General features: G+C 45.4%; 2 protein-coding genes across 9 annotated transcripts; one reads left to right on the forward strand and one right to left on the reverse strand.

The window, feature by feature from the left end:
* Positions 1–11,755: 11,755 nt before the first annotated feature.
* PAIP1 (poly(A) binding protein interacting protein 1) lies at positions 11,756–61,826 on the reverse strand. 3 transcript variants are annotated; one of them, XM_068251212.1, is made up of 11 exons: positions 61,517–61,826; positions 48,510–48,595; positions 33,203–33,397; positions 25,988–26,100; positions 23,852–23,963; positions 22,842–22,967; positions 19,803–19,936; positions 19,597–19,714; positions 16,996–17,050; positions 14,173–14,260; positions 11,756–12,123 (listed from the first exon to the last, which is right to left on the reverse strand). In XM_068251212.1, the coding sequence occupies exons 1-11, from the start codon at positions 61,731–61,733 to the stop codon at positions 12,024–12,026; spliced, it is 1,344 nt and encodes a 447-aa protein (XP_068107313.1). In that variant the 5' UTR covers positions 61,734–61,826; the 3' UTR covers positions 11,756–12,023. The 3 variants fall into 3 exon arrangements, with proteins under 3 accessions (XP_068107313.1, XP_068107311.1, XP_068107312.1); XM_068251210.1 differs by having other exon boundaries at positions 48,444–48,595; XM_068251211.1 differs by having other exon boundaries at positions 19,830–19,936; positions 48,444–48,595; positions 61,517–61,824.
* Positions 61,827–79,348: 17,522 nt separating this feature from the next.
* On the forward strand, positions 79,349–242,338 carry ELOVL7 (ELOVL fatty acid elongase 7). 6 transcript variants are annotated; one of them, XM_068271822.1, is made up of 10 exons: positions 79,349–79,429; positions 115,890–115,941; positions 132,760–132,895; positions 210,251–210,327; positions 226,160–226,350; positions 228,197–228,277; positions 232,286–232,342; positions 233,654–233,759; positions 237,785–237,921; positions 241,321–242,338. In XM_068271822.1, exons 4-10 carry the CDS (start codon positions 210,264–210,266, stop codon positions 241,600–241,602), a joined length of 918 nt encoding a protein of 305 aa, XP_068127923.1. In that variant the 5' UTR covers positions 79,349–79,429; positions 115,890–115,941; positions 132,760–132,895; positions 210,251–210,263; the 3' UTR covers positions 241,603–242,338. The 6 variants fall into 6 exon arrangements, with proteins under 6 accessions (XP_068127923.1, XP_068127924.1, XP_068127921.1 ...); XM_068271823.1 differs by lacking the exon at positions 115,890–115,941 and having other exon boundaries at positions 79,359–79,429; XM_068271820.1 differs by lacking the exons at positions 79,349–79,429; positions 115,890–115,941; positions 132,760–132,895 and adding an exon at positions 169,585–169,752.
* The last annotated feature ends 1,455 nt before the right edge of the window (positions 242,339–243,793 follow it).

A 243,793-nucleotide genomic window follows, 5' to 3' on the forward strand; every position in this document is an offset into this window, starting at 1 on the left:
TTGGAGGTTCGCGACATCTGGTCCTTCTCCTTAGTTCAGAGGGCAAGATATCCATTTAAAAGTAAAAAAAAAAAGAAAATACATCAACATTTCACGCATCAGATTACAGGACAGTTTGCCATTTTGCCTTAGGCTCGGTTCTCACTTCCAACACTCCATTTGGCTCAGGGTGGAGCGGACCAGTACACGGACTCTACACTCTTTTCTGTTCCATGGGAAGCGTATCCGCTGGTCCAGAACAATGCAGCAGGTCAAACTGTATTATATATATATTTTTTTTTTATGCAAGTCAAAACAGACCCATAGATCTCCATCGGATCTGTGTGCTGTTTTGCTACGCAAAACGGTGCATTTTCCTTGCAAGTGGGAACCAGCCCTTAGGCTAAAATCACAGTAGTGCATTGTGATGTAGCTTAAAGTGATCTCGAGCCGAAGCTTGGGATCAAAATCGAATACATACCTTAACCACTTGACCCCTGAGGGTTTTTACCTCTTTAGGACCAGAGCAATTTTCACCTGTCAGCACTCCTCCCATTTTTTCGCCAATTACTTAATAACAAGGACTTGAGCTATATCTTGTTTTTTTTTTCCCACCAATTAGGCTTTCTTTGGGAGGAACATTATGCTAAGAATTATTTTATTCTAAACACATTTTAATTGGAATACTAAGAAAAAAAAAAATGGAAAATGTCTCAGTTTTCAGCCATTAGAATGTTGAAATAAAACGTTCTACTGTGGATAAAACCTACACATTTTATTTGCCCATTTGTCCCGGTTATTGCAACGTTTACAATATTTCTCTAGTGCAATGTATGGCGCCAATATTATATTTGGAAATAAAGGTGCATTTTTCCGTTTTGCGTCCATCACTATTATAAGCCCGCAAATTAAAAATTCAGTTATATACCCTCTTCACATACTAATTAAAAAAGTATGTACATTTATATATATATATATATATATATATGTGTGTGTGTGAACTGTTTTTCCATTCATTCATGTCCCCGCTAACCGTGGTAGCGCGTGGGAGCGGGCAGCAGCCGCCCACTTCCATTAACTAACTTTTGCGTCCCTGAGACTTCAAATGAAGTTTCCCAGGGCGTGATTATACTGCATCTGGTGCAGTGAGTAGTTAAAGAAGAGGTACGAGGAAAATAAAAAGATTTACTTACCTGGGGCTTCCTCCAGCTCCTAGCAGCCGTCCTGTGCCCTCACCACAGCTCCACTTCCAGCCAGTGGCTCGGGGGCCCCTCCATTGAAGAAGCCAACCTTACCAGGTCAGCATTTACTGTACCTGTGCGAGAGCCGCTCGCGATCACGCTGGTTGTTCTGCACAGGCGCAGTAGATGCAGTTTAGCATCTGTAACAGAGGGGACCCCAAGACACCGGCTGTAAGCAGAGCACCAGCAAGGGACATATCAGCTGCCAGGCGCTGAAGGAATCCCCAGGTAAATAGATCTTTAAAAAATAACAAAAAAACTCCTTGCATCTGTCCTGTAACAGAGGAAAGCCTCAGGATCCTATTGAGGCTTCTCTCGCTGATGTTAAAGAGAACCTGTAACAAAAAAACGTCCCCTGGGGGGTACTCACCTTGGTAGGGGGAAGCATCTGGGTCCCAATGAAGCTTCCCCCTCCACTGTAGCTGCAGGTAATCCAGCGCTGGCTCCCCCGAAGCGTTCCGCAAACCATGGCTTGAGAAGCCTTGATATATTTTCCTTCCCTGGCTCCAGCGGGGGCGCTGTTGCGGCTCTCTACACGGCGAAAATAGCCGATCTCTGTCGGGTCCGCTCTACTGCGCAGGTGCAGGAGACTTGCGCCTGTGCAGTAGAGCGGCCCGACAGCGATCGACTATTTCCGTCTATCTCCGAGCGGAGAGCCGATACTGAGCCTGCGCTGGAGCCGGGGAGGTAAATATTTACATCCTTGCCGTTCCGCGAGGATTTTCACCGCCGCCGTGGGACACAGGAGGACGGGAGAAGTCTCAATAGAATTCCAAGGCTTCCCCCACCCGAGGTGAGTACCCAGGGGAACTTTTTCTCATTACAGGTTTTCTTTAAACCTCCTGTCGCTGAGCACAGCCCCCCTCTGCATCGGGGCCACGCAGCTAAACTTCCTGAAGTGGGGCCATGCAGTATCCCCACGAGCCCGCCCGCGCATGCACAGTCCCACGGAGCCCACGCCTCTGCCTTACTGCACATGCGTGGGCGGGCTGGGTCGACTATCACGCGGCCATGCTGGAGGAAGAAGAGCTGCGCTGCCCCGATAGGATTGGCAACAATGCATTGTCGCTAAACTTCTGGGGGTCCGCGCTCAGCGATTGGAGACATCAGAGCAGGTAGAAGAGCCTCAATAGTATCCTGAGGCTTCCCTCTCTTTAGGCAAGCATCTCATTTTGTACCCAAGCTGCGGCTCGGGAACTCTTTAATTACTTGACTCGCTGCAACGCTCCACATGTCACATAATATACACAATGTGGAGGGTGCATTGAGGTATAACATCATGTGGCATAGTAACACACAAAACACAAACGTTATCAGTGACAGTAGAGCACTTATTTTTTGGAGTACCTGTTATTGACTATATGCTTCACTGTAAGCTGACTGTATGCAAAGCTGGTAACGTGCAGCGCCAATTTCTCGCTCCATTGCGTTTCAGCTGTTACAGGAAATGCAACAGGCACTGTGAACTTAGCCTTTGTCCCTCTTCAATGAGCTCAGAACCAGACAAAAATGACTAGCCTGGTACACACTTTCAATCTCAGTCTCAACATTTTTTGTTGTCTTCGAACAATTGTCTCTCCATTAAAGTGGATCGGAGATACACTTTTACTCATTGCATAATTGTGTTCCTTTCATATAGTTTATAGGGCATTCCTCAAGCCAAATACTTTTTTTGTTTTAATACTCTAATTCCCTATAAACTAAACAAGCCTCGCCCACAGCTTTTTCAGAGTGCCTTGGCACTCAGTCCCATGTAGCAAGGGCTCAGTCTGGGCAGGAGGAGGAGGAGGTTACGAGACAGAAATTTCAGAGTCAGAGGGGAGGAGGAGAGGGGACTGAATTGGTCACAGGCTGGAGATGCTATCAGCTTGCCTGTGTGTAATGTGACAAACAGAACATGGCTGCCCTCATTGTATCACAGGAATAAATAATCAAACTATTAAAGCTATTTGCAGCTAGATTTGCTGTGCAAACTAAACTAATCTAAACATTAGATAAGATATATAGACAAGTTATTTGTTATAATTAGTTTTTCATCTCGATCCGCTTTAAATACAGAGTTTACATGTGATGGTGTAAAGACATTGGTACAGATAATTGTGGACACAGTAAATGTGGCCATACACTACCCGACTTGGCAGCCTAAAAACCATCAGTTTTGATTATTATTGATTGAATCGTTGAAAATTGTTGCCGTCAAAGAGCTTGCTTGATCAATAAAGTGATCAATTTCTGTGCGAAATTGGTTGTGTGTATCGATAATACATGCTGCAAGATGTCAGGCCATCGCGGTCAATCGGGTGCGCGGCTGTCACAGTGAGTTATACCTGGACAAATGTGACAAACACCCCCCCCCCCGCCCTGTTCCCCTAGTTCATAAAAGAGCCCCTCCCATGTGTGCATTAAAACAGCAGCGGGAATTGGATGATGATGATGGGCACCGCACTGTGGGTAACATAGGACAGGTAATGTATAAATGCACACTTATACACTGGGGGCAGCGGCGAGGTGGCGGATCCTGCCGATCAAGAGATTTTATGCTTAAATCAATCGGGATGCGTTGTATGGGCAGCCGACAGATCTCTTTCTAATCAGATTCGATCAGAGAGAGATTTGTCTCTAGGACAAATCTGCCCATCATCGCTAGATGTATGGCTACCTTAATAGTTCATAGATATATTGTGAACTTGCACCATAGAATTGGGCCTAAAAGCAGTGTGGACGCAATGGCCTTTTCAGCTAATTCATTTTTGTTCTTGCCAATAAAACAGACAGCAGGAGTAATGCAAAATCTTTTATTTACTGCATTTATACAAGAGAGAACAGAAAAGATAAATAACTCATAACCATGAAATGTACAAAACATATGAAGTGCTTATGCATAATGCAGCCTAGGAGGAGGTGGGCGGCTGTATCTGGTATCAGTGCAGACAGGTGTACTATGCAGTGTTGTAAAGTATAACAGGCTGACTATAGGGCTAGGTCCAGCCATAGCGGAAGGAAGACGGGAAGAAAAGGGTCAATCTGCAAAGTTCCAAGGCCAACAATACAGGGCAGCAAAATCATTACAACACTCAGGATGAAAGCAATTGATGTAAGGCGTCAGTTTTAAATGAATAGATCCAGTAGCAAGCAGAGATGTGCACTTAGTTCATCTATACAATCGGTTTCCCATCTTATGCCTAATACAAAGGAAGCAATTTTCTGTCAGATTGACAGTCGAATCGATTATTTACGACAAGGCCAATCTGATTTCCGATCGTTTTTCTGATAGATTTTGTATAGCAGTGGTCAGAAAAACAATCTAAAGTCAGATCGGACCTGTAGAAAATAATCGACTGTCAATCTGATGGAAAATTGCATCGTGTGCACCAGGCATGAGGGAGCCAGAATTAGCGGGTGCTGCAATGGAACATTTCACAAGGCTAGTCTGTTTCACAAGGTAATGATCAATCTCCCCGGCGTTTAGGACCTTGATAATTGAAATCTACACCCAGTTTTGAAGGTTGGTTGCTAGGGCGTAGATTTCAATACACCGACGCTACGCGTTCTCACCTCTTTCGTCACTCCTGACGATCTCGCCGCTGTCTCCCCGCCGCAGCTCACTCGCTCTGCCGTCTCTAACGCAGGTCAGGACCCTGTCTATCAACGTAAGCAGTTCCCATTGGCTTACATTGATAGGCAGGGTCAGGAGCCAATGAAAGCGGCTCCTGACCGGCTCTCAGGAACTCTGCCGTCATAGAGTGGGTGGCCCAGGTTCCTGACGTGCGGCGGTGACGGAGATTGCGGCGGGTATGTGCAGCTATTCTGCCATTTGTTGTACCAGCAGTCTCTGGTCCTTAAAGTGAACCAGAGACGAAACACCCTCATGAATTTTACCATATATATCAGTGGGAACATTAAGGCGCCCATACACTTACACGATTTCCCGCCGATAGACAGCAGATTCGATCACTGTGAAATCGATGCGCAAACACTGAACGATCGACCGATTTCCGTGCAAAATCGATCGATCGCCGGCGGGTCGAGAGTCTCGATAGCAGCGTTTGAATGTCAGAAGACCGACTCTAGCGGCAATACATTACCTGTTCCGCCGGCACGTGTCCCCACTGTCCCTTCTCCGCACTGGGCTCTGGCTGGCTTCACTTACTTCCTGTCGGGAGTTTCAACAGTAGAGCGCCCTCTACTGTTTAAACTTCCCCCGACAGGAAGTAAAGTGAAGCCAGCCAGAGCAGAGTAGAGACAGTGGGGGCCCGGGAGACTCGCGCCGGCCGGATCAGATAATGTATGCAGGGGGCAGCCGCAGCTCCACAGATTGTGAATCGATTTCATAGTGAAATAGATTCAAAATCTGTTTGCAGTGTAGGCAGCCAATAGATCCCTCCTTGATCAGATTCGCTCACAGAGGGATCTATCTGCTGGTCGATCTGGTGGCAATCGACCAGTGTATGGCTGCCTTTAGAGAAAACGCCTACCCTGCTCTGTTTCATTCGTCAATGTTCAGCCTGCTTGTTATCAGCCCTGATAAAATCCCAACTGAGCATTCAGTCTGGCTTTGCTCAGGAATCATTATAGCTGAGTCTGTCTTCTCTGATGTCTTTTTCAAGCCCAAGCCTGCCCTCTCCTGGCTCTGCTATGACGACTCGGCTATAATGATTCCTGAGCAAAGCCACACTGAATGCTCAGTCGGGATTTTATCAGGGCTGATAACAAGCAGGCTGAGCAGTGAAGAATGAAGCAGAGAGCAGGGTAGGTGTTTTCTCTAATGTTCCCACTGATATGGTAAAATACATGAGGGTGATTTGTCTCTGGTTCACTTTAAGGGGGCAGAGACCGCTGGTACTTAAGTGGTTAATTGACGCACAATTTTTGTACCAAAATAGATAGATACTTTTTTTTAAGCATTTCTTTATACTGTACTGTAAGCATTTTAACAGACCGCTTGAAAGCAGTCTGCAAGTATGTGTACAATATTAAAAAAAAAAAATGCACATTAAGTTTTTCTTTTTTTTTCCCCTTTACTTTAATGTTTGCTGTTATATTTTTACACTTAGAATTTTTTATATGGGATCCAATACTGATCGTGCCCACTAACAAACTAGTTCCACGGGTATCAAACCTGGATGTCAGTGGAACTGAAACCTATCACCCACTGCACTGCAGCACTTCTGTCTATAGTGTGAAAGTAGCCTTAGACTTTACCATGCTAGTCAGAATTTTGGAAGTCGCACAAGTGGGATGGGATGGGACTGTGTCAGCCAATAACAGATGGGGTGAGTTTGCACTGTGCATATTGCATCTCTGCGTTGCAACAGATCACATATGGGGGGGGGGGGGGGACGACGACACCAGAGGGAACACCAGGTCCCTGGAGGGCAATTCAACCACATCTAGGGACCGGATAGACTACTAGGGGCTGGAAGAAGCCCCAGGCAAGTTAATCTAATCTTCTAACCACCCTCCCCATCCAGCACGGCTATCCTTTAAGGCACACTCTACAGTGTGGAAGTCTAACGGCTGACATGGTTTTATTGCTCTCTGTGTCCATTGCTACAGCTTGCTTCTCCTCACTTCCCTTCCTGTAATGTGTCATTAAAGCATGCCTGAAAGGACACGTGACATGATGAGAAACATATACACATATGGTACTAGCCCTACTTATAAAACATCTGAAGTACCTTTCTGTTTTCCAGTGCAACAACAGTTGAAAAAAACAAACAAAAAAAAAACCATGAGTTATTTAAGCAAATAAGCTCATCTGAGCCATTCAGTCCTTAAAGGGAACCTTAAGTTAGAAGGATATAGAGGTTGCTATATGTATTTCCTTTTAAGCAATACCAGTTGCCTGGCTGTCCTGCTGATCCCTGTGCTGCATGCTCGTGTTAGGTGTGTGATTCAGACACTACTACAGCCAAATAGATGAGCAGGGATGCCAGGCAACTGGTATTATTTGCAAGTAAAATACATATGGCAGCCTTTGTATCCCTTTCACTTTGTGTGTCCATTTGTCCATTAAATAGAAGCTAAAAGGCTAATATATGTCAGGAAGAGGGAGGATAATGAAGTTTTGCTGCAGGAAAGTTCAAAACTTCTGCTTCTTTTTCACCTTAAAGGGAACCTAAACTGAGAAGGATATGGATTTTTCCTTTTAAAATAATACCAGTTGCCTGACTCTCTTGCTGATCCTGTGTCTCTAAAACTTTTAGCCACAGCCCCTGAACAAGCATGCAGATCAGGTGCTCTGACTGAAGTCCGACTGGATTAGCTGCATGCTTGTTTCAGGTGTGTGATTCAGTCACTACTGCAGCCAAAGAGATCAGCAGGACTTTCAGGCAACTGGTATGGTTTATAAGGAAACATCCATATCCCTCTCAGTTAAGGTTCCTTTTAAAAAGGCAGTGTGTGGATTATAAACTGCAACTGTGACAGTCTGATGCAATTTTAACAATTAAGCTATAAAACTGAAAATATAAATGAGACTCTTCTATACTACTGTTTAATTTATCATCCCCACTACACATACAATTTGTTATCTGATTTTGTATCTATTTATTGTCTCCCCCAAAATAACAATTAAAAACATGACAGATATTGAACAAAGCTTTCTGGAAATAATTTAATTATATCGAAATCCTAAAGCCCACACACTCCAGATAACTAGATTTAAATGTATAAAATATCTGTTTGCATTAGTCAGGGGTGTAAAGTCACATTAATACAGTCTTACAGCATGTAGGAATAATTACTCTTGGCCCCTTCACAGCATTAATAGTCCTCTTTCCAAAGCGTTTATCTGACAAGGCAAATGTCTGCGAAGAGGCTATAGTGTACCTATCCATACAGGCTTCAAGCAGAACTCCATTGTAAATTTCCCCTCGGCTGCAATACCTTAGCCACACTTTTCTAAATGCTATTAACATTTATTTGTTTTAGGTGCAGGAAAGTGTTAATAGGTTTAGTTTTAATTTCTATTGCAGGCTGATCAGGCTGCTGTTTTTCTTTTAATTTCTGGATGCAAGACAGAACAGCTTCTGTCACCGAAAAGAAAGCTGCCTTGCAGTTTAGAGGCATACAATAAAAAGGTGAGCGGTGCTTACAGATTTAACTGATATTACTGTATTAGAGTGTATCTGAAGTGTCATGATGAGATAAACATGGGTACATATAGTTCTAGCCCTACTAAGAAATTGTCTGAAGTTCCTTTCTGGTTTCCAGTATAGGAAGAGTTTATAAAAAAAAAAAAATGTAAAATTAGCTTGTTGAACTGCTTGTCTAATTCTGTCAGGTTTCCTGAAAAGTAAATAGAAGCCAAAACAGTGAGAAGACTTCTGATAAGGTATTACTGCTGGAAAGTTCAAAGGGTCATTACTTCTATTTATTTTTTTTAATTAAGAAATGCAGATTTAGGCTGCTGTTGAGAAGCAGCCTAAAATTGAACATAAAAATGATGAGACTCAGTTCTGTGTTTAATTTACCTATCGTAAAACACATACAGCTAATCATATTAATCGTTTATTTTCACTACAGGTTTGCGTTAAGCGCGATGGCGGATTCCACAATAGCTGAATGTGACCTGGGTGGGAAAGGGTTAACGACCGGTGTTAGAAATATATAGCCAATAAGGAGTAGGGAACATGTTTTTAGCTACTGCAGTCAAGGCTTTAAGACCACTGGAGTCTTAGCAGTTTGACATCAGTGGGTTGTGGTTTCACAGCTGCTCAGCATTGTGGGCTCAGGTACAGAATGGAATGCAAGTATAGTTACTGACACGAGCATCCACTCCTCTCTCACACGTGAAGCTGAACAAGAAGGTAGGATTTGTTCACCTGCTGCCTATCCTCCATCCTCAGCATCCAATCTGGTGCATCACATCATTTACAGTGACGGCGATTGCAGCGGGTATGTGTGGCGATTAGTCGTTAATCCGCCGTTTCTTGTACCAGTGGTCTCTGGTCCTTAAGGGGCAGAGACCGCTGGTACTTAAGTGGTTAAAAGGGCCAAAGCCATCCAGGACCAAAGTGGTTAAAGTACTTTGGACTAAAAAAAAAAAAAAAATTCTTCCATTTGCATTCCTGCCCTTCATCTGAATAGATTCACTTGAATAAAAAAAAAACAACAAAAAAAAAACCTTGAGGACATCATTATTTACACCGCACTGCATCATTTAATATGATGTGTTACAGGACTACACTTCCCATGATCCCGGTCGGAAATAGTTGACTGCTAACACCTAGGTATAACACTGAATGCCCAAAGCTGATGTCAGTTTGTTGCTAAGCTGTCTTTGCGCAAACTATGGAAGGAGTAAAAATTCACAGCAACTAACTAACCAACCCTTTGTCATCCCAATGCGGGATGTGCGGCCATATTTATTTTGTCAGCAACCTTTGCAGGAAAGCATAAGACATGACTGAGAAGCAAAAAGTACTATTTGACTTTTTTTTTTAACATAACTTTTTGTCCAGGGTTCCGCTTAAGCATTCATCGACAGAATTACATAAGAACGTTTCCCAAAATCTCATATGGGTGTTTTCTGACTGCCTGCATAATGCTCAGAAACTAGCAGGGCAACACAGCCAAGAGAGACAAAGCTTAAAGAAATACCTCACTGGATGACAAGGGAGGGAAGCATTACTTATCGGATACATTAAAGGACACCTGAACTAAGAGGGATATGGAGGCTGCCATATTTATTTCATTTTAAACAATACCAGTTGCCTGGCTGTCCTGCTGATCCTCTGCCTCGAACTTTTAGCCATAGACCCTGAACAAGCATGCAGATCAGAGGTTTCTGACTGAAGTCCGACAATCTAGTCAGACTTCAGCTGCATGCTTGTTTCAGGTGTCTGTGATCCAGATACTACTGCAGCCAAAGAGATCAGCAGAACTGCCAGTTGAATGGGTGAAGTTATCTAATGCAAATTGCCCAGGGTGCCTGTAAAACTAAAGGAGCAAGTGTTAATACTTTTCATGATGAAATCCAGATCAGATTATTTTGAATTTGCCAAATGCGCCCTCTAGTGAGTGGAAGACTGGGTGCTAATACTGATCACCGAAGAAGCGACAAGCACAGATTGAGAGACCTGGATTTCTTTAAGAAACAAGAATCAAGCAATATGAAAAGGGAGCTATGTACTTATCTTTCAATGTACAATCCAAAGACTTCAACATCATGGAGTAAAAATAATTAGGCTTAATGTGCCTTGATTAACAAGTCATTAACATCAAATATTCTTAATGTGAACCAGAGATGAAGCACCCTCATGTATTTTAAGATATATATCAGTGGGAACATTAGAGAAAACACCTACCATGCTCTGTTTCAATCTTCTCTGCTCAGCCTGCTTCTAATCAGCCCTGATAAAATCCCTGACTAAGCATTCAGTCTGGCTTTGCTCAGGAATCATTATAGCAGAGACAGAAGGGGGCAGGCTTGGGCTTGAGAAGACAGACTCAGCTATAATGATTCCTGAGCAAAGCCAGACTGAATGCTCAGTCTGGGATTTTATCAGGGCTGATAACAAGCAGGCTGAGCAGTGAAGGATGAAGCAGAAAGCAGGGTGTTTTCTCTAATGCTCCCACTGATATTTATGGTAAAATACATGAGGGTGCTTCGTCTCTGGATCACTTTAAAGGAAACCAAAGACGGGCCCAATTGAGTGCATTTATACTTACCTGGGGATATCTCCAGACCCATGAGGCATGTGGTCTATCTTGCCATCCTCTTCGTTCGCTGGATATCCCTCTGGGGAATCAGGCCAGTCGTGTGTTTTTGCGCATGCTTGGCCCGGCTGCTCGTGCACCACCTGTCGCGCCCCCGGGAGGAGAGAGAAGCGCACGACTGGCCAGATTAATGGGAGGGATATCTAGTGAACGAAGAGGACAGCGAGGGAACCCAAGCACCTGATGGGGTAGGAGGAAGCTCCAGGTAAGTATAAATGCACCCACTTATCCCGTCTCTGGTACACTTGAAACCGCTACTGACCAGCTCTAGGCACCACATTTGCGCAGAGCGCAAAATAAAAAGCACTTTAATGCATGGCCTCACACAGTTATACTGAATAGGGCCACACCATTTTGCAACACTTGTGGCAGTTTTTTGATATGATGCATGTCATCACGAGTTGCATGACATGAAGGACCGGGTTCTCAAATGTTTCTTCATACCCCACTGGCCGTTTTCTGGATCTCCACACAGGAGACCAGGAATTCTAGATGCTCATTTCACTCCATCCTCCAGTATTCCAAAGACGATGCCACATAACAAGCACAGATTTGAGAATCTGACTTCAACACGATGAACTCATGGCCTCTACTTTGTATATGAAACAACTGCACTTCGGGGCTGGGAGCAATACTATCACAAGAGAATAATGGCTTGATGTAAGCAACACCAAAACGAAAATAAGCCACACCCACACTAGGGTGTGCAAATGAACAACTGAGTCTTTCACATTTCCTGCAACGCCCCTCGACAGACTTGAAAACTGATAAAGTTGTGGATAGTTTTTTTACTTTCATCAACACAACGCAACTTGGAATTAGATTTTATTGCAACCAAAACATTTTTTTTCCTCGAACTGTACAGAAAGTAAACTATAATATATACACAAACTAATTTGTCTTTAAGTTACAGGGTTTCAGCATACACTTTTTGGCATTCAGTTTAACAAGGAGATTGCATAAATTTCTAGGTTTCCGATAAGCTCAAACGTATAAATTTTGGTGTAAGAAAGGTGAGTCTGCCCTGTTTGCCAAACACCATACCAAACTTGCCGTGGTGGGCTTGCTATGTTCATGTTTTCATTGTTTTCTCTTCCGTTCTGACTCCAAGCAGAATTTCTCATAGGCTTCTTCCATCTCAGGGTCCATTTCATTGTCATCTAAGTCATCGTCAAGGAAGCTAAATGGAAAACAAAGATTAAAGTCAATCTACATTTTCCATGGTTTTTGCTATTGGCTCACCCCACACCTGCAAAAGTTCCGGCGGTATTAATTATTATTCCCCCTCCAGGCCACCATAGACTCAGGAAATACGTAATTTGGCCAAATTACGCTGGGTTAATAGTATTCTGGGCTCCACCTTTTGACCGCGGGGCCCAAAATACTATTGCTGTTTCGATATGGAGGACATTGTGAGGGTTTGCTAGTATTGCAATGTACACAATACTAGGGGAATATAACGGATGTGCATGGTACAGCCCGGCGGACGTCCGATGACGTCAGCACGCCGGCGTGGGACGCAGAAGTGCCGGGCCTTGTAGCGCAGAAGAGCCCGACCTGGCAGCCGGCCTGGCCAAGTCGGGTCGGCCACCGAAGACGACCGGAAGCCTCTGGAGCGGCGGCGAGGGCACCTCCTGCCTGCCACGGGCTGGAGGAAGCCCCAGGTAAGTGGATATCGATTTTTATTTTTTTCAAGGTGTCCCTGAACCTTCCCTTTAATGCTGTACCAGGGTGATAGGATTCAATTTCTTGTACATGAACAAGGAGCGGTAACACATATAGCTCCCAACTGATTGAGTCTAGTCTAAGACTAGGACAATGATTGTTATACAAGATACATTTCATAACTCTGAGGATGGTAACAGGTAACCACTGTTGGATTTTAAAGAGTCTGAAGCAAAAATAATTCTTGGTTTTTACCTACTTAATGAGGAGAGGTGAAAAGCTGCATTCCCGAGGCAAAACGAGGGCTTTATACCCTGGGCAAAAATCCACGACTTTCAAAGTCGTGGATTTTGCTGCCCGGAGAGGCAGAGCTTAGCGCTGTAGCTCTGCCTCTACTGATGTCAATCTGCGTGCGGATCTCCGCCTCTCCTCACCCCTCTCTGAAGGAAGACAGAGGGGCAGGGAGAGGCAGCGATCAGTGGCAATTGACTCCAGTAGAGGCAGAGCTACAGCGCTAAGCTCTGCCTCTTTCAGGAAGCGCTGCCCGCATTTTGCTTTGGGGATTTGGGGGTATAAAGCCCTTGTTTTGCCGTGGGAATGCGGCATTTCACCTCTCCTTATACTGCCTAAGCTGAAGAGCAGGTAAAAAGCAAGAACTATTTCCGCTTCAGACTCTCTTTAACCACTTGAGGACCACAGTGGTAAACCCCCCTAAAGACCAGGCACATTTTTACTAAAATGGCCACTGCAGCTTTAAAGCCAAGCTGCAGGTCCGCACAACACAGCACACGAGTGATTCCCCCCCCTCCTCTTCCCCCCCCTCCTCTTCCCCCCCCCCGCCAACAGAGCTATCTGTTGGTGGGGTCTGATGGCCACCGCCTGTCTTCAGGGCTTTTAGTGAGAAAGGCTTGTGGATAACTATACTGCGGCATTGCATAGCAGGCGCTAAATTACTCCCTCCGTCACTAATTGGGCATTTATCATTAACGCCTATGGGAAGCCCTTCTTTCCCGTTTCAGTGCACACGTCTATGTTTGTGTAACAATATATACTGTATATGGCTGGATAGGATACTGGTTAAAGGGAACGTAAACAGAGGGATGTGGATTTTTCCTTGTAAACAATACCAGCTGCCTGGCAGTCCTGCTGATCTCATTAGCTGCAGTATTGGCTGAATATCACACCTGAAGCAAGCATGCAGCTAATCCTGTCTGACTTCAGTCAGAGTACCTCATCTGCATGCTTGTTCAGGGGCTGTGGCTGTATTGGAGACACAGGATCAACAGGAGAGACGGGCAACTGGGATTATTTTAAAAGGAAAAATCCATATCCTCAGTTTAGGTTCCCTTTAAGGGCACCAGTACATCGGCTCTTCCTAATCAGTAAGCCAATATCTATTCAGTAAGGAGCCAGTGGGCAAGACTCCAACAACACTGCAAGGTGGCCTATTGGACACGCCCTTAGTGGCTGCAGCTCTCAAGCGCCTTGAGTCCAACAGGAGAAAAGTGCTATACAAATGTTAGGATTATTATTACTACAGCATGAGTGAACTAGAAACACTTACGAGTCCCCTGAACCAGGTAGATCTGTTCCATTCTCCTCATAGAAGAAATCTTCTCTATCCAGCATCTCCTGGTACTTCTCCTGATAATCTGTAAACACAATAACAACAATTGCAGATCATTGCAGTTCCCCCAACAGCCTGCAGAATAGCCATTACCATTACACAAGGGACTATTTCACAAAGCTCAGAATTTAAAGAGAATCAGTAAGAAAAGTGCCCTTATGGGGATACTTACCTCAGGAGGGGAAAGCCGCAGGATCCTAGTGAGGTTTCCCTCCTCTGTTCCAGTGCTGGCAGCCGTCAAAGATCCGCCGGGGCTCCAGGATCATAACAATCCTGTGTGAGCCTCACACAGGCGCAGTGTAGCAGCTTTCCTTCAGACCTAGGCAGAAATAGCTCAGCCAAATCGGATCCGATCTACTGCGTAGGCACCACGCACCGGCGCAGTACAGCGCATCCGATCGGGATCGGCTATTTCCGCTTTGCTTTACCTGATTAGAACCATTCATGAAGAATAAAAATGAACTTTTATTAATCGATTCATTAAAGTCTTTATTATAATGGAGTATTTAAAGAGGAACTATTAGCCTAAAAATTGCCCCCCGCCCAAAACACATATGCAAGTAGATAAATACTTGCTCTACTTAACCACTTCGGTACCAGCAGCCTCTGCCCCCTTAAGAACCAGAGGCTGCTGGTACACTGAAAAGCTGTATCCCGGCGAATCGCCGCAATAATCTGTCGCTCCCGCCGCTCTGTCCCCGCCACAGGCTGCTCTCTCTGCCGTCTCTATGACGGCAGAGAGCTGTGCACTGATCAGGAGCCGCTTTCATTGGCTCCTGACCCTGTCACTCAAAGTAAGCCAATGGGATTGGCTTACAGTAATGACAGGGCCAGGAGCCAATGAAAACGGCTCCTGCCCAACTCACAGTGCTCTGCCGTCATAGAGACGGCAGGGCAGCACATTGCGGCGGGGACAGGCGGGGGCGCGCTGTGAATGGGACGTAGAGTTTACGTCCGGTCAGAATCGCTGCGCCACCCGCCCGACGTAGATTTATACTGCAGCGGTCCGGAAAAAGTTAACAGATGTATTGTAGTGTCAATGTAGCAGCCACAGACTCATCTACTAATGGATCCAAGCGCTGCCGTTCCCATCTATTCTCTGCACTGCCGCTGGCAGTAGTGCAGAGAGTTTAGAAGGATACTGCAGCACCTGGAACCATTATTCAGGGACTCTGTGTGCGCCGCCTTTATCCTTCCCCGATGTTCAGTGCGGGGAAGAGAGAGAATGCGGTGGTGGGCAGCAGAAGGGAAGAGGGGGGGTGCGGACATGCCACTGGAGGAGGGGGGCAGAGGACAGTGACAGGAGTCAGCCTCTGTCCCCCCCCTCCCTGCACTCTAACCGCAGCTGGATCCACAGCAGTGAAGGGGAGACCAAGCGGCCAATAATAGAGGAGAGAAGTGGGTGACAGAGGCTTCAGCCAATCAGGCTGATTCAGCATGCCTGTCACTTCTCTTCTGCGGCCGTGCGTACCTCTTAGAGCCTGGGGGCATAGGGAGAGAAACTGCACATAAAAAGTAATGTATTAAGTTTAAATTAAGTAAACAATAAAAGTAAGAATGATTTTAAACTTTTCAATTGCCTTATTAACATCCTTTTTACTAATATATAAGCCTGCAATGTAGAACTAATTATGTATTTTAATGCTAACAGTTCCTTTAAAGCTAATGGGAACCGGGTTTAAGAAGAAAAAAAAAAAGTCAAGATACTCACCTAAGGAGAGGGAGGCTCTAGGTCCCATAGAGCACTCCCTCTCCCCTCCCGGTGCCCGCTGCTGTCCTGGCTCCCCCGTAGCGGTATTCGACCGATTCGGTCAAATACCGATGTCTCCCGGCTGAAGGGACACTTCGGGAGCCCGAGTGCTCCCGAAGATGGCCCGCTCTACACTGCGCATGCGCGCGCGACCTCTATGACGCGTTCACGTGTGCACCGCCTGTCTTCAGGACGACTCGGCTCCCGAAGTCCCCTTGGCATGGGACGAGAACGGAGGAGCCAGCGCAGCACCGGGGCCACCGGGAGAGGAGAGGGACTAACTTTTTTTTTTTAAACAAACCCGGTTCCCATTAGCTTTAAGGCATCGAAAGCCTGCAATTCTTCGAATCTCTCAGGGTGATGAGTTTTAAAAATCTGATGAATTGCCATCCTTGCACCACGTATGGATACTAATGAACCTCACTGGCAGATACAAACACTAGAGTAAAGCGTGGGAGCAAGGCCCAGGCGGACAGAAAATAGGAGGGAGATACGGGACGCCGGCTTTCCTATCCAGATGCCAGGACAGACCCGCTGCTAAGACCTTTCATGTGCAACTGTACAAAGCGAGCAGACGAGAGTGCGCATTCATTGTGCGGGTGGCTAAACCTGTCTATGCAGTTTTACGCTATAATGGTTCTATAATTTTATTTTTTTACGTATTGGAGCTTTTATCCTGATATTAAAAAGAAGTTGAAGATTGAAAGTGCCAGTGGGGTGATTTGAGTCAAAACCGTTCGATCCACCTGATGTTTGAGGTGGCTAGAATCCGATGAGCGCAATATTTATTGGGGATTGAATTCGCGAGCTCTGCACTATTCACTGTGACACGGGTGTCTGTGGATTTGTATAAAGGAGTCACACTATGTGGGGGCTCATCTTCTGTTTTCTAGGAAGTGTGGAGCGCGAGTTTTGCAATTTGCAACAATGAACCTCACTGGATAACATTTTACTATTTGTATACATTGGGCCCGGTAACGTTCCTGTTACAGGACAAGTACAGTTCCTACCTGGGTCTGCTGCAGTGAATGGAGTACCATCAGATGTATAAAATGTGGGCTCATTCTAAAGTCAAACAAAACAAGAAAAGATCACATACAATGCACAATACTTAAAGGAATACTATCGATTCACATATTTTTTTCAATTGACACAGAATTTTTGGGAAGTGCTGCTAAGTACTGGTGTATACATTTTAGTAGCAACTTCTTTGTTTACTGTTAGCAAAATACTTTCAGGCAGGGAACACACTTGACTGTTTTCGTACGCGTTTTCTGCACAGAAAAACTGAGAACTCATGTTAATCAATGTGCTAGTACACACTTACTGTGTTGTTCGTGCGCAGAAAAAAAACTGACATTCTGCATCCAGATTCTGCACATTTTGGCAGTTTTCTGTATCAATTACATCAGCTGCTGTGAAAAAACGCGCGCGTTTTCCTGCATGGAAACACACTTAGTGTGCAGAAAAAGTATGCAGAAAAACGCGCGCGGAAAACTGAAAGTCAAGTGTGTTCCCTGCCTCAAAGTTTACTGACGCCAAAACTGACGGCTGACTAAGCCATGAGGAGAGGGGAAATTCCCCTCACACTTGATCAGTGAACTCTATGTGTAGCTCTGTGTGTGACAGAGAAGAGAGCTCCCAACAGCTGCAGCTCCTGTGTCCTGTGTTTCTGACTGACGTGTCTGAAGAGAGCAGAGGAAATGTAATTGTCACAGCTTTTTTATACTGTTTTTGCTTTCAGAGTTTGATATGTTTGATATTTGCTTTCTGTAGTCTGAAATGCAACTCTGGCTGTGCATTGAAGCAGACACCCCTTCTGCAATTGATTTGTCCCAATATAGCTAAATCCTACCCTCAATAAAATACAGCTTTTGCCTCTGATATTTAACATGAAAAGTAGGAAAATGTTTACACAGCTACTTAGACATTATTTGCACACTGTCATTTTAGAATACTTGGGTATTGATAGTATTCCTTTAAATGCAGTTTTTATTAAAGAGAATCTGTACTCTAAAATTCTTACAACAAAAAGCATACCATTCTATTCGTTATGTTCTCCTAGGCCCCTCTGTGCTGTTTCTGCCACTCCCTGCTGCAATCCTGGCTTGTAATTGCTATTTTCATGCAGTGTTTACAAACAAAAGACATAGCAAGTAATAGGCTGAGAGTAGGTCAGTGTGCGAGTCATACAAAGTGTGCAGGGGGCCTGGAGAGGGTGTGTCTAGCTTCTATCCAATCACAAGCAGCACAGCACATTCCAGCCTGACTGCCTCAGCCCGACAGAGCCGACAGAGGAGAGAAGATTAGATCATATAACAGAGATAACACAGCCACTGTGCAACTAGAAAAGGCTGCAGTTAGACAGAACACATTAGAACAGGTATAGGAACTTATAGGATAGAAGAAATAAGGATGAACATTTTGTTACAGAGTCTCTTTAAGGATTATTAACTAAAAAAACAATTTTAAAATAGCCCCACAATACACATTAAATTGTGCAAAAATAGAGGAATAAAGTACCTGGCACCAAATGCAGCAGGATTGACCAACTGAAGTAGGGGCCAGGAGCGTGCTCATCCAACATCTTCGATTGTAGACCGGAGGATAAATGCAGCGAGACACTGCTCCTTTAAAAACCTTTATTCCAGTTGGGTATACAGCAAGTACAGAGCAGTGGGGGTGTTAAGTGCCTGACCGCTGTTTCGAGGGCTAAACCTGCTTCTTCAGAGGCAGAACCATGTACAGCTGTCAGGAAACTTAATACCCCCACTGCTCTGTACTTGCTGTATACCCAACTGGAATAAAGGGTTTTTAAAGGTGCAGTGCCTCGCTGCACTTATCCTCTGTTCAATTTAAGAATTGCAATACATTTTTCTGACTGATTGTAATGTTTCAAAAATATGATCAATGTACCACACACACACACGTTACATTTTTCCCCAATTATGACAAAACTGATTGGAAACTGAGAAAATTGCTAGGGTGTGTATATTAGTACATTGACAATCACACACCATAAATTCTTTAGAAAAAAATTAAGAAAAATTTCCAGCATTCCGTATCAAATAAAAAAAAAAAAAAAAAAAAAGGGAAATCCAATCAGATTTTTTAGTCAAATGAATAAAAAGCTTTCTATTTTTTCGGGAGATCTAATCATATTTATAGAATTTCCATAAAATCGGATCATTTTATTGTATCGTGTGTGTCCACCTTTACGTATAAGTACAATCAAACTTCAAACTTGAACACTAGTGTTGGTGTTGAATTCGGAACGTTATTCTGAATTCACCCAAACCCCACACTTCAGCACCATTCAGCACTGAAATGGTGGACAGGGTCAGGGGGAGGTCACGTACTTGAACTTCACTACGTATTTCATGAGCCTCCATACTTCATTCCAAAGCAAAAAGAGGAAGTATCAGAGTCATGTGAAACGAGCCTGGGAGCGCAAGCATGTGAACTTCCATGGTCCTGTCTGCAGGCTCAGCGTGGCACTGAGGGTGGCGGTCGGGTGAATTCAGAACGATGTTCTGAATACAAATACTAACACGATTGAACACACCTGACCAAATGATTGATCGTAGAAGTTAAGGGAGTAGAAGCATTACCATGAAATAATTGGGGTCATTTTCGGGTGTGGACTCGCTGAAGGTGGGCGCTGTTTGAACTCTCCCCCAGTTACTTGACCGAAGTTCTACCAGTTTCAAAAGCATTTGCTTCACATCTCTGAAAAGAGGAAGATAACATTTTTGGGCTTTTTACAAGAAAATAAAAATGTGTGCTTCTTATACATAAGCCCAAACATAATACAAACTCTGATGGGCTAACTGCTAATTTCAACCTGCTGCACTCTGCATCCAGGACCACGTTCTTCATCCTGTGGATGACTTCATCCATGTAAGAGATCCCCTTCTCTTTCCAGGCATCTTCCAGAACTGATCCGGTTAACTGGAAAATAACAGACACCCTTTGTTAGAAGAGGCTGACAGCGCCAGTGGAATCCTGCAGCATAATGGGCATAAGGGCTTGCTCTCACTAGAAGAACCACGTGGCCACGCACTGTTCAGTGAGAGTTATCTTATCTCTTCATTCCTTAAGTTACCTCCACAGTAGTTATTTTCACACGCAGTTGCCTGTCTTTAACTCTGGAGTTATTTTAAGGATTGGAGAGTTAACTTTAGGTTTGCCTGAGGTAAAATGTTTCCTGAATTCTACATAGCTTATCACCATGGTAACAACTCTAGAAACATTATTAAAGACAGGAGATAAGCTTAGTGAATTGAGGCCATATTCAGGTATTGATAGAATTTTATTGCACTGGCAACGCGTTTCGTGGGTGCATACCTACTTCCTCAGGCCAAATAGCAGCGCCTAATAGTGCTTGTAGCCACAAATGAGGCACGTTATTTGAGGCTACAAGCACTATTAGACACTGCTATTTGGCCTCAGGAAGCGGCTATGCACCCACGAAATGCACTGCCAGTGCAATAAAATTCTAGTAATGAATTTGTCTTCATTGACGTAAGCCGCCTCACTTTTGTTCATTTTGTTTTTAACGCATTTTATGCTCTCTAGGCGCCTCTTTCCCCTTTACCCTGTGCCTATACTGAAGGCCCCTATACCAAACTACCTATACCTGGCTACCTGTACTGAAGGCCCCTACACCTAGCCATCTATGCCTAAGGCACCTATACCTACATATACTGAAGGCCCCTACACCTAGCTATCTATACTGAAGGCACCTATACCTAACAATACTATACCTGGCTACCTATACTGAAGGCCCCTATACCTAGCTATCTATACTGAAGGCCCCTATACCTAACAATACTATACCTGGCTACCTATACTGAAGGCCCTTACACCTAGCCATCTATAATGAAGGCACCCATACCTAACTATACTACACCTGGCTACCTATACTGAAGGCCCCTATACCTAGCTATCTATACTGAAGGCCCCTATACCTAGCTATCTATACTGAAGGCCCCTACACCTAGCTATCTATACTGAAGGCACCTATACCTAACAATACTATACCTGGCTACCTATACTGAAGGCCCTTACACCTAGCTATCTATACTGAAGGCACCTATACCTAACAATACTATACCTGGCTACCTATACTGAAGGCCCTTACACCTAGCCATCTATAATGAAGGCACCTGTACCTAACTATACTATACCTATCTACCTATACTGAAGGCCCCTATACCTAGCTATCTATACTGAAGGCCCCTATACCTAGCTATCTATGCTGAAGGCCCCTATACCTAGCTACCTAATTGTTGGTTGATCTCCTGGACTCAGCAAATTTTAAAGTAGCTCGCAACCCGAAAACGAGTGGGCACTCCTGGTCCAGTGCTTATTTGCAATGAAGAATGGAGCCCAAAAGCTATAACAACTTTCTGTTAGTGCAAATAAAGGTGATCACATTCAGTACTCAACCTTTTTTCATGCTAAAACGATTTGAAATAACTGAAGAATTTTTTATTTTTTTTTTAGAAAAACTAAAAGGAAATCCACGTAAATCCCTCAGGTACCCATAAGTATAGCTGAATTTATTAACATGTACTTAGCTGCAGCCATGAATCAGTTTTTTTTTTTTTCTAAATGCTTTGGTTACTAAGCTGGCACATGAATCAACCACTATCCATTATTTTGCGTAGAAGTCATCTTGATTGTGAATAATGCTGAGTAGGTACACGATACAATTTTCTGACGAATTTACTCAGATCGACTATTTCCAAAAGGTCCGATCTGATTTCCGATTGGTCTTTCAATCACTTCTATGGAAAATCGATCGTAAATCAGATCGGACTTGTTGGTAATAGTCAATCCATTAGTAAATCTGTCAGAAAATTGTATCGTTAGCATTTGGCTTTATTGCATGAACAGAGTGGATCCAATCAGTGTTAAAGAGAATCTGTAAGGAAAAAAAAAGTGGCCCATGGGGTACCTACCTTGGGATGAAAAAGCCTCAGGATCCTAATGAGCCTCCGCAGTAGCCCCAGTGGCTTCAACTTATAATCTACAGACAAGCGCGCAAGCACAATCTGCCTGCAGCAAGCAGGCGTATTTACCATTGCCATCCAGCGCAGGCGCAGTACCACCTTCCCCCTCAGACTCTGGCGAAAACAGCAGAGCCCAACCGGGTCCACTGTACTGCGCAGGCGTGAGTCACCTGTGCAGTAGAGTGGACCCAATCGGGCTCGGCCATTTCCGCCGGAGTCCAAAAGGGAAGGTGGTACTGTGCCTGCGCTGGATCGCAATGGTAAATATTGTCTGCTGCTGGTCGGGAGTCCCAGCGCTGAATCGGGGCAACCCAGGAGGACGGGGGAAACCTCATTCGGATTCCTGAGACTTAAAGAGAAACCGTAACCAAGAATTGAACTTCATCCCAATCTGTAGCTGATACCCCCTTTCCTATGAGAAATCTTTTCCTTTTCACAAACAGATCATCAGGGGGGTTTGTATGGCTGATATTGTGGTAAAACCCCTCCCACAGTGTGATGTCAGTACCATGCGTCTGACATCACACTGTGGGAGCCTTGTTGCATTGTGGGGAAATAACAGCTGTTTACAACTGCCAACAAAGCAAGCAGCATCTCTTCTACTGACAGCACCTGCCAGCACTAAAAATGTCACCATGTGATAAATGTCAGAATGTAAATCAGGGAGAGGAAAGATTTTACAATGGGCAAACACTGACTAAATCATTTATACATAATTATTGTAAAAAATGAAGCACTTTAATACATTATTCTCACTGTAGTTCCTCTTTAAGTACCCCCAGAGTACTTTTACAGATTTTCTATAAGCAGTGAAAGTTTCACTAGTAGCTTGTTCTTACCTTCAGCAGCTTCACAGCACAGATGACGTTATCATCCACCGGATTGGAAAATAAGGCATCCAACAACTCCTTCAGGCCACTCTGAAGGATCTGAGCTCTGGTTACCTGTCCCTTCGCCCCTTTTATCTGCAAATACAACAAAGCAAAAGATGATTTTGGGACGAAATTGGTCGCATTAATCGGTCGGACATGCTGCAAAATATCGGCCCAACTTGTTTGTCTGGGTGCACGGCGGTAACGGTGAGTGATATCGGGACAAGCAACGAAACCCCCCGGCGCTGTTCCCGCAATGTGTGTGTGTGTATGTAACGTATACGTGCTGTAATGTGCATTTATTCCCTGTGCTGTGTCGCAGTGTCTGTCCGCCTTCCGCCGCTCTTATTAGCCACATACACCCGCCAGCGCTTGACGTCACATATGCACCACTACGGCAGCGAGTATACAACTAACTGAAGAGAGGCGGAAGACAGACAGACACCGCGACACAGGACAGGTAATGTATAAACGCACATTACAGCACATATACCTTATATACACACACAGCAGCGAGACGGCAGGCTCGGCCGTTTCACGAGAGATTTCATGCTGAAATTCATCGGGAATCGGCCTGCGGTGTATGGGCAAGCCAACAGATTTCACTCTAATCAGATTCGATTAGAGAGAGATTTGTCTCTTGGTTGAATCTGTCCATTATTGCTAGATGTATGGCTACCTTTAGTTAAACACACTAGATTAAAGTCTGCTGAGGCATGTGTACAGCGGCACCCGACCAGTGACCGCCAACCGCCCAATGCTCCACCAGGTGGATCAACTCAGCTGAGCTACGGCCGATTACTTTCAACTCACTGCTGCCCCGGTGAGCAAATCAGTGGTGTGCAAGCGATGGCCCAGTCCCGGTACAATTGTCTTTTTTTTTTTTTATCTGGGCCCGCTGATGCAGGGCAGGATTGCCTCCTCTCTGCCGTGTCTGTAATGCCGTTATAACAGCATTCTTGCTTTTTAGTCCTTACCTCTAGGTTGAGATAGAGCTCGCCCAGGAACAGTATAAAAGCGTGGAAGCGCTTCCTTGTAGCCGTATCGCCTTTTGCTGCCTGGTCTCTCTTTTCAAACTCTGACTGACACCTGCAAGCAAGATTAGCTAGACTTATTAAAATGAAGTGACAAATGAAAGGAGCTTTAAAGAGACTCTGTAACAAAAATTGCATCCTGTTTTTTATCATCCTACAACTTCCAAAAGCTATTCTAATGTGTTCTGGCTTACTGCAGCACGTTCTACTATCACCATCTCTGTAATAAATCAACTTATCTCTCTCTTGTCAGACTTGTCAGCCTGTGTCTGGAAGGCTGCCAAGTTCTTCAGTTTTGTGGTTCTGTGATGCATCTCCCCCCTCCAGGCCCTCTCTGCACACTGCCTGTGTATTATTTAGAGTAGGGCAGCTTCTCTCTTCTCTCTTATCTTTTACAAGCTGGATAAATCCTCCTCTGAGCTGGCTGGGCTTTCACATACTGAGGAATTACATACAGGCAGAGCTGTCTGCACTCTGCAGGAAGAAACAGCCTGACACTTCAGTGGAAGATAGCTGCAGGGGTAAAGAAACTCACAAATGATCTCTTGAGATTCAAAGGGAAGGGTGTATACAGCCTGCTTGTGTATGAATGTATTTTCTATGTGTGGACATACTGTACATCAACCTACTTCCTGTTTTGGTGGCCATTTTGTTTGTTTATAAACAAACTTTTCAAAACTGTTTTTAACCACTTTTAATGCGGCGAGGAGCGGCGAAATTGTGATAGAGGGTAATAGGAGATGTCCCCTAACGCACTGGTATGTTTACTTTTGTGCGATTTTAACAATACAGATTCTCTTTAAGCCCAGCCTATCATGACATCAGAGGGCAAACAGCATTTCTGGCTCTGGTCAGAGTAAAAAAGAAAAAGAAAAATAGCTGGGAAAAATGTTATTGGTCGGCTACAAAGAGTTTGATACAAGATTTGAAAGTACTAGTCTGTGTCACTCTTTGACCTGTAAATACAGTAGAATCCCTTTATAGTAAACTCCAAGGAACCAACAAGGTACCAGAAAAACGAGTTTACTATATCAGAATAGGTCATACTGTGTATATTTATACAGGACCGAGGACTGAGTTTACTATATCAGAGTTTACTATAAAAAAGATTCTACTGTATAACTAAAGTTAAGACTGACAGCCTGTCTGAAAGCCACAGCACAGTTAGAAGACCTGAACTCAAAACTTCCTCTCTGCTCTAAAAGATAAGCAACAGCATAACCCCCTTTAAAGAAAAACATTTCCTTGTTACAGCTGATACAAATCCTACAATATATCTGCACTGTTTCTACTTCCTGCTTTCATAGAAGCAGACATATTGTTAACATCCTGGGTTTACAAAGGAGAGCTCTGTCATCAGAAACAGCTAAGATATCAAATTACAACGTGTGCTTAGTCACAGATGAGGGGAAGTTAGACCAGCTAATCTCTACATACATACAGGATGCATTTCTCCATGTAGCCCACATGCTCTCTGACTTCTGGTAATTAGATACATTAATAAATTCTTAAAAATGACAGGTAATTCCATTTTTGACTGACATATGAGACACTAAATATTTTTAGGCACTTTTTTATTTTTGGATGTCAACTTACAACCCCCTTAAAGTGGATCCGAGATAAACTTTTACTCCTTGCATAATTGTGCCCCTTTCATATAGTTTATAGGGCATTCCTCAAGCCAAACACTTGTTTTGTTTTAATACTGTAATTCCCTATAAACTAGACAAGCCTCGCCCACAGCTCCTTTTGTGCATTAGGGCTTATGGGAGCTCAGTCTGGGCAGGTGGAGAGGGGAGGTGTTACTAGCCATTGATTTCAGAGGAAGAGGGGGGGAGGGAAGAGGAGAGGGGAATGAACACACAGGCAAGCTGATAGCATCTCCAGCCCTCAGCCTGTGACAACATAACAAACAGTACATGGCTGCCCTCATTGTATGACAGGAATAAATAATCATACACTTTTGAAGCTGTTTGCAGCTAGATATGCTGTGTAAACTATATAAACTTTGGATAAAATATATAGACAAGCTACTTGTTCTAGTTAGTTTTTCATCTCAGATCCGCTTTAAATAGTTACCTTTTAAGCAGCAATTGTCTGAAGTTCCAGTTCTGTGGGTTTATCTGTAGGTTACTTGATAAGTGATTGCACAGGCGTGCTCCTGTATATGAGAAGTTTGGTACTGAAATTGCCTTAAAAAATATATGAAATACATAGTTTAATAACATCCATGAGAAATAATGACAATATACAATACTTTGCTCCTACAGTGCGATATGAAAATACAAAGGAGACCTTGGATGACACAGACAGCTCCACATAGCCTTCTCCTGCATCAGCACTAAACCTGCTAATGCTACACACATTAGTACAGTAACTGGAATGTGATTACTTACTGATCACAAAGCCAGTCCAGCTGCTCTCCAGATACTAATTCCACCCATGTTCCTTGTCCAGCAACATGGCAGACTAGCCTTATACCAATATATTGGTGCTCAAACATGACTGGCTCTGAGATCTGCAATGATCGCCCAAAATGTTGAAACCATTAACAGTACAGTCCCTATTATCCAGCATAGGCGAGGTTGCCTGGTGCAGGATAGGTGTTCTTGCTGGTTGGATGAGCAGCCATACAACCGTCCTTACGTGTCCCATGAACTGCAGAGCAGTGCGCAGTGGAAACAACTTACAAGACCTCTGGATGCCAGTCCTCTTTACTTCTACAGCTCCATCCTCTCTGTTCGGCTCAGATTCGGGTCATGTGACATGTTGGGGAGCTGTACAAGGATGCAGCAGAACAGCCGACAGTTGCAGGAGTAGAACCGGCACCCCGAGGTTTTGTAAGTGGTTTCCACTGGTCTGCAAAATTAAAGATGCACGCACCCATAGCTCCTCCAGAGCCCTGTCAGTTGGTTGAGGCTGCCTGATGTCCAAAATCCAGATAACCAGGACTTTACTATACCTATTTTGTGTAACCTTCCTGGTTGTTTTTCTCAAGCATCACGCCTATCATGCTCGCTTAAAGTGTAACTGTCGGGCATAAAATAAAAAATCAATTCTTTATTTTTATCTGGTAAACAAGTAATAAGGATGCTAACCAGGAAATCCAAAAGTTAAAATCACTATTACTGTTCTTGTTCATAAATGTTCATTCCCCAGTTTACCTGACTTATTTGGTACACACAAAGGAAGTTGCAGGGCATGCTGGGTTGTCATTTTTTGCTTCTTCATTTCCCCTCAGACTTAACTAATGTAGCATTGGCTGAAGCCTCTTTTCCCCTTCCACACCTCTGTTCCTCTCTGATTGGCCAATATGCTGAGACAATGCACTTTCAGTAGTGAAGGGCGGGCAAAGCATACACAATCAGGCAGAGGAGAGAAAGGGAGGAAATGACATCAGGATTGGCTTCAAAATAGTCACGCTTAAATTGGGAAACGCTAAGAAGGATTTTCTCTCTTTTTACTGTAGAAAAATCACTTAAATCAAAACGTGGACAGTGCAATACATATGCTATGCAAGTAGAGCAAGTATTTACAGTGGTGTGAAAAACTATTTGCCCCCTTCCTGATTTGTTATTCTTTTGCATGTTTGTCACACTTAAATGTTTCTGCTCATCAAAAACCGTTAACTATTAGTCAAAGATAACATAATTGAACACAAAATGCAGTTTTAAATGACGATTTTTATTACTTAGTGAGGAAAAAAACTCCAAATCTACATGGCCCTGTGTGAAAAAGTGATTGCCCCCCTTGTTAAAAAATAACTTAACTGTGGTTTATCACACCTGAGTTAAATTTCTGTAGTCACCCCCAGGCCTGATTACTGCCACACCTGTTTCAATCAAGAAATCACTTAAATAGGAGCTATCTGACAAAGAGTAGTAGACCAAAAGCACCTCAAAAGCTAGACATGCCAAGATCCAAAGAAATTCAGGAACAAATGAGAACAAAAGTACTATAATTGAGATCTATCAGTCTGGTAAAGGTTATAAAGCCATTTCTAAAGCTTTGGGACTCCAGCAAACCACAGTGAGAACCATTATCCACAAATGGCAAAAACATGGAACAGTGATGAACCTTCCCAGGAGTGGCCGGCAGACCAAAATTACCCCAAGAGCGCAGAGAAAACTCGTCCGAGAGGTCACAAAAGACCCCAGGACAACATCTAAAGAACTGCAGGCCTCACTTGCCTCAATTAAGGTCAGTGTTCACGACTCCACCATAAGTAAGAGACTGGGCAAAAACGGCCTGCATGGCAGATATCCAAGGCGCAAACCACTTTTAAGCAAAAAGAACATTAAGGCTCGCCTCAATTTTGCTTAAAAACATCTCAATGATTGCCAAGACTTTTGGGAAAATACCTTGTGGACCGACGAGACAAAAGTTTAACTTTTTGGAAGGTGCGTGTCCCATTACATCTGGCGTAGAAGAAACACAGCATTTCAGCAAAAGAACATCATACCAACAGTAAATTATGGTGGTGGTAGTGTGATGGTCTGGGGTTGTTTTGCTGCTTTAGGACCTGGAAGGCTTGCTGTGATAGATGGAACCATTAATTCTACTGTCTACCAAAAAATCCTGAAGGAGAATATCCGGCCATCTGTTCGTCAACTCAAGCTGAAGCAATCTTGGGTGCTGCAGCAGGACAATGACCCAAAACACACCAGCAAATCCATCTCTGGATGGCTGAAGAAAAACAAAATGAATACTTTGGAGTGGCCTAGTCAAAGTCCTGACCTGAATCCTATTGAGATGTTGTGGCATGACCTTAAAAAGGCGGTTCATGCTAGAAACCCTCAAATAAAGCTGAATTACAACAATTCTGCAAAGATGAGTGGGCCAAAATTCCTCCAGAGCGCTGTAAAAGACTCGTTGCAAGTTATCGCAAACGCTTGATTGCAGTTATTGCTGCTAAGGGTGGCCCAACCAGTTATTAGGTTCAGGGGGCAATTTCTTTTTCACACAGGGCCATGTAGGTTTTGAGTTTTTTTTCTCACTAAATAATAAAAATCATCATTTATAACTGCATTTTGTGTTCAATTATGTTATCTTTGACTAATAGTTAACAGTTTTTGATGAGCAGAAACATTTAAGTGTGACAAACATGCAAAAGAATAAGAAATCAGGAAGGGGGCAAATAGTTTTTCACACCACTGTATCTACTTATATATGGGTTTCTTTTTTCTGAGATAGTATTGCTGACAGCTCCTCTTTAACCAGCCGGGCGGTATGGACGAGCTCAGCTCGTCCATCACCGCCGGAGGCTGCCGCTCAGGCCCTGCTGGGCCGATTTTCATCAAATAAAGAGCAGCACACGCAGCTGGCACTTTGCCAGCCGCGTGTGCTGCCCGATCGCCGCCGCTCTGCGGCGATCCGCCGAAAAGTTCCGGCCAGCGCTAAGGGCTGGATCGGAGGCGGCTGACGTCAGGACGTCGGCTGACGTCCATGACGTCACTCCGCTCGTCGCTATGGCGACGATGTAAGCAAAACAAGGAAGGCCGCTCATTGCGGCCTTCCTTGTTTATTCTGGGCGCCGGAGGCGATCGGAAGAACGCCTCCGGAGCGCCCTCTACTGGGCTTTCATGCATGAAATAGTTTTTTTTTTATTTAAAAAAAACCCTCCCGCAGCCGCCCTGGCGATCTTAATAGAACGCCAGGGTGGTTAAGAGATGCACATCCCCATACCTCCTCTAATGCCTTGCCGGTTGGTTGAGACTGCCAGATGCCTGCATTCCGGATAACCAGGACTTTACTGTACCCATTTTGAGTAACCTTCCTGGTGGTTGTTATTGTTTGTCAAGCATCACACCTATCATGCTCGCTTTAAGGTGGAACTCCAGCTATAAATTATTACTTGGGTATGCTGAACCATACATGGGATTAGCATATAAAGGTTTCCTTTACTTCCTGTCTCTGCTGCAAATGTTACAGCTGTCACAGGAATAGAAGCTGAAGAAAACTGTCCCTCCAAGTACAGGAGTGAAAAACTCTCAAAGGTAGGATATCACCTAGCATCCCGTCCTGTCTGAGACAGGAATTTAGGGTGAGGGGTGGTGGGGGAGGCTCTGTGGCACTTTCGTCTTGCAAGATAGGACAGTCTATGCATAAAGTCTGTATGGGTACCCATTTCCTCCCAGATCCCAAAAACATACCAAAAAGGTACCTTTAAAGGGAAGGTTCAAGCAAAATAAAAAAATGAGTTTCACTTACCTGGGGCTTCTACCAGCCCCATGCAGCCATCCTGTGCCCTCATAGTCACTCACTGCTGCTCCAGTCCCCCGCTGGCAGCTTGCCGACCTCGGAGGTCGGCGAGCCGCATTGCGTACATGTTTATGCATTCCCGCCAGTGCAGGAACATTAACGCATACATTTTTACGCGTTACTGGTTCAATGCGTACATTTTTATGCATTGAACCAGTAATGCATAAAAATGTATGCGTTAATGTTCCTGCACTGGCGGGCATGCGTAAAAATGTACGCAATGTGTCCCGCCAGCGGGGGACTGGAGCAGCAGTGAGTGACTACGAGGGCACAGAATGGCTGCATGGGGCTGGTAGAAGCCCCAGGTAAGTAAAACTCATTTTTTTATTTTGTTTGGACATTCCCTTTAAGTGGCTCTAGACTATGAGGCGCCTGTATAGTTGAGATGACCCACTGGAAAACTTTAACAGGGAGATTCCGCTAAAATGATTAGTTGCTTTTTCAACAGTTCTCCACATGACAGCCCCCTCTAGAAATTTTAGTTTTCATATAGGTTGTATTAATTAAGCCCGCCCATCCGATTCAGCCAATTAGAAAGCTTCAACGTGTAGGGGTTGCTGTTATTGGGAGAATTGTTCCCTATGATATTTCTTGGTGGGTGACCTTAAAGCAGACCTAAACCCAGAACTTCCTCTCTTCTTTAAAAGATAAGCAGGAGCATAGCTACCTTTAAAGAAAAACATTTGTTACAGTTTACAGAACTCCTGCAATAAATCTGCAGTGTCTACTTCCTGGCTTCATGGGAGCATAGAAAGTTAACCCTACTGTGTTTACATAGGTGCACACACCCAGGGCTGTGGAGTCGGTCCAAAAATCCACCGACTCCGACTCCTCAGTTTAGGATTCCTCCGACTCCACGACTCCGACTCCTCTAATTTGCATATTACAATTTTGTTGATTAAAAGTATGTAACATGAAATTCGTCTCTTAACTGCCAACGCTTAGGAATTTTACAAGACAACTGAAGTGAGAAGGATATGTAGACTACTATATTTATTCCCTGTAGACTAAAACTAGTCCTTGGTAAGAGTACTTGTAAAAGGTACAAACCGGAACAAAGAACATCTATCAGGCCCTAGGCAATGTAAGTGTGGGTACATGTAAGAATGATGTGCAGGTACTCTGCAGGGGAATGAGGAGATTGTAAACAGACAACACCTCTGTGTTCAATGTGCACAGCATTCTCAGTGGATTCCCTGCAGCTCTGTGGGGAGTGCATATGTAGAGTATAGTACTACTGTGTAACAAAGTAAACCTGAGACAGATGAAATTAAAGTTTTATACATACCTGGGGTAACCTCCAGCCCCCTTCAGGCTAATCAGTCCCTCGTTGTCCTCCTCCACCACCTGGATCTTCTGCTATGAGTCCAGGTACTTGAGCCAGTCAGGCGTAGTGCGCATGCACACACTCCGCCGCCAGGAGCATACTACACCTGTGCAGCACTATTGCGCAGGTGCAGAATGTTCCTGGCTGTGGGAGCGGCATGCGGCCGGACAGCGCTGACTGACTGAATTACCGGGACTCATAGCAGAAGATCCGGGTGGTGGAGGACAGTGAGGGACTGATTAGCCTGAAGGGGGCTGGAGGAAGCCCCAGGTATGTATAAAACTTTACTTTTCATCCGTCTCAGTTACCCTTTAATTTGTAGTCACCAAACCAAATTTTAATAACATATCAAATTATTTTATTTCATCAGCAAAGGGAGTGCATACATTTGCATAAATCAGCATCAATGCAGAATTATTTCCATCTTGTTGACCATCTCTATTAGTGACATAGCTACACATCAGGCTTTATTCTTACAGCATAGATGTTATTTAGTATATATAAGAGATTCTTGTGTACACATCATATATACAGTCACAATCAGATATGTATATCTGACCTTAAAAATACGTGGACTGCTTTATTGAAGCAGCACAAGTAACTAATTTCGATTGGTTTATTTCATTTTTGTATACTAAGCACAGCTATTACTGTATATATACTGTATATATACATTATTTTTAATGACTATTATTTGAGAAATAGAACATTTTATCATATTTTCTATTTTAATTACAGTTACAAATTCATTAGGAGTCGGAGTCGGTGCATTTTTTCCCGACTCCGACTCGAGGCACCCAAAATTGCCCGACTCCACGACTCCGACTCCACAGCCCTGCACACACCTCAGCACAGATCAGACAGAGCTGACAGCTCAAATTACACTGGCTCATAACTAAGGTAGAATTAGGCTGGCTGTTCTCACTAAACGCAAACAGGGTAGATTTATCGGTGTTTTAGTTTAGTAGTTCCGACTAAGATAGTGATATCAGACTCTTGACTATGGCACTTTACTGAGAGCAATTCAAGTTGACCACTATACACTCAAGCAGTTTGAGTTCTACTGGAACAGCATTGCACAAATGTTAGGAATCTCCAATGTAGACAAGACTGCAGTAAAATTATGTCTATTCCTTCCCCTTCATACCTAAAGAAAACATTTCTGTTAAAGCACAGCATTTCTTTAAAATGGATCCGAGAAACTTTTACTCATTGCATAATTGTGTTCCTTTCATATGGTTTATAGGGCATTCCTCAAGCCAAATACTTTTTTTGTTTTGTTTTAATACTCTAATTCTCTATAAACTAAACAAGCCTCGCCCACAGCTTTTTCACAGTGCCTTGGCACTGTAGCAAGGGCTTATGGGAGCTCAGTCTGGGCAGGAGGAGGAGGAGGTTACTAGCCAGAGATTTCAGAGGCAGAGGGGAGGAGGGAGGAGAGGGGACTGAATACACAGGCAAGCTGATAGCATCTCCAGCCCTCAGCCTGTGACAATGTGACAAACAGAACATGGCTGCCCTCATTATATCACAGGAATAAATAATCAACCATTTGAAGCTGTTTGCAGCTAGATTTGCTGTGTAAACTATCTAAACTTTACATAAGATATATAGACAAGTTACTGGTTATAGTTCGTTTTACATCTCGGATCCGCTTTAACACTAGAGAAGTTTTTAAAGCCACTACTTGAGAAGCTGCTATGTACCTGCTGGTATAGGAGCTCCACCAGCTCCTGCAAGGACGCTTCTGTGGTTACACAGTTGTTCAGCACATCTGTAAACTGGCAAATTTCAGCCTCAAAACTCCCAGGCTGCTGGGTTAAATGGTTCAGCACTTCCTGAACATATTCGGCCAGAGACAATTCCTGGACTGGGTAGGCTCCATTTTCTTCCGCCACGTTCTAGAAGAAATAGCAGGACAGGTGAACTAGGTCATCAAAACTCAGTTTAAAAAAAAAAAAAGGCACCCAATTCATACAGTGATGCTGCAAAATAAATGCCTGTGTTGTATTATCTCTGCCTAATGGTCCAATTTCTATCGAAAAATTGTTTAAGCGATCAGAAATTCTGATCAGATTGGTTGTAAATAATCTCCATTGGTGGACACAATCGATTATGAACGAGTGAAAAAAATGTCGTTCGAATGAATTTTCGTCGAACCAAAATTTGGATTTTCTTGTTGGTTGTGATAGATAGGAAGCAAAGATTTGTTTGTTGATGGTGTAGTGAACGATGTATTACAATATTTTACTTCAGAATTTCCGATCGCTCAAATTATTTTTCGCTAGAAATTGGACTGTTAGCGGCCAGCTTAAAGGGAACCAGAGAGGAATGAAGTGTGAAAATAGAAAAACCTTTTATACATACCTGGGGCTTCTTCCAGCCTCATAAGCCTGGATCGCTCCCACGCCACCGTCCTCCGCTGCCTCTATCGCCGGTACCGGGTTCCGTCACTTCCGGCGGACTCGGCCAATTGTCCCCATCACAGGGGCTCCCTCCATCTCCTTACGCATGCGGCTGCGCAAGTGTATGGAGGGAGCCCCTGTGATGCGGAGAATTGGCCGCGTCCGCCGGAAGTGACGGGACCCGGTACCGGCGGATACAGGCAGCGGAGGACGGTGGCGTGGGAGAGATCCGTGCGTATGGGGCTGGAGGAAGCCCCAGGTATGTATAAAAGCTTTTCTTTATCCTCTCTGATTCTCTTTAAGGAGTACCTGTGAGGTGACTACAATATCCACAGCACTGCGCTCCTTCTTGGCACCATACTGGAATACACATCAGACATAGCAAAACTTATTCTGTAAACTCTCTCAAAAGACCACTATCACAAAACAGACAAATGTAAAATACATAATATAAAAATGTCCATTTCTCCCACAAAAAATGCACTATTCCTTTTTTTTCCTATGTTGCGGTCACTTACAGTAAGTAGTATAAAGCTGACAGATCTGATAGGTTTTGAACTAGTCCATCTCTTCATGTGGGATTCTCAGTATTACCTTTATTCTTAACCAAAGCAGTCCCTGGAAAGGATCTATACAAAGAGGTCAGTCAACTTTCCTACTAGTTTGGTGTTCAAATTTGGATTATTGATATTCAGAAGCGCAAATCCGCCTGTCACCACACTTCAGCACCCAGAAATTGTGGACAGGGCCAGAGGGAGTGTGAAGCGCAAATATGTAAACTCCCCCTGTCCTTGTCCACATGTCTGGGTGCTGAAGTGTGGGGATAGGCGGATTAGGGGTTCTGAATAATAATTACTCTAATTCGAACACCAACACTACTTGTCTGCACACTGTTTCGGCAGTTGGACTGAGCAACTGCAGTTCACTAAGTGCTTCTATAAAGAAATAACTCATCTTCATGAGTAGATGGGCTAGTCAAAGCCTGACAGATTTATCACATGTTCACTACCCACTGTGACAGCAACATAGGAAAATAAAAAAAAAGTCATTTTACTCTAGGAGAATTTTACAATCTTTGTCCTTTAAAGAGAACCCGAGGTGGGTTCTAAAAATCCTAATAGCAGACAGAGGCTAGCTGTGCATATAATCACCAGCCTCTGTTGCTATATATCGTCCCTCCAGGGCCCCCCTGCGCTCTGCTATGCCCCCCATAAATCGCTGTCCACACGCAGCGTGTCACCAGCCGACTGTTTACAATTGCCTATCAATCTCCGCCGCTCCCCCGCTGATTGGAGGGAAGGGACACGGGCGGGGACCGGAGCTATGGAGGAGGGGGGGAGCGGCGGAGATTGATATGCAATTGTAAACAGTCGGCTGGTGACACACTTCGTGTGGACAGCGCGGCTGTGATTTATGGGGGGCAGAGCACAGGGGGGCCCTGGAGGGACGATATATAGCAACAGAGGCTGGTGATTATATGCTCAGCCAGATTCTGTCTGCTATTAGGATTCTTAGAACCCACCTCGGGTTCTCTTTAAAGCATCTATGTGCCATTACATTTTTGTAGGTCAGGTAAATAATTTAGATCACCATGGTATCTATAGGTGCGATCACACGCAATACTATAAGGAACGACGGGTCCGTCAGACCCTCCCGGCTGGGCGGGCGTTCCAGCGATAGTAGAGCGTGTGTACAGTCTATTGCTGGAACGCCCGCCCAGCGGGAGGATCTGACAGACTCGTCGTTCCTTATAGTAGTGCGTGTGTACGCACCTTGTTGCTTACCTGGATTACCACTTTGCACCACTCAATGTCTGATTTTAGCATAAAAGGATTAAGCATTAAAGGATAAAAAGGTACATACACACGTCTTATTTGCGCAAACGGCCCATCGTTTGGACATCCAAACGACCGGTCGTTCGGACTTCAAATCGGGCGTGTGTAGTGTCGTTCAGCTGATAAGAGCGGACTTGAGAGATCCGCCAAGCGGGGCAAAATCCAGGTAGTCAGGGTTCCTTAGAAATGATAATTAGCTTCTAGCTTACAGAAGTCTTTTTTCTAAATGAGGTTTATAAACATTCATAACTGGTTGATGGGTGCAGTTTGTAGCTTATTTTAGATGACTAGTTCTGCTTTTATGAGACACTTAAAGAGTAACTGTCAGGCTGCAGAAGCTAATTTAAACCTCTATTCTCCTGTGTTAAACAGTTTAGAAGGAAGCTCAAAAGCCATTAGTGAAGATAAAAATCTCAGTTACCTTTGATGTGTGCTTATCAGCAAGTCTGTTATAGACCCATAAAGCCGCAAGCCGCATACTAAACTGCAAAGCATTCTGGGGCCCTCCCCTCGGCTGCTAATGAGACGTTACAGAAGCTTGTAATCAGTCCAGCGTGTAGCACTGATAAATCTCGGGGCAGAGTACTCTGCAGGAGTCAGCTATTGTTCCTAGCCACATGGCTCATTAATATTCACTGCACACTGTGTTGTTCAAGTAGGAGCTTATCTGTGATCAGGAAGCAGGCAGGACATGACGACACATTTGACAGACAAACATGGAGCCTGCCATGAGCTGTCAGGAGCATCTATCTCTGCATATACTATATACAAATTCTGTGAAATCCAAACGTGGACAGTGAAATGCATATGTAATGTAAGTACAGCCAATCTTTAGCTACTGATATATGGGTTTATTTTCTCTGAGACCTTATACCTAACAGCTCCTCTTTAAAAAAAATCATCCAAAGATTCGTATAGCGCTTTTATCCCGTCGGACTCAAAGCGCTCAAGAGCTGCCACCAAGAGCACGCTCAAGAGGCCACCCTGCAGTGTTAGGGAGTCTTGCCTTGAACTCCTTACTGAATTGGTACTGACCCTAGCCAGGATTCTAACTCTGGTCTCCCATGTCAAAGGCAGAACCCTTATCCACTACACTATCCAGCCACCCCCCCTCCTCCAAAAAAAGGTATTTTAACCTTCTTAGCGGTATAGACGAGCCTGACTTGTCCATACACAAATAGCTGATGGTATGGACAAGTCAGGCTCGTCCAGCAGTTCCCCATTCTTACCTGCAGCATCACTGGTTGGTGTTCGGAAACTCCTCTCAAAATACTCTCGGCTTTCTACGATCACTTCTATGGAGTCTTCTCGGCGGTGATCTCCCTTCTTCTGTGGCGGCCCCTTGGGGATAACATGCCCCCTGGTGTGTGCTCATGATGACACTGCTTGCATCCCCTGGTGTCGGGTGCATGCAGTGGCATCACATCAGGTGGTAAATTCTAATTTTTTTTGTATTGGATTCAATACAAACATCCGTAGATGTAAAACCAGTGTAAAAAAGAAAGTCTATGGGCAGTGCTACTACCCATATCAGCAAACATAGTAAAAAAAAAAAAAAAAAAGTTAATTAAAAAATTTTTTTTTTCTTTCTTTAAAGTAAACATCCGAGCTTGGGATAAAAAAAAAATACACATCTACTTACCTGGGTCGTTTTCCAGCCCCTGGCAGCTTATCTGTCCCTCGCCGCAGCTCCGCCTCCAGTAGGTGGCCCGGGGTCCCCTCCGTTGCCGACTGACATCTTCTACGCCCGTGCAAGCGTGCAGGCGCGCTGCTCGTGTTCACGTAGCCCGGAGCATGCTGCACAGGCGCAGAAGTACTGTGCCTGCGCAGAACCCACCCAGCGATGGGAACGCAACTGAGCACACGGCAGAAGATGCCGACCAGACGGCATCTGCAACGGAGGGGAGCCCAGACCACTGGCTGGCAGTGGATCTGCGGCGAGGGACAGATAGGCTGCCAGCGGCTGAAAGAAGCCCCAGGTAAGTATATCTTTTTTTTGAGGGGGGGGGGGGGGGTTAAGCTTGGACCTTCCCTTTAATACAATTTAAAAAAAAATTAAGCAATCTTTCTATATTATATGTACGCTTGTGAACAGCTTGCAAGGCTACAACTTACAAGCGGTCCGTAAAAATGCTTACAATATAAAGAAACGCACAAAAAGAAAAAAAAAATGTACCGATTCTGGTACAAAGAGCTGGCAGATAGTGAACGCCAGGAAAGGTAAAAAGACACTCCCATACCCTGTAGTTGACATAGTTAGCAGGCCAATTTATTTCTTAAAGGGAACCCGAGGTGAGAGGGATATGGAGGCCGCCATATACATTTCCTTTTAAACAATACCAGTTACCTTGATATCTGGCAGATCTTCTGCCTCTAGACTAAAACTAGTCCTTGGTAAGAGTACTTGTAGAAAGTACAGACAGGAACAAAGAACATATATCTGTAACTGTAGTTAGAGGTATAAGGAGGCTGCCATATTGATTTCCTTTTAAGCAATACCAGTTGCCTGGCAGCCCTGCTGAGCCATTTGCTTGCACTAGGTGTGAATCACACCAGAAACAAGCATGCAGCTAATGTCAGAAACTCCTGATCTGCTGCATGCTTGTTCAGGGTCTATGGCTAAAAGTAATAGAGGTAGAGGATCAATAGGATAGCCAGGCAACTGGTATTGTTTAAAAGGAAATAAATATGGCAGCCTCCATATACCTGTCACTACAGTTCTCCTTTAAGCAATTCTAGTTGCCTGGCAGCCCTGCTGATCTTGTACAGACCCTGAACAAGCATATGCAGATCAGGTACTCCGATTCAGCTGACTCACGTTTTACTGGATTAGCCATACACTTGTTCCAGGGTTTTGACTCAAACACTTCTTATGCCAGAATATCAACAAGGCTGTCAGACAACTGGCAATGTTTACAAGAAAATAGACATTTCCCTCTCGGGTTCCCTTAAAAAAAAAAAAAAGTCCCGTACATACAGTATATGCATCTACCAGTGACTTCTCACTTATTCTAAAGAATAGCCTGGACTGTGAGCTAGGAAAGGGTGTTATACTAGGCAGATACAAGCGAATTTTTCTGACTGGTTCTTACAGTCATCTATTGCCCGCTTTAGCTGACTGATATTCACTTTTGACAGATTCTTAACAGTTTGATGAAAAGTAACACAGAGCATGTTGGGAAATTTTCATGTAAGCAGGCAGGAGTTGTAGGAGTGATCGGGCTGTATATAGTGTTACACTATAAAACCCTCAAAGTTTGGATGTTTGATACATTTCTGCTGAGATCTACCAGGATTGAGTATACAGTATGGTCTACTAATCAATAGTCTTGGCATTTGGGGCAGGGGGTATACCGCAACTTAAAGGACCTCTGTTACGAAAATCTTAAAAATGTAAAATACATGTAAACATATAAAAATAAGAAGTACGTTTCTTCCAGAGTAAAATGAGCCATAAATTACTCTTCTCCTATGTTGCTGTCACTTACAGTAATTAGTAGAAATCTGACATTACCGACAGATTTTGGACTAGCCCATCTTCTCATAGGGGCTTCTCAGGGTTTTCTTTATTTCTAAAAGCACTTAGGAAATGGCAGTTGCTCCATCCAACTGCCAAAACAAAAATGTATGGTGAGAAGGGAGACTGGGCAGTATCTTTGTATAAATCGTTTTCAGGAAATGTCTTAAGAAGAATAAAAGGCCATGCCGAGAATCCACCATGAAGAGATGGACTAACCCAAAGCCTGTCAGTAATGTCAGATTTCTACTGCCTACTGTAAGTGAAAGCAACATAGGAGAAAAAGTAATGTATGGCTCATTTTACTCTGGAAGAAACATACTTCTTATTTGTATGCGTTTTAAAATTTTAAGATTTCCACGACAGTTCCTTTATAATTACCTACTCTTAAGTACATAAAAAACATTTGAAAGCATTCCTGTGTGTAAAAAATGTTTATTTCAATGCAGAGAGTATTATACTGCTATGCTAATTGGCAAATGTAATATTTGCTGGCCAGAAAAAGCTCTCTGCCTGGTCTCTTCACTCTGCTCCTCCTTCACTCCCTGCTCTGCTGAACAGACTCATTACCGTGGCAATCGTGGAGTCACTTCAGCAGAGATCAGGCAGAGAGCTTCTAGTACAAACTTACTGCTCTCTGCATTGAAAGGAATGGTTTTCACACACAGCTTTCAAATGTTCTTTTTATGTACCTGAGAGTAGGCAGTCATATTTCACTTTAGGGAGTTCCATCCCACTTTAACCCTGACAGACCAAGAGACTCCCCCTCCCATACAGAATAGCTAGAATTATGGGGGGCACCAAGTCTATACATTAAAGGACAACTGTAATGATAGTGATATGGAGGCTGCCATACTTGTTCTCCACAATACCAGTTGCCTGGCTATCCTGCTGATCCTCTGCCTTTAATACTTTTAGCCATAGACCCTGAACAAGCTTGCAGCAGATCTGGTGTTTCTGACATTATTATCAGAACTGACAAGATTAGCTGCATGCTTGTTCCTGGTGCGATTCAGGACACTACTGCAGCAAAATAGATCAGCAGGGCTGTCAGACAGCTAGTATTGTTTAAAAGGAAATACATATAGCAGCCTCCATATCACTCGCATTCAATTGTCTTAATACTGAGCACCCCTCTCTAAGTGCAAGAAATGGCAATGGAAGTAGAGGCAGTGACTACTGCAAACATGGACATGTATTATTTATTTTACCTTGAGCAAATACTTAAAAAGCCACAGTGGGCAAAAGTTCCACATTTCATTTATGTTTACCTGTACATCAGCTGTGATAAGAGAATTATGCGATTTACAGATGCATTATGGAAAACGTTTTCCATTTCTGCTTCTCAGCAAAAGGCATTTAGTACAAACATTCATAAATTGCCTTCAGCAGTAACAGTCATGTGAAGGAGTCTAATGCTACACAACAGGATAAGCAAACAGAGGGTTCTGTATACTGTGACTGCTGGCAAGCTAAATCACAGGCTGGATTCTTAGGGCCAGTGCACACCAAAAAATTCTAGCGTAATAGCCAATGTTCAGCGCTTTTTGAAGTGATTTTTTTAAGGCGATTATGGGCATGTGCCTAGCGATTTTCTATTTATACGTAGCGATTTTGAGTGTTTTTGTGTAGTTTTTTTTTTTATTTTTTTTTTTTTATACAGTACAACTGCTAGTGTACTGTTTATGTAACAAAAACGCTTGGAAAATCGCTCTGATCTAGCACTTTTCAACTTTCCTATACTTAAAGGAAACCAGAGATGAATAATCAAAAAGATTTATACATACCTGGGGCTTCCTCCAGCCCCATCCGCCTGGATCGCTCCCACACCGCCGTCCTCCAATGTCTGCAGCTACGAGAACCGGGCCCCGCCACTTACGTCATTGGAGCCAGCCTACGCAGGAGAAGTGCGCCCTCTACGTATCTCTCCAGTGGCTGCTGCAGAGATACGCAAACAGCGCACTTCCCTTAGTATTGGGGCTTAGTACATGGGGCCTACGCTCAGACTGGATCAGACTGACGGAAGTGCGGGGACTCGGTTCTCGTAGCTGCAGACATCGGAGGACGGCGGCGTGGGAGCGATCCAGGCGCATGGGGCTGGAGGAAGCCCCAGGTATGTATAAAATCTTTTTGATTATTCATCTCTGGTTCACTTTAACATTGAGGATGAATCAACTTAGAAATCAGCAGAAATGCTGCAGGACCCGCGTTTGCAGGAAGAAATAAAAACAAAACACATCGTTCTGGTGTGATCCATCCCATTCAAATACATTAGCCAAGCGCTTTTCAAATCTCCAGCGTTTTCAAAAGCGCTCTTGGAGTGCACCAGGCCTTACAGATATAAAAGAGAGGCAGGATATTCCCAAATGATTTACAACTATTGCCTAGTGGCTGCAGCTTTTACAAAGACAAATGACTGCCATTGTTCTCAGTAGATAGCACCTGTAGAGTATGGTAACTGCTGGTAAATGTAGTATGGGGCCGAAGCCACTAACGGACAAATTTCTAGCGAAAAATCGTTCGAACGATCAGAAATTCTGATTGGAAGTGAAGTATTGTAATAAATCGTTCACTACACCATCAACGAACCAATCTTTACTTCCTCTCTATCACAACCAACAAGAAAATCCAAATTTTGGTTAGACGAAAATTCATTCAGGTGACTTTTTTTCACTCGTTCATAATCGATTGTGTCCACCAATGGAGATTATTTACAACCAATCCGATCAGAATTTCTGATCGCTTGAACGATTTTTCGCTAGAAATTGGACAGTTAGTGGCCACCTTTACTATATTGCTGCTGTTTATTAATCTCCCACTAGTAATACAGCGGAAGGCAATATCAGCGTTACAACCTTGAGCTAGTTCTCACAGCCATTCAAAGAGGAAAAAAAAAAAACTTCCTGAAAAGTGTTTCAGATGTGCAAAGAAAAATGTGTGGAATTCTCTTTGTGAGGGGATCTGACTCGTAGTTTTTCCTGAGTTAGGATAAATCTTAAAACTGCATCTCCAATTCAATCTGTATCCAGGTATGGTTTTCTAAAACAGTCATGATTCCTCGTTAACAACACTGTATAAGCTCCCTGTGTAAAAGGCTTCCCAGCATTCTCTCCTCCCTGCAGATATAATTGGCTCTCTGCTTTTCCTAGATGTATGCCTAAAATGTGATAAATACAGCTGGTACATGCATAGTAGATTTAGATAACAGATAGCAGGTACCATTTACAATTTTACTGGACACAACTGGATAAATTACCTTTATTTCATCACTAGTTGGCACATGTAGCGTACCATTATCGCCAGGCTGGGTCTGTAGCAATTGGATGCGATCGCTAGGGAGCACAATTTGGGGACCTCAGAGCTGTACAGTGTTGGGTCCCTTAACTGTCACCCTAGGGATTGCATCCAATCGCTATTAGCAGCAGCCATAACAGATGTCCATGAAGCTGAATGCCAAGTGTAGGTGATACACGGGGTTAAATAGTTACGTAGGGGTTAAAGGACAACTGAAGCAAGAAGTATATGAAGGCTGCCATATTTATTTCCTTTTAAACAATACCAGTTGCCTGGCAGCCATGCAGATCTTTTGTGCTGCCGTAGTGTCTGACTCACACAAGAAACAAGCATGCAGCTAATCATGTCAGACCTGACAATGTCAGAAACACCTGATCTACTGCATGCTTGTTCAGGGTCTATAGCTAAACGTATTAGAGGCACAGGATCGACAGGACAGCCAGGCTTAAAGGGAACCAGAGACGAAGCACCCTCATGTATTTTACCATATATATCAGTGGGAACATTAGAGAAAATACTGCACAGCTTGCTTCTAATGAGCCTTGATAAAATCCCAGACTGAGCATTCAATATGGTTCTGCGCAGGAATCATTATAGCCGAGTCATTATAGCAAAGCCAGACAATGCTCAGTCGGGGATTTTATCAGGTCTGATGAGAAACAAGCTGTGCAGTGCAGAATGAAACAGAAAGCAGGGTAGGTGTTTTCTTTAAAGCCAATGGGTACCGCTAATAAAAAAGAAAAAGTCAGATACTCACCTAAGGAGAGGGAAGGCTCGGTCCTAATGAGCCTTCCCTCTCCTCTCCCAGTGCCCTCGGTGCTGCGCTGGCTCCCCCGTTCGCGTCGGCCGCCACAGGGACTTCGGAGGTCTTCGGGAGCACTCAGGCTTCCGAAGACGGGCCGCTCCATACTACGTACGCGCGAGTGCGTCATAGAGGGCGCTCGCGCATGCGTAGTTTGGAGCGGCCGCGTCCTCGGGAGCCCGAGTGCTCCCGAAGGCTTCCGAAAGCTCCCTTCGGCATGCGAAAGTGGCAGTATTTGACCGAACTGGTCGAATACTGCCACGGGGGATCCTGCGCGGGACCGGGCACCGGGAGAGGAGAGGGCAGGCTCATTAGGACCAGAGCCTTCCCTCTCCTTAGGTGAGTATCTGACTTTTTCTTTTTTAAACCGGTAAACATTCACTTTAATGTTCCCACTGATATACATGGTAAAATACATGAGGATGCTTTGTCTCTGGTTCACTTTAAAAGGAAATAAATATGGCAGCCTCCATATCACGTTAGCTTCAGTTGTTCTTTTACACTTCACTACAGGAAAAGTAAAAAAAAGTTTTCAGTGCGACTGTCACTTTGATCAATTCTTCTTTTGTGGAATTTTTTTTTAAACTTTTGATGAATGATTGCGGCGGCTTTTAGTGCAGGAATTGACTGATTAGGACATGAGCCTCACCTCCGGGAATATTATTAAAAGATGTAAATTACAAACATTATTCCTAGCTAATGTTCATTCCAATGACACTTCATATATGTTTCTTCTCTGACATTCTGATCTTTCACAACAATTCGGACAGCAAAGACTTTCCCAAACTGGAAGACTACAAGTTCTGCCACCTTGTATGTAAAGTGCTGCCCATGAGACTGACCCTGCTCTCACAGCTATACTACACTAAGGCAGGGGTCACACTGGTCTTTCAGTTTTCAAAACTTTTCAGAAAACTGAAAGACAAGTGTGACCCTTGCCTTACAGCAGCTAATGTAATTGTCAGAGAAAACTGACAAATTGCGCAAGATGTCTTTTTTTCTGCGCGCTTCTGCCAGTCGCATAATGAAGGGCAGAAGTACGCATACTTCCCCGCCTCCTCTGTCCTAGCGTCTGCGCGCCACTGAAAGGCAAGCATCAGACACTAAAGCCTCAATTCACTAAGCTTTAACAAACACTTTTTCAAACGTTTGATAATTTTCCTCATGGGTAAATTCTAATTTTGAATTCACTAAGGTGTTATAGATTTATTGAACGTTTTATCGATAAAACATTCGATAAATATATAACACCTTAGTGAATTCAAAGTTAGAGTTTATCCATGAGGTAAATTATCAAACGTTTGATAAAGTCTTTGATAAAGCTTAGTGAATTGAGGCCTAAGTGATTAGCATCTAAGTGATTAGCGTCTGACGCTTGCTTTTCAGTGGAGTGCAGACGCTAGGACGGAGGAGGCGGGGGAGTGTGCGTACTTCTGGCCTTCATTATGCGATGCGCAGAAGTGAAGATAATCCAGGGTAAAGGTCAGGAGAGTCGCCACGACATCGGGAGAAGTAGGAGAAGACCGGCGGCTGGCAGCGGAGAACGACAGAAGAGGTAAGTATCTAATTTTCTCTCCCTACCCAGTGCAGGTTTCATTTTACCAGAGCCTTTTGGCTTCTGGTAAAGGAGGTGTATTTAGTAAAGCTAGCCAAAAAAAGGCTCAATTATGAGCTGTTGTTCCTATCCAATTGATAATGCTCTGATCAGAAACAGATAGGATTGTTTTCAATTAATTCATCCCACACATAGAACATTGCTCCTCGATAGTTTTGAGCAGGAAATCGGTAAAAATAAAAATATTTGATCGGACCTGTCTTGCAGGGTTTTTGATACAGTGCAATGCTAAGGGCCCTTTTCCACTATGAAATGCGATCGCGATTGCGATGCCAATCGCGATTGCAATCGCGTTTCAATTTCCACCATGCGATTGAGCTACTATACTCATTATAGTCCAGCTCAATCGCATACAAAACGCAGCAGGACGACGATTGCGCTTTGACCAAAATCGCATCGCAATCGGATCGCACTAATGGAAATTGCTGCTGCAGTTTCCATTAGTTTAATGTACCTTGCGATTTGTGATCAGAAGCAAATCGCAAATCGCAGGCTAGTGGAAAAAGGCCCTAAAGCCCATTGATCGAGTGATCGGAAATGGTGCAATAGATTCCTGAAAGATTCCATCAGAGTAATCAAATAAGCGAGAAAATCGAATGGGGGTGGGGAATTTCAATGTGTGTATGGCCTGCTGAAACTAGAATACGGAGAGAAGCAATACGACAGAAGACATGGAGGTAAGTTTTTCTTATGGACCATGCTTAACTGTGGCTGTTAAGTAAGCCAGTGCCAATTCAGTAAGGAGGCTTTGGGCAAGACTCTCTAGCACTGCTAGTGCCTAGTGAGTGTGCTCTAGTAGCTGTAGGTCTGGCGCTTTGAGTCCACCAGGAGAAACGCGCAATATACATGTTCTGTGTCTTGTAACTATATTTATCAAAATACACAGAGGTTTGGACCTGTGAACTCCCTGTACCAATGGCTGTGCACATAAGATTTCTTCTTTTGGTCAAGCTTGCAAAAGGAAAAAATTTAAATATGCATATGGAACACAACTTCAGCAACTATTATGATTTTCAGCAGTAAACCATTATTTAAAGTGAACCTGAAGAGCGAGCTAGATGTAGGCTGCCATATTTATTTCATTTTAAAGAGAACCTGAGGTGAGCATTTAAAATGTTTAGAGAACACAGAAGCATACCCTAGGCGCTATGAAATGCCTCTGTGTCTCTGTATTGCCGCCTCAAAGTCCCCCCCCCCCGGGTCTGCTGTGCCCCTCTGTAAGAAGCGCTAGACTAGCAACAATCTCTTTGTCGCTAGCCGTGTATTTACCTCCATCCTGTCATTCTAGCTGGGCTTCCCCGCCGCTGCCCACCTACTGTGAGCTTCCTCCAATCGGAAGCTAAGCCGCGACCCAGGAAGAAGCTCACAGTAGGCGGGAACAGAGGCGGGAAAGCCCAGCTAGAATGTCAGGATGGAGGAAAATACACGGCTAGAGAGGAGATTGTCGCTAGCCTATCGCTTTTTACAGGGAGGCACAGCAGACCCCGGGGGGACTTTGAGGCGGCAATACAAAGGCACAGAGGCATGTCATAGCGCATAGGATATGCCTCTGTGTTCTCTTAACATTTGAAATACCCAGTTACAACCCCAGTTAAACAGTCTTACTGTTTAACTGGCAGTCTTACTGATCACTTTGGCTGCGGTAAAGTCTCAACCAAACACCTAAAACAAGCATGCAGCTAATCGTTTCATATTTTCAGAAACACCTGATTTGCATGTTTGTTCGGGGTCTATCGCTAAAAGTATAAGAGGCATAGGATCAGCAGGACTGCCAGGCAACTGGTATTGCTTAAAATAAATAGGTCAGGTTCTATTTCCCTCTTACTTCAGGTTCCCTGACACCTGAGAGATATAGAAGTTGACATATTTCCTTTTAAACAATACACAATGCCTGGCTGTCCTGCTGATCATCTAATCTAATCAGCCATAAAGCTGGCCATACACTGGCCCGATTTACAGCCGTTTCGACAGCAGATTCGATCACTGGGATCGAATCTGCTGCCAATCGTTCGCGCTACATGCCGAATTTCGATCCATTTCGTCCGATCCCGTCGATCGCGCCGTGCGGAAAATAACCGTCGATCGCCCGCGGGTAAAGAGCGCATCGCTAGCGGCGTTCGAGTGCCCGACGACCGACGCAATAGAGCCGCATACATTACCTGCTCCGCCGGCGCGACTGCTCCCGCTCGTCTCCGCTCTTCTTCTCCGCTCTGGTGTCCGGCATGCCTTCACTTCTTCCTGCCCGGCAGGAAGTTTAAACAGTAGAGGGCGCTCTACTGTTTAACCTTCCTGCCGGGCAGGAAGAAGTGAAGCATGCTGGGGCCAGAGACCAGAGCGGAGACGGAGAAGAAGAGTGGAGAGAGACCCGGGAGTCGTGCCGGCGGAGCAGGTAATGTATGCGGCGGGGGGGGGGGGGGGGGGAGCGGCGGCAGCACCACCACCACCACAACAGATTGTGATCGGTTTCAGGCTGAAATCGGTTCACAATCTGTTTGCAGTAAAGGCAGCCATACGATCCCTCTCTGATCAGATTCGATCAGATAGGGATCTGTCTGTTGGTCGAATCTGATGGCAAATCGACCAGTGTATGGCCACCTTAAGGCTCATACACACGCCCAACATGCACACGACGACCTGATGACCTCCACGACCTTTATGCCCACACGTCTAGACGGACAAACGACCAACTCATTTACATAATGCGCAAGATGGACTACGCATTTAAAACTAGTACAAGTCGTTCAAACGATTTGTATACATGGACCAAGTGCACAATATCAGGCACCATAGGCCAACATAGATCCGACAGTTGGATTGGGGATGAAACGTCTGTTATCAGTTGCTCGTCAAGTCGTTTGCACGCCTAAATACGCCTGATTATCGTCCAACACACTGAAGTCAGACGATAATCAGGCAGTTTAGTTGGACGTGTGTATGTAGCTTTAGACAATAAATTAAGTATTTCTGACTGAAGTCTAATGCTAGGTAAACGCGTTACGTTTTTGCGTTCGATTGATAATTTCCGTCATGTCCGATATTACTCTCGATCATTTTGCGGCTAGATTTCATATAGAAGTGAATGGAAATGGATTTTTAAAAAAAAAGCTAAGTGAATCAAGCGGAAAAACTAATTGAAAAATCAATCGAAGAGCAGAATCGACTGGAAAAAAATGTAACTTGTGTACCTAGTGTAACTGGATTAGCTGCATGCTTGTTACTGGTGTGTAATTCAGCCACTACTGCCGCCAAACAGATCAGCAGGACGCCTGGAAACTGGTACTGTTTAATAAGAAATATATATGGCAGGCTCCACATACCTCTCAGTTCAGGTGTCCTTTAATGTAGACAACATCTGATTTACACGATTCCCTCTTGGAACACATAACCGGTGTGAATTGAGTAGCCCCCCCGTACATGCCCACCCAGCAAATGGGAGTCACCAATGCTCAGAAAGGACATGCAGCAGAAAAGCCACTCACATTGCACTCAACAGAGTACCCGGCAGGGTAAAACTCGGCAGCAGTCGCTGACAGGTTGGAAATTACCGTTCCTGGCTCCGTAGGCTGACCTTTGGAAACTGCCATCAAGCTCGTCTGGGCAAAAAACTGAGGCTTTTTCTGAGTTATCTGATCTGTGAAGAATAAAAAATAAATAAAGCTTATATTAAAAACAATTACTTTCCTCCCCAAACAGTATAAATGTGAGGCTATGCCAACACGGTTATCAACTCTAAATCTAGAAGAAACCAAATGAACCAGGTGCACCCATTTACAGACTGAAGACGTCTTAGCAGAGGTGGTCTTCATGGAAGAAAAGCCTGTCCTCTGAGGTGGAAACAGTAGGATTAACCCTCCTGGCGGTCTATTAAAAACCGCCAGGGGGCAGCACAGCAGTTTTAAAAAAAAGCCCAGGGCTCGCTACATGATAGCCACCATGCAGTGGCATCCCCCCGCCCACTTCGATCGCGGCGATCTGCGATCAGGAAATCCCGTTCAAAGAACGGGATTTCCTGGAGTGCTTCCCCCGTCGCCATGGTGACGGGCGGGATGACGTCACTGACGACATTGGGAGTCCCGATCCACCCCTTAGCGCTGCCTGGCACTGATTGGGGGAGGGGGCGGCGTGGCGAGCGGTGGCTAATCAGTGCGGAGCGGCGGCGATCAGAGTGCACACGCAGCTAGCAAAGTTAAAAAATTATGCAAATCGGCCCAGCAGGGCATGAGAAATCCTCCTGCTCGGCATAGCCCGTGCTCAGCATGGGCTTACCGCCAGGGGGGTGAAAGGAATCCTGAAAGTTTTTAAAATCAAAAAATTAGACACTTAAGCCAAGTACAAACTTGAAAGATTAACTATAACTATTCTAGTGATGGCTAACCTTGGCACTCCAGCTGTGGTGGAACTACTAGTCCCATGAGGCATTGCAATACTGTGACAGCTCTAAGCATAACTCAGGGAGACAAAGGCATGATGGGATTTGTAGTTTTGTCACAGCTGGAGTGTCAAGGTTAGCCATCACTGGTCTATTCTATTGAGCTGAACTTCCCATCAGATAAAAATCTTTGCAAGATGCTGTACACTTTCAAAAGATCAGTATCTGCAAAATGCATTCATAGTCTATGATATCTGCAGATCCTCATACACACCTTGTTTAACAGACATTCATCTACAGATCAGATCCACCAGGATGGATCTTCAGATCTGCAGATGACTGTCTGATCGGCAGATGATTGTCTGTTAAACAAGGCGTGTATGAGATCTGCAGATATAGACTATGAATGCATTTTGCAGGAACTGATCTTTTGCAGATACTGATCTTTTGAATGTGTACATCTTGCAAAGATTTTTATCTGATGGGGATTTCAGCTCAATAGAATAGACTGTGTAGACTCTACACAGTAGAGTATGGCTCTCATACTACATGGAAGGGGGTAAAATTGGTCTGTGATTAATCTTTCAAGTGTGTACTTAGCTTTACCTGAGGAGAGGGAAACTTCTGGATCCCTCCAGAGGCTTCCCTCTCTATCACCAAGGGGGGGGGGGGGGAGCGTCCCCCTATTAAAAGAAACCTGAGGCTTCTGCCAGCCCCCTGCAGCCGCCCTGTGCCCACACTGTCCTGGAATTATCCTTGAGTCCCCTGCCGTGGCTAAGTTTTGTTTTTGGCGAGTGGCCAGTCGCTTAGCCACTGCCTCAGCGCAGCCCTGGCCCCACGCCTTGTCACTGCCATCGCCATCTTGCTCAGGAAGAGAAATCGCCTCTTGTGCAGGATGGAGACTTGTGCGAGGGCGCAAGCACAGTGGCCGCTGACTTGCAAGTTGGTGATACTGAAACTTAGCAGCAGCGGGGAACTGGAGGATCGTTCCAGGACACCATGGGCACAGGGCGGCTGCAAAGGGCTGGCAGTAGCTGCAGGTAAGTGAAACACTTTTTTGTTTTTAAAGTATCTTCAGGTTCCCTTAAAGCGGACCCAAACCAAAAAGGTTTTTAATTCAAAATATTTAGTTGCACCACTCTGACACATATAAAGATAAATAAACACTCCTTCAAGCCTATGAGCATTTCAGTGCATGCTTTTCACCCTTTTCTTTTCATAACCAGAGTTATACAGGTGGCAGCCATTAGCAATTCCTCCTTTGCCGGACACCACCTACTCCGCCAGTTTGCCGGATTATTTGCCGGCAATATGAAAGGAAGGGAGGGGTTCCTCCAATAAATGTAAAATATTTTATATTTGTCATCATGCAGATGAAAAAAGGCTGCTATTTATTATTATAAATTTAGAAAATAGATTTTATTTCTGAAATCTGGTATTTTTAATTTGGGTTCACTTTAACCACTTCAGAATTCAGTCGTTTTCACTTTATGCATCCGAGCAATGTTCACCTCCCATTCATTAACCTATAACTTTATCACTACTTATCACAATTAACTGATCTATATCTTGTTTTTTCCGCCACCAATTAGGCTTTCTTTGGGGGGTACATTTTGCTAAGAGCCACTTTACTGTAAATGCATTTTAACAGGAAGAATAAGAAAAAAAAACGGAAAGAATTCATTATTTCTCAGTTTTCGGCCATTATAGTTTTAAAATATTAAATGCCTCCATAACAAAAACTCACGTATTGTATTTGCCCATATGTCCCGGTTATTACACCGTTAAAATTATGTCCCTATCACAATGTATGGCGACAATAATTTACTTGGAAATAAAGTTGCATTTTTTTCCGTTTTGCATCTATCACGATTTACAAGTTTAAAGAGACTCTGTAACAACAAAAACCTCCCCTGGGGGGTACTTACCTCGGGTGGGGGAAGCCTCCGGATCCTAATGAGGCTTCCCACGCCGTCCTCTGTCCCACGGGGGTCTCGCTGCAGCCCTCCGAACAGCCGGCGACAGAGCCAACTGTAGCTTCAATATTTACCTTTGCTGGCTCCAGCGGGGGCGCTGTGGCGACTTTCGGCACGGAAATAGACGGAAATACCCGATCTCCGTCGGGTCCGCTCTACTGCGCAGGCGCTGGAAACTTGCGCCTGCGCAGTAGAGCAGACCCGACGGCGATCGGGTATTTCCGCCTACTTCGGCGCCGACAGCCATCAGAGCGCCTGCGCAGGAGCCAGGAAGGTAAATATTGCGTCACGGCTGTACGGAGGGCTACAGCGAGACCCCCGAGGGACGCAGGACGGCGTGGGAAGCCTCATTAGGATCCTGAGGCTTCCCCCACCCGAGGTGAGTACCCCCCAGGGGCCGTTTTGTCGTTACAGTTCCTCTTTAAAATAAAAAAAATAAAAAATAAAAAAAAAAAAATATTTCATCTTTACATTGATATTTAAAAAGTTTAGACCCTTAGGTAAATATTTACATTTTTTTTTATTGTAATGGGGTTTTTTTGTTTTTTTTATATTAAACATTTTATTTGGGTATTTTGGGGAAGGTGTGATAAAACCAGTTTTATAATGTAAATGTGTGCTAAGTTTTATTTTTTTTACTTTTAGTTGTAGTTTTACTTTTTGGCCACAAGATGGCGGCCATGAGTTTGTTTACATGACGTCACTAAGCATAACATACGCTTAGAGGGACTCAACAGCCAGAAAAAGCGAAGCTTCCGAAAGAAGCTGTCGCTTTTTCTGCGGGGGAGAAGAATCAGCGCGGGAGCGTGCGGACGCGCAAATGGCCTCCTGGGCTTAGCTAGTACGTCCAGGAGGCCGAAGTAGTTAAAGTTACCCATACATCTCTAGAATTGGCAGTTGAATGACCATCCGATTTGATAATTATCGAAAAATCGGTGCTGCCAAGAGCATGCACGATGCAGTGTTCTCCCCAGAAATTTTTTCCAGCCGGGTGGCATGAAAACGTAGCCGGGTGGGGCAAGATCAGAGAATACAGGGCTGGCGCTTTTCTGCACAACTCTGATTACAGCAGAGGAGGAAGTGAGCCGATGACAGCCGGGTGGTCACCAAAACTAGCCGGGTGGGGCACCCGGCTAAAAGAGCCTGGGGAGAACACTGCGATGCATCGACGATGTGCCCAGTTTCGTGCTGAAATTTGTAGCATATATCAATTGGACATGCTGCAAGATGTCAGGCAGTGGTGGTGGATCGGGTGAGCGAATGATATCAGGATGAGTGCGTCAAAACCCCCAGCGCTGTTCTCTCTCTGTGTCTCCCGCGTGTGCATTTACACATTACCTGTCCTATGTCGCCCATCGCGCAGTGCCCACCCCTCTTCTGAATCCCCCCCGCTCCTCCATTAGTGATATACACGCCGCTGGCGCATGTGTGACGGATGCGGCGGACTTGGACGATTTCATGTTGAAATTGATCGAAAATCGGCCCGCAGTGTTTTATGGCCAACCGACAGCAATCTCTCTAATTTGATTAAAGAGACATTTGTATCTTTCGTCGGATCTGCAAATCCTCGCTAGATGTATGGGCACCTTAAAGGATACCCAAGGTGAGAGGTATATGGAGGCGGCCATATTTATTACCTTTTAAACAATACCTGTTGCCTGGCAGCCCTGTTGATCTTCTGGCATAGAAAGTGTCTTGAGTCAAAACCCTGGAACAAGCATATGGCTAATCCAGTAGAACCTGAGTCAGCTGAGGCAGAGTACCTGACCTGCTGCATGCTTGTTCAAGGTTTATGGGTTAAAAGTATTATGCTAAGTACACACCATACAATTTTCTGGCAGATTTACCTGCCAGATCGATTATTTCCAAGATGTCCGATCTGAATTTCAATCGATTTTTCAATTTTTTTCTTTATCGATTTTCACAGAACTCAATGAAAATTGATAAAAATTCAGATCGGACATGTTGGAAATAATCAATCCTGCAGGGAAATCTGCCAGAAAATTGTTATGGTGTGTACTTAGCATTAGGGACATAGGATCGGGAGGACAGCCAGGCAACTGGTATTGTTTAAAAGGAAATAAATAAGGCAGCCTCCATATACCTCTGATCTCGGGTATCCTTAGTGAACCACAGACAAAGCACCCTCATGTATTTTACCACATATGTCAGCGGGAACATTAGAGAAAACACCTACCCTGCTCTCTGTTTCATCCTTCACTGCTCAGCCTGCTTGTTATCAGCCCTGAGAAAATCCCAGACTGAGCATTCAGTGAGGCTTTGCCCAGGAATCATTATAGCAGAGTCTGTCTTTTCCAACCCAAGCCTGCACCCTTGTGGCTCTGCTATAATGACTCAGCTATGATTCCTGAGCAAAGCCAGACTGAATGCTCAGTCAGGGATTTTATCAGGGCTGATTAGAAGCAGGCTGAGCAGTAAAGAATGAAAGAGGCGCAGGGTAGGTGTTTTCTCTAATGTTCCCACTAATATATATGGTAAAATACATGAAGGTGCTTCGTCCCTGGTACACTTTAACCCATACACAAAAGTTCAAGCAAACCGGATGAGAAAATAAAGTATCTCTGTCGTCCTAATGCTAAATGGGGCTTTCCTGGAATACCATTGTCATGTTTTGGTTTGAAAAGTGAAAGTAAGCCTGACTTGAGGAAAAGCTACCCAAGGTAAGCACAGAGGAATTGCCATGCTGGATCTATATACCTTATACCAAGTTAGGGACATGGGCTTATTTTTTATTTAAAGGTCTATAGAAGCATGTATAGATTTCAATGTTAATAGCAATAAGGAATAAGCCACATGGATTTTTATTACAAGCTAGAAACAAACTCAGATTTAGCGTATTTCTAAATACAGCAGAATAGTTCTAGTAAACAGTAATACAGTATAGTAAACCTATTGCAAGTGAAGTGTGGTCTGGTGTTAGTCGGGGAGCAGAAATGCAGACATCAAACCAACATACATTGATTCCGGTGACACTTTTAATGACCAACTGTGCATAGTTTATTGCAAGCTTTAAAACTTAAAGAGGAACTCCAGCAGTTCCATATAAAACATACAGCAAACGTTTTGGAGCCACGTAGGGCTGTAAACAAGCTCCCGTAGGAACTGCACTCGGTGCTGCTGCTGCCACCCGCCGAGTACACATTGCTGGACGGGAGTGTTTCAAAGAGATTTCTCCCATTAATCCTACAGGAGCTTGTGGGGCCCTACGTGGCTCCGAAACATTGAAGCCACGTAGTTCTGCGCCTGCGCAGTACACTCCGAACCACGTGGCGGTGATAAACAGCACCGCTCGCGCAGTACAGGCTGACCTCTGGGTCGGCCTGACATCTCCGGGGACCGGGAAGCTTCACAGGCGAACGGCTCACCGCAGAGCTGCAGCGAGGGACATGCTGGGAGCTTGGGGCTGGATGAATCCCCAGGTAAGTAGCACTTATTGTCCTCATATCCCCCTGATGACTCCTTTAAAGACCATGCTACTTGCAAAATAAATTCAGGGGTTCCTTGAGATTCAAAAATTACTTGCAGGGGCTCCTAGAAATATAAAACGTATTTGCAGGGCTCCTCCAAGGTAAAAAGGTTGAGAAAGGCTGTCCTAGTCAGTCATCCGACCACAGAGTGATGCATATCAGACAATAGTAACAGGACAAGACCCAGAGGATTAATATGCGCAGTGATGGAAAGGAAACTGTGTGATAAGAAGAAGGTAATAGTAAAGGAGTTTGGAAATAACTGCCTTTATCAGTGTGGGGTAGCAGCAACATCTGGTACATACAGTGATGAGGAGAGGCAGCAGCAATGCCTGGTACCTGCAGTGATGCGGAAGGGGCAGAAGCAATGCCTGGTACCTGCAGTGATGAGGAGGGGGCAGCAGCAACATCTGGTACATACAGTGATGAGGAGAGGCAGCAGCAATGCCTGGAACCTGCAGTGATGCGGAAGGGGCAGAAGCAATGCCTGGTACCTGCAGTGATGAGGAGGGGGCAGCAGCAATGCCTGGTACCTGCAGTGATGAGGAGGGGGCAGCAGCAATGCCTGGTACATGCAGTGATGCGGAAGGGGCAGCAGCAATGCCTGGTACCTGTAGTGATGAGGAGGGGGCAGCAGCAATGCCTGGTACCAGCAGTGATGCGGAAGGGGCAGCAGCAATGCCTGGTACATGCAGTGATGAGGAGCGGGCATCAGCAATGTCTGGTACCTGCAAAGATGCGGAAGGGGCAGCAGCAATGCCTGGTACCTGCAGTGATGAGAAGGGGGCAGCAGCAATGCCTGGTGCATGCAGTGATGAGGAGGGGCAGCAGTAATGCCTGGTACCTGCAGTGATGAGGAGGGGGCAGCAGCAATGCCTGTTACCTGCAGTGCTGAGGAGGGGGCAGCAGCAATGCCTGTTACCTGCAGTGCTGAGGAGGGGGCAGCAGCAATGCCTGGTACCTGCAGTGATGAGGAGGGGGCAGCAGCAATGCCTGGTACATGCAGTGATGCAGAAGGGGCAGCAGCAATGCCTGGTACCTGCAGTGATGAGGAGGGGGCAGCAGCAATGCCTGTTACCTGCAGTGATGAGGAGGGGGCATCAGCAATGTCTGGTATCTGCAGTGCTGAGGAGGGGGCAGCAGCAATGCCTGGTACCTGCAGTGCTGAGGAGGGGGCAGCAGCAATGCCTGGTACCTGCAGTGATGAGGAGGGGGCAGCAGCAATGCCTGGTACATGCAGTGATGCAGAAGGGGCAGCAGCAATGCCTGGTACCTGCAGTGATGAGGAGGGGGCAGCAGCAATGCCTGTTACCTGCAGTGATGAGGAGGGGGCATCAGCAATGTCTGGTATCTGCAGTGCTGAGGAGGGGGCAGCAGCAATGCCTGGTACCTGCAGTGCTGAGGAGGGGGCAGCAGCAATGCCTGTTACCTGCAGTGCTGAGGAGGGGGCAGCAGCAATGCCTGTTACCTGCAGTGATGAGGAGGGGGCAGCAGCAATGCCTGGTACCTGCAGTGATGAGGAGGGGGCAGCAGCAATGCCTGGTACCTGCAGTGATGAGGAGGGGGCAGCAGCAATGCCTGGTACCTGCAGTGATGAGGAGGGGGCAGCAGCAATGCCTGGTACATGCAGTGCTGAGGAGGGGGCCGCAGCAATGCCTGGTACCTGCAATAATAAGGAGGGGGCAGCAGTAATGCCTGTTACCTGCAATAATGAGGAGTGGGCAGCAGTAATGCCTGGTATCTTCATGTTCTGGATTCAGCAGCCAGTAATCTAAGTTTCCACATTTATACTCTGCAAAGGACTTGCTCCTCCCTTGATTGCATAAGTATGCATTTAGCCTTGGCCATCACCAGAATACTTTCAGTTTCTAGTAACAGACTGCCTAGTTTCCTTTTCCCACACTTTTGTCTTACATATGAGTCATGCAGAAATCCATCCCATAAAGCCATGACTCCCACAATGCCAGGGAAAAACAGAACATTTATTTTCCAAAGATAATTTTTAATACTGTTAAATAAATCAATTATACAGTATTTCAATAATGTTATGACACCTTGAAAAAAAGACTGGTTTCGTTAGTGGGTACGATTGATCTTTTTCGATCGTTTATAGCAGCGATCATCCGGCGGATTGGATTGTTAGTGGCCTACAAAGTTTCAGCTCCACTGACGTCCAGTTTTGATACCTATGTAACTAGAATGTGCCTATTTACTGAACTTCACGTTTAGATCTGGTTAAAACCAGAGGCAGCAGTGATGTAATGGTGGCAGTAGTTCCAGGTGTGTGCAGGGAATAGGATGAGTCATTAGTGATGAGGATAGGGCATTAGTTCCTGGTAACCATACTGGCAGGGAGGAGACTTTTTTTAATTTTAATTTTTATTTATTTTATGATCTCAACCTTAAAGTAGTCATCAGGCAAAACCAGGTCCCCACCAGCCCCCCCCCCCCCCCAGGGATCATCTGCACCTGTGCAGTACACCGCGGACAACGTGGGCTTGATTGACAGCGGCGCTTGCGCAGGCGCAGTAGAGACGACCTAGAGGTCCCCCTCTTCACCGGCAGGGACCCCGGGTCGACGGATGAGAGCGGAGCTGCGGCGTGAGACAGGTCAGCTGCAAGGGGCTGGAGGAAGCCCCTATAGGGTTGACCTTAAGGGGGCAGTAGCTATGAGCTGAGAAAGTGATAACACAGAGGGCAGCAGTGATGACCACAAGTGGTGTCTGACATGGGGTGGGAAGGTTGGGCAGAAAGTGGGGAGTAGTGGCTCAGAAACAGCAGTAATGAGAAGGTGGGAGCTGTATAATGGGGCAGTAGTAACAGAAGAGGGCACCGGTGAGCAGGACAGGGCAGTATTACCTTGCAAAAGACTGCAGTGAACAGCAGTATATAGGAACAGGTAGAAGTGAGAAGAGACAAGGTGGGAGGGGCTGTAAGGAAGAAGAGGTAAACAGCAGCAGTCATGTGCAACAACAATGTTGAGCAGAACAGGGTAGTAGTACCTAAAGGAGGCAGTGGTGAACTGTAGTTTACAGAAAGGGGAAGCAGTGGTGAGCAGTAAGGGACAGTAGCAGCAATGAATTCATAGGGCTCTATTCAAAACTTTTTCCGCCAGTTTAGCGCTCAAAACAGCTGACTTTCCCGTCCATTTAGCAAAGTGGGCATTCATAAAATCTGTTTCCGCATGATAAGCTACAATTCCCCAGCAGAGCGATACATTTCCGCCTTGTGCTGTGATTTTCTAGATTTATCTAGAAAAAGTAACAAAATGTCCATTCATAAAGATTAGAGGAAGCGGTAGGAGGACAGGAAATACCGCTTCCTCTGATTTAGCGAGAAGCTTGCGGATTACATACAAGTGAATGGGACAGACCTCCCAGAGAGAGCAGCGCACGGAGGGACTCTGCCGGCTCCAGTGTTTCCGCATGCCTTCCGACAGCTTACCGCCAGCCTTCAGCGGGAGAGCTCCGCTCTGCTATTGCAGCTGCCAACATTTTTATGAATGACCACCCAGAAGTCTAAAATACCGATGCAGTATTTTCCCTCCAGGAGTTTTTTCGCCGCAAATTTTTTAGGAATAGAGCCCATAGTGGTGGAAAGCAGTATTGAGGAGGGTGCAGCAGCAATGAGCAGGGCAGTAACAGCTTGAAAGAGGCAGTGATGAGCAGTAACGTATAAGAGGAGACAGCAGCGAGTAAGAATGGTCAGTAATGGCTATAGAGTGAGGAGCAGCAGTACTCAGAAAAGGCAGAAGAGGAAAGCAGGACAGGGCAATGGTAGCAATCGGGGTGGCACACAAGAGCCTGACTGCATGCTATGAGTGTGAGTATACAGGCCTCTTACACTAGCCCTGCTGTGTGTCCTCTCTGGCTTGATTGAAGCTTATGTTACCTGCACTTGCCACACGATGAGTGTGTTACCCTAAAGCAAATACAGGTAACAAAGGCTTCAGTTAACCTGGAGAGGACACGCACAGTAGGGTTGGACTAAAAGAGTCTGCCTGTATATTTGCGCTCCTGGTAGGCAGCTTGACTGGTCTTTCATGCGCCACCCTGTAGAAGTGGGCTGTGGTGAACAGTACTATATAGAAGGAAGCAATGGAGTGAAGGACAAAGCAATAGATTGCAGTCAGAAAAAGAGTGGTAGTGGTGAGCACGGCAGTAATATATAGGAGGGAAATGCAGGTATAAGCAGGAAGGAACAGTAGGAGCTAAATGGAGGGCAATGGTGAGCAGCAGCTGTCAGCAGAAAGGGGCAAGTAACAGCTAGGAGAGTGCACTGATAGGCATCAGTAATAAGGAGGAAGCAGGAGGGTGATCAGGACATGGCAGTAGTAGCTACATGGGGGTAGTAAAGGGCAGAAGTATTCAGAAAGGAGCAGCAGTGTAGAGCCAGAAGGTATAGTAATAAGCTTGAGGCATTGTGGGGAGCACCGCTGAGGAGGAAGGGACTGTAACAGGAATGAGGGGTAGTGGGGATCAGTTGCATAGAGCTGGAAAGTGAAATAATAGATATATGGGGGTCTGTGAAGAGCAGCAACAGTCAGAAGGGGAAGCCTGTGGTGGGCACGGCAGTGTTGCATTCGACCAGGAGGAGGTAGTAGTGGTGAGCAGGAAGGGACAGTAACAGGCATGAGGGGGTCGGTGGTGAGCAGGACAGAGGTGTGGTGCATTATAGCAGTCAGGAGGGGGAATAGTGATGAGCAGGATAGAGCAGTGGTGCTGTCCAGTAGTTAGGAGGGGGCACCTGTAGTGAGCAGGACAGGGCAGTGGTGCGCTCCAGCAGTCAGGAGGGGGCACCTGTAGTGAGCAGGACAGGGCAGTGGTACGCTCTTGCAGTCAGGAGGGGGCACCTCTGGTGAGGAGGATGGGCTAGTAATGGGCATGAGGGAGTCTGTGGTGGACAGTGCACAGTCAGGAGAGGGCACCTGTAGTGAGCAGGACAGGGTAGTGGTGCTCACTAGAAGCCAGCAGGGGGCACCTGTAGTGAGCAGGACAGGGCAGTGGTGTGCTCCAGCAGCAGGCATCTGTAGTGAGAAGGACAGGCAGTGGTGCACCAGCAGTCAGGAGGAGTCACCTGTAGTGAGGACAGGACAGTGGTGTGCTCTAGCAGCCAGGTGGGGGCAGTATTGGTGGGCAGGGCAGTAACCGCTATGAGAGGGCAGTGATGAGCTCCAGCAGCCAGGAGGGGGCACCTGTAATGAGAACAGGAAAGTGGTGCCCTCCAGCAGCCAGGAGGGGGCAGTATTGGTGAGCATGACAGGGCAGTGGTGCACTCCAGCAGTCAGGAGGAGTCACCTGTAGTGAGGACAGGACAGTGGTGTGCTCTAGCCGCCAGGTGGGGGCAGTATTGGTGGGCAGGGCAGTAACCGCTATGAGAGGGCAGTGATGAGCTCCAGCAGCCAGGAGGGGGCACCTGTAATGAGAACAGGAAAGTGGTGCCCTCCAGCAGCCAGGAGGGGGCAGTATTGGTGAGCATGACAGGGCAGTGGTGCACTCCAGCAGTCAGGAGGAGTCACCTGTAGTGAGGACAGGACAGTGGTGTGCTCTAGCCGCCAGGTGGGGGCAGTATTGGTGGGCAGGGCAGTAACCGCTATGAGAGGGCAGTGATGAGCTCCAGCAGCCAGGAGTGGGCACCTGTAATGAGAACAGGAAAGTGGTGCCCTCCAGCAGCCAGGAGGGGGCAGTATTGGTGAGCATGACAGGGCAGTGGTGCACTCCAGCAGTCAAGAGGGGGCACCTGTAGTGAACAGGGCAGTGGTGTGCTCTAGCAGCCAGGTGGGGGCAGTATTGGTGAGCAGGGCAGGACAGTAACAGCTATGAGAGGACAGTGGTGCACTCCAGCAGCCAGGTGAGAGCAGTATTAATGAGCAGGACTGAACAGTGGTGCGCCAGCAGTCAGTAGAGGGCACATGTTATGAGCAGGGCGGGCAGTGGTGCACCAGCAGCCAGTAGGGGTCACCTGTAGTGAGGACAGGGCAGTGGTGCAATCCAGCAGCCAGTAGGAGGCAGTATTGATGAGCAGTGCATTATTGGCCAGCAGTGGCCAGTATTGGTGAGCAGGACAGGCAGTGGTGCACCAGCAGTCAGGAGGGGTCACCAGTAATGAGGACAGGGCAGTGGTGCACTCCAGCAGCCAGCAGGGGCCAGTATTGGTGAGCAGGACAGGGCTGTATTGGTCCTCAGGAGCCAGTACTGGTGAGCAGTACAGGGCAGTATTAGCCAGCAGGGGGCAGTATTGGTGAGCAGGACACAGCAGTATCAGCTATGAGAGAGCAGTGGTAAGCAGTGCAGGGCAGTATTGGCCCTCAGGGGCCAGTACTGGTGAGCAGTGCAGGGTAGTATTGGCCAGCAGGGGCCAGTATTGGTGAGCAGTGCAGGGCAGTATTGGCCCTCAGGGGCCAGTACCGGTGAGCAGTGCAGGGCAGTATTGGCCCTCAGGGGTCAGTACTGGTGAGCAGTGCAGGGCAGTATTGGCCCTCAGGGGGGCAGTATTGGTGAGCAGCACACAGCAGTATCAGCTATGATAGAGCAGTGGTGAGCAGTACAGTGCAGTATTGACCAGCAGGGGCCAGTATTGGTGAGCAGGACACAGCAGTATCAGCTATGAGAGAGCAGTGGTGAGCAGTGCAGGGCAGTATTGACCAGCAGGGGCCAGTATTGGTGAGCAGCACACAGCAGTATCAGCTATGAGAGAGCAGTGGTGAGCAGCAGCGGTACCTGGAGTGACGGCACTCGGGATGGTGATTGGCGGCCTGAGCGGCTCCTGGTGCTGGCCTCCCGCCGGCCGGCTGCTCTCCTGGTGGTTGGGGAATTGATGTCCCCGGAATCCGGCCGCTCTCCCCGCCTCCTCCGCGCCCCGACCTCTGCCCGGCCCCAGCACGCCGCGTCCTCTCCCCCGACCAGCCCCCGGGGCGCGATCAAACCCCTCCGACATAGCTCGGTGCAGACAGCCGGTCCCGGAGACGCTCACCTCTCCGGGCCAACCACAACCCCGGCTCCGCCTCCCGTCACCGAGAACAACAACAAGTCACGCCGAGTGACAGCGCCACCTGCGGCATGGAGGACGCGGCGCTATGCTACATGTCCTCTGAGTCTCTGACGCCAAGCATAGCTGCAGCGCCACCTGCCGGCCGGAGGGAAGTAATGCAGCTCCCGTGCCTCCGCTGCAGTAGATACTGACGCAGAGGAAGCATAAATAGCGGTGTGTGACAGATAATGCTTCTGTCCTGCTGTCTCCAGAATGAGAGGAGGGGCCAGACTTCCGGCAGGACATACTACAGACATAGTTATTGTTAAATAAACTTAAAACAAATCATCATTGTTGAATATAAAATGTTTATTATAGGTAAAGCAAATATACTTTACATTACACCAGTGCTTCTACTGTTTTTTTTTTTTTGTCACAAAGTTTTTATTGTTTTTAAAATAAGATAAATACATTTCCAAAGAAACATATAGTAACCAGTGGCGTAGCAATAGGGGTTGCAGAGGTTGTGACTGCATCGGGGCCCTTGGGAAAGAGGGGCCCCATGGGGACCTCCCTCAAACACAGTATTAGTTCTATATTGGTCCTGTGCTGGTAATAATCACTTCTATAGATGCTCTAAATCAGTGGTCCTCAAACTAAGGCCCGCAGGCCGAATGTGGCCCCCTGAGGCCTTTTTACTGGCCCCCCACACACAAAATGTATTACTTATAGATGCAGTCAGCTGCATATTTAAATGTTCGTGGTCCCTATACAGAATAGCAGTGCTGGCACCACCCATCCACATGGAAGCCAGAAAGCAGTAATTCACTTGTTTCCAATCAAATTCCACATCAGGTGACACTGCTGTCCAATTGGACTGCAGGTTGTCAACTGGGTATGCATCACTGTCTGGCCCGCAACGACTTCTACATCATTTTATGTATACTCCGGCCCTCCAGCAGTCTGAAGTATGTTGACCCGACCCTCGACCCAAAAGGTTTGGGGACCCCTGCTCTAAATACTTGTAATCATTAACAAGCTGTTCCCCATCCCCTTCTTGCACCTCTGACACTGTGGCTGTACTTGGCAGGTTTTGGTGCGCCGTATCAATTGTTATGTATAGAGTGCTTGGGAGGGCCTAATGTAAAACTTGCATCGGGGCCCATATAGAGATGAGCGTAATGACCAAATTACGATTTTGCGAAATTTCGCGTAATTAGTGTAATTACGATTATGGCCGTAAGTACATAATCGTAATGAAGAAGGATTTCGCGAAATTTCGCGTAAGCGTAATTTTCGCGTAATTTTCGCATTACAGTCGTATCATGCCGTAATTTCGCATTAAACGCTACCCTAATTTCGCGTTAAACCGTAACGCTCCGTATAATATAAAAAAGCCGCCGACTTTAAGGGTTAATAGCAAAGCCCCCTTAAATGCTAAGAGCCTCAAATTTGGAGAATATATTAAGTAGATCAGGAGGAATAAGAGGAAAAAATTTTTTTTCAAAAAGACCTTATAGTTTTTGAGAAAATCGATGTTAAAGTTTCAAAGGAAAAATGTAAACATTTAAAAACCCGCCGACTTTAACGGTTAATAGCAAAGCCTGCTTAAAGTTTAGGAACACCAAATTCCCAGGGTATATTAAGGGGATCAGTGGGAATAAGAGGAAAACATTTTTTTTCAAAAAGACCTTATAGTTTTTGAGAAAATCGATTTTTAAGTTTCAAGGGCGAAAATGTCTTTTAAATGCGGAAAATGTCAGTTTTTTTTGCACAGGTAACAATAGTGTATTATTTTCATAGATTCCCCCAAGTGGGAAGAGTTTTACTTACTTCGTTCTGAGTGTGGGAAATATAAAAAAAAAACGACGTGGGGTCCCTCCTCCCAGACCTCTTTAACCCCTTGTCCCCCATGCAGGCTGGGATAGCCAGAATGCGGAGCACCGGCCGCGTGGGGCTCCGCACCCTGACTATACCAGCCCGCATGGTCCATGGATTGGGGGGTCTCGGAAGGGGAGGGGCAGCCAAGCTTTCCCCTCCCCCTCCGAGCCCTTGTCCAATCCAAGGACAAGGGGCTCTTCTCCACCTCCGATGGGCGGTGGAGGTGGAGGCCGCGATTTCCTGGGTGGGGGGTTCATGGTGGAATCTGGGAGTCCCCTTTAAAAAGGGGTCCCCCAGATGCCCACCCCCCTCCCAGGAGAAATGAGTATAGAGGTACTTGTAGTACCCCTTACCCATTTCCTTTAAGAGTTAAAAGTAAATAAACACACAAACACATAGAAAAAGTATTTTAATTGAACAAAAAACATAACCACGAAAAAAGTCCTTTAATATTCTTAATTAACCATTAATACTTACCTGTCCCTTTAAATAAATGATCCCACGCAATATCCTCGGAAATGTTCTATCAGTTACAATGTAACAAAGTTATCATGTAACAACTTTGTTACATTGTAACTACGCCGCACCCGACGCCACTCGCCGCTCAGCCGCCGCATACGCGTCCGTGCAGGACGCTAAGTCCCCGCAGCTCCCGCTGTCCACCCCGCCCACATCTGTCACCCACATGTCACCCACATGTGGGTGACATGTGGGTGACATGTGGGAGAGGCGGGGAGGGCAGCGGAGCCGGCGGGGACTTAGCGTCCTGCACGGACCCGACAGAGCTCTGAGCTATATAGCTCAGAGCTCTGAGAAGCATCTTTGTATTTGGGCTCCAAGGAGCCCCATTGGTCCTTAGCAGACCAATGGGGTTCCTTCAAATCAGAAGGAACCCCATTGGTCTGCTAAGGACCAATGGAGCTCCTTGGAGCCCAAATACAAAGATGCTTTCGAGAGCTCTGAGCTATAGCTCAGAGCTCTGTCGGGTCCTGCAGCGCAGACGCGGCGGCGGCGGTGAGTGACGTCGGGTGCGGCGTAGTTACAATGTAACAAAGTTGTTATATTGTAATAACTTTGTTACATTGTAACTGATAGAACATTTCCGAGGATATTGCGTGGGATCATTTATTTAAAGGGACAGGTAAGTATTAATGGTTAATTAAGAATATTAAAGGACTTTTTTCGTGGTTATGTTTTTTGTTCAATTAAAATACTTTTTCTATGTGTTTGTGTGTTTATTTACTTTTAACTCTTAAAGGAAATGGGTAAGGGGTACTACAAGTACCTCTATACTCATTTCTCCTGGGAGGGGGGTGGGCATCTGGGGGACCCCTTTTTAAAGGGGACTCCCAGATTCCACCATGAACCCCCCACCCAGGAAATCGCGGCCTCCACCTCCACCGCCCATCGGAGGTGGAGAAGAGCCCCTTGTCCTTGGATTGGACAAGGGCTCGGAGGGGGAGGGGAAAGCTTGGCTGCCCCTCCCCTTCCGAGACCCCCCAATCCATGGACCATGCGGGCTGGTATAGTCAGGGTGCGGAGCCCCACGCGGCCGGTGCTCCGCATTCTGGCTATCCCAGCCTGCATGGGGGACAAGGGGTTAAAGAGGTCTGGGAGGGGGGACCCCACGTCGTTTTTTTTTTATATTTCCCACACTCAGAACGAAGTAAGTAAAACTCTTCCCACTTGGGGGAATCTATGAAAATAATACACTATTGTTACCTGTGCAAAAAAAACTGACATTTTCCGCATTTAAAAGACATTTTCGCCCTTGAAACTTAAAAATCGATTTTCTCAAAAACTATAAGGTGTTTTTGAAAATTTTTTTTTTCCTCTTATTCCCACTGATCCCCTTAATATACCCTAGGAATTTGGTGTTCCTAAACTTTAAGCAGGCTTTGCTATTAACCGTTAAAGTCGGCGGGTTTTTAAATGTATACATTTTTACTTTGAAACTTTAACATCGATTTTCTCAAAAACTATAAGGTCTTTTTGAAAAAAAAAATTTTCCTCTTATTCCTCCTGATCTCCTTAATATATTCTCCAAATTTGAGGCTCTTAGCATTTAAGGGGGCTTTGCTATTAACCCTTAAAGTCGGCGGCTTTTTTATATTATACGGAGCGTTACGGTTTAACGCGAAATTACGGTAGCGTTTAATGCGAAATTACGGCATGACCGAAACGCGAAATTTCGCGTTGAAAATTACGCTTACGGTATTTTCAATTACGATTTTAATGGCAATTTCGCTACGCTAATTTCGCATCGTAATCGCAAATTTCGCATGCATAATTATAGTAATGCGAAATTACGAAAATTTCAGCTCAACTCTAGGCCCATAGCTCCTTTGCTACGCCACTGATAGAAACATAACAATAGTAACACGTACAGTGCATAAGGTACAGCAAAGTGTAATGCGGAAGCTTCTACTGGTTTTTGTGTAATGTCTTCTGTCCCTAAAAAAAAAAATTAACTGCAAAGCATTGAAGAATTTGGTCTAGAGTAGACTATGGTCTATGTGACCGTGAGGCTACGTTTACAGTGGTGCGTTCCAGACAGTGCGATGTAACAGTCGCATTTTAAAGTGAAGCCGTAACCAAGAATTGAACTTCATCCCAATCAGTAGCTAATACCCCCTTTCCCATGCAAAATCTTTTCTTTTTCTCAAAAACATCATCGGGGGACTCTGTATGGCTGATATTGTGATACACAGCCCTGAGGTACTGACATCACACTGTGGGAGCCTTGTTGCATTGTGGGAAGTAACAGCTGTTTCCAACTGCCAAAAATGCAAGCAGCATCTCCAGAGGCAAACCGAGGATTTTCAAGGGGGGGGGATTCCTGAATGGTCTTCCTCAGCCACACAATACAGTACAATATTATGGTAGGACATCATGCTGGGTACACACAATGCAATTTCCCGTCCGACTGACAGGATCTGACAACTATTTCCTAAATGTCTGATCTGCTTCCGATCGACAACGGTATCGATCAGGAGCAGTTTGGATACAGATAATGAGGACAGCCAACATTGCAAATGAAGGGGAAAGTGAAGCATTCGCACAGCAGGGCACAGGGCTGTGCTCATACCCGACTGTTAAGTTCCCCAGAGCTGCTCCATGCTCTGTACACACATTGCTGCTCCATGCGCTGTACAAACATTGCTGCTACATCCAAAGTCAAATGTAGTAGGGAAAGAAAAGGGGCAGTGCTATGAGCTGCAGGATGCCTGCAGATATTCTGGTGTCTCAACTTCTGCCTGTCCATAGATACTGCCCTGGTCTGAGGGGGATTCTGGGCAGCTGTAATCCCCCCCTGTGTTTGCCTATGATCTCCTTCCAGTGACATCACCTGCCAGCAGTAAAAATGTCACCATGTGATAAATGTCAGAATGTAAATCAGGGAGAGGGAAGATTTTACAATGAGCAAACACTGACTAAATCATTTCTAAATAATTACTGTCAAAATGAAGCATTTTTTTATTACATTATTTTCACTGAACAGTGAAGTTTCTTTTTAATGTGGAACACTGCGCTGCAATGCACCTATGCAATGTTTACAGTGCTGCCGTTGCAGTGCAATCTGATAATAATAATAAATGTAGCGTGCTGTATCCTCATTCACTGCATGCAGTGCGATTACCCACAATGCGTTAATATCAGGGTCGGTTGTAGGGTTTGCTGCCTGAGGCAAACTTTTGAATATCCCCCCCCCCCACACCCACATCCCTGAATTGGAATGATCATACGGCACCCGACAATTTGAACCACACGTCATAGCTGCGGGAGCCTCCCCAAAAACACTTTCAGTATAGGTAGGTAGTTAAGTATAGGTGAAAGGCGAGTCAGGGTGGCAACATGTAGGGGACAGCGCTGAGCTGCCTGCACAGTACTTGAAAGATTATAGTCACCGCCAAGGCAACAAGGGGGTCGAATTAAAGCGGAACTTACACACCTCTGTAATAAAATAAGACTTTCACTTACCTGGGGCTTCTGCCAGCCGACCTGTGCCCTCGCACTCTTGGACCGATCCTCCGTTCCCCCGCCACGGCTCACTTTTCCCCCCGTAATGGAGGTCGTCTTGTAAGTCGACCTCCATTGCGCCCTGGCCATGCGTATCCTAGTACGGGTTCCTTTAGCAAGGAGCACCCTGCGCAGGTGCAGTGCGAGAAAATCTCTACTGTGCAGTATGTATCTAGCTGCTGGAGCGTGAACGAGGATGTGCGCGGCCAGGGCGAAGTGAAAGTGAACAGTGGCGTGGGACCACAGCATCGGTGAATGGCTGCGTGGGAACAGGTCGGCTGCAGGGGGCTGGCAGAAGCCCCAGGTAAGTGAAACTCTTATTTTTTACAGAGATTTCAGTTCTGCTTTAAGTGGACTTAGGCTTTAAAGGGACTCAGAGCTGAGAGTAATAAAAAGTTTTATACATACCTGGGGCTTCCTCCAGCCCCATCTGCTTGGATCACTCCCACGCCGCCATCCTCCGCTGTCTGCAGCTTCGTGAACGGGTCCCGCCACTGACATCAGTAGCAGCCAGCTACACAGGAGAAGTGCGCTCTTTGCTTATCTCTCCAGCAGCTGCGCGTAGAGGGCGCACTTCTCTAAAATCAGACTGGAGCTGACTGACGGAAGTGCGGGGACCCGGTTCCTGAAACTGTAGGTAGTGAAGGACGCCGCCGTGGGAGCGACCCGAGCAGATGGGGCTGGAGGAAGCCCCAGGTATGTATACAACTTTTTATTACTCACAGCTCTGGTACACTTTAAACTCTTTAGTTGCTCTGTACTCCATTCATGTCCCCTTGCTTCCTTGATCCGCGCGGCCTCCTGGCATCACCAAAGACTGATGCATGTGTGTTCCAGCATAAAGTGACAATCCCATGATCCATTCCTGTCCTGCATAATGATCCCCGTGGTCACCGGCTACAGAACAAGGAACTGACCTCCCCTCTAGATGCAACTTCCTCCCAAAGTGATTTGAATGCTTCGGCTCACGTACACTTTAAAGTGAACCCGAGGTGGAAATAAACTGAAAAATAAACAACTGTTTTAATCCTCCTACTCCTAAAAATTACCTTTTTTGATATTTCATAGTTTTATTTTATATTTATACATTTACAAGTAGATTGAATGTTATATTGTCTCTGCTCAGTGGCAGCCTATTAGGTGTCCCTGAGTGAAAATACCTGAACTGTTGACCTCTTCCTATCTCCCTCTGCTCTCAGAAGTTGTATTCTGCCAAGAAAACTTTTATGGCTGTACTTTACTTATCAGTGAAGTTTAGTATATTCCCACAAGGTACTGACAAGACAGAAGCTGTCACTTCTATACCTCAAAATTAACTCTTGCAGGCAGCAAAGTAAAGCAAGTAAAACAGCCTGGTTATTAATATGTTTTGCACTGCACATTTTTATCTCATCAACTTGGGGGGAGGGAACATTCTGGATGATCATCCTTATCCACCCCACAGATGCTCAGCGCAACCCTCTTCTTCTTCCCCTCCATGTATGAGCGTAGCTGCACTGCGCAGCATTGCCAGCACCTGCAACAGTAGCACAGAGCCGCTTGTGCACGGAGTAAATAGGCATGCATGAGCCGAGCGTTTCCATGCTGTTGTGCAGGCACAGGTGGCACATGCGCCTGTGCAGGTCATACTTGAGGCTGCAAGCTCTTGTGGAATATGTTCGGAGGATCGGTTGGGTCGAGGAGGATGTAGGTAGCCTTATAACTACGTAGAGGCTTTCTCCCTACTGAGGTAAGTATTCAATGTTACTTTTTTCACTTCAGGTACCCTTTATCCACTTCACCGTCGCCTCATCGCCCTCTCCGGGTGCTCCACTCTCTTGTTATCCTCAATGGTAATCAGCAAATGCATGGCTCTGTCTCCCGTGCACCCCTGCCGTCGCGCTCTAACACCCAGAAGCGTTGTGCCTTGCATGCGCCGAAGCACACAACTGACCGCAACTGGACAGATTACCAACGGGGTTAAAGAGAGCCCATAACCAATTGAACTTCATCACAATCAGCAGCTGATACCGCCTTTTACATAAGAAATCTATTCCTTTTCACAAACGGATCATCAGGGGGCTCTTTATGGCTGATATTGTGGTGAAACCCCTCCCACAGGAAACTGTGAGGAGCATAGTCCTGGCAGTTTCCTGTCTGTGAACCTCATTGCATTGTGGGAAATAGCTGTTTACAGCTGTTTCCATCTGCCAAAAAAGCAAGCAGCAGCTACTTTCACTGACATCATGTGCCAGCAGTAAAAATGTCACCATGTGATAAATGTCAGAATGTAAATCAGGGAGAGGAAAGCTTTTACAATGGGCAAACACTGACTAAATCATACATAATTATTGTAAAAATGAAGCACTTTTTTATTACATTATTTTCACTGGAGTTCCTCTTTAACAAGAAAACGGAGCAGCAGGAGAGGATGGTGAGGTAGCTTATGCTCAGGCACACTTTAAGATAGATCAGGTAAGTATTTAATCTTTAAACCTCCTTCCTGGTCTTGCAGGCCCGGATTTACCTCACAGGAGCCCATAGGCACAGTTGTCCGGGCCCTTAGAGTTCACCCTTCATGAACCCAAAACACCTGCCAAACCGCACTGTAAGTGTGCTAGCTGTCCCAGCTGTCACTTCTCCCCACTTCCCTTCCCATCATAGGTAGCTACAGGTGACCCTTAGTATTAGGTAGCCAGAGGTACCCTGAATTTTAAGTAGCTAGGGGTGCTCCTGACTATCGGGAGATCTCGTCAGTGGACTCTGCATAGGGAAGTAGGGAGGGAGGAACTTGGTGAGTGCAGGGGCTCCCCTAGCCATTTTGTCACTCCAGGCAAGAAATCCTGTGGCGCCTCGCCCCCCCAACCCCCCCCCCCGAAACTCTCTCCCCACCCCAGTGGCCCCCTCCCCATGTTAAAATAATCGTAATGCGGCAGTGTTTCCCCAGAAAATACTCGTAATGCAGCAGCATTTCACCAGAAAATAATCATATTGCAGCAGTTATTTCACCAGAAAATAATCATAAAAATCATAAAAAAATAACCAGAAATTACACTTACTGCGGCAGCGTTTCACCAAAAAATACACCTAGGCAGGGCTCCACTTTCATGAGGCACAAAGTGGGACAGAAGGAGGCACAGGGGTACTGAATAAGGCACACAGGGTGACATAGGGAGGCACGGAGGACAGAAGGAGACATGAGGGTCAGAAGAAGTCACAAAGAAGGACAGAAGGAGGCACAAGGGAACATAAGGAGGCACACAGGGGGACAGAAGGAGGCACAATGGGGACAGAATGAGACACAAAGGAGGACAGAAGGAGGCACAGGGAGACAGAAGGAAGTACACAGAGGGGCAGCGGGTGGTGTAGAGGGACAGAAGAAGGCATGAAGGCCAGAAAGAGGCACAGAAAAAGGACAGAAGGAGGCAGAGGGGGACTAAAGGAGGCACACAGGGGGACTGAAGGAGGCACAGGGGGACTGAAGGAGGCACACGGGGGCCAGAAGGAAGCACAATGTTGGGCAGAAGGAGGCACAATGGGGGACAGATTGAGGCACAAAGGGGAAAAAAAGGAGGCACAGGAGGAAAGAAGGGGGCACAGGGGGACTGAAGGAAGCACACAGAGGACAAAAGGAGACACAAAGGGGGCAGAAGTAGGCAGAAAGACAGTAGGAGGTACAACGGGGAACAGAAAAATGCATAAAGGGAGACAGAAGGAGGCACAAAGGGTGACAGAAGAAGGCAGAGGGGGATGTAAGGAGGCACAGGGAGACAGAAGGAGGCAGAGGGGAATAGACAGAGCCACAGGGAGACAAGAAGGCACAAAGGGGCACAGAATGAGGCACAGGGGGGCAGAAGAAGGTGCAGGGGACAGAAGAGGCACATGGAGACAGAATGAGGCACAAAGGGAGACAGAAGGAGGCACAGTGGGACTGAAGGAGGAACAGAGCGGCAGAGGTAGCACAGGGAACAAAGAAAGGCACAAGGGTTCATATGGAGACACAGGGGACAGAACGAGGCAGAGGTGGCACAGGGGGACAGAAAACGGCATATGGAGTCAGAAGGAGGCACAAAGGGAGACAGAAGGACAAACAGGGAGTCAGATATGGCACAAGGGACTGAAGGAGCCACAAGGAGACAGAAGGAGGCACAAAAGGGACATAAGGAGGCACAAAGAGGGGAAAGGATGTACAAGGTACAGAGGGACACAGTGGCAGCTGCCTGCAACTTACGCTAAGCAGATTATTATTATTATTATCATTTATTGTATTTATAAAGCGCCAACATATTACGCAGCGCTGAACATTAATTTAGGTTACAGACAATATTTAGGGGTGACATACAGCAATATGACAATACAGGAATACAAGAAAACCAGATCACACACCATAGTATGAGTACAAGGTAATGCTTAGTCAGTCACTGGATGGAGCATGGAGATTAGGCAGGTTAGGTTCACTCAGATGCATAGCATGGGTGCAGCAGAAGGAAGTTATAGAACACCCTTGGGGGTGGGGCTTAGTCAAGGGGTGTGGATTCATCCAGGGGGCGTGGCTTAATCCAGCAACATGGCACCCCCAGGACCAATGGCACTCCAGGCAATGGCCTGTACTGCCTATGCCTAGAGGCTCTCCTGGGGGAGTGGAGCGAGTCGCTTTTCCATCATCAGGCACCTGTAGGCATGTGCCTATACAGTGCCTTATGGTAAATCTGGCCCTGCAGTCATGTATCATTAAAGGATACCCAAAGTGACGTGACATGATGAGATAGACATGTGTATGTACAGTGCCTAGCACACAAATGACTATGCTGTGTTCTTTTTTCTCTTTCTCTGCCTCAAAGAGTTAAATATCAGGTATGTAAGTGGCTGACTCAGTCCTGACTCAGACAGGAAGTGACTAGAGTGTGACCCTCACTGATAAGAAATTCCTCTTTTTATCTCTTTCTTGCTCTCAGAAGCCATTTTCTGCTAGGAAAGTGTTTTATAGTTGGAATTTCTCATCAGTGAGGGACACACTGTAGTCACTTTCTGTCTGGAGTCAGGACTGAGTCCACCACTTACATACCTGATATTTAACTCTTTCAGGCAGAGAAAGAAAAAAAGAAACACAGCACAGTTATTTGTGTGCTAGGCCCTGTACATACACATGTCTATCTCATCATGTCGCATGATAGTTCGGGTATCCTTTAAGACAGAGACTGGCATGACAGGCTTTGCCATTTTTACTGTAAGAACATCTGGTGTATTAGTTGGAACGCTGCCACCATTAGCCATGCACTGCTCAAGACAGTACATATCTATGCGGCTCCAGTGATTGAGGCATTACCAGGCCCGGATTTACCTCATAGGAGCCTATAGGCACAGATGCTCTGGCACCTTGGACTTTGCCCTCCATGAACCTACAAACCCCCGCCAAACTGGACTGCAAGTGTGCTGGCCCAGCTTATCCTTTACTGCCCTTGCCCATCATAGGTAGCTACAGGTGCCCCTTAGTATTAGGTAGCCAGAGGTACCCTCAGTATTAGGTAGCTAGAGGTGGCCCCAAGTATTAGGTAGCCAGAGGTACCCTCAGTATTAGGTAGCTAGAGGTGCCCCTGACTGAAGGGAGATCTTGTCAGTGGAATGCAGAGACATCAGGACTCTACATAGGGAAGGAGGAAGGGAGGCGCTCAGGGAGGGGGAGTAAACCACCTCTTCATCATCAGGCGCCTATAGACACATGCCTACAGTGCTTTATGGTAAATCCCGCCCCGGGCATCACTATTTTATTCCTGTTAGTGTCCCTGTTGACCCTTTCACAGGGACAGAAAGGGAGGACAATCCTCTCAGCTGTAGACAAATAGACATACATAGACCTGCTATAAGCTCGAATTTTTCCCCAAATCCATCCACAATCCTTTAGAAGAACTGTTGCAAAAAACCTGTAGAAACCTTTTTGTTGTTGTGAAGGTTTGAATGATGTAAAACAGAGTCGCACGCTCTCTCGGCTTCCACTGCTGTCTGTGTGCCTGTTGTGAAATGGGTCTTTATCTTAGCTAAATTTGTTCACACTGATATTTTGCATTTCTACTGAAAACTGTTTGTCTGTATAGCTGAAGTCATTGATTTTGTAAATACTCTGCTGTGTGCTATTCTAGTTTGTGCAGTCCTCCTGGGTGATGTCATAATGACGAACTATTCATGGAATGTTCGGACTGAATGTTGTCATAGCAATGAATGCTAATAACGGTCCTGTATCTCGCCTCGCTATTATCCTAATTCAGGACACTGACACAGCTCCAGTCTTCACAAGTGACAGCCTAGCTTAAAGAGGAACTTTATCCAAGCCAGGATTGAACTTCATCCAGGGCCGGATTTGTACTCTTTACTCACCCAAGGCCACTGTCAGAGGCCGTCCCCCTTCAGTAAAGGTAGCCAGATGACCCTTCCATCCAGTATCGGTAGTTAGTTCACCCTGCCCCCTCCCTCCAGTATATGTAGCTCATTGACCCTTCCCTCTAGTATAGGTAGCCAGATAACCCCCCCCCCCCCCCCCCCACGCACACACACACACACACACACACACACACACACACACACACTTCCCTCCAGTATAGGTAGCCTGATGACCCCTCCCTCTAGTATAAGAAGCCAGATGACCCTCCCCCTTCCTTAAATATAACCTGATGATCCCCCTCCCTCCCCGCCCTTGATCCTGTGGTGACCTAGGCCATAGCCTATGAGGCCTCAGCTTAAATCCGGCCCTGCACTAGGCACAAGCCTATATGGGCAAATCTGCCCCTAATTATTTACACAAGATACCCAAGAGAGGAGCACCTGAGAAGCAAAGAGGGTAATGAAATATTTTTCCGAAATATTTAGGACACTGGGCTATAGGAACATAGGCTACATACCCCTATCCCATTCCTACCTATACAGTATTAATAAGACCTCCCATCAGAGATGGATGAAGATGTAATAGGGCCGGGGGCAAGGTAGTTGACTAGGCGCCTCCTTGTGGTCCTGTTTGGTAATCTGAAATGAACAGAGGCCAAGTGTCAGGTGGGCCTCTTGACACCCATTAGGCCCCAGGCATCTGCCTAGGTTGCCTGGTGAATGATCCTGCTCTGTCTCCCATACATGAAACTCTCCACTTACCTTGTGGCCATCGCTGTGGTCGGTTCTTGCAGTATAAAAATAAATATATTAGAGCTGACTGTGATGGTACTGGTAATATGTGTCATTTAGCCCTAAATGGTGTGTGTGAGTGTGGGAATATGTGTGTACGTGTGTTGATGTGTGCGTGTGCGCGAGCGTAAATGTGCGTGCAAACAGAGTGTTTTGTGCCTGCAAGTGTGTATTAGTGTGTGTGAGTATGTGTGTGTGCATTAGTAAGCGAGTGTGTTTTAAAAAAGAGTTAAGAGAAGAATTTTAGATGATGCGATTCCTCTGTCTGCTCCCTATCTAGAGATCCTCCAACTGTCACAACTGTCCCCAGCTGGGTGGTCATGTGCAGGTGTCTCATGCCATATAAAGCCTCTTTTACACTGCCGGCATTTTTTATTTTGATCGCATGTGAATCTCAAAATGTAGGAGCATTGCAGGAATAAAGAAAGTTGCGTATGATAGTTCATATTAGTGAGCTTACAATTGCAATGCGATTTTCGAAATCACAGTTGCAAGGTATGCAGCCTTTTGCCTGCGATTCCTGCTGCCGAAATGATTACATAAAATAAACAAAATATTGTCGAAATGATCACAGAATACAATCGCTGAAAAATCACACTGCAAAAATGCAAATGCAATTGCGTTTTGCAGTGTAAAAGAGCCCTAACAAAGATGGATAGATAGATAGATAGATAGATAGATAGATAGATAGATAGATAGATAGATAGATAGATAGAATGGGCCTAGATTCATGAAACACCATGTTACCAGGGCAAGGTGAGGTACGCCGCTTGTGCACCGCATGTTACCATAGCAACGTGCGCATAACTCCAGTAATGCGTGTTGAGCTAGTATGTGCACTGGCCCCCTGCCATTAGCCATTTAAAACTGCTTCATGGATCCAGCCCATAGATAGATAGACAGTTTATGTTAAGCATGGATGAATGACATCTTTGTAGTTTAGAGGACAACTGAAGCGAGAGGGATATGGAGGCTGCCCTATTTATTTCTTTTTAAGCAATACTAGTTGCCTGGCTGTCCTGCTGATCCTCTGTCTCTATTACTTTTAGCCAGAGACCCTGAACAAGCAAGCAGCAGATCAGGTGTTTCTGATATTATTGTCAGATTTGAAAAGATTCGAGAGAGGCCATAGCAGTCACCCGGAGGTTAAGAGGGGACCCGGTGGCCACGCAGAGACCACAGCAGAGCCAGTAAGAACAGCGGCAGCAGGCCAGACAGTGACTGGAGGCCGGAGGCGGCAGACCCAGAACAAATCCGAGCCAGGCCGGAGAGAGAGAAAGACCGGCAGACAAATGGGTATAGGCCCGAGAGCCTACTTCAAGCCACAGTGTGTTTAGTTAGTAGCCAATGTTCATCAGAGGCTTGCTGAGATAGAAATATAGCAACCCAGAACCTGAAGAGGCCAATTCTGTTCGAAGTGGTGCTGTTAGAGACTGCCTGTGTGAGAAAGCTATAAAGATACAGAGATATTGTGATAAGAATACAGTTGTTTATGCGGAAGAGAGCTGCCCAGATAAAGCGAGAGAAAATACTGCTAATTATAAGAAGTGTATTGAGTGTCCAGGCCTTGCTGTCACGTCACTGAGAGACAATAACAGCCTCCATAGAATATCCCGCTGAGCTGACACAGCCCCCGCTTACATTGAGTCCTGGTGTGGAGACATTGTTCCTGTCAAGTCCGTTTCAAGTCAAGAGTTGAAGTTTATAAGTTCTTCAGTTGGTGTGTTATGCAGAAGTACTAAGAGTCTGATATTTAAAGTGAACCAAAGTGTGATTTATGCATGCTACCTGAGTACACGGTCCCGAAGAAAGAGGAGAGCCGTTGATAGTAAAAATAACCTGTCAGTATTAAAGGAGATAAGTGAAGAAGGAGGAGTTACATTGCATCTTGTGATACTAAAGTGTGCTACAGTGAGAAACAAAGTGACATTTGACCAAGATACAAAGTCAACTAAGTTGGAGTACAAGTTTGGCAACATCCCTAAATCGGAGCTTATTCAGCCTGAAAATTCAAAGTGCACTTAAATCAAGTTCTATTGTAGGAGGGTGGTATTGGTGGTATAGCTGGGTGCATTGATCACTTTTGTGTTTTATTTTGTTTATCTTTTATTTTCCTAGCCCTTTTTGATTATTTGATTTATATTTGATTTTGTTTGTTATTTTGGGAGGCCCTATTCAGAGGGGAGGTACTAAGGGTAAAGTGAGTTGAGTGCTGTAATACAAAGAGTAAAGAGTCTAAGAGATCTTTGAGTAAGGTGAACATCCTCTTTGGATCAACCAACGAATTGTGAAAGTGATTCAGTACCACCTTAAAGACTGTAACGAGTTCCCTAAGGTTTTGCTGAGCAATATAGCTTGGACTTGAATACAAGGGACTGATAAACTGTTTAGGAATTGAATTGCTCTGTAGACCTGCCCCTTTCCCCAGCCTACACCCCAACAACGGTACTGAGATTGATACATGCTGTAAAGTGGTACAAGAAGACCTTTGTAGCTCAACTCATATATATAATTTTTGCATGTAACTAACCTTTTCATTCCGCAGCTTTTAGCGGTGCACCGGCTGTGAAGATGAGAAGATTATGTATTTTGACCAGTGATGTGCAAGGGAGGTGTATTGTGTTGTTGAAGTATTATGGGTTGATTACAACTGCCAGTGACCACCGTTAGGTCACAAATACATCTTTGATAATTTTTATCAGTCAGTGTCTGGTGGTTTCCCCTCAGCTGGGGCCTGGTGCTAATGGATAAATCGGGTTGCGCACTTCCCTATCTAACCTATACTGGGTGCATCTACCTATCTAGCCTATACTTCCGGCACTTACCTAGCTATCTACAGGGCCGGGCCGAGGCAGAGGCTGAAGAGGCTCCAGCCTCAGGGTACAGTGTAGGAGGGGGCGCACAACTCACTCAGCTATCATTCCCCTGTTGTGTTTCAAGCAGAGAGAAATAGGAAAAGGGGATACATTGCAGTGACTGCAAGCCAGATAACTAGAGAGTAAGGTGTTGGGGGGCCCCTGGGGCGCCTCTTAGTCTATTAGAATTCAGTGTGATGGCTGGGGTGGGAGGGATGGAGGGGCGCACTTTGGTGTCTCAGCCTTGGGTGCTGGAGGTCCTTGTCCCACCTCTGGCTATCTAACCTATACTGCGGGCACCTATACCTGTCTCCACGTGGAAGGGGGGCATTTTACACCCTCACCCTGGGTGCAATTTAGCCTAGAAGCTGCCCTTGCTCCCCTCCTCCTCCCCGCTGCAGCGCTGTAATGATCCTGGGTCCCCCTTCTGCCCAGCAGCTAATATTGTCCACACCGCATACAGGGCCGGTCCTAGACTTTTTGCCGCCTGAGGCAGATTTAGAAAAAAATTGATGCCGCCCCCCCCCCCCCCCCCCGACGAGCCGGAGGGGTAGCGGGCAGGTCGGGGGTATTGGGCCCTAGCGGTGGGTTCCCCGATCTGCACTCCCCTCCAGCTGTAAATAGGAAGCAGCCGATGCCCGATAGTAAGAGGCATGGGCGGGGAGGACTCACCTTTTCCGCGTTCCAGCGTGCGCTCCACTGGCGTCACTTTCTGCATCGCCGCCCACTGTATTGTAAGTGGACGGCGATGCAGGAAGTGACGTCAGTGGAGCGCACGCTGGAACGCGGGAAAAGTTGAGTCCTCCCCGCCCATGCCTCTTACTATGGGGCAGCGGCTGCTTCGTAATTACAGCTGGAGGGGAGCGCAGATCGGGGGACCCAGGCGAGGGAGGGTCACCTCCCCACCGCTAGGCCCAATACCCCCGTCCTGCCCGCTACCCCTCCGGCTCGGCGGAAGCCCCCCCCCCCGCACCCACGGACGGGCGGGTGCTGCCCCTAGAAGTTTGCCGCCTGAGGCAAAAGTTTCACCCCGCCTCATGAGCGGGCCGGCCCTGACCGCCTATCAGCGGTGACACTCAAGCTGAGCGAGGCAAGGCGCCTGATGATGGAGAGGTGGCTCACTTCCCTCCCTAAGCACCTCCCTCTCTCCTTCCTTATGCAGAGTCCTGATGAGAGTGTAAATGAGAAGTTTCTTACCCTACTATCAGCATTCTACTGGCAAGATCTCCCTTCAGTCAGGGGCACCTCTGGCTACTTAATACTTTGGGGCACATATAGCTACTTATTATTGAAGTTCCTCTAGCTACATAATACTGAGGGGACCTCTGGCTACATAATACTAAGGGGCAACTGTAGCTACCTATGACGAGCAAGGGAAGTAAGGGAGAGAAGTGACAGCTGGGACAGCCAGCCCACTTGCGGTGCGGTTCGGTGGGGGTTTGTAGGTTTATGGAGGGAGAAGTCTAGGGTGCCAGGACATCTGTGCCTATAGGCTTCTGTGAGGTAAATCCGGGCTTGGGTGTTACAGAATAGCTGAAGTAAGTTTCCTGCAGTGATTTAGCTACTATTGCTCGTATCATAATTGTTTGACTCAGAAATGTCCACCAGGTGGAGATCTTTCCTAGGAATTAGGATTACAGCAGCACAGGTCAGTAGTGCAGTCGGTTAAACAGATCTTGTATCCAGGAGCACCTATATCTAGCTTCTTTTAAACCATGCCAAATTGCTGGCTGTCTGGCGGGGCAGAAGTCACTTCGGGGGGTATGTACTAAACTTCGCTAAGCAGAATAACGTGTATAAAGGCTTAGGCCTCGTTCACATCTACCTGACGCAGATGGCCGTGCGATCCGAACGCAGCGCATCCGATCGCACGCCATCTGTGCCGCTGCCCGCTGCGCTGCTGATCCCATCCATTGACAGTGATGGGATCAGCTCTGCGCTTCCGGGTAAAATGCATGTTAGTACGCAAGCGCTTCCCAGCGCATCGTACTGCTGCGCAGCGCAGTAGATGTGAACGATAGAAGGGCAGTCTATGCCCTTCTGCCGTTCTGGCGGTACGCATGGTGTCAGCGTTGCGCAGCAGCGCTTACAAGCGCCCTAGATGTGAACGAGGCCTTAAGGTGGCCACTAATGATCCAATTTTTTCATCCAATTGTACTATTTCTACTGTATGTAATATAAGGGACTCCCCAAATTATCCATTTACTATATTCACTCATTTACCTTTATACTACATATATTTGGTAAAACTCATGAAAAAGATTGGATCATTAGTGGCCACCTTTACCGCTTGATTAACAGAGCAGAATGCAATATATTACATGCAACGCATTACACTCTACTTCATGAGTCAGGGGCGGTTCCTCCATGAAGCAATGTGAATCTCATGGTTCAGCACAGCAATAATAAGAGGGCGGTAAGAGGCGGCTCTCCTCCCCAAATGCCCCTCGCACACTCCGTCTCCCCCTCCCTAGATGCGCAGCGCCACCTCACTCACCTGCACTCAGCTTTCCAAGGATGGGATCTCCATCCACCCGTCCAGTGTCCTGTATCCATGGCTACAGTGGTGCCTCACGTGGCCTGTTACCTGCTGCTGGGTTACATGAGGTGCCGCTGTAGTCAGAGAGGAAGTAGGACTTCACATGTGGCTGGTGGTCCCATCGCTAATCTGCTGAGAGAGGGTGAGAGATGTGGTGGCAGTGCAGCACATACCGGGCATCCTGCTGCGGGCCCTCAGGGAGGAGATTCTGCCTTGGAGGAAGCAGAGAAAGGTGAGTGTAGCACCAGTGCCTGCAATGCACAACCCTGATCCGTTTCTCAGCCATCCTGTAGTTCCTTGTTCATTTTAAGCGACAGGGGTCAAGCATATGAGACTTGTAAACTACCGATCCACAGCATGTATGTTCCTGAGTGAGTACCTAATCAGCTCATACTGTTACAGCCTGTCTACTGATATCAGTAGTAGATAAATTGCTGTTATTTTCACAATGGGCCAATTCACACAGGCTTCTGCTTGGCGTCTTGTCTAAATGCTTTTTTTGCGCGCTTGCAGAAAAGTGTCTAGCCGCTTCTGGCAGCATGCAGCGTTTTTCTACCCCACAGGGGGACACAGAGGAATGATACTGGAAGCAGCATGTTGCTTCCCGAGATCACCTAAGCGGCAGGCAGAGATCACCTAAGCGGCAGGCAGAGGGCGTAAAAATAGGGATTAAAAATGCGGTGTTTGCCCAAACGTCAGTAAACGTTTAAAGAGACACTGAAGCGAAAAAAATATATATGATATAATGAATTGGTTGTGTACTATGAATAATTACTAGAAGATTAGCAGCAAAGAAAATATTCTCATAATTTTATTTTCAGGTATATAGTGTTTTTTCTAACATTGCATCATTCTCTAATATGTGCAGATTACACAACACTCTGCATTCAAAATGATTCTTTCAGAGCAGTCTGTGAACTAATGACCTCTCCTCTGCCAGAGGAAAAGTAAATAGTTAACTAACAGTTGAGATAATAAGAGTCAAAAAACAGCCCTCTCCACGACTTTGAAAGTCGTAGAGATAATGGCTTTTTTGTATAGAGATAACAACTGGAGTTTCTTAACTCTCCTGTACTGGAAACAATTAGACTGATGTATCTGATCTTAATGTTTTATTTCTTAGCTGTGCTACACATACAAATCATAATATCATAGGTTTTTTTTCGCTTCAGTGTCTCTTTAAATTGACTAGGCAGCACTTTACGTTTTGGAACTCCCTACCTCAACAGATCAGGACAGCTCCATCCCTGGCCGTGTTTAAACCCAGACTGAAAACCCACCTGTTCAGTTTGGCATTTGCAGAATTATAACTTTTGTTGTGTGAATACTTCATCCTACTGCCAATTACTGAATCTGAGAGAGCCTAAGCGGCGCTTTGAGTCCTGTGGGAGAAAAGCCCTATAGAAATGTTATTGTATTGTATTGTATTGTTTATAGCCTAGGAAATGTCAGAGTGCACCAGCGCTCATAGTCAAAGATGGTTCCAGGCTTATTCTTCCGTCACAAAGGGGAGAGAGAGAGAAAAAGAGAGAAGAACTGTCCCCATGGATGTGGATGTAAACGCACGGGGGCTTATGATGTAGTTAGGCAGCCCCCTGTAATAAGAGGATCACCAGATGTCCATTAGTGTCGATTATAATGGGTACTTTCATGAAATTTTGCATAATTTTCTTAAATGCAATTCTGATCATAATTACGATTTTTGTGGGTAATTTTAATTTTACATAATTTTTGCAAGTTATGCATATTTCCATACGTTCAGGAGAAAACATTTCCCACATCTTCGCATATTCACATATCCATTGAAGTCTATGGGCATGAGAAAAAACATTTTCTTGCATAAATACCATATATACGCGTATATAAGCCGACTTGCGTATAAGCCGAGGTACCCACTTTTCACTTTAGAAACCAGGAAAAAGTGATTGATTTGCATATAAGCCCCCACCATGCAGTATAGCCCTCTCCACACTAGCCAGATGTGCCTTCAGTACAAGTCAGACCCCTCCCCATAGCCAGATGTGCCCCAAGGATGATACAGCTGTGTCTCAAGACTCCACTAGATGGCGTCATAGATATGAGGTCTCAAGACTCCACTAGATGGCGTCATAGATATGAGACACAGCAATTGCCGCACAGGAAGAATCCCCGGAAGCAGGAGATTTGGACGCATGAGACAAGTGGACAAAAAGGGCGCCCCATTCACTCCCATTATAAATATCGTTTAATGGGCGCCGAACAGGGGAAAAAAAGGCGCCGGAGATTATTAACGTTTTACAAACGGCGCCCGGAGATTTTTAAGGTTTTATAACTGTGCTTGTGATGATTTAACTTTACAAAATGAGCCCGTGACGAATAACGTTTATAAAGATACTAAATCACTATTTCTAAAACATTTCTAAAACATTATTATCCACCCAAAAAAATTATTTACATTTTTTTATTTACATTTTTTATTTATTAATGTTTGTAAAACATTATTATCCATAGGGGGTCTTAGGTTTAGGCACCACCAGGGGGGTCTTAGCTTTAAGCACCAACAGAGGGATCTTAGGTTTAGGCACCACCAGGGGGGTCTTAGGTTTAGGCACCAACAGGGGGGTCTTAGGTTTAGGCACCACCAGGGGGGTCTTAGGTTTAGGCACCACCAGGGGGGTCTTAGGTTTAGGCACCAACAGGGGGGTCTTAGGTTTAGGCACCAACAGGGGGGTCTTAGGTTTAGGCACCAACAGGGGGGTCTTAGGTTTAGGTACCACCAGGGGGGTCTTAGGTTTAGGCACCACCAGGGGGTCTAGGGGTTAGAGATAGGTACAGGGAGGGTTTTTAACAAACGTAAATATAAGTTTCAGTTTAGAAACAGGGAAGATTAATGTTTTAAGAATTGCCGATCTCATACACATTATTTAATGATTTATAAATTCTTAAAACACTATTTGTAAACGAAATTCTACACAATATTTTTATAAACGATAATACTGCTTATCGTTTACACCACGCGCCCTTTTTTCCCGACGCCCTTTTTTGATGTACGCGAATCCCTGATCATTGCACCACTGACATGTTGTTAAGGACTGACTGTAATTCTCTTCAGTCCCGGTTGACCCTCCCACGATGGAAGAGACTTTACCCAGCAGTGGAATCTAGGTGACCACGGGTCTTCACCCACACCCCCTTGAGGGGGATGCAGGACCACACTCCCAGGAGGGGAATGTGGAACTTAGCTGCCTAGTGCCCTACCAGGTCACTACTGGGATCGTCTCAGCAAGTGGTTGGGAGAACAGAGACACTAATAGTGGAGCAAGCGTGGTCAGACAAGATCCGGAAGTCCAGGCAAACAGAGATCAGCAGTAGTTGGGGTCACAAGCCAGGGGTCAGGGCAGGCAGCAGACAATGGTAATCCAGGAGACGAGCCAAAGGTCAGGGCAGGCGGCAGACAAGGATAATCCAGGAGACAAGCCAAAGGTCAGGGCAGGCGGAGATCAGGAGTAGTCGGGGTCACAAGCCGGGGTCACAACAGGAGGTCAAATCAGGATAACGATAGAACAGGAACAACGGTTCACCAACGGGCTCACCAAACTGATCAGAACGAGCAGCACTGCAGTTAGAGGCAGTGCTGCTTTTATACTGTGCATTGGCGCCGAAATTAGCGCTCTGCGCATGCGCAGAGCGCGCGCAACCGTTTGCGCATGCGTGCGCGCGCATGGTCATGCGCGCGCGGACGCGCGCAGGCACAACACTGTGCGCACGCGCACTGCGCGCAGCGCCAAACGCCGTGCAGGAAGAGGGACTACAAGGACCAGAGAGCCCCCGCGCGTGCGCACTAGAGGACGCCCCCGGGAGTTCCGTGGAGGACCCCGACGGTGAGTATGACACATGTTGCTTACACGCGTCGCTCCACAAGCCAGGGGACACAGGTAGTCCTGAGCAGCACACTCTGCGCACCATGTTGCAGGGGGATGGGAACACGGACACAGCAGGGAGCCAGCTGGCAAGAACAGGATCACTAGTGCAAAATACTTATGCTCCTCTGCCAGTAACAAAACCTGCTCCACCATCTGTTCTGCTCCACTGACTCGCATATATGATGAGGGGGTAACTTTTCAGCACATTTTTTTGTGCTGAAAAATTAGGCTTATGTGCGAGTGTATAAGGTACAAAGAAGTCTATGGGGATAAGATAAGGAACAAACTCTTTGCAGTTTTTGCAAAAATCCATTGAAAACTATGGGCATGAGAAATCACATTTTTCACATAAATACAATGAAGTCTATGGGGTTGACAATACAATCTTTGCGCATAAATACAATGTTGTATGAGAAGGTGAAAACACATTATTCGCATTTTCGCATAAATGCATTGAAATCTATGGATACATTTTTCGCATAAACAGATTGAAATCTATGGGGATGAGGAGACACATTTTTCGCATTTTCCCATAAGTGCATTCACAACCTGTTACATTTTTTGAAAAACTACGAGTCATTGAGAAATTACGCATCATAATTATGATTATGTGCAAATACAATTTTGGGATGCATTAAAAGGGAAGTAAAAACTTGGAATGCTAGCATAATACTGCCCCTATATAGCTCTCTTTTGAGCATACCTCCCAACTTTTTGAGTTAAAGTGTACCAGAGATGTACATTGGTGGGGGTGTCTTGACACCCTGGAGAAAAACGACACAGGAAGCAAACGAACGGAAGCCCAATACAGCAGTATGTCTGTCTCAATCGAGTCAATGAATGAAATATAAATACTACTCACAGAAGCGGGATGCAGAGAGGCAACCGACCTCAGGAAGCAGGTGGAGACAGTTAACCCGACTCCACTTGGGGTGGCCCAATCGGACTTGGTTGTGATTGGTCTTCTTGGTAAAAGTGACAGGTCATCACTATGGTAGAGAGTCGAGACCATATGTGGTCTGTCTAGACCCCTCTAACAGCAGGCTACCTATGCTGGCTAGTATTTGCAAACCAGCACTGTTATTGGCCTGAAGAAGCGGGCTTAGACCCGTGAAATGTGTTGCCTGTGCGGTAAGCCACCTCACTTATTTCATTTTATTGGTGTTTAACCACTTAAGAACCGCTGGAATTTTCTATTATCTGTGCTGCGTGGGCTCTTCAGCCCCAGCACAGATAGTGTGACAGGCAGGGCGATCAGACTTCCCCCTTTTTTCCCCACTAGGGGGATGTCCTGCTGGGGGGGTCTGATCACCGCCGCTATGTTCTGCCTAGCGGGGGGGGGCTCCTCAAAGCCCCCCTCCGCAGCCCTATTCCCCCCTCCCTCTCCTTCCCTCTCCCTCTAACGAGCAGCCATTTCCATAAAAATACCACTGCGACCAGCCGCCGCCTATCGGCATTGGCTGGTCGTTAAGTGGTTAATCCAATTTTATTCATGCTAGGGTGCTTATATTCCCAAATTTGTACCAGAGAGTAAATTTATACGTAGCTTTGGTTTCCTCCAGCCCCATGAAGTGGATGTGCTCCCTTTCCGTCCTTTCCGCCCGCTCCGCAATCACCCTGGAAATCTGGCCTGCCGCGCTCTTCTGCACATGCGAAGAAGCACTTGAAGAGGACGGTGAGGGAGCCCACGCACCTCATGGGGCTGGAGGAAGCTCCAGGTAAGTATAAATACACCCAATTATCCCATCTCTGGTACACTTTAAAGTGATCTAAGCAGCTCCTGACTTCAAATAGCTGAAAGGGCTGCCATGTTTCAGGAGTTCAAAAACCCCTGCTGCTTTTACACTCTCTTATCCAGGCTAGGTGTGAAATTCTTCAAGTGCGTCTTATGTTTTCTGTTTGAAGTACAATGGGGAAGGATTTCTTATCAGCCTTCCATCATCTGTTGCTCTCCGTCTGCAGGTCCTTTCAGGGACGCAAGAAGTGTGTATTTTAACCCTTAAATGTAAAAAGATGAGGTAAAATGAAAGGTTTTTTTTTTAATAATAAACCACATTTTTAGAATGCATTTTTAATTTGCTATAAAGCTGCACTGGGTGTTAAAAATGATGCTCGGTTCCCTTTAAAGTGGATCCGAGATAAACTTTTACACATTGCATAATTGTGTTCCTTTCATATTGTTTTTAGGGCATTCCTCAAGCCAAATACTGTTTTGTTTTTGTTTTAATACTCTAATTCCCTATAAACGAAACAAGCCTTGCCCACAGCTTTTCAGAGTGCCTTGGCATTTTCAGACAGTAGCAAGGGCTTATGGGAGCTCAGTCTGGGCAGGAGGAGGGGGAGGTATTACTAGCCAGAGATTTTAGAGGCAGAGGGGAGGATGGAGGAGGAGGAGGGGGAATTAGGTTTTCACAGGCTGAGTGATGGAGATGCAGATCAGCTTGCCTGTGTGTAATGTTTACAAACAGCGTGGCCGCTGTCGTTGTATCACAGGAATAAATAATCATAAACCTTTGAAGCTGTTTGCAGCTAGATTTGCTGTGTAAACTATCTAAACTTTAGATAAGATATATAGATACGTTACTTGTTATAGTTCGTTTTTCATCTCGGATCCGCTTTAGGAAAGAGGGTCACTTTAAGACACACTCACTCCTGCCACACCCCTAGTCACCAATATCACAAATAATTCAAAAGCAATGATATTGTTTTATCATTCAGACCATGCTGGTCCTGTCTATCATCATTCATTTTATTTCGTAATAACATTTAAAAGTAAGATTTATATTAATTTGGCTGATGGTGTAATGGTTAAGGGCTCTGCCTCTGACACAGAAGACCTGGGTTCGAATCTCGGCTCTGCCTGTTCAGTAAGCCAGCACTAATTCAGTAGGAGACCTTTGGCAAGTCTCCCTTACACTGCTACTGCCAATAGAGCGCGCCCTAGTGGCTGCTGCTCTGCTCTGGCGTTTTGAGTCCGCAAGGAGAAAAGCGCAATATAAATGTTATTTGTCTTGTCTTGTCTAATTTAAAAAATAAGAATATAGTTTATAGTCAAAATTAAAACACATTTTAAGAGAAAAATTACATATGTTTACATAAGTTTGTACACAAGTCCTGTAAGAGGCATAAATGAGGAAGAAAGAGGGAAAGGGGGATTTGGTTCCCAAAGAGGGATTGTCCCTCCAAAAAAGGGACAGTTGGGAGCTTTGCTGTAAGACCACATCTGGAGTATGGAATACGTACTGGACACCGCATTACAAGAGGGACATTGCAGTTTTAGAGCAGGTGCAGCGATGGGTAACAAAATTGATCAGAGGGTTGAAAGGGCTCACTTACCAGGAAAGGTTAGATAAACTGGGCTTACTTAGTCTGAAGACAGAACTCCTTATTTTAGGAGATCTAGAGAAGATCTAATTAACATGTATAAATACAAGGGGCAAGATAAAATCTTGGCAGGCGAACTTTTTGTGCCTAGGCTTGTGCAAAGGTCTAGGAGAAAGGCTGGACAGAGGCAGAAGATGGATAGAGTCCAGCCTCTGGGCACAGGGAGGTGAGCCTGACTACTAGTCTCCCTCCCGTAGCCCCCCATCACTGTGCGTCAGTGTTTGTACTCCCCCCCCCCTGCCATCTGCAGCGTTACAGATCACAGTGGGCAAGGATTACAGGCAGCACACCCTCACCTCCTCCGGGTCCCAGACGCTGGTGGCCACGTCTGTATTCTCTGCACCACCGCTGCTCTGTACTTCCTGCTTCTCAAGAACTAGAGCCCAATCTGAGGAGTAAAGAGCGCCAGTAGCGCAGAGAAGACAGACGGGACTTTCTGTGCCTGAAACCTGGAGGAAGTGAGTATGTACTGCCTGTACTCCTTGCGCGCTGAGCTTCGAAGTGCTCCAGATGGGGCAGGGATGCCTAATAATGTATGGGGGCATATCTGGCTATTATACTGGGGAGGGGGCTGCCTATTGGGGGCACATCTGGCTGTTACTGGGCAGGGTGCTGGCTAATACTTGGGGCACATATGGCTATTATACTGGAAGGGGGCTGCCTAATACAGGGGCACATTTGGCTATTATACTGGGGAGGGGCTAATACTGGGGCACATCTAGCTACTACTGAGTGGGGGGCTGCCTAATACAGTGGGCACTTCTGGCTATTACTGAGGAGGGGGCTGCCTAAAACAGGGGCACGTCGGGCTGTTATACTGGGGAGGGGGCTAGTACTGGGGGCACATTTGGCTTTCACTAGTGGGGGTAAAAACTAGGGCACATCTGGCTGTTGTACTGGGAAGGGGCTGTCTAATACAGGGGCCCATTTGGCTATTATACTGGGAGAGGCAAATACTGGGGGAACATCTGGCTATTACTCGGGAGGGGGCTGCCTAATACAGTGGGCACATCTGGCTATTATACTGAGGAGGGGGCTAATACTGGGGGCACATCTGTTGTACTTAGGCTGCATAATACTGGGGGCACGTCTAGCTATGACTAGGGAGGGGGCTATCTAACACTGGGGCACATTTGGCTATTACTAGGGAGAGGGCTGACTAATACTGGGGGCATGTTTGGCTATTATACTAGAGAAGTGTTTGCTTATTACTGGAGGCACACCTGGCTATTATACTTGAGTGGGGCTTATACTGGGGGCACAGCTGACTATTATACTGGGGAGGGAGGCTACCTGATATTGGGAGCAAATCTGGTTATTACTGGGGAGTGGGCTGGATTATACTGGGGGCACATCTGACTATGAAATCTAGGCAGGGGTCTTCCTAAATTAGGGGCATATTTACCACCTTTACTGGGGAGGGCAGATTTTGGGGGCGCACTTTGCAATCTCCGCCTCTAGTGAAAAACTAGTGACTAGGGGACACAACCTGTTTATGGAAGAAATAAAGTTTTTGCTGACTTTTTTGGGAGGGGTTCTTTACAATAAGAGTGGTTCAAATGTGGACTATATTGCTACAGGGGTGACAAGTAGTTAAAGAGGCGTTGGAGGCAGTGGATCAGAGTAACAATTAGGTAACTAGTAGCTTTTAAAAAGAGATCGTCAATGGAAGCTTCCCTATTTCTCTAATAATAGGTGTAGTTTAACCAGGAATACTGGCGTTGGTATTTAACCTTTAAACTTAACTTATGAAAACAGAAATGGCCATAAAAATATTAGCACTACAGTTCCATAACAACTGTGTCATATATCATTCCATGTACAGTATGTGTGCTGACTTTACATTATGCAAACAAAACTATTACATTCACTTTTATTTGTTGTAATCTTTGATGTGTGGGAAAAAAATCTAAGAAGAAATTACTTTTTTAGCTTACCTATCCTGTTGTTTTTAGTGTTCACTTTCAGATGTATAAGAAACGTGATACCGTATGAAAAAAGAAAAGAATATTTCTGCTGGTTTTCCTCTTAACTGTTTCTCTGTGATACCAAAAGGAACATCACTTCTGCCCTTTTCCTCTATTCTTTTTTCAACTTTTCAACCCTACTCCGTGTTAACTTTTTATTTTTGGATGTTACATCCCCCTTTCAAGTTGTCCCTTTCCCCCTTTGCTCTATATTACTCACTTTATGTTTGCGGAAAATACACATAAGGCCCTAAACAGTACCCTTTCTAAAGGCACCTATACCTGGCTACCGATACTGGGGGCACCTATACCTGGCTACCGATACTGGGGGCACCTATACCTGGCTACTTATACTGGGGGCACCTATACCTGGCTACTTATACTGGGGGCACCTATACCTGGCTACTTATACTGGGAGCACCTATACCTGGCTACTTATACTGGGGGCACCTATACCTGGCTACGGATAATGGGGGCACCTATACCTGGCTACTTATACTGGGGGCACCTATACCTGGCTACTTATACTGGGGGCACCTATACCTGGCTACCGATAATGGGGGCACCTATACCTGGCTACTTATACTGGGGGCACCTTTACCTGGCTACTTATACTGGGGGCACCTATACTTGGCTACCGATACTGGGGTCACCTATACCTGGCTACTTATACTGGGGTCACCTATACCTGGCTACCGATACTGGGGGCACCTATACCGGGCTACTTATACTGGGGGCACCTATATCTGGCTACCTATACTGGGGGCACCTATACCTGGCTACCTATACTGGGGGCACCTATACCTGGCTACTTATACTCGGGGCACCTATACCTGGCTACTTATACTGGGGGCACCTATACCTGGCTACTTATACTGGGGGCACCTATATCTGGCTACTTATACTGGGGGCACCTATACCTGGCTACTTATACTGGGGGCGCCTATACCTGGCTACTTATACTGGGGGCACCTATACCTGGCTACTTATATTGGGGGCACCTATACCTGGCTACCAATACTGGGGGCACCTATACCCGGCTACTTATACTGGGGGCACCTATATCTGGCTACCTATACTGGGGGCACCTATACCTGGCTACCTATACTGGGGCACCTATACCTGGCTACCTATACTGGGGGCACCTATACCTGGCTACCTATACTGGGGACACATATACCTGGCTACCTATACTGGGGGCACCTATACCTGGCTACCTATACTGGGGGCACCTATGCCTGGCTACCTATATTGGGGGCACCTATACCAGGCTAACCTATACTAGGGGCACCTATACCTGGCTACCTATACTGGGGGCACCTATGGTTGGCTACCTATACTGGGGGCACCTATGCCTGGCTACCTATACTGGGGGCCCTATACCTGGCTAACTTATACTGGGGGCCCTATACCTGGCTAACCGATACTGGGGGCACCTATACCTGGCTACCTATACTGGGGGCGCCTATTCTTCAAAGATACAGGACATCAACACTCAGCCTTGATTGTAATTCCACTGACTGGAACACCTGAATTTCCCCTTCAGAGGTTGTGATTATTGATCTAGAGCAGGGGTCTCAAACTCGCGGCACGCGGGCCATTTGCAGCCCTCGATACAATATTTTGTGGCCCTCGGCGGCAAAAGCTTCCTTATAGTTCGCTTCAGTGCTCCCAAGTAATCCGCCGCTAAACGAGGGCTGCAGAGCCCCCAAATCGCCCGGGGGCAATCCGCCGGCATTTCCTGGAAGGGGCAGAGCTTTCAGCTTCAGCTCTGCCCCTCCTGTCGTCAATCGCCGCACGGATCGCCGCCTCTCCCCGCCCCTCTCTGTGAAGGAAGAGTGGGAGAGCGGGCAGAGGCGGCGATGCGCAGCGATTGTGAAATTCCTTATGCGGCCCAGCCTCATCCTGACTTTGCCTCCTGCGGCCCCCCAGATAAATTGAGTTTGAGACCCCTGATCTAGAGCCTGACATACTTCTGCCATAAACACATAGCCTTGGATAATCTTTCTCAGTAAATAAATAAACAACCACAATGTGTTGGACTGTGTTGCTCATTTTGTTCTCCTTATTAGGCTTCAGGTTTTGCATATAAAGCAGATCATATTTTAGGTCACATTTATGCATAAATATTAAAAGCTGAAACAGGTATAGAACCTGTAAGCACTGCTGTACGGTGAATACGAGTTATGCTCGACTCTGGCAATTATTATCTAGGCTGCCAACTCCTGCAACACACGAGTGGCTTGTGCAGTCACATGTGTTAATAGATGTGAATAAATAAAAGCTTTTTGTGCCTATGGGCTCCTGAGATGCAAATCTGGTTCTCTCTCTCTTTGCTATATCAGGTATCCCATTCCACTGATTAGTTAATTATTAAATGTGCATTACTACCTTAGCTGCCAAGGTACACCTAAAGAACCACTCCTGTAAACATCCAATACATGATTATTCTGTGTGTCCATGAAAAGTAACACGAAATAAATTTAAAGTGAACCTAAAGAAAAAAAACCTGCGTTTTTTTTTTGGGGGGGGGGGGGGGGCTGCGGACATCCCATGCAGTCCCCCGCAGAGCCTCTCTTTCAGCTGGGCTACTCAGCGAGCTGACGGTCACTGCACATGCGTGGCCCCTGCTGTGCGCATACTCGATCGCGCTCCCACGGGCCGCTCATCCAGTTGTAGGAGTGGCACTTTGCAGGGCCGAGCCGAGGCAGAGGCGAGAGAGGCTCCAGCCTCAGGGCGCAGTGTAGGAGGGGGCGCACAACTCACTCAGCTATCATTCCCCTACTGTGTTTGAAGCAGAGAGAAATAAGAAAATGGGATACATGACAGTGACTGCAAGCCAGATAACTAGAAATTAAAGTGTTGGGCAGGTTTGGGGGCCCTGGGGTGCCTCTTAATCTAATAGCAATCAGTGTGTGACAGCTGGGGTGGGAGGGATGGAGGGGCGCACTTTGGCGTCTCAGCCTCGGGTGCTGGAGGACCTTGTCCCAGCTCTGGCGCTTTAAGTGACAGGAGCAGTGCAGAGTGATGGCATGGGGACAGGATGGCTGCAGGGGGCTGGTAGAAGCCCCAGGTAAGTTAAGACGGCTAATGAGGGACACAGTGCTAGAATGAAGTGAGCGTAGGAGGAGCAGGAAAGCTCTACAGGACACAGAGCCTTCCCTCTCCTTAGGCAAGTATCTTTTTTTTTTTTATTTCGCTTCAGACTCACTTTAAAGGGACACAGAAGTAAACGGTTGGTCAGCACACCAGCTTCTTCAATGAGCGAAATTTAATCCATCACATGTCAACACTAATGTTAACAATTGTTTCGGGGCCACAGAGGGTCCCCTTCATCAGAACAGTGCAGACAAACAGTGTAATAAAAATTGCACCAAATATATACACCAAGTGATTAAACAGAACCACCCCCAATCATGAGAAACATCCCTCCCTCATCTCAATGTAAACATTACATTTCTTGTCCCTTAATTAAGCGATCATAATTCTAGCAATACATATATGCAGTAATCATAACATGGGAAGATGGATCACATGTAACATACACAGATACATAGGCGCAATCCCTGTACATATCCCTATCCATGTCCCACCATTACCTGTCAATAATGCACAATTTCAAATCCATTGGCTCCAGGGATCGCGCCAAATTAAAGCCTCCCGTTGCTCCAGCCGTTATCTCCGCCAGGTTTGCCTCCATAGATGGTTGCCATCACAACCTATTGCCCAGGGGGCCATGCGCCGCCAGTAAGCCAATCCGCGCATCGCGGACAGAGGACCCCCCGCCCTCCGCACGCGTCATGGGCCACGCGCAATGCACATGCGCACTATGCAACGCGTCGGCGCTGCCATGGAAACGCCGCTACTCGAGTTGCGATAGCAACCCATAAACATAGCTGTGCAGGCACGCAGGTGTCTGCTCAGTTTGGCAACAGCGCACTGAAGATCCTATCGCTGCTAACAGCTGCAGAGGATGCTCCTAGGTCGCATCTTTGTGAGAGACAAGCAATAAATTGCTGTCTTACTCACATTAAGGCTGGAGAGATTAGGGGTATAGATAGGCCATATATTGGTATGGCACATCATATATAGGAACGATAATTACATAGAGGTCCGGATGGACTCACCCTAGGGAGGCACAAGGCCACTCCTGTACAGCAATTATCGTCCTAAGGGAGCCAAAAGATACGAAACTATGCAAAAATTACTGTGGGAGTTTGTAATTAGTCAACACAAGAGAGGGAGGGGAAGGGGAAAGGAATGGGGAGTGGGAAAAGGGAAAAGGGGAAGGGAATGGGAAAAAAGGGGAAGGGAATGGGAAAAAGACAATATCATGATCAGCGATGAACAATAAAACGTGCACAAGTAAATACATGTATATAAGAGCTCAACCGTGTAACCTATATCATAGTGATGGAGAAGGCACGGGTATCATGCTCCAAAAGTTAATTCTATTCTGATAGTAAGTCACCTATCATCAAGATAACAGGCAAACGAATTGTACTGATTCAATCCTCTAGGGGCGACAGTGTCCAATGTATGTATCCAAAAGGTTTCCTTACGAAGCAATAGTTTATCTCGATTTCCACCTCTCCTGGGTTTTTTGACATGGTCAATGACCAGGCCCCTCAGTTCACTCACTCGGTGACCCAATTGTACAAAGTGTACCGCTACTGGTTTAGATGGATCAGGTGGTTTACTTTCTCGTTCTGCTTCAATTGCTAATCGTACATCACTCCTATGTTTTTGGAATCTTGTTTTAAACGCTCCAGTGGTCTTCCCTACATAGCCCCACCCACATGGACATTTCAATAGGTAGACACAATATTCAGTATTGCAGTTGTAATAGTCTTTGATGAGAAATTTCTTACCAGTACTCGGATGCGTGAAGTGGGTACCTGTAATCAGAGAGTTACATATATTACAGTTGTAGCATCTGGTTGTTTAGTATATTTATCATATGGATCAGCTTGTACCAAGGTATCTCTGAGACTCCTGCTCGATCTATATGAGAATAACGGTTTCTCTTTAAGTATTGGGTTCAAATTTTTATCAGATTGTAATATAGATATGTTTTTTTCAACTGTTTTCTTAATGTTTGTAGACATACAGTTAAAGTCTTGGACAAAAGGAATTGCATAGTTATCTTTCTTAGATGTCTTGCCTTCAAAAATAGCATAAGCTCTCGTGATTGCTTCATGTAATATCTTATCCGGATACCCTCTCTCTTTAAATCTCTCAAACATGATCTTAATCTCTATTCCCACATCACCAGGATCACTGCAAATCCTTAACACTCTCAAGAATTGTGATATGGGTAGTCCATTCATCAAATGGTTAGGGTGGGCACTGTCATACAGCAGTAGAGTGTTCCTATCTGTAGGCTTTCTGTAAAGTGTGGTACTCAGTCTCACATCAGTTTTTTTCACCATCACATCGAGGAAGGGTACCGAATAATCAGAGATCTCTGCATTGAAGATAATGCCCTCAAAAAGTGTGTTAAGATATTCAACAAATCTTGTTAGTGTGTCTCTGTCGCCCCTCCATATCAAGAACACATCGTCAATAAACCTTGTCCACATGCTAACGTGTGCAAGGAACATTGGCGACCTGAAAACAAACTCCTCCTCCAAATATCCGACAAATAAATTTGCATACGCAGGAGCAGCCGAGCTGCCCATGGCCGTTCCCCTGCATTGTCTATACCATTTCTGTTCAAACCTGAAGCAATTGCATGTCAGTATAAGCTCCATGCCTGCTATGATAAATTCTGATGGTAACAGTTCACTGTGTTGTTTTAACAAAAAGTGTCTTACCGCTCTTAAACCATCATCGTTCGGAATGGACGTGTATAGGGACCCTATGTCCATGGTGCACAGGAACATCTCACCCTCTTCCACGGTAAATCCATTCAACTTGGTTAGGAAATGTTGTGTATCCTTTAGATAGGCTGGTAGTGATTGAACTATTGGTTGGAGGTGGAAATCAATATACTGAGCGATGGGTTGGGTCACCGAGTCAGTGCCCGAAATAATCGGGCGATACTTTAATGGTGTAGTCCCCTTGTGTATCTTCGGAAATCCATACAGAACTGGTCTCTGAGGGTGATCCGGCAATAGAAACTCAAATTCCTTCTCTGTAATCCACCTGTTTGATAAAGCTGTTTGTATAAGTTCCTTAAGCTTGCCAAGGATGGACAATGTGGGGTCACCGTGAATCTCACTGTAGCTGGTCTGATCACCAAGCATGTCTTGTATTCCCCGGCTATATTCAGAATAATCCAGGACCACAATTGCTCCCCCTTTGTCTGCCGGCTTAATGATGATATTCTTGTTGTTTCGCAATGATGTTATCGCCGTCCTCTCATTGCGGGTAAGATTGTGTTTCATCAATTTCCTCTCTCCCTCTTTGAGGACATCATGTCGGACTGTTTTAATATAACTCTCAATACTGGGGAATGTTCCTGGTGGAATAAATGAGCTCTTCAATTTAAATGCAGAGGTGTAGGTTGTTATCTCAGTAGTTGGTTTAGTGAAAAAGAATTGCTTCAGTTTCAATGATCTTTCATACTTGAACAGGTCAATTTCAAATCCAAAGGGGTCAAATCTAGATGACGGACAGAATGATAGTCCTCTTGATAACACCGCCATTTCGTGTTTGTTCAAGGTGTATTGACTTAAGTTCACGATTGGGGATGTTGGTTCAGACTCCTTGTGTATGGTCGTTGTTGTGGTTGAGGTTGGTGGGGGAGCAACGGGAGGCGGCGGTTTGGCGCGATCCCTGGAGCCAATGGATTTGAAATTGTGCATTATTGACAGGTAATGGTGGGACATGGATAGGGATATGTACAGGGATTGCGCCTATGTATCTGTGTATGTTACATGTGATCCATCTTCCCATGTTATGATTACTGCATATATGTATTGCTGGAATTATGATCGCTTAATTAAGGGACAAGAAATGTAATGTTTACATTGAGATGAGGGAGGGATGTTTCTCATGATTGGGGGTGGTTCTGTTTAATCACTTGGTGTATATATTTGGTGCAATTTTTATTACACTGTTTGTCTGCACTGTTCTGATGAAGGGGACCCTCTGTGGCCCCGAAACAATTGTTAACATTAGTGTTGACATGTGATGGATTAAATTTTGCTCATTGAAGAAGCTGGTGTGCTGACCAACCGTTTACTTCTGTGATATTACTCTGGATGTTGCTTAGCATCCCAGGTCATACACCCGAAACTATTACTGGGATAATTGTGCCTCTCCACACCCTCTCTACTTATTCACTTTAAAGGGACACTGTAGGGGGGTCAGGGGAAAATGAGTTGAAGTTACCCGGAGCTTCTAATGGTCCCCCACAGACATCCTGTGCCCGCGCAGCCACTCCCCAATGCTCCGGCCCCGCCTCTGGTTCACTTCTGGAATTTCAGACTTTAAAGTCTGAAAACCACTGCGCCTGCGTTGCCATATCCTCACTCCCACTGATGTCACCAGGAGCGTACTGCGCAGGCCCAGTATGGTCTGGGCCTGCGCTGTGCGCTCCTGGTGACATCAGGGGAAGCGAGGACACGGCAACGCAGGCGCAGTGGTTTTCAGACTTTAAAGTATGAAATTCCAGAAGTGAACCGGAGGCGGGGCCGGAGCATCGGTGAGTGGCTCTGTGGGCACCGGATGCCTGCGGGGGACCATTAGAAGCCCCAGGTAACTTCAACTCATTTTCCCCCGACCCCCCTACAGTATCCCTTTAAGTGGCGTGTTACTATAGACTAAAATGTAAAGTGAAGCATTCTGAGCTGTCTGCTTTTTTACTGGTTTATGCAGAAGGGGGCTCTGTTAATAAAAAATATACACAGCAGGCACACAGTGAGGGAGGGAGAGAGAGACACCAGGTATAAATACACATACGGAGAAATTCACACACAGACACACACACACATCGACCCAGCCAGCCACAAACTCACAGCCACAGCCTCTCTCTCTCCTATCCTGGCTGTCCTACACAGGCTAGCTGTAATCTTCCTTGCAGCAGGAGGGTGGAGCTATATCCTGCCTACATGTGCTCCTCCCCTCCCTATCTACTGCATGTGAGAATATCCACACAGCTGATAACAGAAGGACTGAAGTGATAAGATAACACTCTCACTGTGAAAGCTTATCACTGCATGTTATTCAGGCAAGCTTCTTTAGTGAATGAACACTTAAACACTTGAGTGAATTTACACTTAAAATACTGATTAATGTGTGATGATAAGTTTTCACTTGCCTTATTATCACCAGCAGGATCTTATGTGAATTGTAGCCAATGTCTGGCAAATTTTGATACCATGCAGAAATGACCAGCTTCATAATATAAAGAATGCATACCAACCTCAGCCCTGGTGTTGCTGCCCCTGCCCTGGATGCCAGTGCACTGCCCTTTGGGGATTACCACTTCACTGCATATAAGCAGGAAGAAATCAAACAAGGGAGGAACTCCTTCAGGGCCTGGCCGAGGCAGAGGCGAGAGAGGCTCCAGCCTCAGGGCGTAGTGTAGCAGCGGCGCACAACTCACTCAGCTATCATTCCCCTATTGTGTTTGAAGCAGAGAGAAATAAGAAAAGGGGATACACGGCAGTGACTGCAAGCCATATAACTAGAGATTAAGGTGTTGGTGGGGGGGGGGGGGGGGTTGGGGGCCCTGGGGCACCTTTTAGTCTAATAGCAATCAGTGTGTGATGGTTGGGGTGGGAGGGATGGAGGGGCGCACTTTGGTGTCTCAGCCTTGGGTGCTGGAGGGCCTTGTCCCGGCTCTTCTCCTGCTTGATTGTATTGTACATTTAGTTTGGTTGATTTCCAGGTATTACCAGCAGTAGACAGATGCTAATTATATGCAAATGTCACTAATGGCAAGCAAATAGTACAAATTGATGAAACAAAATGTGCAAATATTACCAAAGACAGGCAAATAACACTATTCACAGGCAGAAAGTGATATATACTTTATGTGCCCCTGGGCAAAGTATGTTGTAGCTTCGCTTCCAAGTGCAGCAGTGCCCCTCCCTTGCCATGTGCAGCCCCCTCTTCTATGTGTATCATCCACGTACAGCAGCCCCTCCCTTGCCATGTGAAGCCCCTCTTCCATGTGTATCATCCACGTACTGTAGCTTCTCTCTTTCATTAAAAGCTCCCTTGGGCATCACTTTCTCTTTTTCATGTGTTGTTCCCCATTTTCAGCCTTCTCTTTTATATGTAGCAACTCCTCTTTCATTTTTGGGTGCCCCCGTGGGCTGCAGCCGCCCAAGGCCCAGGTCTTTGCGGCCTTTCCAGAAATCTGGCCTTGGATATATACAGTAGACTACAGGTCCTTCTCAAAAAATAGCATATTGTGATAAAGGTCATTATTTTCTGTAATGTACAGATAAACATTAGACTTTCATATATTTTAGATTCATTACACACAACTGAAGTAGTTCAAGCCTTTTATTGTTGGCTCCACTCAAAGGACCAGGACCACACAGTGTATTTATCATACGATATGATCCTTGCAACTTGACAAAGGCCTAAGGAAGGCCGAAACAGCGGTCTGTTGTTGCCATCATGTTATTTGATTAAACTTTAAGAGCTGTAAATACGCTGTGTGGTGCCGGTCCTTTGAGTGGAGCCAATACTGTGACCCCTTGGGTACCGGGGTGAGGACCTTGGCACACCTACTGTTCTATTTTGAAGCCTATAGTGGTGCTCCTGGATATTTGATATATAAAGCCTTTTGTTGTTTTAATATTGATGATTTTGGCATGCAGCTCATGAAAACCCATATTTCCTATCTCAAAAAAATAGCATATTTCATCCGGCCAATAAAAGAAAAGTGTTTTTAAAACGAAAAAAGTCAACCTTCAAATAATTATGTTCAGTTATGCACTCAATACTTGGTCGGGAATCCTTTTGCAGAAATTACTGCTTCAATGCGGCATGGCATGGAGGCAATCAGCCCGTGACACTGCTCAGGTGTTATGGAGGTACAGGATACTTCGATAGCGGCCTTAAGCTCATCCAGAGTGTTGGGTCTTGCGTCTCTCAACTTTCTCTTCACAATATCCCACAGATTCTCGATGGGGTTCAGGTCAGGAGAGTTGGCAGGCCAATTGAGCACAGTAATACCATGGTCAGTAAACGATTTACCAGTGGTTTTGGCACTGTGAGCAGGTGCCTGGTCGTGCTGAGAAATGAAATCTTCATCTCCATAAAGCTTTTCAGCAGATGGAAGCATGAAGTGCTCCATAATCTCCTGATAGCTAGCTGCATTGACCCTGCCCTTGATAAAACACAGTGGACAAACACCAGCATCTGACATGGCACCCCAGACCATCACTGACTGTGGGTACTTGACATTGGACTTCAGGCATTTTGGCATTTCCCTCTCCCCAGTCTTCCTCCAGACTCTGGCACCTTGATTTCCGAATGACAACATGCAAAAGTTGCTTTCATCCGAAAAAAGTACAGTACTTTAGACCACTGAGCAACAGTCCAGTGCTGCTTCTCTGTAGCCCAGGTCAGGCGCTTCTGCCGCTGTTTCTGGTTCAAAAGTGGCTTGTCCTGGGGAATGCGGCACCTGTAGCCCATTTCCTGCACATGCCTGTACACGGTGGCTCTGGATGTTTCTACTCCAGACTCAGTCCACTGCTTCCGCAGGTCCCCCAAGGTCTGGAATCAGTCCTTCTCCACAATCTTCCTCAGGGTCCGGTCACCTCTTCTCGTTGTGCAGCGTTTTCTGCCACACTTTTTCCTTCCCACAGACTTCCCACTGAGGTGCCTTGATACAGCACTCTGGGAACAGCCTATTCGTTCAGAAATTTATTTCTGTGTCTTACCTTCTTGCTTGAGGGTGTCAATGATGGCCTTCTGGACAGCAGTCAGGTCGGCAGTCTTACCCATTATTGCGGTTTTGAGTAATGAACCAGGCTAGGAGTTTTTAAAAGCCTCAGGAATCTTTTGCAGGTGTTTAGAGTTAATTAGTTGATTCAGATGATTAGGTTAATAGCTCGTTTAGAGAACCTTTTCATGATATGCTAATTTTTTTAGATAGAAATTTTGGGTTTTCTTGAGCTATATGCCAAAATCATCAATATTAAACCAATAAAAGGCTTGAACTACTTCAGTTGTGTGTAATGAATCTAAAATATATGAAAGTGTAATGTTTATCAGTACATTACAGAAAATAATGAACTTTGTCACAATATGCAAATTTTTTTAGAAGGACCTGTATAGTGGCAGGCAAGTAGTCATTGTGAAATCTAGCAGCATATCAGTGCTGAGTGGTAGATTCTAGTGGCAGGCAGGTAGTCATTGTGGATTTGAGGGGTGTATCAGTGGTGATTGGTAGAGTTTATTGGCAGGCAGGTAGTCATTGTGGATTTGAGGGGTGTATCAGTGGTGATTGGTAGATTCTATTGGCAGGCAGGTAGTCATTGTGGAATCTAGGGGCGTATCAGTGGTGATTGGTAGATTCTAGTGGCAGATAGGTAGTCATTGTGGATTCTAGGGGCGTATCGGTGGTGATTGGTAGATTCTATTGGCAGGCAGGTAGTCATTGTGGATTCTAGGGGCGTATCGGTGGTGATTGGTAGATTCAATTGACAGATAGGTAGTCATTGTGGATTCTAGGGGTGTATCGGTGGTGATTGGTAGATTCTAGTGACAGACAGGTAGTCATTGTGGATTCTAGGGGCGTATCGGTGGTGATTGGTAGATTCTAGTGGCAGACAGGTAGTCATTGTGGATTCTAGGGGCGTATCGGTGGTGATTGGTAGATTCTATTGGCAGATAGGTAGTCATTGTGGATTCTAGGGGCGTATCGGTGGTGATTGGTAGATTCTATTGGCAGATAGGTAGTCGTGGATTCTAGGGGCGTATCGGTGGTGATTGGTAGATTCTAGTGGCAGACAGGTAGTCATTGTGGATTCTAGGGGCGTAGCGGTGGTGATTGGTAGATTCTAGTGGCAGACAGGTAGCCATTGTGGATTCTTGGGGCTTATCAGTGGTGATTGGTAGACTCTAGTGGCAGGCAGGTAGTCATTATAGATTTTAGGGACATATCAGTGGTGCTTGGTTGGTTCTAGTGGCAGATAAGTTGTCAGCAGCAGGCTTGCTCAAATCCGAATTCGGGAGATACCCGGATAGTTCTTGGTCAACCTTACCTGAATGACGTCTTCTTTGGTCCGTCCCTGGTGCCTCCCACGATGCGCTCCAAGCGCCGCATTCGCCGGTCACGTGACTACAAACACTTCCTCCTTTAACCCGAAAGGAAGAAGTGTTTGTAGTTACGTGACCGGCGCATGCGGTGCTTGGAGCGCATCGTGGGAGGCGCCAGGGACGGACCGAAGAAGACGTCATACAGGTAAGGTTGACAGCTTTACTGGGAGATATCCGGATAGAACTATCCGGGTATCTCCCGAATTCAGATCTGAGCAAGCCTGGTCAGCAGTACATTCTATTGACAGGCACATAGTGAAGGGTAGATTCTAGTGGCAAGGAGATAACAATAGGTAGATTCTAGTGGTAGGCAGGTGGTGTTATTTGGATTAGTACAATCAGGTAATGACAGGCACATTCCAGTGACAGTGATCAGTAGCTAAATTTTAGTAGCAGCCAGAAGGCAGTAGGTGACAACTAGTGACATCTATCAAATGGAAGTGGAGCAGAGGTGAATGGAAAATCAGGAGAGTGGTCAAGCTGACTAAAATGCTGGAGTCAGTGGCTCAGAGCAGGCAAATCCCCTACCAAGCATCAGGCAGTGACAGCCCCTGTAACCCGACTGTCACCATATAAACATAGGGCAGCATGGTGGCACTATCTGCATGGAGTTTGTATGTTCTCCCCGTGTCTACATGGGCTTCTTCCAGGCAATCCAGTTACTCTCGCATCCCAAAAACACATACCGGTAGATATGGTAAGTTAATTGGCTTCTCCCTAAAATTTTCCCTAGACAACAATGGATACATGACTATGGTAGGGATTAGATTGTAAGCCCCTCTGAGGGACAGTTAGAGTCTTGACTATACAGTATATACTCTGTAAAGCGCTGCGGAAGATGGCAGCACTTTATAAATACTACAAAATAATGAAATATAAATGGTAAATGATCTTTGCCCTCAGCATTTGCTCCCTGAAAATGTATATAATAATTATAAATAAAAGAAAGAAATATAATAAAAATAAAAAATAAAAAAGATTTGAATAACTGCCCAGGTTTCTGTGGGTATAAGAAAATAAGTGCCATACAGGGATCACTATAAGAATAAAATGGTGAGCCTCTGACAGAAACTGACGGCGAGGTAAGTATGTAATATTCATTTGCAGCTACATCATGTGTTTATTTTAAATCATTTTCTTTGTTTCAGGTTTCCATTTAAAGGATACCCGAAGTGACATGTGACATGATGAGATAGACATGGGTATGTACAGTGCCAAGCACACTAATAACTATGCTGTGTTCCTTTTTTTCTTTCTCTGCCTGAAAGAGTTAAATATCAGGTATTTAAAGAGAATCTGTAACGTCAAAACGTCCCCTGGGGGGTACTCACCTCGGGTGGGGGAAGCCTCAGGATCCTAATGAGGCTTCCCACGCCGTCTTCCGTCTCTCAGGGGTCTCGCTGCGGCCCTCCGTACAAGATGACGTCATTATTTACCTTCCCGGCTCCTGCGCAGGCGCTCTGACGGCTGTCGGCTCCGAAGTAGGCGGAAATACCCGATCGCCGTCGGGTCTGCTCTACTGCGCAGGCGCAAGTTTCCGGCGCCTGCGCAGTAGAGCGGACCCGACTGAGATCGGGCATTTCCGTCTACTTCGGAGCCGAAAGCAGCCACAGCGCCCCCGCTGGAGCCAGCAAAGGTAAATATTGAATTGACAGTTGGGTCTGTCGCCGGCTGTTCGGAGGGCTGCAGCGAGACCCCCGTGGGACCGAGGACGGCGTGGGAAGCCTCATTAGGATCCCGAGGCTTCCCCCACCCGAGGTGAGTACCACCCAGGGGATGTTTTTGATGTTACAGAGTCTCTTTAAGTGGCTGACGCAGTCCTGACTCAGACTCACTTCCTGTCTGAGTCAGTCACTTCCTGTCTGAGTCAGGACTGAGTCAGCCACTTACATACCTGATATTTAACTCTTTCAGGCAAAGAAAGTAAAAAAGGAACGTAGCATAGTTATTTGTGTGCTTGGCACTGTACATACATATGTCTATCTCATCATGTCACTTCGGGTATCCTGGCTTTAAGTGATTGAGTTTGACACCTCTGAAGTGGATTAGAACCGAGTAAAATTATTTAAAATAAACACATGAATATTACATACTGTATATTCTGGTGTATAAGACTACTTTTTAACCCTTGAAAATCTCCTGAAAAGTCAGGTGTCGTCTTATACGCCGGGTGTCATTGATGCCGGGTGATACGCCCTATCCTGTTACTGCCTCTCAGATCTCGCTTCTGTAGTGAAGCGGCGCAGGCGCATATGTGTAAGACCTGAGAGGCAGAGAAGGAGGTAAATAGGATACAAGGGTGGGCCAGAAGGGTGATAGAGGCGTGTTTTATGGGCACAGCGCAATCTATTCTTCCATACTGCTCTGATAAACAGGGAAACAAGGAGAGCTGACCAACCCACTTAGGGAAAGTTGACCAAGCCAACAAGTCAATCACCTATATATTGTTATATACTGGGTACCACATACACTACAGCACCAGTATCTGTTCATACATAGCACCAGTAAATAATGTTTTTTAAATGTTTATTTGGTGTGCACGGCGAGTATATCCCAAACTCTTATATTTTAACTGGAAAAGTTTGGGGGGGGTCGTCTTATACGCCCAGTCGTCTTATAGGCCGGAATATACTGTACTTACTTCACCGTCAGTTCCTCTCAGAAGTTCACCATTTTCTTCTAACAATGATTCCTTACAATTCTGACAAGATGTCAGATTTGTCTCTCAGGAAGCTGAAAGCCTTAACTGACAGCAACTACATCAGGGCAACTGATGTGCAAGGTAATATCCATGTTTCCATATGGTTCAAGCAATATTACTGGTTAACAGAGTGCTGACCAGGAAGCTGTTACGGGGTCATCACCATTTTCAAAATGGAAGACAGAGAACTCACAGATCGCAGTGGACAAACAGGACCGGGGAGGAGAAAGAGATTAATGAGTAGACTACACAGGGGTAATTATGAATTATTGGTTTAAAGAAGAGAAACCGTATCCAAGAATTGAACTTCATCCCAATCAGTAGTTGATACCCCCTTTCCCATGAGAAATCTTTTCCTTTTCTCAAACGGATCATCAGGGGGGTCTGTATAGCTAATATTGTGGTGAAACCCCGACCACAGTGTGATGTCAGGACCATGGTCCTGTCAGTTTCCTGTCTGTGAACCTCATTGCATTGTGGGAAATAGCTGTTTACAACTGTTTCTACCTGCCAAAAAAGCAAGCAGCTTCTGCTTCCACTGACATCACCTGCCAGCAGTAAAAATGTTGCCATATGATAAATGTCAGAAATTGTAAATCAGGGAGAGGAAAGATTTGACAATGGGCAAACACTGACTAAATCATTTATACCTCATTATTGTAAAAATGAAGCACTTTGTTTATTACATTATTTTAATTTGGAGTTCCTCTTTAAGTTACAGGTTTACTACTTTAATTATTTACTTTCCCATGTGACAATCAGAATCCTGTGGGTCCCACAGGAAGTTAGCAGCGAGGTCTGCCTTGATTTCCATGTAATGCGCGGCAGTCGCTGGAGTGATTTCCATGTGCTGTATTTAGGCTCATGGAGCAGATGAAATGCTCTCAGGTATTATTTACATAAGTGATATCACCTGCCCTTCCTTCTGCAGCGATGTAGCTCTGGCCACTCTCATTATACAGGAAATGCATACAGGATAATTGTCGGAACCTATTCATGGAGTGTGTATCCATGGAAGAGACAGGATATCCACGGAGAGCACCATTTTTCCATAGTGCAAGATATCCCCGGGGATCACTGACATTAGTCTACCACTAGCATCCATTTCCCAGTTTTTATAGTGTTAATATTAGCGTTGTTCAGAAGCAATATAAGGAAAGGAGTATTGTACATCATGGCGGACGTGAAATTATTATCCACCCCTATTAAACCAATCTAATCAAATCACATAGATTACACGCCCATCTTCATATATATGTGAAACAAGGACTGGCATTACCATTAAAGTGGAACTAAACTCAGAACTTCCTCTATGCTCTAAAAGATAAGTAGCCATTATCTGTCCTTCCCCGCCTCCACTCTCTGCTCTCTTTCCCACTTCCTCCCTCTGCTCCCTTCCCCACCTACTCCCTCTGCTCCCTTCCCCACCTACTCCCTCTGCTCCCTTCCCCACCTCCTCTCTCTGCCTCCTTCCCCACCTCCTCTCTCTGCCCCCTTCCCCACCTCCTCCCTCTGCTCCCTTCCCCACCTCCTCTCTCTGCCCCCTTCCCCAGATCCTCCCTCTGCCCCCTTTCCCACCTCCTCCCTCTGCTCCCTTCCCCACCTCCTCCCTCTGCTCCCTTCCCCACCTCCTCCTTCTGCTCCCTTCCCCAGGTCCTCCCTCAGTCCCCTTCCTCCCTCTGCTCCCTTCCCCACCTCCTCCCTATGCTCCCTTCCCCACCTCCTCCCTCTGCTCCCTTCCCCACCTTCTCCCTCTGCTCCCTTCGCCACCTACTCCCTCTGCTCCCTTCCCCACCTCCTCCCTCTGCTCCCTTCCCCACCTCCTCCCTCTGCCCCCTTCACTACCTCCTCCCTCTGCTCCCTTCACTACCTCCTCCCTCTGCTCCCTTCCCTAGATCCTCCCTCTGCCCCCTTCCCCACCTCCTCCCTCTTCTCCCTTCCCCACCTCCTCCCTCTGCTCCCTTCCCCACCTCCTCCCTCTGCTCCCTTCCCCACCTCCTCCCTCTGCTCCCTTCCCCACCTCCTCCCTCTGCTCCCTTTCCCACCTCCTTCCTCTGCTACCTTTCTCACCTCCTCCCTCTGCTCCCTTTCCCACCTCCTCCCTCTGCCCCCTTCCCCCTTCTCCCTCTGCTCCCTTCCCCACCTCCTCCCTCTGCTCCCTTCTCCACCTCCTCCTTCTGCTCCCTTCCCCAGGTCCTGCCTCTGCTCCCTTCCCCACCTCCTCCCGCTGCTCCCTTCCCCACCTCCTCCCTTTGCTCCCTTCCCCACCTCCTCCCTCTGCTCCCTTCCCCAGGTCCTCCCTCTGCTCCCTTCCCCAGGTCCTCCCTCTGCTCCCTTCCCCAGGTCCTCCCTCGCTCCCTTCCCCAGGTCCTCCCTCTGCCATCTTCCCCAGGTCCTCCCTCTGCCCCCTTCCCCCTTCTCCCTCTGCTCCCTTCCCCCTTCTCCCTCTGCTCCCTTCCCCACCTCCTCCCTCTGCTCCCTTCCCCACCTCCTCCTTCTGCCCCCTTCCCCCTTCTCCCGCTGCTCCCTTACCCACCTCCTCCCTCTGCTCCCTTCCCCACCTCCTCCCTCTGCTCCCTTCCCCAGGTCCTCCCTCTGCTCCCTTCCCCACCTCCTCCCTCTGCTCCCTTCCCCAGGTCCTCCCTCTGCTCCCTTCCCCACCTCCTCCCTCTGCTCCCTTCCCCAGGTCCTCCCTCTGCTCCCTTCCCCACCTCCTCCCTCTGCTCCCTTCCCCAGGTCCTCCCTCTGCCCCCTTCCCCAGGTCCTCCCTCTGCTCCCTTCCCCACCTCCTCCCTCTGCTCCCTTCCCCACCTCCTCCCTCTGCTCCCTTCCCCAGGTCCTCCCTCTGCTCCCTTCCCCACCTCCTCCCTCTGCTCCCTTCCCCAGGTCCTCCCTCTGCCCCCTTCCCCAGGTCCTCCCTCAGCTCCCTTCCTCCTTCTCCCTCTGCTCCCTTCCCCCTTCTCCCTCTGCTCCCTTCCCCACCTCCTCCCTCTGCTCCCTTCCCCACCTCCTCCTTCTGCCCCCTTCCCCATTCTCCCGCTGCTCCCTTCCCCACCTCCTCCCTCTGCTCCCTTCCCCACCCCCTCCCTCTGCTCCCTTCCCCAGGTCCTCCCTCTGCTCCCTTCCCCACCTCCTCCCTCTGCTCCCTTCCCCACCTCCTCCCTCTGCTCCCTTCCCCAGGTCCTCCCTCTGCTCCCTTCCCCACCTCCTCCCTCTGGTCCCTTCCCCAGGTCCTCCCTCTGCTCCCTTCCCCACCTCCTCCCTCTGCTCCCTTCCCCACCTCCTCCCTCTGCTCCCTTCCCCAGGTCCTCCCTCTGCCCCCTTCCCCACTTCCTCCCTCTGCCCCCTTCCCCACTTCCTCCCTCTGCCCCCTTCCCCACCTCCTCCCTCTGCTCCCTTCCCCACCTCCTCCCTCTGCTCCCTTCCCCAGGTCCTCCCTCTGCTCCCTTTCCCACCTCCTCCCTCTGCTCCCTTCCCCACCTCCTCCCTCTGCTCCCTTCCCCAGGTCTTCCCTCTGACCCCTTCCCCACCTCCTCCCTCTGCTCCCTTCCCCATCTCCTCCCTCTGCTCCCTTCCCCAGGTCCTCCCTCTGCCCCCTTCCCTCCTTCTCCCTCTGCTCCCTTCCCCACCTCCTCCCTCTGCTCCCTTCCCCACCTCCTCCCTCAGCTCCCTTCCCCACCTCTTCCCTCAGCTCCCTTCCCCACCTCTTCCCTCAGCTCCCTTCCCCAGGTCCTCCCTCTGCACAGAGCAGAGGTTGGAGGAAGCCCCAGGTAAGTTAGTAAATATTCCCCTTGAAAATTAATAGGTGAATTTTGATTGGCTGTTGTAGGCTCCACCCACTTTCCTGAATATTGTTGCCAATCACCCAGCGACCAAGTGTGCCAAGTTTGAAAACCCTGACAACCCTGATTTGATTAGATTGGTTTAATAGGGGTGGATAAAGAGTTTACTTCCTGATTGGCTTAAGAAAAAAAAAGCGCTAATCACCAAACAAAAGCATTGACAAAAGCGCTTTTAAAAAATCACTAATCGCTTAAAAAACACCAGGAAAATTGCTTTAAAAAGCGCTCAGAAAAGCGCTCAGCGCTTGCAATTTATAATGTGAACTAGGCCTAAGAATGGCTGCCGTTTACATTTTCCCATTTAAAATGAACAGTTGAAATTCGATTGGCTGTTTTATGTTCCACCCACTTTCCTGGAATTTGTAACCTCGGTCACCATGTGATAGGGTGGCCACTTGCAGAACCCTAAAAAGGAGGACATCTTTCCGAGGGCAGTGGCGCACAATAGTCCACATGGTGGAGGGCCGGCCGACCACAAAATGCAATCTCACTGGCAGATTTCCCCACAAATGCAATGTTATTGGCAGATTTCCCCACAAATGCAATCTCATTGGCAGATTTCCCCACAAATGCAATCTCATTGGCAGATTTCCCTACAAATGCAATCTTATTGGCAGATTTCCCCACAAATGCAATCTCATTGGCAGATTTCCCCACAAATGCAATCTCACTGGCAGATTTCCCCACAAATGCAATCTCACTGGCAGATTTCCCCACAAATGCAATGTTATTGGCAGATTTCCCCACAAATGCAATGTTATTGGCAGATTTCCCCACAAATGCAATGTTATTGGCAGATTTCCCCACAAATGCAATGTTATTGGCAGATTTCCCCACAAATGCAAAGTTATTGGCACATTTCCCCACAAATGCAATTGACCAGAGTGGACTGGACTGACCTGAAGTGACCACGGACGGCGGCAGTACGGCTCTTAGTGACTTACTACTAGTAATACTGCTGGCTTTTAGTTACTAGCAGCCTGGCTACTGTCACACACAGTGGCTGCCCGCTAGCACTACAACTACTGCGGACTGTGCAGGCAGCCAATCGGAGCGGAGCGACTGGCAGTGGCAGACAGTGCGGTGGCTGGCTGGCTGCAGAGCGACTGGCAGTGCGGCGGGCTGTTGCGTAGTAGAATGGGTGCGGCTCCCTCCGGGTCGCGCTCGCTCGTCATCCGGTCGGCTCCTCCCCCCCGCCAATCATGGGCTGCCTCTGTTCCCGCTGCGGCTACGTGTCACACGTAACGTGTGACATCATCACAGGCAGTGCCACTGCGCCTGTGCATCAGCGTTAGGGAAGATGGATGAGGAAATGGCCGAAAAGGAGGACATTTAGCAGTCCTCCTTTGCCTTCCGCCGGACGGAGGACAATAGGTCCAAAAACCAGACTGTCCGGCGGAAATCCGGACGGATGGCCACCCTACCATGTGACCAGCTGTGCCAAGTTTGGTGAATGTGGCTTTATTACTGTTAGAATGGCAGCTTTTTCCATTGAGGTGAATGGGTGAACTCTGGTAGGTTGTTTGTTGTTCCGCCCAGGTGTGCAGAGTGGATGCGAGACCCCCAGAGCATATCACATACATACACACACACACACACAATTTTATATACGGTATATATGGATTAGGGAAAAACTGAACATGACATTGGTCAGATTTTTCAAATGTCACAATCAATCAGAAAAATCGATTGCAATTCTTGAATTAAGAAATATAAAAAATTGTATCGTGCATGGCCCCCAATACTCAGACTGAGTTCTGGCTTTTACCATATACATAAGACTGAATACTGCTGTGGCCAGTTAGAGAACACTGAGTGTTCACTGCTATCAGTTACAGAAGAATGAGTTTTCACTGCTGAAAGTTAGAGAAGACTGAGTGCCTGCTGCTGCCAGTTACAGAAAACTGAGTGCCCACTGCTGTCAGTTAGAGAAGACCGAGTGTCCCCTGCTGCTTGTTAGAGAAGGCTGAGTGTCCCCTGCTGTCGGTTAGAGAAGACTGTATGCCCGATGCCGCTAGTTAGAGAGGACTGAGTGTCCCCTGCTGCCAGTTAGAGAAGGCTGAGTACATCCCTGCTGCTAGTTAAAGAAGGCTGACTGTCCCCTGCTGCCACTTAGAGAAGACTGAGTGCCCGCTGCTGCTATTTAGAGAAGGCCGAGTGTCCCCTGCTGCCAGTTAGAGAAGGCTGAGTGCCTGCTGCTGCTAGTTAGAGAAGGCCGAGTGTCCCCTGCTGCCAGTTAGAGAAGACTGAGTGCCTGCTGCTGCTAGTTAGAGAAGGCCGAGTGTCCCCTGCTGCCACCAGTTAGAGAAGGCTGAATTAATCCATATGAAAATGGTGCCTGCGAATAATGGCGCCTTGTGATGCCACTAATCCGTCTTCCGCTTAGAGCTGGTCCACACTAGGTCCGGAAACGTATCCGTGGCTGCGTTTTTCAAACCTGATGAAAAACGGAGTCCCGGATACTAATGTTTAAAATAGCAGCCAGCCTCACCCAAGTAAAAAACGGATCCGTCTGCGTTTGCGGGGATCCGTTTTTAAAACCTGAACGGAAGGTCCGGACCTGCTGCATTTTCACGCAACGGATCAGGACCACGGATACACGCAGGGGTAGTGAAAGCAATGAGAAAACGCATCTCCAGCTCCACAGGCAAAAAACGGATGTGAAAACGGATAGCCTGAACTTTATGATTGGCCCAAAAAATCCTCCCACTCCTTCCTAATGATAGAGACGTTTTCTGTCAGGGAAAAACCTGAACGGAAACTGATACAAAACTGATGCAAAACTGATGCACCTTCATCAGTTTGCAGTACGGTGGTACTTCCCCTGATCCGGACTGCAGTGTCCGTCCTGCAACCGGGTCTAGTGTGGACCCAGCCTTATTGTTAATCGTTAATCACCGTTAAGAAATTGTCTCCTTAAAAACGTTAAATAACTTTTTAATTGATATTAATAACTCTAACGCTCTTGATAGAAGTCTTCGTTTAAAGTTATTTTTAACTGGATTATTGCTATTTTTTATTTTCAAATCATTGATATTTACATATAAACACATTGCAGTATAATAAGACACGTGGAGCGTCTTGTGTGCCTCCCACCGCCCTCCCCTCGCAGCTGCTGGCATGTCCAGACCGGTATATGTATGTATATACACCCCCTCTTCTTTCCCCCCATTGCCTTTAGATTGTAAGCTCGCAAGGGCAGGGCTCTCTCCCCCTTTTGTGTCTTGGAAATCATTATACATTTCATTCATCATGTTACTTTTATCACTGTCATTACCAATTCTGTATTCTGTATGTTGTATCATTTTTTGTATTTTGTCACTAATTATGTATCTTGTATATTAGTGTACACCATTGGCCTCAATTCACTAAGCTTATCTCCTGTCTTTAATAACTCTTCTAGAGTTGTTACCATGGTGATAAGGCATGTAGTATTCAGGAAACATTTTACCTCAGGCAAACCTAAAGTTAACTCTTCTGTCTTTAAGTTAACTCTTTATAATCCTTAAAATAACTCCAGAGTTAAAGACAGGCTGTGTGAAAATAACTACAGAGGAGGTAACTTAACTACAGAGGAGGTAAATAAACTACAGAGGAGGTAAATTAACTACAGAAGAGGTAACATAAGGAATGAAGAGATAAGATAACTGTGTGGAGGTAAGTTTTCTCTTGCCTTATTACCTCCAGCATGATCTTAGTGAATTGAGGTATTATGTACCCCATGTTTGTTTCTTACTTTGCACAGCGCCACGGAATATGTTAGCGCTTTATAAATCAATAATAATAATAATAATATACACCCCTTTGTATTTCTGATCCCTATATGCACAGTCCATACATTACTATCACTACTTACAGTATGTTCTTTGAGCATGTACAATTGTCACTTCTTTCTTTGCACTGTGATTTTTTAGCTAATCTATTCAGGCAATTGCACTTTATCATGGGATTTGAGACCCGGGTCTGGTATTGCTTTATATTGTGCTCAATATTTGAACCCAATTGACAATCTATACAGCTTACAAGGCTTATCATATATTAAAGTGGTGAGGCATTGTTGATACTCTTTTTCCACATTTATTGTATTTTGGTGTGTGCTGCATGAGAGCTTCTCTTCTTTTAAATGATTTTATTATGTTTATACAGAGTGTTTAATAAAGATTGTCATATTGTGAAATGGTGGTGCGGCCTATTCGTTCAGGATTTCTTTTCTCTTTCTTGGTCATACATAACATGTAATGCAGTGCGCAGTCCAATCCTGCACAAAGTGTATTATAGTTAGTTAACGTTAAGACTACTGTACAAAAGGTACAAATTAGCTAACATTAATATCGTTATGATTTTTTTTTTTTTTAACTCCAATCCTGCACAGTCAGTGTATTAATGTGAGTTAACGTTCACAGTACTGAACATTACTTGCACAAAGTTGATAACGTTAGTTTACGTTTACATTACTGCACATTACTTAAAAAAAGTTGCTAACATTAATACCGTTAATATTGTTTTTTTAAATCCTCGATCTGCAACATCTTTAGAATATTTTGACAGTGTTACATTACATCCATTTACCGTTTTGCAGTTAAATAACTTCTGCAGATTGGCTTATGTAGGGCGCTATTGATAAATAACGTTACTGTGCGCAATAACGTCTGCTGTTTGGCATATGAATGGCGCTTTTGTTAAATAACGTTACTGTGTGCCGTTTTTCTTCTTTTTTCCCCATGTGCTATTATTATGCAGTACTAACGATAAATAGCGATAAGTGTATCTTTTTAATGCGGCACCATTTGTATGCATCAGCGTTGTGCGCCATTATTCTCTGATCCGGGCTGAATGCCCGCTGCTGCTAGTTAGAAAAGGCTGAGTGTCCCCTGCTGCCAGTTAGAGAAGGCTGAGTGCCGGCTTCTGCCAGTTAGAGAAGACTGATTGCCACTGCTACCAGTAACAGAAGACTAAGTGCTTGTTCCTTAAGTTTCAGTTACAGAAGGAGTGCGTCTACTGCTGAAAGTTAGAGAAGACTGTTTGACTGCTGCTGCTAGTAGACTGAGAGCCCCCTGTTGCCAGGTCAAGTTATAAAAGGTTGCCTGACCATTTCTGCCTTCCCATACAAGACTATTCTTCTGCATCTAACAGTACAAAACCACCCGCAGAGGTGCTAATTAGGGCCGCTCAAATCCGGATCTGGGAGATACCCGGATAGTTGCTATCCGGATATCTCCTAGTAAACTTGTGCGGGGCGGGCAGGGGGGTTCAATCTTTCCTGTCTGACGTCTTCTGGCCCTGGCGTCTCCCACGATGGAGTCCACCTGGCGTTCACGTGACTACAAACACTTCCTCCTTCCGGGTTGAAGGAAAAAGTGTTTGTAGTCACGTAGTGCGTGGACCACATCGTGGGAGGCGCCAGGGATGGACGAAGAGGACGTCAGACAGGAAAGATTGACCCCTCCCCACAGGTTTACTGGGAGATATCCGGATAGCAACTATCCGGGTATCTCCCAGATCAGGATTTGAGCAGCCCTAGTGCTAACGGTGTTAGTTCAGATCTCTGCTGAACTTTGATCTAATATCAAGTAAGGCAATGTGATCAGGGCCGGGACGGTCAGGGCGCAGTGTAGGAGGGGGCGCAGAATTCATACAGCTGTCATTCCTAATTGTGTTTGAAGCAGAAAGAAATAAGAAAAGGGTATACATGGCAGTGACTGCAAGCCAGATAACTAGATATTAAGGTGTTGGGTAGGTTGGGGGCCCTGGGACGCCTCTTAGTCTAATAGCAATCAGTGTGTGATGGCTGGGGTGGCAGGGATGGAGGGGCGCACTTTGGTGCCTCAGCCTTGGGTGCTGGAGGACCTAGTCCCGGCTCTGAATGTGATAATCAATATCTGATACAAATTGATCATTGACCACATCTGGTAGTATACATCCACCTTTACACTACCAAAAGCTGTTCTCTAATGTTCAGTATTTGCATTTTTAACATTAGTTTAATTTTTCTTGAGTCCATCTCTCGCTCCGCTAACAATGACCAGCTCTGCCGCACACACAGCAGTGCTTGCGGTCATCTAAAATCTAAAACTGTCTCTGTCTTGGGATGCTACTTTGTCCATTAGCTAAATAACATTCACGTTTACGGCTGTTGCTACGAGAGACAGTTTTACCAACTCTCAGTTGCTGATAGCTGCGAGTCACAATAACAGGTTTATCCAGAAGGACCTGTTTCTCCTGTGTGATGATATATGTGCTATCGGGCTATCCTACCTGACTGACTGCAAGAATCTTTTCATCTACACAGGAATGCAGGTGCGCTGTAAACAAAAATGGAGTGGAAATAGCTTCTGGTGGCTTTGTCACTATTCTACAGTGGGATGCGAAAGTTTGGGCAATGTTGTTAATCGTCATGATTTTTCTGTATAAATCGTTGGTTGTTACGATAAAAAAAGTCAGTTAAATATATATTATAGAGGACACACACAATAATATTTGATAGGTGAAATGAAGTGTATTGCATTTAGAGAAAGTGTGCAATAATTGTTTAAACAAAACTAGGCAGATGCATAAATTTGGGCACCACAAAAAATAATGAAATCAATATTTAGTAGATTCCCTTTTTGCAGAAATTACAGCCTCTAAACGCTTCCTGTAGGTTCCAATGAGAGTCTGGTTCTGGTTGAAGGTATCTTGGACCATTCCTCTTTACAAAACATCTCTAGTTAATTCAGGTTTGATGGCTTCCGAGCATTTACAGCTCTCTATAACTCACACCACAGATTTTCAATTATATTCAGGTCTGGGGACTGAGATGGCCATCCCAGAACGTTGTACTTGTTCCTCTGCATGAATGCCTTAGTGGATTTTGAGCAGTATTTAGGGTAATTGTTTAGTTGAAAGATCCAGCCCCAGCGCAGCTTCAGCTTTGTCACTGATTCCTGGACATCAGTCTCCAGAATCTGCTGATACTGAGTGGAATCCATGCGTCCCTCCACTTTGGCAAGATTCCCAGTCCCTGCACTGGCCACACAGCTTTGTCACAGACTCCTGGACATTGCTCTCCAGACCAGACCATCCCACTGTATATAGTTCTGAGCTTGGCTTCTTGGAATTGTGAAAAATGAACAGATCAAAGAATGAAAGTTAAGCTGGCCATACATCTATCAATCAGAAGAAAATAGATGCCATAGCTAGCATGCCCGATCAATGAGTCAACCGATTTCAGGCCGAATTTGGTCAAATGTACTCTGGAAAATCTCGGTTTGACATAGTTGATCGGGTGCATAGCAGTAACAGCGAGCGATATCACGATGACCGACAAACGCAGCAGACTCCCAGCCGATGTCTCTCCAAATGTAAAGATGCCCCCCTCCGGTGCCCATGCATTGGAAATCTCACCTGCATCAGCTGCCAAGACTGTCCAGGTCCTTTCCGAGCGCCGCCAAGCATGTGTGTTTGATGTCATACGGGGGCACATGCTATACATGGCATCACCTGCTGAATGTGACGGGGGCACTTAGGGGAAACAGTGTATGAACCCGGAAGCAGCAGCACCTAAGCAGGTGAGATTATAATGCATGGCACCAAGGGGGGCACATTGATGTTTAGGGGAGAGCGAAGAAAAAGTTGCCCCTCTGCTCACACTGCATTCATCATTTTTCTTTCACCAGGGAGTCTACCAGTCCGCACCCGGATCCCAAGGGTGTGAACGTTGCAACCAAGGTAAGGAAAAAGTGAGTGGGTCTCCACCTGGATTTCGTGCAAAAATTGCTATAATTTATTTATACCATAGTACAAAAATACACACGACGTTTCGGCCTGCGGCCTTTATCAAGTTTAGGGGAGAGCGGCCAGCCGCCAGAGGCAGGGTAACCGGGCAAATGGCAAATTTCATTCTCCTGGGGGGGGGGGGGGGGGGGGGGGGGTGGTTTGATAGCCAGCTCTGGGGCCTGGAGGGGGAAGAAACACAATAATTATGGAGTTTCATAGCTGCAGGCCGTAGTGGCCATGCTGACCTGTGGCTATAGTTAAAAGTGCATAGGGAGGACATGTGGGTGTCAGAACTGACTCATGATGGAGCATTGGAAGAAGGAGGATTGGTTTTAAAAGGCATGTTTTCTTTTAGGTCATGTGACCACCTACCTAAAGCTTTGTTGCAGACTACATACACTACTACATGTTCTTGGATGGCGAAAGACTTACAGACTCTGTTGCTAATGCTTTGTTGCAGAGGTGTATCTACATGGGTGCAGGAATGGCGTGTGCCATGGGCGCCTCATACAGGGGGCGCCTCATACAGGGGGCGCTGCTGCTGTTCTCCATATACATTCTAGTTTTTCTCTGAGGGACATTCTGCTGCCTGGTTACATTTTTGCCGGCGAAGCTGCCTAATTTTTATTTGGGGAAGGTACTCTTGCCCAACTTCAGTCTTACAGGCCATGTACAGGCTCTGCCTGTTCAGTAAGCCAGCACCTATTCAGTAGGAGATTTTGGGCAAGACTCCCTAACACTGCTACTGCCTATAGAGCTAGTCCTAGTGGCTGCAGCTCTGGCGCTTTGAGTCCTCCAGGAGAAAAAGCACGATATAAATGTTGTTCTGTGTTTGTTTGGTTTGTTTGTATGTTTCACGTCAACCTGAACACAACCGATTCCACAGAATGACTGCACCTTTAACTGTTTGGATGGTTAGCCCCTCCCCCTTCTTATACAAGCCCGGGGCAGATTTAAGTGTTAGCTATAGGCGTTGTTTACCCTAGATACACCTCTACTTTGATGCCATATTCCCCAAGACATTGTCAGTGATCTTGAGAAGACCAAGTCATGATGGACTGGAGCTGTTTTAGTGGCACAAGGGGGACCCATACAATGGTTGTTGATTCACAAACCTTATTTATTTTTCATTTTAAAGCCAATGGGAATCAAATAATAATAAAAAAAAAATCATGGACATGTTCAAAATAAAGAGAACATTCACCTTACTGTATTTTGCCGCTCCCCCGCCCCTGGATCTGTTTATTTTTCCCAGCACCAATGCCCGTGTTATCCAAGATGGCTGCTGACCTTTGCCTTTCTCTTCCGGGTCAGCTGCCTCTTCCTTTTTACTAGCGCTGGTAAAGTCGCGCGAGAAGCAGCCCCGGCCATAAAATGTTGCATAGGTCTACTCACAACTTTTTCCCAGAGTAGAACTATGCGTCTTCTCTTCTGCCGTCAATGCTGCCTGTGTTGTGCAGCGTTACTATGCACGCTCCTTCAGTGAGACAAGAGAGCTGTGCATCATTGGGAGGGCGGCTCAGAGGGGCGGGGAAAGGAGAGGTGATGGCAATGAATGACGGAGGAGAGGCAGAGCAGTGGAAATAAGCTCTGCCTCCTCCCAACAGCATTATATTCGACCGGACTGGTCAAATAAGTATAAATGAGATTGTGGGTGCCAGGCTGCAGCAATTCACACAATAAGGGGACTGAGCAGCACAGGAGAGAAATAGGTACATGATAAGCTATTGGAAATGTATAAAAAAAAACTGGTTCCCATTCATTTTACCGGTAAGGGGAACTAATGCATGAGATAAACAGGTAAGGAAAGATAAAGCATGAGTTAAGTCAAATAAAGAGAGATAAAGCAGGAGTTAAGTCAGTTAGATAAATCATGAGTTAAAGGACCACTTTCGCGAATCAATTAATTTTTAACCATCCCACAGTAGATATAAAAAGTATATAGGAGCCTTGCTGTGTCTTTTTTTTATTTTTGTGATGTCCCTTAAATTTACTATATGTCACTGAAATCTGTGTCTGTCAGTCCCTTACATAACGCTGACGGACTTTTGTAACTAAATAAACATAGCAGGGGGATTTTTTTTCAGGTTGTGAAAAAAAAGACAGATGGTTTATCCCTGCATTCTCAAACTGTCAATAATGTACTGCTCAAGCTCACCTGATCTTTACCCTCATCAATAGCCGTTACACAGAAGGACCCCCCGCACTCAGGCATCCCGCAGGCTTTGAGGGAGGCAGCTGTCAGCGCAGACTCTGCTGCGCAATGAGCTTCTCTCCCTCTTCCTCAATTCGCCTGCGGGTCTGCCACTGATGACGTGCGTGTTATGAGCCGCTCTGCAGTGGTAGTGACAGAATGTGCTGCCCCCGTCTATCGCCGCGGCTCTGGCCCTGATGATGTGCTAGGGCGGCTCATTACACCGCACATCATCAGGGCCAGAGCTGCGGCTCTTCTCGGAGAATCGGCTCTTCTGAATCGGCTCCCATTAAAGAGCCGGCTCTTACGGCTCTGAATCGGCTCTTCATTAAATATCACTAGACACCACTCAGAATCGGAGTAAAAGCCCCGCCCCCATCTCCATGACAACTCCAGACTGCTTCTCTGACTGGGGCAATCCCTCCTGCTACTGCTCTGCTCCGCCCCATACACTCCTGCAAGCTGCAAGAGGAGGACTACATCTCCCAGCATGCCTCAGCGCCCTTTATTACACAGCAAATCAGAGCTGTGTGGGGCTGCTGAGGCATCGGCTCTTTCAAAACTGAGAACCGGCTCTTGTCGTTCGCAGCAAAGAGCCGGCTCTTAGAGCCGGCTCGTTCGCGAATGACCCATCACTACCCGCAAGCGAATCAAGGAAGAGAGGCTCATTGCGCAGCAGAGTCTGCGCTGACAGCTGCCTCCCTCAAAGCCTGCGGGATGCCTGAGTGCGGGGGGGTCCTTCTGTGTAACGGCTATTGATGAGGGTAAAGATCAGGTGAGCTTAAGCAGTACATTATTGACAGTTTGAGAATGCAGGGATAAACCATCTGTCTTTTTTTTTTCACAACCTGAAAAAAATCCCTCTGCTATGTTTATTTAGTTACAAAAGTCCATCAGCGTTATGTAAGGGACTGACGGACACAGATTTCAGTGACATATAGTAAATTAAAGGGACATCACAAAAAAAAAAAAAAAGACACAGCAAGGCTCCTATATCATTTTTATATCTATTGTGGGATGGTTTACAATTAATTGATTCACGGTAGTGGTCCTTTAACCACTTTACCCCCAGCGGTACGGATTTATCCTTCCCTTTTTCCACCCTTATAAAACCAAGGGACGGAGAAATCCGTACCTCCCGCGCTACCGCCGCTGTCCGCGCTCCCGCCGCTCGTGCGTGCGTTCCCGCCGCTCGTGCATGCCGCCGCCCGCTCACCCGGAAATCAATGAACGGGAAAATCCATTCCCGTTCATTGATCTAAGCCCCCGCAATGATCTGCTGCTTCTATGAGAAACAGTGCGATCATTGTGATCTTCCCAGCCTCATAGTGCTTCCTGTAAGCGTCCTTCCGGACGCTTACAGGTCGCATGCACACAAACTCACTGTAAAAGTAAAGTAAAACTACACCCTAAAGCATTTTACATATACAAATACATTAGTTTTACACAATAAATTAACTCATTACCTCCCACACTCCCCAATTTATTTATTTTTGTAATTAAATAAAAAAAAAAATACAATAAAAAAAACCAAACATAAATAGTTACCTTAGGGACTGAAATTTTTAAATATTTATGTCAAGAGGGTATAACACTGTTATTTTATAAACTACGGGCTTGTAATTAGGGATGGACGCAAAACTGAAAAAATGCACCTTTATTTCCAAATAAAATATTGGCGCCAAACATTGTGATAGGGACATAATTTAAACGGTTTTATAACCGGGACAAATGGGCAAATACATTTCATGGGTTTTAATTACAGTAGCATGCATTATTTAAAAACTATAATGGACAAAAACTGAAAAATAATGCATTTTTTCCCACATTTTTTCCTATTTTCCCATTAAAACACATTTAAAATAAAATAATTCTTGGCATAATGTCCCACCTAAAGAAAGCCTAATTGGTGGCGAACAAAACAAGATTTAGTTCATTTCATTGAGATAATTAATAATAAAGTTATAGACGAATGAATGGAAGGAGCGCTGAAAGGTGAAAATTGCTCTGGTGCTCAAGGGGTAAAACCCTAAGATAAGGAGAGATAAATCATGAGTTAAGTTAGATAAGGAGAGATAAATTATTAGTTGAGTAATTTAAGGAGAGATAAATTGTGAGTTAATAAGTAAGGTGAGGTAATTCAACAGAAAAGCTTTGGCATCAGCCCCATTAGGCAGGTGAATTAAATATTTTAACTGATTAGTGTATAAACTCCATGCTTCTCTCTCTTGATTGCCTCTCTTCCTCCACCTCTGCACCCTCTTTCCAGCCCCTACCTACATCCCTCTCCACCTGCTTGGTCTCTCTCTCCATCACCCTGTCTCCTCTTTTTATACCACCGCTGTATCATCATATCTACAGCTTTTCTCTCTCAGGCCCTTATTCAATTCACTTTTTCTCCTAGGTAATATTTTTACACCTTATCCATAAAATGCCTTTTAGGCCACCATCAAGCAAGAAAATACTCAGGATAATTCTGACAATATTTTTTCACCTACAGAAGATGAAAAATTATCTCCTAGGAAAAAAGTGAATTGAATAAGGGCCTCTGTCCCTCTCCACTAGTTTTTTGAAGTAAACCTGTCATGAGGAGAGCAAGAGGTTTTATACTTACCTGGGGCATTTTCCAGCCCCCTGCAGTTCATCAGCTCCCTCAGTGTCCGTCCGGTCCCCTCCATTCTCCCATCATCAGTCCCGGTATTCGTTGACTACTACACATGTGCAGCCCCATGGCCAGGAGCGTTCCGTGCTTGTGCAGTTAGTTATTTAGGCCAGTAACTGCTCCAGGCCATGGGAGCATGACCAAGGAGGCACGAGGCCAGGGCCCGCATGCATGGTATTCCCTGACTGGCTTAGTTGGAGACTTTACCGGGGCTGACAGCAGGAGAACCAGGGGGGACGGGCACCAGAAGGAGGGTGGGGGAGCAGATGAATGACAGGGGACTGGAAGAAGCCCCAATGAGTTAACAGCCTTTAACCCCACTTGTCTCAGGTACTCTTTAAAGGGTACCTGAGGTCAACGTAAAGGGTATATTTATACTCACCTGGGGCTTCCTCCAGAGCCATGAGGTCCGTGGGCTCTCTCGCCGTCCTCTCCTGCCGCTCCATTGTCTTCTAATCTGCCCCGGTGGGGGCTGTTCTGTGCCTGCGCAGTACTACTGGGTAGGTGCAGCATGATCCCAGCTGCAGGAGCCCGATGGGGGGTGGGCCCAGCCATGCATGCGCAGAAGACCGCGGCTGGCCCGATTACCGGGGCTGATTAGAAGATAACAGAGAGGCCATAGAGGATGACAAGGGAGCCCACAGACTTCATGGGGCTGGAGGAAGCCCCAGGTAAGTATAAATCTACCCTTTACATTGATCTCAGGTTCTCTTTAAATCCTAGCCTGCCCTGTCCCAAGTTTTTTTCATTTTCATGTGTTTTTTTCAACAATATTTAGTTCAATGGACAGCCAACCTGAGCTTTGCCTCATTCTTTTGAAATGTATGTAAATTGTTGACAATGGTTTACCAGTCCAGCACTTCTATAACTTGAATGTAGCAAATCCAGATAATGATTAGTGCCTTTTGGTTGACATAGCAATAGTATACAGTATTGTTTGTTCTGTTCTCTTCTGTCCAGACTCTCTCTCAGTTTGTCTTGCAAATAATCTCCCGTGTTGTCCAAACACAGCTCCGCCACTGCGCTAAGCCTGTCCCTCTGACGCTGCCCTCTCATTGGACGCAGTCACGGTGATTCACACTTCATATTCGCTTACATTGTGCTCAAAGCAGATTAAGAAACTTCAGCTACGGCAGGAAGACGACGTCACACAAAACTCCCTGTCAATTATAATAGTGGCCTCCTCCTACGGAACACCCTGATAACATGTGTCTCAACGTGGGACGGTATCTAGGAGTCCATGTATTTGTACAGAGCTCAGTAACAAATGCACGCACACACACCATGTTATAAATGTGTTGAGATGTTTTAAAGAGGACCTGTGACAACATATATTAAAATTCAATTTTTAAGTTAAATATCCTGGTTTCAGCAGAAACACTTCCTATAGCTACCTGTTATTGTTATTGGTATGTAACTCCCACTTAGGCTTTGCCTAGGCTGTTTATTATATGAATCCCCCCCCCCCCCAAAAAAAAAAATATAGGAAACCAGAAATATTTTCTACTGGATTTAGAACTCTCAATAAACAATAACAATTACATTTCTATAGTTTTTTTTCCCCATAGGACCCAAGGCGCTTAGGCTCTCTCAGATTCTGTAATTAATGAATTTAGTAGTAGGATGAAGTATTAACACACCAAAAGTATAATGCAGCAAATGCCTGAGTGAACAGGTGGGTTTTCAGTCTGGGTTTAAACACTTCCAGAGATGGAGTTGCCCTGATCTACTGAGGTAAGGAGTTCCATAACGTAGGAGCAGCATGACAGAAGAATCTGTGACCAATCGTTTTCAGGTGGACTCTCGTATGACTAGATTGTTAGAGCCTGTGGATCGGAGATTGCAAGGATTGCTACGCAGCTGCAACATCTCTTTCATGTATCCAGGGCCCAGATTATGTAGTGATTTAAAAGTCAGCAGGCTGATCTTGAATAGAATCCTCCGCTTTAGGTAGCCAGTGAATGGAGTGCAGGATTGGTGTTATGTGGCAGTGACGGGGTTGGTTGGTTAGCAGTCGGGCAGCAGTATTCAGTATCAGCTGTAGGCGGTACAAGTCCTTGTTTGGAAGGCCGTTGTAGAGAGCATTACAGTAGTCCAGTCGGGATGTGATGAAGGCATGAACTAGTGTTGGCAGATCTTCTGGGGGGATGAGGTGCTTGATTTTTGCGATGTTCTTCAGGTGAAAATAGGATGATTTCACCACAGCAGAGATTCTGAAGTTTAAATCACCATCAATTATAACTCCCAGGCTACGCAAATGCTTGGAGCTGTGGAGATCCGTGCCTCCTATTCCCAGTTGTGAAGCCTGTAAGTGAAGTTGTTTTGTTGTCATGCGCTGCCCTCCGATCAAAAGCACTTCAGTTTTATCTGCATTTAGTCTCAGCCAGTTGTCACTGTAGTTAAAGAGGAACTCCAGTGAAAATAATGTAGTAAAAAAAGTGCTTCATTTTTTACCATAATTATGTATAAATGATTTAGTCAGTGTTTGCTCATTGTAAAATCTTTCCTCTCCCAGATTCACATTCTGACATTTATTACATGGTGACATTGTTACTGTGGGCAGGTTATTTAGCTGTTTCTAGCTGCTCTGTCTGTTACAGACAGCTAATAACAGCTATTTCCTGTGTAACACCTCTATAATGCTTGAACTGCAAAGAAATCCTCCAGACACCAATTAAGTTCTTTTTAAGAAATATTTGTATTAAATCATATGGATAAAAAAAGTTTAGTGACAAAACACATTCATAAACTTCTTCTTAGCAGATGAGTATAGGTAGGCCTCTGTATACATCCGCCTGCTAGGATCAGGGCTAGTTCAGGAAACATATATGTGATACAGTTTATTTGCATGAACTTGCCAGAATTTTCCTCACACAGCGCTCCGCTAGCTGACACTTCTTCACCGCTGTCTTTTTAAAGTGGACCTGAATTCTTGCACAGGACAGAAGGAAACTTAGAGAAATGTCTGGCGGTTACCTAGCAACATCCAGGATAGGACAGAATATGTGAAATTGATGATTGTGAATGATCACTTAACATATAAGAAGCACCGCTCTCTCCACTGTATTTTGTCTGACAGCTGTTGTCACACAATCTCTTCAGACACTGCACTGCAGTCTTCACTGCTTTTCACTTGTTTCTCTGTCTCACTCTTGTATGCTTTGCTGTCCTGCTGTCTCTGTGTCACTGTAATGTCTCTGCTGGTTTCTGTTATCTCTCTCTGTTACAGGTACATTTTAATATCCTTGTCTTTCATTCTTATTGCTTACTGTTTCTCTTCTGGCTTATCTCTCCAGTATTGTTGCTCTTTACCTGCCTGTAGTTGTGAATGATCTCTCTCCTCTCATGTATTGTCTCTGCAGCTCTCTCTCTTCCTTATTTTAGTTTTCAGTAGTGCTCACTTGTCTGTGGCTCTGCCTTGCTCAGACTGTCTCACCAATAGCTGGTCTCTTCTTGTCTCTCTCCTATATCTCCTCACAAATCAAGCTTATATCTTGCTGCCTCATCAGCTCAGTCTCCACGGCTACTTGACTCCTCCCCCTCACTAGCCTACAACTGCCAAAAACCTGTTACTTCCACCCTGCACATGCCCAGCTTCTCTCTCCTCTTTCCTGCTCATGGGCTCCCCCTGGCGGCACCTGCAGATTCCCCTTATAGCAGCCCTCCCCACAAAAAGTTAATGCATATTTAACCCTTGGTGTGTGTGTCCGTTGCAATGACACGCACACAGGGTTACATTCACCCCCTTTTTTAAAATTGTAGTCCCTACAATTTTTCTTTTAACTAAAGCACAATGTCAACATATGTTCCAAACTGTTCAGGAAGCGGTGAAGGTAAATTATTTTTCCATTTTGACTCGTGGTCTAGTTCTGTTTATGTAGAACATCTTTGCTATTCCTTCTCTGAATTCCCAAACTCTTTGTCTTGAGCTTCCTTGACGCTTGTAAGTTGTAGGATTTCTGGTGAATGTAGAGTCCTTTTATAGCGCTTGATCCGTTGAGGTTGGGGCATCAGCTGCCAATATGATTCCAACTGCTTTCTTCGAGAAGGCTCCATTTTCCATTGTATCAATCCATCTTCAGTCTTCTCTGAAAGTTGTTTAGGATCAGCCATCTGAGTAGAGTACTGGTTTACTACAGGCTTGTTTTTTCTGCAGGAGTCCAGATAATTTCCTTCTTGCTCATTATTTCCATCTTTCATTGATCTTTTACTATCAAAGAATGTACTGTACAATTTAGGAGGAAGTGAACCCTGGACATGTTTCAATCTAGAATCCTGTTCCAACGTTGATGATATAGAACATCTTAGCTCTTCTTTCTCTGATATATCAAAACTCCTAGGTTCTTCTCTCAGTGTTGCAACCTTGATAGGTGGATGTCTAATTGTCGAAGCTCTACAATGATATGGTACACTGGGACACCTCCAGGAGGACTGATGTTCTTCTTCTTGTTGGTCATTGGACATTCCACCATGGGAGCAATTACTTCGACTTCCATACGACTGAAACTGTTTGCATACTGTAGCATATCCACTGCATTGAATTTTAGTACCACCAGGTCCAGTCACATTAGCGGCCTGTTTTCCTTTTCTTCCTTCCACAACATCAAACTGGACGATTGCTCCACTCCTCACATTAAACAGAATTTTCCATGGGTTGTTCTTTTTAATAGCAGTCCAGTGTACAAACAAATCTTCCTTAGTGTCCTTCCGGGTTATAAATCCATAACCTCGTTTCATATTAAACCAACTTACAGTACCCAAGACCTTACTGGCCAAGATATTCTTTTCCATTTTCCATAGATTTTTCTTCCATCTTCTTCTGACTTGTTTTAATGGTTTGGCCATCTGACACCCCACAAAAGTTCCTAAATGATTAACATGGGCCTGCTGGATGTCTTCTGCAGTTCGACACTTACGTACAGGATACCTATCTATGGTTATGTCATTTGGAGATATGCTTCGTGACAGACTCAATTGCCGCTTTAACACAGAAACTTCTTCACTCATAGTTTTCACAATTTCTTTAATTTCTTCTCTTTCCTCTGGAGTTTGTCTACATTTTTGTGATGGCCCGAGTCCTAGACAGTTGTTTTTAAGGTGAACCAGTTCCTCCTTTATTTCTTGTATGGACACTCTTACCTCTTTTAGCTCTTTCTCTGTTTGTTCACTCGTATCTTCTTTAGGGAGGTAGGTATTGCTAGATCCAGCCATCTCTCGATGGAGAAAAGACATTTGAAATGGTTCTTCCTCTTGCCCATATTTGATAGCCAAATTCTGCAGCTTAAGGAAATCAAGATCAGGTTTTGTTTCCAATCTTTGCTTCAGGGCTTGACGGACAAAATTGCTTTTGATTCCTAAAACAAATTGATCTCGCAACCAAGTAGTATCATCTGCAGGGTTATTAACTCCATCCACTTCCTCTCTCTTGTGCAGAGCTCCCATCAATTCCTTCAGTGCATTAGCATATTGTGGTAATGTTTCATTTTCTTTTTGATTGCGCTCCAGAAACCTCTTTCTTAATACGTGCGTGTCAGACGGATCACCATACACTTCTTCTAACACCAAAATAATGTCCTCCAGCGGAACAGGAGCTCTCAGATTTGCATTTATCACTGTTCTACGAGCATCTCCTTCTAGGGCAGTTGTCGCTACCTCCATCTGCAGCTCTATGGGCACTTTATAAGCCAGCACAGCACTCTGGATTCTTTCACTCCACTCTCTTAGGATCACATTATAACCATTAAACTTTGGTAAGTACACAGCTAGCATCCCCATGGCAGTCATTGTTAGTGCAGAGGGTACAGCCATGGCCCTTTCTCCAGCTGCTGAAGTGGAAGACTCTGACAGGGGTGAAACCTCCGCTGCATGAGCGTCCATCCTGCCGACTACGCCAAAATGTAACACCTCTATAATGCTTGAACTGCAAAGAAATCCTCCAGACACCAATTAAGTTCTTTTTAAGAAATATTTGTATTAAATCATATGGATAAAAAAAGTTTAGTGACAAAACACATTCATAAACTTCTTCTTAGCAGATGAGTATAGGTAGGCCTCTGTATACATCCGCCTGCTAGGATCAGGGCTAGTTCAGGAAACATATATGTGATACAGTTTATTTGCATGAACTTGCCAGAATTTTCCTCACACAGCGCTCCGCTAGCTGACAGTTCTTCACCACTGTCTTTTTAAAGTGGACCTGAATTCTTGCACAGGACAGAAGGAAACTTAGAGAAATGTCTGGCGGTTACCTAGCAACATCCAGGATAGGACAGAATATGTGAAATTGATGATTGTGAATGATCACTTAACATATAAGAAGCACCGCTCTCTCCACTGTATTTTGTCTGACAGCTGTTGTCACACAATCTCTTCAGACACTGCACTGCAGTCTTCACTGCTTTTCACTTGTTTCTCTGTCTCACTCTTGTATGCTTTGCTGTCCTGCTGTCTCTGTGTCACTGTAATGTCTCTGCTGGTTTCTGTTATCTCTCTCTGTTACAGGTACATTTTAATATCCTTGTCTTTCATTCTTATTGCTTACTGTTTCTCTTCTGGCTTATCTCTCCAGTATTGTTGCTCTTTACCTGCCTGTAGTTGTGAATGATCTCTCTCCTCTCATGTAATGTCTCTGCAGCTCTCTCTCTTCCTTATTTTAGTTTTCAGTAGTGCTCACTTGTCTGTGGCTCTGCCTTGCTCAGACTGTCTCACCAATAGCTGGTCTCTTCTTGTCTCTCTCCTATATCTCCTCACAAATCAAGCTTATATCTTGCTGCCTCATCAGCTCAGTCTCCACGGCTACTTGACTCCTCCCCCTCACTAGCCTACAACTGCCAAAAACCTGTTACTTCCACCCTGCACATGCCCAGCTTCTCTCTCCTCTTTCCTGCTCATGGGCTCCCCCTGGCGGCACCTGCAGATTCCCCTTATAGCAGCCCTCCCCACAAAAAGTTAATGCATATTTAACCCTTGGTGTGTGTGTCCGTTGCAATGACACGCACACAGGGTTACACCTGTCTCTGAACATTGTTACATTGTGGCAGTTTGCCAGCAGTACCGCGGTATTCAGAGCCTCTTGTGGGAGGGGTTTCAGCACAAAATCAGTCACACAGCGCCCCCTGATGGTCTGTTTGTGAAAATCATTGTCTTTCTCATGAAAATGGGGTATCAGCTACTGAATGGGAAAAAGTTCAATTCTTGGTTGGAGTTTCTCTTTAAGCTCAGTGCTGCTCAGATACCCCTTTTCAAAATCCGGATCAGATTCGGATACGGATACCCTGCTATCCGATCCGGGTCGGATATCCAAGTTCAAAAGGTCGTCTAGTTCTTCCTGAATGGGGACGATACACGCCATAACACCGCCCGCTACGCGTCATCGCGCCGGCCAGCGTGACAGTCCTGTGTATGCAAGGTTTTCTGACGCTGAACTGTGCAGGACTGTCACGCCACCAGCGGGACCAGCAGAGGAGCCAGGAGGACGCCGGGGGACCTTGAGGCCTTCGGAGGGCTGGAGGAAGTCCCAGGTAAGTACCAGTTTCATTGTTTGACTGCTCAGGGTCCTTTTAACTAATTGTTTTTGTCACTTATTTTTTTTTTCTTTCCTGGTAAAAACGTAGTCAAAGATACAAGGGCTAGAGCATAATTTTATAAGACAACACCAAGCATTTCTTGTCTTACTAAGGCATCTTCAAACGTCTTCCGAGTCACTGATGCTATTTCAAGCATCTCATGATTTATTAATGCAACAGTATCTCCAGATCTACTAAGACATCTCCAATCATTTTCTGATCTACTAGGGCATCTCCAATCATTTCCTGATTAACTGAGGCATCTCCAATCATGTCCTGATCTACTAGAGCATCTTTATTCATTTCCTGATTCACTAAGGCTAAGTTTATTTCAGGCTAAGGCATTTCTGAGCACATCATGATTCACAAAGGCTATATGTAATAGCACCACAATTGTACGCCTATGTAACGATCAGAGTGCCTCCAGTTACAGTGACCAGAAGTCCTGCTTTACCCGGGATGCTTCCTGGATTCCGGGTCCACTGTCCCAGCCTACAATTTGTCCCGGGTTGGCCTGCGGACGTCCCGGCTACATCAATGGCCGCATGCCCCGCTTCCTCCTCCCTCCGCGATCCGCCCTCCTGGGGCCCCATACAGTAGTCCTTCCTGTACTGCCCCATAGCCCACAAGGGATCCTCTCTAAACTGCAGTATTAAGCCTCATCTACACAGTACAATTTTCCATTAGATTGACTGGTGATCTGATAAGAAATAGTGTGTAGATGTCCAAATTGTTTCAGATCAATTTTGCACAAGATTTTGCATTGATATGTACCCCAAATCTATTGCAAAATCTAACACAATATCTAATAGAGTCGTCTAATAGATCCGATCTGACGGAAAATTGTACTGTGTAGATGAGGCTTAAAGAGGAACTCCAATGAAAATAATGTAATAAGAAAGTGCTTCATTTTTACAATAATTATGTATAAATGATTTAGTCGGTGTTTGCCCATTGTAAAATCTTTTAAATCCCTGATTTACATTCTGACATTTATTACATGGTGACATTTTTCCTGTTGGCAGGTGATGTAGCTGCTGCATGCTTTTTTGGCAGTTGGAAACAGCTGTAAACAGCTATTTCCCACAATGCAACAAGGTTCACAGACGGGAAACTGCCAGTAGTACCACAGTCCTCAGAGTTTCTTGTGGGAGGGGTTTCACCACAATATCAGTCATACAGCGCCCCCTGATGGTCTGTTTGAGAAAAGGAATAGATTTCTCATGTAAAAGTGGGTATCAGCTACTGATTGGGATAACGTTCAATTCTTGGTCGGAGTTTCTCTTTAAGCTCTTCAATAGTGCTATGCTGGTAGTGATCACTTCTATATATGCTTTGAATAGTGGTAATCATTAACAAACTCTTCCCATCCTCTGCTTACACCTCTCATACTGGGAATGTGCTTGCAGTGGCGTAGCTAAGGAGCTGTGGGCCCCGTTGCAAGTTTTACAATGGGGCCCCCTAAGCACTCTATACATATCAATTGATACGGTGCACTAATACCTGCCAATGCCAACTACAGTGTCAGAGGTGCAAGAAGGGGATGGGGAGCAGTTTGTTAATGATTACTACTATTCAAAGTATCTATAGAAGTGATTATTATGAGCAAAGGACAATTAGAGAGCTAATACTGTAGTTGAGGGAGGGCCCTTCGGGGCCCCAATGTGGTCGCTACCTCTGCAACCCCTGTTGCTACGCCCCTGTGTCCTTGGCAGGTTTTGTGGTAGCATATGAATTGTTATGTATGGAATGCTAGGGGGGACCTAATGTAAATATTGCACTAGGGCCCAAAGCTCCTTAGCTATGGCACTGGCATTACCACATACCACCAGTAGCAGTGAAGTATACTTTTCATTGATGGTATGCTTCACTGTATGCAACGCAACATTAGCATAGCTAGCATTCCCCACTGTGAACCTAGCCTAAGGCATCTCCAAGCATCTTCACATTTTTTTATATAACCTCAAGCATCTACCTACTTACTCACTACATGCAGCAAGTTTTTTTCCACCGAGATCTGGCCAATTCGATGATTTGATCAAATCTGCTACAAATCGATGCTGCAAACGGTTTCAGATTGACCAATTTTTATCTGAAATTAGTTGATTTGGGCAATTGTGCCGAATGGTTTATTTGTTGGCGGTGGGTTGGGAGCAAATAGCTAGTAGCAAATTGATTTTACAATGAGCGACATGAGGTTAACCCAGCAAAGCTTACCCTCACCCCTCTGCCCACCTGTGTCTTCTCTCCACTGTCGGGCACCCCTTCTCCTCTGTGTGGGTTTCCTCCAGGCAACAGTTAAGTGACAAGACAAGTGACAATATACTATGTGCAGCGCTGTGGAAGATCTCATCATCGCTATATAAATACTTAATAATAATAATAATCTCTTTTTGCTCACATAATGATCTGAGAGGGATCTATCAGTTGGTCACATGGCCACCTTTTGGCATCTCCAATCACCTCCTGATTTGGACATCTCCAAGCATGTGCAGAAGTACTAAAGCAGTGTTTTTCAACATTTTATTGGTATGTACTCCTTTTAAAACCCTGTACTCACCAAGTACCCCCTGGCATAGTAAACTTTATCACAAGTACCCCTTGATAAATGTATAATTAATCGTAGCCAGGTCCGGGCCGAGTTAGAGGCGAGAGAGGCTCCAGCCTCAGGAAGCAGTGTAGGAGGGGCCGTACAGCTCGCTCAGCTATCATTCTAATTGGCCTCGATTCATAAAAGTGAGTGCGGTAGTTCAGAGAAGGGCGGGAAATTACCGCTAGCGGTAAATGAGGGTTTTTGCAGTGAATTCATTAAAAAAATTCAGAGTGTGAGGTGATTGCGATAGCAGTCGGTAAGGGCCCTTTTACACTTAATCAGTTGCTCTCAGTTATAACTGAAAGAAAACTGATTTTCAAAGTAATGCCCATGTTTTCCCAATGGCACCTTTCACACTTAAAGAGAAACTCCGACCATAAATTGAACTTTATCCCAATCAGTAGCTGATACCCCCTTTTACATGAGAAATCTATTCCTTTTCACAAACAGACCATCAGGGGGCGCTGTATGACTGATATTGTAGTGAAACCCCTCCCACAAGAAACCCCTCCCATAAGAAAAGCACGTACTTTTTTTTGGCAGTTTCCTGTCTGTGAACCTTGTTGCATTGTGGACAATAGCTGTTACAGCTGTTTCCAACTGCCAAAAACCATGCAGCAGCTACATCACCTGACAACACTAAAATGTTAACTGGAGTTCCTCTTTAATACGTTTTAACTGAAATCTTCTTCCCAATGCACTGCTATGGAAAAAAAACGCGTACCAACGCACACCAACTGATTAGGTGTGAAAGGGGCCTAAGTGTGCGGTGTGGTGCGGAAAGCTGTCGGTATAATTTCCCGAGTGCGGTAGTTTGTCGCTGACTTCCTAATGACAAGGTGCATGATGGGTAGAAATGGGCAGTTTTAGACACACGTGACTTATTTATTATAAATGTTATATATATATATATATATACACATTAAGTTCAAAGGGCTCCATTTGTCACCTAAAATACTACTGTGTAATTTACTGCTTGGGCAATAACGCATGCGGTAATGCTTTATGAATCGAGGACATTGTGTTTGAAGCAGAGAAAAATAAGAAAATGGGATACATGGCAGTGACTGCAAGCCAGATAACTAGAGATTAAGGTGTTGGGGGCCCTGGGGCACCTCTTAAGGTGGCCATACACTTATAGATTTGCAGCAGATTCGACCATCAGATAGATTTCTGTCAGATGCCTGTAAAGGTCGAATCTGACAGGAATCTATATGAAGTGTGCCACACACTAGGAACAGATTTCAAATAGATTTCAGAATTAAATCTATTCGAAATAGATCTAAATACATTATTGTTCCATTAGATTCAATGCAACTCTACGAGCCATCGATCTGCTGCTAGCAGCAGATTGACCTAGATTTTCAATTCAGTCAGATAGATCAAATCAAAATCGATCGAAATCAGCTGCAAATCGATTGATCAGCTGATTTGATAGAATTGATTTCTGATTAATCGATTCAATAGAATCCATCGATTGTTCAATGGCTGAAATCGACCAGTGTATGGGCCCCTTTGGTCTAATAGCAATCAGTGTGTGATGGCTGGGGTGGGAGGAAAGGGGGGGTGCATTTTGGTGTCTCAGCCTTGGGTGCTGGAGGACCTTGTCCCGGCTCTGACTGTAGTACATGATAATTGGTTCTAAACAATTTCCAAGTATATACTATTGCTTTTAATTATCTAAAATACTAATTTGGTGTTGTTTAAATAAGATTTATCGTTTTCTAAAACTCTACATTTGTTATTCTTGGTTAAGTATATCAAGCCCGAGTACCCCCTGGAACCATCAGAAGTACCCCCTGGGGTACGCGTACGACACATTGAGAACGTAGGCACTAAAGCATCCCCAAGTATCAACAGATTTACTAAAGCATCTATGCAACTGCTGCCAGGTGATACAAGACTGGAATCCTGGGCTGCTAAAAGATAAGTAAATGTATGGTTGTGTGATGTCAGTCTAATGCGGGCCCCTGCAGTAAGATTTTTTTCTTTTTGTAATAAACTCAGGCTTCCCTGGATTTAATTTAACAAAGACACTTGCTGTAGATGCTGCATGCAGCTGCAGTCACGCCACCACTACTTCATAAACCTCTACAAGCCTTTTAGTGACCCTGAGCATTGGAGCGTGACAAATATGGGCACAATATCCGCTACTAGTAGCCGCAGTTCATACAGTGGCACCTGTCTGGTACCTGTCGCCCGTTATTTAGCGGTGGCCAAAATTTGTGGGGGTTTCAGGTTGGGTGGGTGCAAGGGAGGGAAAAAGTTGAAGTTAGAGGGGTTAAGGTTACTTGCCCACTGGGGTAGTTAAGGTTAGGCGCCCACGGGGGTTCAGGTTAGTTGCCCACTAGGGGGGGTTAAGGTTAGGCACTGCCGAGGGGGTTAAAGACAACCGAGGTGACATGTGACATGATGAGATTGACATGTGTATGTACAGTGCCAAGCACACAAATTACTATGCTGTGTTCCTTTTTTTCTTTCTCTGCCTGAAAGAGTTAAACATCAGGTATGCAAGTGACAGTTTCTGTCCGGGTCAGGACCAGGTCGGACTGGGTCAGACTATTGCATAACCCATAACTGATAAGCAATTACAGCCATAAAACACTTTCCTGTCATTAAATTGCTTCTGAGAGCAGGAAAGAGATAGACAGATTTGAGCTCTGGCATACCTCAATCAAGGTGTCATTGAGCAGAGATAATTAAACAGTAAAACTAGATTTAAATATAAAATAAAACTGTGGGATATCTAAAAAAAAAAAACAGTCATTTTTAGGAGAAGGAGGCTAGATACAATCGTTTTTCTCATCAGTTTATTTTCACCTCGGCTGTCCTTTAAGCTTAAGCACCACCAGCGGGGAGGTTAAGGTTAGGCACCACCAGCAGGGAGGGGTTAGGCACCACCAGCGGGAGGTTAAGGTTAAGCACCACCGGGGGAGGAGGTTAAGGTTAGGCACCACCAGCGGGGAGGTTAAGGTTAGGCACCACCAGCGGGAGGTTAAGGTTAGGCACCACCAGGGGGGAGGTTAAGGTTAGACACCACTGGGGGAGGTACTTAAGGTTAGACACCACTGGGGGAGGTACTTAAGTTTAGACACCGCTGGGGGAGGTACTTAAGTTTAGACACCGCTGGGGGAGGTTAAGCACCACCGGGGGGAGGTTAGGGTTAGGCACCACCGGGGGAGGTTAAGGTTAGACAGCACTGGGGGAGGTTAAGGTTTGGCACCACCGGGGGGGGGGGGGGGGGGTTAGGGTTAGGCACCACCGGGGGAGGTTAAGGTTAGGAACCAGTGGGGGGAGGGGTTAAGATTATGCACTACCAGGTGGGAGATTAATGTAAGGTACCACCAGGGGGGCCTGTGTGAGAGTAGGGAGAGGTTAGGTCAGTAAAATATTTCACAAAGCCTACAAATCTGTCCACAAAACCTGCCCAACCTACATTTCCGATCTTACTCAGAGGTACAGACCAATCCGCTCAATCTGCTCCTCCAATGAAGTTCGTCTGAACCAACACCCCCCCAGCATCACCTAGTCCATGCACACCTCCAAGACTTCTCAAGAGCTGCAATCATACTATGGAACTCCCTACCTCCCCCATTAGGGTTGCCCTCTCGTTCAACATTTTCAAGAAAGCCCTCAAAATGCACCTCTCTGGCCTACCCCCTTCCCCCTCTCCCCTCCCCCCTCACTAGTGCTCTAAACCAGTGGTTCCCAACCTTTTCCGGCCCGGGGAACACTGTCTGACCAAATTTTTCTCCGGGGAACGGTGCGCGCGGGGGTGGGGGGGGGAGGTGATGCGGCCCCCGGTTGTTTGCGCGACCTAGTCGACAGTGCCGTGCGCAGCAGGCTATGGGGGGGGGGGGGGGGCCTGGGGTGCGGCTGCATAGCTAGCATAATTGCCCCAGTGTAGGGAGTTTAGTTGCCTCAGTGTAGCTAGTATAGTGCCCTAGTATAGTGCCCCAGTATAGTGCCCCAGTATAGCCAGAATAGTGCCCCAGTATGGCCAGAATAGTGCCCCAGTATAGTGCCCCAGTATAGCCCCCCAGTATAGCTAGTATAGTGCCCCAGTATAGCCCCCCAGTATAGCTAGTATAGTGCCCCAGTATAGTCAGTATAGTGCCCCAGTATAGCCAGTATAGTGCCCCAGTATAGCCCCCCCAGTATAGCTAGTATAGTGCCCCAGTATAGCCAGTATAGTGCCCCAGTATAGCCCCCCCAGTATAGCTAGTATAGTGCCCCAGTATAGCCAGTATAGTGCCCCAGTATAGCCAGAATAGTGCCCCAGTATAGCTAGTATAGTGCCCCAGAATAGTGCCCCACTATAGCTAGTATAGTGCCCCAGACCCCAGTATAGTGCACCAGTATAGCCAGACTAGTGCCCCAGTATAGCCAGACTAGTGCCCCAGTATAGCCAGACTAGTGCCCCAGTATAGCCAGACTAGTGCCCCAGTATAGCTAGTATAGTGCCCCAGAATAGTGCCCCAGTATAGCCCCCAGTATAGCTATTATAGTGCCCCAGTATAGCCAGTATAGTGCCCCAGTATAGCCAGAATAGTGCCCCAGTATAGTGCCCCAGTATAGTGCCCCAGTATAGTGCCCCAGTATAGCGCCCCAGTATAGTGCCCCAGTATAGCCAGTATAGTGCCCCAGTATAGCCAGTATAGTGCCCCAGTATAGCTAGTATAGTGCCCCAGTATAGTGCCCCAGTATAGCCAGTATAGTGCCCCAGTATAGCCAGAATAGTGCCCCAGTATAGCTAGTATAGTGCCCGAGAATAGCGCCCCAGTATAGCCAGTATAGTGCCCCAGTATAGTGCCCCAGTATAGCCCCCCGGTATAGCTAGTATAGTGCCCCAGTATAGCCAGAATTGTGCCCCAGTATAGCTAGTATAGTGCCCCAGTATAGCCAGTATAGTGCCCCAGTATAGCGCCCCAGTATAGTGCCCCAGGATAGCCAGTATAGTGCCTCCCGCCCGTCCCCGCCGCTGTTATTACCTTAACAGCTGCCGCTCCTCCCTCTCCGGCGCGTGTATATTCAAGCAGCGTATCTCCGGCTGCTCTGTGTGATGCGGAAGGAAGGAGGGCAGCGGCTTCCTGTAACGGCGATATGTATCGTCGTTACTATGGAAACCGAGCCCTGCCTCCTGCGCATCACACAGAGCAGCCGGAGATACGCTGCTAGATTAAACACATGCGCTGGAGAGGGGAGAGCAGCCGCTGCTAAGGTAATAGCAGCGGCGGCCGCGGGGACGTTCGGGAGGGGGGATTAGAGGACGGCACACCAGGCAACGTTCCGCGGCACACTAGTGTGCTGCGGAACACTGGTTGAAAAACGCTGCTCTAAACCCACAGATGAACTCTGGTCCCCTACCTTTTGTGCCCCTACCTCTCCCTCTAGATTGTAGGCCTTCGGAAGGGTCCTCCTTGTGTACCGTACACCCATCCTATGGATCTGAGTGAACTCAACTTGCCTAATCTCCATGCTCCATCCAGTGACTGACTAAGCATTACCTTGTCATACTGTGCTGCGTGATCTGGTTTTCTTGTATTCCTGTATTGTCATATTGCTGAATGTCACCCCTAAATATTGTCTATGACCCTAACTAATGTCCAGCGCTGCGTAATATGTTGGCGCTTTATAAATACAATAAATAGATCATTCATTAAATATAAGTTAAGTAGTAGAATATCTGTAAATTTACCAATATTCTACTTCCGCTATTTCCTGCCTCCTTTCAACCAAATTTTTTTTCAGTTTATGCTGTGCCCAAATTAGTGTGCAGCATGTACACCAGAGCATGATGTAAAATACTCTTGGCTAGGTGCGCACAGTGTGCTGTGTGTAATGCACGTGTTAAAATGTGTGCATAACGCAGGGCACACACACTGTGTGGATTAAAATGCGCACAATATTTGCATAGCATTAACAATTGCTGCGTAATGTGGACATCACAGATGTTATCCAGGAATCACTGTAGAAAGTTCATTAGGACAGCATGATTCATCAGAAACAAATGTATGCTTTTGTTATTCAAATGCAAACATGTGAACATACGTATACAATTGTAATAATGCAGCAGAACACGTATAGTGTGAATACATCCTCCTACGCAACATTCAATTTTCCTAATGAGAAAATGATAGTATCCGGCAAAAAAATATACAGTCTACTGATTGCCAGCGACCGATCCCATGCTCAAAATGAATTTCTTTCTCGATATCCAATCTGGAAAATTATTGAAAACCGATCATTTTTCTGATTGGACATGAAGGAAGTGAATGTATAAGGAAATACATTTGCAGGAAAATGCAGCATGCGGTGAGTTTTATGATCACATCACATTACTGGGAGCAGCAAGAACAGCTTTCTATGGGCTGCTGCACACCAAGAGTGCTTCTGAGCACTTTTAAAAACGCCAGCACTTTGAAAAGCACTTGGCTAATGTATTTGAATGGGGTGGAGTACCCCAGAGCAATAAGCTTTTTTCCCAAACGCAAACGTGGGTTCTGCAGCATTTTTGCTGATTTACAGTATGTGGCGATTCAGCCTCAATGTTAAGTATAGGAAAGTGGAAAATTGCTCTGAAAAGCACTAGATCAGAGAGATTTTCCGAGTGTTTTTGTTACAGAAGCTGTTCAGTTACAGCTCTTTTGTAACAAAAAATAACAAACACTACACCAAAACACTCCAAAAATCGCCAGGCATGATCAGAAAATCACCAGGCACATGCCTAGAATGGCCTAAAAAAATCACTTCAAAAAGCGCTAAGCATTTGTGATTATGCTAGAGCTTTTTGGTGTGCACTGGTCCTATGAGAAAGTCTATGTCATTGCCATTCCTTGATTACACGTGTTCTGAAAAATAAACCAAAACACATGCAGGGAGATTGAGCCATTATGGCTTAAAGGGATACTGTAGGGGGGGGGGTCGGGGGAAAATGAGCTGAACTTACCCGGGGCCTCTAATGGTCCCCCGCAGACATCCTGTGTTGGCGCAGCCACTCACCAATGCTCCAGCCCCGCCTCACCATACTGGGCCTGCGCTGTGCGCTCTTGATGACATCAGCGGGATCGAGGACACGGCAATGCAGGCGCAGTGATTTTCAGACTTTAAAGTCTGAAATTCCAGAAGTGAACCGGAGGCGGGGCCGGAGCATCGGTGAGTGGCTGCGCCAACACAGGATGTCTGCGGGGGACCGTTAGAAGCCCCGGGTAAGTTCAACTCATTTTCCCCTGACCCCCCTACAGTATCCCTTTAAAGGGAACCTGAGGCCCCCTGGATCCTTCGCTAGGTGGCCCGGTAACTCATCCAGTCAAGGTGGGGGGTCTGGGGCTTGGACAAACTAGACCCGACTGGCGGATTTACCGTGCCGCGGTGGGAGGATAACAAGGGAGCGATCAGCCTGAAAAGGGCTGCAGGAAGCCCCAGGTATGTATCATTTTTTTTTCATCTCAGATACACTCCTTAGCGGTAACCCCGTGCTGGACAAGCCGCCGCAGAGGATTCCTCAGGCCCTGCTTGGCCGATTTGCATAATTTTTTTTTTCAAACACGCAGCTAGCACTTTGCTAGCTGCGTGTTTGGTCTGATCGCCGCCGATGCGCCGCTACCCGCCACGATACAGGGCCACCCCCCCAATACCCCTTGCGCAGCCTGGCCAATCGCCGCCAGACTGCGCTATGGGGTGGATCGGGGCTCCCTGTGACGTCACGACGTCGATGACGTCACTCCGTTCATCGCCATGGCGACGGGGGAAGCCCTCATGGAAATCCTGTTCAGAACAGGATTTCCTTATGGGCAAGCGGCGCCGGCGGCGATCGGTGAGTATGGGGGGACGCCGCAGGGAGGGGGGGAAAGCATGTAGCTAGCGCTAGGCTAGCGGCCGCGCAAATCATACCGCCAAGGAGGTTAAAGTGCCATGTTCAAAGTGTTAGTATGACAACCCCATATGGACCATCATACATTTCCTTCCATAGTACCAGGGCTGGCTCTCTCATGAAGCAAGGAGAAGTGAAACATTTGCATCAGACACAGAGGTAACAGGGGCAGTGTTTACACTAACAGCATGCAGTCATGCTGGGTACACACGATGCGTTTCCTCACAAGTTTGCCTCAGGCAGCTAAAACTCTAAAACCGGCCCTATGTAGTACAACTAGTTTTTTAAAACGAATTTTAAACATACTAACAACAATAAAACATACCTGAAGAAAAGGATCTGCCTAGGGGCACAAAAAGTATAAATCCAGCCCCGATTGTTCTCTATACTTACCCCGCTTGCCGCATGGTGCACCTCACGCTACGTGGCGGGTGGGGTAAGTACAGAGGACAATGCTCAATAGAATGAGAATCACAGAGCAATCGCCTCCAAAATGCTGCATGCAGCGCGTTTGCGATTGATCGAGATCACAACCGCTGCAGTGTGAATGTATCCATAGGGATACATTGTAGCAGCGCTTTGCTGATCGCTGGTGATCAGCAAAGCGCTCAAGAATCACCCCAATGTGAACCAGCCCTAATACTTTTATCCATAGACCCTGAACAAGCATGCAGATCAGATGGCTCTGACAAAAATCTGACAAGATTAGCTGCATACTTGTTTCAGGCGTGTGATTCAGACTCCACTGCAGCCAAAGAGATCAGCAGGACTGCCAGGCAACTGGTATTGCTTAAAGAGACACTGAAGCAAAAAAAAAATATATGATATAATGAATTGGTTGTGTAGTACTGATAATTACTAGAACATTAGTAGCAAAGAAAATATTCTCATGTTTTTATTTTCAGTTATATAGTGTTTTTTTTTATAACATTGCATCATTCTCTAATATTTGCAGTTTACACACTACTCCGCATTCTAAATGATTTTACAGAGCAGGCCAATGAACTTTTGAACTGTCCTCTGGAGAGAAAAAGAAAATACAGTGACTGGCAGTTGATATGATAAACTTCAGAAGACAGAGCTCTCTGCAGTCCTGGAGCTCAAGGGCTCTTTTGCATAGATAACAACTGGAGTTTTTTTAACTCTTCCTGTACTGGAAACAATATTAGACTCACGTCTCTGCTCCTAATGTTTTATTTCTTAGCTATACTTCTTGCACAAATTGTTGTATCATTTTTTTATTCCGCTTCAGTGTCTCTTTAAAAGGAAAGAAATATGGCAGCCTCCACATGTCTCTCACTTCGGTTTCCTTTTAACAAAACACAACAAATTACATGAAACAAACTGGGTATACTCTACTCTTAAGCTTAATATGTATAGGAGGTGTGTAATATTTTCCCTCTGGCCTGCAATGTATTGGCTGAGTTCCCTAACAAGGAGCTGAAATAGTCATGTGCTTAGTGACTAATTACCTGATGAGAGTTTTCACAGCCACTCCTAACAGGAACACGCCAGTAACAGGTCAGGATCAGGGAGTGACAGGCTGACAGCACAGTGGATTGTAAACCAATCAACGTTGCCGTAGGTCATAGTAACTGACATTCCTATTCCAATCCAGTGACTGTTACAATGTGTTGGAAGCTATGTTTATGAGCTTGCTCATTCCTTCTAACTCCCTGGAATATATGAATTTATATGGCTTACAGTACAGTTTACTACGCATTATATACCATGCAGACCAGGAAAATGAATGCAATTTCATTGGTCTGTTGGATTTGAAAGGATACCTTAGCCCAAAAGAAAATGTCAAAATGGAGGGAGCAGGCATGTGTAGTGGGCTTTCCTCATTCTCTGCACTCCCCCCATTCTCCTCCGGTGCCCTCTGTTACTCTGTGCTGACCCTCCCAAGCCACTTGCTGCCCGGTGACATGTGTCCTTTGGAGCGCACTACATCACAACTACGTTGTGCACATGCACAGAGCACTTCTGGCCGCGGTCACGTGATCAAGGACACGCGTCGCCGGGCAGTACCTGCGTAGTAGTCACTGGCCCTCCTGACCAGGAGGTAGCTTCGGAGGGTCGGTACAGAGTAGCGGAGGGTGCCGGAGGAGAACGGGGTAGCGGTGGGCACCACTAAACATGCCTGCTCCCCCCGTTTTGAAATTTTAGGCTAAGGTATCCTTTAAAAAGATGGATGAAAAGCAGAAATAGTGTAGAGTAAACGCTGTCAGGAAGTCCAATATAGAAAAAGCATGGATATTTAAAGGAAACATCCAAGCTACAAAAAAAAAATCCACTTACCTGGGGCTTCCTCCGACCAGTGGCAGCCGTCCTGTGCCCTCGCCACAGCTCCGGTGGCTCCCGCTCTTCTCTGCTGGTGCAGCCGACCTTGCCAGGTCGGGCCCGGGTCGGCTTCTTCTGCGCTCCACTGCGTGGGTCACATGGTCCCTCAGACGTCATCAGGACGCCCTCCGGCGTCATCAGGACGGTACTGTGCAGGCACAGTAGTTCTGCGCCTGCGCAGTACCGTCCTGATGACGCCTGAGGGACCACGCGACCCGCACGGTGGAGCGCAGAAGAAGCCGAACCGGACCTGGCGAGGTCAGCTGCGCCACCGAAGCTGCGGCAAGGGCACAGGACGGCTGCTGCATGCTGGAGGAAGCCCCAGGTAAGTGGATCTTTTTTTTTTGTAGCTTGGACCATTCCTTTAAGGCCCTGTTCACAGTGGTCACTTGCATTGCAGAATACTGCTATGGACCTGTTCACAGTAAGGGCCCGTTTCCACTATTGCGAATTTGCATGCGTTTGCCGCATGCGAATTCGCATAGCCAATACAAGTGGATGGGACTGTTTCCACTTGTCAGAATTTCTGAGCGTTTTCGTCCGCGTGAAAAACTCGCATGGCAGAGCCATCAGAATTCGCATACCGCATACTGCTATGCGGGTGTATGCGAATTTTCATGCGAATTCGCATGGAATCAATTGAAAAGCACACAGGCGCTGCCATGGTTAAATTTGCATACAGCGTCATTTATGCGAAGCTGCGTGCGAATTCTCATGAAAATTTGCATACAACCGCATGCGAAATTCGCATCCGCATGCAAATTTTTTCCGCAGCGATTTGCACCGCACAAGTGGAAATGAGCCCTAAGGGATCATGTTATTCTAACTTGCTGCATGCAGGCTTTGTATGAAAGTCTATGTCCAGGCTCCAATGCAGTTCACAGTCATTATAACACACGAGTTATACATCTGACCACTGTGAACCAAGGCTGGAATTTGTTTGCAAGTAGCCAGGCTGTATTTACCAGGGCAATGACTAAAGCAGTGGGTTATCCATTGGACCAGATTTAGGAATCTCCCCCACCCCATACAGATGACAAGACATATAACATTTATATCAAGCTTTCTTCCTGGTGGTCTCAAAGCACTTCAGAGTTGCAACCATGAGGGACCAGGAGCATTAGGGAGCCTTGCTTAAAAGACTCCTTATTTGAACTCAAAAGCTTGAACCCTACATCAAAGGTAGCATCCTTAACCAGTACGCTATCCAGCTGTTCACCTCTATGAGTGGTAACAAACCAAGGGCCGCCATCAGGGTAGTACCACCCATTACAGGAGTATGGGGACTCGTGCAGTGACTGGGGCTCTCCATGCTGAGTGACATACATTTAACTGTCGCCAGGCTTCAACAGTGTGCACTAAAGACGAAAAAATAACTCAGCTTCAGAGATTAGGAATTCCACACTCAAGCACACAAATGGTGTTTTTTTTTCTCCCCCCACTCCTATACTGCATATTTTTCTCAGTCAGAAGAGCTGAATTCCTCTCTTATCAGCTCATTAATTCACTCTCCAGCCAGACCTGGGCATACCATGTTTAGCATAGGTAAACAAAAGGAGATTCACTTCCTGTAAATTGGGTGTATGCAATTGTTCTGATAGCTGAGCAGCAGGTCAGATTACAGAGCAGTACAGATAAGTGAATTACGGTATTTAGCATTTGATTTTGGATCAGCAGATCAGATGTCCTCCTCTTCCTCCATTCTCTCCTGTAGGCAGGCTATGTGAGTGGAGGAGGCACTGAGAGGATCAAGTGAGTGTGTTTTGTTCACTTTCATGACACACTGCCTGATCTTAAAGAGACTCAGTAACAAAATGTTCAGCCTTATTTCTTCTATCCTTTAAGTTCCTATACCTGTTCTAATGTGGTCTGTCTTACTGCAGCCTTTCCTAGTTGCACAGTGGCTGTATTATCTCTGTTATATAATCTAATCTTCTTTCCTCTGACGGCTTTGTTGGGCTCAGGCACTCAGGCAGGAATGTGCTACTCTGCTTGTGATAGGATAGAAGCTATACACACCCTCTCCACGCCATCTGCAGGCTCTGTGTGAGTCACAGACTGAGCTCCTCTCAGCCTATCACACTCTGGTTAGTAGCCATGTCTTTTGTTTGTAAACACTGCCTAAAACTGGCAAATACAAGCCAGGATCGCAGCAGGGAGTGGCAGAAACAGCACAGAGGGGCCCAGGAGAACATAAAGAATAGAATGGTATGCTTTTTATTGTAAGAATTTTAGAGTACAGATTCTCTTTAAGCTGCTTCATAGGCCTCAACTAAGCAGTTTAGACTAGTCTACAGATGTTTTTTAGTCTAGTACTGATGGTTTGGTGTAATGTTTTAGACCTGTTTTTAGACCTGGTCTAACATTAAGGCTAGATTCACAGTGGGACGTTGCATTTTGATGCCACGTTAAATTCGCACCGCAAGCTTACAACGAGACGCGCCCAAAAAGTGGCACCGCAGCGTTACCGTCGCATACAGCAGATACAGTAAAAAATACAATGAAAAGTATGCTTCCAAGTCATTACTGAGCATGTGCAAACAGTCCAACGCAGCTAATAACATGTATAACGCACTGCATGCAGTACTTTTACTTAACGTGCAGCGTTAGACACCAATGCAACGTGTGCACTGTGAACAAGCGCATTGATTTTTCATTGCAGTGAGTTATTCTGCGTTAAATGTTTTTTTAACGCGCGACTTTAACAACCCACTGTGAACTTAGCCTTAGTAATTACACAATTCACAAAGGCAATCAAGGACTAACCACCCACACTTTTTCTGACAGAGATTAGACCAGCTGATTTCTGTAGGTTAAAATACTGTGAGGTATTTTAAATGTGAGGATGGAACCTTTTGAATTATTTATGCAGGAGTTTAATTGTTTGCAGAGGAGAGCTCCTCAGAGGAGAAGGATGTCAGTCATAGCTACTTGTTTGTGAATTGCATCTTTTGATTGTTTCCCCTGCTCTACCGACCTAATTACCAAATGGTTTATACCAGGTTTAAACAGTGAATTCCCCTTTGATGCAACTGACCAAACCATCAGTAGACTAGTCTAAACTAGAGTTGAGCCGAAATTTTAGTAATTTCGCATTACTAAAATTACGCATGCGAAATTTGCGATTACGATGCGAAATTACGGTAGCGTAATTGCCATTAAAATCGTAATTGAAAATACCGTAAGCGTAATTTTCAACGCGTAATTTCGCGTTTCGTTCATGCCGTAATTTCGCATTAAACGCTACCGTAATTTCGCGTTAAACCGTAACGCTCCGTATAATATAAAAAAGCCGCCGACTTTAAGGGTTAATAGCAAAGCCCCCTTAAATGCTAAGAGCCTCAAATTTGGAGAATATATTAAGGAGATCAGGAGGAATAAGAGGAAAAAATTTTTTTTCAAAAAGACCTTATAGTTTTTGAGAAAATCGATGTTAAAGTTTCAAAGGAAAAATGTAAACATTTAAAAACCCGCCGACTTTAACGGTTAATAGCAAAGCCTGCTTAAAGTTTAGGAACACCAAATTCCCAGGGTATATTAAGGGGATCAGTGGGAATAAGAGGAAAAAAATTTTTTTTCAAAAAGACCTTATAGTTTTTGAGAAAATCGATTTTTAAGTTTCAAGGGCGAAAATGTCTTTTAAATGCGGAAAATGTCAGTTTTTTTTGCACAGGTAACAATAGTGTATTATTTTCATAGATTCCCCCAAGTGGGAAGAGTTTTACTTACTTCGTTCTGAGTGTGGGAAATATAAAAAAAAACGACGTGGGGTCCCCCCTCCCAGACCTCTTTAACCCCTTGTCCCCCATGCAGGCTGGGATAGCCAGAATGCGGAGCACCGGCCGCGTGGGGCTCCGCACCCTGACTATACCAGCCCGCATGGTCCATGGATTGGGGGGTCTCGGAAGGGGAGGGGCAGCCAAGCTTTCCCCTCCCCCTCCGAGCCCTTGTCCAATCCAAGGACAAGGGGCTCTTCTCCACCTCCGATGGGCGGTGGAGGTGGAGGCCACGATTTCCTGGGGGGGAGGTTCATGGTGGAATCTGGGAGTCCCCTTTAAAAAGGGGTCCCCCAGATGCCCACCCCCCCTCCCAGGAGAAATGAGTATAGAGGTACTTGTACCCCTTACCCATTTCCTTTAAGAGTTAAAGTAAATAAACACACAGACACTTAGAAAAAGTATTTTAATTGAACAAAAAACATAACCACGAAAAAAGTCCTTTAATATTCTTAATTAACCATTAATACTTACCTGTCCCTTTAAATAAATGATCCCTCGCAATATCCTCGGAAATGTTCTATCAGTTACAATGTAACAAAGTTATTACAATGTAACAACTTTGTTACATTGTAACTACGCCGCACCCGACGTCACTCGCCGCCACCGCCGCCGCCGCCGCGTCTGTGCTGCAGGACCCGACAGAGCTCTGAGCTATAGCTCAGAGCTCTCTAAGCATCTTTGTATTTGGGCTCCAAGGAGCCCCATTGGTCCTTAGCAGACCAATGGGGTTCCTTCTGATTTAAAGGAACCCCATTGGTCTGCTAAGGACCAATGGGGCTCCTTGGAGCCCAAATACAAAGATGCTTAGAGAGCTCTGAGCTATAGCTCAGAGCTCTGTCGGGTCCTGCAGCACAGACGCGGCAGCGGCGGCGGCGGCGAGTGACGTCGGGTGCGGCGTAGTTACAATGTAACAAAGTTGTTACATTGTAATAACTTTGTTACATTGTAACTAATAGAACATTTCCGAGGATATTGCGAGGGATCATTTATTTAAAGGGACAGGTAAGTATTAATGGTTAATTAAGAATATTAAAGGACTTTTTTCGTGGTTATGTTTTTTGTTCAATTAAAATACTTTTTCTAAGTGTCTGTGTGTTTATTTACTTTAACTCTTAAAGGAAATGGGTAAGGGGTACAAGTACCTCTATACTCATTTTTCCTGGGAGGGGGGGTGGGCATCTGGGGGACCCCTTTTTAAAGGGGACTCCCAGATTCCACCATGAACCTCCCCCCCAGGAAATCGCGGCCTCCACCTCCACCGCCCATCGGAGGTGGAGAAGAGCCCCTTGTCCTTGGATTGGACAAGGGCTCGGAGGGGGAGGGGAAAGCTTGGCTGCCCCTCCCCTTCCGAGACCCCCCAAGCCATGGACCATGCGGGCTGGTATAGTCAGGGTGCGGAGCCCCACGCGGCCGGTGCTCCGCATTCTGGCTATCCCAGCCTGCATGGGGGACAAGGGGTTAAAGAGGTCTGGGAGGGGGGACCCCACGTCGTTTTTTTTTTATATTTCCCACACTCAGAACGAAGTAAGTAAAACTCTTCCCACTTGGGGGAATCTATGAAAATAATACAATATTGTTACCTGTGCAAAAAAAACTGACATTTTCCGCATTTAAAAGACATTTTCGCCCTTGAAACTTAAAAATCGATTTTCTCAAAAACTATAAGGTCTTTTTGAAAAAAAATGTTTTCCTCTTATTCCCACTGATCCCCTTAATATACCCTGGGAATTTGGTGTTCCTAAACTTTAAGCAGGCTTTGCTATTAACCGTTAAAGTCGGCGGGTTTTTAAATGTTTACATTTTTCCTTTGAAACTTTAACATCGATTTTCTCAAAAACTATAAGGTCTTTTTGAAAAAAAAATTTTTCCTCTTATTCCTCCTGATCTCCTTAATATATTCTCCAAATTTGAGGCTCTTAGCATTTAAGGGGGCTTTGCTATTAACCCTTAAAGTCGGCGGCTTTTTTATATTATACGGAGCGTTACGGTTTAACGCGAAATTACAGTAGCGTTTAATGCGAAATTATGGCATGATACGACTGTAATGCGAAAATTACGCGAAAATTACGCTTACGCGAAATTTCGCGAAATCCTTCTTCATTACGATTATGTACTTACGGCCATAATCGTAATTACACTAATTATGCGAAATTTCGCGAAATCGTAATTAGGTCATTACGCTCATCTCTAGTCTAAACTGCTTAGTGAATTGAGGCCAATGGAGGATCTGTACACACCATGTATCTGCACTATTCAGTCACCTCCTCTGGTTTCTGGACACGGCAGGCTGTGATGATCTGTCCCTACAATGACTAAGGGCTGGAACCCACAGGAGCGCTTTTGGCAGCGTTTTGGCAGCACTGCGATACGCTAGCAGTTTGCCAAAACGCTGGGCTAATGTTAATGGATGGGGCAACTTCCACAGGAGCGTTTGCGTTTCTCAGAAACGCAAACGCAGGACATGCAGCATTTTGGGAGCGTTAGCGCTTCAATGCAAAGTATTGAAACGCTAGCAGAAACGCTCAGCAAAACCTAAACTGAGCGGTTTTGCTAGCGTTTTGCGGTTCAGCACACTGTAACAAAATGAAAAATAATTCACAGGACCAATCAGGATAAAAACGCAAAACGCAAAACGCTAGGCACCCGCTGGGGAAAAAAATACAATGTTGCAAAACACGACCAAAAACGCGCATGACTCCGCTTGCAAACCGCTCAGACTAAACGCTAGCGGTTGCGTTTAGCGTTTGCGGTTTGCAGTGGGTTCCAGGCCTAAAGGTGCGTACACACATCAGACTATAGTCTTTGGAAAATGAAAGATCTCAGACCAATCTTACCACCCTTCATGTAGTATGAGAGCCATACTCTACACAGTCTTTTCTATGGAGCTGAACTCCCCATCAGACAGAAATCTTTGCAAGATGCTGCACACAAAGATGCTGTACAGACACAAAAGATCAGTATCTGCAAAAGATCTGTTCCTGCCAAAAGTCCATTCCTGCAAATTGCAATGCTAGTCTATGAGATCTGCAGATCATCATACACACATGATTTAACTGACATTCATCTGCAGATCAAGCAATCATCCGCAGATCTGAAAATCCATCCTGGTGGATCTGATCTGCAGATGAATGTTAAATCGTGTGTATGATGATCTGCAGATCTCATAGACTATAGGTTCGTATACACGTCCGATAAAGATCGTTCGTTACGAACGATTCGTGACGTTTACACGATATTCAAATTAGACGGAAAAGATCGTTCGTAATGAACGATTGTGTACACACGTGAACGATATAAGTATAAAGTACTGAACGACGAACGATTAAAAAATGCGTGCGCAAACGGAAGTGACGTTATGACAGACAATAAGAACATGCGTTATCGGACGATCTTTGTACACACTGCAACGATTGAACGATTATCTTTAGAAAAAATCCGCCGGGTTGGATCGGTCGGATTGAACGATAACGGTCGTTATCGTCCCAAAAAACGATCGTTGGAAAATTTGGAGCGCACGATTATCGGTCCAATTGTCGTTATCGTTCGTTTTTGAACGATCGTTATCGTACGTGTGTACTCAGCTTATCATTGCAATTTGCAGTAATGGATTTTTGGCAGGAACAGATCTTTTGCAGATACTGATCTTTTGTGTCTGTACAGAATCTGTGTGTGCAGCATCTTGCAAAGATTTCTGTCTGATGGGGAGTTCAGCTTCATAGAAAAGTCTGTGTAGAGTATGGCTCTCATACTACATGAAGGGCGGTAAGATTGGTCTGTAATCTTTCATTTTCAAAAGACTATGGTCTGATGTGTGTATGGGGCCTTAGGCAGGGGACACACCCGATGCAATGAAAAACTGATTTTAACTGAGAACACATGTTAATAAATGGGCTAGTTCACACTGCGTTTTTTTGCACGCAGAAAGTAACTCACATTCTGCAGGCTAATTCTGCACATTTTGTCAGTTTTCTCTATCAATTACATTAGCTGCTGTGAAAAAACACACTTTTCTGCAGACAAACACACATTGGGCTTGATTCATTAAGACAAATAGCATGCCTTGTCAGAGTTAACACACCCTATTAGAGTTAACATGCCTTATCAGAGTAGCATAGCGAGTGCTACAAACTTATGCCTGCTAATTGGCAATGATGAGAGCTCCACTCGTCCTGCCCTGAGTCCCTGCGGGTCCAATCACTTTAAAGGACATTATCCCCGCACTGTGATTGAGTACATTTGAAATTGGCGCCGGTAGACTTGGGCGCAGGATACAGCCGGTATGTGGCTGATCCTGCTTCTGCACAAGTCCGGGCCGATTTAATTACTATTCCCCCTCCAGGCCGCCATGGATAGTGGGGGAATGAAATATTTCGGCTTCCAGCGATTGCTGGAGGCCGAATTATTAGGTTTTTAAGCAACCTCGGCTCCGTCTTCTGACGGAGCCGACGTTACTCACTGTGCGCTGCAATAGGAATGATTCCTATTGTAGTCTATGGAGGCGCCGGCTGCGCCCAAATCTAGCAGCGCAGGAAAGCACTGCTCCGACTGTGATTGGCCCAATAGGCTGCTTGTCAAGTTTCCTGTCAAGTGACAGGCAGCCTATTGGGCCATTCAAAGTGCAGGATAATGTCCTTTTAAAGTGATTGGACCTGCAGGGGCTCAGGGCAGGACGAGTGGAGCTCTCATCATTGCCAATTAGCAGGCATAGGTTAGTAGCGCTTGCTATGCTACTCTGATAAGGCATGTTAACTCTGATAAGGCTATTTGTCTAAGTGAATCAAGCCCATTGTGTGAAGAAAATGCATGCAGAAAAACACGCAGAAAACTGAGAGACTAAAGGGGCATACAGACATGCGACTAAAGTCGTTGGTAACGAACGACTAACGATCGTTTATAACGACGATCGTTACAAAATAACCGCTAACGATCGTTAAGGGTAGCGATCAGCGACTGAAGTCGTTGCAAACTGGAAATCCGTCCTGGCGGATTTTTTGTAACGACGATCGTTAGCAAAAGTACGTGTGTATGCTGATCGTTACAAAAACGATCGTTCGTTAAGTACCGTACATGCGCAGACAGAGAGAGAGAGACAGAGAGATGTATATAGATATATGTATATAGATATATGTTGACATAGATAGAGGGGGTGTGTGTGTGTGTGTGTGTTGTGTGTTGTGTGTTTGTGTGTGTGTGTGTGTGTGTGTGTGTGTGTGTGTGTGTGTGTGTGTGTGTGTGTGTGTGTGTGTGTAGGGTGTGTGTGTGTGTGTGTGTTGTGTGTGTGTGTGTGTGTGTGTGTGTGTGTGTGTGTGTGTGTGTGTGTGTGTGTGTGTGTGTGTGTGTGTGTGTGTGTGTGTGTGTGTGTGTGTGTAGAGAGATCTGTACGCAACTTCCTCTTTCCTACTGGCCATTAACAATGACGTTCGTTCCGGGTTCATTGATCTGAATAACGTTTAGCATAATAGATGCGCTGCATCATACGTTCGTCACTTCCGCATCGTTCGTTCGGAAACTATCTGATCGTTTGCCACTTTCAACACCTCTTTACTAACGACCTTTTCATTTCTCTCCTTAATTGATCGTTCGTCGTTGCTTACGAACGATCGTTATCGCATGTCTGTACGTAGCTTAAAGCCTGAATGAGATGCTGGGACACTCTGACAGCAGCAAATGCCTTTCTTTGTCCAGATCCACATTATAAGCACTTTTGTGAGCACTTGCTTTTGATTAGCGCTTGCTGAGTGCTAGTTAAGAAATTGCTACTATTCACTTTCATTAAAATCGCAGTAAAAATCGCTGCAACCACGTACGTTTTTTTGCGATCGTGGCAATCGCAGCTATTTTTACCACAATTTTAATGAAAGCGAATGGGAGCAATTTTGTAACAAGCGCTCAGCAAGCGTTAAGCAAAAGCAAGCTATCACAAAAGCGTTTATAGTGTGGATCCGGCCTTTCTGCACAGAATCCTGCTAGTTTATGCCTAATCTGCAATAGTCAGGACTCTTGATTTAAAGATCTTTAGCTACAAATTACCCCTTCCCCCCATCCAGGGGTGTAACAATCACCCCTGCAATGTATGCAGCCGCAGGGAGCGCCCGTGAATGGAAAAGCCATTATCCTGAGAGACTGACAACTAAGGGCACAGAGAGAAAAATCTTTCTGCTCTCTGCACAATTGGTCTAATGACTGCATCTGCTCAGCCCCTGATTATGGTTTTGTAGACAAAGATTTGTGGAGAGTCCCTTTTCAGTGTGCAGTAGGGTCTTGTGTACAACCCCCAGCCTCTTCACCCCTTCCCAAGTGCTGTGTACTGTAGTGATGCTGGAGGAATCCGTGGAGTCAGTTCTACTCCCTCAGAGGAGGACAGAGCTAGTGTAACAAGAAGCTGGGACTGGGAGCACACTCTTCTGTCAGTTTTCTGTGTGCGCTTTTGTGTATGCGATTTCTGTACAACGCGTGTCTGTATGTAAATGTGTGCAGTGCTTCACTGCTGTCAGTTTTTATCTGTCTGGCCTGCCTTTCCATTTTTTTTTTGGGGGGGGGGGAGGGGTCATTCAAAGTTTTGCAGTGATTTCTAGTTACACCCCTGCCCCCATCAATAATGTCTCTTCATAATCTGTGGTGCCGTCCCCCAAGTATTGCGGAATCCGCAGTATGGCAATGAATGTCCACAATGTGTCACCCCAGTATTACAATGTCCTCACTATCTCCTGAGTACAGCTATGTCTCCCCAGAGTCCCTAGTAAAGCCTTGCCCCCCCCATCCATATGTCAACTTCATTGCCATATACCCCCAGTATCTCCAATGTGCTTTAGTCCAGATTAGGACATAGGATCGTATGCTGCAAGGCTACAATGATGTCTTCTATCCCCTACCAGTCTCCATTCCTCCCTTCTCTTCCTGTGCCTCCCCTTTACCTGCTCCTTCCTTTCTCTCCTCCTCCCCCCTTCCCTCCCAGTATCTAATCTTTCCTTCATTCCCTCTTGATAGATCTATCTCTAAAAGAATTCCATTAGCGTGTCACCCTAATTATTATAAGTATTTAAGAAAAGGTGGGGGGAAAGGCTGCGCGTCCCTAAACGCATGCTGCAATTGAATGGTTAATCGCACAGGCATACACCGCCTCTGCCAGACTGAAAAATGCATGCCCTGCATCCAAGACAAGTGCTAACATTTAATAAACTAGGAGGAACTTTAGCTTCCAATATGGTTTGCATGCAAAGTATATTATACTAGACACTTGCGCCACGGTGAGGCAAACCTCCGGGCAAGTGACCTAACCTAAATTTAAAACCTTGGGAGCAGCTAAGCAAAAAAAAGTGTAACTTACATTTGGTTGAACAGCGAGGAGAACGCCAGCGCATACCACTAAGGCTGCATCTGAAATGACCACCAGCTCAGTGTGCAGCACCTAAATAGATTTTCTGCACACTTTGCATTCAATTCAGATGCAAATCATATGCAAATCTGCTACTACTTATTATGCAAACAGGAAACTCAGGAGGAGGGGCTGGGAGCAGCTAACCTGACAGTTACATAGTTACAAAGTTAAGAAAAGGTGGGGGGAAAGGCTGCGCGTCCCTAAACACATGCTGCAATTGAATGGTTAATCGCACAGGCATACACCGCCTCTGCTAGACTGAAAAATGCATGCCCTGCATCCAAGACAAGTGCTAACATTTATTAAACTAGGAGGAACTTTAGCTTCCAATATGGTTTGCATGCAAAGTATATTATACTAGACACTTGCGCCACGGTGAGGCAAACCTCCGGGCAAGTGACCTAACCTAAATTTAAAACCTTGGGAGCAGCTAAGCAAAAAAAATGTGTAACTTACATTTGGTTGAACAGCGAGGAGAACGCCAGCGCATACCACTAAGGCTGCATCCGAAATGACCACCAGCTCAGTGTGCAGCACCTAAATAGATTTTCTGCACACGTTGCATTCAATTCAGATGCAAATCATATGCAAATCTGCTACTACTTATTACGCAAACAGGAAACTCAGGAGGAGGGGCTGGGAGCAGCTAACCTAACAGTTACATAGTTACCAAGTTAAGAAAAGGTGTGGGGAAAGGCTGCGCGTCCCTAAACACATGCTGCATCTGAATTGAATGCAAAGTGTGCAGAAAATCTATTTAGGTGCTGCACACTGAGCTGGTGGTCATTTCGGATGCAGCCTTAGTGGTATGCGCTGGCGTTCTCCTCGCTGTTCAACCAAATGTAAGTTACACATTTTTTTACTTAGCTGCTCCCAAGGTTTTAAATTTAGGTTAGGTCACTTGTCCGGAGGTTTGCCTCACCGTGGCGCAAGTGTCTAGTATACTTTGTACTTAGTACTTTGCATGCAAACCATATTGGAAGCTAAAGTTCCTCCTAGTTTAATAAATGTTAGCACTTGTCTTGGATGCAGGGCATGCATTTTTCAGTCTGACAGAGGCGGTGTATGCCTGTGCGATTAACCATTCAATTTCAGCATGTGTTTAGGGACGCGCAGCCTTTCCCCCCACCTTTTCTTAACTTTGTAACTATGTAACTGTCAGGTTAGCTGCTCCCAGCCCCTCCTCCTGAGTTTCCTGTTTGCATAATAAGTAGTAGCAGATTTGCATATGATTTGCATCTGAATTGAATGCAAAGTGTGCAGAAAATCTATTTAGGTGCTGCCCACTGAGCTGGTGGTCATTTCGGATGCAGCGTTAGTGGTATGCGCTGGCGTTCTCCTCGCTGTTCAACCATTATAAGTATTTATCTAGCATAGTCATAGTCTAATGTCCAGCCATATTATTATTATGTATTTATACAGCACTGATATCTTCTGCAGCAATTTACAGAGTACAGTCATGTCACTGAGGCCTTGTTCACATTATAAATCGCCTGCGCTGTCGCAATCGCTGGCGATTAGAGATGTCAGAAACGTAGAATTTTCCATTTGCGAGCAGCAAAGGTGAACTAGCGAATCTGGCGAACCGCCATAGACTTCAATGGGCAGGCGAATTTTAAAACCTACAAAGACTGTTTCTGGCCACAAAAGTGATGGAAAACTTGTTTCAATGGGTCTAACACCTGGACTGTGGCATGCCGGAGGGGGATCCGTGCCAAAAGTCCCACCAAAAATTACAGAGTTGACGCAAAGTCAGGTTTTAATCCCTAAAGGGCAGAAATCACATTATGCACAGCTCTGGGTGTCAGTGGGCTGTGGAGTATCTCACACAGAGAGATACAATAGTACTATCAGAATACAGTGAAATAATAATGCACTGGAGTGGTTCTGTGCCTGCAACTTAATGAGGCAACAGCAGTAGTGTGTACACAGCACTGTGTGTCAGTGGGCTGTGGAGTGTCACACAAAAAAAAAACCCACAGGAGACCGATGTGCTAGCTTTCAAAAGGGCTGTTTGGGTTGCTTACATAGCAAGTGAGGAACAAGAACACAGGCCTAGCTTATGCTTTCCCTACCTATCCGCAGCAAGTCTAACTCTGCTCTCACTAACAGTCAGCAGCCAGCAGAGAATTGATCCAATATGGCCACCACAACTGCTTTTTGATAGAGGGGTGGGGGGTCCAGGAAGGGGTGTTAGCTGATTGGCTGCCATGTGTCTGCTGACTGTGAGGTAAGGGGTCAAAGTTTAGCTCAATGATAATGTATAGGGGGCGAATCGAACACGCCAAATGTTTGCTGTTCGGCGCGAATGCGAACAGCGGATGTTCGCAGAATACTGATCGCCAGCGAACAGTTCAGGCCATCTCTACTAGCGATTTTTAGGGCGATTTTGTCATCGCTTTTCCAAGCGATTTTTGCTTAGAAAAGCACTTTTTTAAGCGCTTTTGTTGAGCGATGATTGACGTCAGGAAGTAAACTCTTTGACCCGGAAATTAATAAATACAATGTATTCATAAAAAAGTTCGGAAATCGTAATTCAAAGCTCTTTTTCAAGCGCTTTGCAATTTCCCTATACTTTCTATTGAATCGCAAACGCTCAGAAAATGGTGCAGGAGCCGCGTTTGCGATTCAATAGAAAGCGCATCGCTCATGCGAGAACACTCACATTGAGCATTGCTGCATCATTGCACTAGTGCTTTTATGGTGATTTTTTAAATCGCCAGCGCTTAAAAGAGAGCAAAATCGCTCTTAGGGCTTGATTCACAAAGCTAAGTTAGCACGTGAACGGGGACAGTTAATGAGCGCAAACCTTTACTATTACATGCGCTAACCTGTATGTGTGCTAACCTGCGCGATGAGCTTATCACAGACGTGATAGCGTTTATCACAGCTTTGTGAATCAAGCCCTTAGTGTGAACACGCCCTGACTGCCATCAGAGGAGCACAACTCACAATATAATCCCTTGCAATCATAGGCATAGTCTAATGTCCTACCATATAGTATTATGTATTTATATAGCACTGATATCTTGGGCAGCTATCTAATACCTGCCATAGTCATAGCCTAATGTCCTTCCATATGATTATTATGTATTTATATAGCACTGACGTCTTCTGAAGCGCTTTACAGAATACATAGTCATGTCACTGATTGTCCTCAGAGGAGTTTACAATCTAATCCTAACATAGGCATAGTCTAATGCCCTGCCATATTATTATACTGTATATTTATATAGCACTGACATTATGCAGCACTTTACAGAGTACATAGTCACGTCACTGACTGTCGAGTTGCTCACAATGTAATCTCACCATAGTCATAGTCAAAGGTCCTATCATATTATTATTAGGTATAAATGTAGCACTGACATTCTGCAGCACTTTACAGAGTACATAGTTACGTAGTTACTGAAGGTGGCCCTGAACAAACCTATACAGCAGAGCAGGTAACCATGCTGCTATTTTCAGCCTCTGAATTCAAGACTTAATTGCCGGGTGACCTCTGAGACTCGAGTCATGTGACAGAGATGACACATTTGGGGTTGTCTGAAAACAAGCAGGCTGTGCGGTATCGGGCAGCGTACGCTTCGCAACAGGGGTGTAACGCTCAGTGCAACTTTTCCCCCTGCATTGCGATCCTAATTCTACAGGGAATGCACTGTGACACCACTGTCAATCTAGCCTTAGGCACAAAGGGTACCCATACATCTAGCGACTTGGTGGCAGATTGACCACCCAATTTGGGGCCGAGCATGTCAATCGGATGTTGTAAGATGTTGGGTCGTCGTGGTCGATCGAGTGCGTGGCAGTAACAACGAGCAATACTGGGAAGGGCGACGAATGTGACGAAACCCCCAACGCTGTCTCCCCTAATAGTCAATGTGCCCCTGGTCCCCAGTGCACTATACTTTACCTGTCCGTGTCCGCCGCTAGTTCCGTTCCTAGTCCATACATGCGAACCACGTGGTTGCAGGCATACACGTGGGCAAGGGCGTTTCGTGAGCAGTGCGGGTAGGGCGACCGCCCTGGGCACAGACTGGCAAGTAGAAGAAGGGGGGCGCAGGCAGAAGGACATAACTGCTAGGGAGCTGGTGACGACGCAGTGCAGCCAAATGGAAGAAGAAAGAAGATTACCAGCGCGATCACCTTCTTTGACTCCTCCTAGGCTGCCTGCGTCAGAATGTCAAGTCATCATACCGTCACCACCACGTGATGACACCTGATGTCCTGTAGCAGTACTGCAGGCTGTCAGTGCACGGCGCCCATGGAGGAGTCGGATTTCCGGGCTCTCCTCCCCTGTGTGTCTCCTGGTCCCTGCTTCCTCCTGGATGAGCGACTGGTCACACTAGTAAGTAGGCAGAGCTACTTGTTACCTGCGGCTGTGTGACTGTCCCTAAAGAGTAAGGGTTCACGAGGTAGGGGAGAAAGGGGCGCAATTTTTACACCCTCGTACTGGGTGCAATTTAGCCTAGAAATTGCCCTGCATGTGGGCATGTGTGTGACGGCACGCGCGTCCATGTTACTCCGGCAACCACACGGGGCGCGTGTATGGACGGAGGAGCCCAGAACCAGTGGCAGCCACGGACAGGTAATGTATAGAGAACTGGGCGGGCACATTGAACATTAGGGGGGACAGTATCGGGCTGGCGAGGTGGCATCACAAGGCCAATTTAGGAACGATTTCAGCATGAAATTGACCGGGAATCGGCCTGTGGTGTATGGGCAGCCAACAGATTTCTATCCGATCAGAGAGAGATCTGTCTCTTAGTCGATTGGACGTTTCATGGACTCCTTTGCTGTGTCTATATTGCAGCTGTAATGTATGTGCAGTGTTCTAAATAACACAGAATGCAACATGCTTACCCACACTGCGATGCACTGGCAGTGTGCTGAACATACCCACACTGCGCTGCACTGGCAGTGTGCTGCACATACCCACACTGCGATGCACTGGCAGTGTGCTGAACATACCCACACTGCGATGCACTGGCAGTGTGCTGCACATACCCACACTGCGATGCACGGGCAGTGTGCTGAACATACCCACACTGCGATGCACCGGCAGTGTGCTGAACATACCCACACTGCGATGCACTGGCAGTGTGCTGAACATACCCACACTGCGATGCACTGGCAGTGTGCTGAACATACCCACACTGTGCTGCACTGGCAGTGTGCTGAACATACCCACACTGCGCTGCACTGGCAGTGTGCTGAACATACCCACACTGCGATGCACTGGCAGTGTGCTGAACATACCCACACTGCGATGCACTGGCAGTGTGCTGAACACACCCACACTGCGATGCACTGGCAGTGTGCTGAACACACCCACACTGCGCTGCACTGGCAGTGTGCTGAACACACCCACACTGCGCTGCACTGGCAGTGTGCTGAACACACCCACACTGCGCTGCACTGGCAGTGTGCTGAACACACCCACACTGCGATGCACTGGCAGTGTGCTGAACACACCCACACTGCGATGCACTGGCAGTGTGCTGAACACACCCACACTGCGATGCACTGGCAGTGTGCTGAACACACCCACACTGCGATGCACCGGCAGTGTGCTGAACATACCCACACTGCGATGCACCGGCAGTGTGCTGAACATACCCACACTGCGATACACCGGCACAGTGCTGAACATACCCACGCTGCGATGCACTGGCAGTGTGCTGCTGAACATACCCACACTGCGATGCACCGGCAGTGTGCTGAACATACCCACACTGCGATGCACCGGCAGTGTGCTGAACATACCCACACTGCGATGCACCGGCAGTGTGCTGAACATACCCACACTGCGATGCACCGGCACAGTGCTGAACATACCCACACTGCGATACACCGGCACAGTGCTGAACATACCCACGCTGCGATGCACTGGCAGTGTGCTGCTGAACATACCCACACTGCGATGCACCGGCAGTGTGCTGAACATACCCACGCTGCGATGCACTGGCAGTGTGCTGCTGAACATACCCACACTGCGATGCACCGGCAGTGTGCTGAACATACCCACACTGCAATGCACCGGCAGTGTGCTGAACATACCACACTGCAATGCACCGGCAGTGTGCTGAACATACCCACACTGCGATGCACCGGCAGTGTGCTGAACATACCCACACTGCGATGCACTGGCAGAGTGCTGAACATACCCACACTGCTATGCACCGGCAGTGTGCTGAACATACCCACACTGCGATGCACCGGCAGTGTGCTGAACATACCCACACTGCGATGCACCGGCAGTGTGCTGCTGAACATACCCACACTGCGATGCACCGGCAGTGTGCTGAACATACCCACACTGCGATGCACCGGCAGTGTGCTGAACATACCCACACTGCGATGCACCGGCAGTGTGCTGAACATACCCACACTGCGATGCACCGGCAGTGTGCTGCTGAACATACCCACACTGCGATGCACCGGCAGTGTGCTGCTGAACATACCCACACTGCGATGCACCGGCACAGTGCTGAACATACCCACACTGCAATGCACCGGCAGTGTGCTGCACATACCCACACTGCGATGCACCGGCATTGTGCTGAACATACCACACTGCGATGCACCGGCAGTGTGCTGCTGAACATACCCACGCTGCGATGCACTGGCAGTGTGCTGAACATACCCACACTGCGATGCACCGGCAGTGTGCTGAACATACCCACACTGCGATGCACCGGCAGTGTGCTGCTGAACATACCCACACTGCGATGCACCGGCAGTGTGCTGCTGAACATACCCACACTGCGATGCACCGGCAGTGTGCTGAACATACCCACACTGCGATGCACCGGCAGTGTGCTGAACATACCCACACTGCGATGCACCGGCAGTGTGCTGAACATACCCACACTGCGATGCACCGGCAGTGTGCTGAACATACCCACACTGCGATGCACCGGCAGTGTGCTGAACATACCCACACTGCGATGCACCGGCAGTGTGCTGAACATACCCACACTGCGATGCACCGGCAGTGGGCTGAACATACCCACACTGCGATGCACCGGCAGTGTGCTGAACATACCCACACTGCGATGCACCGGCAGTGTGCTGAACATACCCACACTGCGATGCACCGGCAGTGTGCTGAACATACCCACACTGCGATGCACCGGCAGTGTGCTGAACATACCCACACTGCGATGCACCGGCAGTGTGCTGAACATACCCACACTGCGATGCACCGGCAGTGTGCTGAACATACCCACACTGCGATGCACCGGCAGTGTGCTGAACATACCCAAACTGCGATGCACCGGCAGTGTGCTGAACATACCCACACTGCGATGCACCGGCAGTGTGCTTAACATACCCACACTGCGATGCACCGGCAGTGTGCTTAACATACCCACACTGCGATGCACCGGCAGTGTGCTTAACATACCCACACTGCGATGCACCGGCAGTGTGCTGAACATACCCACACTGCGATGCACCGGCAGTGTGCTGAACATACCTACACTGCGATGCACCGGCAGTGTGCTGAACATACCCACACTGCGATGCACCGGCAGTGTGCTGAACATACCCACACTGCGATGCACCGGCAGTGTGCTGAACATACCCACACTGCGATGGATCGGCAGTGTGCTGAACATACCCACACTGCAATGCACCGGCAGTGTGCTGCTGAACATACCCACACTGCGATGCACTGGCAGTGTGCTGAACATACCCACACTGCTATGCACCGGCAGTGTGCTGAACATACCCACACTGCGATGCACCGGCAGTGTGCTGAACATACCCACACTGCGATGCACCGGCAGTGTGCTGAACATACCCACACTGCGATGCACCGGCAGTGTGCTGAACATACCCACACTGCGATGCACCGGCAGTGTGCTGAACATACCCACACTGCGATGCACCGGCAGTGTGCTGAACATACCCACACTGCGATGCACCGGCAGTGTGCTGAACATACCCACACTGCGATGCACCGGCAGTGTGCTGAACATACCCACACTGCGATGCACCGGCAGTGTGCTGAACATACCCACACTGCGATGCACCGGCAGTGTGCTGAACATACCCACACTGCGATGCACCGGCAGTGTGCTGAACATACCCACACTGCGATGCACCGGCAGTGTGCTGAACATACCCAAACTGCGATGCACCGGCAGTGTGCTGAACATACCCACACTGCGATGCACCGGCAGTGTGCTTAACATACCCACACTGCGATGCACCGGCAGTGTGCTTAACATACCCACACTGCGATGCACCGGCAGTGTGCTGAACATACCCACACTGCGATGCACCGGCAGTGTGCTGAACATACCCACACTGCGATGCACCGGCAGTGTGCTGAACATACCCACACTGCGATGCACCGGCAGTGTGCTGAACATACCCACACTGCGATGCATCGGCAGTGTGCTGAACATACCCACACTGCGATGCACCGGCAGTGTGCTGCTGAACATACCCACACTGCGATGCACTGGCAGTGTGCTGAACATACCCACACTGTGATGCACTGGCAGTGTGCTGAACATACCCACACTGCGATGCACTGGCAGTGTGCTGAACATACCCACACTGCGATGCACCGGCAGTGTGCTGAACATACCCACGCTGCGATGCACTGGCAGTGTGCTGCTGAACATACCCACACTGCGATGCACTGGCAGTGTCCTGAACATACCCACAGTGCGATGCAACGGCAGTGTCCTGAACATACCCACACTGCGATGCACTGGCAGTGTGCTGAACTAACCCACACTGCGATGCACCGGCAGTGTGCTAAACATACCCACGCTGCGATGCACCGGCAGTGTGCTGAACATACGTGGCTATCCCGGCCATGTACAACTGACCGTACACATGTAGCCATTGAGTGCAGAGTAACCTATAGAATGTCAAATATCTGCAGACTGCAGTCCTTTAGCCACATTTGTTACATAGTTTGCTAGTGTTGTTTTTCACTCTTTCACCTCATTTTAGGTGTAGATAAGAGAGTTTTCACACTGAGCACGCTGAGTTGCCATAGGATCGCAATGCGACACTGATGAAAAATTGCCTGTGAGGAGTGCAATGTGATGCATACAGTGAAGCATACAGTACATTATAGTATACCTCGCAGCCACTCAGAAAAGGAGCATGGTGAAATAAGGGCCCTGGGCACGTACCAACTTTGGACCCACCCAGAGTTGTGACTACAGAATGCAGTCCCTGTGACCGCAGGGGGGCCCAGAGCTGTTTGGATTTTGCGATCCAAACAGAATGTGCCATAATTGTCTGGTCTATGCGAACAATCAATAATTACGTTCCGATTACTTATCGTTTTTCTAATCAAATTATTGCATCTGATGTAGAAATTGTACCATTCGTTTTTCTTATCTTTTTCCATCACCGCTACGAGAAATCGAGCATGTAAACGATCGGGAGCAATATCGGACATGACGGATTTTATCTATCAAATCCATCTATCGCACTGAAAATTGTACCGTGTGTATTAGGCAGAATGGCCAATCTTACCACTTCCATGTAGTATGAGGCTGGTAGCACACTAGGCTGTGCAGAAATCCATACGTTTTCAGGACTATGCTTTTTTTTTTTTTTTTGTTTTGTTTTTCATGCATTCCACATTCCTAATCAGTGGAATAAATGACAGTAACTTTTTTTTTTTTTTTTTACAAAATACGCATCAAAGACGCATATTTCTGCGTCTCCATTGACAAACATTATGCGGGGCATCGCAGTGACGTAGTGGTTAGTGCTCTCGGCTAGCAGTTGCGCCCTTCTAACGGAAAAGTACCAAAATCTGTTCATATGGTAGTATTCAATGGGCTCTATTCACAATCACACATGCGGTAAGAGATTTTTTTTACCGCTATATTACCGCCAGTGAAAATTTCCGCATTTTTTTCCACATTAACTAAGGGCTCGTTTCCACTGTTGCGGTGCGGAATCGCCTGGATTCCACCGCGGACGAAATCGCATGCGGATGCGTTTCCGCATGCTGTTTTCCCCGCGATTTCGCATGCGATTTCGCATGGCTAAGAAGCAGGCGAATTTAACCATGTCACTGCCTGTGTAAATTCCCATAACATTACATGCGAAATCGCGGGGAAAACCGCATGACAAAGCCGCATGCGATTTCCCTATTAAAAGCATTGCGGGCGATTCGCCCACATTCCAGCCGTACGCGAAATCTGACGGCTCTGCCGTGCAGATTTCCCCCGCACACCAAAACGCACCCGCACGACGCACAAGTGGAAACAATCCCATCCACTTGTATTGCCTATGCGAATCTGCATGCGGTGCCCGCATGCAGATTCGCTATAGTGAAAACGAGCCCTCAAAATGTTCCGCATGTTTCCCGCATACAGGAAAAATGCGTAAAAAATTTGGAAAACATGTAATTACATAGTAAACATGCGGAAAAAAGTGGCATAAAAAAAAACTTGTCCAAAAAAAAAAAATGTTTAACCACTTGCCGACCGCCCACAGCCCATGGGCGGCGGCAAAGTGGACGCCTAAAGGACCGCAATACGCCTTCAGGCGGTGCGTCCTTTAGGCATGCCGGGGGAGCGATCGCGTCATTGATGACGCGCGCTTCCCCCGGCAACTGGCTCCGCCCACCCGCCGTAACATCCCGCCGGCCATACGGAAGCGCCGGCGGGATGTTAACCCCGCGATCGCCGCTACAAAGTGTATAATACACTTTGTAATGTATACAAAGTGTATTATACAGGCTGCCTCCTGCCCTGGTGGTCCCAGTGTCCGAGGGACCACCAGGGCAGGCTGCAGCCACCCTAGTCTGCACCCAAACACACTGATCTGCCCCCCCCCCCCCGCCCACTGATCGCCCACAGCACCCCTCAGACCCCCCCCTGCCCACCCCCCAGACCCCTGTTTGCACCCAATCACCCCCCTAATAACCCATCAATCACTCCCTGTCACTATCTGTCAACGCTATTTTTTATCCCCCCCCCCTGCCCCCTGCCCCCTCCTGATCACCCCCCCACCCCTCAGATTCTCCCCAGACCCCCCCCCCAGACCCCCCCCCCCCTGTGTACTGTATGCATCTATCTTCCCTGATAACCTGTCAATCACCCGTAAATCACCCATCAATCACCCATCAATCACCCATCAATCACCCCCTGTCACTGCCACCCAACAATCAGCCCCTAACCTGCCCCTTGCGGGCAATCTGATCACCCACCCACACCAATAGATCGCCCGCAGATCCGACATCAGATCACCTCCCAAATCCATTGTTTACATCTATTCTCTCCTCTAAACACCCACTAATTACCCATCAATCACCCATCAATCACCCCCTATCACCACCTGTCACTTTTACCTATCAGATCAGACCCTAATCTGCCCCTTGCGGGCACCCAATCACCCGCCAACACGCTCAGATTGCCCTCTGACCCCCCCTTATCAATTCGCCAGTGCATTAATTACATCTGTTCTTCCCTGTAATAACCCACTGATCACCTGTCAATCACCTGCCAATCACCTATCACCCATCAATCACCCCCTGTCACTGCCACCCATCAATCAGCCCCTAACCTGCCCCTTGCGGGCAATCTGATCACCCACCCACACCATTAGATCGCCCGCAAACCCGCCGTCAGATTACCTCCCAAATGTATTGTTTACATCTGTTATCTTCTCTAAACACCCACTAATTACCCATCAATCACCCATTAATCACCCCCTATCACCACCTGTCACTGTTACCTATCAGATCAGACCCTAAGCTGCCCCTTGCGGGCACCCAATCACCCGCCAACACGCTCAGATTGCCCTCTGACCCCCCCTTATCAATTCGCCAGTGCATTAATTACATCTGTTCTTCCCTGTAATAACCCACTGATCAGCTGTCAATCACCTGCCAATCACCTATCACCCATCAATCACCCCCTGTCACTGCCACCCATCAATCAGCCCCTAACCTGCCCCTTGCGGGCAATCTGATCACCCACCCACACCATTAGATCGCCCGCAGATCCGACATCAGATCACCACCCAAGCGCAGTGTTTCCATCTATTCTCTCCTCTAAACACTCACTAATTACCCATCAATCACCCCCTATCACCACCTGTCACTGTTACCCATCAGATCAGACCCTAATCTGCCCCTTGCGGGCACCCAATCACCCGCCTACACGCTCAGATTGCCCTCAGACCCCCCCTTATCAATTCGCCAGGGCATTATTTACATCTGTCCTTCCCTGTAATAACCCACTGATCACCTGTCAATCACCTGTCAATCACCCATCAATCACCCCCTGTCACTGCCACCCATCAATCACCCCTGTCACTGCCACCCATCAATCAGCCCCTAACCTGCCCCTTGCGGGCAAACTGATCACCCACCCACACCAATAGATCGCCCGCAGATCCGACATCAGATCACCACCCAAGCGCAGTGTTTCCATCTATTCTCTCCTCTAAACACCCACTAATTACCCATCAATCACCCCCTATCACCACCTGTCACTGTTACCCATCAGATCAGACCCTAATCTGCCCCTTGCGGGCACCCAATCACCCGCCTACACGCTCAGATTGCCCTCAGACCCCCCCCTTATCAATTCGCCAGGGCATTATTTACATCTGTCCTTCCCTGTAATAACCCACTGATCACCTGTCAATCACCTATCAATCACCCATCAATCACCCCCTGTCACTGCCACCCATCAATCACCCGCTGTCACTGCCACCCATCAATCAGCCCCTAACCTGCCCCTTGCGGGCAATCTGATCACCCACCCACACCAATAGATCGCCCGCAGATCCGACGTCCGATCACCTCCCAAGTGCAGTGTTCACATCTGTTCTCTACCCTAAACACCCACTAATTACCCATCAATCACCCCCTGTCACTGCTACCTATCAGATTAGACCCCTATCTGCCCCTAGGGCACTCAATCACCCGCCCACACCCTCAGAATGCCCTCAGACCCCAGCCCTGATCACCTCGCCAGTGCATTGCTTGCATCTATTCCCCCCTCTAATCACACCTTGAGACACCCATCAATCACCTCCTGTCACCCCCTAGCACACCTACCCATCAGATCAGGCCCTAATTTGCCCCGTGTGGGCTCCTGATCACTCGGCCAAACCCTCAGACCCCCCTCATAGACCACCTGTCATCAAAATTTGCAGATGCTTATACCCCTGAACAGTCATTTTGAGACATTTGGTTTCCAGACTACTCACGGTTTTGGGCCCGTAAAATGCCAGGGCGGTATAGGAACCCCACAAGTGACCCCATTTTAGAAAAAAAGACACCCCAAGGTATTCTGTTAGGTGTATGACGAGTTCATAGAAGATTTTATTTTTTGTCAAAAGTTAGCGGAAATTGATTTTTATTGGGTTTTTTTCACAAAGTGTCATTTTTCACTAACTTGTGACAAAAAATAAAATCTTCTATGAACTCGCCATACACCTAACGGAATACCTTGGGGTGTCTTCTTTCTAAAATGGGGTCACTTGTGGGGTTCCTATACTGCCCTGGCATTTTAGGGGCCCTAAACCGCGAGGAGTAGTCTAGAAAACAAATGCCTCAAAATGACCCGTGAATAGGACGTTGGGCCCCTTAGCGCACCTAGGCTGCAAAAAAGTGTCACACATGTGGTACCGCCGTACTCAGGAAAAGTAGTATAATGTGTTTTGGGGTGTATTTTTACACATACCCATGCTGGGTGGGAGAAATTTCTATGTAAATGGTCAATTGTGTGTAAAACAAATCAAACAATTGTCATTTACAGAGATATTTCTCCCACTTAGCATGGGTATGTGTAAAAATACACCCCAAAACACATTATACTACTTCTCCTGAGTACGGCGGTACCACATGTGTGGCACTTTTTTACACCCTAAGTACGCTAAGGGGCCCAAAGTCCAATGAGTACCTTTAGGATTTCACAGGTCATTTTGCGACATTTGGTTTCAAGACTACTCCTCACGGTTTAGGGCCCCTAAAATGCCAGGGCAGTATAGTAACCTCACAAATGACCCCATTCTAGAAAGAAGACACCCAAAGGTATTCCGTTAGGAGTATGGTGAGTTCATAGAAGATTTTATTTTTTGTCAAAAGTTAGCGGAAAATTGATTTTTATTGTTTTTTTCACAAAGTGTCATTTTCCACTAACTTGTGACAAAAAATAAAATCTTCTATGAACTCACCATACTCCTAACGGAATACCTTGGGGTGTCTTCTTTCTAAAATGGGGTCATTTGTGGGGTTCCTATACTGAACTGGCATTTTAGGGGCCCTAAACCGTGAGGAGTAGTCTGGAAATCAAATTTCGCAAAATGACCTGTGAAATCCTAAAGGTACTCATTGGACTTTGGGCCCTTTAGCGCAGTTAGGGTGCAAAAAAGTGCCACACATGTGGTATTGCCATACTCGGGAGAAGTAGTACAATGTGTTTTGGGGTGTATTTTTACACATACCCATGCTGGGTGGGAGAAATACCTCTGTAAATGACAATCTTTTGATTTTTTTACACACAATTGTCCATTTACAGAGTTATTTCTCCCACCCAGCATGGGTATGTGTAAAAATACACCCCAAAACACATTGTACTACTTCTCCCGAGTACGGCGATACCACATGTGTGGCACTTTTTTGCACCCTAACTGCGCTAAAGGGCCCAAAGTCCAATGAGTACCTTTAGGATTTCACAGGTCATTTTGCGGAATTTGATTTCCAGACTACTCCTCACGGTTTAGGGCCCCTAAAATGCCAGGGCAGTATAGGAACCCCACAAATGACCCCATTTTAGAAAGAAGACACCTCAAGGTATTCCGTTAGGAGTATGGTGAGTTCATAGAAGATTTAATTTTTTGTCAAAAGTTAGTGGAAAATGACACTTTGTGAAAAAAACAATAAAAATCAATTTTCCGCTAACTTTTGACAAAAAATAAAATCTTCTATGAACTCACCATACTCCTAACGAAATACCTTGGGGTGTCTTCTTTCTAAAATGGGGTCATTTGTGGGGTTCCTATACTGCCCTGGCATTTTAGGGGCCCTAAACCGTGAGGAGTAGTCTGGAAATCAAATTCCGCAAAATGACTTGTGAAATCCTAAAGGTACTCATTGGACTTTGGGCCCTTTAGCGCAGTTAGGGTGCAAAAAAGTGCCACACATGTGGTATCGCCGTACTCGGGAGAAGTAGTACAATGTGTTTTGGGGTGTATTTTTACACATACCCATGCTGGGTGGGAGAAATAACTCTGTAAATGGACAATTGTGTGTAAAAAAAATGAAAAAATGGTCATTTACAGAGATATTTCTCCCACCCAGCATGGGTATGTGTAAAAATACACCCCAAAACACATTCTACTACTTCTCTTGAGTACGGCAATACCACATGTGTGGCACTTTTTTGCAGCCTAACTGCGCTAAGGGGCCCAAAGTCCAATGAGCACCTTTAGGCTTTACAGGGGTGCTTACAAATTAGCACCCCCCAAAATGCGAGGACAGTAAACACACCCCACAAATGACCCCATTTTGGAAAGTAGACACTTCAAGGTATTCAGAGAGGGGCATGGTGAGTCCGTGGCAGATTTCATTTTTTTTTGTCGCAAGTTAGAAGAAATGGATTCTTTTTGTTTTTCTTTTTTTTTGTCACAAAGTGTCATTTTCCGCTTACTTGTGACAAAAAATAATATCTTCTATGAACTCACTATGCCTCTCAGTGAATACTTTGGGATGTCTTCTTTCCAAAATGGGGTCATTTGGGGGGTATTTATACTATCCTGGAATTCTAGCCCCTCATGAAACATGACAGGGGGTCAGAAAAGTCATAGATGCTCGAAAATGGCAAAATTCACTTTTTGCACCATAGTTTGTAAACGCTATAACTTTTACCCAAACCAATAAATATACACTGAATGGTTTTTTTTTTTTATCAAAAACATGTTTGTCCACATTTTTCGCGCTGCATGTATACAGAAATTTTACTTTATTTGAAAATTGTCAGCACAGAAAGTTAAAAAAAATCATTTTTTTGCCAAAATTCATGTCTTTTTTGATGAATATAATAAAAAGTAAAAATCGCAGGAGCAATCAAATAGCACCAAAAGAAAGCTTTATTAGTGACAAGAAAAGGAGCCAAAATTCATTTAGGTGGTAGGTTGTATGAGCGAGCAATAAACCGTGAAAGCTGCAGTGGTCTGAATGGAAAAAAAGTGGCCGGTCCTTAAGGGGTAGAAAGACTGTGGTCCTCAAGTGGTTAAAGTCCAGCAAACACAGCACTCAAGGCTCCAGACTCCATTTAAGTCAGTGGGAAGCTAAATATATCACCAAGTACTAGTAGGTGATAAAAAAATCGGTAGTTTAGTCAGAAATAAGGCCCCTCTTTTTTTTGTGAATTTAGATTTTTTGCGGGAACTACCGACTTTTGCCGCATTTTTTATGCATGTGGATAATTAATGCGTAAAGTTTTACGCATGCAGTTAATGTTCATGCGTGCAATTTTGTGAGGGCTCGTTTCGACTATAGCGAATCCGCATGCAGGCACTGCATGCGGATTCGCATAGGCAATACAAGTGGATGGGATTGTTTCCACTTGTGCGTCGTGCGGGTGCGTTTTGGTGTGCGGGGAAAATCTGCACGGCAGCCGTCAGATTTCGCGTGTGGCAGGAATGCAGGCGAATCGCCCGCAATGCTTTTAATAGGCTTTGTCATGCGGTTTTCCCCGCGATTTCGTCTACGATTTCGCATGTAAGGCTATAGAACTTTACACAGGAAGTGACATGGTTAAATTTGCCTGCTTCCTAGCCATGCGAAATCGCGGGAAAAACAGCATGTGGAAACGCATCCGCATGCGATTTCGTCCGCGGTGGAATCCAGGCGAACAGTGGAAACGAGCCCTGACTGTCAAGATGGTCTCATTTCAGTCGGGTATTTACCGCATGTGCATTTCCGCATGCGGAAAATGATTGTGAATAGAGCGTATTGTCTGTCAGCCCGCATGTTACAGAGAGGTGTCATAGCCCCAGTCATAGCCCAATCAGAATTTGCATGTGTGTACCAGGCTCGGTTTCTTTCCCAGCCAGGAATGCTTGTTAGGTGATGATGAAGTTCCAGCAGTGATTGGGAGGCAGCTCTGTGGCCGTTCCCCTCCACACATTCCCTTTGCATTGATGTCAGGGCCACTCCCTGCAGGCTGTGTAATGTGAGCAGGGAGGCGTGTAGTACCGTCACTCCTCTCTCTGCTGCTGCTATACGGACAGACGGGGCGCAGGTGCTGCACTCCTCGCAGGTACGGACTCCTCTCATCCATATCCCATTCATTCTCTGCCTGAGCTGTGATTCCCTCACTCTATTCCACCTGCTCCATTATTACCATCAGCCTGCCGAGCCTTCAGGTGAGTGAACAGTTACATGGGAACTTTGGGGCTTCCCCAAACCTGCCTGCTTGTAGAGCCAGCATGGCTGACTGCCTGACTGTAATTACACAGGAATAAAAGTTTAGTGTCTGACAGTCTGTGAGCCCAGAGGGATGGGTCACATGATCTGGAGCAACAGGCAGGTGTCAGATCTAGAGTGACGTGTTTATATGGTGTATACTGTATACCCTTTTATTCCAAGTAACCTGTGTGTGTGTGTGTGTGTGTGTGTGTGTGTGTGTGTGTGTGTGTGTGTGTGTGTGTGTGTGTGTGTGTGTGTGTGTGTGTGTGTGTGTGTGTGTGAATATCTTGAGCGATTGATTGGATAAGCTCTTATGCCTGCAATACATGGGTTGACCGGCGGCGATCGACCCCAGCCACGTCCCCGCTCGTCTGCGCGGATCGATTACCGGGTGCTGGTTGAGCGGCTTGATCCGGCCAGCTGATAAAATTCAGCTGGCCGGATCAGCTGTTCGATACACGGTACAGAAACCTACCGTGTATCCACAGCATTATACTATTACAGTGTTACAGTGCTGTAACGAGTGTTACAGTGCTGTAACGAGTATATTTTCTTGTCACTTAAAACCATATAAATTAGGAAAAGAAACCAAAAAACAGATACTTACCTAAGTAGAGAAAAGGCTCTGTGTCCTATAGAGCCTTCCCGCTCCTCTCATGGTCCCTCGTCTCAGTGATGAATCCTCCGCGCTCTAGTGCAGACGCAGTATGGAGCCACCTGTCTTCAGAAACACTCTGGCTCCTGGCACAGAGCAATATTTCACCGATCGGTCGGATACTGCTACAGGGGGACACAGCACTGGAATAAGGGGACCGTGAGAGGAGCAGAGGCACTTTAGGACCCAGAGCCTTCCCTGTCCATAGGTGAGCATCAGGTTTTTTTTTTTTGTTTTTTTTCTTTTTCCCTCCTCACTAAACATTAAACTGTCCCTCAATGGGGCTCAACATCTAATACAATAGTCTATGTATATGTATCGTGTAGTGTATGTACCGTAGTCTAGGGCCAATTTATGGGGAAGTCAATTAACTTATCTTTGTTTTTGGGATGTTTTTGATTGACCAATTGGCTTGGTTTGCTTATGGCTCATCATTTTGTTTTTTTTTTTTTTTTTTTTTAATTTCGTTTTTTTGTGTTTTGGTACTTTTCCGTTAGCCGTGCGCATCCGCTAGGTGGCGATAAAACTCCACCAGAGTTACATCTTTCTCTACTATCCATGGCGGCCTGGAGGGGGAATAGTAATTAACGCCACCTGGTGGTTGCGCCCGGCTAATGGAATAGTACCATTTATTTAATTTTTTTTAGCTAATACTTTATTATAATAAGAGATGAGCACAGATTTTGGCTTTCGTAGAAATTCTTGGCACCGCAGGAAGCGGAATTCACCTGGGCTGTACAGGAAGTTGGCACAGAGCTAATCAGATTGAGGCCTGGAACCCACTACAAATCGCTATCGCTAATCTCAATCGCTAGCGATTTGTATGAGCGTTTTGCAAGCGATTTCATGAGCACTTTTTGCCAATTTAGGAAGCGATAAGTGTAAGCGTTTTGCCAGCGATTGTGTAGCGATTAGCGTTTTTAATTCTGATTGGTCCTTTCAATGAATTTTAATTTGTTTACAGTGTGCAGTCATTTCAAAACTCTAGCAAAATCACTCTGTGCAGGTTTTCATGAGCAATTACACCAGCGTTTATTTACTTTACATTGAAGAAACGCTAACGCAAAAAAAGCTGCATGTCCTGCGTTTTGCGATTTGGTAATGGCTCCAGTGGAATTTGGCCCATCCATTAAGATTAGCTGAGCGTTTAGGGAAATTGCTAGCGGTTTGAATCGCTCCCTAGACGCTCACAAAATCGCTCTAGTGTGTTTGAGACCTTAGAAATAGTGATTATTGCCTAATAACTTATTAATAATGCTGTGAAGTGTCGAACATTAACCTTTTGAATCAGGTTAGTTCTGCGCTGCGTTCTGACTCGGGGGAGTTGATGCTCGCAGAGCAAAAAGAAAAAAAGGTCAGGTGAGATCCAGATACTATCTATAATCTGTAATTATAATGAATTGACTACAACAAGCTTCTATATCCCCTGGGAGCTAGATGTTACGCTCTCAGCATGCTGCACACATACCCCAGGGGGGTGTCTGCTGGGCTCAGGAGGTGCTTGAGGCAGATGCAGTCAAATCCTTGTAAGTTTTGAGGTTTTAAGAAGAAAATCATTTAAGCAAATCCATGTTTTTTTAGTAAAAATTACACGGTAATGCTAGACTGGCCTTTATACACAAATATGGAGTACGGTAATAACAAATGTCTGTGTTTAGGACAGTGTTCAGTGGTGTAACGGCCGCTCTGTAATGCAGCTTACCGCAATGCATCATCTATGCAATGTTCAGTGCGGTGGGTGCATTGCGGTATGGTAACCTACTGCATGCAGTAAAAGTGAAGCATACTTTTCATTGACTGTATGCTCCACTGTACCTGAGGCAACGTGTGGATAATGTGTGGTGCAGCTGTCCCGATCCATTGCATTGCATTCCTGTGGTCACAAGGAACTTCAATGGCCACTGTGAATGTGGCCTTAAAGGGAACTTGAAGTGAGAGGGATATGGAGGCTGCCATATTTATTTACTTTTAAGCAATACCAGTTGCCTGGCATTCCTGCAGATCCTCTGCCTCTAATACATTTAGTGCCCGTTTCCACTTCAGCGATTTTGCCGGCGATTCGCACGAGGAAACTCTGCCATAGGGTATGACGGGGCCGCGGCGGAATCGCTTGCGGGAGCGATTTGGCCGGAACCCCCCGCAGAATTCGCTGCGGAGGCTGCGAATCCCATAGCCGTGCATGGCACGGCTCATGGGATTCGCCTGTGATCCCGCCCACCCGCTCAGTGCCGGCGGGCGTCTACGAGACGCACGCCGCACTAGTGGAAACGAGCCCTTAGCCATAGACTCTGAACAAGCATCCAGCAGATCAGGTGTATAAAGAAAAAGCAGTAATGATTAGGGAATGGATTTATATAATTGCTTTTTCTTTTTCAGACCATTTGCGCAGATGTATTTATGTACATAATTAGGGAATGGTCAATGAAATGCAGATTTTTGTGTGTATGGAGGTTGGAATTGATCGCTTGCTCAGAGTATTATCCGAACGCAACGCCAAAAAAGCCTTCCCACATCCCTGTGCTGATGCCCGGTAATGGGATGCATATATGCTAATGAGAGCCTAAAAGACTCTCTAGCTCTCGCTTCCTGTGGCGGAAATACGTACTACAGTCCCCCCCAAAAAAACGTGCTCCCGTCATGCGAACTGCCAACAGTTTAAAAAAACATGCATCGCCATAGAGTTCGCCAAACGATGCTCAACCTGGCTGCTGCTTTTTCCAGAGGCACATGTGATTCTGCATAGCGTTTAACCACTTGAGGACCGCAGTGTTAAACCCCCCAAAAGACCAGGCCTTTTTATTGTTTAAGCGGACCCAAACCAAACATTTTTTCTCATTCAAAATATTTAGTTGCACCACTCTGACACATACAAAGATAAACACTCCTTCAAGCCTATGAGCATTTCAGGGCATGCTTTTCACTCTATTCTCTTTTCATAACTAGGGTTATACAGGTGGCAGCCATTAGCAATTCCTCCATTGCCCATTCCCTCCAATCTTGGCGATCGGCTGTCATAGGCTTCTGCCTATTAGAGTCGATCGCTCTCTTGTCCCCAGTACTGTGTGGCTGCTGATCGCAGCGCTGTACTAACTGTAAAGACGGCGGTTTCGCCATCTCACAGTTTTCCGAGCGGCAATCCCTGCTCGTAGACTGAAGCCCCCGAGCAGGAGATGCGTGTGCACCCTGCGCGTGATCTCCTGCACAATGCAGCCGCAGGACTTGGACGCCAATTGGCGTTAGGCGGTCCTGGGACTGCCGCTGCGACCACGCCCATGGGCTTGGAGCTGTCTTCAGGTAGTTAAAAAAAAAATACAATTTGCACTACTTTTCCATACAGTGCATGCAGTTTTCCATTGAAATGGCTGCTGTAAAAAAGACACACACACACACACTCACACTCACTCACACTCACACTCTCTCTCTCTCTTTTAGGGGAAATAAAAAGTTTCCCCGTGTTTTTTTTTTTTTTTTTTTTTTTTTCCTCCTCTAAACAAGCTTTTGCACTTACAGGATACCACAACTGAAATGTGACATAATGAGATAGACATGTGTATGTACAGTGCCTAGCACACAGATAACTATGCTGTGTTCCTTTTTTTCTTTCTCTGCCTGAAAGAGTTAAATATCAGGTATGTAAGTGACTGACTCAGTCCTGACTCAGACAGGAAGTGACTACAGTGTGACCCTCACTGATAAGAAATTCCAACTATAAAACACTTTCCTAGCAGAAAATGGCTTCTGAGAGCAAGAAAGAGGTAAAAAAGGGGAATTTCTTATCAGTGAGGGTCACACTGTAGTCACTTCCTGTCTGAGTCAGGACTGAGTCAGTCACTTACATACCTGATATTTAACTCTTTCAGGCAGAGAAAGAAAAAAAGGAACACAGCGTAGTTATCTGTGTGCTAGGCACTGTACATACACATGTCTATCTCATTATGTCACATTTCAGTTGTGGTATCCTTTAAGGTCAAGGGGGGGGGGGGGGGGGGCGTTGCATTTCATTTCATGTTAAGAGATACTATCTGCAGCAATTCATTGTGCCCGCACTGCCCGGCCCGCTGTCTGTACCTTTTGTGCCTGGCCCCGCTGTGCGCGGATTGGCCAGAAGCAGTGACTATGTATGAGTTTTAATGAGCGGGGGGCGGATCCACTCGAGCGAGCGGCGGGCACATGCAGCTTTATAAATCACTGGATAGCGATGGAATGACGGCAGCGGTAGGCGGAGCTGTGCAGAGCATACAGCTCCGCCTACCGCTCCCGTCATTCCATCGCTATCCAGTGATTGGTAAAGCTGCGTGTGCACGGCCGCTCGCTGGAGTGGATCCGCCCCCCGCTCATTAATACTCATACATATTCACTGCTTCCGGCCAATCCGCACACAGCGGGGCCAGACACAAAAGGTACAGACAGCGGACCGAAAAACCGAGCATACTGACGATCAGCAGATCGTCTTGCCATGAACCGCGGTTTTGGTTTTAAACTGAAAAACCGTGCAGCCCTAACACACACACACACGCGCACACTCACTCACTCTCACACTCACTATGCACAGTTGTGCAGCAAGATGCTTGTTGGGAATTGTCTATTCCCACCGATGTAAGTGTGATTCCCTCCCTCACTGATAGGATGGCAGTCTGGATGAGAGGTTCAGCAAAGGGATTTCTGTATAAAAGCTTTTAGTATAATGCAGGTGGGGTAGTTTGTTGGATCTTAATTCACATCTACCTGGCTGTCTGGCAGCAGGTGGATCCCACTTCCTGTATCTGCCCATGACGCCATGGCGATGGAATGTCTGAGGTATCCCTTCATACTGCTGCACACAGGAATTCCACCAACTCCCACTTCACTCCTGTGTGAGGGGAATACCTGATCTGCTAGTAAGGCTTTATATCCTGCCAGTGAAATGTTTTTTTTTTCTTTTTCTCCCTTTTTACTCATGTATTTGCCAATTCACTCAGAGGTTGAATATTCCTGGTGGTTTGCTCGCAGGAAAGAACACTTGCCATCAGGAAGTGCCTTGTGCTTAGGATTGCATCTGAACATCAGGCACACGTGGCTGGTTGTTATTCCGGTTTGTTCAGAGTAGCGGTAGAATTTCGCCGTGTGCAGCCTCTCGGGAGTGGTAGACGCCTCTCAAATAGTGATAATCGTCATGTGCTTATTTCACTTGCCTGAAGTTTTGTGAAGAAATATTTGCCTGAAGTGAAGACATTTTTGCAATCTTGATTGTACGTAATTACGATTTAGAAATTGTTTTGCATGTCTTTGCAAAATTATAAATGTGGCTTTCATGAATAATTTTTCATGTAAATTGCGAAAACACATTTGTGCAAACCAGAAACCAAAGGGAAAATGCGTTTTTTTTTTAATGTTTTTATAAAGATCTTGTCGGGTTTTTTTTTTTTTTTTAGAAAATTGATTTTAAAATATTAAGTAGAAAATAGTTATGAAGCTCTGTAAAATTTATATTTTGGTGCGGTACTTTTTTAAAATATATTTATAAGAGTTCTGCTTGCGCATGCTTTCTGCTTCACACATCCTCCTGGAGACCACCGATAAAGTGCGGGGACCCTCTGTCCAACGCAGCCTCACTGTGGCAGTCTGGGCAGCTCCAGGGTACTGCGCATGCGTTGTTCAGAGACGGCAGAGCGGTTGGTTGCAAACTTCCAGAGGGCCCTAGCGCTGGATCCAGGGCTGTGGAGTTGGGAGTCGAGGAGTCTGAGCAATTTTTGGGTACCTGGAGTCGGAGGTTTCATTAACGGAGTAGTCTGTTTTGGATGATTTTTGTACCAACTCCACATACCATGTTCATACATGGTACTTTTAAATTTTTTTTTTTTTTCCATTACGGGTAGAAAATTTTGTCCGATCGGATTTTTGTAGAAAAAAATCAGGATAATCGTTTATTTTTCAATCGTTTTGGTCGAATAAATGGTAAAATCAAATGGTTTTATTGTACCATGTATGGGCACCATTAGATTAAGAAGTTGGAGCAATTTTATGGTACCTGGAGTCGGGTGATTCTTGTACTGACTCCACAGCCCTGGCTGGATCACTGGTTTACTATGCAAATGCAAAACTTGGAGATGATGTAGTATTATTATTATTATTATTATTATTATTATTATTATTATTTATTTAAAGTGTACTGCAGGAAAATGTAATTTTACCGCGTTTAAAGGGAAGGTTCAGGGACAGTTAAAAAAAATCCAAATCCACTTACCTGGGGCTTCCTCCAGCCCGTGGCAGGCAGGAGGTGCCCTCGGCGCCGCTCCGCAGGCTTCCAGTGGCTGACCCGACCTGGCCAGGCCGGCGGCCAGGTCGGGCCTCTTCTGCGCTCCATTGTGCGTTCCATGCCGGCGCACTCACGTCTTTGGACGTCCTCCGGGCTGTACTGCGCAGGCTCAGAACTACTGATCCTGCGCAGTACAGCCCGGAGGACGTCCGATGACGTCAGCGCGCCGGCGTGGAACGCACAATGGAGCGCAGAAGAGGCGGCCAGGTCGGGTTGGCCACCGGAGACCACCGGGAACCTGCAGAGCGGCGCCGAGGGCACCTCCTGCCTGCCACGGGCTGGAGGAAGCCCCAGGTAAGTGGATTTGGATTTATTTTTTTTTAACTGTCCCTGAACCTTCCCTTTAAGGCCTTCTGCACATCGCGTTTGGCTCGCGTGTCCGTCCGGGGTGGGCTTTTTTTGAGGCAACACAAAGCGATTTTGTGAGCGTTTTGCGTTTCTCCTATACCTTCCATTGAGGCGGAATCGTCTCAAAAATGTTCCATGCCCCGCTTTACTGAACCCGCATGACCCGCGCTGATATGAACCTTCTCATAGACATTCATTGGCATTTTTAAAAACCACATGCGGTTGAAAAAAGGCCGAAATTGCCTGCAGTTTGAACAAGCCCTTAAACATTTTTTTCTTTGAATTTTTTTTTTAAATCAATTTCCTCAAAATCTGCAATTGCATTTTGTAATTATCAGAAATTATGAATTTGCCGGAAATTAGGCATTACAATTTCACATCATACTGGTAATTGCAAATTTTGCTGCAAAATTATGATTATGCTAAATTCGAGCCCGAAACTAATCTCAAACTCGTATTTTGTATTCTCACCATTTTCCCGCCTTCTCCTACCTGGAGAAACCTCGCTACAGCCCGGAAGATGCTGCACATTTTTACAAGCTGTTCAGATGCTAGTGGCGATGAATCCGTTGCAATGAGCAAGTAGTGTTGAACAGCTGTGTTAACAGATAGCTGATGTCTGAATGTGTGCTACCTTCAGGGCAGATCTTAGCACCAGGCATGAGTCTAGAGGCGCCAATGTGCTGAGGGGCATCGGCTCACCACCCTGCGCCATCCTGGGCGTCACTGTCTTTGGAGCATAGCTGAGTGGGATGGATGGGACTAGATCCAGCTCTCTATGCTATGGGACCGTAATGTCAGTGTGGCTCCAGTTGTGGGGGAATAGGGGGAGTGTTGACGTTCATAAGAATGTTTTATGAATGGCTTGTTGAAAGATCCAGTCAGGGGCGTAACTAGGGCGGAGCAGCCCCTCCGACTGCAGGGATCCCAGAGATGTGGGAAAGCCCCAACTACTAACCTTTCTCCTAGGAGATAACTTTTGCATCTTTGTTTTAAAATAACTTTCCAGGACTTTTCAATTGTTTTGAGTATTTTCTTGCTTGTTGGTGGCTTAAAATGCATTTTATGGACAAGTTTAAAAATATCACTAAGGGTGCGTTTCCACTAGTGCGGTGGGGAATCGCAGCGGATTCCCTGCAGACTAATTCGCATGCAGGAGCGTAATCGCATGCGGTTGTATGCGAATTTTACCGCGAATTCGCATACGATTTCGCATAGATGATGCTGTGTGCGAATTTAACCATGTCAGTGCCTGTGTGCTTTTTCATTGATTCCATGCGAAATCGTATGCGAATTCGCATGAAAATTCGCATAAAAAACCGCCATGCAAATTCCCTATTAAATACAATGTATGCGAATCGCATGCGGTGTGTGCGGTGTCCGAATTCGGATGACTCTGCTGTGCAGATTTATCCTGCACAAGAAAATGCTCCGTTTTCCTGACAAGTGGACACAGGCTCATTAACTTTTATTGGTTATGCGAATTTGCATGCGGGGAACGCATGCGAATTCGCGTTAGTGGAAACGTACCCTTAGGAGATAGCTCAGGTGAAAAAAAAATTGCATATGGGCCCAGGTGTTTGTGTGGCTACACATTATGATGCAAACACATGAGGATGCACACCATACAAAGGGTTAATGATTACAATAGCTATGCTAATATTGGGTGCTGTGTAAAGTAGGACAATCTATATAGAAAAATGTAAAAACACGCACACCATGTAGTTTCAAATGCAAAAGGGAGTACCGGTATATTGAAAAACATGCTGGCAATATACAGTCAAAAACATGCAACAAGACATACATGTGCAAAGATGTATAGAAAGCTCAGCAACAACTGTAGGTACAGCCTGCAAACTGTAAAGTATGTGCACTAAATGTAAGCTAATGAACACAAGAGAAACGGCAAGCTGCTGTAGCTAATAACAAGAGGTGCTGGCTAATAATGACACAGAAATCAGGAAAAATGATTAACAGTCTAATGCAGTACAATCAGAATGAGGGCTTGTTTCCACTGTTGCGACGCGATTTCGGCCGCATTCCGACGCTTGTAAAAACGCATGCGGATGTGTTTCCACATGCGTTTTTACCCGCGATTTCGCCTGCGATTTCGCATGGCAGGGTGCCATGCGAAATTAACCATGACACTGCCAGGGCTAAATAAAATTGAAAAAGGTGCGAAATCGCGGGTAAAAACGCATGTAACAAACGCATGCGTTTTTACTATTAAATACATTAGCGGCGATTCGCACGGATTCCCGACGCAGGCGAAATCGTTGGCTCTTTTGTGCGTTTTTTTCACGCTGAAAAAAACGCACCTCAACAACGCTACAGTGGAAACAGGCCCATCCACTTGTATTACATGTGCGGATCTGCATGCGTTGGACGCATGCAGATTCGCGATAGTGGAAACGAGCCCTGAGAGCGAAGTACAGACAGCGCTGCATCACTACACCACCGCTCTGCCACCTTGCTTCAGTTGCCTCTCCTGCTTGCCCCATTGATAAAGGACATTTCCGAAGCGCTGTGTCTGGGTAATACAGCGGTGGGGGCGCCTCGAACGCGGTGGAGCGGCAGCGATCGGCTTGTACACGCAGCTAGCACCAACAAAAAGCGTGCAAATCCTCCGCAGCGGCTTGGCCCGAGCTCAGCTCGGCTTACCGCTGAGGAGGTTAAGACACTTCATAAATACATCGTACTCATGTCCACCCCAATGGCCAAAAACCTTGCTATCCCTTTTTGAAAAAGATCTTTTATCCAAAAAAGGAATTTCAATCTGTTACAGCCATCTAACACCCCACTACCAAGAAGGGCTACTTAAACACATCAAGTTTTGAGCCTCAGAAATTAGCTCCAATATAACGAGTGACCAATGGCAGAAAGCAACTCATCTATCCAAACTCTCCAAGTGTACTACCCATTGGGAAACACTCCACAAAATATTTTGAAATTGGCACTACACTCCTGTAAAACTGTCCAAATTAAGCAAAGACACTTCAAAATACTGCTGGAGAAAAAGGCTCCCTCTACCACATACTTTGGCAATGCCCTAAAATGGCTTCGGTTTGGTCGCACATTTTTGTAAAAATTTCCAATGCTATTGGTTGGGCATTGAATGCCTCCCCACCTAACCTTAACCCCCCCCCCCCCCCCCCATTAGCACTTCTCCATATTGATTTATCAAATATCCCACATGTTCATAGACTTTGTCACACATTTAGTTTGCGCCACAAGGCAAGCCATGGTTTCTAATTGGAAAGAACCCTCACCTCCCACGATAACGGCTATCTTGGCTCAAACGCATCTCAACCTTGATATAGAATACAGACTTAGGCCTCTTGCACACTGCATGCATTTCAGATTCCGATTCCGCTTTTTAATCTGTTTTTACATCCGATTCCGATTCAGATTTTTAATCTTAACTGCATGCTGCGTTTTTTGATCCGTTTTTCTGTTGAATGTATTCAAGGAAAATCGGAAACGGAATCGGAATCGGAAACGGAATCGGAATCGGAAAACGGATTTGCAGTGTGCAGGGAGCCTAAAGATGCGTACACACATGCAACTATAGTCGTTTGAAACGATTGTTCCCCGATCCTTTCATTTCAAACGACGATCGTTTACAAAAAAAAGCAAACGATCATTAAGTCAAACGATGGACGAGCTAGAGGGTTAAAAATGAAAATTTGTCTTGGCGGATTTTTTTAAACGACGATCGTTTGCAAAAGTAGTACATCGTTAAAAAAGGGTCGTTCGTACTAGGCTTGATATGTGCATTTCGTTATATCTCCATAGAAACTTTCATTTTTATGCGCAAGCGCAACAGTTGCTTTTTGTGATGTAACGTTCGATCTATGAATGTGTCCTGTGACACGTTAATTGCTACATGATTATAGCATAATTGTCATTTTAACAGGACAGTGTATTTCTGTATGTTTTGTCAACTCTATATTATGTAAATGTTCTACCTACATACCTACAGTATGAAATCTTGTACTGTAATGTAATATACGTAACGTTAGTTTTACAGTGTAACTTACGTTTTGAACCGTTCGTTACGTGCGGGCAGAACTTGCTATGATGTCACTTCCAGGAACAGTATTTGACCTTCCGGATCGTTTGTTAACAAACGATCAGATTCTTTCACACCTTTAACCTCCTTGGAGGTAACCCCGTGTGTGACACGGGGTAAGGCGCCGGAGGGTGCTGCTCAGGCCCGGCTGGGCCGATTTCCATAATTATTTTTTTTTTTTTGCTACACGCAGCTAGCACTCTGTTAGCTGAGTGTGCTTAACGATCGCAGCCGCTACCCGCCACGCCCCCCCCGGCCCCGTGTGCTGCCTGGCCAATCAGTGCCAGGCAGCGCTGAGAGGTGGATCGGGACTCGGTGACGTCATCCGGGAAGCTCTCCAGGAAATCCCGTTCTTTAAATTGATTTCCTGATCGCCGATCGTCGGAGGCGATCGAAGAGGGTAGGGGGATGCCGCTGCACAGTGGCTATCATGTAGCGAGCCCTAGGTTCGCTACATGATTTAAAAAAAAAAAAAAAATAATCACAAAAAAAGGCCGCGCTGCCCCCTGGCGGTTTTTAATAGACCGCAGGGGGGTTAAAAGCTAACTTTACTTAGGTTGTTCTTTCGTCAATTAAAAGATCGTTCGTCATTCACAACGAACGATCATTGTCGTATGTGTGTACGTAGCTTAAAGAGAATCTGTATTGTTAAAATCACACAAAAGTAAACATACCAGTGCGTTAGGGGACATCTCCTATTACCCTCTGTCACAATTTCACCGCTCCCCGCCGCATTAAGTGGTTAAAAACAGTTTTAAAAAGTTTGTTTATAAACAAACAAAATGGCCACCAAAACAGGAAGTAGGTTAATGTACAGCATGTCCACACATAGAAAATACATCCATACACAAGCAGGCTGTATACAGCCTTCCTTTTAAAACTCAAGAGATCATTTTTGTGTTTCTTTCCCCCTGCATCTCTCATGCACTGAAGTTTCAGGCTGCTCTTTTCTTCCTGCAAACAGCTTTGCCCTTGTCTGTAATTCTTCAGTATGTGAAAGCCCAGCCAGCTCAGGACGATTTATCCAGCTTGTAAAAGATAAGAGAGAAGCTGCTCTAATCTAAATAACACACAGGCAGTGTGCATAGAGGGGCCTGGAAGGGGGAGTTCATAGCAGAACCACAACACTGAAGAACTTGGCAGCCTTCCAGACACAGGCTGACAAGTCTGACAAGAGAGAGATAAGTTGATTTATTACAGAGACTGTGATAGTACAAAGTGCTGCAGTAAGCCAGAACACATTAGAATAGCTTTTGGAACTTGTAGGATGATAAAAAACAGGATGCAATTTTTGTTACGGAGTCTCTTTAAGAGGCATACACATAAAAGAGGGAAACTCACATATTCAGTAACTGGCCTATTATAAGATTGGTGGTTATATTCCATCTCTTATATTCATTATTACACCTACAAATATAACCTTTAACTGGGAAAGAATAATCAAATAAGTTACAATTGAATAATCTATAAACATTTCAAAAATGACAGATGGGATTGGTGAGCAAACAGTTTTGTTAGTTTTGTTTTATTTAGATGTTCTAGGTATACTATAAGGTTTCTTTTTAGTATCTGTATTGAATTTTAGTTTTATCAACTTTCAACAAAAATCTCCTGTATTGTATTGTTCTATTATACAACACAATGCTAAAATGTTTGTACAACCTTTTCTAAAAAAATCAATACAAATTTGAAGCTAAAAAATAAAAATTGTGCAATCAAGATTGTATCATTAGTGGGCACCTGTGTGGTTTAGACCAAAAATCTAGCATAATAGGTGTCCATTGAGGTGTGAGGTAGTATATTGTAATCACAGGCATTACATTTTCTGAAGCTTTGTGCAGACATTTAGGCAATAGTCAGCACAGCAGTCAGTGTACTGTAGTGTGGATAGGGTAGAGCAGCATGCTCCTGCTGCTGGGGAATAGAGTAGCAATCGCCTAGTTAATTCCAACTCATCGAATTCCCTCAAGCTGGATTGGCTGGGCTGGACAGGTGATGTCGGTATAGATATCATGGGCATCACACAGTCTGTCATAAAGTTTTTCAGGTGACAGGCTTTGTGATGGTTGCAACTGGCGTATTTTCAAACATCAACAAGTCTAGTTTTTTTTTTTTTTTTTTTTTTTTAATTTACCACAGAAATGTGGCACGGATGGCAAACGCTTAGTGTACAGCATTTTCCATAAACCGGTTTGAACCCTGACTGAAGTAAGGCATTATTTGAATAAGCTTGTACTTAATCTTTTATTTGCTTACTTGGCTGAAGACTAGACTTGTGGATTAAATAGAAAACGATTTCACCTGATACGAGGTAATCTATGGAACAGCTCACAACTCTCCCTCTATCAGGCAGGGGTCACACTCATTTAAATTTGTAGGCGTTTTGCCGCAATGCAAAATTGCATGTGGAAATGCAAGTACTGCATTCCTGTGGACCGGTTGGGTTTTAAGGAGCCATCTGTGATTTTTGTATGATATAGCCAGAGAAAGCCGGCACACCCAGTGTAATGTTTAATTGTTGCAGATGGAAGCTGCCGTTTCGTGTCTCATATGTCCCTTCATCAGGGCATAACAGGTCTATCCAACAATATCACCAGGAAACTGTCAATGAAGCCAAGCATACACTCACTGGCAAGTGATCTGTACTCTCAGGAGCGAATCAAACACTCTGGGTATTTGGCCTGAACACCCGTTCTAATACAGTAGTGACCTTATCCCATTTAAAAACTGGCTCTGTCTGTCACTGACACATGTCAGTGCGCACACGACTGTCCCTCCTGGCCCCGACATTCCCCCAGCTCAGTGTCTCTGCGTCCCTGCACATGCGCAAAACGAAAAAACACCATGAAGTCCAAAGAACACACCAGACAGGTCAGGGATAAAGTTATTGAGAAATTTAAAGCAGGCTAGGTGGCCACACACCATACAATTTTTTAAATATCTGTTCAATTTAAGAATTGCAATAAATTTTTCTGACTGATTGTAACATTTCAAAAATATGACCAATGTACCACACACCTATGTTCAATTTTTCCCCCAATTATGATAAAAATGATTGGAAACTCTGACAAAATTGCTAGGGTGTGTATATTAATAAATTGACAATCCAACACACACCATACAATCTTTAGAAAGATTGAAGAAAAATACCTGGCAGTCCGGATCGATTAAAATCGAAGAAAACTGGAAATCCGATCGGATTTTTCAGTCGAATGAAAAAAAAGCTTTCGATTTTTTTTCGGTAGATACGATCGTTTTTATCGAATTACTGTAAAATCGGATCATTTTATTGTATCGTGTGTGGCCACCTTTAGGCTACAAAATGATTTCCAAAGCCTTGAACATCCCACGGAGCACTGTTCAAGCGATCATTCAGAAATGGAAGGAGTATGGCACAACTGTAAACCTACCAAGACAAGGCCATCCACCTAAACTCACAGGCCGAACAAGGAAAGCGCTGATTAGAAATGCAGTCAAGAGGCCCATGGTGGCTGGTGACTCTGGACAAGCTGCAGAGATCTACAGCTGAGGTGAGGGAATCTGTCCATAGGACAACTATTAGTCGTGCACTGCACAAAGTTGGCCTTTATGGAAGAGTGGCAAGAAGAAAGCCATTGTTAACAGAAAAGCATAAGAAGTCCCATTTGCAGTTTGCCACAAGCCATGTGGGGGACACAGCAAACATGTGGAAGAAGGTGCTCTGGTCAGATGAGACCAAAATTGAACTTTTTGGCCAAAATGCAAAACGCTATGTGTGGCGGAAAACTAGCACTGCACATCACTCTGAACACACCATCCCCACTGCCAAATATGGTGGTGGCAGCATCATGCTCGGGGGGTGCTTCTCTTCAGCAGGGACAGGGAAGCTGGTCAGAGTTGATGGGAAGATGGATGGAGCCAAATACAGGGCAATCTTGGAAGAAAACCTCTTGGAGACTGCAAAAGACTTGAGACTGGGGCGGAGGTTCACCTTCCAGCAGGACAACGACCCTAAACATAAAGTCAGGGCAACAATGGAATGGTTTAAAACAAAAAATATCTATGTGTTAGAATGGCCCAGTCAAAGTCCAGATCTAAATCCAATCGAGAATCTGGCCAGCTCTGAAAACTGCTGTTCACAAACGCTGTCCATCTAATCTGACTGAGCTGGAGCTGTTTTGCAAAGAAGAATGGGCAAGGATTTCAGTCTCTAGATGTGCAAAGCTGGTAGAGACATACCCTAAAAGACTGGCAGCTGTAATTGCAGCAAAAGGTGGTTCTACAAAGTATTGACTCAGGGGGGCTGAATAATTACGCACACCCCACTTTGCAGTGATTTTATTTTTTTTAAATATTTGGAATCTGTATGATTTTTATTCCACTTCTCACGTGTACACCACTTTGATTTAGTCTTTTACGTGGAATTACAATAAAATTGATTCATGCTTGTGGCAGTAATATGACAAATTGTGGAAAACTTCAAGTGGGCCGAATACTTTTGCAAACCACTGTATGCTTTTCCCGCACAACACACGTGATTTCTCATTGATATTCACTGGCTAACCTTAAAAAAATGGCTTGCGTTCAGTCGCAGACAAACTCGCATATTGTGCGGAGATGTTGCCTTGAATATCTCCAAATGTTATTAATCACTTGCATACCAGCAGTCTCTGGCCCCTTAAAGTGGACCCAAATGAAAAATACAAGATTTCAGAAATATCTATTTTCTAAATAGCAGCCTTTTTTTCAGCTGCATGATGACAAATATAAAATATTTTACATGTATTGGAGAAACCCCTCCCTTCCTTTCATATTGCTGGCAAATAATCCGGCAAACTGGTGGAGTAGGTGGTGTCCAGCAATGGAGGAATTGCTAATGGCTGCCACCTGTATAACTCTAGTTATGAGAAGAGTGAAAAGCATGCACTGAAATGCTCATAGGCTTGAAGGAGTGTGTATTTATCTGGGGCTTACAATCGCCGGACGAATACACCGGTCACGCCGTCGTCCCCCCCCCCCCCCCCATCGCTGCAGGCCCCTCTCTCTGCCAGCGCTATGATGGTAGAACTCCGCTGGCCGAAACGTCGTGTGGTTTTTCTATTACTATGGTACAATAAACCAGCATTTTTGCACAAATCCAGGTGGAGACCCAGTCATTTTGTCTTTGCGGCAGAACTCTGTGAGCCAGTCAGGAGCTGATTTCATTGGTTCCTGACCCTGTCATCAATGTGAGCCAATGGGATTAGCTCAATGGGACACCCCTTATAAAACTTTAAGTACGCTGTAAACTGACTTTTTACACGATCCTATTTTTCAAGTTTCACCTGTATACAGTATGCTTTTATATTGCTCAGTGCAGTACAAAACACTTGATTTGGAGCAAAGCAGACCAGAACTTGTCTTTCAGACTAACTTTTCAAAGGACAACTGTAGCTAGAGGTATGTGGAGGCTGTCATATTTATTTCTTTTTTAAACAGTACCAGTTGCTTGGCAGTGATGCTGCTCATCCTGGCATCACACACCTGGAACTAGCATGAGGCTAATCTTGTCAGATTTTTGTCAGAAACATCTTATCTGCATGCTTTTCAGAGTCTATGGCTAAATGTAAAATGACTGGTACACACCATGTAATTTCCCGTCAGGTCTGATCTGATTTCTCATCGATTTTCTGATACAAAATCAATCAATAAAACGATTGGCAATCAGATCGGACCTGTCAGAAAAAATCGTTTTGACCCGTCTGATGAGAAATTGCTTGGTGTGTACCAGACATTATAGGCAGTAGACCAGGATGCCAGTCAGTCAGGCATTTTGCATTGTTCAAAAGGAAATAATTACGTCAGCCTACAAAAGGCCGACTCTCACCTAGAGTTCCCTTTTTAATGCTGGGAATACACCATTTTTTTTTTTATTTTTTTTTGGGCAGACAGTTGGCTCGATGGATAATTTTTGACAGGTCCAATTTTGATTTCGATTGTTTTTCTGATTTGATTTTCTCATAGAAGTGAATAAAAATCGATCGACCAGTAAATCGGCCGAAAAACCTTGTGTATTCCCAGCATAACATAAGTCCTACCTAATCAGTGCAGCAGATTTCATCCAGATTTGATCACAATGATCGTATCTGCCAAAACGACCTACCTCTACTTAAAATCGTATGTACAATGGCCCCAGATTTTGCTCCTTACATCAGCAACCATCGGCCTGGTAAATTGTTTCAGTCGGAGTCTTATTCTACTAAGGCACTGCACCATCATCGCTCCTCCATAGCAATGGAACGCATCACTAGCCTGTAGGCTAGCAACATGTCTGTACAAACTCAGCCCTGAACCATTGCCTGAGGAATAGAATTCTGATCCTTGCTAGGCAACAGTCCGCATACATGTGTACAAGCTTTCCCCTGCCCCATTACTTATACCTAAACAATGCTCAATACCTATTGAGAGCTAACAGACTCACCTTTTGTCATCTTCACCCCTGGTCAAAAATCCAAGCACCAGCTGCCAAAATCTCAATAGCTGGAGCTTTGGCTCTATAACACGATTTAAACGTTAGCACCAGGCCCCGGCTGAGGGGAATCCACCAGACACTGACTCAGATGAAATTATCAAAGATTTATTTGCGACCTAACGGTGGTCACTGGTAGCTTCGATCACCTCGTAACACTTCAACCACACAATACACCTCCCTTGCACATCACAGGTCAAAATGCACAACTTTCTAGTCTTCACAGCCGGTGCACCGGTAAATGCTGTGGAATAAAAAGGTTGTTACATACAAATTATATAAGAAATTTTGAGCTACAAAGGCTTCTTGTACAATAATCACTTCACAGCATGTTTACATCACAGTACCACTGTTGGGGTGTGGGCTGGGGAAAGGGGATGGTCTACTGAGCAATTTCAGTTCCCAAACCCCTGCAACCAAGTCCAAGCTATATTGCTCAGCAAAACCTTGGAACTCGTGACCGTTCTTAAGATGGTACTGTATAGTTGCACAGTTCGTTGGTTGATCCCAAAGGATGTTCACCTTGCTCAAAGATCTCTTATGCTGGGAATACACGGTACGTTTTCACCGCTCGATTGAGCCATTTAGATGACTCGATAATTTCCGACATGTCCGATCACTCGCCTGATCGATTCCGCGTGGGGGACAATGTAAAAAGATAAGGAAAACAAGCAGAAGATAAGAGAATTGCCCGCGGAATCGAGCGGGGATCGATCGATCGGGCGGCAGAATCGAGCCGCAAGAACACACCGTGTATTCCCAGCATTAGACTCTTTATCCTTGATGATCTACCACAAACCCGCTTTACTCTTCACACCTGTCTGGATAGGGCCTCCCAAAATGACAAACAAAATAAAATTAGAAATCAAACAAAAAGATTAGGAAAATAAAATTTAATAAAATAGAAAAGTGACCAATGCACCCAGCTATACCACCAGAATCGCCCTCCCACAATATAACTCTTTTAGTGCACTTTTAACTGTTTGGCTGAATAAGCTCTAATTTAGAGTTGATGTAAAACTTGTACTCAAAGTAAGTTACCTCTGTATCTTGGTCAGATGTCAGTTCACTTCTTACTGTAGCACACTTTTAGTTTCACAAGACGCAATGCAACTCCTCCTCTTTTCACATATCTTTAATACTGACAGGTTCTCTTTACAATCACGGCCTTAGTAATTTCCGGTTTCTTTAGGACCATGCACTTAGGTAATTTGCATAAATCACACTTTGGTTCACTTCTTGACAGGCACAGTGTCTCTGAATCAGGCCTAAATCAAGTGGTGGCTGTGTCAGCTCAGTGGGGTACTTAATAGAGGCTGATAATGTCTCTTGTAACAGAAAAGACTTCACACTCAATACACTTCACTTAGTCAGAAGCAGATTCCTTCACTCTAGATGGCAGCAACAACTGTATCAACAAAATGTCTCTGTATATTCAAGGCCTTTGCACACAGTCTCTGATGACAGCAATATGAACAGGCCTGGCCTCTCCAGGTTCTGAGTTGCTATATTTCTATCTCAGTAAGCCTCCGCTGGACACTGGCTACTAACTGAACACACACTGTAACTTGTAGTTGGCTCTAGGGCCCATACTCATCTGACTGCAGGATTTCCTTTCTGTCCGGGCTAGCTCGGATTGGCTCTGTGTACACTGCCTCTGGTCTCCAGTCGCTGTCTGGCCTGGTTGCCGCTGTCACTCTGGTTAGGTTGCTGCATGGCCGCCGGGTCCCCTCTTAGCCTCTGGGGTGACTGCTGCGGAAGCTCTCCTCCTCGTAGCCGCCTCCCCGCTCTCTCCGCTGCCTCCTGACTTTTGCGAAGTTCCGCTCTCCTTCTCACTCTAGCTAGTTTCAGCCAGTTCCCTCTGACTACACCCTTCTAGCTCTGCCCCTCCGAGCCTGCGGTGCAGCTTCCAACAGGCCGTGTGGGACTTCTGGAAAGTTCTATTGCTCTGTGTGCTTAGGTCGCTTAGCAATAGTCTATGCGACCATTACAGCGCCTCCTCACCCACGCGCCGTTTTAGTTCCACAGGCGAACATCTAAGGCGAAACTTAGCTTTAGATGCTAAAGTTACCTCACACATAGAAATACAGTAGCAAAACTTTTGTGACCCTCTTTTAGAGGGTTACAGCTCTATGATCACTGATGATCACATGAATCCCTCTCAGGTGAAATAGAGGCACTATAACCTCGGATTGAACTTCATTCCAATCAGTAGCTGATGTCCCTTTTCCCACAAGAAATCCCTACCTTTTCTCAAAATGTCATCGGGGGAGTCTGTATGGCTGATATTATGGTGAAACCCCTCCCACAGTGACCATGGTCCTGACAGTTGTTTTTTGTTTGTGAGCCTCGTTGCATTGTAGTAAATGATGGCTTTTTCCAAATGCCAAGCAAGCAATGTCCGCCTCTCTGCATAGAACTTTCAGTAATGAACATTCCATACAGATCACCTGGCAGGACTAAAGATGTCACCACCTGTGAAACTTCAGAATGTAAATCGGGGAGAGGAAAGGTTTTACACACAGCGGTGATGCGTACTCTGCAGTGCATTGACGAGAAGTAACGTGCAGCAGTCATTTGCATTGGAGTGTGTGTGTATATATAATATAAATGAGAGCCTTTCATAATTATTATAGTGCAATGGATTGAGATTGTGGTGGGCGGGACACAGTTGTGTGCCATCTGCAATAATCCCAGGCAGGCAGATGAGTTCACCGTATAGCCTATTGGGAGAACGCATCTGCCCCAAGCTATAGCTGGACCACAGTGGACCATCAGAGCGGACACGACGCTGTCCGCTCCTGCTGGTCACACATGGGCTGGTGCAAGCAGGAACCAAGCCTACCACTGGCTGCCGGTCTTAGCCCCTAATCTAGATGGATGGAAAACACTAAAGGAGGCAACGACGGGTCTGTCGTCACCTCCCGCTGGGTGGGCGTTCCAGCGACAGTCCGGCGTGTGTACAGTCTGTCTGCAGACTGATACGGCTGTTTCTGAGCAATCCGCGCGGCGGATCGCTCAGAAAGAGCCGTATCAGTCCGCCGACAGTGCGTACACACGCCGGACTGTCGTTGGAACGCCCACCCAGCGGGAGGTGCAGTCCGGCGTGTGTACGGAACTTAATTCAAACTTCAGAATGGGAAGAGTGAAGATTGTGCTGGAACTCATAACCTCAAATGAGAATTCTTTTACTGTCACTTGAATGAATGACTGGCTGCGGTTCATGTTTCTTGCACGTTCTACCCGAGTACACCTGTAGCTAGTTTACATATGACCTTGTTTCACAGGTGCAGGTGAACGTGACCAATGAAATGTCTCCAAATCTGAAGTTCTTGTCTCATCTGGCAATGCACTATCCTCTGTGTAATCTGAAGTGCTGGCTGGCTGTTACATGCTGCACATTAGGGCCATTCATAAACCAGTCTCTGTTATCTGTAGTCACACCTACAATCGCTAACTGTCGATAATTAGGTTTGTCTGCCAGGCTACTCATTTGTGCCTTCAGCAAGCTTGAGCACAACTTTATGTCCATTGAAAAGCTGTGACAAGGGGCGGTGATCTGTGAAGACTGGACAGACTGGATGCTGTACGTGTTGTACATATGAGGGTGACTTTTTACCTGGTCACTACATTACTTAGTAACTGACAGACTGTACATTGTGTTTAATGACCGGGCCAGCGCCCTGAATGTAAGCAGCAGGAGGGCAAGAGCCAAGGTATGTTTAGCTTGTTCGAAGCAATTCCAGAGCCACATGGAAATGTGTATTAGGGCCGTCTCTATGGAGGAGCCACACCTCCCAAGACATTGGATGTTCCTATCATCAAGCTGGCTGTTGCAGAGATAATACAATAACATTTGTAAAGCGTTTCTCTCCCATAGGACTCAAATTGCAAAGATATATCTCAGATCAATACAAGCTTGCAGACTGCACTGTTTGGGCTTTTTCACACGGACGGCAGGTGGCTTCGTGCAGCCGGAAGCTGCGTCATCCTGTGATGTCTCGTTCGGGGGGGGAGGTGGGTGCGGCGGCAGTACAGCGATCGTCGGCTGGAGCCTACTAGGAGCGCTTTTCTGAGCACTTTGTGATTTGAAAAGCTCTTGCTAATGTTATGCTATGGGTGTGATCACTAGAGTGATGTGATTTAATAAAAATCCCCCATAGCATTGCATTAGCAAGAGCTTTTTCAAATCATGAACGCTTAGAAAAGGCTGCTAGTGGGTTTGAGCCCTTATTAGGTTTCAGTAGCCAAGTGCTTTTAAGGCCTGGAACCCACTAGAGCGTTCTTTTGAGTGTTAAATGATACCTGAACTGAAATGTGACATAATGAGATAGACATGTGTATGTACAGTGCCTAACATACAAATAACTATGCTTTGTTCCTTTTTTTTATTTCTCTGCCTGAAAGAGTTAAATATCAGGTATGTAAGTGGCTGACTCAGTCCTGACTCAGACAGGAAGTGACTACAGTGTGATCCTCACTGATAAGAAATTCCCCTTTTTTACCTCTTTCTTGCTCTCAGAAGCTCTTATTTTCTGCTAGGAAAGTGTTTTATAGTTGGAATTTCTTATCAGTGAGGGTCACACTGTACTCACTTCCTGTCTGAGTCAGGATTGAGTCAGCCACCTACATACCTGATATTTAGCTCTTTGAGCCAGAGAAATAAAAAAAGGAACACAGCATAGCTATTTGTGTGCTAGGCACTGTACATACACATGTCTATCTCATTATGTCATATTTCAGTTGGGGTATCCTTTAAGGGAGCGCTTTCAATCACTAGCGAATTCCCTAAACGCTCTGCCAATGTAAATGACAGATTCCACTACAGCGTTTGCGATTAAGCAAATCGCAATTACATGACAGTCAGCATTTTAAGAGCGTTTACATGCTAATGATTTGTATAAGAGCAGGAAAACCGCTCCAAAAATCGCTTGCAAAGGCTATCACAAATCGCTAGCGATAGCGTTCTGTGCTTTCTAGTGCGGTCCAGGCCTGAAAGCACTGGCGATTAGAAAAGTGCTTTTGGTGTGCACCAGTCCGAGGTTGAATTACAGAAGTAAACTTTTGCCCGATATTCTAATTTTTCGAGTTCAACTGTAGGGATAGCAGTAGAGTGTTGTACCTGCTTTAGGGCCGGTTTCCACTACAAAGTGATGTGAATGCGGCTACCTAGCCGCATCGCATCACTTTCACCACCGGCCGCATCACTTCCGCATCTCCCGATGCAGAAGTGTATTGGAGGAGATGGGACGTGGCTGCGGGCGGACGCGGCCGTCCGAGAATCTTCAGTATGCTGCAGATTCTCGGATCCGCCGCACCGCTCCGCACAACATGCACGCAGTGGAAACTATTCCATTGCTGTGCATGTGTTTCAGGACACCTGCGGTGCGATGCGGCTATGTAAGCCACATCGCACCGCTCCTAGTGGAAACTGGCCATAATGTTATGTTGAGAGAACTGTTGATCTTATCAATTTAGCCAGGATGCCTGGAAAAGCCTCCTGAGTAACAGTAGGCATCTAATTACATTTGTTTGCTATACAATGTTTCTCCTCTGTATGTCAGTGTATATAAGCTGTGTTTTTCAGTTTGTGTCAGGAACCAGTCTGACGAAGGCTTTTTATAAGCCGAAAGCTCACTGTTTGTTCATCTCTAAGTTAGCCAATAAACGGTATCATCCTGATTCCAAACTGTAGGGTTGAAACTCAATTTTATTTTTATTTTGATCAGCTGAGCATACAAATCCAATCGCAATAGGATGTCATACCGATACGATGAGTGAAACGTCACCTTTAATGTTACTATTTCAGATAGTAAGTTCTGTATTGTCATTACAGACATTGTACAGTGCTGGGAGAATAGCTGTTTACATAATGGGGACGGAATGTTAGCCAGAAAGTAGAAACTGTGATCCGGCTGAACTGGACAGACTGGTTCTGCCCATCTCTGCAGCGATGTGAACTGGCCTCTCTCGCTGCTATGCTTTTTCTTCTCCACATTAGCTTTCCATTGTCATCTCGTATAAAATAAACAGTATCTAGACAAGTTCTCTGTCCATTCTTCAGATAGAGATCAGTACACTTGGCTTACTTTATAAAGACACAAACGAAGGGAGTGCTATGGCCTCGAGTGATGTCCCTCATCTCTTGGCTGCCACTTCTGCTGCTACCTATACAGCTAATCTCACTAAGTACATGCCTGGCTTCCAATACCTCCAGCTGCTAATGCTACTTAAAGAAACATTACAGCTTTGTTTTAATGAAAATACCTTAACCCTTTGGGGATCGGCTGCCTAACCCCCCCCCCCCTAAGGACTAGGCCATTTTACAAATGGGGGGGTCATTTGGGGGTGGGGGGGGGTCAGACAGCTGGATCCCCAATATAGCTACCTGGACATGGTGTTCCTAGTGTAGCCCAGTGTCCCCCGAAATGCCAGCAGCCTTTACTCCCCTCCAAGGCTCCAGCAATGAGCAGCTCTAGCCCCCTCCGCTCTGGCCGGCATCCTCACTCGCACTGCAATTAAGTTCCAGGTCGCAGCTTGATGACGTCATCAAGGCGGGACCCGACACTTATGTCAGAGTGAGCGGGGATGCCAGCCAGAGTGGAAGGGAGCGTCGATCGCCGGGGGAACGTCAGGAAGGTGAGTGGATCCTCTTCTTCCCCCTCCTACCGCCGCTGCTGTAATAGTGATCAATATGATCCGCCGGTGATCATAGTGATCAGGAGCCAATCGTGATGGCTTCTGATCACTGAAGGAAGATGTCCGCGGTCATGACAGCTTAATCTCCCCTCTCGAGTGCGCACGATCACGTCAGGATTGAAAATGGCAGGTGGCGTAAATCCTACGCCGCACCAGGCTTAGACAGCCACAAGTGCGGCGTAGGATTTACCATCAGTTGTCCCCAAAAGGTTAAAGTGTACCTGAAAGCAACATAAAAAAGTTACTCGTATTAGAAGACAGAAGCCTTTGGATAGTCCCGAGGCTTCCCCTGTGCCCCCTTTAGTGTGTTGTTCCAGTGCTGGGACCCTCTGAACCTATTCTTCAAGGGCTTGTCAAATAGGTTTGCGTTTCCTCACACCCATCCATGTAGGCCCTGAGCCCAGTGATGCAGTTGAGTCCGCTTCTGTCTGCTTTTCAGCATCTCTAACATTGATGTGTAACTGAGGTCCGTACAAAAGCAGTCACATTGCGCAGGTGCAAGATAGCCCACACCTGTGTAGTAGCACGGGGGGGGGGGGGGGGGGCGGTCTTTTGTATGGCTTTTTCCTCTATTCACGGTGCCAGCACATCTGCGTAGTGTGACCCTGCTCCTGACATGGATTAAAGGAAATCTAAAGCGCAAAAAAAACAAATCAATTTAATTTACCTGGGGCTTCTTGCAGCCCCCTGGAGTCTTTCAGTGCCTGCGCCGTCCTCCCGCGACCCTCCGGCCAGCAGCGGCAACTCCGTCAAAGCTGGCCAGCCATGCACCTCCTCACCCTGTCCCTGTGCACGGCAGCGTTCTCCGCATGTGCAGTGCGGGAAAACCGCTACCTCGGATGTGCAGAACGCTACCGGCAACAGGAGCGTGATCAGGGTGCTCGGGGCCATGCATGCGCATTAGGCTCCGAAAAATAAATGGTTCTAAATGAGTTTTAAATATTGATGAGGTGGACCCATATAAGGTGCTCCTAGGAGGGAGCAATACCCCACTCAGGTGTAGATGGCGATGTGGAAACAATGGTGGCCTAAGGACCTTTTTTTTTTAAAGTGGACCTGAACTCATAAACGTAAATTCTGCTCTGGTCCATACCCCTTATGGACCAGAGGTCTGGATGCGAAGTGGTTAAAGGACACATCCAAATATGCTGGGGGAATAATATCCACTTACCTGGGGTTTCCTCCAGCCCCTGCCAGCCGTCCTGTGCCCTCGCCGCAGCTCTGCTCAGCGCCGGTGGCCCAGGGTCCCCTCCGGCACCATATCCCCACTGCACTAGCGGCTCTCATATTCGCACTGACATCATCACTGTACTGCGCAGTAATACAGATGGATGACGTCCACGCGACCAGTGAGCAACATGCTGCAGCAAAAGCCGACCGGATGCTGATCTGGCGAAGTCGGCATCTGCACTGGAGGGGACCGGGAGCTACCGGAGCTGCAGCGAGGGCACAGGACGGATGCAGGGGGCTGGAGGAAGCCCCAGGTAAATAGATTTTTTATTTTAATGTTGCTCAAACTTTCCCTTTAAATAACCATTCAGTATTTAATTTGGTATTTGCTGGATTATTGCAGCGGAGGGAAAAAGGAGAAAATATGTGGTACGGATAGCATATTTTTTTATTATACTAATGAGTAAAATGCAAGTCCAAAGTGCATAATATTAACCTAAAACGTGTATCCGCTCAAGACCACTAGTACCTTATTCACCATTTTTAATGACTCCACAAATGAAGAAAACTTATTTTTATTCACTTTCTTATTTCCCTGAATTTAGTTTTTTTTTTTTTTCCTCCTCGGCTCTATTTCCTCCCTTTTTTATCACCTTACCGAATGGCTGTTTGTTAGTTACCGACAGCTCCAGGCTGGAGATAAATGCTTTATTTCTTGTTAATTTACATTTACTTCTCTAGTTGGTAATTTACCTTACTAGTCAGTCATTTCAGTCCTTAATTTCCATGCGGTAGCAGCCTTACTGAATTGAGAGTTCACAATGTTTGGTGAAATCAGCTGTTTTCTGCTTTTATCGAATGTGGAAATGCTAACTGAATTGAACAGTATGAATTGCCCTGTTGATTAGTGAAGAACGGGATGTCCCCACTAGACCTGGATTGTTCTGTCTCAGACAATCCCTGTGCTATCCAATCTCTGTATACCAGCTAATCTTCAGTACAGCCATTTTCTGCCAGGAAAGTGTTTTATGGATGTAATTCCTTATCAGTCAGGGTTAGGCTATAGTCCATCCTGGACAGAAATTGTCATTTGCATACCTGATTTTCAACTCTTTCAGGCAGAGAAAGGAAAAAAAGGAACACAGCCTAGTTATTTGTGGGCTTGGCACTGTACATGCACATGTCTATCTTAACATGTCACCGTGTGTATCCTTTAAGGGCTCATTCACACTGGAGGCACTTTTGGAGTGTTTGAAGTGCTGCCGGTTTTTACAAATCGCCCTGAAAGCGCTTGTGCAATGCTTCTCTGAGAGAGTTCACATCTGAGCGGTTTGTTTCCGATCCACTAAGAAAAGCGCTGCATGGACCATTTTTGAGGCGATTTGCCTCAATGGAAGGTTTAGGAAAAACGCAAAATGCTCACAAAATCGCTTTGTGCAGCGATTGCGTGATCATAAAGAATAAATACATTGTATTTATTCTTTTCCGGATCAAAGAATCCACTTCCTGACTGACGTCAGGAAATGAAAAAGTGGAATGGCTCGGCAAAAGCGCTTACAAAAAACACCAAAACCGCCCAACTCACAGAAATCACCGGGAAGGGGACAAACCGTGTCAAACGCCCAATGCAAATGCAACTGCGATCGGAACGCAATGTAAACGAGGCCTATCTGAAACATTACTTTATGCATTGAGGAACAGAAATATTGTGTGATGTTCACTTTAAACATAAACAAAAGTTTGCTTTCCTAAAACAGAATTTGCGATAATTCAGGTTGGAGTGAGCTTGAGATGTCTCCCAGAGCACCACTGCTGAATATATGCAAATTAACCATTCTACCCTTAGAAGCTAAACACACCTTCAGAACCACTAGAATGCAATGATGTGTCAGCTTGTTAATTTGTACAGAGCCATAATAATCCAACATGCATACAGACTGTTTCGGATTGTTTGATCCTCATCAGTGCATGGCATGGATTAATTTGGCTCTATGGAGTAGGGCTTGTAAACATCCATTACCATGCAAGAAAATAAATGGGAGTTTCTCTGGATAAGTGATGTAATTAAAATTACACTTGCGTCTTCACCATGATTTGTTATGAACAGTGCAGCTTTCATAGATTAAATGGCTTTTACACTGCTGTCATTATAAACCTACACAATGTAGGTTTGTGGAGGGGGCATGACTAATGACCTGATAGAATAACAGGGGCCTGATACTGCCTAGTACTGCCGTGCTGTCTGCACAGGGGGCTGCCATAAATCTACATTGTTTTATAACATAAACAAAACGGGAGGGATGTGAAGAATTTTCTCCTGCAGAGTGGCTTTGATGTAAACTGATATACTGGATATCTGCAAAAAAGTAAAACTGTACCAATAATATCTCCTGGACAATATCTATACAAGGCGGTCATTTATATTTGCAAATGCCGTAAAGCAGAGTTCCCCAACCTTGTCCTCAAGGCCCACCAACAGTCAATGGCCTCAATTCACTAAGATCATGCTGGAGATGAGGCAAGAGATAACTTACCTCCACACAGTGAGAGAGTTATTTTATCTCTTCATTCCTTAAGTTACCTCTCCTGTAGTTAATTTACCTCCTCTGTAGTTCATTAACCTCCTCTGTAGTTATTTTCACACGTAGTTAATAAACAGCCTGTCTTTAACTGTGGAGTTATTTTAAGGATTGAAGAGTGAACTTAAGGACAGAAGAGTTAACTTTAGGTTTGCCTGGGGTAAAATGTTTCCTGAATACGACATGCCTTATCACCATGGTGATAACTCTAGAAGAGTTATTAAAGACAGGGGATAAGCTTAGTGAATTGAGGCCATTGTTTTGCGGAAAACCACAAACATGCACAGGTGAGGTAATTAGTGTCTCAGCAGAGCTGATTAACTACCTCTATGGATTTCCATAACATGCACTGTTGGTGGGCCTTGAGGACAGGGTTGGGGAACACTGGCGTAAAGGTAACCTAAAGCATTAAAGATAACCTAAAGCGAGAGGGATATAGAGGTTGCCATATTTATTTCCTTTTAAACAATGCATATTGCCTGGCTGTCCTGCTGATCCTCTGCCTTTTAATACTTTTAGCCGTAGACTCTGAACAAGCATGGAGATCAGGTGCTCTGACTGAAATCTGACTGGATTATTTGATTGCTTGTTTGAGGTGTGTGATTCAGATACTGTTGCAACCAAAACAATCAGCAGGACAGCCAGGCAACTGGTATTGCTTAAAAGGAAATAAATATGGAAGCCTCGCTGTAGGTTCCCTTTTTAACGTGTGTAGTTAATGGAAACGATCATTCGTGTTTTGGTGTAGCAATTTTTTATTTTGTGTACAGTAGAGCTGGAAGTGTAAACCGCTTGGAAAATCGCTATGTTCTAGTGCTTTTTAGAGCGATTTTTCCACTTTCCTATACTTAGCATTGAGGCTGAGTCACCTCAGAAATGCTGCTGGTCCCGCGTTTACGTTTGGAAAAATATCACATCGCTTTGGTGTGATCCATCCCATTCAAATACATTAGCCAAGCGATTTTCAAGGCGTTAGCCACGCTGTCCCCCCCCCCCCCCCCCCCCTGCCCTTTCTCCTATAGAACACTGGGGGGCTGGGGGGGGAGGTGGAGACATGCGTGTCCCCTCAGTCGTTCGTCGCGGCAGGGAATCCTGCTTATTTTAATGCGACGAACAACTCTGGGGGGATACGAGTGTCCCCCCAGGGCTGCCAGTGTTCTATAGGAGAGAAGCCAAGGGGGGAGGACCGCAAGACGCAAAGCCGGCGGCTTGATCTGTTACATTGCCGTCGGCTTATTTGTCATTTAATTAACTCACTTTTTTAATAGACATATTGTTACGCCAACTAGTAATACAATTCGCACCACCTGCGGCGGTTACAATCAGTTTTGTTGCGTGAAGCAAGTATGATTGAAATTGGCAACAAAAGCGCCACCTGCCGGATGCCCACAGCTAACGGATAAGTACCAATAGATCTTATCAATCGAGCCGCTGATATCTCGATTGATAAGATCAAACCTGTCACTGCGGCGGATCGATACCGCGCTCGATCCCTGCGGGCGGACAATAGAAAAAAACCGAAGCGCTGATAAGAAGGGCGAGCGGGAATCGATCTGCGCGGACGAGTGGTGATGCGCCTGCATCGAGCTGTTGGCTCGATACCGGCGCACTATCTACCTGTGTATGCCCAGCATGAGAGAGTCCAAGGGACTACTAATCCTGCTGGCTATATAGACGCAAGTGATAACTCCTGAGGCTTTGCCGTCTGATGTGCCATAGCCAACTTGTGACTAACCTATGCCGGTTTTGTTCTTTCAAGGCTCTGCCTCTGACACAGGAGACCAGGGTTCAAATCTCCGCTCTTCCTGTGCGCCAGCACCTATTCAGTAAGGAGACTTTGGGCAAGACTCCCTAACACGGCTACTGCCTACTGAGCGCGCCTTACTGGCTGCAGTGCTTTGAGTCGCCAGGAGAAAAGCACAATATAAATGTTCTGTCTTGTCTCTGGGTGATCCAGAGCAGAGGTGCCCACACTTTTTCGACTTGTGAGCTACTTAAAAAAAAAAAAATTAGCAAGTCAAAATGATCTACCCATGTACAATTTTAGGAGCACACTTGTATGTACAAAATGTAAAATGTAGTGTGGTCGGGATCTAACATGAAGTCCTTCACTATCTACCTAATGGGCACCCCTGATCCGGAGGCTTCCTGTATTCTCCTCGACCCCACCCCTGCTTGTCCGGACCCTCCCCTTCTTTCTTGCTGCGCTCCCCTCCGTGTATGAGCATGGATGCTCTGCGCCTGTGAGTTCTGGCAGCGCCTGCGCAGTAGCACAAAGCCTTTTCTTGCGTGCATGACGTAAAAGTTTTTGTAGTGAGAAAATAAAATTGTAGAATAGAGTGTGAGCAGACAGCTGTCTGTTGCAGAAGATGTGTGAGTTTTGAAGCAATTTTTTTTTCTTCTCTTCATTCAGGTTTGCCAAGTCACTGTCTTTGTCCTTCCCTGTTCTTTTGTTAAAAGGAATCTGAAGTGAAAATAAACCTATGAGATAATGAATTGTATGTGTAGTACAGCTAAGAAATAGAACATTTAGTAGCAAAGAAGAGTTTCATTTTGTTTCCAGTACAGGAAGAGTTAAGAAACTTCAGTTGTTATCTATACAAAAGAGCTTCTCTGAGCTCTCCGACTAATTTAGTCAGAGAGCAATGCTATTTTCTGAAAGAAACAGTGAAAAAACATTTAGCTCTGCTCTGTTTCATAATTGTAAACTGCAAATATTAGAGAATGATGCAATGTAGTTTAAAAAAAAAAAAAAAAAAAAAAGCTATATATAACTGAAAATAACAATGACTCTTCTTTGCTACTAATGTTCTATTAACTATCTGTACATGTATTATGATTCATTATATCATAAGTTTTGTTTTTTTTCGCTTTAGTGTCACTTTAAGGGCTCATTCGCATTGCGTTACGCTCGCGTTAGTGTTTGGCTTTTTTAGTTGTAATTTTTTTTTCCGATTCCTGGCGGTTATGTTTTTAGAGATAAGCGCAAGTCAGGAAGTGAACTCTTTGACCCGTTAAAAGGAAAATAGGGCACCCTCCATATACCTTTCGCTACAGTTGTCACCCTCAGTGATAAGGGGTGGTCCTTCCCATATCCATGCTCCTACCTCTGCAATGGTGCAGAGGCCTGAATGTGATGTCCGCAGGGAGAAGAGATGGCCAGCGACATGCAAATAATCTGGCATGCCTGCAAATTGTGGCCAACTAGGAATGGAGCCAATCAAATGATCCTACTGCTGATTCTGATTGCTCCGATGTTACCCTGTGTACAGTGTGCGTGACCTTTTCCTACAAGCTCATTGACCATCACTGGTGCAGAGGCTTGGCTGCTCTTATTGTGTGTACACACTTGAAAGATATCAGACCAATTTTACCCCCTTCCATGCAGTATGAGAGCCGTACCTACACAGTCTATTCTATGGAGCTGAACTCCCCATCAGGTAAAAATCTTTGCAAGATGCTGCACACAAAGATGCTGTACACATTCAACAGATCAGTATCTGCAAAAGATTCGTTCCTGCAAAAGATCCGTCCTTGCAAAATGCATTCGTAGTCTATATGCAGATCCTCATACACACTTTGTTTAACAGACCTTCATCTGCAGATCAGATCCACCAGGATGGATTTTCAGATCTGCAGATGAATGTCTGTTAAACAAGGGGTGTATGAGGATCTTCAGATATCATAGACTATGAATGCATTTTGCAGGGATGGATCTTTTGCAGGAACTGATCTGTTGAATGTGTACAACGTCTTTGTAAGCAGCATCTTGCAAAGATTTTCACCTGATGTGGAGTTCAGCTCCATAGAATAGTGTAGTATGGCTCTCATACTACATGGAAGGTGGTTAAATTGGTCTGATATCTTTCATTTATCTTTCAAGTGTATATGTAGCATTAGTGTTTACATGCATGTGCAGAATTTACATGAAAACCTGAGCTGCTTGGAAAGTGTGTATGTGGAATCAGGTTAGTCCAACATTGACACACACACACAGTACATAGTACCTCGCTACACATGATGCCTCTTGTAGCAATGTCTTGTGTACTGTAAGCCAATGCAGCACAAGCAGGAAATGTGGAATGTAAACTATTTTACTGTGTGGGTCGGTAAAAATGCTGAGCGTATTTTAAGCTTTTCTTTGTGAAGGTTCATGCAGGATGCAGAGACCAGCAACTAAAATAATTAGAGGGATGGAAGGTCTCTCTAACTAGGAAAGGTTAGATAAACTGGGCTTATTTAAGGTGGCCATACAACAGGCGACTTGGCGGCCGATCGACAATCAAATCAGTTGAAAATTGGTGCCGCCAAGTGATTGACAATGCGGCCAATTTCGGCATACCTCCCAACTTTTTGAGATAAGAAAGAGGGACACTGAAAGGTTGTAATAATGTGCTGCGTAAATCACCCCGATATTAAAATATATACAGCACATCACAATTTCTTAAAAATGACATCATTGCTTCAACTAGTCAGCAGCACATTCCTCCAGACAGTGCTTTACAGATACATTAATAATTAACACTCTAGAAGTTCCAGGCACCTGAATACAAAACCTGTATTTCAATACCCAGTTGGTATATTACCATACAAGCCACTGTGACAGAGATCTGAAGACTCAGACCTATTCATGCATTGTTGTTAAAAAACCTGGTCTATTGAGAAATTAACACATGTAACAAAGTCTACCTCTGCCAGTTGTTTACAGAATAACAAATCCTATTGTCTCTGCTGTCTGTACCAGGTCTATGCTATTGTTTCAAATATTTTCTATGTGCACTCCGGTCTAATCTGGTTTTTCCCTAACATCAGGGTGTATATAAGATTGACCTGTAAATAAAGATTTCAGATGCTGTTCCACCAATTTAAGTGTTTGTGGTTCTGTATCTCCCAGCTGGAAGAGAGGGTATTCACTTGGATTGGGGGAGAACTTTAACCTGGGTTGCAGATTATTCTGCTAAGTCATCTTGTAGCTGCCTCCGCTGAAATTGAGCTAACAGTTTGGTGTCGAGAAGTTGGATCCGCCATATACAGTATCGGGTGAGTAATTCTATTTTTTGATTACCACCCTATACTGTCAGAGCGGATTAATAGAACCCGGAGGGAAAGTGCTTCTGTAGCGCCTCTCCCAGGAATCTGATATTCCTAAAGTAAATAGCGGGTCTGATGCCCCAATTAAGAAAGCAGTACTGTGTGTCTAAGTGAATATTCTCTCTAAACCTTGTATATTGTTGTATAGTCGCTTAAGTGAATTTTAGTTATATAAGATTGCATGTTACTGTATAGATTTGTGTAGATTGTATGTGAGGTTAAGCTGAGATTGAAGGTATAAACTTGTCCACAGAGGATAGTTAAAATTCAAACCATAAATCGGGTGTAGATAAACCTATAGAAACTATAGAAGAATCACATAAGCTGGAGACCAGGTTTGCCAGTAAAGTCTAATACTGACGTCACCATCCCTAGATAAACCTTCAAACTCAGCTAATCTCACTCTATTTTTTTTAGCTTAGCATAATGGGAAAGTCTCAAAGGTAAGGGGACTCCCACGGGTTATTTTTGATTTATGATGTATCATATTCTGTGATGCTGTTTAATGCGGATATATAGATTTGTAAGTTTTAGAAAAAATCATGTTCCACAATTTGCTTTGAATCTTATTTCTGACTAACTCTATTTAGGAGTTTCATTTTTTTTCTCGGAGACACTCAGCAGTTGCAGGTGTCTCTCTGGACCAGGACATTTTGAATGGGCATTGCGGCCGCAGGATAACTTTTTTTATCAGTCCCTCCAAAATGTTCTGGCCTGGCTACTAGATGTTTCTGAGCCTTTTCTTCTAATTACTATAAATGTGTTTGTCTATCTCCTCTCACTGTAGTTTCTGTGGAACTGTGATTTAAATTGCTTGTGTATGACTGGTTGCACTTTTTCAGCTAGGTTGTACTTTAAATATGCATCTCTGGACATCTGCTCAGAGTTGTTGCAGGTTTCTACCCCCTCCCTCCATGTATTGGGAGAGACTTGTGTTAATGCTTTTGTTTTTTCTCTTTCCTCTTCCCTGAAAAGACTGGGGGCAATGAGGAGAGTGTCAGGAAACAGAAACAAAAGAAGATCCCAGCTATTTGTTGTTTGTCTGTTTGTGTATGTGTCTGTGCACAGAGAGTATCCAAATTTTTTTTTTAGAGTTAGGAATAAACCTCTTAATTTAATTGATCGTTTTTTTCTACAGTCAGAAAAGTCAAAAGCTAAATTATTGTTGGAGTCTAAGGTATGCGGACTGTGGTTATGTAAATGTGCATGTGTTGTCTTTCTTTGTCTACTATAGGAGAGGGTTTGTAAATTGTCTTGAGGCAAGGCAGGTGAGATTGAATGTGTAATTGGTTTTCACCTCATATAATGAATGACCCATGCACAAAGTTGCTGGCCATTGTGATGTTTTGAATTTAGTGTTTTGCAAAGGAAACAATTTATTTCGGGTGAACCAGATGTAACATGTCTTAAAATTTGTAATTTAAAGTTGGTTATAAAAAATTAACATACGGAAAGGCATGTTCCATCTGAAGTTTTTTGTTTTTCATGTGGGTTTTTTTTTTTGTCAGGTATTTTTGCATATACCTGAGAATTCAAAGCACACAACAGTTTTGCTGTCAATGGGTGAATTAGGTTTGTAAATCTTCCAGTAGGAATTAAGTTGCTGTGAATGAAATGTAATCATTTTAACTTGAGCTTGCACTCATGCCGATATGAATGTAATGTAGAGATTGTGTCCAAAATCATCTTGCTCAAATTACTAGAAGTTATGCTCATGCCAGGTTTTCTGTTCATATTGCCAAGAATAATGCAAACAATTGTGTGAATGTTTGGGTACGTGTATAATATTAATGGTGATGAGTCCCTTAAGCAAAGTGACATACTTATATTTTTTCACTTGTAATTGTGTAAAATTCTAACAAATGCTTTTACAGCAATTTCTTTGTTGGTTTCTGGTCTGTCTCTGGTTACAATCTGAGGGGTGTGGGAAACAAACCCTGGTGTTGTGCATTTGGGGAGGGTTTTGAACAGCAGACGTTGACCCCCTGTACCACCTACTGTGCACAGGGTGAGATGGGGGGCCAACTAAACCTGCAAGTGGCTGAATCACACAGCCTCATAACCCGGCCCACATCAGTGTTCTAACATGCCTGGAGAGGGTGGAGACAAATATGTCATGTAAAATACTTATTGGTTGATTTGATTGTAATTGTCTCCATATGTCTGTTTGTATTGATACTGTGCTGTATAAAGCAAGGTCAGAGAAATGTGTTTAAGTGTCAGAACTCTATAGTACTAGGATTTACAGACAGTATGATGTTAGTAAAAGAAATTTGAATAGAGAGAGTAACCTTTGTCAAAATATTGTTACATAGCTACGCATGTGGTAAATAGGTTGCACACACCCACTAAGCTGTTTAACTTCTTATTACCATTGAGGACCTCTACATAACTGCTTTGATTGAGACTGAGCTATCATTTACTTGGCTCATGCAGTTTGACAAACCTTGAACTCTTGTCTGATTCATCTTTACTAATTTGCCTGCACAAGTGTTCTTTATTACCTGTTCACTTGGAGACCTGCCTGTGATATCACCTGATTATGGAATACTTTGGAGATCATCTGATATGATTCTCCTGCACTGATGCAGCCCTAGAAGGATGACCCTCTGCTGTAAGGATGAGCCCTTCCTGCACCTGCCCTCCTCCTGTGTTGGTGATGGCTGCTTCAAGCCTTTCTTTTGTGTCATCCTTTGGGAAGAACTCCGCCTCTGCTGTTGCAACTGTGAGGTTTCTCAACTGGGATGAGAAGTTGAGTCTGCCCTTCCCTGCCTTCTACAACCTGGCTGCAATTGCTACATCCTTGTTATAAATCTGTTTCCATTTCTTTTGTGGGTGCCCAATGCCATACAATGAAACTGCTAACAAAAAGGCACTGGGTGTAGCCACGGTGATTACACGGCCAGCTCTCAGCCGCCACTGTCTGTTTGCCCCGAGACAGTGAGAGCTTGGCAGAAAAACATCTGCATTCATCATGAGGGCTTGTGGTGATGAATTCACCGTCCTCCTTCACCCTTCAAATGAACAATATTCTACTCTGCAATAATGAACTGACATTTCCTGGACCCACTCGAGGATCATTTTTTTTTCCAAAATGCATTAAGGAGTTCTAACCTTATGGGTGAGGTGTGGCTTTAGGCAACCTGTTACAGTTTACCACATTCAGTTTTCCATTAAGTTATGCAGGGCTAGATTAGGATGATATACTAGCAAAGCTAACTACTGTTAATTCATCGTGTAGTTGTGTAACCCTTTAAACTGTATATTGTATTTGTGTACCAATGACAACACTAACTCATTGATCTCTAACATACATAGAGCTGTGCATAGTATCTAAGTGATCCCGCCCTTTCCTTTAGAAAAGGTTGGGATCAAAGGTTGGGTTGAAAGGTTGTAATAATGTGCTGCGTAAATCACCCCGATATTAAAATATATACAGCACATCACAATTTCTTAAAAATGACATCATTGCTTCAACTAGTCAGCAGCACATTCCTCCAGACAGTGCTTTACAGATACATTAATAATTAACACTCTAGAAGTTCCAGGCACCTGAATACAAAACCTGTATTTCAATACCCAGTTGGTATATTACCATACAAGCCACTGTGACAGAGATCTGAAGACTCAGACCTATTCATGCATTGTTGTTAAAAAACCTGGTCTATTGAGAAATTAACACATGTAACAAAGTCTACCTCTGCCAGTTGTTTACAGAATAACAAATCCTATTGTCTCTGCTGTCTGTACCAGGTCTATGCTATTGTTTCAAATATTTTCTATGTGCACTCCGGTCTAATCTGGTTTTTCCCTAACATCAGGGTGTATATAAGATTGACCTGTAAATAAAGATTTCAGATGCTGTTCCACCAATTTAAGTGTTTGTGGTTCTGTATCTCCCAGCTGGAAGAGAGGGTATTCACTTGGATTGGGGGAGAACTTTAACCTGGGTTGCAGATTATTCTGCTAAGTCATCTTGTAGCTGCCTCCGCTGAAATTGAGCTAACAGACACTTAAAGAGGATCTGTAACGTCAAGATGCCCTGGGGGGTACTCACCTCGGGTGGGGGAAGCCTCCGGATCCTAATGAGGCTTCCCACGCCGTCCTCCGTCCCTCAGGGGTCTCGCTGCAGCCCTCCGTGAAAGATGACGTCAATATTTACCTTCCCGGCTCCTGCGCAGGCGCTCTGACGGCTGTCGGCTCCGAACTACATGGAAATACCCGATCGCCATCGGGTCTGCTCTACTGCGCAGGCGCAAGTTTCCGGCGCCTGCGCAGTAGAGCGGACCCGACTGAGATCGGGTATTTCCGTGTAGTTCGGAGCCGAAAGCAGCCACAGCGCCCCCGCTAGAGCCAGCAAAGGTAAATATTGAACTGACAGTCGGGTCTGTCGCCGGCTGTTCGGAGGGCTGCAGCGAGACCCTCGTGGGACAGAGGACGGCGTGGGAAGCCTCATTAGGATCCGGAGGCTTCCCCCACCCGAGGTGAGTACCCCCCAGGGGATGTTTTTGATGTTAGAGTCTCTTTAAAGAGGAGCTCCAGTAATAATAATGTAATAAAAAAAGTGCTTCATTTTTACAATAATTATGTATAAATGATTTAGTCAGTGTTTGCCCATTGTAAAATATTTTAAATCCCTGACATTTATCACATGTGACATTTTTACTGCTGGCAAGTGATGTAGCTGCTGTTTGCTGTTTTGGCAGTTGGAAACAGCTGTAAACAGCCATTTCCCACAATGTAACAAGGTTCACAGACAGGAAACTGCCAGAAGTACCTCAGTACTCAGAGCATCTTGTGGGAGGGGTTTCACCACAATATCAGTCATACAGCGCCCCCTGATGGTCTATTTGTGAAAAGGAATAGATTTCTCATGTAAAAGGGGGTATCAGCTACTGATTGGGATAAAGTCCATTTCTTCATCGCAGTTTCTCTTTAAGCCATGCCCCAGCCACTCCTCTAACCACACCTCCAGCAGACCCCTAATCACACATACCATAAAGATTTCATAAGAAAAACTTGTTGTTTTATAATTTAAACCACACTGGTCCTTTTGATCCTGGTTCATTTTCCTTTATATTAACATTTAAATATAAGAAATATCAATTGAAAGGATTGGAATTTGGCTGCAGCTGTGTCTAAATAACACACCAGAAAAAAGCATGCAGCTATTATCTTGTCTTGTCTGACTATGTCAGAAACACCTGATCCAGATCTATCTCCACTGCCCCTGATCTATCAACCACTACCATGGACAAGGTCTCCTCCTGCCTATCAGCCATCTCCTCCTGGATGTCCGCTAGGTTTCTGAAACTAAACATAGACAAAACGGAATTTATGATCTTCCCACCCCAGCCATCCATGAACCTCCCAGATATGTCACTGTTAACCACACTACCATTCACCCTACCTCTCAAGCCCGCTGTCTGGCTGTCACCCTGGACTCCGCATTCTCCTTAACTCCCCACATCCAAAACCTCACAAAGTCCTGCAACTTCCACCTCCGTAACATCTGCAAGAACCACCTTTTCCTGACCTCTGCCACTACCAAACTCCTCATCCATGCCCTCATAATTTCCCGCCTTGACTACTGCAATGCCCTGCTGTCTGGTCTCCCTATGATTCAAATGTACCCGCTGCAGTCCATCATGAATGCGGCAGCCAGAATTATCCACTCCTCCCATCGCTCCACCACGACGGCTCCCCTGTGTGAATCCCTCCACTGGCTTTCTATCCAGTCCAGAATCAGATTCGAGATATTGTGTCTGACCTACAAATCCGTCCACAAAACCTGTCCAACCTACATTTCCGATCTTACTCAGAGGTACACACCTAGCCGCTCACTCCGCTCCTCCAATGAACTTCGCCTGACCGCCCCCCGCATCACCCAGTCCCATGCACGCCTACAGGACTTCTCAAGAGCTGCTCCAACACTATGTAACTCCCTACCTCCACCCGTTAGGGCAGTCTCCTCATTCAACATCTTCAAGAAGGCCCTCAAAACTCACATTTTCACTCTGGCCTACCACCCCTCACAAGTGCTCTAAACCCACAGCTGAACTTTGGTCCCCTACCTCTCATGTCCCTACCTCTCCCTCTAGATTGTAAGCCTTTGGGCAGGGTCCTCCTTTTGTGTCCTACCTGATCATGCACCTCCATTACTGTGCACCCATGCTATGCATCTGGGTGAACCTAACTTGCCTAATCTCCATGCTCCATCCAGTGACTGACTAAGCATTACCTTGTACTCATACTGTGATGTGTGATCTGGTCTTTCTTGTATTGCTGTATTGTCATATTGCTGTATGTCACCCCTAAATATTGTCTGTAACCTAAAGTAATGTCCAGCGCTGCGTAATATGTTGGCCCTTTATAAATACAATAAATAAATCTGCTGCGTGCTTGTTCACAATCTATGGTTAAAAGTATTAGAGGCAGAGGATCAGCAGGGCAGCCAGGCAACTGGTATTGTTTAAAAGGAAATAAATATGGCAGCCTCCATATCCCTCTCACTTCACTTGTGCTTTAAAGTCTTCTATTATGTTGCAGTAGTAATAAAAGATGTAGAACTATTAAATAAATTTAGCAAAGTAAACTGGAGCAAAAGTGGAGCAGGTTTCAATTAAGGCTGGAGTCACAGTGGTCAGTTGCATAATGCGTTATGACTGTGTGAACTGCAATGGAGACTGGACATAGCATGCATGAAGCAAGTTAAAATGACACAATCCATTACAATGCTGTACTGTGAACAGGTCCATAGAATTGTATGGGCAGTGAGTTGACCTGCAGAATTATTCTGCAACACAGCTGAGCACTGAACGGGGCCTAAATTTGCAAATACGGTGATTGGTTGTTTTGGGCAAATGCTTTTAGTGTGTTTTTTTGTTTTTTTATTTTTTTATTTTTTTTTTTTCCTTTCTTGATCAATCTACCTCACAGTTGCTGTGGTGTGTGGCTTGCAGAGGCTGTGCCAACCAGTCATTTTATAACCTTGATATTATCAGCTGTCCTGACTAATAAATGTGTTTTGTTTTTTTTGTTTTTTTTTTATTATTTTAGAGCCCCAAAGAGCATGGCTTTCAAGGACCTTACCTCAAGAGCAGTACTACTTTATGATGAATGGATTAAAGATGCCGGTAAGCTGAATACCGCTTGTAGTTTTGTTTTTTGTTTTTATCCCCCTTGCCGTGATGGCACATGGGCCAGGGGCCACTAGCAGCACTTCGATAGCCACACAGCATAGGCATTAAAGGCAGTTTTTGCACTCAGGTGGATGGAGCCCTGACAATACCGTTGCAAAGCTGGCAGAACATTTGTCGGAATATCAGGGCCTGTGCACACTGCTGCGCTTGCACTGTTTTTAAAATCGCATGCAATTTTTAAAATGCAAAGCCTTCATGAAAATACAAAAATCACATCGCACCAGTGTGTACAGGTCTTCATAATTTTCATGATTTTTCAAAAAGACCTTGAGATTAAAAAACACATGAGATTTTAAAAGCGCAGCAGTGTGTACACGGCCTAAGATGCTCCAGACTATAAGACGCAGCTAGGTTTAGAGGTCAAGAATCGGGAGGAAAAAAAAATACTAAACCTGGTGCATCTATCCTGCAGGGGCGTCTTATGGACCTTTTACCCTCTAAGCTATTCTATCTTAGCTACACTACATTAACACCTGCTGCCCCCACCAGCTAAGCTACACTACACTGCAACTTCAATGGGCCAGACTCGGATCTGGCCTCATCCTGCTGCCGCGCTCCTCTCTCCCTTGCTCCCGTCCTGCTTCTCTGGCATCTTCCGATATCCCGGTACACTTCCGCCAACTACGGCAGTACAGGTCTGGTCCTCCTTCCTGGTCGGCATTACTGGTTCCCCCATACTGCGTGCGCCGCATGTCCTGTGTGACCCACAGGCATGTGCACTGCTAGGGTCATGTAATATGAGGGAACCACTAATGCAGAAGTATGAGCCAACCAGGAAGAAGGACCGGAGCTGTATTACAGCAGGTGGCCGCAGTGTACTGGGATATTGGAAGTTGCAGGTGGAAAAGCAGGACCGGAGCGACGGGGAGAGGAGCGTGGCGCTGGATGCGGTAAGAGCTTCCCTGCGCACTCTGTACCATTTTTACTGTATGTATGTATGTATGTATGTATGTATGTATGTGTGTGCCTTAATTTAAAGAGAACCTGAACTGAAAATAAAAAGTCAAAATAACATACACAGATCATACTTGCCTCCCATGTAGTCTGCTCATCAATCTTTCTCCTCTCCCGCGTGTTGTTTGTCCACTGTGATCAATGGATTTCTCCGTCCTCCATTTTGAAATTGGCCATTACCCCCCTAACAGCTTTCTGGTCAGCACACTGTTAAAGGGGAACTGAAATAAAGGGTATACGGAGGCTGACTTATTTATTTCCTTTTAATCAATACCAGTTGCCTGGCAGCCCTGCTGGTCTATTTCTCTGCAGTAGTATCTGAATAACACCAGAAACAAGCATGCAGTTAGTCTTGTCAGATCTGACTTTAAAGTCTGAAACGCCTGATCTGCTGCATGCTTGTTCAGGGGCTATGGCTAATAGTATAAGAGGCAGAGGATCAGCAGGGCTGCCAGGCAACTGGTATTGCTTGAAAGGAAATAAACATGACAGCCGCCATATCACTCTCACTTCAGTTGTCCTTTAAACTGTTAGTTATATCGCCCACTTGAGCCATTGGGAAGCATGGACATTACCTTGCACATTTAGTTGTAACTGACAGCAACTGGTATATTTCAGTTCTGACAAAATCTTGTCAGAACTGGAAGGGATCATTGTAAGAAGAAAATGAGCTTCTGAGAGGAACTGACGGTGAGGTAAGTATGTAATAATCATTTGCAGGTACATCATGTGTTTATTTTAAATAATTTTACTCAGTTCAGGTTCCCTTTAAGCACCCAAGAAAATGTATTTGTTTAATCTGTTCCTACACTTCACATTGCTGGCTATACAGCAGAGTTGATTTGCCAATAAGTAGGCGCCATGCAGGCAGATTAAAGAGTTCGCAAGTAAAGTCGCCATAAACCGACCATTTATGAATAACTAAGTGGATTAGTGATTTATATACAGCGCTGGCTGAAGTCCAACAAGAAAGTCAAAATCAATGTCATTAAATGAACATAACGGTGTTGTGTTACGTTATACTGTGTACAGCACTTTCTGCTTTTTTGTACACTTTTAAAGAGAGATTAAATGTTCCACCATGTCACTAGTCTACTTCAGGAGACTCAGCAGGAGAAAATTCCGCTAACGTGATTGGGTGGACGGCATCCTCATTTAGATTTCAGATAGGTTGTAGTAATGATACGCCCCAGCTATTTGGACAATGGCAACGCTTTATGCTGTAGAGGGTGCCGTGATTGGAGAACTGTCCCCTAGGTAGTTTCCTGCTGGGTCCCCAAAAAGACTAGCGCCCCATCTTCATGCTAACATGTCTTGCCCCCCTGAGTCATTTCCTGATACAGGAAGAATATGGCTTTAAAGCTTAAAGGGGCACTATGGCGAAAAGTTGTTAAATTGAAAATATGTGCAAACATAAACAAGTACATTTTTTCCAGAGTAAAATGAGCCATACATTACTTTTCTCCTATGTTGCTGTCACTTACAGTAGGTAGTAGAAATCTGACAGGTTTTGGACTAGTCCATCTCTTCATAGGGGATTCTCAGCAAGGCTTTTATTCTTTATAAAGATATTCCCTAAACAGGATTTAAATAATGATGCTGGCCAGCTTCCCTGCTCGATACAGTTTTTTGGCAGTTGGACGGAGCAACTGCCATTCACTAAGTGCTTTTGAAAATGAATAAATCCCTGAGAATCCCCCATGAAGAGATGGACTAGTCCAAAACCTGTCACTTCTGTCAGATTTCTACTACCTACTGTAAGTGACAGCAACATAGGAGAAAAGTAATTTATGGCTCATTTGACTCTGGTAAAAAATGTACTTCTTATTTGTTTGCACATATTTTAAATTTAAAATTTTTTCGCCATAGTGCCCCATTAATAAAACTAAACAAGACAAATAGTAATAGCAAGCAGGATAAGCAGATGTATACATTGTATAGATACAAAGTGGGGAACAGCATGTCTCATGGTCCAAAATAAATGTGCTTGGAACTGCAGTACAGCTTGTTTGCTCCCCTGTCTAAATTCAACAGCTAGAGGGGTCAGTCCGGTGTGAACATGTGACTCCCAGACAGAGCAGGGTCATCCACGAGGCATATTACAAGAAATCAGCTAGTGTACCATTCGTCCAGGGTAATACACTATTGACAGTGACAGCATCCAAGTATACAAAGATGAACTTGCCTTTACATGTTAACCATGGATATCAGCAGGTATTGCAGCAGTAGGGAATGGAGGTGGGTGGCAGGCACAGAACAGAGAGAAGAAACGGCTATTTTGCATCTAGATGAAGCTTGGCGTTTCACCGTCCACAAGGAAACCTAGGTAAGTGCCTGGGGCCAATGGGTGTCGGGGGCCCAGCCGCCACTTTTTCTGACTCTTCTCCCATCTTAGAACCATGAGGAGGAGCCAAAGCCATCACCTTGCCTAGGGCCACATTTCATCTTAATCTACTTCTGCTCCCAAAACAGAGCAAAGGTTGACTACATTTCCCAGAATCCCTACATTACGGTAGAAAGCAACTGTGTACTTTTGGAGGTGGAGCTTTGTAGTTCACAAGAAGTAGGTGGTAAGCAATTACAACTAAAGCAACAGGTAAATAAGCTGGAGAGGTCTTATAAATGTCATAATATCCTTATGCACTTTAACCATCAAATAAGGAAGAAAAAAACGTTTTCAATTTTTCAAACTTTTCACTATCCTTCCAACAAGTGGCCATATCTAAAAAATGACACAATTTCAAAAGAAGCATGCAGCCACACTAAGCTAAAATCTCCTAGATAATAGCGTTCAGCCCACTATGGCCCTTATCCAGTTCACTTTTTCTCCTAAGTTTTGTCCTAGAGGACTTGCCTCCTTAAAACAGAAGGAAATTTGCAATAATTCAGCTATAAGTGAACATTTGTGGTTACCCACAATGCACACCTACTGAATATGCAAATTATCCCTTTTCGCCCTTGGTAAGCCAAGCAAGCATCCAGAACAGCTGGTGTATAGCAAGCCTATAGCTTTACATTTTACTCAGCCACATCAACCCCGCATGTAGACAGCCTGTTTCGGACTTTTGGTCCTCCTCAGTGCATGGCAGAGATTGCTATGGCTGTATGGGATAATTTTTTATCTTCTGTTTAAAATAACTTTGCACCACAGTTCTCTCTTGGTTGATCCGAAAAAACACTAGATAAGCCTTATTCGGAGATTAGTTAATAGTCTAGGCATTTAGCACTTTGGTTACCCCTGACGAAGTTTCCAATTAAGGAAACAAAACCTGTAGGGTTGTGTGTGGGGTTGTTAATATACATGCATTGTTAGTTTGGAGGAGAGTCTGAAAGACAAATGACCTTTATTCCCAACCCATTGTATCACTTTTTGCACTAAGGGGTAGTATAATCTGTTCAAACTATCTACCGTATTTTTCGGAATATAAGACGCTCCGGCATATAAGACGCACCTAGATTTAGAGGGCAAAAATCAGGAAAAAAAAATAAACTAAACCTAGGTGCGTCTATGGTGCAGGGGCTTCTTATGGACCTCTAACTCCCCAAAAACTGTCTTTATCTAAGCTACACTGCCCATCTATACTAACACCTGCTACACTACACTTCGCTTACCCCTGCTGCCCCCATCAACTACACATTACTTCACTAACCCCTACTACAACAACTACACTACACTATAGTATACTACACTTCCCTCACTAACACCTGCAGCCAAATTAAACTACACTACACTTCACTAAGTAACCCCTCCAGCCAACCCAAACTACACTACACTTCACTAAGTAACCCCTCCAGCCAACCCAAACTACACTACACTACACCCCTGCTGCATCTCACCTGATCCTGTCGCTGCGATCCTCCCCTCCTCCATCTGCCTGTCATCACCCGAGAGTCGCAGCAGCCGTCATCTGAGGGTCCCATTAGGTTTCATCAGCGGGTCCAGCAATCCCATCCAGTATCCCCGCTCTTTAAGTGTCCAAGTCGCCGGCTTCTCTTCACTGCAGCCATGCTTGTATGCAGGCTCGCGGTGATCACGCGGTGATTACGCGCTGCCGGGGCCGCCTTCCTCCATAGTTACGGCGTCCTCTTCTTAGTTACAGTGCCCCCTTCTGCGTGACGAGCGGCGCACGTGCACCTGACGTCATGCGTGACCCCGGCGCACATGCGCCGCTCGTCACACAGAAGGGGTCACTGTATCTAAGAAGAGGACGCCGTAACTATGGAGGAAGGCGGCCCCAGCATCGCGTAATCACCGGGTGATCACCACGAGCCTGCATACAAGCATGGCTGCAGTGAACAGGAGCCGGCGACTTGGACACTTAAAGAGCGGGGATCAGTCGGGGATACTAGATGGGATTGCTGGACCCTCTGATGACTGCTGCTGCGACATTGGATGACGGCGGACAGACGAAGGAGGCGAGGATCGCGGCGGCAGGATCCGGTAAGTATGTTATGGGGCAAAAATACCGTACCTTTGGAATATAAGACGCACCCACTTTTTACCCCCAGTTTTGGGGAAGAAAAAGTGCGTCTTATATTCCGAAAAATACGGTATTTTAACCCGAATTTATTAAGTTACGTTTTATTAACTAATCTCCGAATAAGGTTTATCTAGTTCTTTTTTCGTATTGCAAATCAGGTGTTTGCGCTGGGTCCGTCCAAACAATTTTTTTGTTTTTGTTTTGAGAAAAGGTTGTTTCATTAAATATCATCTTAAAATTAGTTTTGAGAATTATCCACTTTACCCCCGCGCGTACGTATTTCTCCGCCCCTTTTTCCATCCTTTAAAAACCAGGGACGGAGAAACACGTACTTTCCGCGTTCCCGACGCTGCCCGCGCTCCCGCTCGTAAACACGCCGCTCGCCGCTAGTAAACACGCCGCCGCCCGCTCGCCCAGAGATCAATGAACGGGAAAATCCATTCCCGTTCGTTGATCTAAGCCCCGCAATGATCAGCTGCTCTCCTATGGGCAGCGCGATCATTGTGAGAAAAAACTCACGTGTCCAGCCTCCTTATTCTTCCTCCAAGCTTCCGGAAGGAAGCTTGGAGGTCGCATTAAAACAAAAAGTTACTGTGGCCATCTTGTGGCCAAATAGTAAACTACACCCTACACATTTTTCACATACAAATAAATGACTTTTACACATAAAATTAACTCATTACCTCCCACACTCCCCATTTTTTTTTTTTTTTTGTAATTAAAAAAAAATTAAATTTACAATTAAAAAAAATACATAAATAGTTACCTTAGGGACTGAACTTTTTAAATATTTATGTCAAGAGGGTATAACACTGTTACTTTATAAACTATGGGCTTGTAATTAGGGATGGACGCAAAACTGAAAAAAATGCACCTTTATTTCCAAATAAAATATTGGCGCCAAACATTGTGATAGGGACATAATTTAAATGGTTTTATAACCGGGACAAAAGGGCAAATACGTTTCATGGGTTTTAATTACAGTAGCATGCATTATTTAAAAACTATAATGGCCGAAAACTGAAAAATAATTATTTTTTTCCCCACATTTTTCCTATTTTCCCATTAAAACACATTTAGAAAAAAATAATTCTTGGCATAATGTCCCACCTAAAGAAAGCCTAATTGGTGGCGAAAAAAACAAGATATAGTTCATTTCATTGCGATAAGTAATAATAAAGTTATAGACGAATGAATGGAAGGAGCGCTGAAAGGTGAAAATTGCTCTGGTGCTCAGGGGGTAAAACCCCTCAGTGGTGAAGTGGTTAAAAAATCGTAAATTATCATTTTGAGCTTTATTATATTAGAAGTGTTATCACTTTTTGTAATAATGTTATTTGTAGCGGAGAAGGAGGGTTTTAGGGTTGGGCATCAAGAAGGCGGTTTTAGAGTTAGGCCCCACCAGAGGGGGTCTTAGGGTTAGGCCCCACCAGAGGGGGTCTTAGGGTTAGGCCCCACCAGAGGGGGTCTTAGGGTTAGGCCCCACCAGAGGGGGTCTTAGGGTTAGGCCCCACCAGAAGGGGTCTTAGGGTTAGGCCCCACCAGAGGGGGTCTTAGGGTTAGGCCCCACCAGAGGGGGTCTTAGGGTTAGGCCCCACCAGAGGGGGTCTTAGGGTTAGGCCCCACCAGAGGGGGTCTTAGGGTTAGGCCCCACCAGAGGGGGTCTTAGGGTTAGGCCCCACCAGAGGGGGTCTTAGAGTTAGTTATCGGTTGAGGGAGGGTTCTGTGTGAGAGTAGGGTTAGGTGTAGTTGTATTAAAAAATTGGTGATATTTACCAATGTTTTAATATGCTTATCATGATGTACATATATTTTCTTTTTCATTGTTATAGATTATATTTTGCGGTTTTATTAGTTATTTTAACATATCTATTATTCAGTCAGAAAAAAAGTGAAGAAACTATAAAAATACAAAATATTGTCATAGACAATATCTTTAAATTTCGGCTATATTTTGTTCATCACGAAGGGTAACCTGAGTTCGCAATTTGATGAACCGACTCGCGGAGGGAGCGTTCGGATGCCAACGGATTCACCTCACACATACAATTCAAAGATCTGCCACCAAGCGAGTTACACAGCCCGCTACTGTAATTATATTAGGACTTCGAGAACACTCAGTTAACCCTTAACCTGGGTTTTGGGGCTGTCACTACCTGGAAAGTAGGTGTGTTTAAGGCAGGGTTATCTCCTGGCAGCAAGGTTGCCACCTCCAAACTCAGAACAAGAAATGTACCACTTATTAATAATCTGTGTGACTCCGCCCCAGATTGGCGCATCGCAAATCCGAGACTATATTCATAAGCGGCCTGGGACCCTGTATTAAACGAGGCTATACATGCCTATTCTATTGCATTCGCTCTACGCAGGCCAGATAAAGTGGTTTCTCTGATTCCTGATATCTAGAAAATTGTAATTTAGGTGAATGATAGAACTGATTTCTAGGTATCAGGAAATGTCATTTTTGTCTTGCTGTGCCAAACCTATTTTGAATTATTAATAAATTAAAGTTCTCTTTGTTTGAGTCTGAGCTTGGAGGGAACTTTTATCTCAGCCAGTTTGAGCTGGCTTGGGGACATGAGCTGTGTAGCCAAATGGCCCTGCCCAGGGGGGTTGGCCACGTGTAAAATTCTTTCCTGACCTGACACAGGATGTGGGTGAGGGGCTGTTGCTCTCAGTAAGAAGAGCAAAAGAAAGGTATTTGCGTTATTCTACACAGGACTGACAGTAATTGTGCAGGACCATACAAAAATCGTTGGCGATTGCGCACGACTTTCCGTAATGTTCGCCACACCGTTGTTTGACTTTATTTGCTACATGCTTGTTTCAGGTGAGTGATTCAGACAGACACTACTGATGCATGAAAGATCATCAGGATGCCAGGCAACTGGTACTTTTAAAAGGGAATATGGTCTGACCTTAGCAAACTTAGAGTAATGCAGACCTGGGAATCTGACCTGGGAATTACACTCACCCCAGAAAGATGGTCCAAATGCTGTACTGCCCTCACCAAAGGCAGTACATACTACTCCCACATAGAGACTAACTACAAAATTCTCCACCGCGCCTACATTACACCCCAAAAATTACATAACATTGATTCAAGCAAAAGTAATTTATGTTTTAGAAACTGTGGAAGGGTGGGAGACATGTCCCATATGTGGTGGTTTTGTCCGGTGGTTCAAACTTACTGGACGAGGATCACCGCACTCATAAACACAGCTCTGGGCACTGCTTTAGGCCCAGATCCAGGGCTTCTACTCCAGGGAGATAAACCTCCTAAATGGAAACACCCGTCTCATCGATTAGCACAACACATAGCAAAAATTGCCAGATCCCACATCGCAAGGCAATGGATACAGCAAACGCATGACCCATTACCTTGACTCTAACTCCCTATTTGATGACCTACAATCAGGATTTCGGCCAGGCCACTCCACCGAGACTGCCCTCACCAAGGTCGTCAATGACCTCACGCTTGCCAAGGCCGAAGGAAAATACACTATCCTTCTCCTCCTAGACCTCTTATCAGCATTCGACACTGTTGATCACTCCCTGCTACTCCAGTCACTGCAATCTGTGGGTATCCAAGACCGTGCCCTAGCATGGTTTTCCTCCTACCTCTCAAATCGCTCCTTCAAGACCTCCTTCAATGGTTCCTCCTCAACCTCCTTCCCACTTTCAGTTGGGGTCCCCCAAGGCTCTGTTCTTGGTCCCCTGCTGTTCTCCATTTACACCGCCTCCATCGGAAAACTCCTCTCCTCTCTGGGTTTCAACTATCACCTATATGCAGATGACACCCAGATTTACCTCCATACCACTGACCTCTCCACCACCACCATGGAGAAGGTATCCTCTGGTCTCTCAGCTATTTCATCGTGGATGTCTGCCAGGTTCCTAAAATTAGACCTGGATAAGACTGAGCTCCTAATCTTCCCGCCCCGTGCTGCTTCACCCCCCACTGACCTCTGTCACTGTCAATGGCACAATCATTCATCCAACCACACAAGCCCGCTGCCTGGGTGTCACCCTAGACTCGGCCCTCTCCTTCACCTCCCACATCCAAACCGTAGCTAGAGCCTGCTATTTCCACTTACGCAACATCTCCAAGATCCGGCCTTTCCTGACCCCAGACACTACCAAACTCCTTGTCCATGCCCTCATCATCTCCCGCCTGGACTACTGCAACTCCCTCTTGTCAGGCCTTCCTCAAAACCGCATCGCCCCCCTAAAATCCATCATGAACGCAGCAGCCAGACTCATCTACTCCTCCCACCGCTCTGTCTCCACAACTCCCCTACGCAAATCCCTTCATTGGCTTCCAATTCACTTCAGAATCAGCTTCAAGAACCTATGTTTGGCATACAAATCCTTACACAAGTCCTGCCCAACCTACATCTCTGACCTGGTCGGCAGATATACACCTGGCCGCCCACTTCGCTCCTCCAACGACCTCCTCTTAACCACCCCACGCATCTCGCACTCCCATGCCAGACTGCAGGACTTCACTAGAGCTGCCCCTATCCTGTGGAACTCTCTCCCGCTGCCCATCAGGCTCGCTCCCACCTTCAACACCTTCAAAAAAGCACTCAAAACTCACTTCTTCAAGGAGGCCTACATCAACTCAACACTACCCTAATCCTTTCTGCCAATAACTTCTTGATGCACCCCCTCCTTTTGTGTCACCAGCCCTTCCCTCTAGATTGTAAGCCTTTGGCAGGGCCCTCTTCCCTTGTGTATCATACTTGACTGTGTGCACTTTACCTAGAATTTGGAACTGGTAATTTTTTACCACTACCATTCCAGTTTATGATCTGGCATTGTACTATTATCTGCATTGTGTTGTGTATCTTATTGCTATTACCTGTATTGTTGTATCTATGGTCTGTTACCTGTATTGTTCTGTCAACCCTGTTATCATTGTCTGTAAGCCTATTTATTGTACAGCGCTGCGTAATATGTTGGCGCTATATAAATCTAATAAATAATAATAATAATAATAATAACGCTCTCCATCCAAGCGACTGACAACATCATCTTAGACATAATGATATCTGAAAGGACCCTCGCAATCATTAATGACACCTTTGATACCTTTATTAAAACATGGCAGCCCTGGCTGAGTGTCTCAGACTTAATTGGCCTCCGCTCATGTACCTTCTCACTATGATTGCCATTCTGTTGCTGGATTTAATGTACGAAAAGGATTCCATATTACAACTCTGCTATATTACCCTTCACATAGAATATGTGCATACCTGTTTTTTGTTATGTTCACGTTGACTGTTTACTTCTATATATATATATATATATATATATATATATATATATATATATATATATATATATATATATATATATATATATATATATATATATATATATATATATATATATATATATATATATATATATATATATATATATATATATATATATATATATATATATATATATATATATATATATATATATATATATATATATATATATATATAATCTGTCTTGTCCTGAAATGGACACTTTTACCACTGCTGTTAAGATTATCTACTAAAATTAATCAATAAAACTCTTTTGAAACTAAAAGGGAATATGGAAGCCCCCATATCCATCTCAAATCAGTTGTCCTTTAAAGCTGAATTATCGTTTGGGAGTCCCATGGACGCCTGCTTTGTCAGTGCTGTGTGAATGTTAGGCCCTCCTCCTGGCACTGTAAATGGTGCAGAGCAGGAAACCTTATGGGCCCTATACCACTAGCTGCAGTCCACTTCAAAAAGCGGATTGCAGCTGTTTTGCCGATCGCAACAGCACTGTGATTGACAAGTAAATGCTGTGCTTATTTTCCACTAGCGCACTTTTTTAAACGCAATCGCTGGCCTCCACGACTCTCGGCGCGATCACGTTTTATTCCTAATTGTGCATGGCACAATCACGGCGAGTGGAAAAGAGCCCTAAATGTGTAGGCCAAAGCTGTGATCCAGCTAGAGGGGCGGACCACAGCGGCCTTACCAGAAGTGCGTCTTGTTCGAGACACTCTTAACGTGCACTAGCCTCAGACGAAGCCAAGAATCCCTCCGTGAAATGGGCGTAAGGCCTTGCACCACAGGCGTCCACTGCTTCCTCAATGAAACACCATTTGCACATAGAGAAGTAGCTGACCAGCACTAATTTGTACGCATTTTGGACTTTGGATTTTCTATCACTTGGTTGTATGCTATTTTCACAAACCTCAATTAAAATTGCATAAGTGCCGAATGTCCGTTGTTTTGCTGCGTGCAAAGCTGTGCCGACAATGTTTCTGTCAGTATCTACTGTACTGCTAACAGAAAGTGGGCTCACACCAGGAATTCTAAACCCCCCACACTGCGTGGAATGCGTTGTGCTGAGGAAGGCTTGCGAGTCCTTTTAGGTCAAGTTTCAAAGAACAGTTTCTGAGCTCTGGACAGTAAAATAAATGGTTTCTGCCTCACGTGAACAGTTATTTTTATTTTTTTTAAAGTGATATCTTAATGCAGAATAATGTCCAGTAAAGTGCCAACATCTTCTGCAGCGCTGTACAGAGTGTCATTTTGTCACTTAACTGTCTTTCAGGGGAGCTCACAATCTAATCCCTACCGTAGTCATATGTCTATATATGTATCTTCGTCTAGGGCCAATTTAGGGGGAAGCCAATTAACTTATCTGTATGTTTTGGGGATGTGGGAAGAAACTGGAGTGCCTGAAAAAAAAACACACAGACACAGGAGAACATACAAACTCCTTACAGATAGTGCCCTGGCTGGGATTCGCACTGGGGACCCAGTGCTGCTGGCGAGTGCTAACCACTACGCCACCGTGCTGCCTGGGCTCAAATACTCTCATTTATGCTTCCCAAAAGTTGTGTACACTCCAGCTTTGATGTCCTTGTGTAATAATAAAAGCAGGTTTTCATTCAGGGACTCCTAGAATGCTGTCTTTGCACACTGTGAGGTAGCTGCAGTAGGAGGACCACCCCTCAGTAACACAAGCAATTACACTGCCCCCTTCATATGGTGCTGCCCTCCCCTTCCCTCTCCTGATATGCCTCCTCAGCTTCAGCTGATGAATAGCTGTTGGGGAGAATAAATGCGCATGTACGGGGGAGATCAGGCAGCTTAGGCTGACACTGCATCGGGGATTCAAGCATAGGTATAGTTAGCATAGTCAGGTTATGGACTCTTAAAGTGGCCACACACCTATAGATGGCAACTAGATTGACTATCGGATAGATCTCTCTCTGATCAGAGAGGGATCTTTTACTATCGCACACTGTACACAGATTTCTTTTTTTTTTATCGATTTCAGCATGAAATCAATTGAAAATCTGTGGAGCTACCACCTGCCTGGCTGCCTAGGTCCCCCGCCCCCATCTGTGCTGCCTCCAGCAGCACAGCTTTCACCTGTCTTCCCACTGACGTGTGTCCTCCGATGTCTAGAGACTTTTCTTCATGCCACAGAGCTGCTCCTTGTGTCTTCCTCTCACCCTGTCATGTGACATTAGTGTTTGACTTCACCTTGTCACATGACTGGGAAAGAAGACGACACAGGGAGCAGAAGCCCAGCGGCATGCAGTAAAGACAGCAGACACGGGAGGACCTGGGACAGGTAAGAATACTGCCAACACTCTGCATTGGTCATCACCAAATCATGCCGGGCAAATTCTAAGCAAAATCATAGGGTATCAGAGGAGGACAATGACCGCATTAGCAGCAGTGCAGACAGCAGCATCACACAGTCAGTGTGAAGCAGCGGTTTATCCCAACAGCATCAGGACGCGCTCAATGCAGTCTCAGCATGGGCACGGCAGGCCGATGTTCCACCAAGCAGGTGTGTGTGTGTGTGTATACAGGTAGTCCCAACTTCCGGACACCCAACTTACAAATGACCCGCCAACACGAATGGCCCAGAAATGTCAGTTTTATTCCGTGGAGACAAGTAAAGAACCCTTTTTAAAAAAAAAAGACGTTTTTGTGAGAATTTATTTATAAAAAAAAAAAAATCAAACTTTTTTTTAAAACGGTAAAACATTTTGCTGTGGTACGCTGAGGGCACAGGTAAACAGAAATGACAGAGGGGGAGCACTGGAGGCACGGGGGGGGGGGGGGGGGGGGGGATATAGATGAGGTGCAAGGGACAGAGATGGCACAGATGGCACAATTTGAGAACAGATTTGGGTTAAGAACGAACCTTCTATTCCGATCATTAACAGGGGACTGTAAACTAAGTCTCATACACAGTGACTTTTTTTATTTATTTATTTTTTTGCTGATGTCCAATACATTCATACTGTATTGTTTTTAAAATGGGAAGTCTTAGTTCTCAAAAGATTGCAGTAATTTGTTTATGGTAATCAACTGTGGCAAGCTGATTTTGAACTTCCCACTTCAGACAATACTAACAGCTCTTCAATTGCTGTCAATGGAAAATATGTCATTGCGAGGTGCGCTGAGCAAAGGTTGAACAGAATATGTAGTAAAAACAATAGTCTGCAGGACAGGTGTGCGCATGAGACCTCAGTCATGTGACTACCATTCCTCTCATCCTACAGGGATCCACACTATGATCTGGAACAACCCAGGCAAGGAATGCAAACTTTTGACACCTAGTACGCATTACTATTATTTTTTTAAAATCCAGGCCAGGTATTCTAGAGCACTCTACTTCACTAGTGTTCTTCAGAAAGGAGTGTGATCAAAGGTCCAGGAGTTGCTAATTACATTGAGTTCAGGGGCGTAACTACAGGGAAACAGCCCCTGAGACTGTGGGGGGGCCCTAACTACTAATCTTCCCGCCCTCCAATACTCCAGATCAGGTGTTTTCATGACTACACTTGTTATGGGTGTGAAGATCCTGATGGCCACACTTGTTTTATGACCCTTGCAAGATGGGCGCCCAGGCTGGCTGAGGGGCCATTAAGTAGAGGGAAGGGAAGAATTGTGAACATTAGATGGGTTCCATCAAAGTTTTACTGGGGGCCCTGTGGTTTGTTGTTACGCGTACGTTAAAAAGGGGCGCTGGGAAAAAAGGGCGCCGGGTTTTTAACGATAAGCATGGATAACGTTTAAAAATGTATTGTACTGTATTTCGTTTAAAATGTTTTTTAAAGTTATAAATCATTAAATAATGTGCATTAAATCGGCAATTGTAAAAACGTTAATCTTTCGTTTAAATACTGAAACGTATAATAACGTTTAAAATAAAAAATTACTAAGTAACCCTCCCTGTACCTACCCCTAACCCCTAGACCCCCCTGTTGATGCCTAAACCTAAGACCCCCCCTGTTGGTGCCTAAACCTAAGACCCCCCTGTTAGTGCCTAAACCTAAGACCCCCCTGTTAGTGCCTAAACCCCCCCTGTTGGTGCCTAAACCTAAGACCCCCCTGTTGGTGCCTAAACCTAAGACCCCCCTGTTAGTGCCTAAACCTAAGACCCCCCTGTTGGTGCCTAAACCTAAGACCCCCCTGTTGGTGCCTAAACCTAAGACCCCCCTGTTAGTGCCTAAACCTAAGACCCCCCTGTTGGTGCCTAAACCTAAGACCCCCCTGTTGGTGCCTAAACCTAAGACCCCCCTGTTGGTGCCTAAACCTAAGACCCCCCTGTTGGTGCCTAAACCTAAGACCCCCCTGTTGGTGCCTAAACCTAAGACCCCCCTGTTGGTGCCTAAACCTAAGACCCCCCTGTTGGTGCCTAAACCTAAGACCCCCCTTTTGGTGCCTAAACCTAAGACCCCCCCCTTTTGGTGCCTAAACCTAAGACCCCCCCTGTTGGTGCCTAAACCTAAAAGACCCCCCTGTTGGTTTTTTCGTTTAAAAATAATGTAAAAAAAAAATGTACTGTTTTTCGTTTAAAAATAATGTTTGAAAAAAAAATATTGTACTGTTTTTCGTTTAAAAATAATATTTAAAAATGTATAAATCATTAAATGTGTAATCATGAGAAGCAGTAATAAAACATTAAGTCTCCGGGCGCCGCTTTTAAAATGTTATTTTTCTCCGGCGCCCTTTTTTCCTATCGGGCGCCCATTAAACGATATTTATTATAGGAGTGAATGGCGGCGCCCGATTTGTCCACTAGCCTCAGGCGCCCGAATTTACTGTTACCTGTTGTTACGCCCAATGGTTGAGTTGATGCTAATTTCTTCCGCTTGGAGATGGACCAATCGAATGCAGCAGCCCTATTTCCACGCTACATAAATGTGTATAAAAGAGGCATCGAATATGCATCAACCCTGGATTAGTAGCACCTCGCTGACCTTTTTCCAGCTCTGCATATCCTCGGTACCAAGTAACCAAAAGGTCTTCTTTCCTTTGTAGATCCCCGTGTGGAGGACTGGCCACTCATGTCCTCTCCGATCCCTCAGACAATCATCATCGGGGCATATATCTATTTTGTCTCATCACTGGGTCCTCGGCTGATGGAGAACCGGAAACCTTTTGATCTGAAAGGCCTAATGGCGATCTACAACGCAGTGATGGTTATCTTCTCCTTATACATGGTCTATGAAGTAAGTTCATGCTAATGTTATCCAAGACTCAGACTTCAGTAAATATTGTTTATACAGCACCAACGTCTTCCATAGTACCAGACAGAGCTCAGAACAGACAAGAGTGGGTAGCATAGATGCATGAGTGGTAAACGCACAGTGCAATCAGAACATTCAGCAACACATAGTTCATACGAGGTTTAAGTAAAACTGAATTAAGAAAAAGTTAGAGGAACTCCAGTGAAAATAATGTAATAAAAGTGCTTCATTTTTACAAGAATTATGTATAAATGATTTAGTCAGCGTTTGCCCATTGTAAAATCTTTTAAATCCCTGATTTACATTCTGACATTTATCACGTGGTGACAATTTTACTGTTAGCAGGTGATGTAGCTGCTGCATGCTTTTTTTGGCAGTTGGAAACAGCTGTAAACCGCTATTTCCCACAATGCAACAAGGTTCACTGACCGGAAACTGCCAGGAGTACTACTCAGTTTCTTGTGGGAGGGGGTTTCACCACAATATCAGTCATACAGTGCCCCCTGATGGTCTGTTTGTGAAAAGGAATAGATTTCTCATGTAAAAGGGCGTATCTGCTACAGATTGGGATAAAATTCAGTTCTTGGTTGGAGTTTCTCTTTAAGCTATGGAGAGGGAAGGCTCAGCCTTCCCTGTCTCCTCACAGTCCCCACTGTCCCCTCTTTCCAGTGCTGTAACCCTCATTACAGCTGTTTGACCAGTTGGCTGTAGGGATGGTCAGAAATTACTATTTCTGATTCGGATGAAATTCCTTTTTCCACAAATGCGAATTACCACTACCGCAACATTCCAACACATTTCCGATTTCCACAGAAGAAAAAAATATTGTCTTTTGGAAAATCTGTAATGCAGTATAGTCTGACTCGAAATACTCTGTTGTATTAGACCAATCCCAGGATGTAAAAGTTTACTGCAGAAATGGGAAAACAGACATTTTAAACAAATCACAAGACAAACTTGGTAGTATCCTTGTGTTTGGTCTAAAAATACCTCAGAAATCCAATTTGCACAGATAAATTCTGCATTCTTGATTGGTGCAATGCTCCCGAGTTCTTTGACTGGCCTAAAGAGTTGCGGTAATGCGGCATTCCGACGGATTTCCGATTTCTGAGGTCTGATTACAGCTGTGGAAAGCCAATTTCCGATCGTAAACTCTGAAATTGGCATTTTGACTGAATTTTCTGACCATCCCCAGTTGGTTGAATATACGTTCTGAGCTCTTGGAAGGACTCGTTTCCTCGAGTCCTCCCAAAGATGGATGGGCTCCGTACTGCGCATGTGTTAGCGCGCACTCACGCCTGCATGCGCAGAAGGGAGCCGCTTGTCTTCAGGCACACTCAGGGACACACTTGCTTCCGGAGCCTTCTAAGGGCTCACAAAGGCAGGGTAACTTCCCTGGGGGACAGCGCTGGAACGAGGGGACAGGGAAGGCACTAAAAGATGCATAGCCTTGGGTGAGGATCCGACTCTACTACAGATTTGCTATGAAACATCAGCAGCACAGGTACATGTCCATTTTGTAGATAAAGTACAGTACAATTCCAATTCCGCTGTGAATCACAATGCATGGAGGGGGACACTCACATTGCGTTCCCGAAATAGCACTGTGTGGGTAAAAGGACTCACTGATAACTAATTATAGGCATAAAAAAATCTTACATAGCAGAGAAACCCACACAAAGGTCGATAGTTCAAGAAGTCATCCTTCATTTGAGACAATGAAAATAAATGTTACTTGTATGATTTTAGCCGGTTCCACTCTTCTGTGTTGTAAATCCTTTTATACTTGTTGCAAACTGATGTAACTTTGACGTTGTTCTTCTTCTAGTTCCTTATGGCTGGCTGGGCTACTGGATATTCCTACCAATGTGACATTGTGGACTACTCTAAGTCACCGCAAGCTGTGCGTGTAAGTATTTCATGTGTGATGGCAAGTGCCTCCAAGCACTCCATTGTGTGACCCTAGCGATAGTGTGACTAACCTATGTACGTACACACACTACATTTTCATCACCCAAGGCGATCATTATTCATCTATCTTTTTTGTAGTCTTATCAGAAGGGCGTGGCCCTCTCTTCTCCAGAGAACAGTCAAGCAGGATAATTGTACAGTCATTGGTCCCAAACGGTCACCCTTTATGATCACTAATGATCTTTTTAGGTGATTGAGCAACTGCACATATTTTTTGAGCGTTTTGGGTTTCCACGGCAAGGCCATGTCTGTTTCTTTTTCGAAGTGATTATCATTTAGCAGTTTTGAACAGAACATGGTAGGGGTGTGTCTTTTTCACTGTTCTCTGTAAAGCAAGATGAGAAAAGGTGTTGCCACTCTATAAATAGTAATTAAAACCCCGCCTCTCGTCTCCTCCCCTATCACCTCGTATTGTATGATTATAAAAGGCAAGGCTTCCTCACCTGTTTCTTGCAACTGCTGTTTATTGGAGAAAAATTTGCAATTCTTGTCATACTTCTGTTGTACGTACTTTTTGTCTTCTGAACCATGTCTTGTACATCACTACAGAAGATGGTGCTAAATCAAAATCAATAATGATTAAAGGGAACCTGAAGAGAGAGGTGTATGGAGGCTGCTATATTTATTTCCTTTAAAAAAATACCAGTTGTCTGCTGATCTTTAGCTGCCGTAGTGTTTGAATCACACACCTGGAACAAGCATGCAGCTAATTTTGTCAGATATTTGTCAGAAACATCTGTTCTGCATGCTTGTTCAGTGTCTATGGCTAATCGTATCAGAGGCAGGAATGCCAGGCAATTGGTATTCTATAAAATTAAATAAATGTCAGCCTTCATTTCCCTCTCAGTTCAGGTTCCCTTTAAAAAAAAAAAAAAAAAAAAAAAAAAAAATGTTGTGAGCGGTTAGGTGTGACGTATGCATAATGCGGGTATATGAACTGAGTCTTGCGGTTGTGGGTATATGGATCGAGTATTGCTGTCCCCGGCCAGAATAAAGTGGTTAATCCCAGATATCCTCAGCTTGACTTTATAGTTCCTCTGCAACGAAATGAAATTGTACAGATTGTACAGATGCATTGTTCCTGAATTCTGATCCGGATGACCTTGTGCACATGAGACTTCTGCAGATGCCAAGAGCTCTATACTCAACCAGCATGCCTGGACTGTCATTTATAAGTAGAACAGCTGTGACATGCAGTACTTTATAACGTTGACTAACTGTGTAATTTACCAGCACCCTACCCCCCCCCCCCCCCAAATCACACGAGAAACAAGTATTTAAAAAGTGTTCCTCCCTTCCCCCCCCAATCAGACATGAGAAATAAGTATTTAAAAAGTGTTACCCCCCCCCCCCCCCTCCCACAAGTACTACTTCTTGATAACACGTGCTATTTCTACACACAATATGGTGATCGACCCCCTTTAAAGGGAAGCTGTAGTACTTCTGTAAAATTAAGTATGAAAAATGTAAGCATTTTGTGAATTTGTGCACGATTTTTTTTATTAGGCTTGCCTGTGCACTGCTTTTTTTTTTTTTTTTTTTTTTTTTTTGCTTCCCATTGTCCCAAATTTACCCAAAAATGGTACAGGCACAGCTTTGCGGAGCGCAAAGTGGACAAGACGATCTATGAACCTTCTTATAGATATTCATTGCACAAGCGTTTTGTGGGCGATTTTGAAAATCGCCTGCTCTTGAAAAAAGGCCGGAAACGCCCTAGATGTGAACGAGCCCTCACTGAGCATACATAAATTACCTGACTTTATTCTGCGTCCATTAAAATGGGGAAAAAGCTTGTCCCTGGCTTTTGAAGTTGTACATAAAGCTTCTCACAGAGCACGGAATCCCTGGTCTCAATATTACCTGCAGAACCTGTCAGACCCCTAGCTGAGCAGGACATCCAGGTGGATCTTATCTTGTTACTCTGTGAACTGTAGTAACAGTCACAGGACTCAGAGCCACAACAGGAGCTAAGAATGGATTACATCTTTGCAGATCTGGATGGAGAAGTAGTTCAAGCCTGATTCACACACTTGACTAAACTCTGCAGAAATGGCCAGTCAGGGCCATCTGTGGCGAGAATCTAGCATTATAAAGCACTGTAGGAGGCACCCTAAAAAATACTTGATATCTAAACGTTAATTGCTCGTCTCAATGTTAATTACTTACCTGCTGAGCTGTGGGCAGGCTGTGGAAATGTTGATGGGGGGGGGGGGGGGGGCTAGCCTCGGCCAAGATTTGAAAGACCCTGCCACAGACACAATTCCGAGGGGGCAGAGCAATCGCCTGTCTAAACAAAGCGTGGTCTTTAAAGAAAACCTGAGCTGAAAATTAAAAGTCAAAATAAGCATACACAAGTCATACTTACCTTCCATGTAGTCTACTCCTCAGTGTCTTTCTCTTGTCCCACATCCTGTTTGTTCACTGTGATCAAGGGAATTTTCCGTCCTCCATTTTGAAAATGGCCATTACCCATAACCGCTTTCTGGTCAGCACACAGTTAAACTGTAACATCGCCCACTTGAGCCATAGGGAAACATGGACATTACCTGGTACATCAGTTTTCCTCTCAGCTATAACTGACAGCAACTGATATTTTACTGACAGCAACTGATATATTTCAGATCTGACAAAATATTGTCAGAACTAGAAGGGATTATTTTCAGAAGAAAATGGTGAGCTTCTGAGAGGAACTGATGGCAAGGTAACTATGTAATGTTCGTTTGAAGTTACCTCATGTGTTTATTTTAAATATTTTTACTCAGTACAGGTTCTCTTTAAAGGAAACCTGAGATGAATAAAATGAAAGCATTTACCTGGGGCTTCCTCCAGCTCCCTTGAGGCTGTGGGCTTCCTGGTCGTCTCCCCAGGCCACTCCTATCCTTCTCTGGTTGTCCCAATATATTTGTTCAGTCATGTATGTATGGCCAGGATGGTCAGGGGAGGATCAAATCAGTTTGGGGAGATGGGGAGGGAGCCCACAGCATGAAGGGAGTTGGAGGAAGCCCCAGATAAAGTTCAAATCCCTTCATTTTTTTTTATTTTTTGTCACAGGTACACTTAAAGTCGGGCTTCAGTCATGACAGGCTCTCTTTTTTTACTTTAAATACTCTTCAATATTGCCAGACTTGCTACTGTGGTATGATTTATTTGTTTAAGTAAATAATAAAGGCATTTTACTAAATTTGATTTCTGTTTTTTAGCAATTTGCATCAGACATAGAAACGTAATTTCTCATCTCTTGTTTCTTACATTGGCCCCAATTCACTAAGCAGTTTAGACTAGTCCTCTGATGGTTTTTAGTCTACTGATGGTTTGGTGTAAATCAGTTGCATCAAATGGGAATTCACTAATAATTACCAAATGTTTTAGACCTATTTTTAGACCTGGTCTAAAACATTCGGTAATTAGGTTGATAAAGCAGGGGAAATGATCAAAAGATGCAATTCACAAACTAGTAGCTATGACTGACATCCTTCTCCTTTGGTGAGCTCTCAAAAGGTTCCATCCTCGCATCTAAAATACCCCACAGAATTACTTTACCGACAGAAATCAGCTGGTCTATTCTCTGTCGGAAAAAGTGTGTGTCGTTGCCACTTGTTTGCCTTTGTGAATTGCATCTTTTGATCATTCCCCTGCTTTACCGACTAAATTACCGAATTTTTTTAGACCCGGTCTAAAAACAGGTCTAAAACATTACACCAAACCATCAGTAGATTAAAAACCATCAGTAGACTAGTCTAAACTGCTTAGTGAATTGAGGCCATAGAGGGAAATGTCACAAATAAAGGTACTGCATAGGCTGCCCTGTAAACTGTGGCTGTCCGGGTTTATGACAATACATTGTTTGGGTACACACTGAATGTTTGGAATGATGTCCGTTTAGAACATTGCTTTTTGAGAATGTACAGTAGATATGACTCTTTCTCTCCTTTGTTTCCCTGTCTAGATGGCGTGGACATGTTGGCTCTACTACTTTTCAAAGTTTATTGAGTTACTTGATACAGTAAGTACAAACAGAATTCCTTTTACTGCTCTCCACTCCACATATCAGGCATACAACTGGTACGGTTGGGTAGTGCTGTGTTTGAGCTCCTTTGTGCTGCAAAAATCAACAATCAACATTCTATCTTTTATTGGTTTGATATCTTCAGTGATGAGGGCTGCCAAACAGGGTGTAGTTTTCAATCACCATGGTGCGGAACAGTTTAATGACCTATATCTGTGAATCGGCGTGCCAGAACTAATTGCATGTGATCTTGTATTGAGATCCCTAAGGGCTCTTTCACACCAGAGGCTAGTTTGGGCGTTTTACAGCCAAGACCATCGTTGGCATTTTCCAAGGTAAAATAAAAGTCCATAGACTTCCATTTTACCTTTCACACCTAAAGCAGCTTTTTTGGGTGTTGCGTTTTGAAGCTCCCCGGAGCTTTTTCGAAGCGGTTTACAGCCGAAGTTGGCTTTTCGCGTTTCAATGATAGTCAGTGGAAAACGCCAACTACTGTTTTCAAAGCGTTTTACAGCTGACTTGTTGACTTATTTTTAAAGAAGAAAAAAGAAGTTTTCATATGAAAAACGCTATGTATTGGCGTTGAGCAAAAGGCAGAGTTTCAGCCTTTTCTACCGCAGCCTTTAGTGTGAAAGAGCCCTAAAACCCTGTTGCCAAGGTCTCAAGTCAGATCAGTGGAGTTTTGTAAAAAAAAAAATAGTAGTTTAACGTAAACTTGAACTGAAAGGGTGTTTGTTTGTTTTTTGTTTTTTATTATATACCTGGGGCTTCCTCCCGCCCCCTCCACCCAGATCGCTCCCTCGCTGCCATCCTCCACTTCCTGGATGCTCCTGCACAGGCGCAGAATGCTCCCAGCAGCGGTAGCGCGACGGGGGAGCAGGTGTGGGCGGGTTGCGCCTGGGCTGACTGGCTGAAGATAATGAGACATTTACCAGAGCATCCAGGAAGCAGAGGATGGCTGCGAGGGAACAGCCTGCATGGAGGGGGCTGAAGGAAGCCCCAGGGATGTATAAAACTTTTACACCCTTTCGTCTCAGGTACACTTAAAAAGAGGAAACCTGCTCCACCATTCATATATGCACAGCAGCACCAGCTTGCAGTTCACAGCCAGTCGGACTAACACACTCCCCCTTTATTAAAATGGGCATGCAGAGGGGAGATGAATTTCTCTATCATCTGAAGCCGCGCCTACCTGGTAGCATGGCTGTGTCAGAGTGTTGCCATCACATTGTGGGTGGGAGGTGTCTGCTCTCTTATGTATTGATCTTTTTGCTTCAGTGATGCAATTTATATTTTTCCTGTTTTCAGATCTTTTTTGTGTTGCGTAAAAAGAACAGTCAGATCACATTCCTGCATGTGTACCATCACTCCATCATGCCCTGGACATGGTGGTTCGGCGTCAAGTTTGCTGCAGGTAATCTCTTTTATTTTAAATGTTATGTTCCTTCTTAATTATTGCTGTGCAGATTTAGGAACTAAATATTCCTTCTAGCAATAAAAAGCGGCCTCTGAGTTTAAAGGACCACTGTAGCGAAAATCATAAAATTTAAAATACACATTACTTTTCTCCTATGTTGCTTTCACTTGAAGTAGGTAGTAGAAATCTGACAGAACCGACAGGTTTTGGTCTAGCCCATCTCCTCATGAGGGGTTCTTAGGGTTTTCTTTATTTTCAAAAGCACTTGGCGAATATCAGTTGCTCTGTTCAACTGCCAAAGAAGTGTGCAGTGAGCACGGAGGCTGGCCAGCATCTTTTTGTAAATCCTGTTCAGGGTATGTCTTTAAATGGATTAAAGGCCATGCTGAAAATCCCCCATGATGAGATGGACTAGTCCAAAAACTGTCGGTTTTATCAGATTTCTACTATCTACTGTGACAGCAACATAAGAGAAAAGTAATTTATGGCTCATTTTACTCTGGAATAAACACACTTCTTCTTTGTACGTGGTTTACATGTATTTTAAATTTTATGATTTTCGTGATAGTGGTCCTTTAATCGCTGCACCATGATCACATTTAGGCTGTCGGAGGGCGGACCTTCACCTCCAGCCATTCTGTATAGAATGAGTAGGGAATAGTCACAAAGGGGAGGTATATATGCAGTAAGGGTGAACAAGAATGATCTCCTGAAAAGCGAGGTTGTCTCGGAGTGTGCAGGGGGTGCGGACTGTTTATACGGGGGTTAACTCGAACTCTTAACCTAAGGCACCACCTCACTTCTGATGCACTCCATGCTGCATTCCATCTTCTTACACTTCTGCTTTCAGGGTGGAAGTGTAAGAAGATCGCCACCTCCCTTCTGATGTGCTCCATGCTGCATTCCATCTTCTTACACTTCTGCTTTCAGGGTGGAAGTTCCAGTTTAGAAGGTGGAAGTGTAAGAAGATAATAGGTGGCATTGAGCACTTCAGAATTAAGGCGGCGGCTCATTTGAGTTAAGCCCCCATACACAACATGCGTCCCCCCACACACCGTTTTTTAGAGATTTTCAAAGCAAAGCAGATTTGAATGGGAAGGCTATTCTCTCCTATTACCCCTCTTAAGCGAGCCAACGGCTTTAAAGTGTGCCTGTGATGAAAAAAGTGCCCAATTTTAAATATTTACTTCATTCACGTTCCGTCGTTTTCACGTGAGAAATGTTCACCTCCCATTCATTAGCCTATAACTTTATCACTACTTATCACATTGCACTGATCTATATCTTGTTTTTTCCGCCACCAATTAGGCTTTCTTTGGGGGGTACATTTTGCTAAGAGCCACTTTACTGTAAATGCATTTTAACAGGAAGAATAAGAAAAAAATGGAAAAATTCATTATTTCTCAGTTTTCAGCCCTTATAGTTTTAAAATAATACATGCCTCAATAATTAAAACTCACGTATTGTATTTGCCCATATGTCCCGGTTATTACACCGTTAAAATTATGTCCCTATCACAATGTATGGCGACAATATTTTATTTGGAAATAAAGGTGCATTTTTTCCATTTTGCATCTATCACTATTTACAAGTTTAAAATAAAAAAAACATAGAAATATTTCATCTTTACATTGATATTTAAAAAGTTTAGACCCTTAGGTAAATATTTACTATTTTTTTTTTTTTTATTGTAATTTTTTTTTTTTTTTTTATAGTAAACATTTTATTTGTGTAGTTTTGGGAGGGTGGGAGGTAAACAATAGATTTATAATGTAAACAATTTATAAGGTAAACAATAGATTTATAATGTAAATGTGTGTTAATTTAATTTTTTTTTTCCTTTCAGGTGTAGTATTACTTTTTGGCCACAAGATGGCGGCCATGAGTTTGTTTACATGACGTCACTCTAAGCGTAGCACACGCTTAGAGTGACGCATCGGGGAGGGAACAGCCAGAAAAAGCACAGCTTCCGAGAGAAGCTGTCGCTTTTTCAGCGGGGGAAAGGAATCAGTGATCGGGCACCATAGCCCGACACATTGATTCCATGTCTACTGAATCCGCGGCCGGGAGTGCGCGTGCACGCGCGCGATCGGCCGCGGGAGCGCGCATGCTTCCTGGACGTAGAAACTACGTCCAGGAACCAAAATAGGTTAAAGAGACTCTGAAGTGACTTTAAAAACAGTTTTTTAGCTTATATTCTACATGGGCATGCTTGCCCCTGCTAAAACGCCGCTATCCCGCGGCTGAACGAGGGGTCTTTACCCCCCAAGTCCCCCCCTGCAAAATCCACTACCAACTTGGTCGTAGATTTTGCTCTTCCTGGAGGCAGAGCTAATGGCTGTAGCTCTGCCTCCATGCGCGTCTATCAGCGGCGGATCTCCGCCTCTCCCCGCCCCTCTCTCTCTGAAGGAAGACTGAGAGGGGCGGGGAGAGGCGGCGATCAGCGTTGATAGATGTGCTGAGAGGCAAGGCTGCAGCCATTAGCCCTGCCTCAACAGAAAGCGATCCCCGGACACCACGGAGGGAATTTGGGGGGTTCAGCCGCGGGAGAGTGGCGTTTTAGCAGGGGCAAATATGCCCATGTAGAATATAAGCTAAAAAGCGGTTTTTAAATTTGCTCCAGACTCTCTTTAAGTAGAGGGAAGCCTCTGGACCGTCCAGAGGCTTCCTCGTTGCGTACATGTAATTAAGGCGCTGGGAAATTTGGGCGAAGGGTAAAGCCAAAAAACAGCCCACCCTGGCTCCTGCAAAAGTCACTATTCCACCTCCAGGCAGCCATGGATAGTGGGGTGAAGTAATTCGGCTTCCAGCTATTGCTGGCAGCCAAATGACGCTGTTTTTATCGTAATTTGAACTCCATCTTTTGATGGCACCCAAATTGCTCACTGAGCACCGCTGTAGCCGTAATTCACAGCCTTAAAGTGCATAAACATCTAGAAACTGATGTCACCTGTCTGATTTCATTGCTGGGCCGGCCTGTACAGAATCAGGAATAAAGTCGCTCTCTGTAGACAGGAAAATAGGGTAACAACCCTCCACCCAGGGTGGACTCAATGTAGTGTACAAGATACAGAGGTGCCAAAAGAATAAAAGGTAATTAAATGAACTTAAAAAACCAACTGGTTAAACAGAGGAGGCAGCGGTGGTCTTACCCGCTCCAAACAGACACAGGCAAAGACTGCGATTCAGACAGTCGACAATTTATTCGGAACTCCAAAAAACAATGCAATGCGTTTCACGGGCCATACATCCCGCTTCCTCAGGCAAAATACAGCAGGAGTCACAGCATCTGTTTTATATCAGCGAGCTCGGCGCTTCCTCCAGCCCTATAAACACTTGCGAATCCCTCGCCATCCTCCCGCGGTCTGCCGTTCAGCCACGATCAGTCTTAGTAACTGGTTCAATGGGGTCCAGTCTGGAAGACCCCGACTGACGTGAGCGAGTTACCGGGAGTGATTGTTGCTGAACGGCAGACCGTCTGAGGATGGCGAGGGATTCGCACATGTTTATGGGGCGGGAGGAAGCCCCGAGTAAGCATCAAATCTTTCCTATACGAGGTCTCTGGTTTAATTTAAAGCCTCATCTACACGCGTAGATGAGGCTCCGATCCGGCGGCTCGATTAGCCGCCGGATCGCCTCTTCCGCGTCCCCGCTCGCTCACGCGTGCGCCGGATTCGATACCCGCTCGTCCCCGCGCCGCTTATCTTTCGCTCGATTCCCTGCCATTGTCCCCTCGTGGGGAACGAGCAGGGAATCGACGGTAGCATTAGAGGCTCTATTGATCACACATCTGAGCCTCATCTACGCGTGTAGATGAGGCTTAAAAGTTCTAGAAACCATGTTATTCATAGGCTGAACTTGCAGTGGGCCTATATAAATCCCTGTCTGTGTATTGCGTCTGCTGTCATGACTTTGCCGTGCTCTGTAACTGTATCTAGTAACCTGTCAGTTTTCTTGCCCCAATGACCTTTGTGTTTCTAGTTTCCCGTGTGTAACCATGTCTTGTGTCTCTTCTGGTTCAGGTGGTTTAGGCACATTCCACGCATTGGTGAACTCTGTCGTGCACGTTATCATGTATAGCTACTATGGGCTGTCGGCGCTCGGACCGGCCTATCAGAAGTACCTGTGGTGGAAAAAGTACATGACTACCATTCAGCTGGTATGTGGAAACTTCAGACATTCCTTTTCTAGAATCCGCCTAGTCAGCATTCTCACCAGAGGTGTACAGTGAATAGGGGATTAGGCATCAGTCACTGGAGCTCCTGCTTCATTTCATATACTGTATGCAGATACTGTATGGTAACCTGGTTGAGCAGTGCATCATTCTGAAACCATGACCACAATTGCAGCCTGTGGTGGAGGGGTTAAAGTGGACCTGAACTCCTACACAGGACAGAAGGAAAACCGAGAAATGCACCCTGTATGTATTAACAGAGTTTAGCCTGTCTAAGTACCCCTCATCTGACTAAGCACAAGTTGTGATTTGATCCCTCAGTTGTGTCACTTGACTGCCATGCCAGAGAGCTAATTGTTAACATCCTGTGTGCACCAATGTTTGCTTCCATGAAAGCAGGAAGTGGACACACTGCAGATTTACTGTAGGATTTGTATCCGCTGTAACAAAGAAATATTTTTCTTAAAAGGTTATTATGCTGTTAAAGAAAAACATGTTGCATGCAACGTTTAGCAGTTAGGGCCCATTCACACTTAGAAGCACAAACCGCAGGCGATTTTTGCGGGAATGATTTTTCTGCGATTTCACGCGGAAAAATCACTGGACAGTACAGCGATTTCTTAGCGATCGCGTTTAGTGTTACTATAGCACTGAAACTTTTTATATATCGAGTGTGCAGGCTCTCAACATCAGTAAATGGTTTGAACTTTAAAATAGAAGGGTCTCTTTCCGCAACAGTATCCACACAGTATACTCTCACCATAAAGGGTGGCTGATTAAATGACAGATCAGCAACTGCACATTTCAGCAAACTCTTGTCACCGAATATCTTCAAAATGACTGGATCTGGAACTCAAAACCGATATGCACACATAGCGTAATCCCGTCCAGAAAGGTATTATTTCATCACCCAACAAGTGCAACACAAGTGTGGAAACAAACCCCTCCACCAAACAGGGTTAAAGATATTGGTAGCCGCTCACCAGATAATGTGGCTGATCACATGAAAAGACCAGCAACAGCGCTTGTAACAGTGAGAAATCTTCCACGGATGTTAGGTCCTAAAAACTTAATACAAATGCTAACATAGCGTAAAACTGTTTTATTTAAACGTTAAAATTCATTTAGGTGCACTCACATTTCTCCAAACAATAATGCGCATTGTACAAAACCTCAGTCGTCCGAATAAGTTCACTCGCGTCTCCCCGCCAGCTCCACGCTAGAGGCCACGCCTTACTAGTTTCGTCACGTATGACTCATCAGAAGCTGGCCTCTAGCGTGTGCGGGAGACGCTATATACTCTCACATGCAAAAATACTTCCGCGTATGACGCGGAAAGAAAAAACAAAACAAACGCCCCCTATGAGTCATTGGTACAGAATACATGCGGCTACACCACGCTGTTACATACAAATCTTGTTCAGCCTAAAAATCTTATCTATCAGCATCCATGTCCTAAACATAGCAACCTTATGTAAGCTAAACAAAAGTAGGCAAATATAAATGAAATAATAAGTAAAAAGGGGGTAAGCTCTATATGTGAAAACCCTAAACCTATGGTCAAGAACTTGGCATTTTTTTAGGCATTCTTCCAACGCACACCAAATTAAAAAAAAAAAAATCATATACTGATGCTGTGTATGAACAGATACTGGTGCTGTACTGTATGTGGTACCGAGTATATAGAATACAGGTTATTGACTGGTTGGATTGGTCATCTCTCCCTGTCTGCCTGTTTATCAGAGCGGTATGGAAGAATACATTGCGCTGTGCCCATAAAACACTCTGGTCTTTCACCCTTCTGGCCCACCCTTGTATCCTATTTACCTCCTTCTCTGCCTCTCAGATCTCACATGTATGCCTGCGCTGCTTCACTACAGTCCTCAGCAGCGAGTTCTGAGAGGCGGTAACAGGATAGGGCGTATAAGACGACCCCTGACTTTTCAGATGATTTTCAAGGGTTAAAAAGTAGTCTTATATGCCAGAATATACAGTACTAACCTGCTCGTCTGTTATTCATTACCCAGGCTCTTCAGCCACCCCCACCTACATGGTCGTGGCCCGCCCCCAGCTCAGCAGCCACCAATTAGGCTGCAGTTGCTGAGCTGGGCAGGGCCGTGGAATCGCACGTGGGGGTGGCCAGAGGTCTGGCAGCGTTTTGAAAAAAAAAAAAGCATCAGTGAGTTTTTGGAAAAGAAAAGGGGGGGGGGGGGGGGGTGTGCAGAGAGATATAATCGATCAACCCTGAGACAGATCACCCCCACGGATCTTGCAGCATCAGGACAGAGCTTGACATGACAGGCTGTATCTTGTATCTTATACTGGAAGTGCTCGTTACAAAGTTTTGTGTATAGTTCAGAATTTATACTGCACAGTGCTGTGATTAGCAGTGGCGTGATATTATCATCAAATTTCTTCTATAGTCTAAAGCATTAAAAACATGAAATGAACAGCTAAAACCATCTGACTGGTTTCTAAGGGTTTAAAATTATGCTTTACACTTCATAGCTGCAAATTGATAAGCATGCCATTGCTGGGCAGAATTATCAGATTGTGCTGGAAGTGGATAGACAGAAGGGACACATGTGGCTACAACTACTGGGGGTGCACATAATGGTGGGGGCACATCTGGCTATCTATACTGGGGGGGGGGGGCGTAATATTGCAGGCACATCTCGCTACATATACTGAGGGCGGATCTGTCTAATACTTAGCGAATTTCTGCTACCTATACTGGGGCAGGCATAATTTGGGGTAGGGGGGACTCCGCTTGAAATATCTGGTGTTGGAGGATCTTGGCTGACCCTGCCAGGGGAGCATATAGGGACACCATTAGGCTTTCACGGAAATAGTTTAAAGGGAGGGGGACCACTGGTCAAATGGGGGAATGTAATAGGGTAAAACGTAATAATAGTTAAAATTATAATAAAATATACGGTTTAACCATGCCCACTTTAAAACCACACCTACTTTTTAGACCACACCCTCTACCTAATAAAATTAATTAACCTCCCCTAATAAAGTTTTCAATTGTAAAAATTATGCAGAAAAGGTTATTTTCTAATTTCAAAGTGAAAAGTACACACTGTAGCAAAAACCCACCTTTATTTCAGAATCCGATATCATTGCCATAAATGGTGACAGGAACATAAAAGAAGTTTTGTGATAACCAAGAGAAATAGCCAATTAAAATTAGTGTTTTTTTATCTACAGTAGCACTTTTTTTTATTTTTAAACTAGAATTGGCCTTCCCCACTCGGAGTACTGCTGACTATTTGTGTTGGCTTCTTTAGTTCTGCATAATCGGGATTCTACTGTACATAGCGATAGATTCGGTTTATACAATATTAGCCAGCTGATAATACAGTTTCTCTTCCTCCTTAGACGCAGTTTGTGATGGTCACAATTCATATTGGCCAGTTCTTCTTCATGAAAGATTGTCCTTACCAGTTTCCGGTCTTCCTGTACGTCATCTGGTCGTATGGAGTCATTTTCCTAATCCTGTTTCTCAATTTCTGGTTCCACGCCTACATCAAGGGACAACGACTACCGAAGCAACATCAGAACGGGAAAGCGCATCAGAACGGAAAAGTGCATGAGAACGGAACAGCGCATCAGAACGGGAACACACTTCAGAACGGATATATGAAGAACAAACATCATTGACATTGACTACACAGTGCGGGTAATTTACTATGGTGGGAGTGTAGTGAGCTGTGGTGAACAAACATCAACAGTATAACAAACATCTGGTTATATGTACAGTATATAATTATATGTAATTAAAAAAACAACCTATTTTTTAAATAACCCTGCAGCTAATTGGATGTTTGAATCGGACACGCCCTCTTTCTCACTACACTGTTCCTTCAGTAAAACGCCCCCAGTGTTTAGGTGTACCTTACAATGGTATCTTGTGAATTACTTGACAATCAAGCAATATGTTGGTTAGTAGTAAATGGAATATTTTTATTTTTTTTTTTGCACTTTTTGTCAGCATATAAAATAAATCTTGTATTTTTACTGTAACTTATTTGGGAATACCTGCTGGCAAAGGCTGTACAGTTTTTTGTTTTTCTTACAATGTACATATATATATTTATCTGCTAGTCACACCATCTCACACACTTTCGGTTGTTAGCATGGATGTATATGAGAAGTATCCTTGTTTTTTGTACTTTGAATATCCTTTTGAACCACAAGTCTGAGCTGTGAGGCATCGGCCTGAGTGGCTGAGTGAATGAATGACCACACCGACTGAGGATGACTGTCCCATCTAGGAGACATGACACGGATTGGATTTAAACCATCACAGGCTGCAATTTACTTCCACAAATTATTATTATTTTTTTTTTTTTTACAAATGCTGTCATAATAAAAAAAAAATCTGTTAAAATTGAAACCGTTTTTTCTTTTTAATGATCTTGTCTATTTATACTGACGTACACAGTGCCGGATTTAGGGAAAGGCCACCAAGGCCTAGGTATTGGGCGGCAGCTGGCCAAGGGGCGACTGGACTTGGAAGAGGTATTGCTGCATATGGAAGAAGAAGCTGCAAATGGAATACTGAGGTTGCAAATAAAAGAACACATGGAAATGGTGAGTTGCTGGCCAAGGGTCTGTATATAACTGAAAGGGTTTGCTGTACATGAAGGTTAGACATAGAAGAGAGGTCTGCAGAAGGATTACAAGGTGGGTGCTGCCTTGGGGTGTAAAAAGTAGAAATTGACTTACATGGGCCAATACCCCAAATGGACTTCTCTATCTAGGTCACAGATGTCGAACTCTAGCCATATCCAGGCTAGTGTTTAGGATGGACAGAGAAATGGAGGCTGGTGTTTTGATGAACCATACCTTTCCTGATTCATTCCCTTCAATTAATGAGTTGATCAAAAATGCAGCTAGAGATGACTCGAACCTCTGATTTTCAGTTCGCGAACCTCGAAACCGAACTTCCGCAAAAGTTCGGTTTGCGCGAACTTTCACGAACCGCAATAGACTTGAATGCGGAGGCGAACTTTGAAAACTAGAAACATTTATGCTGGCCACAAAAGTGATGGAAAAGATGTTTCAAGGGGTCTAACATCTGAGTTTTTGTATGGAGGAGTGGGATACACGCCAAAAGTCCCGGGGAAAAAAATCTGGATTTGACGCACAGCAGTGTTTTAAGGGCAGAAATCACATTGCATGCTAAATTGCAGGCATAAAGTGCTTTAAAACATCTTGCATGTGTATAGATCAATCAGATCGTGTAATTAGTGTACTGCTTCACACTGACACACCAAACTCACTGTGTGTTTGTGTAGCGACTGCCTTGCTGGACTGGTGCGCACCATGGTGGTGTTCAAGTCCATATGGTCGCCAGGCTGAGGTCGCTGAATGACAGAACAGTGACTGTCCAGCTGATCGAATTTGGTCTGTCCACAATGAAGCAACAACCTTATTATCGTGGGTGTGCAATCCCCCCCCCCCCTACCTGAGACACTCATATAGCTGTCGGTCATTGCTTCATTGTGATACGCAAGCCCCTTCACCACGGCAAGGTAATGATCACTAAGGGGAATTGACATATGTACATGCCTTTTTTTGTTGTGTTGATGCAGTGCAGCCAGAAAAATTAGGCAGGCATGTACACGCACCCAAAAAATTATTATAGCGGCCGCTGGGAGCGGTCTTAAAAATTCAGGAATCCGCCTGATGTCCTGGACCCCTTTGGTGGTGGCGGAGAAGGCAGTCAAGCGGCCTGCAAGCAGAGATGCTGTGTGGGGAGTGACTTAGTCTTGGGGCAGGCAGTCACACAGCGTGCAGGCAGAGATGCTGTGTGAGAGGACTGACTTAGTCTTCGGGCAGGCAGTAA

The sequence above is a fragment of the Hyperolius riggenbachi genome, chromosome 1, assembly GCF_040937935.1.
Source record: "Hyperolius riggenbachi isolate aHypRig1 chromosome 1, aHypRig1.pri, whole genome shotgun sequence".
Lineage (NCBI taxonomy): Eukaryota > Metazoa > Chordata > Amphibia > Anura > Hyperoliidae > Hyperolius > Hyperolius riggenbachi.

Bases quoted from the DNA above. Each gene is read 5' to 3' on its own strand.
- PAIP1 (XM_068251210.1), bottom strand. From the start codon at position 61,733: ATGTCGGAGGGGTTTGATCGCGCCCCGGGGGCTGGTCGGGGGAGAGGA. The intron at 33,398-48,443 runs GTGAGTGGCTTT...TATTTCTTCTAG, and splicing joins GGTACTCTGTTGAGTGCAAT to AACGTGGCGGAAGAAAATGG. The intron at 19,937-22,841 runs GTAAGAACAAGC...GTTATTTTCCAG, and splicing joins GTGCTGTGAAGCTGCTGAAG to TTAACCGGATCAGTTCTGGA.
- ELOVL7 (XM_068271822.1), top strand. From the start codon at position 210,264: ATGGCTTTCAAGGACCTTACCTCAAGAGCAGTACTACTTTATGATGAA. The intron at 210,328-226,159 runs GTAAGCTGAATA...TTTCCTTTGTAG, and splicing joins TGAATGGATTAAAGATGCCG to ATCCCCGTGTGGAGGACTGG. The intron at 226,351-228,196 runs GTAAGTTCATGC...TTCTTCTTCTAG, and splicing joins CCTTATACATGGTCTATGAA to TTCCTTATGGCTGGCTGGGC.